Source organism: Myotis yumanensis, unplaced genomic scaffold (genome assembly GCF_028538775.1).
Source record: "Myotis yumanensis isolate MYYU_CA2020_CCGP unplaced genomic scaffold, mMyoYum1.0.hap1 SCAF_22, whole genome shotgun sequence".
Classification (NCBI taxonomy): domain Eukaryota; kingdom Metazoa; phylum Chordata; class Mammalia; order Chiroptera; family Vespertilionidae; genus Myotis; species Myotis yumanensis.
In genome coordinates this window covers 5,155,801-5,438,404 of record NW_027223773.1, presented here as the reverse complement: position 1 = coordinate 5,438,404, position 282,604 = coordinate 5,155,801, and the positions used below count along the sequence as shown (strand labels likewise).

The 282,604-nt window shown below is 52.3% G+C and overlaps 8 protein-coding genes, 1 long non-coding RNA gene, 1 other non-coding gene and 1 pseudogene across 15 annotated transcripts in view; 4 read left to right on the top strand and 7 right to left on the bottom strand.

Moving 5' to 3' along the window:
• TMEM63A (transmembrane protein 63A) overlaps positions 1 to 29,707 on the bottom strand; it is a 31,745-nt gene extending 2,038 nt beyond the window's left edge. The window contains exons 1-23 of the mRNA XM_070401323.1: positions 29,602 to 29,707; positions 26,244 to 26,396; positions 24,550 to 24,749; positions 23,448 to 23,527; positions 20,775 to 20,841; positions 18,896 to 18,933; positions 17,666 to 17,808; positions 16,765 to 16,816; positions 16,377 to 16,485; positions 15,276 to 15,346; positions 14,890 to 14,970; positions 13,971 to 14,094; positions 13,747 to 13,880; positions 12,549 to 12,686; positions 11,677 to 11,830; positions 10,180 to 10,286; positions 9,985 to 10,071; positions 8,988 to 9,050; positions 6,855 to 7,017; positions 5,562 to 5,667; positions 3,627 to 3,794; positions 2,254 to 2,369; positions 1,843 to 1,905 (exon numbers count right to left, since the gene is read on the bottom strand). Of these exons, the coding sequence (XP_070257424.1) occupies positions 1,843 to 1,905; positions 2,254 to 2,369; positions 3,627 to 3,794; positions 5,562 to 5,667; positions 6,855 to 7,017; positions 8,988 to 9,050; positions 9,985 to 10,071; positions 10,180 to 10,286; positions 11,677 to 11,830; positions 12,549 to 12,686; positions 13,747 to 13,880; positions 13,971 to 14,094; positions 14,890 to 14,970; positions 15,276 to 15,346; positions 16,377 to 16,485; positions 16,765 to 16,816; positions 17,666 to 17,808; positions 18,896 to 18,933; positions 20,775 to 20,841; positions 23,448 to 23,527; positions 24,550 to 24,747 (2,262 nt within the window). The 5' untranslated portion in view covers positions 24,748 to 24,749; positions 26,244 to 26,396; positions 29,602 to 29,707. The remainder of the gene's footprint in view (positions 1 to 1,842; positions 1,906 to 2,253; positions 2,370 to 3,626; positions 3,795 to 5,561; positions 5,668 to 6,854; positions 7,018 to 8,987; positions 9,051 to 9,984; positions 10,072 to 10,179; positions 10,287 to 11,676; positions 11,831 to 12,548; positions 12,687 to 13,746; positions 13,881 to 13,970; positions 14,095 to 14,889; positions 14,971 to 15,275; positions 15,347 to 16,376; positions 16,486 to 16,764; positions 16,817 to 17,665; positions 17,809 to 18,895; positions 18,934 to 20,774; positions 20,842 to 23,447; positions 23,528 to 24,549; positions 24,750 to 26,243; positions 26,397 to 29,601) is intronic.
• A 1,305-nt stretch (positions 29,708 to 31,012) lies between these two features.
• LOC138999232 (left-right determination factor 1-like) lies at positions 31,013 to 46,305 on the bottom strand. Its single transcript, XM_070401325.1, has 6 exons — positions 46,216 to 46,305; positions 36,220 to 36,292; positions 34,776 to 35,144; positions 33,621 to 33,867; positions 33,249 to 33,491; positions 31,013 to 32,701 (listed from the first exon to the last, which is right to left on the bottom strand). Exons 3-6 carry the CDS (start codon positions 35,023 to 35,025, stop codon positions 32,338 to 32,340), a joined length of 1,104 nt encoding a protein of 367 aa, XP_070257426.1. The 5' UTR covers positions 35,026 to 35,144; positions 36,220 to 36,292; positions 46,216 to 46,305; the 3' UTR covers positions 31,013 to 32,337.
• Positions 46,306 to 46,998: 693 nt separating this feature from the next.
• Positions 46,999 to 51,041, bottom strand: PYCR2 (pyrroline-5-carboxylate reductase 2). Of its 2 annotated transcripts, none has more exons than XM_070401257.1 (8): positions 50,839 to 51,041; positions 50,594 to 50,664; positions 49,554 to 49,733; positions 49,236 to 49,457; positions 48,930 to 49,022; positions 48,614 to 48,777; positions 47,402 to 47,568; positions 46,999 to 47,286 (listed from the first exon to the last, which is right to left on the bottom strand). In XM_070401257.1, exons 1-7 carry the CDS (start codon positions 50,903 to 50,905, stop codon positions 47,403 to 47,405), a joined length of 963 nt encoding a protein of 320 aa, XP_070257358.1. In that variant the 5' UTR covers positions 50,906 to 51,041; the 3' UTR covers positions 46,999 to 47,286; position 47,402. The 2 variants fall into 2 exon arrangements, with proteins under 2 accessions (XP_070257358.1, XP_070257357.1); XM_070401256.1 differs by having other exon boundaries at positions 46,999 to 47,283.
• A 145-nt stretch (positions 51,042 to 51,186) lies between these two features.
• LOC138999118 (uncharacterized) lies at positions 51,187 to 53,099 on the top strand. Its single transcript, XR_011469328.1, has 3 exons — positions 51,187 to 51,296; positions 51,655 to 51,803; positions 52,542 to 53,099. It is a non-coding gene; the product is annotated as an uncharacterized lncRNA (long non-coding RNA).
• Positions 51,980 to 55,184, bottom strand: LOC138999116 (left-right determination factor 1-like). 2 transcript variants are annotated; one of them, XM_070401147.1, is made up of 5 exons: positions 54,935 to 55,184; positions 53,913 to 53,941; positions 53,695 to 53,810; positions 53,294 to 53,536; positions 51,980 to 52,343 (listed from the first exon to the last, which is right to left on the bottom strand). In XM_070401147.1, exons 1-5 carry the CDS (start codon positions 55,182 to 55,184, stop codon positions 51,980 to 51,982), a joined length of 1,002 nt encoding a protein of 333 aa, XP_070257248.1. The 2 variants fall into 2 exon arrangements, with proteins under 2 accessions (XP_070257248.1, XP_070257247.1); XM_070401146.1 differs by having other exon boundaries at positions 53,695 to 53,941.
• A 14,224-nt stretch (positions 55,185 to 69,408) lies between these two features.
• SDE2 (SDE2 telomere maintenance homolog) lies at positions 69,409 to 78,706 on the bottom strand. The gene is made up of 7 exons (XM_070401181.1): positions 78,554 to 78,706; positions 75,453 to 75,570; positions 74,362 to 74,473; positions 73,443 to 73,612; positions 72,042 to 72,156; positions 70,517 to 71,015; positions 69,409 to 69,862 (listed from the first exon to the last, which is right to left on the bottom strand). The coding sequence occupies exons 1-7, from the start codon at positions 78,671 to 78,673 to the stop codon at positions 69,641 to 69,643; spliced, it is 1,356 nt and encodes a 451-aa protein (XP_070257282.1). The 5' UTR covers positions 78,674 to 78,706; the 3' UTR covers positions 69,409 to 69,640.
• Positions 78,707 to 87,293: 8,587 nt separating this feature from the next.
• On the top strand, positions 87,294 to 88,521 carry LOC138999158 (transformer-2 protein homolog beta pseudogene; annotated as a pseudogene).
• Positions 88,522 to 106,752: 18,231 nt separating this feature from the next.
• Positions 106,753 to 114,588, top strand: H3-3A (H3.3 histone A). The gene is made up of 4 exons (XM_070401451.1): positions 106,753 to 106,856; positions 108,530 to 108,680; positions 109,907 to 110,060; positions 114,099 to 114,588. Exons 2-4 carry the CDS (start codon positions 108,553 to 108,555, stop codon positions 114,225 to 114,227), a joined length of 411 nt encoding a protein of 136 aa, XP_070257552.1. The 5' UTR covers positions 106,753 to 106,856; positions 108,530 to 108,552; the 3' UTR covers positions 114,228 to 114,588.
• An 8,404-nt stretch (positions 114,589 to 122,992) lies between these two features.
• LOC138999386 (U6 spliceosomal RNA) lies at positions 122,993 to 123,097 on the top strand. The gene has a single exon (XR_011469380.1). It is a non-coding gene; the product is annotated as a U6 spliceosomal RNA (small nuclear RNA).
• Positions 123,098 to 140,482: 17,385 nt separating this feature from the next.
• On the bottom strand, positions 140,483 to 164,762 carry ACBD3 (acyl-CoA binding domain containing 3). Its single transcript, XM_070401476.1, has 8 exons — positions 164,461 to 164,762; positions 154,929 to 155,070; positions 154,153 to 154,293; positions 151,401 to 151,559; positions 149,915 to 150,089; positions 147,698 to 147,884; positions 145,587 to 145,871; positions 140,483 to 142,340 (listed from the first exon to the last, which is right to left on the bottom strand). Exons 1-8 carry the CDS (start codon positions 164,741 to 164,743, stop codon positions 142,129 to 142,131), a joined length of 1,584 nt encoding a protein of 527 aa, XP_070257577.1. The 5' UTR covers positions 164,744 to 164,762; the 3' UTR covers positions 140,483 to 142,128.
• A 4,589-nt stretch (positions 164,763 to 169,351) lies between these two features.
• CHRM3 (cholinergic receptor muscarinic 3) lies at positions 169,352 to 275,653 on the bottom strand. Of its 4 annotated transcripts, none has more exons than XM_070401234.1 (3): positions 275,071 to 275,653; positions 200,103 to 200,246; positions 169,352 to 173,086 (listed from the first exon to the last, which is right to left on the bottom strand). In XM_070401234.1, the coding sequence occupies exon 3, from the start codon at positions 173,065 to 173,067 to the stop codon at positions 171,295 to 171,297; it is 1,773 nt and encodes a 590-aa protein (XP_070257335.1). In that variant the 5' UTR covers positions 173,068 to 173,086; positions 200,103 to 200,246; positions 275,071 to 275,653; the 3' UTR covers positions 169,352 to 171,294. The 4 variants fall into 4 exon arrangements, with proteins under 4 accessions (XP_070257335.1, XP_070257333.1, XP_070257334.1 ...); XM_070401232.1 differs by having other exon boundaries at positions 200,124 to 200,246; XM_070401233.1 differs by lacking the exon at positions 275,071 to 275,653 and adding an exon at positions 266,754 to 266,962 and having other exon boundaries at positions 200,124 to 200,246.
• Between the last annotated feature and the right edge of the window lie 6,951 nt (positions 275,654 to 282,604).

The window sequence follows — 282,604 nt, the reverse complement described above, 5'->3', positions numbered from 1 at the left end:
TGAAATCAATAATAAAAAAAAAAGAAATAAGATTAATTTATTAATTTAGGACATCAGGACCCAAAATATGCCAACTGCAGAGTTTCCGAGCAGCAGAGCCAAACAGAAAATGCAGTCAATTGCTTGGTTCTCACGATCACCCAGAAAGCAGCAGACCCTGCTATTGCCCAGCGCGGGGTCCCCAGGGGAGTTCCCACTTCATATGGAAAGTAACGGCCGCACAGGACAGGCCTAGGAGCTGCAGGGGGACCCTAGAAAGCGAATCCGCGGCGGCTGGTTCTCTTCCAGTCCCAGGCTCCCACTGCCGACCCAGCGGCACAGCCTGCTCTGCTCCTCCCCGGACCCAGGCAGAGAAGGAGGGATGTCCTGTCTCGGCCGGTGTGCTCAGTGGTTAGAGCGTCGGCCCTCGCACCGGAGGGTCGCAGGTCTGATTCCTGATCGAGGGGAAGGTACCTGGGTTCCCGGCTCCTTCCCTGTCCCCCACCCCGAGTCCGGTCGGGGTTCTTGCGGGAGGCAACCAATCGATGTGTCTGTCTCACATGGATGTTTCTCCTCCCCCCGCCTCCCCTTCTCCCTTTCCCTCTCTCTAAAAATCAATGGGCCGAAACCGGTTTGGCTCAGTGGATAGAGCGTCGGCCTGCGGATTGAAGGGTCCCGGGTTCGATTCCGGTCAAGGGCATGTACCTGGGTTTCGGGCACATCCCCAGTAGGAGATGTGCAGGAGGCAGCTGATCGATGTTTCTCTCTATCTCTATCTCTTTCCCTTCCTCTCTGTAAAAAATCAATAAAATATATTTAAAAAATAAAATAAAAAATAAAAATAAAAATCAATGGGAAAAATATCCTTGGGTGAGAATTAAAAGCAAAAAACAAAAAGGAATAAAAAAAGGCACATCCATCTGCCCCGCCTCCTCCCGGGTCTGGCGGGCACAGCCACAGGGGTGCCTCTGGGTCACGCGTCTCCCCAGAACCTTCGCTGGGGCTGGTCCGAAGACAGACCCTGAGAAGAGGGGCTGACACCGGGGAGGCGGCCGCTGGAAAGAACAGAGATGCGAGGGCCGCTGCCCTGCCCCGCCCCACCCAGCCCTGTCCGTCAGACGGCAGTGGTCACGGCTCTGGGGTCCCGTGTCCCAGCCCCACCCCAGGAGCAGGCCGACCCAGAAGGAAAGGAGACCCTCTAGCCCAGCGGTTCTCAACCTGTGGGTCGCGACCCCTTTGGCGGTCGAACGACCCTTTCACAGGAGTCGCCTGAGACCATCCTGCAGATCAGATATTTACATGACGATTCATCACAGTAGCAACATGACAGTGATGGAGTAGCAACGAAAATAATGTTATGGTTGGGTCACCACATGAGGAGCTGTATTTAAAGGGCCAGGAGGTTGAGAACCACGGCTCTAGCCGGTGCCCGCGTGCAGCAGGCGCCATGTTCACGCGCTGAACGCCAAGGGGAGCCCGTCTGGGCAGCGGAGGACCCACCGGGGCAGGTGCTGGGGGAACGCTGGTGATCAGCTTCACCAACCACAGGGCCTGGCGACGCAGCCTCACTCACGAAAGGCCCGGCTCTCCAGGCATTAAATATGCAGAGAAGGAAAGTGAGCCGGAAACTGACACCCGAGGGGATGGGCGTCCGTCCTGGCCAAACGGTTCTCGGCTCCGTGGGGGACTCGGCTGCACAGACCCAGGTTAGAGCTCCAGAGGCACCTGGGACTCCTTCTCAAGTGACATTAATTCGGCAACCTGCCCGCCACACGGGATCGAGGGGCTTCTCTCTTCACGAGATGATCGAAGCCTGCCTGCCGGGCCCCCGGGGCTGGGTCCTGGGGGAGAGCCGTGACTTACCGTGTGCGGAGTGGGCACATGGGCCAGGGCCTCGCTTCCTTTGTCAGCTGCCGGCTCTTCTGTCTGCAGGAAACAGCAGAAACTTCCAATGAGAAGCAACAACGATCTTCCTGAACAAACCCCCTCCAAACAGGCGGACTGTTAACACCCAGAATAACAGTGCCAGCTGGCACCAGGCTCCCAGCGACAGCCCCAGGGGGGATGGGGGGGGGCGGGGGGGTCATGGGGCAGGGGCAGTGTGCCAGGGGCAGGGAAGGGGTGGGGAGGGAAGCCTCACATTGCACCCAGCTAGTAAGACCTGGAAGCTGTTGATGTGTGAATGGATGGAGGAGGGGTGGGGAGCGGACCCACATCTCGGCCCAGGTCCTGGCTGGCTGGGGGCGATGGGGGGGCGGGGGGGGCACTCTTTACCTTGTAGTTCAGAGGGCTGAGGTGCTTGAAGCATCCAAAGCAGGTATAGCCCAGGCAGACCAGGATGGTGAGCAGCAGGACCAGGAAGTTAAACAGGGTGGCAGGGGCTATCAGACCTGGGGACAAAGCGATGCCGACCTTAGAGAAGGAGGTGGGAGGGGGGGCTGCCATTCACCCTCACCTGCTGGGGAGGGGCCCACACCTGGGCAGGTGACTTCTCTCTGGGGCAGAAAATAAAGAGAAGGCACCGCCCCCCTCCCCGCCCCCAAGCAGCTGGGACACCATGGCACCTGCCAGCTTCCTGCTGGGTCAGTTCCTTGCAGCCTCGTGTCTGGATTAGGTAGTGGAGGGCCCCCCGCAGACTGGGGCAGTCACACATCTCCCCTGACTTTTCCTTTTTCCCAGGAGCGTTGGTTTTCCCCCCAGCACGTCCCCACGGTGAGGTGTGAGGGGACCCGCCTGGGCCCGCCTCCCCTCTCCCCTGGCTCAGCCTCCCAGGTGCAGATGGAGGGCCATCCTCTCTCTTGGGCGGCCTGGGGCAGTCCACCTGGCCTTCACCTGTTACCTCCAGCTTGGGCTGGCGTGGGTGGTCGAGCGGCACCCAACCAGCCCTCACCCTGGGCGCCACATTCTGATTGAACACCCAGCCAGCCTTCACCCTGGGCGCCACATTCTGATTGGACACCCAGCCAGCGTTCACCCTGGGTGCCACATTCTGATTGGACACCCAGCCAGCCTTCATCCTGGATGCCACATTCTGATTGGACACCCAACCAGCCCTCACCCTGGGCGCCACATTCTGATTGAACACCCAGCCAACCTTCACCCTGGGTGCCACATTCTGACTGGACACCCAGCCAGCCCTCACCCTGGGCACCACATTCTGATTGGACACCCAGCCAGCCTTCACCCTGGACGCCACATTCTGATTGGACACCCAGCCAACCTTCATCCTGGGCACCACATTCTGATTGGACACCCAGCCAACCTTCACCCTGGATGCCACATTCTGATTGGACACTGACCCCACCTTCACCCTGGGTGCCACATTCTGATTGGATAACCAGCCAGCCTTCACCCTGGGTGCCACATTCTGATTGGACACTGAGCCAACCTTCACCCTGGATGCCACATTCTGATTGGATAACCAGCCAGCCCTCCCTGGGAGCCACATTCTGATTGGACACTGACCCAACCTTCACCCTGGGTGCCACATTCTGATTGGATAACCAGCCAGCCCTCCAGAGGGGGGGCACATTCTGATTGGACACCGAGTTGACGCTGTTACAGTGGCGAGGGATTTGGCTGGGGGTACGGATATGGGGATGTGAGGCCAGGGCTGCCCCTCCCCTCGGGTCAGAAGGGGCCCTCACCCAGGCGCAGGAAGGAGAAGAAGAAGAGCCAGAAGAGGCACAGGATGGGGGCGGCCAAGGCCTGGTGCACGGCCGCAAAGTGGATCCTCTTCTCCAGCTTGGCCGGGAGGTAGGCAAAGTAGAGGTTGTGCCGGTCCACCATGTGCTTGAGCAGGATGTAGATGAGGCCTGTGGGGGGGGGGGGGGGGGCTGTGAGCTGGAGGCCCGGCGGGGCCACAGGGGGGGCTATACATGGCACTGGGGCAGCTGTTGGACCACGTGAACCAGAAGGGGGCAAAACGCATGTCCTGGCCACAATGTTCCTAGACCCTCCCCTCCCCTCCCCTGTCCCCTCTCCCCTCCCCGTTCCTGACTCCAGGAGTGGAAGTGTCTGTGACTCGGGGCCCACGGACACTGAAATCCCAGCATCGCTTCGGGGAGAGAGGCTACTTTACACGCACAGGCCCCCTCCCACGCTGAGCACCCCCAGACCCCTCAACGCCCCCACCCTCCTCCTGCCCTCGGCCAATGGGTGCTCAAGGCTCTTAACCCAGGGGCATCACACCGCCTTTTATTGCAGGTTCTTCAACATGTTTTGGTTTTGCTGTTTGTTTTTTTTAAAATATGTTTTCATTGATTTCAGAGAGGAAGGGAGAGGGAGAGAGAGAGAAAAAAACATCAGTGATGAGAGAGAGTCATGGACTGGCTGCCTCCTGCACGCCCCACACTGGGGATCAAGCCCGCAACCCGGGCATGTGCCCCGACCGGGAATCGAACCGTGACCTCCTGGTTCGTAGGTCGACGCTCAATCACTGAGCCCCACCGGCCCGGCTGGTTTTGCTTTGTTTTGAAAGAGTAATTCTATACTTTAAAAACAGTACGAGAGAGCAAAGCAGGGAAAACTACAACTTCCTCCTACCCCCACCCCCCGCCCCCAACCTCAGCTCTCACTGCCAACAGGATCCTGGGTGCTGTGTTTCCTTCTAGAGTCTTCCACCTGTCAGCCAGTTCCTGATGTTTTATTTTAGTTGCAAGACCTTGGCCTTTGAGGTCGAACCGTTCCACGTTCGAATCCTCACTCCACCCTCACCGACAGGTAGCGAGTGCTTCGTCTGTGATGCCTGGCTTGTTGGATGGTGTGGCCACCCGTGGGGAGTGCGAAGGTGACCGCCAGAGGGACAGCTCGCATGAGAACCTGGATCGTTACCGCCTTCGCGTGTTCAAGAATCAACCAAGAATAGAGTGGTCAGCCTGGCCCATGTGGCTCAGTGGTTGAGCACCAACCTATGAACCAGGAGGTCACTGGTTCGGTTCCCACTCAGGGCACATGCCCAGTTTGCAGACTTGATCCCCAGGAGGGGGCTTGCAAGAGGCAGCCGACCCATGATTCCTTCATCACTGATGCTTCTCTCTCTCTCTCTCCCTCTCCCTTCTTCTCTCCAAAATCAACAAAAACATATCTTTTAAAAATAAGAGTGAATGCCCTGACTGGTTTGGCTCAGTGGATAGAGCGTCGGCCTGCGGACTGAAAGGTCCCAGGTTCGATTCCGGTCAAGGGCATGTACCCTCGTTGCGGGCACATCCCCAGTGGGAGGTGTGCAAGAGGCAGCTGATCTCATTGATGTTTCTAACTCTCTATCTCTCTCCCTTCCTCTCTGTAAAATATCAATAAAATATATTTTTTAAAAAAATAAGAGTGAAGTGGTCAGCTGGCGGAGAAGCTCAGACCAGGAGAAACACTGAGCGAGACCACAGTTTGGAAGGCCAGTGGGAGGAACTCATGAGAAGTGAATTAAATCTGGTGTCACCCGTGGCTCCTTGACAGCGTGTGGCTCTTGTGGCTTCAGGGGGGTCCCTGTTTGTGGGGCTCCAGAATGCCCCGTGACGGCCATCTTGGGGTGCTTGGTGGAGTCAGCCGCCCCACCCTGACCCTGGATGGGCCTCAGAGCCACTCACCGAATGGTGCGATGATGGGGCAGGTGATGCTGTAGGCCATGATGACGGTGAAGACGCACAGCATCCACGCGTACATGGCTCCGAACTCGAACTCGAAGGCCTGGTTCTGGGAGGAGGAGGAGGAGGAGGAGGAGGAGGAGGAGGAGGAAGAGGTGGTGAGGCGCTGCCAGGCCTGCTCGGCCCCAAGCCCCTCGATGTCTCCAGGTGGAGAGGGCAAACCAGGTGAGAAGGACTTTGGAAATGGGAGATGCACAGCTCCCCCACCTCTTAAGGTCCTTTTTCTTAAAAAAAAAAAAAATTTTTTTTAATTGATTTCAGAGAAGGGAGAGGAGAGATAGCAGCATCAATGATGAGAATCATTGATCAGCTGCCTCCTGCACGCCCCCTTCTGGGGATCGAGCCCACAACCTGGGCATGTGATGGGGAATCGAATCGTGACCTCCTGGTTCATAGGTCAATGCTCAACCACTGAGCCACACCGGCCGGGTGTGAGGTCCTTTTCCTCCCTCCACCAGCCTTCTCCAGCTTCACGCCGAACACCCCCAGACCTCCAAGGGGCAGTGACTCATGCTTCCCTCGTGTCACCTTTGTCTTAATCGTGTCTCCCCAGCAGGCCCCCGAGCCCCCGGGGGGCAGTGATCCCTACGGACTCTGGCATCAGACGCAACGTCAGCTCTGCCCGTTCTGGGGTGTGTCCTGGGCTCCCAACCTGCCTGCGGCTTAGGCTGTGCATCGCCAGATAAGGTACCAGCAGGGCCCGTCTCAGAGGACTCTGCCTTCCCTCTCAGGGTGCCCACACGGCAAAGGAGAATGAAAGAGAACCCACGTTACCCACTTAGGGGACCATGCCACATGCCCCAAATGCATTGACAACTGTGATCATCTTAGGGGCTTAGGCACATGGATGCCCCCCAATGAGCGACGTGCTGATGTTAGGGGTGTGTGTGGGCTCGATCCCCAGTCGGCTGCGTACAGGAAGCAGCCGATCTGTGATTCTCTCGTCATTGATGTTTCTCTCTCTCTCTCCCTCTCCCTTCCTCTCTGAAATCGATTTAAAAAAAATTTTTTTTTAATGTAAAAATCCACACTCTGTCCTCCAGCCGACGAGTCAGAGAGGAGGTTTATGAAGACCTGCCGCTGGCAAGCAGGGCCTGGCCCCTCCGCCCCCACAGGCGGCCTGAGCCCCAGTGAAAGGCACTGGGCAGAGTGCCTGGCACACAGCAGGGCGCCTGGGGAAGTGCCCGAGGGGGATGCTCCGGGGGGAGCCCGTGCGCCCGCCCCACCAGCCCGCACCTGCTTGACGTTCCTGCGGTCGGCGGCGGTCTTGGCCATGACCATGCGGAAGGTGTAGAGGATGAGGCCCGGCAGCCGCAGCAGCTCCATGCCGGTGCCGATGAAGGCCGAGGCGATGACGTAGTTCACAAAGAAGGCGCCCTGGTCCGGCAGGAAGACGCACCTGGGGACCCGGGCGGGGATGGGGGGGGGGTGAGTCAGGCAAGCCGGGACCCGAGGCCCCTGGTGGGTGCGTGTGCAGCACCCATGTGTGCCAGGCGCTGTGCCAGGCGCTGTGAGGGAGACAAAGCTCCTGACCTCAAGGAGCTCGCATCCCAGCATGGGGGGGACCAGGAGAGGTGAGCGCCGAAGCCAGCGAAGCCAGCATCTGCTGACAGATCACTAAGGTGAGGACTGAGAGCTGACCACTGCCCTTGGCAACCGAAGCCGCTGTCCGCCTGAACGAGAGCCGGATGGGTGTGTGTGTGTCTGTCTGAGGCTGCCAGCTCCTGAGTCACCAGCGTACCCAGCAAGAACCCGTTCAAAATAATTCACCCCTTGCCAGAACCGGTTTGGCTCAGTGGATAGAGCGTCGGCCTGCGGACTCAAGGGTCCCAGGTTCGATTCCGGACAAGGGCATGTACCTTGGTTGCGGGCACATCCCCAGTGTGGGGTGTGCAGGAGGCAGCTGATGGATGGTTCTCTCTCATCAATGTTTCTGGCTTTCTATCCCTCTCCCTTCCTCTCTGTAAAAAATCAATAAAAAAAAAATAATAATTCACCCCAGCCCTAGCCGGTGTGGCTCAGTGGATAGAGCGTGGGCCTGCGGACCGAAGGGTCCCGGGTTTGATTCTGGTCAAGGGCATGTACTTCGGTTGCAGGATCCTCCCCGGCCCAGGCCCTGGTCAGGGCACGTGCAGGAGGCAACCAATCGATGTGCTTCTCTCACATCGGTGTTTCTCTCTGTCTTTCCCTCTCTCTTCCACTCTCTTTCTAAAAAAAAAAAAAAAAAATCAATGGGAAAATATCCTCGGGTGAGGATTTTAAAAAACAACTAATAATAATAATAATTCACCCCTTCCATGGTGATGGAAAACAAATAAGAGATAAAAAAGGAAATCGCAGCCAGCCTTCCCTATAAATATCTCTTTGGGAAAATCCATCGTGGGCCTATGAGCCTATTTCAGGACCTAAAGTCCAGTGCCATCGGGACTGAGGTCACGTCCCAGCTCCATCTCTTAACTCGCAGGGTAGCCTTGGGCAAGTTATTCAACATCTCTGGGCCTCAGTCTCCTCATCTGTAAAATGGGGATAATGGCACGACCTATTGCTAGTGGCTGTGAAGGTGAAACGAGACCAAGAATCCAGCTTTTAGCCGGAACCGGTTGGGCTCAGTGGATAGAGCGTCGGCCTGCGGACCGAAAGGTCCCAGGTTCGATTCCGGTCAAGGGCATGTACCTTGGTTGCGGGCACATCCCCAGTAGGGAGATGTGCAGGAGGCAGCTGATCGATGTTTCTCTCTCATCGATGTTTCTAACTCTCTATCTCTCTCCCTTCCTCTCTGTGAAAAAATCAATAAAATATATTATAAAAAAAGAAAAGAATCCAGCACTGAGCGCAGCACCTTGTTAAGTAAGAAGTGTTACTGTTCAGTGGGTGTGGTGCGAGCTGAAAATGCTAACAAGGACCCACATCAGACATGAGTTGAACCCTGTTCTCCTGGCAAAGATAACCCACAGTCCAGACAAGTCGTTCTGGCTGCAACGTTAATTATTACTCCCACTCCTGCCCCTGGCACCACGGAGGCCCAGCAGCTCCTCCTCCCCAGCGGCTCAGGTCTCGGTAAATAAGTGTCAGAGACCGAATGAGGCTGTGACTAATTGAAGTCCTGGCCTAAAAAAAAAAATGAACCGCATGTTTTGCACACGTGGCACAGAATAGGCCAGCTCCCCTGGTGTGGCCGAAGGCTCCGCCCAGCCGCCTCCCCAGCAGGAACCGGGTCGGGGAGCGGGCAAGGCCCAGCCCTGGGGTCTCCGGGAGGAAGTGGTCTGTTCCGAAACGGGGACCACCCTCCCCGCAGCGCAGCCCGAGCCCCGGGGGACATTTACTCGGGATCGTGGCTCCATCGCCTCCGCGCACACGGCTGATACTCACTCCAACCGGATGGAGGTGTCCGGGGAAGACTTGTCAAAGAGCCAGCGGAAGAAAACGTCGAGGCTGAAAGACAAACGGATCCCGTCAGCACCGACTCCCAACGCGCCACGTGACCACAACACGGGCGTCCTTTCTCCTCTTCTAAAAACAGGCCGCGTCTCCAGATCCACGTTAATCCTTTAAAATGCCGCTTGCTGCCGTGCGACACACCAGGGCCTACTGTAACAGAACCGTCCTTCCCGGAAAGAAACCACGCCAGGACCCGACCCTCCCCCTAAGTGGACAGTCATCGTGATAAATTTGTTTTCAAACGTAGAGAGATCCAATCTCTGGGAGAATCAATGGGCAGAACAATTGCCCTCCAGGTGGGTGTGACAGGCTGAAATGTTGTCAGGGGTACACATCCACTCCAAAACCATTTCCGGCTCAGTGGTTGAGCATCAGCCTATGAACCAGGAGATCACGGTTCGAGTCCCAGTCAGGGCACATGCCCGGGTTGCGGGCTCGATCCCCAGTAGGGGGCGTGCAGGAGGCAGCCCATCAATGATTCTCTCTCCTCATTGATGTTTCTCTCTCTCTCCCTCTCCGTTCTTCTCTGAAATCAATAAAAACACATTAAGCCGAAACCAGTTTGGCTCAGTGGATAGAGCGTCGGCTTGCGGACTGAAAGGTCCCAGGTTCGATTCCGGTCAAGGGCATGTACCTTGGTTGCGGGCACATCCCCAGTAGGAGATGTGCAGGAGGCAGCTGATCGATGTTTCTCTCTCATCGATGTTTCTAACTCTCTATCTCTCTCCCTTCCTCTCTGTAAAAAAATCAATAAAATATATTTTAAAAAACACATTAAATATATAAAGTGAGAAACAAGCATAATTATATGTGTGTGTGTGTGTGTGTGTGTGTGTATTTTTTTTTTTAAAGGTTCCATTCTCCTGGGACAGTACTCTCCAGCTACGACCCTGGTTCTGAATTGAGAGCAGGAGGCGGCCACGCGTACCTGGTGAGGCCGAGGGAGGGCAGAATCAGCACCATGAAGATCAGGAATATGTAGACCTTGGTCATCATGATCCGGTTTTCCCCAGACCTGCAGGAAGTCAGAGGTGAGCATCCCAGCTCCGGGGTCCCAGGGGTCCCCAGGGAGCCGTGTGCCCGCTGCCCTAGGGCACGGGGTCGGCGCTCGCCCGACACTCACTTGGTCCAGTGAGACTCCAGCAGTGTGGAGTAGTAGACGATGGTGGGCAGCAGGGCGGAGAAGGACCACAGGAGGAGGGTGGGGAAGAACTGGCTGATGATTGGGTCCTGGAAAACAAGGCCCATGGGGGGGTGGGTGGGGGGGGATGAGACCACAACCTACTGGGGCTGGGGTTTAGTCCTCCTCGCCCCCCAGAACCATCGCTGTCCCTGGTACAGGGGAGCTAGTCTACTCTGCTGGCTGAATAGACAACAACCCCTTCTGTTTGTATTTAGAGCGAAGCCAGCAATTTCACATATAATTCAAGGACAAGATTATTAAAATGTACAAGAAACCATCCAGGTGCTGCCACCCGACGCAAGCAGCTCTTCTCCTTCTTGCCTGCGCCCCGCTCCCCGTGGCACCCACGTGCACACGCATCCCTGGCGCATTGCTGTAGCCACTGCTCGGAGACAGTTCACATCCTGCTCTCGTCACAAGCCCCCAGTGCCCGCCACCAAGTCGATGCAATATTTTTTTTTTTTTTTTTAATTTGGGACTTTATCCACTGAGAAGTGGTTGTGTGTTTTTTTAATATACTTTATTCATTTTTTACAGAGAGGAAGAGAGAGGGATAGAGAGTTAGAAACATCAATGAGAGAGAAACATCGATCAGCTGCCTCCTGCACAGCTCCTACTGGGGATGTGCCCGCAACCAAGGTACATGCCCTTGACCGGAATCGAACCTGGGACCCTTCAGTCCGCAGGCGTACGCTCTATCCACTGAGCCAAACCGGTTAGGGCTATGCAATTTTTAATGGGCGCTGAACACGCTCTCAGACCGAATATACTTCATTCAACTCGAGTAACACCTACTGATGAATATGTAGGTTGGTTCCATATATGTAATTATATATGCACATACATTCATTGTGAATACGTATGGAATACAGTTCTATATTATATATATATGTTATATATCATATATATATATAATGAATATATGTACATAAAATGTCTAAATTACTAGAAGACATTGTACTCAATGTGGCCATGTCTGCTTAGGGCTAAAAACGTAGGCATGATCATAGACGTCAATTATTCCTCGACACAAAAAATTATTTATTTTAGACCTAACCGGTTTGGCTCAGTGGATAGAGCATCGGCCTGCGGACTCAAGGGTCCCAGGTTCGATTCCGGTCAAGGGCATGTACCTTGGTTGCGGGCACATCTCCGGTAGGAGCTGTGCAGGAGGCAGCTGATCGATGTTTCTCTCTCATCGATGTTTCTAACTCTCTATCCCTCTCCCTTCCTCTCTGTAAAAAAAATCAATAAAGTATATTTTTAATAAAAAAAAATTATTTATTTTAAAAACAGCCCAGACATGAGCTGAGTGAATGACATCCTGGTTCGCCGTCCCGCACACCCCCTGGCCGCCCCCCTTCCCCACGCCCCCTCCCCACCGTGCCCTGTTGGCACCGAGCCCTCCAGGGATGGGCCTCGCAGGTGGCCACTCACATTCAGCGCGTGGATGGGTTTGGTGACGTTGAACTTGTCCATGGTGGAGATGATGATGGAGGGCGTGGTCAGAAAAAACAGCACCACGAAGAGGACGAAGTTGATGCCCAGCCACTGCAGCCACCAGCGGGGGCCCTGGACAGAGAGGTTCTTCCTGCGGAGGAGAGAGGACACGGGCGCTGGCAGCTCACCTCCCAGGGCCTGGCCACCAACCCCACCAACATGCCCCTGGCTCAGGGTGGGGGTCGGAAAGCCCCAGTGAATCCAGCCAAGAGACTAGCCCAGTGATGGCGAACCTTCTGAGCTCGGCGGGTCAGCATTTTGAAAAACCCTAACTTAACTCTGGTGCCGTGTCACATGTAGAAATTTTTTGATCTTTGCAACCATAGTGAAACAAAGACTTATATTTTTGATATTTATTTTATATATTTAAATGCCACTGAACGAAGAAAAATCAACCAAAAAAACGAGTTCGCGTGTCACCTCTGACACGCGTGTCATGGGTTCGCCATCGCTGGACTAGCCTGAGGGCTCTGGCGTAGGGCTCATGCCGACCTGGGAGTACAGACGGGTTCTCTGCACTGACCTTCAGCCCCTGGAAGGTCAAATTTGGGGGCCTTATGAGCTCCGAGGAGCTACAAGTTATTCTCCACTAACTGTTGAACTAATAATATTTTAGCATCTAGAGAGGGAGAGATACTATTACGAAAATTAATTTCAACTTTTTTGTTGTTGTTTTTTACTTTTAACGTGTCCCCAGGCTAGCGAAGCAGGTGGCCCTTGACCTCAGGCTGCACTGTCCGACACCGTAGCCACGAGACACGTGTGGCTCCTGAGCACCGGGACGCGGCCCTCGCGGGCCGGGGGCTCACCAGCAGATGTCCTCGGGGTAGGCGGCGAAGGTGACCGTCCACTGGGAGATGCCGAGCTCTCTGCTGCAGGACGAGGGCTGGGGCTCCCCTTTGCACCGCAGGCCCTGGCACTTGCAGGCGTTAAAGTCCTTCAGGATGCTGCGGGGGAGGCAGGCGTGCCAGGGCCCAGCACACGGGGCCGAGTCAGAACGGGAGCCCCGTGGAGCAGGACCCTGGCTTCATTACTGTGGGTCTGTTATGATAACTAACGCTGGGGGAGAGACAGTGTGCGGGGCCCGCGATCTGGAGGGCTTCGTTTAATCCTCAGCACAACCCTGCGAGCCGAGGATCGTTATTCCGATTTTACAGAGAAGGGAACGGAGGCTCTCCGATCAGGTTCTACGCCCCATCTGTCTGGCTCCGGTTCCCATGCTGCTTGCACTGCCCCCACCCACCACCCCCGGCAACCCCCCCGGCCCCCCGCCGGGATCCTCCTGCCAGTGGCTTCACCCCTCAAGACTCTCACTCTCGCTTCCTTCCCAGGCCCCAGCGTCGCTATCAGAACACATACAGGAGGCCGGCTCCTGTTCTGATCCAAGGTTTCCCCCCTCGGACCCCACCTCCACCAGCACCAGCTCCTCCTCTTTCCCCCGTTGTCTCCTATAAAGCGCCCATCTCTTGACCCCACCCCCCCACCCCTGCGGCTCCCAAGGCTCGGGGATGCCGAGGCCCCAGGCACGAGTGTGCTTTATGAGCCTGACCGCTGGCGGGTGGAAGAGCTTCGTGCAAACCCCCTCCCCAGGGCCAGGCTGCCTGCAGCAGTGAGCACCCCGAATGCCCGTTTGTAGGAAGACGGGGAGCCCCTGCACAGAAGCAGGATCTGGGGTGCAGAGCGGCTCCCTGAAGGAGAGTAGCATCCATCAGAATGCTGGGACACAGAGCCGCCGGGCCCCGGGGGCAGCTGGTGTGAGCCCCGCCGCCGGGCAAGGCCACGTCCCCCGGAGAGGGTCCCAGCTAGAGTCACCCGAGCCCCGCGGTCCCACACACACGGGCTGGGCTCCCCGAGGGGTAAGCGTGGTGACTCCCAGCCAGACGCGGGAGGCAGAGGGACACGGCAGACCCCAGCGATGTGACTCAGCTGAATCGTCTCTCCCCAAGAGGGCCAGCGGGCCATCGGGACAGGGCCCGGGGAGCCCGCCCGGGAGGCCGGGACACTCACTAGATGGCCATGGACTTCTCCTGGAAGGTGACGAAGGCCATGCCCAGGGGCTGGAACTGGACCCTGGACTCCTCCTCCGTGATCCTCTCCATCAGCCGGTCCTTCATGCCCGTGTAGTAAGCGATGGCGTCCTCCTGCCAGGGGGCACATCCCTGTGATGCCGTGGCCCCGTGCGGGTGGCGGGGACCCCAGCGCCCGGCCCGGGGGGAGGGGGGGGGCCTCACCCGCTCACAGCCCTGCACTTCGAAGCAGCAGAACTGGCCGCAGGGCTTGGGGTTGATGAGGGCCCGCTGGCCCGTCTTCACCTGCAGGTTGGTGTAGTAGGTCAGGCTCTTCTCCGTCTTCTTCCTGCAGGTGGAGGTTGGGGGAGAGGGACTTCAGACTCACAATCCGTGGCACGGGCCCCGCACCTTCCATTCAACTCTCCGTCACCCAGAACGGGGGGCCAGCGCTCTGAACAAGCTGGAGGCCATCAAGGAAGGAGGGGGGCTTCTCGGGGCGGGGGGGGTCAGAAGGCGCAGGCCCGCTCACCCGCGCACGGCTGCTTCCCCGTGCACGCACACCCGCTCACTCACACAGACACGCCCGCTCACCCGCACACACCTGCACGCCCACTTTCCCGTGCACGCACACTTGCCTGTGCACGCCTGCTCACCCGCACACACACGCCCACTTCCCCGGGCATGCATGCACGCTTCTCCCCCACATGCATTCATGCTCCCCCCCCACATGCACACTTTCCCCCACACGCATGCACGCTTCCCCCACACGCATGCACGCTTTCCCACACATGCATGCACGCTTCTCCCCCACACGCATGCACGCTTCCCCGTACATGCATGCACGCTTCTCCCCCCCACATGCACACTTCCCACACACGCATGCACACTTCTCCCACATGCATGCACGCTTCCCCCACACGCATGCACGCTTCCCCACACGCATGCACGCTTCCCCCACATGCATGCATGCTTCCCCCCACACACGCACGCTTCCCACACACACACGCACGCTTCCCTGTGCATGCATGTACGCTTCTCCCCCATGCATGCACGCTTTCCCCATGCATGCACGCTTCCCCCCACACGCATGCACGCTTCCCACACACACACACACACACACACATGTGCGCACACCCCGTACCTCTCCTTGCACAGGTAGATCAGCTTGGCCACGTTGTAGCACAGCTGGACCTCCACCACCTCGCACGTGGGATACGCGTCCCTGCGCCCAGGGCGGGCCGGAGGAAAGGATGGCGTTGGAAAAGGAAGCCCCAGGCAGGCGGGCCCCCCCATCTCCAAGGGCCGCAGAGCAATCCCGCTGCCCATTCCTGGGCCAGCAGAGGCCTTTGTCTTCCTCTTTTAGCACCAGCACAGCCAGCGCAAGGCAGCCTTCGATGCCCGTGTGGCAGGTCTCGGCTTCCCCAGGGCCCCCGGGGAAGACATAAGGCGCCCACCCCAGGCGCCTGCCCCTGGGACTGTGGGGTCCCACCGGGAAGGGCTCGCTGCCCCTCGGCCCGGCCTGCTCACCGGAAGTGGCTCTCCACCGCGTCCTTCGTGGCGTGTCTGGGGAGTCCTGTGATGAACAGGGTCCGCCTCACCTGCCGGAGAAACGCGCGGAGAGAAGTCACCAGGACGAGCCGGGCAGGGGCCCTGGGCGCGCCTCCTGGCCTGGCAGGGCCCAGAAAGGGCGCCTTCCTCCGGCTACACAAAGAGCATTTCCCGAGCAACGCCACGCGCTCCTTGGCACGACCGGGGACTGAGAAAGGACCCGGAGAGGGGACGGGACTCAATAGGGCCTCTCAGCAGATCACAGGAGGCCGGGCCTGCAACGAAGTCACCGAAACGGAATCGTATTCAGAATCGTAACTACAAGCTCACAGCCCACAAATCCAAGGGCTAGTTGGCCCTTAAACCCTACACGCTGAAACAATCTATTCAGAAAACAGGTGTTAAAGGGAATACCAGGCCCTGGCCGGTGGGGCTCCATCGTCCTGGGCACCAAAAGGCAGTGGGTTCGATTCCAAGTCAGGGCACATGCCTCGAATGTGGGTTTGATCCCAGGTCGGAGGTTAGTTGTATGAGAGGCAACCAATCGGTGTTTCTCTCTCACATTCAAATTTGTTTCTTTCTCTCTCTCTTTCTCTCTTCCTCTCTCTAAAAAAAAAAAATCAATAAACGCCCTAGCCGAATTGGCTCAGTAGATAGAGCATCTGCCCGGGGACTGAAGGGATCCCAGGTTGAGTTCCAGTCAAGGGCGCATGCCCAGGTTGCAGGTTCGATCCCCAGCCCTGGACGGGACACGTGCAGGAGGCAACCAACTGATTTGTCTCTCTCACATTGATGTTTCTCTCTCTCCTCTCTCTCTCTCCCGCCCCCCTTCCACTCTCTCTAAAAATCAGTGGAAAATCGGGTGAAGATTAACAACAATAATAAATCAATAAACATATCTTCAGGTGATGATTAAAAAAAAAGACAATGCCAACTTTGAGTTCAAACCTGCAAGCGGGTTCCAGAGGACCCTCCGGACGCTCCCTGCTGTCATGCCGGGGGGATCGAGCAGGGGTGGCCATTCCTCTCCGTCCCCCTCCTCCCCAGCCTCTGCCTTCCCCACCCCCCAGCCTCACTCACCAAGCTCTCATCTTTGTACTTGATGGACTGGGTGTGGTGCCGCATGAAGCCCAGGGTGAGGAACAGGTAGATGACGGCGAAGACGGTGTGCAGCCAGAGCAGGTCGTTGCTGCGGGGGACACCGCCTGCGATCAGCGGGGGGACCCCAGCCCAGGCGGGGGCGCAAGGGCTGGGCTGGGCTACCTTATGGCCCTGAGCTGAGGGACAGCGACTTCATCACAAGAGGCTGGGCGGCCAGCCCCCCTTAGAGAGAGCCCCTTCCTGCAAGGGGGCTTCAGGACCTCAGTCCGCCTACGTGGGGCCACCTCTCGCCAACGCTGGGCTCCAGAATCCGCCCTCTCCTTGGCCTCGCCCATTGGCACCCTCAGACCCGTCCCCCCCAACTCACTTGGTCTGGAGGTTTGCTATCGTCGTCCTCCCGAAACTGTACGCATCCTTCTCTGCGGAGAAGCACAGGGACTTAGCGCCAGGGCCGCCCCGGGGGGCGGGAGGGGCACCGCCAGCCTCAGTGAGTGAGTGCTGCTCGGAGGAAGGGGCCGGGGCACAGACACCGTTCCGTCTTCCCAGAGTTGCCCGGACAAGACTCTGCTTTAGCCCCAGATGCCCCCGGCAACTTCTCACCCCGTCACGGGGGTCGAGCCACAACCTGCCTTTGTCTGGCTTTGAGGTTTTGGTGGCATTTCTCAGGAAATCGGGACCGACCCTTAGCCGTTCCCAGAAGCAGGGCTGGGAGTCCCGGGGTGTAAGGAGTGGGGTCCTGGTGGCATTTGGGGAGCGAGCTTCCGGCGGACGCTTGGAGATAGAATCCCGGGCTCGGATTCTGACTGAGTGGGGGCAGGGAGATGTCAAACACCCTTGGGAGCCCCTGATTCTGTAAATCTTGGGGGTTTTTTCCCCCTCTTCCTACTTAGAACCAGAAGTGGATATTAGGCTTGGGGTGGATTCTTCTCTGGATTTTTAATCGGATGGAAAAGTCCAGAAAGCCACCTTGGGACATTCTCACATCTGAGTGTGAGCATGACTCCCCCACAGTGAGCCCCTTTCCCGAGGCCTGCTGCTCTGCGTGGCTCAGGGGTCGAGCGTCGGCCTAGGAACCAGGAGGTCACAGTTGGTTCAATCCCCGGTCAGGGCACATGCCCTGGTTGCAGGCTCGATCCCCAGTGGGGTGAGTGCAGGAGGCAGTCAATCCATGATTCTCTCTCATTGATGTCTCTCTCACTCTCTCTCGCCCTCCCTTCCTCTCTGACATCAATAAAAATATATTTGAAAAAAAGAGAGAGAATAGTTACCCAGCAAGTTGCCCGAGAGGTTGACAGGCAGGATGACGCACAGGGACAAGAAGCTGACCACCACCAGCAGGAAGATGATGTGTCTCTGAAAGGACAGGTAGTGGATGGCGTCCTCCCCGCACCATTCCAGGATCTGGTCGTCGCTGGTCAAGACACAGGCATGGGATTCTGGTGAGCAGCAGCCCCAGGCCAGCCCTCGGAGGCCCTGCACGGAGGGTCTCCTATAACCCCTCCTGGCCACCCCTCGAGGGAGCTTCTAATTTCATCCCCATTTCTTAGCACAGCAGGAAACAGAGGCATGGAAAAGCGGCATAGCCCTGGCCGGTTTGGCTCAGCGGATAGAGCGTCGCCTGCGGACGGAAGGGTCCCAGGTTCCGTTCCGGTCAGGGGCCCATGCCTGAGTTGCGGGCTCCATCCTCCGTAGGGGGCGTGCAGGAGGCAACCGATCAATGATTCTCTCTCCTCATTGACGTTTCTATCCCTCCAACTCCACCATTTATACACCACATATTAATTCATTTGAATTAGCCAGAGCAGGTGTTGGCCTCGGCACCTTTCTTATAGTTGGGGAAACTGAGGCCCAGAGAAAGGGACTTACCCACTGTCCTGAAACTACCATATCCCATCAATTCTACGCTGTCCTTCTCTTATTTCAATGAGCACAGCTGATCACGGCTCACTGGGCTGAGTTTTCTCATTCTTAGTGCTGTCTCAGATAATGTGCATCTTACAACAACCTGATGGCCACCGTGGCACCCAGACTCACAGCCCGGCTCCGTCCACTGCACTGGAGGTGACTGGCCAGCCCAGACCACCAAGCGCCTCTTTTAGGATTTCTTGCCACAGGCTCCAAGTGTTGGAAAAAATGAACACTTTTAGCCCAATGAGCTGACTGTATCGAGCGATCACTAGTTCTCCACTTTTCACCAGTTTAAAGACACGTAGCACTGTCTAGAGGAGCTTCCACTCAACTAGATCCACGTTAAATATTGAGGAGATAGGATTCCCGCCTGAAGCACAGCGGGAGCTTTAATTGGCTGGTGCAGGAACTGCCTGGGACTCCTTTGTCCTCAGACCCCACGTACGGCTTTGAACCTGAACTGAAGGAAGTACCTAAGAGGTCCTATCTCAAGGGCAGGCATCTGGGCCCTTTCCTCCCGATTGGACAAACACTCAAACACACACACATACGTGTGCACACGCACACGCACACGCACACGCCATACTCACTTCAGACGGAAGATCGCAGTGAGCCAGGGGCAGCATCCCTGGAAACAAAGAGATTGGGAATTAGCTTCGAGCGTGTCTGTCTTTGGGAGCAGATATAACCATCGTCTTTGACATTAATGACAAGCTAACCTTCTTCTGTATAAAAACAGCACTTTTGCCCCAAATTCAGCAAGCTACCCCTTGTCCCGAACACGACAGAGTCCGTATGCTCCCAATTGTTCCCAATATGCACCTACAGGCTTGGAATTCATTCTTTCTTTTTTACAAATGATTTCAGAGAGGAAGGGAGAGGGAGAGAGAGAGAGATAGAAACATCAGTGATGAGAGAGAATCATTGATCGGCTGCCTCCTGCACGCCCCACACTGGGGATCGAGCCCGCAACCCGGGCACATACCCCCTGACTGGAATCGAACCCAGAACCTTTCAGTTCACAGGCTGATGCACTATTCACTCAGCCAAGCCAGCTAGGATGCAAGCTTGGAATTCTTGCAAAACCCTCTCAAATTTGCCAATCTGTGGGATTACACATGTTCCGGGGTCAAATCATGAAACTCGAATGAACAGCTGGTGAAACCTCAGGCCCGCTCTGGAGAAACTGCTGTGGGTTTCTGTTTGTTTCCAAACGGCCGAGTGAGAGGTGGGATAAGAGCTTGGAGTGGGATCTAGAGAAGGAACAGGTGTCTGCAGTTTGGATCGTCCACTGACACTCCCTGAAGCAGACGGCTGCCCAGCATGACCTGTCTTTGTTTGAAGATAAATATTTGTTCCTCATTCACTTGACAATTACTAAACAGCTCCTACTGGGTGTCAGGTGACGCGGCACAGTGCCGGGTAAGACACGGCTCCTGCTCGCATTTGGCCCAGAGACTAGCAGGCAAGTCAACAATTAACTGGCCCTGGCCGACGTGGCTCAGTTGGATGAGCGTCATCCCGTGCACTGGTAGGTTGCGGGTTCCATTCCCAGTCAGGGCACGTGCCTGGATTGCGGGCTCAATCCCTGGTCGGGTGCATATGAGAGGCAGCTGATCTCACATCAATGTTTCTCTCTCTCTCTCTCTCTCTCTCTCTCTCTCTAAATTAATAAAAACACTTTTCTTAAAAAAGAAATAATAGCCCTAGCCGGTCTGGCTCACTGGATAGAGCGTCGGCCTGCAGACTGAAGGGTCCCAGGTTCGATTCTGATCAAGGGCATGTACCTTGGTTGTGGGCACATTCCCAGTAGGGGGTGTGCAGGAGGCAGCTGATCGACATTTCTAACTCTCTATCCCTCTCCCTTCCTCTCTGTAAAAAAATCAATAAAATATATATTTTTTTAAAAAAAGAAAAGAAAAGAAATAATAGCCCTAACCGGTTTGGCTCAGTGGCTAGAGCATCGGCCTGCGGACTGAAGGGTCCCAGGTTCGATTCCGGTCAAGGGCACGTACCTTGGTTTCGGGCACATTCCGAGTAGGGAGTGTACAGGAGGCAGCTGATCGACATTTCTAACTCTCTATCCCTCTCCCTTCCTCTCTGTAAAAAAATCAATAAAATAAATAAAAAATTTTTTAAAAAGAAAGAAAGAATAATGATCATTGACTGTCACACAAAGCCGCAAGTATGATAACAGAGACGCGTGCTAGGACCCCATGGGGATTCCGTAGCCCTCTGCCTGAGCGGCAACCAAACCTCACGATCCCGGGCCACCCGGCGGCACCTCCCCTGTGGTATGTTCCAAGTCCACGTGACCGTCAGTGCAGAGAAGAGCTCTGACCCACACCTGCCACCGGGACAGGGACAGGAGCACTGCTGCCCTCTCCCCGCTGGCTCATCGCCGCCGGCCTCCCCTGCCCGCCACGCGCCCCCGCCGGCCACAGCCACCGCTGCCCCCGAGATACCAACCAGGTCACTTTCAAAATCCTGTGGCCCCTGCGAGGAAGACGATGACGACCTCTGGAATCTGGACTCGCTGGAAACACAAACGGAAAAAAATTCAGATACTTCTTTTTAAAAACCTAAAAGCGCATCCCCAGTATCTTGCTGCCTCATAGAGCTCAGGACCAGAGCTACTAGCCCTCGACGGCTGGGGCGAAGCGTAACTCGCTCTGTGAGAAACAGACACGGCGAGAGCCACTCGAGGTGCGTCAGACAGAAAACTGAGGTGCGTGGCTGTAACGCGGGGTCAGGACACCGTCGGCCTCAGCACCGGGTCTGGTTTACCGAAAGTGACTTCCAAACGGAGCCTGTTTGCAAGGTGTTTCCCACAGAGCAGGCAACACTTGGCATAAACACTGTATTTTATCATCAACTCTAAGGCACCACTGGTGTCAGGGGCATCATTATGAACCACGAAGAATGAAAAAATGCCACCGATTAAACTGTAACTAGCAATGATAACCAGCTGCCTTCCGATTTCAGAGACAAGGCCAAAATGTGCATTTTAAAGTTGCCGAACTCTGGCATTTTAATATATTTTTATTGATTTCCGAGAGGAAAGGAGAGAGAGAGAGAGAGATGGAAACATCAATGATGAGAGAGAATCATGGGTCAGCTGCCTCCTGCACATCCCCCTGCTGGGGATTGAGCCTGCAACCAGGGCATGTGCCCTTGACCAGAATCGAACCCGGGACCCTTCAGTCCACAGGCCGGTGCTCTATCCACTGAGCCAAAACGGCCAGGGCTGAACTCCGGCATGTTATAAGGTGGCATCTTAATCAGATCCCTTCTTCTGAGTAACCCGTGTGCTGTGAGCTGTTTGGATTTTTACTTCTGTTTCCCTACTCCTCACTCCGCCCCCCACTCCTAATGGCCTAAGACCGTGGTCAGCAAACCGCGGTTCGTGAGCCACATGCGGCTCTTTGGCCCCTTGAGTGTGGCTCTTCCACAAAATACCGACTTCTGCGCATGGGCCATGAAGTTTCAATCGCACTGTACATGCGCGCCCGCACATGGTATTTTGTGGAAGAGCCACACTCAAGGGGCCAAAGAGCCGCATGTGGCTCGCGAGCCGCGGTTTGCCAACCACTGGCCTAAGACACAGTGGAACTTCACTTTGACCTCTCTCATTGGGCCTTCACGGTAAGCCTGCAGGGAACAAAGCACAGGAGGAAACCCCCCCAAAAAGTTTAGGGACTTGACCAAGATCACATAGCCAGGGGGCTGGCCAGGCCCCCTGATTTCCAAGTGCTCCACTGTCCTGTGGCGTTCAGCCCCTCCTCGGGGTGAATGTCCCCCAAAGCATCAGCTATCCCAAAAGGCTCCCCCAAGAGTCTCAGGCTCCGACACAGCTGAAACCAGAGCCCCCCCCGCCACACACTCACCCCAACACGAACACCCTGAGGCTTTTGCAAATGCCAGAGACTGTGGAGAAGGAAATGCATTTACACACACACCCCTCGCCCCTCCCACATTTCCACACGGGGCTGCAGGAAACCATTTACTGTCTTCACTAGCTGAGTATAGACAGAGACCCCCAAAAGCTAGTAACCTTTGAAAGTCCTAGCAAAGGTCAGGGCTGTGCACCACCCAGTTAATTTAGACACCACCCAGTTAATGGTAGCTAAAGCATTATCCCCACCTTAGTTCACTGAATTCCTTAAATACTTGTGTAGATCCTTGTTGATTATTGTTGATCAAATATTTTGTGTCATTCAAACCTCCTTACCCTAGGGCTACCCCAGATCAAATAAAAGGTTGGAGCGGCCTGAGCATGGGTGGAAGTCCTTCTGGACTTGCCCGCCTGGTCCCCCAATATTCCAAAATTATCTCGTGTCATTTCTCTCTCATTTGTGTGCGGCCCCTCTTTCAGATACCGAACCGTACTCCACGCAGAACGTGGAGGGAAACATACTCAACACGGGGCAGCCTGCGGAGCGAGCATGGAGGGTCTGCCTGGTGATGGCAGGGCAGGCGCTGGGGGGGCAGCCTGGGCCAGTGTGTGCTCCCCATTCACTTCCCACTGACACGAGGACTGGGGTGGGTGGCAGCCAGTGGTGCAGATGGAGAATCCAGATGTGAGTGCGGAGCAGGCTCACCCGGGGCGGCTGAGTTAGGGCCATCGGTCAGCACGAAGCCAGGGGGAGGTCAGGGGCCGTTCGTTCAGCCACGGCCCTACCGCCCTTCGCAGCCAGCCCCAGCCCTCAGCGAACTCACTGCGGAAGATGCACTTGAAAATAGCCAAGGTGAGAGAGAAAGCCGGCGTCCTCCTGCTGATTTTGAAGCCCTAATTATCTGAAGGAACACCGTTTCCTCCGCAGCCCAAAGCCAGCAAGGCCCGTGGCCACAGCCGGGCCGGAGCCTGGAGGAGACCCGGGCGTGTGGGCCTCGGCTTTCTCACGAGGCTGACCTCACGGGTCTGTGCTGTGGACCGGACAGACGGCGTCTGGTACCGGCCTGGCGGGTGTACACGGTGAACATGATGTGATTCCAGCATTGTGGGTGGGTCCTGCCTGCTGGGCTTCCCACGCCCCCATCCCATCCCAATGTCTGTCTGTCTGTCTGTCTCTCTCTCTCTGTCTCTCACACACACACACACACACACACACACTCACATTCTAAGTAACATGACTCTTTTACCTGCCCACTTCTGACACCAGGGCAATGCGTCCGTAATCCCAGAATCTTCTCCTTATGATGGAAAACACCAATATTAAAAACTAAAAGTAGAAAGAAAAAGAAAGCAAGTGAAAGCACATTGGATGGCTTGTCACTAGAAGAGACACCTGTCTTAGGGGCCAAGCCCGCCTGCCTCGCGTCAGCGGGGCGCGAAGGTGATCCAAGCCCAGAGAGGGCACCGAGCTGCCCAGGGCCGCATAGCTCAAGGCTGTGATGCTGTGCTCTCACACACACACACACACACACACACACACACCCCAGGTCTTGCCACTTGTTCCCAAGTCACGAAGGCTGTCAGCGCTGACGCTCAGCTTGCCCGAGCGCCCTCCTAGCCAAGCACGTGGGCCTGTCCTTGGCTATGAAGGCAGCATCGGCAGCCACGACCTCCCGAGGACTGAGCTGGCTTGGCGGCTCCTGAGCAGGGAGGTCTGGCCCCACAGCAGCCCTGGGGAGCCGCTTAACTTTTCTTCTTCACTTTACATAGAATTTCTTTCTCTCTTTTTTTTTTAATCTATTTTTATTGATTTCACAGCCGATCAATGATTCTCTCAATCCTCATTGATGTTTCTATCTCTCTCTCCCTCTCCCCCTGAAATCAATTTAAAAAAATATTAAAAAAAAAAAAAAAAAAGAATGCCGAAACCGGTTTGGCTCAGTGGATTGAGCATCGGCCTGCGGACTGAAGGACCCCAGGTTCGATTCCGGTCGGGGGCATGTACCTGGGTTGCGGGCACATCCCCAGTTGGAGGTGTGCAGGAGGCAGCTGATCGATGTTTCTCTCTCATCGATGTTTCTGACTCTCTATCTCTCTCCCTTCCTCTCTGTAAAAAATCAATAAAATATATTATAAAAAAAAAAAAAAAAGAATGATTAGTTCCATTTTACAGAGCAGAAGCCTGAGGCCCAGACAAGCGAGGTAATGTACCCAAGGCCACAGGGCACGTAAGTGGCAGTGCTGGGATAGAAAGCCAGGTCTGGCTCCTCCCCTGAGGTGCCCGGAAGGCCCTGGGTAGGGTTTAAATAAACAAGTGACAGGGGAAAGCAGGATTCACAAAGGTCTTACCAGGAAGCAGCTGACGTCGATGAGCAGGACGACGGGGATGCCGCCGAAGGGGACGCCCTGGAGCACCGTGCTGTTTTTGGCCGAGTTGTAGCAGTAGGAGTCGTTGGGGTGTTCCCTGATGCCCAGCCGGTCCCGGGTGGACGCCGCCTTGGACTGCCACAGGTCCAGGAACGGGGAGTCGGTCATGGTGCCTGTCATCCCTGAAGAACGGGACCAGGCAGGCGGTCAGAGGTCAGACTCTCCCACCGTTTCCCCGGCCAGCGCCGGCAGAGCCAACGGCGGTGTCTCCTGGCTGAGGGGGGGCCAGGGCATGGGGAGCCAGCAGCAAGGGGCCCGGGCGAGGAGACACCAGGCCCCGCGTGCTGGGCAGAGTTTACAGAAAATAGCTCCATTGTGCGAACAGTCCCAAGGGTCCGATGGAGGGGGGGATGGCTCCTGCAAGACACAGCTGGTACCCTCCCGAGTGGGGGGCACAGGACAAAAGGGAAGGACAGGCGCTGCGTGTCTGCCTGCTTAGGGGGGGCCCACGTGCCTCCAGCCTCCAGGATTCCTGCTGGCAAGGCCATTCCTTCCCCGGGGAGCCCCTGGGAGCACCAGTGCGGGCCGGGGAGAGGGTGGAGGGGGGGCAAATAAGGAAGAGGGGGGCCCCCTAAGTATGCAACAGCTGCTGACCGTGGGAGCCACGGGGGAGGGAGCCGCTGCTCCCACTGTTCATGGATATCAGAGACGGGCCCATTCCCCACACTTGGAAACTGAGGTTCAGGGGCTTCACCACCTGCCCCAAGACCAAGGAGCCGGTCCTGGCAGACGCAGGTCTCAGACCCAGACTCCTGACTCACAGGCTCCCGCCCCAGCAGGCAGACACCCAGCAGGCGGACAAGCTCGTTAGCTCAGTGAGAGATGAAAGGCCTGGGAAGGGGCGGACAGAGGCAGATGTGGGACCGGAGAAGAGAGGGGAGGGGGTGGTCCAGGGAGAGGATATGTAGAGAGTCTCAGGACTTCCACAGGGACCCCCCGAGGCACCCACTGAGCCCGCCCAGCTCCGCCCTCTGACCCTTGCCCCCCTGAGGACCTTGGGTCTCAGGGAAAGGCCTGACATGTCCAAGGCAAACATGGACAGCTCTGGGCGGGCGGCTGGCCTCTCCCTCCCTAGTAACCCCAGCTGCGAAGCTCATGAAAAGCTCCAGTGTTTGTCCCTGACCCCGGAGGCCCAGAGCTAGAGCCTCCTTTCCAGGGACTGTGGCCGAGGAGCAGGGGACATTCTCAGTACTGCTTCCTCCAGCTCCCCCTCCCCTCCCCAAAGCTGGTTAAACCAGATTCCCCAGGGCCTCTGCTCGGGCTGCTCTCTCCACCTGCGGCAGGGACCCCAAACACCCAACGCTGGTGGCTTGTGTGCTGGGTGGGGGTGATTCCCAGTCTGACCCCTGGGACTGCTGGGCTGGGGACAATCCCACACAGAAGTGCAGGCGGTCAGGGGGCGCCTCCCAGGATACAAGGCACTTTCTCCCCAATAAGAGCCAGAGGGAGGGTGTGGTGCCAGAGCCATGGACGGGGCAGACGCATGAGAGCTGCTCTGGGAGACAGATGGTCTTGGCTCCCCTCCTTCACACCCCGCCCAGTGGCACCAGCCCAACCACACACCCAGCCAGATGCTGGGAGGCCAGCGCCTGCCCTGCTCCTGGCCCCACACTCACCAGACACCAGGGGAGGCACGGCCTGGGGCTGAGCCCCTCAGAGAGGCCCTCAGCTGGCTCTGGCAAACCCCAGCGGCCTGGGGCCGCCACTCATTTCCTGCAGGGTCTCCTGCCGCAGGGCCACGGGCACCAGCCTGTGCCGCACGGGCTTTCCTGGAGGGACACAGACACCCGGCATGAGAAGTGGCCTCTCCCGGCCCAGCTCTGGCCTGGGCCCTGAGGACACTCCCCTCCCCCGCCTGCCCCAGGGTCTCTGATCTCAAACGCTCGCTTGGACCCTCTGTCCTCCTGATGGGCACCCTCCTGCCCTGGGCTCTCCCAGAACTGGTTCTAGGCCTGCGTTCCTCTGGGCAACCCCGCTCCCCACCCCCCAACCCCTGCCTCCCCCAGCACCATGGGGGCTCCAGCCACCCGCTCCTCTCCTGTGGCTGGAGGCCCTGCTGGGGCCAGTGGTCTGCCCTGGGCTGTGGGGCTCATCTGGGCCCCATGGGTGGCTGCTGCCAGGGACAGGGCAGAACAGACAAGGAAGGCTTGAGAGTGAAATGGTAAGACAAGAACAGCCTCATAAAATGCTCACAGAGGGAACACTGTCCCTGAGGAGCTGGGGGGGGCGGGGAAGGGGGAGGCGCTGGCTGGGCTGGGCGGTGCTGGGGGACAGCCCTCCCCAAGGCTGCTGCATGCTGAGCTTTAGGGGAGCAGAGGCCCCACGGGAGGAAGCACTGTGGTTCCCCTTCTTCCTTGAGCCCCAGTCATGCCTCTCGGTCCGTTTCCTCTTGCCAAACAGGATCCCTTGATAAGAAGGGCCCGGGGAGGTCAGCCCGCAAATACCGCCAGCCTGGGGCCTGGGATGGAGCCGGTCCCGCCAGCCCCTCCGGATGACGTGCCACTGAGCACACAGCTGTGCAGGCCCTCAGTCACCAGGCCTTTCAGCTCAGCTGTAGCCTGTCCTGCCTGTCACACACACACAATGGCCCCTCCAGGCGGGGCTGACGAGGTGGGGGCGGGGGGGGGGGGGGGACTCAGTGGACCAAGATCAAAAGGGAGCTGGCTCAGGAGCTGAAACGCTGACCGTTCTGGGCAGGGGCCAAGCCAGCAAGTAGGCCCCGTGGTCACAGGAGCCGTGCCTGGCCGCGACCTTCGCAATATCCAGTGATCTGATATTTGTTTGACAAGTGTATGCAAATGCCTAGCACTTATCCATGCTCCTCGGCTCATTCCTAGCCAAGAGCCTGGAGGAGGAGATCGAAGAATTCCCGCTGAGCCAGGTGGGCAGCAGGGGACTCGCGCCCCCAACGCCAAGTTCAGCCCATGTGCCTCCCCCCGCCCCCCCCAGAATCTGGTTGTGGCCCGTGGGACAGAGGGCCGAGTCCAACAGCTGTTCTCAAACTTGCCAAAGAAAGCCAACCACCAAGGCTAGCCCGCTGCCCACCTGAGCTGGCCCCGGGCACACTTCACTTCACTCTATTTCTTCCAGAAATACCAGCAGAATGAGGCAGGAGGCGTGTGCGCGTTACTGGCTCTCACAAGAAGAGCGTTCTTGCCCCAGCCGGTTTAGCTCAGTGGATAGAGCATCAGCTTGTGGACTGAAAGGTCCCAGGTTCGATTCTGGTCAGGGGCACATGCCCAGGTTGCAGGTTCAATCCCCTGCAGGGGACATGCAGGAAGCAGACAATCAATGATTCTCTCTCATCATTGATGTTTCTATCAATCTCTCTCCCTCTTCCTTCTTCTCTGAAATCAATAAAAATATATATATTTTTTTAAAAAGAGCGTTCTTCGTATCACCCAATCACCACATTCTCAGGTTTGGTTACAATAATTGCAGGACTACAAGCTGCAGGAGCCCTTCTGCCCCGGGAGCTAAGGGATCTGGAGCAGAAGAAGGTTACAAAGTAAACACAAACTTCTCACAGTGCCACCCAACGGGTCCAGGTGCGGGGTGACTGTTTACCTCCACACACACGTCAACCCTGGAGCGACAAGTACTGGCCCAGCGATGAGAGGCAGTGCGGCTGGCACTTCCAGGCACACACCTGAGACAATGCCCATAAAGCCCTTAGCCCAGGGCCCAGCCCTGTGAACACTTCAAAGCTGTTTGCTTCATATATATTTCAGAGCGGAAGTGACAGAGAGAGAGAGAGAGAGAGAGAGACATCAATGATGAGAGAGAAGCATTGACCAGCAGCCTCCTGCATGACCCCCGCTGGGGATGGGGGCATGCGCCCTGACCTGGAATCGAACGGTGACCTCCTGGTTCCTAGGTGGATGCTCAACCACTGAGCCACACCGGCCGGCCAGCAAAACCTGTTTGCTTTGACGTCCCTTCCAGCGAATGGGAAACCCGCAGGACCCCACCTAGAGCCCAGTGAACAGCCCAGAGAGACCTTTGTCCCAACTCTAAACAAACAGGGGGCCATGTGAGCGGAGAGGCGGCCTGGGCTGCTTCTCATTCACGGTAGGGCCGGCTGACCTCAGGCTCTGCCAGGTGTCGGAGGAGGGGAAAGGAGAGAAAGGCCGTGGGGCTTGTGGAGGGAGAGGGGAAAACGCTAAGGGATGCCCCCGCCCCGGGGTCTCTCCGGAGCCCCAGTGGGTGCCCACCACCCTGCAGGGGCCGGGAGGGCCACCCTGGCGCCCACTGCGCCCACTGCGCCGGGGCCTGGTGCGCATGACCCCCGGCTTCGCTCCAGGGGCTGGGACACAGCCCAAAACTTCAGGGAAGGAGGAAGGGGCGGGGTGACCTGGGCAACCACAAGGTGGACCCCCACCCGTGAGGGCACTGCCTGCGCTGAACCATGGAGGCCAATCAGGGGCCGGGGAGCCCGTCTTCCTAGCGGAGTCCTCCGCTCTCCGCGTCCCTCCCCAGCCTCCCGCCGCCTCCACGGGACAGACGCCACCGGGACGGCAGGGAGTGGCCACCGAGGGGCAGACCGAGCCGGGGCAGCGCGGGGGACGCAGACGCCGGCCCTCCCCAGGCCCGCCGCGCGCGGTGCCAGGAGGAACAGCTCCAGGCTGCGCCCCGGTTGGGCTGGGGGGGGGTCGGCTTCCCGCTGACAAATCCCCCAAGTCCGGGAGGGCTGGGGGAGGGGGAGGCGTCAGCGAAGAGCCGGACGTCGGAGAGGGAGGGCGGGGAACGCCGTCGGGCTGTCGGGAGGAGCGCGGGGCTGCGGGGCCGGGGCTCCCCCTCTGCGCCCACCCCACCACCACCCCCTGCTCGGGCCTGGGGGCTGCGGGGGGCGAGGGCCGCGCCCCGAAACCTGACACTTGCGTGGCACCCGGCGCAGAGCCAGGTCCCGCAGGTCCGAGAGGGCGCGGGCGACACCCCCCCCCGCCCGGCGCGGCGGCCCCCTCCCCACGTTACCTGCGGCGGGGGCGCAGCGCGCGCGGAGGAAGCCAGCCGTCCGTCCGTCCGTCCGTCCGCCCCCCGGGCCGGCGCGGCGCGTCCCGAGCGCCTGAAAGTTACAAAGTGAAACTCCGGCGCCGCCGCACATGCGCAGAGCGCCGGCCACCGCTTGCCCAATTTGCAGCCGCCGCGGGGCGGGCGTCCCGGTGCCGCCACCTGCGCGCGGGCCGCGCTCCCCCCGCCGTCCTCGCCCTGCGCCCCGCCAGCTCCCGTCCCGGGGCCGAGGGGGCCGCCGCCAGGGCTGATTCCGCTGCTCAGCGCCCCCCGCCCCCCGCACCGCCTCCTCCCCGCACCTCGGGGAGACCCGGGCGCGCACAGGTGGTCGCGCCGCGCGGAGGCGGCGCTGTGGGGAGCCTTCGCCTCCGTTCGTGGTCGCCCCCGTTTTGCATCGGTTTCCTAGACGGCTCCTAGGCCGCCCCGGAGCGGGGGGCTCTCGGCTGCGCTCGGCACCTCCGCTCCCCGCCGTCCACGGCCACTGGTGCCGCTGCGGAAGGCCGCGCTCCCCCGCCGCCGGGAGGGTCCTCGGTGCAGCCGCGCGATACTGCCCGGGCCCGGGCCCCCGGGGTCACCGATCGGGCCCAGCGCGCCGAGCGCGGCCTGTCTCCCGGGCTGGGTACCAGGGTGCTTCCTGCCAACTGGACGGTGAGCTGGCCGGGGGGGGGGGGGGGGGGGGGGTGCACCCGGCAGGACGCAGGGCCCAGCTCCGTGAGGACGCCCCCACTGCGCTCCTTCTCGGGCCTCGGTGTGCGCACCTGCAAGACCCGGGGGCTGGACCGCAGCCCCCGCTCAGAGCCTTCCCAGCGCTGACCGGTGAATCCGCACGCACACGTGCGCTCTGCGGGTCCCCTCTGCTCACCTCTAGGCTCTCATCCTTCACTGCGATGACAGACCTCTTCTCCTTACCTCCCTGCCCAGGACCCTAGCACCAGCCTGGGGGGGAGGGGGGGGGTCTCCTCCTGCTTCTCCGACAGTTCTTTCCTGTCCCATCGGCCTTACTCCTTCTCCCCCCCCCCCACCCCCGCACCAAACCTGTTACTAACCTTTTCCCAGTTTGCGCTTGGGCTCAGCCCCTGTCCCTCGGTACCTGTGCCTGCCATCTTCTCGCTCCTGCTGCTGACAAGGCCCCCCACCTGACCTCCAGCGGGTTCCTGGGTGGCCCCGGGACTCCCCTGGCTCCTCAGACTGACCTGTCCACTCTCTTCACATTCCCATACCCCCTACCCGCCCGTCCTCATTCCTTCCGGCCTCAATGGCGCCACCCGGGAAGAACAAGGTTCTAACCCAGTGACTGGAAGCCACTGACAAGAAGGAAAAGTTAGGGTCTTTGCTTTCAGAGAGGGAAGGGGCTTCTAAGTCTGATTTTCGGTGGGTTATGTTTATTTCAAAATCAACAGAAGTCCCAAGTGGGTCAGAGTGTGCGTTCGGGTAACCTTAGCCCCTGTCACGTATCACGCAGGGTGTGGAGTGCTTGTAGAAACATTATTTCCTAAAAGCTCCAGTAAAGGTGTGGCAGGCAGGGGTGTTCTCACTCGATAGAGAAGGAGATGGAGGTTTAGAGGGTGTGGAATGTACGGCTTATAAGAGCTGTGCAGACTAGCCAGGAATCCAGGGCGTCCGTACCCCAGGCCAGCTCCCGACGGCTCAGAAGCCCCTGCAATCTTGGCATTCTAAAGCAGTGGTTCTCAACCTGTGGGTCGAGGCCCCTTTGGCGGTCGAACGACCCTTTCACAGGGGTCGCCTAAGACCATCCTGCCTACCAGACATTTACATGACAATTCATAACAGTAGCAACATTACAGTTATGAAGTAGCAACGAAAATAATTTTATGGTTGGGTCACCACAGGAGGAACTGTATTTAAAGGGCCAGGAGGTTGAGAACCACTGTTATAAAGTGTGATATCCAACAATTTCAACACTTGCTCCCCTTACCTGCCCCAACAGTTACAGGAGTGACCACATCACTGTAGTACTGACGACCAGATTTTCTTATTTAATCGCAAGTCGAATTGAAAAGAGTAAACACGTCGACAACAATGACAAGATTTCTGCTTCCATTCTAAGCGGACGGGCACCTGGACTCTGAATGCATGTCAGTCCTAGCTTCCTGTCCTTCTGAACGGAGACCTTGACCATGTCTTTCTTATAGCTCGTCCCTTCGTTTTCTCATCACGTTAACCTTGTCCCTCTAGAACGTTCTGTTTCCTCGACAACGGGCAGGCTTCTTGGTAAAATATAAAAACACAGAATAAAATGCGTTTTCTTTCTTTCTTGCAAAATGCCCTCCGTATCTGAGACGAGAACGCACAACCCATACTGGGGCCTCGGTTTGAAGCCCGGAGTGGCAGCTGGGTCTCTAGCCCGTACCAGAGCTCAGCCCAGCTCCTGGGATAGGGCAACAATGGCAAATGGGCATTTCCGCTCGTAGATTACAGAACCTACACAGGCAAGTGCTTAGGATATAGTGCAGCGGACAATACGAAGGAGAGAGAAGCCTGGACGGGCTGCCCCAGGACCAGGGAGTCTTGTTCCTGGGGAGCGAATATTAGGAAGTGAGCTGACCGGTCAAAGGAAGCGAATTCAGAGCTCAGCAGAGAGCACAGAGCGTCTGCCCATCAGCAACCCCCGTCTCTCCTGGTACCTAGGACACTTCTGAAGCGCACACGTCAAGCCCTGCGGTGGCCATGCCCAGCGCGTTACGGCTCCAGCCGCCTTGGCACGGGCGCCCCGTCCGAGGCGCAGCTGCACTTCTGCACCCGCATGTCGGGCAGGCTGACCACCTGGGCGCGGAGCCTGCCGCCCTCCTTGATGCCGACGATCATGGGCAGTGAGGTGGTCTCCGAGGCGATGCACTGCCTCGGCCCCAGGAACGGCCACTTGAAGGTCAGGGCCTGCGGGGGCTGCTGGCAGGTGCCCACACACTCATAGGCCAGGAAGCCCGGGGGCTCCAGCACCCAGTGCTCGGCCCACTTCATCCCCTGCAGGTCAATGTACATCTCCTGGCGGCAGCAGCGGGTACCCTCGGTCACTGGGGCCTCGGGGTCACAGTTGCCCTGAGCTCTGTGGGGGGCAAGGAGAGGCAGGGTCAGAGGTCAGTTGGGAGGGCTGAGGTCAGGGGACCCAGGGCGGGGCTCAGTGGGGCATCTGGGAGGGAGATGTGCGATGCATCCCTCGTGATGTTAAAAAAGCTGGATATCGCCCTGACCGGTTTGGCTCAGTGGATAGAGTGTCGGCCTGCATACTGAAGGGTCCCAGGTTCAATTCTGGTCAAGGGCATGAACCTTGGTTGCGGGCACATCCCCAGTAGGGGGTGTGCAGGAGGCAGCTATCCATGTTTCTAACTCTCTATCCCTCTCCCTTCCTCTCTGTAAAAAAAATCAATAAAATATATATTTTTTTAAAAAGCTGGATGTGTGTGACAAGGATAGATAACTGGAAATAACCGAAATATAAATAATCACGTGATATTACTCCTAAGACTCAAAGGAGACATTGTATACACTCCTCCATTCCCACAGCACCCTGAGAAAAGACGCCCCTTTCAATTGCAGGGTAATTCTCTATTTGTCTTATTGATCAGGGTCACCCTTCGGCCCACAGCGCTCACCCGAAGTCCCCGAGGTCCAGGGTGTGCAGCTCCAGCTGGGGCTCGCCCTGCGCGCCAGCCCAAGGCCCCTGGGAGGCAAAGCGGACCAGCCTGTGGGCGCTGGAGGCCAGCGGGCCCAGGTGCTCCCGCTGCACCGACACCTGCAGCAGCAGCGGCTCCTGGGGCCGGCTCAGCTGCTGCCAGAAGTTCACGGCCTCGGTCACATCGAAGGCCTTCCAGCCGCTCTCGTGGATGGACACCAGCCTGCGACACAGGCGGGGACCCGGGCGCTGAGTGGTGGGGCTCGGGAAGCCCCTCCCACCGCCTCCCATCCCTCTCCCCGAGATAGGCTCCCCTCGCCCCCCCTGTCCTCCCCCTGAGCAACCTCCCCACCTGGAGTCGATGAGGGAGGTGCGGTTGGAGCCATCAGCACGGACGTGCAGCCACTCGATGGTGACCCGGGCCAGGTCGCTGCGAGGGGACAGCCGCTGGTGCCTGCGGAGCTCAGCCTCGGGGACCGGCTCCTGGAAGAGGCGCAGCACGGCCTGCACCAGCTCACTGTTGGGGGGCAGCCGCCGCTCCATGCTGAGCACCAGCAGGCTCGTGGAGGCCTCGGACACCAGGAACCTGCCGGCCACCTCTGGGGACAACAGCAGCGTCAGCGGGGCCTCTGAGGCTGCAGGGCTGAGCCTGGGACTGGGTTTCCCCAGTAACGCACAGGGAGAACCTGGGGCCTGGGAAACAGGGGGGCCAGGTGCGAAAGAGGGCACCTCCATCTTCAAAAACTCCTGGCCCTGCTGGTGTGGCTCGGTGGTTGTGCACTGACCCATGAACCAGGAGGTCAGGGTTCGACTCCCGGTCAGGGCACAGGCCTGGGTTGCGGGCTCGGTCCCCAGGGTGGGGCGTGCAGGAGGCAGCTGATGGATGAAGTTTCTCTCTCGTTGATGTTTCTATCTCTCTATCCCTCTCTCCCTAACAATCAATAAAAACATTTTTAAATATTTTTATTGATTTCGGACAATCGTTTGCATTGGGGCTTATTTACTCGTGGCCCCGCCCTCAGGGGGCAGGGGCAGCTTCGGGCCCCAGAGCGGGTGTAGGTGGACAGGCAGCCTTTCCAGGCAGAGGTGGGGACACCAGGGTGGGTGAGGAGGGGTGGGGAGTAGGAGGCAGAGGGCCCGGGCAGTGGGATCTGGTACCAGCTGGCTCTTCCACGGGGCAGAGCGAGAGCCCGGAGTTTAACCTCATTTTCCTCTTCCGTGAAATGTCCCCAAAAGCAGAAGAGGACCAGGGGCCTGTGAACAGCTTTCTCAGATGCCTGACCCCAGAGGTAAAAATGGGGTCACGTACAGCAGAGATACCAGGCACCCCAACACCGAGACTCCAGGTTGGCAACATGAGCTGAGGTCTTTGTACCGGGCCTCCTCTTCTCCCCGGGCACCAGCCTGGCCGGGGAGCAGGTCCCTGGACCCCCAGATGGGCACATCCAGTCTCCCTCCCACCTCCGTCCCCTACCCACAACCGGCCAGGGTGCAGGGCGGGCCTCACCTCGGAAGTTCTGGCTGAACCTCTTCCCTCGCGATCGGGCGCCGTGGCTGCGCTGCAGCCGGGCCACGTACTGGGCCCGCACGTGGGCAGGGGTGACCAGCCGCTCCGCGTCACTCGGGTCCAGCACGGGCACCTCGTGGAGCTGGAGCTGCTGCAGCAGGCTGCCCAGGATCTGCTCCTCGGTCACGGCCGCCCCGGGGCGGGCCAGGGCCAGCGCCCACAGTGCCCAGCACAGCCACAGGGCCCTCATGGTGCCACTTGGGAGGAGCAGCAGAGCCGATGTGGCCCCTGAGGAGGCTCCAGGAGGGTCCCAGCTGGGCGTGCTCAGGGCCAGGCTGGGCCAGCTTTATAGCCAGCCCTGGGCTGGGCCTGGGTGGTGACAGGGGGGGAGAGTGGGAGGGAGGGAGGGAGGGAGGTCACACCCCTCGCCCTCCTGGGAGCTCATCAGCCAGACAGGTCCCCGGGCCTGAGGAGGGGCTGTCTAGAAAGGGCACAAAGGCTGTCTGTACCCCAGAGAAGAGGTAGGCATCTCATTCCCCGCTCCACCCTGTCTCCCAGGGACGGAGCAGGGGTCCCTGGTGTGTGGACTTGGAGCCCGTTCCTTGCTGCAATGGAACTGCCCACCCAATGCCAGGGCTCCCTGAGGACCCACCTGCCTGCAGGGATGAGGGGGTTCCTGGGGGCAGCTGGGATGCTGGGCTGTCCATGGATAGGAAGTCCAGTGCTCCCCTTGTCGGGGGGGTGCGGGGGCGCCAGTGGGGTTTTGTCCACTAAGGAGCCACCTCCTCTCCCTCTTCCTGGCTCCTTGTAGGTCTGGATGTCAGAGTTGAAAGGATCTTGCCTCGGGATCAGACCCTACATGGGCCCTCACGTGGGCAGGGGGCAGTGCACCCCCTTTTCCAATGTCTGAGCCCGGGAAACCGAGGCTTAGCCGGGGCACAGCATCCCAGGGCCACACAGTTCACGACGGATGCCTGCACAGTCAGGACTGCAGCTTCCCAGCCCACAGCGCTTTCCGCTCCCCCAAGCGATCTCCAGCCGGGCCTAGTACCCCAGTGCAGGTGGGGGGTCCGGGCGGGGGCGGGGGGGCCGTCCCCTCCCACTCCCCCCCACCCCAGGCTTCCTTGGCCTGAATGTGGATTGAGGCCAGTGGAAGTGTTTTCCTGGGGAAATAAAACAACTGAGCAGTCAGCCAGGGGCGGGTGACTGAATGAAATGGGAATGTTCCTAGGAATTGTATGTTTTTATTTGCTAAATCTGGCCACCCTCGCGGGAGGCAGAAAGGAGAAAGGACTGTGGATTGGGAGGGCTTTCACAATGGGCTCCTTAGTGACCAGCGGGAGGGAGCCCCAGGCTTTGTCATGCAGAAGAAGAGGCGGCTCCCCCACCCACCCACCCACCCACTCCCTCCACCCCCCACCCACCCACTCCCCCCACCCCCCACCTGTGTCTGGCCCAACTCGCCCAGGTCTGGTGGCTGGAGGTGGTCCATTGGCCCTGGAATCAGATCCTTCATCCTGAGGGAGGAAAGGGAGGCAAAGTCATGGGGGGCAAAGTCGTGGGGGGGCCCTAGTTGAGGACCAATTTGGACCTGGCCCTGAGCCCAGAGCTGTGAAGGGCAGTGGGCCGGTCAGCCTGGGGGACACACTGTCTACAGGTGAGGAGAGCGCCATGTCCACCATTGCCCTCCTGCTCCTAACAGGCCGGGATGTGACCCCAACCAGAGTCCAGGCTGCCAGGGGAGGGCCATGAGGGAAGGTGGGGGTCAGAGGTCACCCAGCAGACTCCATGGCGGTTGGAAGGGTACAAATAGGACCACAGCCCAGGTTCAGATCAAAGGGAACTGTGAGGTCTGGGTTAGAGGCCAGCATCTGGGTGTCCCCAGGGTGGCACATGTCCCCTTCACAGCCAGGAGCAGACACCCTCGAGCCCCCGAGGGTGGGGGACAGGGACCCTTGTTTCAGCTCCTCCAGCCCCTTCCGGGCAAGAGTGAGTCCTGGGCTCGGCCCGGCTGTGCCGCTGACCAGCTGTGTGGCCTCACCATCTGCCCAGGAAATGGGGATAAGGTGCTTTCCGTACCAGGAACTTATCGGTAGTCATGGCGACAGTCAGCACAGCCCTCTGACACACAGTAGGTGCTCTAGAAAGAGGAGTCTTGCACATGGTTAGTAACTTTGACAATGTTTCACCTTTTAAATTCTGGGTGAACGGTGCTTCTTAATTTTTCTTATAATTAGGACACAAGTCAAAAGGTAGGAAAGGGTGTCCCTGAGGAACGTCACCGCCCGTTCCGCCTCGAGTGTCTGCGCTTTTCAGAGACACACGGAAGTATTTTTCCCACCCCGCGAGTCTTACTAATCTAGCAACAGGCTCTGTACCCTGTTTTCAAAATTACAGTTTTTTGGATTTTTTTTATATATTTTATTGATTTTTTTTACAGAGAGGAAGGGAGAGGGATAGAGAGTTAGGAATATCGATGAGAGAGAAACATCAATCAGCTGCCCCCTACACACCCCCTACTGGGGATGTGCCCGCAACCCAGGTACATGCCCTTCACCGGAATCGAACCTGGGATCCTTCAGTCCGCAGGCCGACGCTCTATCCACTGAGCCACACCGGTCAGGGCCAAAATTACAGTTTTAATGTTTCATTATAACTTTATTTTTAAATGACACAGTGAACGGTCTCTCCCTGCCCTGGCTGGGTGGCTCAGTTGGTTGGGGCACCGAAAGGTGTGGGTATAATTCCCCGTCAGGGCACTTACCTAAGTTGCAGGTTCAATCCCCAGGTAAACAGGAGGCAACCAGTCAATGTTTCCCTCTCTCTCAAATCAATTTTTAAAAACATATCCTCGGGTGAGGATTTAAAAAAAAAAAAAGAATTTTAAGTGAAAAGAAAGAAAGAAAAATACCCACATACACCAGCCTCTCCCGGGAAAAGGGGCTTTCTAAAGGCCATTCATCTCCAAGAGCTCCACTTCCTGCCTCCTTTTCTCTTTAATTAATGAAGCAAATATTTACTTATGATTCTGCCTCTTCCATGTGTCCTGGTTCACACCTGGAGACAAAGAGGAAGGAAGCTCAAGAGCAGTGTGGGGAGCCCAGGGAAAGGCGGGGAGCCCCAGGGAAAGGCGGGAAGCCCCAGCTTCAGGTGGCCCCACAGTCCTTCCTCCCTCCCCTTTCACCTTCAGGCTCCCCTCCACCCTCAGAGGAAGGCATTGTTGACATCTGACAAAGGAGGCTCAGAGCGCTTCAGACCCCGGCCCAAGGTCACGGATTGACAATGAGAGCACCGAGGGGACCCATCCTGGCCAATGACGTTGGACCAGTCCATCACCTGCCTGGGCCTGGGCTTCCTTATCGAGGGAGATGGGGTGTTAATAACATGCCCCCGCGCTCAGTGTGAGGGTTCAGAGAGGGCCAGCGTCCACACCCAATCAACATCGCTCCTATCTGGATGCCAAGGCCCCCTCCTAGGCCCTTCTCAGGATCTGGGCTGCTCCCCAGCCCCACCGACTAGCAGGGGGAGGGCCAATGACTGTCTGCGAATGACAGCCAAGACTGAGCCCAGGACTTGCTCTGGCCAGGAAGGCGCTGGATGGACTGACACAGGGATCCTTATTCCTCCTGCCCCCACCCTCCGGAGCCCAGGGAGGGCCGCCCGCTGATGCCAGAGGCCCAGCTGCTTAGGGAGATCAGGGAGGCCCTCCCCGGGGGCGGGTCTGCAGATTCCAAGGAGCCACGTGGGCCCCAGGCTTGGGGTCCGAGGGCTGAGGGTGCAGATTTGGGGCGGCCCCGGCCTCCTGGGGCTGGGCCCTGGGGCATCTCTGGAGCACCCACAGGGGTGTCTGCCCCTGGCTGCGAAGGGGACATGTGCCGCCCTGGATCCCCAGATGCTGGGCTCTCTAACCCAGCAGTCCCCCACCTCAGAGTCCCCTTTGAGCCCAGTTTCAGCTCCTCCCCACCCATGGAGTCGGGAGATGACCTCTGACCTCACCCTTCCTTGTGGCCCTCCCCTGGCAGCCTGGACTCTGGCTGGGGTCAAACCCTTCTTGCCTTTAGGGGCAGGATCTCCACCCGCCTGTTGCAGCCCCTAGAACCCATCTCCCCACCATGTCCTCAACTCCGGGTCCGAGGTCAGGCGGTGACCTTCACCTCTCCCCACTCCGCTGTTCCTCTCCAGCACAACAGATGGAGCTTGGGGATGACCCCCCTACCTCTGACCTCCAGGCCCAATCCCACCTGCAGAGGCCAGACTCCCCCAGATGCTCAGCCCGGGAATCAGGCCTCCTTCTTCTGCATGACAAAGGATGAGGGCTGGTCTCCGCCGGCCCGGCTAGCCGGTCCACAGTAAAAGTCCCAATCCACATTCGCTCTCTCTGGCTGATGGCCCGCTTATTTTATTTGCTTATTTTATTACCCTGGCAAACGCTTGCACCCCTGGGGAATCCACATGCGGGAACGGGGCTGTGTTTGCGGAGGGATCAGCGGTCTGGGGGGTTTGCCCGGTGTCTGCCCCTACGGATGCCCGCCCTACACCCATCTCCTGTAGGAAGGGGTCTCGCCAGCTCTCAGACCCCCGGCCAGCAGCCTGTGCAAACAGCCAGGGGTCACGGGAAGAGCTGCTTCTTGTTCCTCCTAAGAGGCCCTGCCCAGTCTCAGGGCTTCACGGGCCTTCATTCCTGATGACTCCAGCCTGAGCCTCCAATGGGCACCGGAACTGCACCCAACTGCCCTTCCACCCCCACCTGCTCCAGCTCAGTGAGTGGCTCCACCCCACTCCCAGCCAGGCCTCCAAACCTACAGGTTGTGTTGTGTTTTTGTGTGTTTTTTTTTAAATACATTTTTATTGATATCAGAGAGGAAGGGAAAGGGAGAGAGAGACAGAAACATCACTGATGAGAGAGAATCATGGATCAGCTGCCTCCCACACGACTCACACTGGGGATCGAGCCCGAGACCCTGGGCATGTGGCCTGACCGGGAATCGAACTGTGACCTCCTGCTTCATAGGTTGATACTTAACCACTGAGCCACGCCGGCTGGGCTGGGGTCACTCTTCTGTGTTTTTTAACACTCCGGTGTGGGGTGAATTTCCCGCCAAAATATAAGATGGCGCGGGCAATTATTTAGGTTTCCCGCGCAAAATCAGGGATTTTTATGATACCTATTACCCCAATGGGTATGAAACGGTTCGCATACGCAGGTAGGTATCTTTGTGAACGGCAAACAAACAAATATTTGGTAATACGCAGTTACAATCGGCCCGAGTTTACACGTTTCCCGCACTCCACCGCAAATCTATGAACGGAGTTAAGACGGCTCCCGCGGAGTACGCGCAATTCACGTGAGCCGACTTAACTCGTTTCCCCCACTCCAAGTGTTAATATATTTTTATTGATTTCAGCGAGGAAGGGAGAGGGAGAGAGAGAGAGAAACATCAATGATGAGAGAGAATCATGGATCGGCTTCTGCCTGCAACCCGAGCATGTGCCCTGACCAGAATCAAACCCGGGACCTTCCAGTCTGCAGTCCAGCGCTCTATCCACTGAGCCAACCCAGCGAGGGCTTGGGATCACTCTTGGTTCCTATCCCACCAGGGGCCTGGCCTCCCTCATGGGGCCGGGGGACAGGGCATAGCAGGCAGAGGCGGCCCGAAGGGAACCCTGGGGCGGGAGTCTGGAGGCCTGGAATGGACCTGGCTCAGTCGCCAGCTCATAGGAGGACACTTCTGGGCCTGGGCCCGAGGGACAGAGGCCCTACGGTTCCAAAAATGAGACTCGTTCCCCAGCCTTAAAAACAAACACAGTTATGACTCACAGATTCCGTGAGTCAGGAGCAGGCACAGCTTCGCTGGGTCCGCTGTGGGGCCTCACAGGCCACCGTCCAGGTGTCAGCCAGGGCTGGGGCAGGAGCCACGCCTGCGCTCCCGCGGGCTGTTGGCAGAAGCCGTGTCCTTGCGGTTGGTTGCAGGACCGCAAGGTCGAAGCGCCCTGGCTTCTGGCTGCCCTCAACCCTCGAGGCTGCCTGCAGGTCCCGGACACAGGGGTGTCCCCTTTGTGGCTGCTGCTCAAGTGTCCCCTCCCTTTTGGGGCAAGAAAGCTGCAAAAGGATCAAACTATTGGGGGGCCCCTGCTCTTCCTGGACCCCACAGCTCAGACCAGGCAGGTGCTGGCGCCATTGAGGCCGGGGAGGAATGAGGACTCGGGGATGGGGTGGTGTGGGAGTGTGAAGAGAGTGGACAGGACAGTCTGAGGAGCCAGGGGAGTCCAGGGGCCACCCCAGGAACCTGCTGGAGGTCAGTCAGGGGGCCTTGTCAGCAGGAGGCAGCAGCAGGAGAGGAGAGATGACAGGCCCAGGTGCGGAGGGACAGGGGCTGAGCCCAGGGCCAAGGGCAAACTGGGAAATGGTTAGTAGCGGAGGTTTGGGGGGGTGGGGGGAGGAAGAAGCCGGATGGGACAGAAAAGAACTGTCAGAGCAGGAGGAGACACCCCCCCGCCCCCCGCCACCTCCCATGAGCCACAGGCTGGTGCTAGGGTCCTGACCAGGGAGGTAAGGAGAAAAGGTTTGTCATCACAATAAAGGATGAGAGCCTAGAAATGGAGCAGAGGGCAGAGCCGCACACGTGTGCGTGCGGATTCACCGATTTAGTGCTGGGAAGGCTCTGGGAGGAAGCTTGGGTCCAGCCCATTTCACAGATGGGAAAACCAAGGCTGTGGAGGTAGCCCGACATATTGACGGCAGAGCCGGGCTGGAGTGGAATGTCTAGGTGACCGGATCCCCCCATTTCCAGCTCCAGGCCCACTGAGCCCCTCTCGCCACCCGCCTGTTCTGTACGGTGGGCCCCCCGAGGCTTTCCTTTGAGAGAACAAAAATCAAATTAAGAAGCTGACTCTCTCTGGCTCAGCCTGGGAGGCCCTGCCGCCTTGAATCGGTAATTAAACGTGGAAGAGCCTGTCAGGGGAGGGAGGGAGCTGCTCCCAGGGCTGCTGGGGGACCAGCCTCTTTTCTCCCTGAAAGCTGCTGGGGGGCAGGTTGGAGGCCGCACCTCGGATCCAGTAACAGGACCCGGCCCTTTCCCATCCCACAGGCCAGGGGCCCTGGGTCGCTGGCGGCGGCAGCTCTAGTAGATTCTAGAGGTGGACAGCACGGGCGAAGAAAGCGGACAGAACTGGCCCCTGCGGAGACGGGCGGGCTGCAGAGCGTTCACAGAGGGGCCCAGACGTGGGCGGGGGTCCTGGATCCCCTGGTCAGCGGGGTCAGTGGTAGCCAAGACCCCCTTTGTGCTAGGTCTGGGTGGGGCGTGAAGCAGACCGTATGCACTGATGGGAGGACACACCTGGACTCCCAGCTGGTCATGGTCCTGCTGTAGGAGCCCCAGCCCCCCCCCGCCCCGGCCACCCCCGAGCCCCCATGAGGGAGGCCAGGCCCCTGGTGGGACAGGAATCCAGAGTGACCCCTAGCCTTATTGGCTCAGTGGATAGAGCGCTGGACTGCGGACTGGAAGGTCCCGGGTTCGATTCCCGTCAAGGGCACATGCTCGGGTTGCAGGCTCCATCCCCAGTAGGGGGCGTGCAGGAGGCAGCCGATCCATGATTCTCTCTCATCATTGATACTCTCTCTCTCCCTTCCTCTCTGAAACCAATAAAAATATATTTAAAAAAAACACACAGAGTGACCTGTAGGTTTGGAGGCCTGGCTGGGAGTGGGGTGGAGCCACTCACTGAGCTGGAGCGGGTGGGGGTGGAAGGGCAGTTGGGCGCAGTTCCGGTGCCCAGTGGAGGCTCAGGCTGGAGTCATCAGGAATGAAGGGCCCTCGAAGCCCTAGGACTGGGCAGGGTCTCTTAGCAGAGAGGCCGACGGAGAAAGCAACCCTGACACCTTGACCTCAGACCTCCAGCCTCCGGAATGTGAGAAACCAATGCCTGTTGCTTAAGCAGCCTGAGCTGCTCTTCCCACACAGGTGCCCCCGAAGCTCTCATATGCGGGGCCAGGTTGCAAACCCACACCTGGACCTGCAGCCTCTGTCCACACCTGCTCCCTCCCCCTCCCGCTCCCCTTCCCCCTCGCTTCACCCCAAGAGGAACTCCAACTGGGCAGAGCAGGCGAGCTTGGGCTCTGGCCACTGCCACCGCTCGCCACAGCCCTGAGCACAGTCTCGAGCCTCAGTTTCCTCGTCTGTAAAAGTGGGTTCGGGAAGGCGCACTTGACAGGTTATCGCGTGAGGATCAGGGAAGGTGGGCAAAGGCCTGGCTCTGGGCGGGATCCATGCTGGGCGCTTAGCGAGTGGCGGCTGTCGCTTTTACCATCTCCCCACAACCTCATCTCCTTCTCTTCTACCCAAGTCTGTTCATGGAGCCGCCACGCTGGGGCCTTGGCCGGCCTGCACACCTGCTTCCCCTCACCTGCCCCGTATTGGGTGTCTGTTTGCTTCATTAGCTCGACAATCCCCCGAAGCACTGACTCACCGATAGCCATAGCCACCGTGGTCTGCAGAGGAGCTTGGCTTATCGGCTGCTTATCCGCGTAAACAAATTGGTTTTTACACAATCAATTACGATATACAGGGATGTGTAGGGGGGAGGGGGGTCCTTACGCCGCCTCGTGGATTACCCTCCTCCACTGGCCTCTCTCCTCTGACACCCAGCTGGCTGCAAGACTGTACACAAGGCTTCCAGAGTTTTCTTTCTTCGGCAAAACCAGGCCTGATCCCTCCCAGCTTAACCCCCTCCCAGGGCTGCGCCTGCCTTCCATCCAACAGGCCCAGTCCCCTGCGCATGGTCAGCCTCACCCGGGCCTTCCTGCCTCCTGTCCGCCCCCCCCCCCCCCGCCCCCATTCCCCGCCCAGCCACCTCCCTGCCCGCCAGCACACTCTCCCTGGGGCATCAGCCCCGCCCTCAACGCCCGGGGTCCCCCCTGAGCCCACCCTGGCCCGTTACCACCTCTCTTATCTGGAAAACTCACCTTAACTCTCAAGAGCTGTCTTCCCCGAGTCCTCCTGAACCCCTCCTCTCCGCTCCCCCAAGTAGTGCCTCCATCCGAGCCCTTATCAGCCCGCAGGGTGGACTCTGCAGCAACATCTGTCAGCGCAGTCTCCCCCCAACCCCGCCCCCGGGGCAGAGAGGCTCGTGTCTGGCACACAGCGCGGCTCCATGTTTGCAGGCTGAGTGAATGCACGGACGGATGCACGTGAGTAGGGCTGTCAGGTGCTTCTCACACCTCATCCCGTGCAGTCCTCACGCGGCTGAGCAAGTACCGGGTTGTGCAGGAAGGCTGGCTTCTCTCTCCACCCTCCCTACCTCCCTGCCCCCCCCTCCCCCCGCGACCCCTGGGCCTTCTCTTGACCTGGGCCTCCATTTCCCACAGAGGATCCTGACAGGAGTAAGTTGCATTTTATGTGCCCGTAATAAGATCTAAATAAATACACATCCATTGACAATCATCTTCTCGGCTTTTCACCTGTCTCCCTGGACACCCGGGAATGTTGGCTTCCGGCCACAATCAGCTCCATTCAATTTAACAAGCGACGTTGTCCTCCCCGCCACCCTTCGCCCCCGCCCCGCCTCCAGCGGGGTCCTGCCGGGGGGCTGAGGGGCAGACGCTCTGGGAGGGATTTAGGTGGGAGGCGAGGATCTGCCACACTTAGAGAGGCCAGAAAGGCAAGGCGGCATTTCCAGGGGAGGCAGTGGGGTGAGCAGAAACAGTGGGGAGCGTACGGTTAGGGTATGTCTGGGGTCCAGACAGGGAGCGTTTTGAAGAGCTGAGGGTAGTAAGATTGGAAAGTGAGCTCAATACATGCATTTCCTCTCCATTTCCCTTCCTTTAAAAGATTTTGAGCCCGGCCGGCGTGGCTTAGTGGTTGAGTGCAACCCATGAACCAACTGGTCCCTGGTTCCATTCCCAATCAGGGCACATGCCTAGGTTTCGAGCTCCATCCCCAGTAGGGGGCGTGCAGGAGGCAGCCAATCAATGTTTCGCTTTCATTGATGTTTCTATCCCTCTCCCGTCCTCTCTCTCTAAAATCAATAAAAAATAATTTTTTTGAGAACCGGGTCTGGAGCCAGGGATGCCTGGGGACAGGGCTCACGTGACCCACCCAGACCAGAGCTCTGGCTCCACCCGGCCCTCCCAGCCCCCTTCTCTGAGCCCCCAGCTCCTTAGCGATGCCCATAAAATCCACGGCAGCCTCGGTCTCCACACGCCCTCCTCACTCCATCCTCCCCTCCCGCCAGACAGCAGCCCAGCCCCTAAGCTCGCCTGATCCGGCTCAGCCCCTCCGGGTGGGGTGGGTGGGTGGGTGGGTGGGGGCTGCCATTGTCCTCATTTGCAGGTAAGTTCCTGGAGGGTAAGTAGGTCGGTAGCCCAAGGTCAAGTGGCCAGTGACACATCTGACTCTTAAGGCCTCTTGAGCAAGACTGGCCTTACCCATCAGATGACCTTCCTCAGCCCTGGACGCCCGGGAGGGCCCAGGTGAGGGGGCAGCCAGGAGGGTGGCCACCCACCTTGCCCTCCTGGGATGGCCGAGAGGATGGCGAGGGGCAGAGGGGAAGCGCTGTTCCAAGAAAAAAAGACCCCCATCGCTAACCAACGCTAAGCTGCTCTGCTTTGTGAACACACGAATCACCTGCCACAGCTGGCATGCAGGCACCCAGCTGGCACGCGGGGCACCGAGCTGGGTAGGGTTTCTTCCCTGGACCCCGCACCCTGGCTGCTGTAGCCCCGCTGGTGGGCCTGGGGCCCTCACTGGTTAGCGCCTGGCGCCCTCTAGTGGTGCAGGCGAGCCTTCCCTCTGCAGCTGGCCAGTGGGGCCGGGACAGGGCGGGGCCTCCAGGACTGGCTTCCCTTGGGCCCTGCTGCGCAGGGAGCCGCCTGCTGCCTTCAGAGCTCGTCTCTGAGACGCCTGGGAGGGAACCCGGAAGGAGGACTTGGACTCTGGAGGCTGGGGTCCTGACCCAGCTCCCCTGGTTGCTTAGCTGCTCACACACCCGCCCCCCTGCCTGCAGTGTGTGGGCTGCAGAAAGTGGGGGGTGCTGTGGCAGGGCCGCCCAGCTGTGGACAGCAGGGGAGTGCAGTCACGCTCTCCAGCGCGCCCCTCCAGCGCGCCCCTCGGAGCGTTGCTTAGCAACGGTTACCTAGGGACACGGATGAAGCCTGGTGTGTTTGTGCTCCCGCGTGGCCAATGGGGAGCAGGGGAGACATTTTTTTTAACCTTCTAACTATGGAGATGATACCTACGTGTGGCAACCGGCAATCTAAAGTAAAATAAAGGAAAAAATCAAGTGGGAAGCAACCGCAATCCCACTGCCCCAAAGTAACTACTGCTCACAGAGGGGACAGAGCTTTGGGGTGCTGAGAGGAGCGAGTTATGAAATGGGGACTGAGGCCTGCTCCAGGGGGAGGAGGCTGGGGAGGGGCAGGGGGGTCAGCCCCTCCCTCTCTTACCCCTCTCCTCGCGCTGCCTTTTCCTCTGCCTTCCCGTCTTTTCCTCATCTCTCTGCATCCACATCTGTCCTCGGCCCCTGTGCAACTCAGGACGAGGCCAGGGTGTTGCTGACTAGGGTGCACAGAGGCCTCACGGGACACTTGGCACTGAGGGAGGGAGCGTTCAGTGAGTGTTTATTCGAAACGCTGCGCTACCCTCCACAGCAGCCTTTCTCCCAAAATGCTTGCAGGGGCGTTCAGCTGCTTTCCCGAGGCTCGGGCGTCTGGGGAGACACTGCACAGCCCTGGACGCTCTGCCCGGAGCCGGGCACACTGGGGCCTTGGACCTCCTCCGGGATGCCAACCTCTGGCTCTGCCAGCCCAGGGCCAGCCAGCCCACTGAGAAGGAGGGCGCTGGGAGGGCAGGCCCGAGGTCCAAGGAAGAGATACCAGAACTGTTTTCCAAGAGGGGACCCTTTCCCCGTCGCCCTGGAGGACCGGGGCCACAGCCACCTTCAGTCAAAGCTGGCCCCGGGCAGACCTGGGCGAAGCTTCGAGGGGAAGCGCTCGCCTGAGCCCCGTGTGCGCACCAGGGCATCAGCCGGGCCCGGCAGTTGGGAGGTTCTCAGTAAAGGTAGGTGGGTGGGTTTAGGCCTGGGAGGGGGTGGCCTCCTGTCCCCTTGGGCAGCTGCCAGCAGGCCTAGTGCATTGGTGCCTCAGACAGTGCTTCCCACAGACACAGGGCCTCGAGTCCTCTAGAACGATGACTTACAACTAAGCAGAGCAAAAGCAGAAAAGCGGGGGTAATAAAAAATAAAACTTTATTCAAGCGGCTAAACTTAGCGGCACCGAATCATACTTCCTCAGTACAGCACAGTCTCACCCTGTGCGTTCCTGCTGCGGACAGTTCCAAGCTGCTGGCGCTCATGCAAAGAGGATGCCCTTGTCGTGTGTTGCGCCCCTCACCTCCTTGACGTGGCATCACACGGACGCTGCTCTGGGCTCCCGTTGGGGAACCACAGTGGGAATGTGCGGGGTTCACCCAGCTTCTAGCATCTACCGCCCCTGCCCAGCATCTTCCGACGAGGGCTGCTTGATGTGAACAGATTTAAGGAGCTTTTACACAAGGATATGGAAACAACTGAGCCTGCCCTCGCCCTGCCCGGCCCCTCGGGCGAGGGCCCTGTCTCCGAGGGGCGAGGGCTACCTTAGTCCTTCTTGCCTCCCGGGGCTGGGCTTCTGGTGAGGACCTTCCCGGAGCTGTAGGGGGTCAGCGTGGTCACTGTCGGGGACTCCAGCTTCACTCTGTCCAGCAGGGTCTTCTTGAGGGCGGCTGGGGAGACCTTTTCCTGGTCGGCCATGGACTGCAGCTCTCTGGAGACGGCGCCCGAGAGGGGAGGAGGAGGGAGGCATTAAACCCTGGAGCCAGAATGTCTCAAGGCTTCCCCACCCACATAACTCCCACCCTCGCTGACTGGATACCACCCCAAATTAGAAGCCCAACACACCAAACACTCCCCCCACCTTCTTAGACCTCTCCTCGCGCTGCCTTTTCCTCTCCTTTTTTGTTAATCCTCCCCCTAGGATATTTTTCCATTGATTTTTCAGAGAGAGTGGAAGGGTAGAGACAGAGAGAAACATCGATGTGACAGAGACGCATCGAGTGGTTGTCTCCTGCAAGAACCCCAACCAGGGCCGGGGATCGAGCCCGCAACCAAAGTATGTGCCCTTGACCGGAATCGAACCCGGAACCCTTCAGTCTGCAGGCTGACGCTCTATCCCAGCCGTGGGCAAACTACGGCCCGCTTGAAATGAATAAAACTAAAAAAAAAGAAAAAAAAAAAAAAAAAAAAGACCGTACTTTTTTATGTAATGATGTTTACTTTGAATTTATATTAGTTCACACAAACACTCCATCCATGCTTTTGTTCCGGCCCTCCGGTCCAGTTTAAGAACCCATTGTGGCCCTCGAGTCAAAAAGTTTGCCCACCCCTGCTCTATCCTCTGAGCCAAACTGGCGAGGGCTAGATGTGCTCTTTAACTAACGACGAGTTACTACCAAAATGTAGGGCACCAAGTGTATCTGTGATCATAAGGGGAGAGAGACAGTGTGGAGAGTCACAGGGTTTGAAGTCATGAACTTGAAGCTGAATCCTGGGTCCATCACTTATTAGCCCTCTGGCATGGGGAAAACTGAGTTTCCACCTCCTCACCCACCAATCAAAGCTGATCCCGACAATGGAACTGTGGGGAGAAGTAAATGACGTAAGGCCTGCAAACCTTCAGCTACTAAGTGGTGGCTGCGAACAGCACAGATTTCAACACGGCGAATGGGACCAAAGGCGACTCTTTCTGCAAGACAGTGCCCAGCCCAGGGGCCGGCTGGGAATGGGGGCCTGGGCGGAGGAGAGAGACCCACCGTGTGCGGATGCAGGAGGCCTCGACGGCGTTGATGAGCAGGGAGCGGAAGCCCCCGCTCTCCAGGAAGTGCAGGGCATGGATGGTGGCGCCCCCGGGGGAGCAGACGTTGTCCTTGAGCTGGCCTGGGTGCTGCTCCGAGTCCAGCAGCATCTTGGCAGCGCCCTGGAGCACAAGCGGGAAGTGAGAGGAACACACCTTCCCCAGGCCTGGCCCCAGCTTCCGCACCACGCCCTGCCCCAACTCACTGACCCACAAGACACCCACCCCCCTCGGGCCACGCCCTGGCTCAGAACACGCCGAGGGAAGGTACTAACCAGCAAGGCCTGGGCCCCCAGCCGGATCGCCAGGCGCCGCGGGAGGCCCATCTTCACCCCACCGTCAGCGAGCGCGTCCAGGGCCATGAACGCCTGTGGAGACACTCGGTGAGTCTTGGGGCAGCAGGCACTCAAGGGCACCCCCGAGGGTCTGCTTTCCCCGATGACTGGAGCTAGAGCCCAGGACCAGTGTCCCCCACCAGAGCCCTAGAGGTGGGGGCCCCCCCGGCCCGCGCTGCCTGCCAGCCCAGCCTGCTGGAGTCCCCAGGAGGCTGAGGAAGTCGATGTGAGGGGGTGAGGGCTCACGTAGGCAGGCCCGCTGCCGCTGAGCCCCGTGACGGCGTCGATCAGGTCCTCCTCCACCTCCGTGCAGAAGCCCACGCTGCTCATGAGCTGCTCCAGGAGCTGCCCGTCCTCCACCAGGGCGTGCGTGCCCGTGGCGTACACCGTGGCGCCCTCCCGCACCACCACGGGCGTGTTGGTCATGCAGCGGATCACCTTGGGGGCCGGCTGGAAGGCCGTCAGCTTCTGCAGGGAGGAAGAGGGCGAGGGAGTTGCCAGGGCACGGCTCCCGCGAGCAGCCCCCGCTCCCCTCCCACCGGGCATGGGAGCTGAGTCCGGCACCTTCTCCACGGAGCTGATGGTGACGCCGGCGGCACAGGAGACAACGATGTGCCTGGCCTGGACGTCGGCCCCGATCTCGTCCAGGATGAAGGGGATGATGTGTGGCTTCACAGCCAGGAACAGGACGTCGCTGTGCCTGACCGTCTCCTTGTTGCTCCGGGTCAGGTTCACCCCCAACTTCTGCGGGAGGAAACTGCCCGGCTCACAGTGCGGGCGCCTCGCCGGGCACAGGCCCTCCCAGGGAGCGGCTGAACCCCTGCAGAGACCGCCCCTGCCAGCCGCAGCCGGGAATGCCCTGCCTTGTCCCTTAGGGTCTGCCCCTAACCCCACTGGCACATGCTGCTACTGGGCAAGCGAGCACAGGTGCAGAGCATGGACCAGCGTCTCCATGGCAACCAGGAAATGGCTGTCCCACCTCCCCACCAGCGTCTGCCAGGCCAGGCACCCCTGTGCCAGGTAAGAAATCTCCAGGGCTGGGAAGTGACACAGGCCCTAACCCATCTGGCGTCCGTGTGGTCCAGGGTGGGCTGCAGGCACCCCTCCCTGCGGGACTCGGGTGCTGGGAGCATCAGCCATCCTCCGCACAGACGCTGCCTGTCATCTGCCTCATTGGTCCTCCCCTCCCACAGGGCCCAGGTGTGGGCTGAAGACTGGGAATGCTCTTTGCAGAGAGAAACAGCTACCATGCCTGGCTCCTTCCTGCCTCACTAACTCAACAAAGTGGCTACTGCGCTCTCCATTTTTATAAATGGGGAAACTGAGGCTCAGAGTGCCCTAAGGACACGCAGACAGTCCATGAAGACAAACGCACATTTGCTGGGCACCTACTACGAGCCAGATGCTTTCCCTGCGCAAATATCTCAGTTAATCTAACCGCCCCAGTGCCTGCATTTGAATCCCCGTCTGTTGGCCTGGGGGGAGGCGGAGGATCCTGATGCTACAGATGGGGGGCGGGGGGGTAGTCAGTCGGCTGATGACCAGCTCGGGGGCTCCAGCGACTCAGGCCACCCTCCTGGGCCTCCCCCCTCGGCCGCACCTACCCTGAGCGCGGACACCGTGGGCAGGTCTATGTCCGGGGAGCTGGCGATGATCTTGTGAGCCGACAGGATGCCTGCAGCAGACGGGGCTCTTCAGCTGGGGGGCCATGGCCCACCCCGGCCCCGTGCTCCCCCCGGGGAGGCAGAACCCAAGCCCACGAGGCTCCAGCAGCGCCGATCGCCCCGCTCGGCCCCCACGCCGGCAGCGCACCGGCCGCCGCGCACCGCCCCCGCCGCCACGCGCTCACCCGCGGCCGTGAAGCCCCGCGCCAGGGCGTAGGCCAGCTGGCCCGCGCCGATGAAGCCCACGCTCATGGTCCCGCGCTCGGTGCCCGCGGCGGCCGCAGGAATCGCCCCACGCGGGCGGGAGACGCCGTCAGGGAAAGCGGCGGGCGGAGAACCCAGCGGGCGGCGCCTCGGGAGCCGGATCCAGCCGCTTCCGCCCCGATCCCGCCACCCTCCGCGCGCACTCACGTGGCCACGCCCCGCTCCGCCCCGGAAGCCAATCCTCGGCCGGGAGCTCGGAGCGGGCCAATCCGCGGTCGGATCGCGGCTGGGCGCCCGCCTCCTCTGTAAAGGAGTAAATACTGGAAATGAACTGCGTGGACGCAGAGTGAAACCACTTTTATTCCTGCGTATTATCTACATTCAATGGATTTTTTTTCTAAATAATAATAATAAGACAACGTAGATGCGTTGCTAACTGGTGAGAAGTTCTCTAAAACGGGGGGAATAACTAAGTATGCGCGGGCAGGCGGAGTAGTGGGGGGCGGAGGAGAGGGGGAGGTTAGGGCTGCGGGCGATGACGTCACAGCTTGGGGCCCGGTTCTATCCAGAAACCAGGTGTCCTGCTCCCCTGTGCACCGCCCCTGGCCCGAAGTCCCTCCTCCCTCCAAGCGCCCTGGCAGGGGAACCCCGGGGAATGTTTGCAAAAATCCAAAATGATTCCACGTTTGGGACATGGGGTTCATTTTCAGACATCCTCCCTACCTAGGGTGAACAGAGGGGTCTTAGGGTTTGGCTTTAATTCATCATGTAATAGAGTAAATAAGTTCTATCCCCAGTTCTTATTTTAGGGTGTGTTGTCCCAAAGTCGGTTGAGAATTTGCCAGAGAACAGAAGCTCCCAGGCCACAGTCTGCCCAGGCTCAGCCACACCGACTAGCAAGGAGCCAGGATTTCCTATTCAGCAATAAGTGGCATTAGTTACTCATGTAAGTGCTTAGGGTGCCGGGCAGGAGGACAAGGAATGGGAGAACACGCCGAAAGGTAAAATAGGGGCCCTGTTTGGGGCAGGGGATGACTTGCTAAGTAGAAAACTAAAACCTACATTAGCACCTGCTTTGGTGCACGTGTGTAGTCAGAGGCCTCGGTGGCCGTGCCCAGCGCCCTACGGCTCCAGCCGCCTTGGCACGGGCGCCCCGTCCGAGGCGCAGCTGCACTTCTGCACCCGCATGTTGGGCAGGCTGACCACCTGGGCGCGGGGCCTGCCGCCCTCCTTGATGCCGACGATCATGGGCAGTGAGGTGGTCTCCGAGGCGATGCACTGCCTCGGCCCCAGGAACGGCCACTTGAAGGTCAGGGCCTGCGGGGGCTGCTGGCAGGTGCCCACACACTCATAGGCCAGGAAGCCCGGGGGCTCCAGCACCCAGTGCTCGGCCCACTTCATCCCCTGCAGGTCAATGTACATCTCCTGGCGGCAGCAGCGGGTGCCCTCGGTCACTGGGGCCTCGGGGTCACAGTTGCCCTGAGCTCTGTGGGGGGGGCAAGGAGAGGTGGGGTCAGAGGTCAGTTGGGAGGGCTGAGGTCAGGGGACCCAGGGTGGGGCCCAGTGGGGCATCTGGGAGGGAGACGTACAATGCATCTCTCGTGATGTTAAAAAAGCTGCGTGTGTGTGATAAATGGTGAATGAATAAACATCCAAAACATAAATGAGTTCCTGTTTGTTAAAGGTCTCCTCGTATGCCAGGCACTGAATGAGGGACTTCACATGTCATCTCAGCTGGCACCTGCCTGTATCCTGACATACACCTCAATGAGGGCCCAGCATTATCTCTATGACCCTGAGGACGCGGGGACCCAAAGGTGTGAAGCAACATACCAGAGGCCCTGCAGCCATAGCAGGCAGAGCTCCATGGAACGCAGGCTGTGTGATTCCTCAGGCCTGGGACTCCATGAAGAATCCAGGATGTCAGGGGAAAGCTGTTCAACTTAGCAGCAGCTCATGCTAATAGTTTTCAAAGACTTAATCATGGGTGTCTGGCTGGGTGTGGGTTAGTGGTTGAGTGTCCACCCAGGAACCAAAAGGTCACTGGTTCGATTCCCAGTCAGGGCACATACCCAGGTTGTGGGCTTGATCCCCAGTAGGGGGCATGCAGGAGGCAGCCAATGGATGATGTTTCTCTCTCATCATTGATGTTTCCATCTCTCTCTCCCTCTCCTTTCCTCTCTCTCTAAAAATCAATAAAAACATATTTAACAAAAAAGAATTAATCATGGAAAAGGGTCAAATGAAATTAGATGATTGGAATAATGTGTGTCAATGACAACATAAAAACCCATTGAAAATCTCTGAAGATGTTTTTCAATAAAATGTTTGAATAAAAAGTTTCACCGTTAGAAACGGACATGCAGTGGGAATGGCTGGCCTCCTGGGCTGTCTGCTCACCCGCCCGGTGACCCCACTCCTCCCCCCAGGACCTACCCGAAGTCCCCGAGGTCCAGGGTGTGCAGCTCCAGCTGGGGCTCGCCCTGCGCGCCGGCCCAAGGCCCCTGGGAGGCAAAGCGGACCAGCCTGTGGGCGCTGGAGGCCAGCGGGCCCAGGTGCTCCCGCTGCACCGACACCTGCAGCAGCAGGGGCTCCTGGGGCCGGCTCAGCTGCTGCCAGAAGTTCACGGCCTCAGTCACGTCGAAGGCCTTCCAGCCGCTCTCGTGGATGGACACCAGCCTGCGACACAGGCGGGGACCCGGGCGCTGAGTGGTCGGGGCCCGGGAAGCCCCTCCCACCGCCTCCCATCCCTCTCCCCGAGATAGACCCCCTCCTCACCCCCTGTCCTCCCCTTTTCCTCTACCCCCCCCCCAGCACCCCCGGGGCAACCTCCCCACCTGGAGTCGATGAGGGAGGTGCGGTTGGAGCCATCGGCACGGACGTGCAGCCACTCGATGGTGACCCGGGCCAGGTCGCTGCGAGGGGACAGCCGCTGGTGCCTGCGGAGCTCGGCCTCGGGGACCGGCTCCTGGAAGAGGCGCAGCACGGCCTGCACCAGCTCGCTGTTGGGGGGCAGCCGCCGCTCCATGCTGAGCACCAGCAGGCGCGTGGAGGCCTCGGACACCAGGAACCTGCCGGCCACCTCTGGGGACAACAGCAGCGTCAGCGGGGCCTCTCCAGCCAAGGGGGCAGCTCTGAGGGGGGCAGGGCCACTGAGGGGGCAGCCAGGCGGGGAGAGAACAGCCCTATTCCGTCTCCCTGGTTACCCACAAATCCCCCTGGGGTCTGGGGTCCTTATAACAACCTCCACGGCAGGAAGGGGCAGCCTGGGGCCCCGAGCTGTGGGGTCAGAATCCTCACCTGGGGGCACTGGGCGCGGAGGGGGTGAGCACAGGTCCACAGAGGCGGGGCTGAGTAGGATGCAGGCCCCTGCATCCCCGACGGCGGAGTAACTGCACTTTACAGTATCTGCCAGGTCCCCCACCTCGTTCCCACCCACAGCGACACACTGGCAGGGAGGCCAGACTCGCTCGTGGGTGCAGAGACGCAAACGGGTTCAGAGGTGATTTCAAGCCACTTGCTCAAGGTCAGGCCATCAGTGGCCATGTGAACACAGACCCCAAGGAACCCCGACCTTCCCCAGGCCTCTGAGCTGAGCCTAGGTTCTCCCAACCCCACCCCACCCCACCCCCACCTCTGCTTCCATCGGCTCAGCCTCATCCTTCCACCCTCCTCTTCTCTGAGGCCTTGGCTTTGGCAGGGGCCAGCCTGGCCCACTGGGTGGGGACCTCAGTGCAGAGACCTGCACTCCTTACAGTCCGTGGTCCCCTCACTCACCGCCCTGTGACCCTGGGCCTCCTTTGTGACCATCTCCATCAACAGGAAGGGGCAGCCCTGGGGCCCTGAGCTAACTAACGGGCCAGTTGAGATGTTGAGGGTCAGATTCCCACCTTGGGGTACTGGGGTCTGTCTGTGGGCACCTAGGGGGAGAGCCCCAGGCCCAGAGAGGGGCCCCCGACACCCTTCCCAGATGGGCACATCCGGTCTTAGCACACGCACACGCGCACACACACATGTACACGCACATGCACACGCACACGTACACGCACACGGGCCAGGGTGCAGGGAGGGCCTCACCTCGGAAGTTCTGGCTGAACCTCTTCCCACGGGAGGGGACGCCGTGGCTGCGCTGCAGCAGGGCCACGTACTGGGCCCGCACGTGGGCAGGGGTGACCAGCCGCTCCGCGTCGCTCGGGTCCAGCGCGGGCACCTCCCGGAGCTGCAGCTGCTGCAGCAGGCTACCCAGGATCTGCTCCTCGGTCACGGCCGCCCCGGGGCGGGCCAGGGCCAGCGCCCACAGTGCCCAGCACAGCCACAGGGCCCTCATGGTGCCACTTGGGAGGAGCAGCAGAGCCGATGTGGCCCCTGAGGAGGCTCCAGGAGGGTCCCAGCTGGGCGTGCTCAGGGCCAGGCTGGGCCAGCTTTATAGCCAGCCCTGGGCTGGGCCTGGGTGGTGACAGGGGGGGAGAGAGGGAGGGAGGGAGGGAGGTCACACCCCTCGCCCTCCTGGGAGCTCATCAGCCAGACAGGTCCCCGGGCCTGAGGAGGGGCTGTCTAGAAAGGGCACAAAGGCTGTCTGTACCCCGGCTTGGGCCTCTGGCCGCTGCTGTCTGGCGGCTCGGTGATAACTTTAGTGCCTGAGAATTCCGCTGGCCCTGGCCCAGTCCTCGTCCATGGAAAAGCCGGTCTACACTGTGAAAAGGTGAGGCCCTCGAGCCAGCCCGGCCGCTTAAGTCTCTTTCCTGGAGACCAGCCTGGGTGTCGGGGTGCTCACTGGGAGGGACGCAGGGAACACACGTGCATCCCTGCCCACTCCGGCCAGGCCCATGCACAGAAGGCTCCGTCTCTCCCTCCATCTCCAGTCCCCGCAAACCCCTCCTTGCCTCTCCACCCCCCTCAGGGGTCCTTGTCCTCCCTGGGACAGAAGGAGGCGCGATGCTGTCGGGACAGGGATCTGGCAGCTTGACTCCTCGAAAGTGCCAGGGACCGAGATTTCGGCAGCGTCTTTGCAGGCACGGCATCTTCCAGGCAGAGCGCTGAGCCCATGTCATGCCCAGATAGCCGTCAAGGGACAGGAACCTGGGAAGCAGAAGCCAGAGCTGCCCAGAGTCCTGTCCTGTCCAGAGTCGCGGGTACTGGGCACACGGGTGGGCGGGAGCCCCCTGTGCCTCCTCAAACACAGTTTTTTAACCAATGTTTGCTTTTATATATTTTTTAATTGATTTCAGAGAGGAAGGAAGAGGGAGACAGAGATAGAAACATCAGTGATGAGAGAGAATCATGGATTGGCTGCCTCCTGCACGCCCTACACTGGGGATGGAGCCTGCAACCCGGGCATGTGCCCTGACCGGGAATCGAACCGTGACCTCCTGGTTCATGGGTCAACGCTCAACCATTGGGCCACGCCGGCCGGGCTCAAACACACATCTTAGACTGACTGGCTGGGTTCAGATAGGCTGCTTGCTGGCTGTTAGACCTGCCAGCAAGTTCCTTAACTGCTCAGGGCTTCAGTGTGCTCGTCTGAAGGAGGGCGATGGTCATGGGGCTGCTGCAGAGGGCTAGTGGGAAGAGTAAATGGATCAGCACGAGTAGGATGCTGAGCCCAGTGCCTGGGGCATAGTAAGCCCATATAAGCGTTCGCCTTCGTCATTACCTGCCTGGCCACCGCATTCTCTGGGCGACACCCAGGGCAGCCCGCTGTGTGCCAGGCACCGTTCTAGGCTCTGAACATGGATTCACAGCAGCCTGGGAGGCAGGTGTCAGCACCCGCCCTGAACTTGATCTTCCTCCGAATGCAAAGTCAGAAGAGCACCGGCGAACCTGCCACAACTCACTGAGCAGGTGAAGGCCTCGGCAGGTCACCTGTCCCCCGGGGTCCCTCCTGGCCCAGGGGATGTGCGGATGTGCAGGAGGAAGTCCTTCCCCCGACCCGTGTTCCGTCACGTGGGAGGCGAGCGATGATGGTGAAGGAGAACAGGATGCGGGCGAGGGCCTAGGGGCCCGGGAGGCGGGGAGCACCCCTGCTTCCCCTTCCCATTGGGTGTTCTGTGTCACCCCCCTGCCACTGTGCTCCCCACACATCCCAGGCACAGGCAGAGAGAACCTTCGGGTGCTCAAGGGCAGGGTCTCCCCCGCATGCGCCCAGGGACGTCAGACACAAGCTGCCACCATGTGCACATGTGCATGTACATTGAGGGGTTTTAGTAGTGAGGTGTGGGGGGGGGGCTTAGAAACTGCGGACGGAGAGGAATAATATTAACACTGATAATAGTCATCGTGGCTAACAGTGCTTACGGGCTGGGCACGGTTCTGAGCGTTTTACATCCTTTAACTCTTTATCCTCACCGCTTGCCATTATTGTACCCATTTCCTAGATGAAGAAACTGAGGCATAGAACCTTACCTGACTCGCCCAGGGTCACACAGCTGGGAAGCGCCAGAGCCAGGGCTGTTTGGAGCGGAGGAAACGGGTCCTGTCGAATACCAGGGACAAGGTAAGGGGAATGTTGACAGCTGAGCCCAAGAGGGGAACCTCAGGGGAAACAGAATCGTGACCTCCCCTGCCCCCCTGCCCTTTCCTCTCCCTCCTCTGTTGCCAGGGAATCTGTGTGACTCACAAGGAGGAATTCAGAGCCCATCGTGGGGCTGGGCACTATCTCAGAGTCTGCCCGTTCCGGAACTCCGGGTGCGCCCACACAGGCCCTCCTGCTCGCTCTGTGACAAGTGGAGCCTTCTTCAAAAGGCGGCTGTTGCTTTTCTTTGCAAGTGATGATTAGCAGGGAGAGGACTTACTGGATGCAAACATTTGGGCCTCACGTCAGGCCAAAAGGTGCAGAAGTGTCCCACTGACAGGCGACCCGGGCCCTGGGAGCTGTCCCCGGGCTGGTGTTCCATAAATATGCAAAGCCCGCCACCCCTGGCGCTGCGGGAGAGGAAGCCCTGTGGCTTATCACTGGCCAGGGTGGTGCCGAGGATATGACACCCAGGCTGCCCTCTGCGAGCCACGGCCCCTCGACAGGCCCCAGGGGCTGGACCCCCGCGGGCTCCTGGGGCTGGGAGCCTGGGAGGCTCTGCACGCTGAGGGAGGCCGGGCCCTGGGGCTGCTGCCCCCCGACCAGCATGTGCCCCCACGAGGCTCCCTCCCACCGAGGCAGTGCCCGGGGCTGAGGACCCAGGGGAGTCCCCAGTGGCCAGTAGCCCCTCTGCACTGGGGGTAACTGACTGGCTACATAGAAACCTCATTCTCCAGAGCACAAGGTCAAGGGCAAGGTCCCTCCTCCACTGGAGTCTCTGGCCCCCCTATTCCCTGCCCATTACCCCCCATTTCTCTCGGTCGCTCCTGGGCTGGCCTCCCAGCACGGAGCCCCCTCCAGAGCTGTGTCCTCAGTGGGGACTGGAACTGCCCAGCCAACTCCCAGCACCTGACTGAGGACAGTCCCGCCTGCCGCTGGCCTTCTGGTCCCGGTGCTCAGGAGCTCCGAGGGGCCCTGAGAGCCCGGGCAAGTGGCCCAGCGTTGGGAAACTGAGAGCCCTTCCCAGTCTTGGGGACCTCCCTTAGTGGGGCGGGGGGGGGGGGGAGCCTGGGAGTACTCAGCACCCTGGAGGGTTTGCCCAGCAGGTGTCAGACCCTCCCCCTTCTCCCTGTGAATTTAGGGGAACCAGAGGGAAATGGCACTACCGCAGGTCTTCCAATAACGTGGTTCGGTCGGCTGCCATCTCATTGTAACGTTGATGGGAGAAAAGAAATCACTTCCTGCCCTGGCCGGTTAGCTCAGTGGATAGAGCGTCGCCTGCGGACTGAAGGGTCCCAGGGTTGTGGGCTCGGTCCCCAGTGTAGGGTGTGCGGGAGGCAGCCGATCCATGGTTCTCTCTCATCATGGATGTTTCTCCCTCTCTCCCTCTCCCTTCCTCTCTGAAATCAATAAAATAAAATAAAAATTTTTTAAGTGTTTGGGGTCTTTATTTAGAAGGTTGGGGATGTTTTTGTGACCGGAACGCCGTAGGAATTTGACTTGTCTCTACCGATGAGCCTGCGGAAACATTGGTTTCCTTCTACGCCGTTCCCCTTCTCTGAGAAGCGATCCACCACTTCAGGTGAGGACTTACTGTACAGATGATCCGATTCTTGGTAGAATCAGAGCTGAAATGGACTATCGGGCCATTGTCCTGCCCCCAGCGCTTAGAGCTAAGACGGAGGCTGAGATGTGAGATGTCCCCGAGCTCACACAGTGGATGGTGAGTCTCCCCATTCCCAGCCCCAAATTCCTTCCACACCCCGAGCTATTCCCAGCGCACATTCTCCCCGACCCCCGAAGCTGGCGGGAGGCAGCCCGCAGCGCCAGGTGCGCTGGGGACCAGCCAGGCCGGGCAGGGCCGGGCAGGGGAGGCGCGAGAAGCAGACGCAGACAGACACGACAAATCTCCAGACCCCTGTGGCTTTCTGGACACAGGCTCCCGCCCCGAATGTGGATTCCAGGCGGCTTGCCGTTTTGCTGGGGGAAATAAAATAATTGGGCAATTAGCTAGTGGCCAAAGGAAGGCCAGGAGTGTGGATTGGGGCACTTTTTCTGAGGGGCTCAGTCCTGGGAGGAGGCAGCTGCCTTTTGTCATGCAGAGGAGGGAGCCGGCCTCCCCTCTGAGTGTGGATCTGGGTGGAGAGTCTGGACGGTCAGTTGTGGGGTCAGGATGGGCTTGAAAAGCAGAAAAACCATCAAACAGCCTCTTCTGACCTGACCTCGGAGGGGGGAGGGGAGGCTACTTACAAAGCTGCCCAAACCAGACCTCTCCCCTCCCCCCCCCCCCCCCCCCCCCCGCAAGGCTCCCCACGGGAGGGCGGGGGGAGCCCGTGCTGGTTACAAACCCATATTGTTAGGGATTTTTAATGCTGTGGAGACTTCTCCCCCAGAGATATTTTAAAATATATTTTTATTGATTCAGAGAGGAAAGGAGAGGGAGAGAGAGATAGAAACATCAATGATGAGAGAGAATCATGGATCGGCTGCCTCCTGCATGCCCCGCACTGGGGATCGAGCCCGGAACCCGGGCATGTGCCCTTGATGGGAATTGAACCTGGGACCTTTCAGTGCACAGGCTGACGCTCTATCCACTGAGCCACACCGGCTAGGGCTCCCCTGGAGATTTTACCTTGCAGATGCCCTGAGTGAAATTGCAGGAGGCTCGAAATTGTAGGACTGAGGATGCTTAAAGCAGGCTTCCTCCAGGTCACGGGTCGATTCCCGGTCAGGGCACATGCCCGGGTTGCGGGCTGGATCCCCAGTGTGGGGTGTGCAGGTGGCAGCCGATCCATGGTTCTCTCCCAACATTGATGTTTCTATCTCTCTTCCTCTCCCTTCCTCTCTGAAATCAATAAAAATATATTTTATTAAAAACAAAACCAGGTCTCCTCCAACCCCGAGGGCCTGGCGACCACCCAGCCTCCCAGCCGGCCCTGTCCTCGGGCCGCAGTCCCTGGTTTCTGCAGCGGCTCCTCCACCTGGTGCCACTCCCGGCAGCCAGGCCTCCCGGAGCCACAGTGCAGCTGCCCTGAGCTTTGGGGTGGCCCCCCATACCTCCGCTCCCCTCTCCTCCCCTCAGCCCCAGGCAGCTTCTCCACAGACCCTGCTCTGGGCTGGCCCTGGAGTTTTGCTCTCTGCCCAGATGGCTCTGAGGAACTTGTGTGACCGAAGATTCCTGGACGCCAGCCCGGGCCTGCTGAGGGGGCTTGGCTGGGGCACCGTGAGGATGAGGGATGGGGCTGGGAGAACTTCTCCCACCTCAGGTCTGGAAGGAGGGGAGGGGAGGGGAGGGGAGGGGAGGGGAGGGCAATAGCAGGCCTGTGAAGACAGGACGACCGGTCACACCACGAGGGTTACAGGTCCACACTCCAGGCAGGTCCGATGGTGCCTTGGCTTCCTGGTCGGCTGTGAGGAGAGGAAAGAAAGTGATCAGGAAATCACAACGGAAAAGACATTTCCCCCAGGTCCTCCCTGAGCTTTCCCTGAACACTGGGGAGTCAGCACAAGGGAACCGAAAGGGCTTCTCTCTAAATGCTCTGAATGGAAGCACATTACATGCAAATTTCATTTACTATCCAACCCTCTTCAGCAGACACAATTTCCCTCTAATTTCTGTTGCTTCTCCACCTCCCTGTCCTGCATAAAACCCATGTATGTCTTTCCCAAGAGCTTCAATACTTGGAATATGTTCACTTTCAAGAACCCTGACATGGCCCTGGCTGGTTTGGCCCAGTGGATAGAGCGTGGGCCTGTGGACTGAAGGGTCCCGGGTTCGATTCCGGTCAAGGGCACATGCCCAGGTTGCGGGCTCGATCCCTAGTAGGGGGTGTGTAGGAGGCAGCCGATCGATGATTCTCTCATCATTGATGTTTCTCTCTCTCCCTCTCCCTTCCTCTCTGAAATCAATAAAAATATATTTTAAAGAAAACAAAAAAGAACCGTGATGTAGAAGGCAGGAGACCAGGTGCTCCTTCTGCATTTTGCCTCTGGGCCCCAGGGGCCCCTAACCTGTCATTTCCAAGGCCTCTGGCTGAGGCTCTTCTCGGGCCCAGCCTGGCCTTCCCACCCCACAGCCTGGCCTTCCCACCCTCACAGCCCCTCCACCTAGCGGTCTGGCCTCTCACAGAACAGCCCCTGCATGGTGACGTGCTGGCTCATTCAATCCCTAGGCCTTCAAGCCCTTCCATTCTTCTTCACCTTTGAAATGTCCTCATCTGCTAAGTCTCAGATAAATTTCACTTCCTTCCCTACAATTCTTTTTTCCTTAAGATTTTTGTATTGATTTTGAGAGAGAGAGAGAGAGAGAGGGAGAGAGAGAGAGAGAGACAGCGATGTGAGAGCAAAACATCACTGGGCTGCCTCCTGCACGTCCCCGACTGGGGATCGAGTCAGAAACCTGGGCAGGTGCCCTGACCTGGAATTGAACCATGACCTCTTGGTTCATAGGTCGATGCTCAACCACTGAGCCACACCAGCTGGGCTCTCCTCACAGCATATCTGCAATCGCCTCTCTGCCCCTGAGCTGAGCCCAGCGCTCCTGACCTCACATGACTTCTTTGGCCTTTCTCTAGGACCACCCTGTTCTAGATGGAAAATTCTTTTTAAAAAACACAAACAAATATATATATGGACACACACACACACACACACACACACATTGAGAGGCCAGATTATTATGACCAACCCATCAGTACTTCATTGACACTTTCAAAAATACTGAATATTGAAAACTTCCTAAGCAAATACTCTCAAGGTTTTATTATTATTTGCATAACTAATTCACTTCATTGTACTGATGGGTGGTCATAATAATCTGGCCACTCTGTGTGTGTGTGTGTGTGTGTGTATATCTATATATAGACATATATAGATATAGATATATATATATGGTTGATTTCAGAGATGAAGGGAGTGGGAGAAAGAGAGAAACATCAACAATAAGAGAGAATCATGCATCGGCTGCCTCCTGCGTGCCCCACACTGGGGATCGAGCCCGCAACCCGGGCGGGCACGTGTCCTGACTGGGAATCGAACCATGACCTCCTGGTTCATGGATCGATGCTCAGCCACTGACTCACGCCGGCCGGGCTAGACGGCAAAGTCTTAAAGGCCCGGATTGAATCATGTTTTCTGGGCTGCAGGCACCGAGTTCATCTTTGTGGAGTCCAGGAGGGAGCATCAGCGGAGGCGGGCGGAGGGATGGACAGTGAGGGTCATTACCCTGCTCTCTAATCTCCAGGGCTCGGCTGATACAGCGGGGACGAAAGATTTGCACGTTCTGAGAGGTAATTGGAAAGGCGGGCTGAGCAAACAAAATACATAACAATGAGCGCGCAGGCATCTGAAAATCGGTAGGATTAGCTCTCTCCCGCTGGGATGGATCCTCTTCGCACAAACCTAAGCCCTTTATCAACACAGCTCCGCACGGCAGCAGCTGTCGGGAGCGGAAACGGGCTTTTGCCGTCCATCCGCTCAGGTGAGAAGCTGCTGGCACGTTCCACCCCCTCCCTGCAGGCCCATTAGGGAACGTGACACTCCAGCCACCGCGCAGCCCCTACACCTCCTGCAAACACTTTCTGCTTCCCTCTGCGATGCCACCGTAAGCTGTCCTGGGAGCATTTGGCCTGCCTCTTGGTCTCTGGGCTCTCCCAGAGGTTCCTGGGGCGGGAGCATGTGTGTGTGTGTGTGTGTGTGTGTGTGTTCTAAGACCTATCTATTGCACACAATCCAATAGCAAAGAAGGGTTTATGGAGAAAAGCCAGTCTCCCATGCCATCCTGTCCCACTCTAACCACCGCTTCTGATGGCTCACCTCCCAAACCATGGACAGCAGCAGGCTTAGGTCACTTGCCTTTCATCCTCCTCTGAAATTTTTAATAAACGCATGGCTTGCTTTACTCCTTTTTCTCACGTTTGCACATTTAAACGAGACTAAAACCTCTATTTCCGGTGCCTCGAGCTTTAGGTGGTATTCATTCAGGAAACGAGTAACCGACACATGCAAGACGGTGGAACCGCCACGGTCCCCCACCTTCTCCCTCACCCTTGTCTCCCCGCCTCCATCAGCTACACCCTGCCTTCTGCTTTGTCAAGGTCGGTAACCTTAACATTCCGCCTAGCCCTTTGTTTCTAAGTGATTTTAAATGCTAAACACCAGTAAATAACATTTATGTCACCATCTATAATAATAAAAGCGCAATATGTTCATTAGACTGGATGGCCGAACAGGAACAGCGGAACGACCTTCTGGAAAACCTCCCGGTTTTTATGGGCCAAGAATCCAGGAGCTAACGACCATGAGGTACCATCTCACACCTGTCAGAACGGCGACCATCAGCAAATCAACAAACGCCAAAAGGTGGCGGGTTAGACTCCCAGTCAGGGTACGTTCCTAGGTTGTGGGTTCGAATCCCGTCCAGGGTATGTATGGGAGGCGATCAATGTTTCTCTCTCTCCCTCTTTCCCTTCCTCTCTCTAAAATCAAGTTAAAAAACACATCCTCAGATGAGGATTAAAAGAATTGCTAGGAAGCGAGAGAGGACGCGGGCTGTCAGCATCACCTTCCGAGGTCAATGTGAGGAGTAACTTTCGGTCCAGCTAAATGTCAGGGGGGTCTGGACACCAGGAAGAAAGGAGAAAACCAGGTTCCTGACCACCGAGGTCAGGCCCTTCCCAGGCCACGTGCACCTTCGAACAGGAGTGTTTTTATAAATGAGCATTTAGGACAAGTGAGCAATGACATTCAGGCCACACCACCTGGACGAGCTGACGGCACCCATTCAGCCCGGCCTGAACGCCTCATGGCAGAGCCCAGATGGCCCAGACCCGTGTCCCTGAAGCCCTTCCAGTGAGAGGAGACAGATGGTAACAAGCCATCAGGAAGCCAGATAACGGGAAGGAAGGAAACTGGGCAATGAGCGAGGGTGCCTGGGAGGCCTCAGGGAGGAGGCCACAGTCTGGGATGAGAGTGACCCGGCCTGGAAGGTGGCCCCAGGCAGAGGGAGTGGCGAGTGTGGGCCTGAGACAGGGCTCGGCTGTTCTGGGTCAGGAAGCAGTCAGCGGTGGCTGGAGTGCAGAGGGCGAAGGTGGGGGCTGGGGAGGGGGTCCCAGGCCACCTTAAGGCTCTGACTCTGAAGGCTAGGGGAAGCCACCAGGGGAAGCCACTGAGGAGTGTTAAGCAAAAACGGGAATTGATCTGATTTGCATTTTAAAAGCTAATCCTGCCGAAACCGGTTTGGCTCAGTGGCTAGAGCATCGGCCTGCGGACTGAAAGGTCCCAGGTTCGATTCCGGTTAAGGGCATGTACCTGGGTTGCGGGCACATCCCCAGTGCGGGGTGTGCAGGAGGCAGCTGATCGATGTTTCTCTCTCATCGATGTTTCTAACTCTCTATCTCTCTCCCTTCCTCTCTGTAAAAAATCAATAAAATATATTTTAAAAAAATAAAATAAAAGCTAATCCTTACGGATAAGCAGAACACAGTATACACAGGCAATGCAGTATTCATTCAGCCTTAAAACAGATGGAAATTCGGACACATGCCACGACACGGATGCACCTCGAAGACATTAAGTCACAGAAGGACACGTGCTGTATGATTCCCCTTCCATGAGGTCCCGGGAGCAGGCAAATTCAGGGACAGGGAGCAGAATGGTGGTTACAGGGGCTGGAGGAGGGGAGTGCGGGGTTAGTGTGTCACTGGGGATAGAGTTTCAGTTTGGGAAGATGAGAAAGTTCTGGAGATGGAGGAAGGTCCTGTTTGCACAAGTGTGAATGCACTTAACCGCAGTCCAAAGTGCTTAAAATAGTACCTTTTACGTTATGTCTATTTTACTGCAGTAAAGAACCTTTACAAGATGATTGTGCCTGCTGTGTGGGGGATGGGCAGCAGGGCTGGGGCTCAAGGGGAAAAGCAGAAAAAAGAGGGGGAGCAGAGAGAGGGTGGAGGCCACAGTAGTGGGCGGCCTGTGAGAGGGGCCGGAGGCCTGACTGTGCAGTGGCCGTGGGGGTGGGCGAAGTGGGCAGACTTGCCGTCCAGGTCACTAGGATTGGCGATGGCGTATCTAACAAAGGACAGTAGCTGGATACAGAATGGAGCCACCAAGAAGCATTTCCAGAAAGCGTTGTGCTCGCTTGGTGTTTACTATGTTTGCATTTCCAGAACTGTCTTTAAGACCGCTGTCTTCAGCATGCTATCTATCATTTGTTCAACAAGATTAAAAATCCCTCAAGCAAGTCTCCAAGCCCAGCCCGCATCAGGCTGCAGGCGCCCCGGGCCTCCGACCCCCGTCTCCGGGAGACTCAAATGCCAAAGGAAACAAGAGCAAAGGCTTAGAAGAGAGTTGTTTGCTGAGAAGGAATTCGTTGTATGGGCTGTGCTGCAAGCCTCTATCAGCGGTGCTCAACCTGTGGGTCGAGACCCCTTTGGGGGTCGAACGACCCTTTCACAGGGGTCGCCTAAGACCATCGAAAAACACATATATAATTACATATTGTTTTTGTGATTAATCACTATGCTTGAATGATGTTCAACTTGTAACAATAAAAATACATCCTGCCTATCAGATATTTACATGACGATTCATAACAGTAGCAACATTACAGTTATGAAGTAGCCACGAAAATAATTTTATGGTTGGGGTCCCCACAACATGAGGAGTTGTATTAAAGGGTCGCGGCAGTAGGAAGGTTGAGAACCACTGCTCTAAATGATTTATTCACGCCTGGCAGAGCGAAGAGCTGGGGCGAAATACGAGAACGCAAGAATCAGAAAGGCTAGAAGCTGGTCAAGTTCAGGCCAGCTGCACCCCACCATCTGTCCGCCACTTACCCTGGAGGAGGGGGGCGAGGGGCGGTCACGGGGCTCGCAGGGACCCACCTTCGGAGCAGCGGCCCACGGGAACCCGCCCGGCTCCTGCTCACGTTTGCTAGCGCCCAGCACCCCCTACTGGCAGCATGAGGAGTCCTCCTTTCCTCCCGGAAACTGGTAGCGTTTTTTGAGGGTTGGCAGGTGGTGAGCAACAGAATCCCTCTCGACAGAATTCTACTCGTGCTGCCCTTTAATTGCTCTCAGGTTTCATTTTGTTAAATACTCAGTCCCAGTTATTTTCCTCAACAACCTTCATCTGGGGGGCACTTTTTAAAAATGGATTTTTGTTACTGATTTCAGAGGGAGAGATAGAAACATCAACAATGAGACAGAATCATAGACCGGCTGCCTCCTGCACGCCCCCTACTGCAGATCGGGCCTGCAACCCGGGCATGGCCCTTGACCAGATTCGAACCCGGGACCCTTCAGTCCCCAGGCCGACGCTCTATCTACTGAGCCAGACTGGGGAGGGCCGGGGGGCACTTTTAACCTTGAAAATCCACTATCAGGCGCTGGATCAAGGTGGTAACCTGAGCACATCTATTTAACTCCCTCTTGCAAATTCCCATTGGAGTAAGAAACGAAGAAATATAACCAGGAACTTCAGTATCAGCACCAGCAACCGGGGACAGAGAAAGGCTGACACTCAGATCCAAGTGTCAGCACGTGACATGGACCCGCAGCAGCAGCCCACGAACACCCCAGCGCGTGGACCCGAGAGCGCTAGCCCGACAGCCGAGCCGGAGGATGGCGAGGTGGCCCTTCTCTGTGCGGTGTGACCCTCCCTGCTCCCAGCCTTTCATGTTACGGGAAAGGAGCACTTACAGAACTGCAGTCTTCTCACTGCCAGTCAAGGTCGAGGCAGGGCACAGCAGGAGAGCAACTGGAAGGGCCTCGCGGTGCCAATTAGGGAAGGGGCGCTGGCCCGGCCACAGCCTGCTGCTGCCACAGGAAAATGCGATGGGTGTGGCTGCCCGACTCCCACAGTGAAGGAACCTCTGATCTGGCCAAGTAAACCTCCCCGAAATCTGAACGCTCCCCTTCCCCCTTCGAGCGTGGTCGTTAAGACCTGCACAGCCCGGCTCAGTGGTGGAGGGTCGACCTATGAACCGGGAGGTCACGGTTCAAATCCTGATGAGGGCACATGCCCAGGGTTTCGGGGCTCGATCCCCAGTGAGGGGCTTGCAGGAGGCCACGGATCAGTGATTCTCTCTTATCCTTGATGTTTCTCTCCCTCTCCCTATGAAATCAGTAAAAACGTATTTTAAAAAAGTGCAGATGGCCACATCATTTGAAGAAAGCTGTTCTCACATGCCCAGGCTACCTGGCTGAACCTCCCCTTGAAACTACACTGCAGCAGACTTCCTCCCCAACCCCCCATTTCTGCCCCCTCCCCTTGTCTTCTGCACTGACCCCAACAAACCCCTCGTGCACCTAATTCCACCCTAAGGCCTCCACTCATGCACATTCGGACATCCTTCAAAAAGGAATAATTGTCATCAATTTGAGGGATCACAAGATATACCACGTCCTTAAAACATATACACACCGAGTTTCAAGGGAACACATCTATGAAAACAGAAGCAAGCCCTGGCTGGTTTGGCTCAGTGGATAGCGCACTGGCCTGCGGAGTGGGGCGGGGGCGGGGGGGGGGGGGGGGAGTCCCAGGTTCAATTCCAGTGGAGGGCACATGCCTGGGTTGTGGGCTTGACCCCCAGTGGGGGGCATGCAGGAGGCAGCCAATCAATGATTCTCTCTCATCATTGATGTTTTTGTCTCTCTCTCTCTGAAATCAATAAAAATATATTTTAAGAAAAAAACAGAAGCAAGCAGGAAGAGGGACTCATCTGAGAGTGAGAAAGGTGTTTTTTGTTGTTAAAATATGTTTTTATTGATTTTAGAAAGAGGAAGGAGAGGGACAGAGATAGAACCAGAGAGAGAGAGAGAGAGAGAGAGAGACACAGATCAGCTGACTCTTGCATGCCCCCTGTTGGGAATCAAGCCCACAACCAGGGCATGTGCCCTGGTCAGGAATCAAACCTGGGACCTCTGTTCATGGGTCGACACTCAACCACAGAGCTACACAGGCCTATTGAGAAAGGTGTTTTTTAAGGGAAAAACGTAACTGCTGAACTGACAGACACAAGAGGAGTGGCAAACAGCAAACTGGATACAACAGAAAATGAGGTTCCATGAGAACCAGGCAGAGAATAAAAGCAATAATCAATTAAGTAATAGGAAAACGACAGTTTAAAATAAAGGACTAGTCTTCAGCCCTAACCGGTTTGGCTCAGTGGATAGAACATCGGCCTGCAGACTGAAAGGTCCCAGGTTCGATTCTGGTCAAGGGCATGTACCTTGGCTGCGGGCACATCCCCAGTAGGAGGTATGCAGGAGGCAGCTGATCCTTTCTCTCTCATCGATGTTTCTAACTCTCTATCCCTCTCCCGTCCTCTCTGTAAAAAAATCAATAAAATATATTAAAAAAAAAATTAAAACATTACAGAAAAGGGAGTGGAGGGGAGTTCAGATACAGTTCAAATGAACAGAAACCAAGAAAAAGGAAGAGCAATGCCTTCATACGGTTGTTACTATCATCATGAAACAGGGCAAGTGTCCAAAGTATTACTAAAATATCATAATAAAGAAAAAATACAGTTCTTGAAACTTGAGCCTTTTCCACACACCTAAGATGAAATGCAGTTTGTACCACCCTCGGAAAAATTAAGCCAAATGTTGAGCGTATGTATTTCACTCACTCTTACAAACTCCCACCTGCCCCCACTGAATCTAGCTGGCCAATTTCAACAAAATTTGGGATCACAGAAAATGTTTATCCTTTCGCTAAGACTCTAAGCCCTGTGATCTCTAGATAGCCATGCGACTTCCTAAAGAACTATTACCATACAGCTTTGCCCAGAACCTTTCATCGACTTGCTGTTTTCTATGTGATAACCATACTTAAACAGAGGACCTTGCTAATACCATGAAAGAATGATGGTATGGCTTTCTCCCTTTCAGGAAATCGTTTAAAAACTCAGATGAAAAAAACAACAACAAAAAAACCCTCAGGTGACAAGAAAGTTACCACTGAGACCTCTACAGACACCTACACATCTGACAACTTGGGTCAAATGGGTAAATTCCTTGAAAACATAACTTACCAGAAATCGGAATAGTTATATGTTTATTAAATTAAATTTGTTATTAGAAACCCTCCCCACAGAGTCAGGCTCAGAGGGTTTCACCCATTAATTCTCTAAATGCCATAATGGGAAAGCGGGCGATGAGAACCGGCTCATGAAAAAGCCAGCGTTAGCGTCAACAGGAATAACGGCCGAGTCAGCGTTGTGCGGGCTGTAAGTGCTAGACTGCAAGGAACCAGGGCATCAGCTCGGGGCGTCACTTCTTCTTCCCTTTCAGGGGCCTGGCGAACAGCGCGGGGTCGATCTGCTCCCGGGCCAGGCCCCGGACGGAGAAGAGCCGGGCGGCCCGCTCCTGGAGGGTGCCCCCGCACTTCAGCCCCCGGGCCATCAGTTCGCACTTGAGCTTCTCCAGACCCAGCGACTCCATTTCTGCCGCAGAGCTGAAGGCCAGTAAACCTACAGGTTCCTGACCCCCAGCCTGAGGGGAGAAGAACACAACAGAGAAAACATTTAAAACAGGCTCCTTTAATCCAATCTAAAATACCATCTGCCTTACTATGGCTTCCTATTGAATGTGTTACTAAGAAAGAATAAATAACACCATTATGCTACAATTTGGGACATACATACAAATTCAGATTAAAATGTGAAAACTATGCCCTAACCGGTGTGGCTCAGTGGATAGAGCGTTGGCCTGCGGACTGGAAGGTCCCGGGTTCTATTCCGGTCAAGGGCATGTACCTTGGTTGCGGGCACATCCCCAGTGGGGGCTGTGCAGGAGGCAGCTGATCGATGTTTCTCTCTCATCGATGTTTCTAACTCTCTATCCCTCTCCCTTCCTCTCTGTAAAAAAATCAATAAAAAAAAATATATTTTTTAAAATGTGAAAACCATATAATTAATGAAAGGACACCACCTAGTGGCAAAAAACCCCCACAAATTCTGGAGCTAAAAAAAAAGTCTAAGGATTTTTAGGGGGACAGGGCCAGCTTCAGCACCATCAACCTGTACGTCACTTCTGATTATGGAACGAGCCTTCCCACTAGGCAGCTGATGGGAAAAGCACCTTATTTCACTGACTCCCTGTGGAGGCTGAACGGACTTGGCTTCAGACACGACCCCAATTACTTACTGTGCTTCCTGCCTGGTCCCCCGGTTTGGTGCTGGGAAGGCTCTCCCCGTCCTCTCCAGGTGCTGCCCTGGCCGCTCGCTCCCCATCAGTCACTTCTTCTGTCTCTTTCTCCTGATTCAGCCTGGGCCCGGCTGCTGCTGCTTCTCTGGGTCCTCTGCTCTCGGCCTCCTTTTCCTCCGGGGCTGTCTGTGTTTCTGCAGCCACCTTCCTTTCCACACGCTCCTGGGCAGATGTGTCCCCCCGCGGGGCACACAGGTCGTCTGAAATACCGTTCCCAGGGCCAGCCCCAGGGCTCGGAAGTTCTGGTGAGCTACAGTCTGTACTCCGCGCCCCTGCCCTCTGAGGACTCCTGGGAACCCCGGCTGCCCTCTCCGCTCCAGCACTGTCACTGCTCGGCACAGGCGAGCTCATTCCTGAGGTGCCAGGGGCTTCGTCACTGTCGTCATCTGAGCTGTCAGAGCTGGACCCCTCCACAGCCTCCAGTCCTTCCACGCCCAGCCTGTCAGAAACCACAGAAAGGTTCACTGCCACTTACAGCTTCCACTTGAAAGGGGCTGCGGTTTGTGCAGGGATCAGACTCTGGCTGAATAAAAATATCTAACCTGAGATGGAGAGTATTAAAACATTGCACCAGTGATCGGAGTTGGCCAGGGGTGGGGCGTAGGGGAAGGGAATTAACTGCAAAGGGGCACACGGGAAATTTTTAGGATGATGGAAAGATTTTGTATCTTGATTTTGGTGGTGGTTACGAGGCTGTATTTATTTAAATTATTAGAACTGTTCCACGAAAAAAGGTTAGTTTTACTGAATGTAAATTATACCTCAATAAACCTGATTAGAAGAAACACACAATGCCTTTTCTCCCAAAAGCATTTCACTCCCATTTCAGAAAGAACACATAACATTCTCTGCTGGACTCAGAGTTACATGGTCTTTGGTTAATGATTATCTTTCTGTCCCTAAGGGCAGGCCTACAAGGAAGCCAGATCCATTTGGACTTATCTAGAACATGGCCCAAGGGAACTGAGCTGGAAACCGAAGGACCAGCTGGGGAGGGCGGGAGAGCTAGCAGAAGAAAGGATAAGAAAAGTCCTGTTGTGCTCTTGACCTATGAGTGCAAGGCAAAGGTCTGGCAAAGGGACCCAAGGCCTCGATTATGACCGTGAAAAACCCCAGAACAAAAACAGAGCCACCTGCAAAGCACAGCTCTGGCATTTCCACTCGGGGTTATTGAAAGTTAACCCTTTCCACACCAAATAGTAACTCAAGTCTAAAGCAATTTGTGTGATCGCTCATGGACGGAAACATATTGTCCTTGAGGCTCTATGAATGGCGCTCACAGCAGAAACCATCACAGGTGTGCACACTGTGAGAATCACTGAACTCTGGAGGCTGAAGCAGCGGGAAGATGTCGGAGCCGCCATCAGACATCACTTAAAGATGTGTTTATCCAAGACAGACACGGAGGCCACGGCCCAGGGCAGTCCTCAAAGCTCCATTTGGAATGAAAATGAAACACACTTACCAAAAGCATTTCCTTTTCGCGGCACCGGATCCTCCGTCTGCTTCTGGTTTGTGAGGCCGCTTGCGAGTCTCCCCCACTTCTGCTGACACCACCTTGCTGGAGGAGGCCTGCATACCTGGCCAGAAATGTTAACAGCTCGGTGTCTACCATCCGGACTAAGGCTAATGGAAGATTCCAAGTAATCCAGATTGCAACCAGAGCTGCGGTCTAGAGCTCTGGATTTAAATTTTGTGAGATGTCATATTCAAGATGGCGAAAACGAGATTAACCTCAAATTTACAGCGATGTAAAGCAGGAAGCCTTCTGGACCTGGAACCAGCATTTTAAAGCACCAATGACCAACTTGTCCACTCTGAGGCCGACAGGGCCGGGCCTCGCCCTCCCCACGCCTAATCATTTGCATGCATTTGTCTTTCCCTTGTTGTGTCAGAACCTTTTGGACAGGAAAGATTCCTTCTTATTCAATTGTACCCACAATTGCCCTAGCATAATGCTCTGGATTCTAATAAAAGTTCATGGCAATCATTCTCACTAAAAACCATTAAAAAAAAAAACCTGACCTAAAACCGGAAGCAAATATGTTAAGCTCTCGGCACCTCCTAAAGACTTAACTTCTCCCGATGAAGCACAAAGACTGTTCTTAACTGGGGCCCACGGAGTCAGGCATTAAGGATACCAAACGTTATGTGGGTTTGGGGTCTTTTTTTTTCTGGGCTGTAAGATACACTGTGATCAAGATTGAGAGGAGAGGTTGCACAGCTTTCATCAGATCTCAGAGGTCCGGCCCTAGCCCATTTGGCTAAGTGGGTATAGCATTGGCCCATGGACGGAAGGGTCCCGGGTTCAATTGCGGTCAAGGGCACGTAACCTGGTTGCAGGCTCTATCCCGGCCCTAGTCGGGGCCCCGAGCGGGAGGCAACCAATCGATGTTTCTCTCTATCTCACCTCCTCCCTTCCTCTCTCTAAAAATCAATGGAGCCCTAGCCGGTTTGGCTCAGTGGATACAGCGTTGGCCCTCGGACTGAAGGGTCCCGAATTCGATTCTGGTCAAGGGCATGTACCTTGGTTGCAAGCTTGATCCCCAGTAGGGGTTGTGCAGGAGGCAGCTGATCAATGTTTCTCTCTCATGGATGTTTCTAACTCTCTATCCCTCTCCCTTCCTCTCGGTAAAAATCAATAAAGACATTTTTTTAAAAAATCAATGGGAAAAAAAGAAAAATGAGACAAGAAAAAAAAATCAATGGAAAAATATCCTTGGATGATGATTAGCAACAACAACAGAGAGCTTCTCAAAGGTCTGTGACCCCAAAACACTGAAGAACCTCTTTGTGTGCCGTGGGACAGGCAGGGACAGCTGGCCTCAGGGCGCCTGCTGCCCACACCAAGGACCCTCCCCCTCACCTTTGAGGACGGAATCCTCCAGGCGCTCGGCCATCTCGTGGCACTGCTGCTGGTAGTCGGGGTTGGTGAAGCAGTGCCGGGGCTCCGCCAGCTTCCGCTGCAGCCGTTCCAGGCGCCTCTGCTCCTTCTCAGCTTCTCGCTCAGCCTGCTGCTTCACCCACTCAGCCATCCTGCGGGGGAGAGAACGAGATGTCACCGAATGGCTGTCTTATATGCATTTCCTCCCCCCAACAAAGTAACGCACTCTTGCTCAGACTGTGCTGCTCCCTCAGGAAGGTGTGCCACGCTTACTACCAGCACACTGCCATGGACTTAACCGAGACCTAAAGGTAACTATTAAATTATGGAAAAGGTGCCCCAGCCGGTTTGGCTCACTGGATAGAGCGTCGGCCTGGGGACTGAAGGGTCCTAGGTTCGATTCCGGTAAAGGGCATGTACCTTGGTTGCGGGCACATCCCCAGTAGGGGGTGTGCAGGAGGCAGCTGATCGATGCTTCTCTCTCATCGATGTTTCTAACTCTCTATCCCTTTCCCTTCCTCTCTGTAAAAAATCAATAAAATATATTTTTAAAAAAATTATGGAAAAGGTAACATCTGATAACAATAAATCAGAACACAAGTTTATAATTCTGATATGCATGGCGCATGTATCATCACCACTGATAGAAAAGTATGTTTCTCTCTTTAAAAAAACAGCCTGACTGGTGTGGCTCAGTGGTTGAGCATCAACCCATGAACCAGGAGGTCACAGTTCGATTACCCGTCAGGGCACGTGCTTGGGTTGCAGGCTCGCCCCCCAGGAGGCAGCCGATCAATGGTTCCCTCTCATCATTGATGTTTCTATCTTTTTCTCCCTCTCACTTCCTCTCTGAGATCAATACAAATGTATTTTAGAAAAACAAACACAAACGGCCTCTTACGCTTTTTCATGATTGACATCTCGTAGTCTCCTCCCACTGAGGTCCCGGCAAGCTTCTCGATTGGTTGTCTTCTCAATCTGCGCACCGAGAGCTCGGAGCATAGACCCGAAGCCTGAGCAGAGACATGTGGGGAGAGCGGGTTACAAAGCATTCAGGATGGGAAGTGCTGAACTCGTGGACACAGTGATGCAGCACAAGATCAAAGGTGATCTCTGCTTTCTTTTTCTCTTTTAATAAAGGAAATGGACACCAAGATTCAAACCCAGGGCACAAAGGTAAAAGTGAACTTGATTCAACCTCATGCCTTCCCTGCTTCCTTTTCTATTTCTGAAATACCGCACCTGCACCACTGAGATATTGTAAAGGCCTGTACCCAGTGCCAAAAAAAACCCAAGATTCCCAGATGAGGAACTTTAAAAAGCATAGGGTGAGATTTTATAGTGAGTGTAAAAGGAAAGGCAATTTGAAGGTGTCACTGGCTGACAGCACACACTTCATTCTTACTGCCACAATTCCAAACAGCAGGATGATTATAATCTGAGATGTCCGCTCTCTAAAAATCACAGTAGATTTTGAGAAAGCTTAAGGATTGCATCTTAGTGCATCAGGAGAAAGACTAAGAACTGTGTATATTTAGTTTATGCTCATCTAGTTCCTTCTCTTTTCTTAGATGTGTTAATACCACCGGGACCTTAATCTCCCCCAACACATAAGCAGTTGTATTTCATAAAGTGACTTAAGACCTCCCTTGGAAATACAGTAACGAGACCAAATCTTCCTAAAAGCGGATTTGGATGTTTTACACGCTTTCTTCAGCAAATTGGACAGAAGAAGGGCCATCTCTCTCCATCCATCTTCCCGAGAGCTTCAGCGCCTCGGTTGCCTAGGAGCTACCCAGCTGGAGAAGGTGGGAACTATATCACACAGCATCTCCCTCAAAAAGAACAACAAAGACATTGGAAACCAGGGAAGTACAGGATTTCATAAGGCAAAACGTAAGGCTGGCACAGCATAGAGACCAAGGAGTCTCTTCATTTAATGCACCTGCAGGGGTGACACAGCTCGGCACGCAGGCGACACTCATGTCCTACCTCCTTTCCCACCACGAAGTCTGGGCTCCAAACTGTAAACAGCTCCATGCTGCACTGTGTCACCGGCGTCGGCCAGCGAGCCGTTACATTTCACGAAGAAGCACTCCACGGGGACACCCTGGAGACAAACGGGGCTGTTAAAAATGCTGTTCACGGGACAATACAAGTTCTTTGCAGGAAGGGTCCTAGCTTATTGTGTTTTTACCACTCCAGTGACAAGCAGGCAGTGTGTTCAATTAATACTTGTTTAATTGAAAATAAAAAATAGCCCTAACCGGTTTGGCTCAGTGGATACAGCATCGGCCTGCGGACTGAAGGGTCCCAGGTTCGATTCCGGTCAAGGGCATGTACCTTGGTTGCAAGCACATCCCCAGAAAGGGGTGTGCAGGAAGCAGCTGATCGATGTTTCTCTCTCATTGATGTTTCTAACTCTCCCTTCCTCTCTGTAAAAAGTCAATAAAATATATATTTAAAAAAAAATAAAATAAAGCCAGTAAAAGAAAAAAATTATTTCATATGATGTATTCTGCGTACAATTTTTTCCTGATACCTAATCACGATATAAAGAAGTTGTTTTTGTCTTTTGGGTGAAAATAAAATCACGAGTGGCCCCCAAGTGTAAAAGTGAAAATGTGCATCCCAAAAAGTGTAGGTAAAAGGACAAGAAGAGCGGAAGGAAGGAGACAAGGGTGTGGTTTTCAATATCCCTATATAAGCTTCAGCGGTTTTAGGACCAACTGGCAGCCAGCGCTTGTCTGTCCTGCTGGCATCCCCCCTGAATTACAGCCAATCACTGCAGAAGCCCAAGTGCCCCCAGAGCCACTCTGTGTGTTCTCAGAGCAAGTGATGAAAGGAAATTCTAAAAACGCTAAGTCTTCCCGAGCCAGTGTCTGATGCTGAAAACTAAGGACAACAGAGAAGTGTTCTCCCAAGTGACACGGGACTTAGGAAGCACACGATTAAATTTACGACGTCAAGGAAGAAGCGATCTCAACCCCAACAGAGAGGACAAGTGCATCACTGGCCTCTTCCTGAAGTGGACACTAGGAACGTGCATTCTGAGCCATACCACTCCGCTATGTCAATGGGAACCATTCATTCATTCATTCAACAAACATTAAGTGCCTTTTTTTCTTCTGGTCGCACCTTGGATCAATTTTAAGTTTGAAAACTACTCACGAGATTAGAGTTATTATCAGAGATATTAAAATCCAACTATTTGGGTCAGAGGGAAGGTGAGGGGGGAGATCAACCAAAGACCTTGTATGCGTATATGCGTAGACAATAGGGTGGTGAAGGTCTGGGGCAGGAGGTGGGGGCGGCTAGACGGGGTCAATGGGAGAAAAAAGGGGACATATGTAACACTTTCAACAATCCCGATTTAAACATTAAATAAAAACCAAAATTAAACTATTGAAAAATAAATAAATATGAAATGCTTCATGAAAAAAAAAATCCAACTATTTTGGAAAATATTTCCCCATTCAGAGGGTCAAAAACAGCTCTGACAGGTTTTTTTTTTATTATTATTATTGGATTGCAGTGTAGAAAGAAAAAGGAGAAAGCTGAAAAACCATGTTATTTGCAAACACACACTGCTTTTCCATGGAACCTGTCCAAGATTTGGTTCAGACTGTGGCGTAACATGTGTAAAGCTTATAAATGATGAGCAGAGGAAACAGCCTAAGGAAGCAAGGATGAGGTGTGGTTATAAAGAAAAACAAGCCCTAGCCCGGGTTTGGCTCAGTGGATAGAGCGTCGGCCTGTGGACGGAAAGGTCCTAGGTTCGATTCCGGTCAAGGGCACATGCCTGGATTGTGGGCTCAATCCCCCAGTGTAGGGCGTGCAGGACGGAGCCAATCAATAATTCTCTCTCATCATTGATGTTTCTCTCTCTCCCTCCCTTTCTGAAATCAATAAAAATATATAAAAATAACTTAAAAAAAACAACAACAATACTATATCAAGAGCCAACATTAAAATTAGATTCAGGGAGACCATTCAGTTATTCTTCAGATAACTGAACAGGTTTCATATCTTAGTTGGCAAAAGCTTGCTTGCTTAATAATTAAGGAAACCACACATGTAACTTTACAAGTCAACATAGGTTTTCAAATACATGCAGGGACAAATGAGACTATCAATTGATTCGTGAAAACATCTAAATACCAGGCTCTGCTCCACCAGCGTCGACCGACCATTCGCTTCCAGGTCAGGCCACCTGCCGGGGTTGTGGGCTTGATCCCCAGTGTGGGGCGTGCAGGAGGCAGCCCATCAATGATTCTCTCTCACCATTGATGTTTCTCTCCCTCTCCCTCTCTCCCTTCCTCTCTGAAATCAATTTTTTAAAAAATGACAAGACCCAAGAAGCCAAGAATCCATACCCTCAACAGACACGTGTGTTTGGCTGTCCCAACCAGTGAGTGACCAGGTGAATCCATTCCCCTCCCCGGCTATCCTTTGGCCTGGGTCCCGATAGGAAATACTTCCCCACTAGGCTGTTCATTGGAATGTTTGATCTGTGGACAGAATGTGACTATATCCAACAATCACAGCATGAATGTAGCAAAATGAGCCTCAAAAGTCATCCGGTCCAAATGCCCCATTTAGGAATGAAAATACGGAATCCCAAAGTGTTTCCCGTTAGTCCGGACTGAGGGCTGGACTAGGCGTCGTGAGCGGAGTTTTCCCCTTTTCTGTGGGGTGAGAACAGCACCACCACCACCACCACAAAAAGCAAAGGGAGGCCTCAGCATCAGCCTGAAGCACCTTAAAACTGAGGAACCCTCAGCCTTAAAAAACCGAAAGCCCCAAAGAACCAACGCCCCACCAGCGGTTCTCAACCTGTGGGTCGCGAACAATGAAAATACACCCTGCATATCAGATATTTACATGACGATTCATAACAGTAGCAGAGTTACAGTTATGAAGTAGCAATGAAAATAATTTTATGGTTGGGGGTCACCACCACATGAGGACCTGTATTAAAGGGTCGTGGCATTAGGAAGGTTGAGAACCAGTGCTCCAGACAGACCCTCTCGCCTCCCACCCGCTCCCCTGTCCGGCTCCTTCCCCCTCCTTCCGGGAACCGCGAACCTCACCTGGTCTTGGCAATGGCGGTGGATAAGGTCTTGGACGGAGCATGCGGCCGAGACATCCCGCACCGCCCTGCACCCAACGCCGGGGCCGCGAATCCACACCAGCGCCGCCGCCTCCGCCATTTCACCCAGTCCCGGAAGCAAAGACTCCCCGGGCCTTGCGACACAACTGGCCCCGGCGCCTCTCGATGACGTCCGCTAGCCGCCCGGCGCCCCGCCCCTGAGGTCTTCCGCTCGCCCCGCCCCTCCCCTGGGGCAGGTCACGTGATCCCGGCCGCCGAGCCCAGCTGGCAGCGGGAGGGGAACAGGAAGAGCCTGGCGGAGGCCGATAGCGCGCGGAGCGCCCGGGCGAGGCGTTGCTAGGGGCGGTTGCTAGGGCGGGGCTCCAGGGACCCGGTATAAAAGGCTGGCGCGGGGTTATGTTTCCAGGCGCTGGCTGTCAGCGATAAGGCGGTAACGGAGCACCGCCCCGAGCGCGGGCCTTGGCCCTGGTCCTCACATCTGTGCGGTTATTTTTGGGTCGCGGGGAATCGTGGCCTGGGAAGGCACTGCTCCTGGGGCGGGAGGGGAGAGGCTGCGATCCCGGAAACGGTTTTGGGGGGGCTGCTTCCTCGGCCCCGGGGAGCTCCCCCTACCCGAGGCGGGGAAGGAAACGACCTCCGGAGGTCTCTAAACAACGGCCCCCGCGTGGTTTGCCCTCCGGGTTGACCACGCCTCCTCTTCCTTTGCAGAAGCTGCCAGCCCCTCGCTGTCGGCCAGTCACGGTCCGTTTATTCTTATTTCCGCCTGTTCGCGCTCTGCGTTATCACCGCTTCAGCTCTGTTTCCAAAATATTTCAAAGCGAGGGCCCCCTCCCACCCCCGCCCGGTGCCAGGCAGTGGCGGGAGAGACGCTTCCGGCAACGATGCTCGCAAAACCCGGCCATAACGTTTACCCGGCACCATGGAAACGCACTCGCGCAGCTCTGCACGGCGTAACGTGAAGGCTCTGGGAATCTGGAGTCCCTTAATATTTAATGTGCCGAGGTTAGGGTGTTTCTAAAATCGTGAGCAATTTAAAAAGAAAAAAACCACTTTAGTGAAGATAGGAGGGCGATTGGGCGGTATCTGTGCCCGCTGAACACAAATGGCCTGGCCCGCAGACACTAATGCTCTGCTAGGATACTTGGCCAAAAAGAAACTGGGTGCCAAGGGGAAAGCAACAAAGAAACTGAGAAATCCTTCATGGCGGCGGCACGCGCAGAAATAGAATTCAGAGGCCTGTGAACTTAGAGAGTCTGTTGTCTTTATTGCACTGAACACAGGAAGGAGCATGGGAGAGAAAGGGCCTCATTGTGTATCGCTCACGTTGTATCTAGTCCTTGCAAAACCTGACAGCTGAATGAAGTCGTTTGCTTTTTATCTCTTGGGTGCATTTAAATTCTTATTGTTTAAAAAGAAACAAATATTGAATAGGCATTTGTCATTGAAAATATGGAATAACTACTGTTGTTAACTTTTCAGAGACACGTACTTCCTGAGCAATATATATAGCATCTGTTTTAATATATATATATATATATATATATATATATATATATATATATATTTGTATTGATTTCAGAGAGGAAGGGAGAGGGAGAGAGAAACATCCATGATGAGAGAGAATCATAGATCGGCTGCCTCCTGCATGCCCCCTACTGGGGATTGAGCCCGCAACCCAGGCATGTGCCCTTGACCGGAATCAAACCCCGGGACCCTTCAGTCTGCAGGCCGATGCTCTATCCACTGAGCCAAACCAGCTAGGGCTATGTAGCATCTGTTGCTAAACCTTTCCTTAAATAAGCACATAACTCTGTGATATACACAAAGTAGACATTAAATAAATGTTAGATATCTGATGAATTACTGAAGTCTAATTATTTCCAATAGACATCTGAAGACATTTATTTTGCACTGATATAACACTTTCTCTCTGAAGGAAGCAAAATTCAACCTGGATTGGTCATTCAATTCACTTAAATAATGAGGAAACTGAGAGACTGAAAATGAGCGCCATGGCCAAGAACACCAGTCACATCAGTGGAAAAAAATCTAGAAAGACGGCTGATCAGCTGGGCGGCTGAGAGTTTGTGGTGGTGTCCAGTAGATGGTGTTACGTGGCCAGGCTGGTCAGTGGCTATGGAAAAACGGAGGCAGCTGCTGACACCTTCCCCACCTCATAGTGTCAGGGAGGGAAGGGACAGGAAGACACAGCCCTGTAGGATTGTAACAATTAGGTGGGAAGTGGGTGGGGCCAGTTCCTGTACTAACAAAAACAGTGTAGCCCTGGCCAGTTTGGCCCAGTGGATAGAGCGTTGACCTGGGGGCTGAAGGGTCCCGGGTTCGATTCTGGCCAGGGGCACATGCCCAGGTTGCCAGCTCGATCCCCCCCAGTGGGGGATGTGCAGGAGGCAGCCAATCGGTGGTTCTCTCTCATCATTGATGTTTCTATCTATCTCTCTCCCTTCCTCTCTGAAATAAAAAAATATATATATGTAAAATAATAATAAAAAAAACAGTGTAAGTATGCTCCTAGGTTTATTTCCAGTAAACCACACTGGCTTTGTTCTTACTCATCTTCTCCAAAAGCTTGACTAGCTGTACATTTGCTTTTTTTTATTTTAAAATACATATTTTTATTGATTTCAGAGAGGAAGGGAGAGGGAGAGAAACATCAATAATGAGAGAGAATCATTGATCAGCTGCCTCCTGCACGCCCCCTACTGGGGATCGAGCCCACACCCTGGGCATGTGCCCTTGACCAGAACCGAACCCAGGACCCTTCAGTCCACAGGTCGATGCTCTATCCACTGAGTCAAAGTGGCTAGGGCTACATTTGCTTTAAAAAAAAAAAAATTTTATATTGATTTCAGAGCGGACAAGAGAAATAGAAACATCAATAATGACAGAGCCCTAGCCGGTTTGGCTCAGTGGATAGAGCGTTGGCCTGCAAACTGAAAGGTCCCGGGTTCGATTCCGGTCAAGGGCACATGCCCAGGTTGTGGGCCCAATCCCCAGCGGGGGACTTGCAGGGGTCAGCGATCCATGATTCTCTCTCATCATGGATGTTTCTATCTCTCTCTCCCTCTTCCTTCCTCTCTGAAATCAATAAAAATATTTTTTAAAAAAATAATGAGAGAGTGTCGTTGATTGGCTGCCTCCTGCACGCCCCACACTGGAGATCGAGCCCACCACCCGGGCATGTGCCCTGAACATTCTTAACAGCCTACAGAAAATTGGTAAATTAATCTGAAGTAAATCCTATATAATAAAAGGATAATATGCAAGTTGACCGAACGACAGAACGACCAGTCGCTATGATGCATACTGACCACCAAGGGGCAGACGCTCGATGCAAGACCTGCCCCCTGGGGGTCAGTGCACTCCCACAGGGGGAGCACTACTCAGCCAGAAGCCCTGAGCTTTGCTCACAGCTGGCGAGCGCGGCGGCAGTGGCAGAAGCAGGCCAGGCTGAGGGATGCCCCTCCACCCCCCACCAGTGCATGAATTTCATGCACCATGCCCCTCCACCCCCCACCAGTGCATGAATTTCATGCACCAGGCCTCTAGTCATTGAATAATAGGAAGTGAAGGGAGATACAAGAAGAATGGAGAGCAACAGGGGCTGCAAGGGGCTGGTGTGGGGACAGGAATGAGAAGTGATAGCTGTGGCCAAAGCGACGCTATATAAAAAGACAAAACCACCCAAACACCGCCATTGGGGAAGATCTCTGTGCCGGGCCAAACACACCGCAATGGACCTGCTCACCAGTCCTACAGCGCAGCAGCGTGAGAGCATTGATGAAGAGACTGGGAACCCCCAGTCCTGCAGGCCAGGCTCCGGTTCAGTGCACCCCAGTTAAGATGACAAGGCAAGATGATACACAGGTTAGGAAATGTCCCCTAAGAAGGGTAGAAATCTGAACATTCGTGAATATACGGGGTGAACCCTAACAATGATGAAAACTCAGCTGTTCAGAACAGCCGGCTCCCTGGGAGCTCCAGGTAGTTCATCTCAGCTGGCCAGGCTCTCCCCAAGTAACTTTGTGTGGGTTTTTTTTGGTCTTTTTTATTTTTTTGTTTTTTACTTTTGTATTTTTTTAAAAATATATTTTTATTGATTTCAGAAAGGAACGGAGAGGGAGAGAGAGATAGAAACATCAGTGATGAGAGAGAATCATTGATCAGCTGCCTCCAGCACGCCCCCTACTGGGGATCAAACCTGCAACCTGGGCATGTGCCCTTGACGGGAATCGAACCAGGGACCCTTCAGTCCGCAGGCCAACGCTCTATCCACTGAGCAACACTGGCTAGGGCTACTTTTCTACTTTAATGCATTTCAGATAGAGGACAAGACAAACTGCCTTGTGTACAAACAAACAATTTCCTCCTTGTTGCTGGAACGTGACCTTATTTCAACACATGACTTCTCCTTTGGTTACCCAGGGCCTTGAGAGTCAAGACAATCTTTGCCGCTCTGGATAAGAAGATAAGGATGGAAATGACCCAAAAATTCTCTCATTTTCCACGAGTTAGCAGAGGGCTTTCCTTGGACTATTGACTAAGAATTTACAATCCACTTGGATGGACTATAGAAAGGATCCATGAGGATCCGAATGCATATGTATCCTGTAATCGTCAAAATCCTCTGGGCATGGGTAGAAGGAGAGGGGTAATTCACATTTTGTGCTGCTCTTAGGAGGTGCAGAAACTTCCCATGTAGTCTCAAGATGATATTAATATTCCACCAGAGCAGTGTTCCCCAAAGTGTGTTTCATGAAGTGCTACATCACCACAATGAGATATTATAAGGAGACCAGAGGCCCAATGCATGAAATTCGTGCAAGGGGTGCAGCCCTGGCTTCGTCAGAAGGTCGTTCAGCTGTCCTTTCTAATTAGCATATTACTCTTTTATTATTATAGATCATTTTCAAATGAATTTGGCAACACTCCCATACATATGCCCCCTTCTAGAGAGTCACAAAGTTCATTAACATGATTAAAAAAGCCCTGAGAAATTCTATCTTTATTAAATCCAATACTTCATAATCCTATTTGACTATGGAACTTCTTTTCGAGTTACGCCAATTGCAAGCCAAGCGTGCTCTAGGACTAGTATTCAAAAGGCTGAGGTTAGCTATGGCATTTCCGAATAAAATCCGGAGGGTACAGCCTGCAATTCTTGAGGGGCTTCTGAAGCTCAATTCATTTGAATTCATAAAAACAAACACTTTTTTTTCTCCACATGCCATCAAAATCCACTTTACCATATATATTTTTCTTTTCTTGTTTTTGTTAATCCTCACCTGAGGATATTTGTCCATTGATTTTTAGGGGGAATGGGAGAGAGAGGGAGAGACAGAGAGAAACATCAATGTGAGAGAAACACATTGATTGGTTGCCTCCGACCAGGGCCAGGGCCCAAGGAGCCTGCAACCATGGTACGTGCCCTCGACCAGAATCGAACCCGGGACCCTTTGGTCCACAGCCCGGCGCTCTATCCACTGAGCCAAACCATCTAGGGCTGTATTTTTCTTGTTAGGACCAATGCTGGTGAGCTAAGTCTTTTTTTTTTTTTTAAGTCTTTCTTCTTTCTGCCTCTTGGAGGATACGGTGCTAACTTGTTCGTAGTTAAAGTGATTAACTACCCGCCTGGCACTTAGTTAAGGGGTTTTATTCCCTCCCTAACTTGTCTTCTTCGTGCCCATGTGCAGAGTCAATGAACACAAAGGAATTTACTGTGTCAAGACGGGCCTCTGTGTCATCACAGCTCATACTGCAGTGTGAGTGGGTTGCTCCATTCAATTTAACAACTCTATTTCTTACTTCCTACGTGCAGGAAAAGAGAGGTGAGACTGGGCAGAAATAAACCAAGATCAAAAGGGTAACGGCCTATTCTCCAGATGCTCTAACACCATCATAAATCAAAATCATTCTTTTAAAAATAGTTGATTTCAGAGAAGAAGGGAGAGAGATAGAAACTCAATGATGAGAGAGAATCATCGATCGGCTGCCTCCTGCACGCCCCACACTGGGGATGGAGCCCGCAACCTGGACATGTGCCCTGACCAGGGATGGAACCGGGACCTCCTGGTTCCTAGGTCAACGCTCAACCACTGAGCCACACCGGCCGGGCTCTGCTGTGTCTATCTTCAACATACTTCTTGCCAGATCCCTTCTCTTTGCCTTTCCCCCTGTATATCTGGGCTCCATGCGCAGCCTGTCGGGGTCTGTTATGAATTCATAATGATACTCTGCTATTATCTGCATGAATCTGGAACAGGCGTGTTTGCGTCATCGGTCTGTGTAAATAGAAAAAACCCAACGAGAAGGGCTGGATGCTGTTATAATATTCATGAAGCGCAGATGTGGATAGAGACATCAGGCCCGCACCGTCATCCCGCGTTACATTCCTTTGTGTGATTCTCACACTATTGGATATAGTAGGCCTTGTTTGTGCGTGGAAATGGCTGTTTGCTGTCCGGGAGACAGGATGGTCTATGTTACAATTCAGATGCTGTCTAGGACAGTGATGGCGAACCTATGACACGCGTGTCAGAGGTGACACGTGAACTCATTTTTTGGGTTGATTTTTCTTTGTTCAATGGCATTTAAATATATAAAATAAATATCAAAAATACAAATCTTTGTTTTACTATGGTTGCAAAGATCAAAAAATTTCTATATGTGACACGGCACCAGAGTGAAGCTAGGGTTTTTCAAAATGCTGACACACCGAGCTCAAAAGTTCGCCATCACTGGTCTAGGACGTATTTAAGGGGAAGAGCAGCTTCCTGGAATCACCCTGATCTTGTGTTTGAAATTTCAACACTCACAAGATGTAGGGCAGAAAGATGCGATCCCTCCGTCAGATATTTTGAGCCGAATATTCCACCTCTGCTGGCTTCCTTCTTGCAGCCCTCGGGCATAGTTCTGCTTCACACGTCTAAAACCTAAAAACCCTCCTCAATCCTGTGTCCTTCAGACACTCCCTCTCCGGATCCCCATCACCCCACCCTCCGGGATGTCCCTTGAGAGAGAATCATGGATCGGCTGCCTCCTGCACGCCCCACACTGGGGATCGAGCCCACAACCCAGGCATGTGCCCCGACCGGGAATCAAACCGTGACCTTCTGGTTCAAAGGTCAATGCTCAACCACTGAGTCACGCCGGCCAGGCAACTCTTTTTTTTTTTAATTAAATTTCTTGGGGTAACTGGTTAATAACGTTACATAAACTTCAGGTATACAACGTCAAACTACAACATCTGTATACTCCATTGTGTGCTTACCACGCAAAGGCCAGAGTCCTGCTGCCCGTGACAATTCTAACACAGGGACAAGACCACTGTCATCTCCTGATCTTCCCGTGACAGATGGTAGTGAAGGATTGGGTCAGGACCGGGACTGTATCTTAATTATTTCTGTACTCCTAGCTTCTAGCACAGTGTCCGACAGGGAGTTGGGGCTCCATGAACATTTGAGGAAGGAGTGTTTACTGTCACGAGCCTCCGTGGAAACTTTATTTTTAGGAACTTTAGAATTTTTACTTTGGGGGTGGAGATAAAGTCCTGCTGGGCTTAATACGGCAGATTTCAGCCTTTTGCTTCCGGCCTACAAAGGCTCTGAAGTTCATATTCCAAGTGGGAATGAGAGCAACCAGGAAGCAAGAGGGAACACCTGGGCGCCAATAAGACTTATCGTTCGAAGGAAACAATGGTCCCTTTAAGACTGCAGAGTCTTCTGAAATCTTATGTATATTTAAATCTAATCTCAAATTATAAACGGGATTTATTGTGAGGGTGGAGTTCAACGCAGCAGAATGATCTTTAGCCCTAGAGTTTGTTTGCATAACATCTATAGGCAAACAAGTGTTCTTACTTTTAATATAGTCAAACTTATCCATTTCTCCTTTTTAGATACATGTTTTTCGTGTCTTATTTAAGACGTCTTTTGCAACTCCAAGGTCTAAAAGAGTCACCTGTATTTTTAAAAATATATATTTTTATTGATTTCAGAGAGGAAGGAAGAGGAAGAGAGAGATAGAAACATCAATGAGGCCAACAAAGTGCGAGTTTTGAGAGGGATTAAAGACGCTGCGTCACATCGTCGAGACTTAGAGCCCGCGTGGCAGGGGTGGTGCGGAGCGATTGGGACCTCAGCAGCGTGGAAACTTGTGGTGCCGACAGGCTGGGGCCGAGCCTCTGTAAAGAAGGTGCAATGCCGGAAGCTGGTCCATCCTTGCTGCTTGACACAGTCGCTGCAGGGAAGAAACTTCTGCACAGCTTATGTTTCAAGGGACCTGGCATCTATGGCATAGTGTTCTTAATATGTTTGCCCCCCTTCTTAGCACTATGTGTTTTAACCAAGGTCACCTCTCCAAGAAAGGTTGTTTCCCCAGGTGGGGACTTTCCCCTGAAGTTAGGGAGGGAATAAAACCCCTTAACTAAGTGCCAGGCGGGTAGTTAATCACTTTAACTAAGAACAATCACGTTTAAGCTACATAATCTTTATCCCTGGAATGGAAATAAGAAACGCCCTAACCTTTGGAATAGAAATGGATAGGATTAAAATCAACTGGTATAAACACAGATGTAACAAGACAGTCAAAGACAGAACTTGGCTGGAGATCCTGGCTGGAGAACCTGGCTAGGCTGCTGATCAACTGAACGCTGTCTCTGTGTCATTCCTTCTTCTTCACCGACTCCGTCCACACCTTTGGGAACCCCTGGACCTGCTGGGGCTGGACCCCAACAGTGCAAGAGGTTGGCAGCTTCGGTTGAAGCACATTGAGCCGAGCGGTGGTGGTGGCAGCGGCGGCAGCAGCATCTAGGAGTCATGAGCGACAGCGGCGAGCAGAACTATGGCGAGCGGGAATCCCGTTCTGCTTCCAGAAGTGGAAGTGCTTGTGGATCTGAGATATCTGCGAGGCATACCCCTGCAAGGTCTCGCTCCAAGGAAGATTCCAGGCGTTCCAGATCAAAGTCCAGGTCCAGATCTGAATCTAGGTCTAGATCCAGAAGAACTTCTCGAAGGCGTCATTATACAAGATCACGATCTCGGTCTCGCTCCCATAGACGATCCCGTAGCAGGTCTGGCAGTCGAGACTATCGGAGGCGTCACAGCCACGGTCACTCTCCCATGTCTACTCGCAGACGTCATGTCGGGAATCGGGCCAATCCTGCTCCCAACTGTTGTCTTGGAGCATTCGGATTGAGCTTGTACACGACAGAAAGAGATCTCAGAGAAGTCTTCTCTAAATATGGCCCCCTTGCTGATGTGTCTGTCGTCTATGACCAGCAATCTAGACGTTCAAGAGGATTTGCTTTCGTGTATTTTGAAAATGTAGATGATGCCAAGGAAGCAAGAGAGCGGGCCAATGGAATGGAGCTTGATGGACGGAGAATCAGAGTTGACTTCTCTATAACAAAAAGGCCACATTCCCCAACACCAGGAATTTATATGGGGAGACCTAACTATGGCAGCTCGCGCCGTCGTGATTACTACGACAGAGGATACGATAGAGGCCATGACGATCGGGACTACTACAGCCGATCATACAGAGGAGGTGGTGGAGGTGGAGGAGGATGGAAAGCTACACAAGACAGGGGTCAGATTTACAGAAGGCGGTCACCTTCTCCTTACTATAGTCGTGGAGAATATAGATCTCGTCCCAGATCGAGATCATACTCACCTCGTCGCTATTAAAGCACGAAGTGGAAGGCTTTCTGAAATCTACCTTAGAGTCTGGATATTGTTTGTGGACAATATTTTTTTATTGTCTCCTGTTTAAAAAGTGAACAGTGCCTAGTGAAGTTAGGTGACTTTTACACCTTTTACGATGACTACTTTTGGTGGAGTTGAAATGCTGTTCTCATTCGCATTTGTGTAGTTCGGTGCTTTGTTCCAAGTTAAGTGTTTTCAGAAAAGTATGTTTGGCATGTATTTTTTTAAAATAAATCTTTATTGTGCAGATTATTACAGTTGTTTCTCTTTTTTCACCCCATTGCTCCCCTCCACCCGGTTCCCACCCCCCCTTTGCCCTTATCCCGCCCTGTCCTCCTCCATAGGTGTATGATTTTTGTCCAGTCTCTTCCCGCACCCCAACTTGCATGTATTTTTTTTACAGTCCGAAGGCCAATGCTCTATCCACTGAGCCACACCAGCCAGGGCGAGTCACCTGTATCGTTTATGTTTTGTTTTGATACTTACCTTCTTGATCCATTTGGTGCTGACTTTTATTCAGAGTCTGAGTTAGGGGTTCAGCTTCCTCCTTTTTCATAGGCATAGCCATTTTTTCCAAGTTCATTTATTGAATAGTCTCTCCTTTCCCCACTAGTCTGGAATTCCACCGCTGCCAGACAGCAAGATTTCCCACCATCCCATCCGGTTCCATTGGTCAGTTTGCCCCTGGGCAAGTCCTGCACTGGGTTCATCACTGTTGCTTTATAGTAGGCTTTGCTCCTTGCAGATCTTCTTTCACAACCACCCTGCCTCCTGTTCACAGTAACAAAACCCCCAAACAACCCAAATGCTCATTAGGAGAAGAGTGGACGGATAAGCTGTGTTTTATTCCCACAACAGAATCGGACTCAGCAGCGACAACATGAACTACAGCTACACGCAACGGTCTGATTGAATTGTGGCAACACATTACATTTTAAAAATAAATTCCAAAAGATTACATCCATCATGATACCCTTTTCACAAGTTAACAATGACTCGACTAGACCAGCTGGCGTGGCTCAGTGGTTGAGCGCTGACCTATGAACCAGGAGGTCACGGTTCGATTCCCAGTCAGGGCACAGGCCCGGGTTGCGGGCTCGATCCCCAGTGTGGGGTGTGCAGGAGGCAGCCGATGCATGATTCTCTCTCATCATGGATGTTTCTATCTCTCTCTTCCTCTCCCTTCCTCTCTCGCTAAAATATCAATAAAAACACATTTTAAAATGAAACAAACAAACAAACAGAAACCACAGTGCTGTGTGGCCGAGGGGAGCTGAGGGGTGCTCGAGGGAGGAAGTGACATTGAAGGCGAACTCTGGGGGACAAGCAGGCACAGGCAATATCTGTGTCTGTGGGGGCTGGACAAGGAGGACTCCACGGAGCAGCAAGACAGAACCAGAGATGCAAGAAGGGGCAGGATCCGCCCTGGCCAGTGCAGCTCAATGGGTTGGGCATCGTCCCAGGCACCAAGAGGTTGCCAGTCCCATTCCCCTGTCAGGGCACATGCCTGCATGTCAGGCTTGATCCCTGTAGGGGGCGTGCAAGAGGCAGCCTACATCAATGTTTCTCTCTCTCTCTCTCTCTCTCTCTCTCAAAACCCATGTAAAAATCTTAGAAAACAAAAAGAAGGGGCGAGGCTGTGTTTGGGGACTTGGAGTGTTTTCAGCGCTGACCACATACCAGTAGAATGAGATGATCACCTTTGAGGCTCAGAAGGTAAACACTACTATTACTCAGATTTTTTTTTTCCCCTGTGGAAACTGGGGCCCAAAGAGATTAAGTCATTTCCCCAAGTCCCAGCAGCTAGTTCACGCAGAGCCAGTCGGTCTGGATCGCCAGGCCTAACCACTAGACTGTCCTTCCCCGAATGTTTCAATAAGCAGGTGACCCGTCGCCACACACCATGGCGAAGGACGTCACTAGACACGCCGGGGCAGCCGGATTGGTAGAAGGCAGAAAGGTAACTAGGAAGATGTCACCCCCGTGTAATACATACACACGGAGCAGGTGCTATGAATAGCCTTGGTCCTATGCCTTCCTCCCAAAGGGCTCCAGGGCCTCTGGCTCGCCGGCCTCACCATTTTCTTCTGCTCCCAGCCCGGCCAAGGGCGCTGAGGACATGTGTCCTTGCTTTGCGAGGTCCCAGGCCCCCAGCTCCCTGAGCGAATGTGGGTCAGGTGTTTCCCGAGCTGGCGGGCTCCCCCGAGGCCAGGCGGGGTCCTGAGCACACGCCCAGATTTCTTTCCTGTGGGGCGGCAGCCAAGCCTTTGTGTCCCTGACCTCAGCTGGCCCCGGCTCTTCCAAATGGCTCGGGAAACTCCTTGCCTGGGACCCGCAGGGACGCCTTGCTCTGCGAGGATCTGGGCTCCACCATGAGATGAAGGACAGGTAAGAAGAGAATGTCCTGCTCCTATGTCATCCTCCTCCTCTGGGTCAATAGGGCAAATGAAGGTCATTTCTAATTTTCTTTGTTTTTTAAAAAATATATATATATTTATTGATTTCAGAGAGGAAGGGAGAGGGAGAGGAGAGAGAGCGAAACATCAATGATGAGGGAGAACCATGGATCGGCTGCCTCCTGCACGCCCCCTACTGGGGATGGAGCCTGCAACCCAGGCATGTGCCCTTGACCAGGATCGAACCCAGGACCCTTCAGTCCGCAGGCCGACGCTCTATCCACTGAGCCAGACCAGCTAAAAAACTAAGCTGTAAAGAAGGCTTAGGAATGGCTGTAGAAAGAGTAAGCACACTCAAGGCAGACAATACCCCACCCCCCAACCTCCTTTCTATGGAAATGTATGTTTTTCTTGGAGACCAGCGGCTCTCAAACTTGAGCGCCATCCGAAGGAGCTGTCAGAGCATCGCTGGGCCCCAGCCCCAGGGTTTCTGACTCTGTGGGTCTGGGCAGGGGCCTAGGAACGTGCATTTCGAAACGATTTCCAGGGGATGCGCCAGCTGCCCGGTGGTCAGGGGCCACACGTAGAGAACATGCCTCGGACCGTGGCGCCAGGACACGCTGTGACACCAGACGTGGCACCCTGTCAGCTGTGACAGACCCTTGGATCCCTTCACCTTGGAACGTTCTGGAAGAAGGCACTAAAAAATCCAGGGTTCGGCTATGCGATCTCCGTGGTCTCTCCCTGAACCCAGTCCTCCGAGGAGGACGCAGTCAGCAAGGGATCGAGGGATGAGGACTCCAAAAGGGACAAGCCCGTCGTGACACCTGGGGACGCGTTTCCCATAAAAGTCAGGAGGGGAGGAGGCATCAATAAATCCCATCATCCGCACTGGCCAAGCAGAGAGGCCCTCGTCCACAGAAGCATGTCCTGAGTTGGGCTCAAAGGGCAGCTGGGGACCGAGAGTCAGGACCTCCCCCTCCGCTTGCTTGTTTGTTTTCCTGGCGTCGGGGTCAGGAATCGCGGGCCACCCACCACGAGGTCCCTGTGCAGGGACAAATGCCAACAACGACCTCGGAGGCCGCAGCCGGAGCCACGCTGCCCTGAGGTCCTGGTTAACTGACGGCTGACCCAGGTTCCAAACCTACACCTTCTGCCCTGGCCGGTGTGGCTCAGCAGTCGGAGCATCCGCCCACTCACTAAAGGGTCGCAGGTTCGATTCCCCGTCGAGGGCACCGACCCGGGTTGCAGGCTCAATCCCCAGCCCCCGTCAGGGCGGGCGCAGGAGGCAACCAATCCATGTGTCTCTCTCACATCGATGTTCCTCTCGCTCTCCTCTCTCTCACTCTCCCTCCCTCCTTCCTACTCTCTCTGAAAAGCAATGCAAAACAAACAAACAAATCCTCCGGTGAGGATTAGCAAACATGAAAAACCAGCACCTTCTGATCCGGGCTCCTGAACAGAGTCTGTATGCGAATTTTGTTGTTTTCCTGAAGTCGCAGGCTTCCTGGGCACACCAGTGGGAGCCGTTCGAGGACTTCTGATCTCACTGCATGAGTCAAAGCAAAGTTGCTGCTTGCCAACCAGGAAGCGTTTGCCCTGATCAGGGCTGCAGAGGAGGGAGTTGGCATCTGGCGTGGCATAGAACCCTGGCTCCCCGGGCTTCCGGCTCTGGGGTCACGCCAGGTAGAAGCCCTGCCTGGTCAGGCTTGACCGGGCTCTTCCTTTTGTTTTCGTTCCTGTTGGCAGGTGAGGACATTCAACTCCCCCCGCCCCCCACCCCCAGCCCATCCGGGGCCTGCTCTAACCGCACCTGGTGATTTACTGCTTGATGACAGCCCTGCCCATGTCTGCCTGGGCCTGTGTGAGTGCGGGAGCCCTTTTCTCTTCATCCAACCCGGGCAGTTACAGCTACGGATTCAGAAGACTTTTTTTTTTTTTTTTTTTAAATGGTTGATGACTGATTTCTCGAGCGGTACCAAGCCAAGTCAACCCCAGGGATGCGGGAATAAAGCAGAGAGGGGAGTTGTCATCCAGGAAAACGGAGGCTAGAGAAACCCAAGCTTAGGGGCTGATGGAACATTGTGTAGCGTGGGTCACAACAGATACACAATGAATCAACAGACCACTTGAGCTATTCTACCTGAGAGAGAGAGAGAGAGAGAGGAAGAGAGAGAGAGAGAGGAAGAGAGAGATAGAGAGAGAGCTATATGCTCCCTGAAGAACAGGCCAAAATCTACACACTCAGACTTGGAGCGGCAGTAACTTCAACAGGAAGGTTTTGTCCAGGTAACAGGCAGCAGAAACCTGGAGCCCGGGAGCCCGGGAGCGAGACTGACAAGGGGAAGCAGCCCAGGCCGGCTCCAGGGCCCCACCCCTCCCTGCTGGAGGGGGACCCGGAGCATCTCAGCTTCCCTTCTGCTCAAGAAGCCAAGCGTTATGTGGGCATTTCCACCGCCTCCCGTTTGATTGTAAACTTGTTTTCCCAGACAACCCCAAGCAGTGTTGGGCAGTCACCTGTCCACCGCCATCAGAGGAGAAGCCCTGCAGGCCCTGCCCGGTCTGACAAACGCAGAGGGTGCTGGGAAATGCGGTGGGATTGGGGGGGAGGGGGGCTTTGAGAGAGTCACAGGAATCACCGTCAGCATCCTGGACTCTTTTCAAGCCCCTTTCGGCCAAAGTTCGCAAAGACCCGCACGAACAGCGCTGCTTGGAGGTAAGTAGATATAGGAGTTTGATGAGCCTCTCACCGATGCTTCTGTCCCTCCCGCTCCCTTCCACTCTCTCTAAAAACCAATGGAAAAAATATCCTCAGGCAAGGATTAACAAAACAAAAGAAAACAAAATCATCTATATTATAAAAAACCAGTGCCGTAACGCCATAACGACCAAAGGACCAGTCACCAGGAAGTGCATGGAACACCTACCTCTCAGTCCCTCCCTGCTGCGGCCCACAGGCTCCAATCACAGCAAGCCTGGCCGCCGGTGCCCCCAGGTGAGCAAGGCGAGGCGTGTGCGGGTGGGCGGGGCTGCGTGATTTCACGTGCTGGGCCTCTAGTATGTATATATTACTTATGTTCTTATGTGACCACAATGTCCATATCAGCCTAGCAGAAAGAACAGTACTTCCTTGGATTCTCCTAATACCCAGACTGTAATCAATTTTTTTTGTGTGTCACTGAAATAGAGTCTAATTCTATTGTGGCTGGCTATTTTCTATATCATGATGCCCACCTACAACAATAAAATCGAGGGGGATACTGACTAAGAAGGAAAGGACTTTAGACATCTTTCTTTGTAAAATATCCCTTAAAAAGAACATTCCTTTTAGGTAGGAGTAAGTCTGTAAGTGTTTGAGGGAAGTTCCTTATTATCTATGGACTTCATAATATTACCTGTGAAACAAGTTTCCTTTATGGATGTTGTGATATCATGCTCCTGTCAGAAAAAGTAATTAACCAGGGTGAATCGCAGTGGGTGTAAGTATAGCTTCCTGCCATCTGTCTGTCTGCCCCACTCTCTGAATTGTCAACATACTGGTAAGTGTTGTTGAAATGTGTGGTGTTTCCCGACATTTGGAAATGCCTGTGCTGCGTAAGCATTAAAAATATAGTAAACTATTCTCGGCACCTTCAAAATATTCTTAGTCCTCTCCATTTCTAGAGTCAGAAATAGTAATTGTACACACTAATATGGCGATTTTAAGCACTTTACCTATACTAACTCTTTCACATTTTTTAACAACCATGAAGAAGCTGCTTAAGCCCTGGCTGGTGTGTTCAGTGGTTAGAGCATTGGCCTGCGTACCGAAGGGTCGTGGGTTCGATTCCCGGTCAAGGGCATGTACCTGGGTTGCAGGTTTGATCCCTGCCTGTATCGGGGCTCGTGCGGGAGGCAATTAATAGATGTGTCTCTCTCACATCCATATTTCTTTCTCCCTCTCTCTCTCTCCTCCTCCCCCTAAAAAGCAATATAAAAAAATATCCTTTGGTGAGGAGAAAGAAAGAAAGAAAGAAAGAAAGGAAGGAAGGAAGGAAGGAAGGAAGGAAGGAAGGAAGAAAGAAAGAAAGAAAAGTGCTTAAGTGTTACCAAAACAGGAGGCCAAAAAGAGAAGAATGTAACCACAAGAAGATAGTTGACCAAATGTTTAGGTGTCAGGAATGGAATTTCTAAATTTAACTCAACAGGTCATTTTTTTCCTATATATCTATATCAGTGATGGCGAACCTTTTAAGCTCGGCGTGTCAGCATTTTGAAAAACCCTAACTTAACTCTGGTGCTGTGTCACATATAGAAATTTTTTGATCTTTGCAACCATAGTAAGACAAAGACTTATATTTTTGATATTTATTTTATATATTTCAATGCCATTTAACAAAGAAAAATCAACCAAAAAAAATGAGTTCGCGTGTCACCTCTGACACGCGTGTCGTAGGTTCGCCATCACTGATCTACCCTGTTAACTGCTTTCAAGTAGGTAAGACAATGCTGTTCATTCTAGTACTCATTCATCTTAACCGAACTTCGTACCCTTTGATAAACATCACCTCTGACACGTGTGTCATAGGTTCGCCATCACTGATCTATATCTATATCTATATCTATATCTATATCTACATCTATATCATTTATATCTCTGTTATATATGGCCCATTATTTGTAAAAATGACAGCAACCTTGACATTCATAAAGTAATGGATTTCATGAGTATGTGCTCAAGATATGCGCACACTGTGTGTATCCTTTAAACTCTTACAACTATGATTTGAGCTGGATGCCACAACAGAGTACAAAAAAGCAAAAATGTGGGTCAAAATTGAACTGTGCCGCCCCTTAAAATGGGACCCACACTATGGACTTCCGTGATTTCATTTCCTTACTTCACCTTTTTGGGAGAGGCGAGGCCTCGCCCTTGGCCTGGTTCTCTTTTTCTACCTGCTCCCTCCCTCGTCCTTCGATCACTTCCCAAATGCGTCACGTTATGGGCTTCTACTCCGGTTGTGCTGTAAGGTGGGAAATGCTGTGAACACGTCGATCACGTGGGCAGTAGGTTGTCTTGGAGATGAGAACAATTCCTGAGGTAGGTGCCTGCCCCTCTGGGATTCTGCCCTCCCAGCAGTGGGGCTCACTGCCTTTGCCTTTAATTATAGTTTGAGACACCGTGTTGAAATATTTAATCTCTGAGTAATGACTGGATTTGAGTTTCCTAATTGGCATCTGTGTGGTTAGCATTGGTGCCAAAGCACGAATCTAGAATGCACACGCCATACGAGACGTGGACTCTACGTAAACATTTCTCATACCTGCCCCCTTCACTCCAGGGCAATAATATTATAGCAAAAAAATAAAGGAGGGCCCTAACCAGTTTGGCTCAGTGGATAGAGTGTCGGCCTGCAGACTGAAGGGTCCCAGGTTCGATTCTGTTCAAGGGCATGTGCCTTGGTTGCGGGCACATCCCCAGTGTGGGGTGTGCAGGAGGCAGCTGATCAATGTTTCTCTCTCATTGATGTTTCTTTTTTTTTTTTTTTAATATATTTTATTGATTTTTTACAGAGAGGAAGGGAGAGAGATAGAGAGTTAGAAACATCGATGAGAGAGAGAAACATCGATCAGCTGCCTCCTGCACACCTCCTACTGGGGATGTGTCCGCAACCCAGGTACATGCCCTTGACCAGAATCGAACCTGGGACCTTTCAGTCTGCAGGCCGACGCTCTATTCACTGAGCCAAACCGGTTTCGGCTTTCATTGATGTTTCTTACTCTCTATTCCTCTCCCTTCCTCTCTGTAAAAACCAATAAAGTATATTTAAAAAATAAAAATAAAAAAATAAAGGAGGGATAAATATCATATCCTTTATGGTTCTGCATATATTTGGATTGCTAACCAACAACCTGTTATGGTTTACAAGTCACACCAAAAATCCATGTGTGATCAGCATAGAGCCATGGTTGGCAAACCGCGGCTCTCGAGCCACATGTGGCTCTTTGGCCCCTTCAGTGTGGCTCTTCCACAAAATACCACGTGTGGGTGCGCACGTACAGTGCGATTGAAACTTCGTGGCCCATGCGCAGAAGTTGGTATTTTGTGGAAGAGCCACACTCAAGGGGCCAAAGAGCCGCATGCGGCTCTCGAGCCGCGGTCTGCCGGGCCGCAGTTTGCCGACCACTGGCATAGAGTGAAGTATCATTGGGACCTTGCCTTGCTCATTCTCAATTGGTGTTTCGGGCGCCTGGGAGTAGTTCCCAGAAGATAAAGTCCGCCCACCAGTGGGTGACTTATTTAGAACCTTGTGGAACCAGCTTGCGAGGCCTAAGAGGATAGGTTAGGTAGAGTCGTTATTGGCTTGAGCTCTGCCCACCACATTGTGGGTGTGTGTTTCCTACAAGAGGAGTGTCACCGGGGCATCTTCCTCCAATGACTGTCAGCTTCCAACTGTTTGCAACAAGACGAAACTCAGCCTCGGCAACACACACACACCTCTTGGATGTGTGCATGATACACGCTATGGGCGTGGGACCGCCCAGCTCACATTCCCTGAATAATGCATGTTTCCTTTGGCGGCCTAGAGTTACCCAGGGGTGACGGTGGAGGCAGAGGTGGAATTACAGAGCCCGGCTGTTCTGCCCACTGAGAACGTTTCTCGGGTGAAAAGCCGAAGTGTGGCCTGGTGAAGGGCTGGTAGGCAGGCGGACAGATTGCTCTCTCAGCGGCGGAGAGGGAGAAGCGATTCTGATGGTCCCATCTGGCCAGATCGGGCAAATACGTCCCTTCTGGGTCTGACACCAGTGGCCTGAGCCTTTTTTTGACTTCGGACAGGCAACCACCAGCTGCCTGAGCAGCATGGGCACTGTGTGTCCTCCCGGTGGTCATGGCACCCACATTCCCCCTTAAAGGAAAGCTCTCTCTTTCCAAACGTGAGTGACACCATGTGGGCCAAGACTGGGGCTGGGGCCTCGCCTGGGCCAGGTGAGCGCATGACTAAAGGAGGCCACTCCCAAACACTGAGCCATCCCTGTGGCTTATTTACTTCGCAGGATCTAAACAAAGCCAGCTCTCTGGGTAGCAGGCCCCTACCGGTCCCTGGCTGAGGGCGGAGGCCAGGGGCTCCGCACTGGCTGGCGGAGCTGTCAGAATCTGATCTTCACATCCCCTGCCTCCTTTCCCAGGCCCAATGCAGACTCCGAACTTTTTCTTCCTCCGAATTCAGGCACAGGGGATCCAGCCGTGTCCCAGATCACGGCACTCGGTGAATCCTCTCTCCTACTTCGTTAGGGGGCACTTTTCTCCTCACCTGACAGAAGAGGAAGCTAAAGCTTGAGTAACACCCAGCCGGGAAGAGGCAGTGCCAGGAGAGGAACCCAGGTCAGCCTGACTCCAAAGGTCACGTTCAATTCCACTTCCTCATTTTCCACCAAAAGAAAAAAAAAAAGTATATGTTTTATAGACAAACAGGGGCTGTTGTCCATCCGCACCTGGGTATGGGCCGGCTCTAAGTTCCTCTGCGATGGGGCGCAGTGGGCCTGCTATGGAGGGGACAGTATGCTGAGGACATGAGGCCCCCAGGCCTCTCCGTAGTCACTGACTTCATTCCTGGCCAAAGATGATGAGTTGACAGTGTCCTATGGACCCTTCTCATGGCGGGGTACCATTCTGTCCGGAGTAGACAGACGGGCTGGCATTACCACTTGAAAAGGAGTTTGCACCCTAGCTGGTTTGGCTCAGTGGATAGAGCAGCGGGCTGGGAACTGAAGGGTCCCGGGTTCGATTCTGATCAAGGGCACATGCCTGGGTTGTGGGCTCGATCTCCAGTAGGGGGCGTGCAGGAGACAGCCGATCGATGATTCTCTCTCATCACTGATGTTTCTATCTCTCTCCCTCTCCCTTCTTCTCTGAAATCAATAAAGATATATTTAAAAAAAAGAAAAGAAAAGAAAAGGAGTTCCGCCAAGACCGGTTTGGCTCAGTGGATAGAGCGTCGGCCTTCGGACTCAAGGGTCCCAGGTTCGATTCCGGTCAAGGGCATGTACCCAGGTTGCCGGCACATCCCCAGTGGGAGATGTGCAGGAGGCAGTTGATTGATGTTTCTCTCTCATCGATGTTTCTAACTCTCTATCTCTCTCCCTTCCTCTCTGTAAAAATTCAATAAAATATATATTTAAAAAAAAAAAAAAGAAAGAAAAGAAAAGGAGTTCCTTTTTATGCCCTCCCTCTGTATATCTGGAAACAACTAACCTGAGGTGTATTCAGCCACATCCTTTCCTCCATAACAGACTAAAGGAGAAGAGGTGGGGGGCTGGGGGAGGAGGGGAGAAAGTGTCCCAGAGAAGGTCGGGCACTGGGCACCCTTATTAATTCTGTGGCAACAACTCAGGGGCACTTGGGGCCTCCCATCCCAAAGCTTCACATATTCCCATCCCAAGCCTCTAGCAGTGGGTAGCACGGCTCAGGTAGACCAGTAGACCGGAGCCCAGCACCGCCTCTCCAGGCCCAGGTGGGCCCAGGAACATGAAGCCATGTGTTCCCCCATTGCATTTTTTTTGTTTTTTAATCTCTAAGGGCTGGGGCTAGATGTTCATGATGCTAGCAGGTGAGCCCACAGGTGCCAATGCGTTTGTGCCTCTGCTTGGATCGTCTCCGGTCCACATCACTGGTCCTAGTTCCGCTCTGGTATTTGGGAGGAGAATGGGAGAAAGAGAAAGACGAATCGAGTGCTCTCGTTGCTGTTTTTCCACAATGAGACTATGAAAAAACTCCCTGAGGTTCCCTCCGGAATCCACTGCCTAAGGACCAAGATGTTCTTGGCGTGAATGGCATCAAAGTGCCTTAAATAAAAACGAATGATACTTGGTTTTGGACATTGTAAGAATAAAAGTCCCATCGTTATCTAGAGTAGAAAGGTCGCTTTTATCCACTCCATCCACAAATGTGTACTGAGAGCCCGCTAAGAATCAAGCATTGTTGTTGTAGAGTCAATGGTGAGAAAAAACACTCCTCGCGGAATTTACAATCAAGTGGGAGAAAGTAACGCTGAGCAAATACCATCATGCACTGCATGATGACAGCTGAGTCAACGAGGGACCACATATACTAGTAAAACACAGCTCCCATCTATATATATAAAAGCCAAGCAACCGGAATGACCGGTTGCTATGATGTGCACTGCGGCCGGCCAACTGGCTCGATGATGGTGGGGCTAGCCGGCCAAGCTCCAGCATCCCCTCCCCCGCAACAAATTCGTGCACCGGGCCTCTAGTAAGATTATAACAGAGCTGAAAAATTCCTATCGCCTAGTGAAATCATAACCATTGTAATGTCATAGCACATTACATTTGCCCACAGTATTCAGCATGTTCTCTTTTTAAATATATGTTTTTATTAATTTCAGAGAGGAAGGGAGAGGGAGCAAGAGATAGAAACATCCATGATGAGAGAGAATCATCGATTGGCTGCCTCCTGCACGCCCCACACTGGGGACCGAGCCAGCAACCCTGGCATGTGCCCTGACCAGGAATCGAACTGTGACTCCCTGGACACGCCAGCTGGGCCAGTATTCAGCATGTTTTAGTCCTCAGTCCGGCTCCTTGCCCTTCATCTCCCATAATTCTGGACACAACTAATGGGCAGGAGGAGAGAGGCAAGGCTTGCCACTCTCAAACACAACTCCACTCCCCTCATTTTAAGGTCCCCATTACCTCAGGCATCCCCCCTCACCGTGCCAGCTCTTCCCTTTCCCCAAAGCCTGGTAGGGAAGGCTCCCCGCTGTGGCTTGTGACCAAGGGCCCTGTCTTACGCTGCCCACACCCCTCAGTTAAGCCCTAGCGCTGCTCTGCAGCCATTTCTCCTCTGCCAGGACCTGATGTGTCTGATGAGGCGAACCCCCAAAGCAGGCAGGAGGGACCCCGTTCTCTGAGCCTGAGGCAGGCAGGGGAGGGTGGTCCCATGGAGAGGTCTACGGGGAGGAGTCAGTGGAGCTCACACCCGATTCCCTTGGTTTTCCTGATGAACTAAGATGCAGAGACTGTGCTGGATCAGCTAGAACCAACGCGGATTGCTCCTTTTCACAACCACGCTTGCAGAGAGGACAGTCAGTCTTCTTATTTTCAGAAGAACAAAGCGTTTTTTCAGAAGAACAAAGGCTTTTAGGCTGCTGAGCATCACTAGGTCTGTACACTCCAGAAATCCTCTCAAAGACAAGAACAGGACAGCTAGACGCCCCCCCGAAGGCCAACAGACCTGCGCTCAGTGGGTGAAGAGGGAGCCTGTACTCGTGTGAGTCTCTGGTAGGATAAGCAATTCGCAGCTCCTGCGACCCTGCGGACATCCTTCTCGGGTCCAATACTTAGGAAAGTGCTCAGACTAATGCTTGGTAAGCATCAGCTCTCAGGCATCCAAGAAATCTGCTCAATAAATGTCTAGGGCCCGGCCAGCGTGGCCCAGTGGTTGAGGGGCGACCTATGAACCAGGAGATCACGGTTCAATTCCTGGTCAGGGCACATGCCCGGGTTGTGGGCTCAATACTCAGTGTAGGGTGTGCAGGAGGCAGCCGATCTATGATTTTCTCTCATCGCTGATGTTTCTATCACTCTCTCCCTCCCCCTCCCTCCCTAAAATCAATACAAATATATTTAAAAATAAATAAATAAAATTCTAGGAAGCTTCCTAGGCAGATGGCCATGAACACTCTCATGTTAGCTGAACCAAAAGGTAGGCCAAACTCCAGGGGTGGATTCCGAAAGAAAAAGCCAGTCTTACTGCCCCTCACTCAAGAGACAGACTTGTCTAGTAGTGACGTTTGCCCTCTGTGTCTCCTTCCTCTTTCTAAACCTCCTTCTAAATGTCCACCTCATCTCAGCACACCAGGAGGCACCAGCCTCCCAAGGCCTCCCTGGGGGCACGCCCATGAGGACCACTTTTGCTAGCAATTCCCTAAGTCCTCCCTCCCCCCATGAGCCCTACTCCCCAAGGAATGTGTGGCCCGTCTCACACTGATCAGCAGGTCCGAAGTCCACAGACCCCCACCTTCTCCAGCAACTCCTGTGACTTTGATCGAGCCTATAAACTGGAAGGAGAGAGATGTTTTTCTGTGCTCGTCAATACCAGGATGTAATAAACTGGGCCTGTTTTCATTACCCTTTAGCAAGTGAACAAATGACTGAATGAACGAATCTTTAGGGCATTCAGCAATAACTTTTTATTAAGTCTTAATTTGGAGTTTATGTACGGGGCGGGGGGGGGGGGGGGGGGGGAGAGAAAGAGAGAGAGAGAGAGAACAACAATGACATCTGGCTTACTGTCCAGGCACCACCTTGGATGTTCGACTCAATGCAGGGCGGGGAGGAAGTCTCCTTTTCTAGAATGTTCCAGCAGAGGAGAACCGTAGCAGAATGTGCTCCTGTGCGCCCGTCTGAAAAGCTTCTAAATCATGGCCATGACATTACCATGCCGTTGTCCCAGTGTTCACCTCAGTTGGGGCTGATGGGGCTTTCTTTGTTTGGAATGAGGATGCTACGAACACAGAAGTGTCCTGGGTGGGGCCATTGCTGAAAAGACCCATTGCTTCCCTGACCGGTTTGGCTCAGTGGATAGAGTGTCGGCCTGGGGACTGAAGGGTCCCAGGTTCGATTCCGGTCAAGGGCATGTACCTTTGTTGCGGGCACATCCCCACTGGGGAGTGTGCAGGAGGCAGCTGATCGATGTTTCTTTCTCATTGATGTTTCTAACTCTCTATCCCTCTCCCTTCCTCTCTGTAAAAAATCAATAAAATATATATATATATATATATATATATATATATATTTTTTTTTTTTTTAAAAAGACCCATTGCTTTAGCCACAGCAAGGTATCGATTTTTTTTTTTAAATATATTTTATTGATTTTTTACAGAGAGGAAGGGAGAGAGATAGAGAGTTAGAAACATCGATGAGAGAGAAACATCGATCAGCTGCCTTCTGCACATCTCCTACTGGGGATGTGCCCGCAACCCAGGCACATGCCCTTGACCGGAATCGAACCTGGGACCTTTCAGTCCGCAGTCCGACGCTCTATCCACTGAGCCAAACCGGTTTCGGCAATTTTATTTGGTCCTCTGGCAGCTTGTACTGCCCTGGGACTATGGCACTGTGGGTGGCCTTGAGTCACCTACAACATAGTGTCCGGAGGGGGTTGCCTCAAATACAGCTGAGTGGCCCTAGCTCGTTTGGCTCACTGGATAGAGCATCAGCCTGCAGACTGAAGGGTCCCAGGTTCAATTCCGGTCAAGGGCATGTACCTTGGTTGCAGGCACATCCCCAGTAGGGGGTGTGCAAGAGGCAGCTGATCGATGCTTCTCTCTCATTGATGTTTCTAACTCTCTATCCCTTTCCCTTCCTCTCTGTAAAAAATCAATAAAATATATTATTAAAAAATATACAGCTGAGTGGTCCTACTCATGTCTGGCTTATAGCCATCAATGGCCAGTTTATGTATATGTTTGAGTCCTAGATCTGGGGCAATAATTACAATTTCAAAAACCCTGGACACAGATCAACCAAAGGACTTGAATGCATGCATATAAGCCAAACCAATGGACATGGATAACAGGGGGATGAGAGCATGAGTGGGGGGGGAGGGGGAGGAGAATGGGGGTTAATGGGGGGGATGAGGACACATTTGTAGTTCCTTAACTAATAAAGAATTTAAAGAAGAAGAAAAAAAAAAAAACCCTGGGACTTAGGGCCAGACCATAAGCCAGGCCATGTGTCCTGGTATTTTTAGGTGGGAAGATTCTCATCATAATGTCATGTGATTGTAATTGTACTTTTAAGAGCTTTTATTTTAAAAATTTCACTATAAAAATAATATAACCGTATTATTAAAATTTTGAAAACTAGGAAGAAAAATATCTCACCCATAAAAACCACCATCCAGCCCTGACCGGTTTGGCTCAGTGGATAGAGCGTCGGCCTGTGGACTGAAGGGTCCCAGGTTCGATTCTGTTCAAGGGCATGTACCTTGGCTGCAGGCATGTCCCCGGTGGGGGGTGTGCAGGAGGCAGCTGATCAATGTTTCTCACTCTTCGATGTTTCTAACTCTCTATCCCGCTCCCTGTCTGTAAAAAATCAGTAAAAAAATATTAAAACAAATAAAAAAATAAAAACCACCATCCAGTGTATAGATACATACTAGTGTATAGTTTTCCCAGCATTTACCAAAATAAATACACAATTTTAGAGATCAATCAAAGGACTTATAGGCAAGCATATAGGCTTAACCAATGGACACAGACAACAGGGGGGCAGACCATTGTCCTAAGAGTGAAAAGACATGGGAAAATGTTGCTTTAGATTAGAAGGTGAGCGAGCCCTGCTAAAAGCTGGGGGTCAGTATATCCAAGTGTCACGAGCGAGGGCAGGCATGGTGGCGGGTCCTGCAAATGCCAATTTTAACCAAGAGCAGTGGGAGGCCACTGCTGGGATGTCAGCAAGGGTGTAACCACCTGATTTACATTCTATAACCCTCATCTCTGCAGGCTGCCGGAAGAGAGGAATCCAGGTGTGCAGGAGTGGAGAGAGGTCATGCAGGAAGTGACTGGGGGGCCTTGGGAGAGGTGAGAGAGGAATAGATCCTTCTGAGACCCTCTTCAGAGGTAGGACCAATAGGACGATGGGGGTGAGAGAAAGGGGAGCTTAAGGAGAATGCCTGTGTTTTTCGGTTTGAGCCGGTGAATAAATCATAACACCATTTACTGGGCAAGACGGAAGGAGGGACTGTGTTGGAGAGAGGACTGGAATCCAAAGCCTCAGGATATTTTTTGTTGTTGTTAATCCTCGCCTGAGGATATTTTTCCCATAGATTTTTTTTTTTTTTAGAGAGAGTGGAAAGGAGGGATGGGGAGAGGAGAGGAGGAGGAGAGAGAGAGAAACATTGATGTGAGAGAGACACATTGACTGGTTGCTTCCCCCATGCGGGCAGAGGATCAAACCTGCAACCCAGGTACACGCTCTTGCCTGGGACCCCAAAGGATCTCCCTCCTATCCCCTCGTCCAAGCTCTGTTTCACCTCAAATAGCCTCTCCCTTCTTTAGAAATATTTTTAAGCCAAAAAAAAAAAAAAAAAAATAGGAGCTATAGAAAAACCTAGCATGTAAAGAGAACATCACCCATGTCGTTTAACATTTCTTTTTTAAAAAAATATATATTTTATTCATTTTTTACAGAGAGGAAGGGATAGGGATAGAGAGTTAGAAACATCAACGAGAGAGAAACATCCATCAGCTGCCTCCTGCACACTCCCTACTGGGGATGTGCCCGCAACCAAGGTACATGCCCTTGACGGGAATCGAACCTGGGACCCTTGAGTCCGCAGGCTGACGTTCTATCCACTGAGCCAAACCGGTTAGGGCCGTTTAACATTTCTTGAAGACATGAGGAATTTAATTGATGTAGAACAGCCTTTCTGGATAAACCCAACAAATATTTTGGTTTTCTGGAGGGGACAAAAAAAAAAAAAAAAAAGCAAAACCAAAAAACTCTTCTTGGTCTGAATTATGGCAACGCGTAGCTGGCAGCTGTCTGGGCTTTTTTGCACATGTGCTGTCCGGATGAGCTAGCAGACTGCATGTGCTCCGCACAGCGACCAGGGACACTTAACTTTCATGCAATAATAATGAAACAGGAGGCCTGGATTTTTTTTTTTTTTTCTTGGATTGTTTGTTTCTCCTGGGACTGTTTCTCACTTGAGTGACCTTGCACAGATCTATTCGCTCCCTCATTTCCATATGTCCGTGTCAGGATAACGTGGACGACTCAGATGCTTTCTAAGATCTCCAGATGACAAATAGAGCCCTTCATCCCTGAAATGCATCTCCTTCGCTCTCCTATGGCTTGTCTGCATGACACTTGGACTGAAAACCTTCGCACACAGTTGTCAACACCATCTGCGGAGGGTCCACATCTTCCAGGCCCATGAACTGATAACGGGGTGACTTGAGTCGTGCTTCTGAGAACTGGAAAATGTAATAATCCCTAACACACACGTTCTTGCTTTCTGCCGCCTCTGAACTATGCAGAAGACGCTGACGTCGTATTATACCCCGATGGGGCAACGCCACCGAGCACGACTGACACGGGGCGAGGGCCCAACCGGCCGGGGAGACCGGCTGCGGGACGGGCAGGCAGGCCCGGGTGCAGGGAGCTGGCATCATTGTTGCAGAGGCTCACGGACCACAGCCATCTTGCATCAGGCGCCGGCCCGGCTAGACGGCGAGCCCGACCCCCTTGGCTTGGGAGGCGCCACCTGCGAGGGGCTGGCCGACCCCGGGGGGCGGGGGGGCCCGTTTCGGCCCGGGGCCCGGGGCCCGGTGTCTGAGCGGGTGAAGTTGTCCGCGGGCGGACCGGCCGCACCTGGCCCGGAGCGACAGCCGGCAGAGAGGGCCGTGCGCCCCGCCAGCCGCCCGAGCAGCCCGGCCCGAATATGGGCGCCGGACCGCAGACCCCCGTTTGCAAGCTTCCCCTCGGGGCGCGGCGACCCGGCGGCCGCGTCCTCCACCCGCTCCCCACGCCGTCCGGGCGCCTCGGGGGCGCGCGCCGGGGCCCGCGCGGGAGCGGGGGCGCCCCGCCTCCTCCCGCCGTGGCCCCAGACGCCCGCAGACCGGGCGTTCACCCGCCGAGCCTCCTCCGGCCCCCCCTCTCCCTCCCTCCCTCTCGGCGCCCCAAACCGGGGCTTCGCGATCTCGATGACGTGCGCGCACGGAGCCCGGTGCGAATGCGGGGCCCCGGGCGCGGGGGGGACCGAGGGGGGGGGCGCGGCGGCCATCTCGGCGGGAGCCGGCGCCCCTCCGCACGGCTTTTGTGTTTGTACACACAGCGCGGCGGCCGCGGGGGAGGGAGCGACGGCGCGCGGGCGGGGGGCGGGGCGGGGCGGGGGAGGGGCGAGCGCGCGCCGGCGAACGGGCGCGCGGGGGGCAGGGCGGGGGCGGGGCGCGAGCGGGGGCGGGGGGCGGGGCCGAGCCTTCCCTCCATTGTGTGTGATTGGCTGGCGCGCGGCGCGGGGGGCGGGGCGGCGTGTGTCGGGGGGGGAATCACCTCGGTGTCAGCCATCTTTCAATTGTGTTCGCCGCCGCCGCCGCCGCTCTCCAACGCCTGCGCCGTCTCCAGCTCGCCGAGCTCCAGCCGAAGGAGAAGGGGGGTAAGTTGCCCCGGCGGCCCCGCGGCCCCGGGACCGAGCCCCGCCGGCCGTCAGCTCCCCCGGGCCGGGTCCCGGCGGCGCGGGGAGGGGACCCCCACCCCCTCAGCCGCTCCGGTTCGGCCCGCAAACTTTTTGGCCCAGAAATGGAGGCGAGGAGCGAGTTCCCTCGGCTCCCCCGTCGCTCGCCGCCGCGGCTCCAACAGCCGCCACCGCCGCGGCGCCGAGCCTTCCCTCCGCCGCCTCCCCGCGTCCCGGGCTCCCCTTTCTTCGGTGAAATCCCGCCCGCCGGCCCTCGCCGGGACCCCGGACTGTCTCCAAGCCCCGCGCGGGCCCCTCGGCGACCGGCCCTGGGCCGCGGCGCCCCGTTTCCGAGCGGGAAGAGGGTGGGAACCGCCGCCGGGGGGGGGGACTCGCTGCCTCTCTGCCTCCCCGCAGTTGTTGCTAAGCTTCACCATCTTGTCTCTCTTCTCTCTGGTCACCGACCATGTTTTCTTTATTAATATATTTTTTATTTTTTTCCCCTCCCTGTTTTCTCTTCCCCATTTCAAAAAAGGGGGAAAATTCTTTTGAAGAGGGACCTTATTTTTTTTTTAAGCCCTTTTTTTGGAGAAGCGGAACTTGATGCATCTGAAATGCAAAAAAAAACCAAAAAAAACTTTTGCATTTTTGGAGGGCGGCACGTGGCAGGGGCTCGGGGTATTTTCGAGCGTTTGGGTGTTTTTTTGTGTTTTTGTTTTTTTTTGCTTTTGTCTCCGAGGAAGGGAGCTGGAGGCGTTTTTTTTTTGTTTTTTTTTTTTGCGATTGTTTCCCATCTCGCTGTGGTGTTGGCGGCCGCGTTTGTTGTGCGGGGGCGCGGGGCGCGCGCAGGGGGCCGGGGACCCCCCGAGCCGGGGCCGGCGGGGGCGAGACCAAAAGTTTACGCGGGGCGCGGAGTGGGCCGGGCGGCCGGCGCGCGTTCCCTGCGGCCGGGGTGCGGGCGCTTTCTTTATTTTTTTTTTTGGTTTTTTTTTCTTCTCCTTTTCATCGCGAAGCCTGGTTGGACTCGGGGACGGTGCTTTGCAGAAGGCTCGCTGGCGGCGGCTGCCGTTCCTCTCCCGGTTTTTTGTTGTTTTTTTTTCGTTTTTTGCCATTTTAACTAGAGATGCTGAAGCGGGAACGCGCTCCGATATTTACAGCGATTTATCAACTGCCAGACGCGGGGGGGGGGGGGGTCGCGGCGCGAGGGAGGGGGGCTTAAAACCTCTTTTTTTTTTTTTTTTTTTTTGCTGTAATCTGACCCGGCCTTCCTCTGGTTTGTGGATCGGTGTGTTTCCAGGCATTTCTAATTCCTGCTGTAATTAAAGGAATCGGAAGCCAGGGCCCGTTAGGGGTCTTTTTTGTCCGTCGCTCGGGTTCGGGCATTTTTGGAGAGAGGGTAGGTGGGTGGGTGATGGTCACGGTGGTGTAGTTTCCCCGCCGTTTGTTTGGGGAAGTCGGTCTTGTTGGGGCGGGTGAACGTGTCATCTTGCACCTTTTCGAATTATATAACATTACCGACATTTTTTTTTTTTTTAAATGCTGAGCATATTTCCAGATTTTTTTTTTTCCGCTGTGGGCGGGGGGGCGCGGTGGGTCGTGGCACGGGAACTGGCGTGTGTGGGGCATGTGGTGACTTGGTTTCCCGGCGCCGGCAGGTAAGTGACGAGGTCCCTGCGCCATGGCTCGTACCAAGCAGACCGCCCGCAAGTCGACCGGGGGCAAAGCGCCTCGGAAGCAGCTGGCGACCAAAGCCGCTCGGAAGAGTGCGCCCTCCACCGGAGGGGTGAAGAAGCCGCATCGCTACAGGTACGGGAGAAAGGGGACCAGGAAGCTTGGCCCGGCGGGAGACCAGCGACTCATGAGGGGGGGGGGCACAGCTACACACATTATTTTGCCGCATCAAATAAGATAAAAGAAATAGTCCCGAAGCGCAGGATCCACATAATCTAATAAAAAGAGGTATAATCAAACTTTTGCTTTAGAGAAACCGTTTTTCTTTTCTTTTTTTTGAGTATTTGCTAATACTTGAAAATTTACATAAAATTGAGCGTTAGGTTTTATTGGGACCGTGTTTAATTTTTAAGCCACAATCGTACCCATAAGAGACCTATTACATCACTAATAAAGTTAAATGGGCTAACGACTTATTTAGCTGTTAGCAATATATATTTTTAAAATAGTAAGATGGTAATTAAAGATACATTTTGAGAATACCTTTGCTTTTGGCAAAAATAATAATTTAATCAAGATCAGCGTCCTTTTTTAGTCGGTTTCTCATCCCTCATTTACTTGAATTTGCTTATTTCTCCTATTAAGGCCTTTGGTTCTGAGCTGCCCTGAGCAGTGCTGTTAAGGCATCTGCCATTAGAGGGCAGGCGGTGCCTGTACTGAGGTGGCCTCTGCAAAAAATAAAAGCTCAGCAGTGGAAGGAATAAGTCAGAACTGAGGTGATTTCTTATGAGAGAGACTTATTTTCAAAAAAACAAAACCCCTCCCATAGATAACTACACAATCAGGAATTACAGGGGAGGGACAGTGGCAAAGTAAAGGTATTCTTGGAAATCAGAGTCAGATGCCACAAGGGTCTTAGGGAATGAAGCTTATGGGTCTGACAGAGGAAGAGAGGGTGCAGGTGGGAGGGAGAACTGCCAGATGGAGAAGAATCTGAAGAGTCTGGACAATTCTGGCTTCTTTATTAGTGGCCCTACTACCCTCCTAAGCTGTCATTACAACAGAGTTAGTGATGTGTATGTTAAAGATGAATAAAATACCTGGTGTTTTGATGAACTCCCTGCCAGGATTCTAATATGCTTTTTGCTTTAAAGATACTCTGTTACTCTTAACAGACTTTTGAATATTTGGGTTATAAATTGATAAGTGGAATTTAATACAGAACTTGAAGAAAACTGGGTGGTTTGGTTTTTTGGAAAGGGGGAAAGACTGCATTTCTTTAAGGCTACTTACTATTTTATGTTTTTTATGTATTTGGTAACCATTTCTTTAAGTTAAAAAATATTTTTTTTTTCCTTAAGGCCCGGTACCGTGGCACTTCGTGAAATTAGACGTTACCAGAAGTCCACTGAGCTGCTCATTCGCAAGCTTCCCTTCCAGCGTCTGGTGCGAGAAATTGCTCAGGACTTCAAAACAGACCTGCGCTTCCAGAGCGCGGCCATTGGTGCTTTGCAGGTAAAAGGGCGGCAGGAAAGGCTCCAAGAGCTGGGGCTGCTGGGTACCACGAACAAACGATTATTAAATCATCACAAGCCTCTTTTCATTGCTGAGGTGTCAGAAAGGTTAAGTTGCTCTAGGTCATACACACAAAATGTAATTTGAACCCATTTGACTCCAAAGCCCAGTGTGCATTCCGTTATACCATTAAAAATGTTTAACATTGCACTAAAAGCAATGTTGAAGGGGGAAGGCACCGTCGGGTTTGGCTTACGGATGCTGTCGGACAGTAAGACTTGGTCTGTACTGGTAGTTCGTTTCAAGGTGCTGATGGAAAAGGAATGTTAGAATAAATGTCTTGCTGGTACTGAAGAGGCAGATAAGTGGAGAGAGCACACTAGCTGGGCTGGCGCTAAGCAGAACTGTGCGGTGAGGTAGAAGACGGAGCGGTGGTTTAGGGTTGGCAGTGGGGAGAAACGGCGCTTAAAGACGCCGGCTGGTCAAGGAGCAAGGATTGGAAGGCTTGTCTTTGCTGAAGGGGGTTAGGGATTTTGCCTTAAATGGGAAGCATGTGAAATGTAATCTTGGGTCCAAGGTGTCAGAACTTGAGACATGCTATTTTAGGGGTGGTTATGTATTTGAAATATTTGTGGTTTATGCTGAGATTAAACTTGAAATGCCCACAAGTGAGATAATTTGATTAGGTACATGGGAATAGTTAATGTTGCTTACGTAGCCCTGTTTTCTATTGTGTGTTTGGTATTCTTTAGAGCGGTGTGTCTCAGAACACCATAAAGCCACCTCTTCCATTAGAGCATGGGGTTGGAGGTGATTAAAAATGCAGATTGCTGGGCACCACCACACATCTGAGTTACAGTCTCTTTGGGAAGGGCCTGGAATCTACGTGCCCTCCATTGGGTGATTTTCAAGGCTGCTGTTGCTGTGCCAAGCTTTTGCTTTATAAGTGAGAAGGATTTGATAGGTCGATTCTACACTGAAATGTAATTGGTTGAGCTGTTTCTATGGTTAGTCTGAACTTCATTTGATTGGTGAATTCCAGGCTCATTGGGTGAATTCCAGGTGTAGGCAGCCATTAAATTGTCAATGAATTGGAATTTCAAACTACTAAAACCTTCCAGTGTTGTTACTTAAAACTTTATTTTCTGGTTTCATCACAGATCATCTTCAGGTCCTGTTTCATTTATTATTGCCATTGCAAATCACAATTTCCCCATCATCTTAACACAGAAATATTACTAAGAATCTTAGCATTGGTTCAAAGCTGCTAATTTTGTTTTCTAGTTAGAGTTAACAGGACTATGCTTTTTGAGAATATAAGTTATACTTGAAAATCCAACATTTTGAGTTTATCAGTGATACAGAGCCTTATAATTTGAGATTGCTAAACAGTCGAGTAAGCGACTATTGTCTTTAAATTCCATGTGTAAACTTCCATTGTTACTGAGTTTAAATGTCAGTATACAGCCTTGTAAATTGAAATTACTAAACAATCTGGATAAAAAGACTATTGTCTTTTTAAAATTCATGTGTAAACTTTTATTGTTGCTGTTAAGTATAGTTGTATTGGTTTTGAGCAAATGTTCACCTCTGCTGCCCATAATATTCTAGTATTAGATCATTCTTATTTTTATTGGAAAGAGGAACCTTTATTACAAGTTTTTTGTTTTCTTATTTTATATATGCACTTCAGTTAAGTTTTTTGTTTTGTGTTTTCTTATTTTATATATGCACTTCAGTTCTCTTAAAGATATAGAGATGGGGAATTGGCTAATAAAAGAGTAATAAAAGAAAGCAATGAATTACAAAGGTTTCTTTGTTTTTGGCTTCAGAATTATAACATAATTTACAACTTTTCTAATACAACTAAATGAGGGTAGGAGGGTAGTTTAGTAAGGATGGTAGAAAAGTTAGTCTAGGTTTGCCATAGATATAATCAAGAATTGACTAAACTTAAAACTTAGCCTTTGCCTTTAATATCTGAGAGTTTGAACTAAGGTATTTTTATGTTAAAAACGGACAAAGGTTTGTTGAAATGGTGGAAGAGTCAGACATTGGACAAGATTAACAATGCTGTGTTTCCTTCCAGTTGTAAGGTATTTTTTGTTATCTCAAAATTACGTTCATTGGGCTACAAATTAACATGATAGTCTTTCATTCTTATCACAGCCTTAATGTTTAGGAGACTGGGACATTGTTTATAGAATTGGAAATATATGGGTTATAGTCAAATCCCCTGTGAATATTGAATCTTCTAGAGTTGACCAGACCCAATCCTGTAAAACTGATAACCAGGTTCTAAGACAGGACTGAGAGCCCTGGCTGCCATATGGCGCTTCTGAGTAGCACAGGGGAGTGTTACATAAATGGTCTCCGAGTCACAGGACCTATTGGCCATATATCAGCTCATACTACTGCTTTTTCTTTTCTTTGTTTTTCTTGCAAAAGCATTCTAGATATGCATAATGCTGAGATAAGGGGGTAAAACAACATTAAACTTCAAACCTCCCAAGAGTAGGCTACAGTATGCTGTATTTTCCAAACTTTTTTACCCATTTCTAGAATATCTCAAGAATGAATCCCTGAATATTAAAGAATTTTGCTTTTAATATATTCTTTGGAATGAGTTTGATATGAGGGACCCATTATATAGGAAAGATGCAAATTTAAGTTAGGGTTAAATATAAAAACGCAACCAGCAAATATTTATTAAACATCTACTTAAGAGCAAGGCATTAGGAGTATAAAATGAAATCTCTATTAAGTAACTGAAGGCCTTAAGAGTTGGCTGGTTTACGACTCATGGATGCCAAGGATGGAGGTGCTTCAAGGTTACCGGCACCTGGAAGCCGGGCAAGAGGAGTGTGTGCATTCTCCTTCGTGGGACGGTCTTAGGTCGCCTCACAGAGTAGGTCAGTGAGACCCGGCTTATGCTGCAGAACGACAGGTAGGGATAGGGAAGTTCGGGTGAAACAAGTTTTTATAGGAGAGATTAGATGAAGGGTATAAGGTGAAGAAATATTTTTCATAAGATGAAATAATGTAAACCATTTGAATTAAGTGTTGCTGTGTTAATGCTTTTAAAAGCAGAATCTTTGTGGTTTTATTGCATAGTCAAAATGTTTGTAAAAGGCAAACCTGACTATTCCCATCTGTGTGTCTTATGTGTTATGGGGCTTGAACTGCCCAAGTATTTCTGAGTTTGTTTTGTTTTAAATATGTTTTTATTGATTTCAGAGAGGAAGGGAGAGGGAGAGAGAAATAGAAACATCAGTGAGAAGAGAGAATCATTGATCTGCTGCCTCCTGTACATCCCCTACTGGGGATTAAGCCTACCACCTGGGCATGTGCCCTTGCCTGAAATCAAACCCGGAACCCTTCAGTCTGCAGACCGACGCTTTATCCACTGAGCCACCTTTTCAGACAGCTGTAAGATGCACTGACATTTCGAGTTGAGTTACAGTAGAAGCTCCCCTTTCTCTCTTTGTAGACCAAGTGTCAGTGAGCGATTCCCACAACTGGCAGTGATAGTAGGGATAAGAAGATACCTTCAAAGACTCTTACAGTGTAATAGGAAAGCCTAATATATACTGGGGTGTATAGAGGAAGGTGTGCTTGATAGGGAGGGGTGGGGTGCACATCTGCTAGGCAAAATAGGTCAGCGTGTGTGTGTTCTGGAACCTGCAGTACTCTTGTGATACAATCTGAGGTGTGAAAGGAGGGTAGGCTAGGGAGGACCATAAGATGAACACCATTTGTCGGCTGTATTGCATTATTGGGCAAGGCAAAGGTCAAACCTATCTGGGAGTGTGAGTGGGATCAGAGTGACACTGAGCAGGGAAGGAGTATTTGGATTGGTTATATGATTCCATTTATAAGCTGCCTTTTAGCTTTATCCCCTAGGTTTTAAATGTAAGCATCTGGTAAAATAGTTAACGTTTCTGAAGTACGTTTTTAAAGGGTTCAGTAACCCCATCATTGTAACTTTTTTTAACAGTTGGGAATACCATTAATATATTTTTTTTATTCCTGTTGTAGGAGGCAAGTGAGGCCTATCTGGTTGGCCTGTTTGAAGACACCAACCTGTGTGCTATCCATGCCAAACGTGTAACAATTATGCCAAAAGACATCCAGCTAGCACGCCGCATACGTGGAGAACGTGCTTAAGAATCCACTATGATGGAAACATTTCATTCTTTTAAAAAATTTTCTCTTCTTCCTGTTATTGGTAGTTCTGAACGTTAGGTTTTTTTTTTTTCCATGGGGTCAAAAGGTACCTAAGTATATGATTGCAAGTTGAAAATAGGGGACAAATCAGGTATTTGGCAGTTTTTCCATTTTCATTTGTGTGTGAATTTTTTTAATATAAATGCGGGGACATAAAGCATTAATGCAAGTCAAATGTTTCAGTGAACAAGTTTCAGCAGTTCAACTTTATAACTATAAATAAACCTGTTAAATTTTTCTGGACAATGCCAGCATTTGGATTTTTTTAAAACAAGTAAATTTCTTATTGATGGCAACTAAATGGTGTTTGTAGCATTTTTATCATACAGTAGATTCCATCCATTCACTATACTTTTCTAACTTAGTTGTCCTACATGCAAGTACATGTTTTTAATGTTGTCTGTCTTCTGTGCTGTTCCTGTAAGTTTGCTATTAAAATACATTAAACTATACTTGCTTTTGGTCTTTATTATCAACCTTACCCTTATAATTCACTTGAAATGTTCATATTCAAAATAATTTTGGTATCAAGTGTTTTGTCATCTTATATCTGAAACAAATGTTGAGAGGGAAAGTATAATCCTTGTATAGTGAATCTTTTTGCCAAAACCAGATCTTAACTCTTTGGATATGTTGTATTCTAAACCGATAACTTTCAAACCTAGTCAGCTAACAATATTACATGGAAATAGTGTAAGTCTGTAAGTAGTGAAAGTACATTTATAAACATAGTAAGTCCAGTCCAAACATTTTAAGATGCTGTGTATTAACCCCGAAGTTATTAAGCACCAATAATTAATCTTAGGACGGTTTAGCCATGGAATGATGATAACGAACCTTTTTAAGACCTATAACACCTCCCTAATAGTGACCATTAGTTGTAACAGTTGAGTGTGTTGTTTTTAATTTGTATTGATTTTTATAGAGGAAGGGAGAGAGAATCTATTGGCTGCTTCCTGCATACCCCACCATTGGGCAGTTGATCCCAACCCAGGGATGTCCCCTGACTTGCAACCTTTCAGTGCATGAGCCACACCAGCCAGGGCTAACCGTTTGAGTAATTTAAGCTCCTGGAAGTAAAGTGAAATATTAGACATCAGTGAACTAAGAACAGGCCCATGTCAAAGTGCAACACTGAGCTTATGTTCTTACTGGTTGTAAACTTTTAGCTATAACTTAATTTTTATATTATTGGTTGTTATAAAATTCCTTAATTTGTATTTTTTTAGAGCCTACCATTTAGGGATCTTAATGTGACCCTTTGCATCTGCTTCCGCAGACAGGCACCAGTAGAAGTATTGGCAAGAGCATCTAATTAAGTGGTTCTCAACCTGTGGGTCGTGACCCCTTGGGGGTCGAACGACCCTTTCACAGGGGTCGCCTAAGACCATCAGAAAACATAAAATTACATATTTTTGTGATTAATCACTATGCTTTAATTATGTTCAACTAGAGGCCTGGTGCACAAAATTTGTGCACTTGTGGGTGTCTCTCAGCCTGGCCTGTGCCCTCTGGCAGTCCGGGAGCCCTTGGGGGATGTCTGACTGCTAGCTTAGGCCCGCTCCCCCTGGGGAGCAGTCAGACATCCTTAGCGCTGCTGCAGAGGTGGGAGAGGCTCCGCCACTGCTGCTGCGCCTGCCAGCTGTGAGCCCAACTCGGGGCTTCTGGCTGAGCGGAACTCCCCCTGTGGGAGTGCATTGACCACCAGGGACAACTCCTGTATTGAGCATCTTCCCCCTGGTGGTCAGTGTGCGTCATAGCGACTGGTTGTTCCACCGTTTGGTTGATTTGCATATTAGCCTTGTATTATATAGGAGGATTTTTAACAATGAAAATGCATCCTGCATATCAGATATTTACATTACGATTGTAACAGTAGCAAAATTACAGTTATGAAGTAGCAACGAAAATAATTTTATGGTTGGGGGTCACCACAACGTGAGGAACTGTATTAAAGGGTTGCGGCATTAGGAAGGTTGAGAACCACTGATCTAGTTTATTTTTTGTGTTTTTTTTTATTGTTTATTTTTTTTTTATATATTCCACTGATCCTCCACAGAGAGGAAGGGAGAGGATAGAGAGTTAGAAAGATCAATGAGAGAGAAACATCAATCAGCTGCCTCCTGCACACCCCCCCCACTGGGGATCGAGCCCGCAACCCAGGCATGTGCCCTTGGCCGGAACCGAACCTGGGACCCTCCAGTCTGCAGGCCGACGCTCCAACTACTGAGCCAAACCGGCCAGGGCTAGTTTATTTTTATTTATTTATTTTTTATTGATTGATTTCAGAGAGAAACATCAATGATGAGAGAGGATCACTGATCGGCTGCCTCCTGCGCACCCCCCACTGGGGATCGAGCCCGCAACCCAGGCATGTGCCCTTGGCCGGAATCGAACCTGGGACCCTTCGGTCTGCAGGCTGATGCTTTATCCACTGAGCCAAGCCGGCTAGGGCTGATCTAGTTTATTCATTGCAATGTAAACTAAAAGTTGAGTGGAATGTCCCCTGTTCAGGTCTCTGCAGTGCAAAGGGACACAGGAGTACTATTCATAAAACAGGCAAGCGGGTGTCCAATAGGATAAGGAAAGTTACCTGCTGAAAGCTTACAGACCAGTTCCTTACAAACAGTCCTAGGTGCTCACTGTCTAGGTATCATCCAATGAGTTGTCCGTTACAAAACGAGACCAGAAAACTGGCAGAGCAGATGAACGTGGCACTACATCAGCATGTTTGGTCAGTGTACTGAGCTTGTCTCCGTATACCAGGGTCTGTTAATATCTGCCGTGTAGTCTCATTCCTGTGAGGCGAGCCACTCCTTCCAGCTCAGGAAAAGTTCAGTGAATTCGTGTTGGGTCCAAAGTGATGAGTGGGAACTAGCCAAATTTACACACTTGGTTATGGTTAGTTTTTAGCATCTTCAACAAGGTAAACGGCGTTTGAATACTAAAGTAACTATACAAATGAAAAAACCCTATGAAATTATGTGGCAAGATAATTTTTACTTGGTTTTAGGGAAGAGAAACATCAAATTTGTTGTTCCGCTTACTTATGCATTCATTGGTTACAGCTTGTATGCCTCCTGACCAGGGATGCGACCTGGTGTATGGGATGATGCTCTAACCAACTGAGTTATTACCCAGCCAGGGCCAAGGAAGACAATGTTAGGTTAGGTCTTGGAGAAGCCAGGGGAATGACTGTAGCTGGAAGGACATTTAGGAAGGAATTTGGGAACATTCTCTTAATTTTTTTTTTTAATATATTTTATTGATTTTAGAGAGGAAGGGAGAGGGAGAGAATCATTGATTGTTTGCTTCTTGCATGCCCCCTCTTGGGGATCAAGCCCGCAACCCAGGCATGTGCCCTTGGCTGGAATCGAACCTGGGACCCTTCAGTCCACAGGCTGACGCTCTACCCATTGAGCCAAACCAGCTAGGGCAAGTTGGATTCTTTTAAGCAAATTGGGAGAATCTCACTTTGCTAATAGAATTGGGTGAGCACTTGAACAATACCCAATTCTTGACAGCTACAAACAGGAAATTCAAATATGCAAATTTAGGGCTGCAGGATGCCGAGAATGTAAAGATATAAAGGTGCTTGGACTGAAATTTAATTCTTAACCCTATAAGATGGGCGCCATCATATACCCCGTTTTATAGGTGAGAAACTTGCCAAGATCACAGTAAATTGAGATGGAAGATGTGCCCGGATAGCTGTATCCAGGGCCTTGCTCTTTTAATTCCCGTGCTCTAAATGTGAGATAAATTAGTTCATTTTGGGGCGGGGGTTGCCAGAAGTTAAGAGTCTTGAGTTGGCAGTAGTAACAACTGATGGAAAAAGATGAAATTGAGAATGGACAGCATGTAGACATCACAAGAAAACCCCTCGCATTTGAAAACGAGGTATGAGCCCTGACCGATAGATTTGGCAACGTGGAGGTCATTGGTGATCTTGATAACAGTTTCCGTGACAATAGAGAACGAATGTGACGAGGGGATTCGAGAGCTACTGGGGCTTTGACTTCAAATGATCACATTTCACATCGTCAGTAAGGAGACAGACTGTGAGCCTCGTAATGTAAACACGGGGGCACGACAGGAACCCGAGGTTTCACCTGGATGTAATCGCGAGGAAGCAGCCAGAGAAACCCAAAGTGCACCACAGTCTGCAAACAGTTTCACAGAAGGAAACGGGCAGGGGAAGCCATGACTGGTGGCTGCCAGCTGAGCCAGGCGACCACAGGCTCCAGCCGCTCGGCAGATGGCCGCACCCCCGGCCCTCCCTCCGCGTCCCGGGCGACGAGCTCTCGGCACCCAGAGCGCCCGGCCAGGACCGACCCCCGAAAGGCACTGCCAGTCCCGGGACATGGGGGTGCGAAAGGCCGCCCCTGCCAACCCGTCCCCGGGAGCAGCCCGGCGGGGTGGGGGGCTGTCAGGGCCTCGAGAACTGAGCGTTCAGGGTCCCCCCCACCCCGCCCCTTGCACCCACATCCTCGATCTTAGATTCGGGAGCCCATCCCCTTCCCTCCCCGCCATCCTCATGCGTCGCGGCCCTGCGCCACCACCAGGGTCCTCCCGCTGGCGGACGCGGCACCCCACTCAGACCACGCCCCTCGGATCCCGCCGCGCCCCCCGCTCCCCAGGCTGCGGGGGGGCCAGGGGAGCCGTGGCGGGGGGCGGGTTACCACCTCGCGATCTCGCCACATTTCCCGGTTTCCCGGAGCGCCCCACCGCCAGCACCCCTGGAGGACGCCCCCCCCCCACCCCCGCCGTCCCCGCCCGGGCCGCACGCGCCCACGATGAGGCTTGTTCCCGAGACCGCAGCCTCGCGGCGGGCAGGGCCCCTACACGCTGTCCCCGCAACTCCGGGCCCGCAGGGTTTGGGGTCCTTTCCTGGGTGGGGGGACGCCGGCCCGCAGGGCCCCGAGCTCCGGGCCTCCCTCCCGCACCCGCCCAACCCGCAGCGTGGCCGCCCGGGGACCCGGGAGCCGAAGCTGAACCTGACGCCGCCGCATCCGGTGGCGGGGCCGCACGTGGCCCCGTGAAAACAAAGCTGGCGGGGGAGGAGGAGGAGGAGGAGAAGGAGGAGGAGGGTGCAGATGTCATGGAGACCCGTGCGCGGTAACCATTGCGCCATGCTGGCCGCGCTCTCAGGGCGCAGCCATTCCCGCTCGGCGACGCCCACAGTCTGCCTTCCGCAGCCCCGTCCCTGTGCCCCGAGCGGGTGGGCTTCAGGCGTTAAACCACTTGGACCCGGCTGAGCGGGTCAGGAAGCCGAGGCCTCCGGGAGACGGTCACTGCGCCCCTACCCCCCGCCCGGCCTGATGCCCAGTCCCCCAGGTTTCAGGATGGGAGGAGGGATGACCCCGCGGCCCCTAGGACCCCTGGGGGGGACACTCAGGAAGGAGAGGGGGGCCAGCGCTGAGGGAAGGGGCTGGAGGGCCCAGGTCACACTAGAGGGTCCGATTTTACTTAAGAACCAGTCCTGCCTGCGGGGTGGTTCCAAAGGGATCCCTGATGAGGTCACAAAAAGGCCTTGGGGGCTGCCCAGGGGGAAGGGGGGTCCTCAGAGCTGGAGGAGCCGGGCCTTGGGGACACACAGAGAAAAGGGTGTTCACATGGCCGACAGCAGTCCTGGGTGGGGGGCTGTCTCCCAAAGGCACTTCAAGGCCTTTCTCAGCTTCTCCCATTGACGGGGGAGCAGGCTGGGGAGGATCCCAGGACAGACACCCAGGCCCCTGCACCACCCCAGCCCTCCCCAGTTTTCACTGAACCCCTTCATAAATCCGGGAGCTCCCCCGCCTCACAGCACTGAGCGGGGCACAGTCCTCAGCTGAGGGGGGCGCACCCCGAGAGGACAGCACCTCCACACTTGGAGATTTCAGCTGGGCTCTACCTGGGGCCTCCCCAGAGCCCCGCTCCCTTCCACTGGCGGGGGTGGGGTGGGGGTCTGTCACTCCCCAAGCCTACCAGCTCCCCACTCGGGGAATAAAGAACAACCTCTTTCAGTGCCCTTGGCAGTCCCCTCCATCTGTCTCTTGCTTCAGCCGTGTCTGGACGGAACACACCTAGAGACGCCCCCTCTTCCAGCCTCAGACTACCTCCAACCTCTTTCCTGTCGCCACCTTCGGTACCATTCCAGACCAGCCAACACCCTTTGAACCAGCCAACACCATTCCAGACCAGCCAACACCCTTTGAACCAGCCAACACCATTCCAAACCAGCCAACACCATTCCAAACCAGCCAACACCATTCCAGACCAGCCAACACCCTTCCAGACCAGCCAACACCATTCCAAACCAGCCAACACCATTCCAGACCAGCCAACACCCTTTGAGACCAGCCAACACCATTCCAGACCAGCCAACACCATTCCAGACCAGCCAACACCATTCCAGACCAGCCAACACCCTTCGAGACCAGCCAACACCATTCCAGACCAGCCAACACCATTCCAGACCAGCCAACACCATTCCAAACCAGCCAACACCATTCCAAACCAGCCAACACCATTCCAAACCAGCCAACACCATTCCAGACCAGCCAACACCATTCCAGACCAGCCAACACCCTTTGAACCAGCCAACACCATTCCAGACCAGCCAACACCCTTTGAACCAGCCAACACCATTCCAGACCAGCCAACACCATTCCAAACCAGCCAACACCATTCCAGACCAGCCAACACCATTCCAAACCAGCCAACACCATTCCAAACCAGCCAACACCATTCCAGACCAGCCAACACCATTCCAGACCAGCCAACACCCTTCGAGACCAGCCAACACCATTCCAGACCAGCCAACACCATTCCAGACCAGCCAACACCATTCCAGACCAGCCAACACCATTCCAGACCAGCCAACACCTTTCCAGACCAGCCAACACCATTCCAAACCAGCCAACACCATTCCAGACCAGCCAACACCATTCCAAACCAGCCAACACCCTTCGAGACCAGCCAACACCATTCCAAACCAGCCAACACCATTCCAAACCAGCCAACACCATTCCAGACCAGCCAACACCATTCCAGACCAGCCAACACCCTTCGAGACCAGCCAACACCATTCCAGACCAGCCAACACCATTCCAAACCAGCCAACACCATTCCAGACCAGCCAACACCATTCCAGACCAGCCAACACCATTCCAGACCAGCCAACACCATTCCAGACCAGCCAACACCCTTCGAGACCAGCCAACACCATTCCAGACCAGCCAACACCATTCCAAACCAGCCAACACCATTCCAGACCAGCCAACACCATTCCAGACCAGCCAACACCCTTTGAGACCAGCCAACACCATTCCAGACCAGCCAACACCCTTCGAGACCAGCCAACACCATTCCAAACCAGCCAACACCATTCCAGACCAGCCAACACCATTCCAGACCAGCCAACACCATTCCAGACCAGCCAACACCCTTTGAGACCAGCCAACACCATTCCAGACCAGCCAAGACCATTCCAGACCAGCCAACACCATTCCAAACCAGCCAACACCATTCCAAACCAGCCAACACCATTCCAGACCAGCCAACACCATTCCAGACCAGCCAACACCATTCCAGACCAGCCAACACCATTCCAGACCAGCCAACACCATTCCAGACCAGCCAACACCCTTCGAGACCAGCCAACACCATTTTTTGAGCTCAACTCCTTATTGCCGAGCAACCATGAGCTCCCAAATTCCTCGCTTCTCCCAGCCAGGCGGAGGCCCCATCAACCACGCGTCCCCCTGCGTTCGCAGGCCGCCCTCACCTACCTCTCTCTGGGCTTCTGCTTCCACCTCCACGCGGGCTCTGGCGGGCGAGGGCCACGTCTTCCCCGAGTCCCCAGAGGAGAAGCTGCGGGCGCCCGGCGTCTCTTGAAGAGGAAAACCAGGGGACGGCCGTGCCCTCCTCCAGGACCTGCAGGGCCTTCCCACAGCGAGTGGGGCGGCACTCAGGCCGCCGTGGGAGCCGCCAGGGCCCCGGGAAGAGCCTGACCCAGGCCCTGAGGGTCTGCGGCCCAGGTTCTGCCCGCGCAGCCCCTCAGCGCTGTGACTTCTGGGAGAACCACTTCCTGGGCGAGGAGGTGAAGCTCATCAGGGAGATGGGCCGCACCTGACTCCCCTCCGGCTGCCCGCCCCCAGGCCTGGCCGGGCCAGTATCTCTTCAAAGGCTCAACCTCAAGCACAACTTGGAGTCCAGAGGCCTTTGAGGGGTCCCTGTGCACCCCCCTCGGTGTCTCGCTTCTGCCTGAGCCGCTCTCTGCAACCACTAGGCCGCCTTCTAATCACTCCCGGGCCCCGGCCCATGCTTTGGAGCAAATGCAAACAATAAAGCTTTTTGCAGCCAAACAAAAAGAGGACAGTAACAACGCTTAGCTCCAAATTCCCAGGGACCCTGGGACTTAATGTTGAAAACGGCTGACAAACCGTTTAGAGGAGATTATTTGGCTTCGTGTTCGGGGTGAACAGATGTTTTTGAATATCTTCTTCTCCGTGTGCCAAGCGCCATGCGAAGCTCACAGTCTCCTATCGTCAGAGCGGCCCTGAGGAATGGGTATCGGTTTCCCTGCTGAAGCAATCCGGGCACTGAGCTTGCAGCAATGCAACGGCAGGCACCGATCACACAGCCCGAAGGGACAGAGGCCGAATCGGAAGACAGTCCTTGACTTCTTTCTTGGTAGAGTGAATTTCCATCACTAAGAAACGGTGCTCGCGTCGGGCAGCACGTATACTAACGTTGGAACGATACAGAGATTAGCATGGCCCCTGTGCAAGGATGACACGCAAATTCGTGAGACATTCCATATATCTTTTTAAAATCCAGAGGGGGGAAAAAAAGGAAAAATAAATGTATGAAGTGCCTGGCTGGTGTGGCTCAATGGTTGAGCATCAACCTAGGAACCAGGAGGTCTCAGTTCGATTCCCGGTCAGGGCCCATGCCCGGGTAGCAAGCTCGATCCCCAGTGTGGGTTGTGCAGGAGGCAGCCAGTCAGTGATTAGTGGCTCTTCTGCAATCTGCCCGTGGCCCGGGTTCTAAACCCATAAAGTGGCTCTTCCTGGGCTCCTGGGAGAGCCAACACTGTCTTTTTTTTTAAAAATATATTTTATTAATATTTTACAGAGAGGGAGGGAGAGAGAGAGAGTTAGAAACATTGATCAGCTGCCTCCTGCACACCTCCCACTGGGGATGTGCCCGTAACCCAGGTACATGCCCTTGACCGGAATCGAACCTGGGACCTTTCAGTCCCCAGGCCGACGCTCTATCCACTGAGCCAAACCGGTTTCGGCAACACTGTCTTTTTTTACATCCTGCAGAACAGCTAGAGCAAGCACTGCTTCTAGAAACTACTCAGTCAGCTCATCTGGGCAGAGGCCTGCCGGAGACAGCGGAGAGGGCCCCTGTGTGCAGAGAGCTGGCTGACAGGACTTCAGGAAGCTCAACCTGGGCCCGCCCACCTCCACCCACCCCACCACCCACGCCACCACCACGCATGCAAACCCAGAGGTGAGTGACCTGCAGCTGGAGTCGGTGCAAGACACAGGGACACAGAGAAAGGAAGTGATGGCACCTCTTAGAAAAGCAGTTTCATTCCCAAGAGCCTTCTAGGCAGCCAAACCCTACGCTTGTCCACTTCCCTCCTCACGCTCTGGAGGTCACGAGCCTTGAGACCTGGCTGTGTCACCGTGTCACCCTTGGTGTGTCACGATGCTCAGACACTGATACAAACACTTGCTCACAACCCCAGAAAGACACTTCTAAGAAGGCTTTCCAGTCGCCCCAGCGCGGCTAAGCCAGCTGGAAAAAAAACACGGCTTCAGGGCTTGGGGTCAGGAAGCCAAGTGTGGGGACTCCAGCTCCCCGTGACCTTGAGTGTTGACCTTGGGAGCCACAGTCCTTTTCAGCCTGGTGAGGGCCAGGGTGGAGAGCAGGTGGGCCCCGCCTGGACATGGACGGATTGATGACAAAGGAAGCAGGGGAAGGGGAGGGCTCCTGGCCAGGTGCCTCCGCTCCTACAACACAGTCCCTTGTCAGTCTGGCCTCCACCCAATGCTGCCTCCTGTCCTTTCACTCCCCAAGAATGCCTTGCCAGCCACACAAGATCCCCCCCGCTGCCCCTGGAACATCTGCGTAACTTCCTCTAGTTGTTCTGGAATGTTCTGCCCCATCTCTGCTCCCTGGAATCCTACCCAGCCTCCAGGCCCATCTCAAACACCACGACACCCATAAAGGCTTGCAGACCCCTCCCACAGCATATCGCCTGCGAACAGACATCTAGGATGGTTCCTCTCACCCCCACAGGCTCCTGCGAGAGAAACTGTCCAGCCTGAAGTCCCCTCTGAAGGGGCAGCTCCCAGCACCCCCTGAGGCCCACTCCCTCCCCCAGCACAGCGAATGGGCCCTAACTGGCCAGTCTGTTGCCGGGCAGGGGCCATTGGAACGGGGTCTGGTGTGCAAGGGTGAGCTGAACCTACCTACACTCCCTCTCTAGATTGGCGCTATCCACATGAAAATTTTTTAAATATATATTTTATTGATATTTTACAGAGAGGAAGGGAGAGAGATAGAGAGTTAGAAACATCGATGAGATCAGCTGCCTCCTGCATACCTCCCACTGGGGATGTGCCCGCAACGAGGGTACATGCCCTTGACCGGAATCGAACCTGGGACCCTTCAGTCCACAGGCTGATGCTCTATCCACTGAGCCAAACTGGCTAGGGCTCCACATGAAATTTTTTAAAAAATATTTTTTATTGATTTCAGAGAGGAAGGGAGAGGGAGAGAGAGATAGAAACATCAATGATGAGAGAGAATCACTGATCAGCTGCCTCTTGCACAACCCCTACTGGGGATCAAGCCTGAAACCCAGGCATGTGCCCTTGACCAGAATCAAACCCATGACCTTTCAGTCCGCAGTCCGACCCTCTATCCACTGAGCCAAGCTGGCTAGGGCTCCACAAGAAATTTAACATGAAAGCACATGCAGAATTTTAAATTTCCCAGTTGCCATTTTAAAATTTTGATTGATTGATTGATTGATTGGAGAGAGAGAGGGAGGAAAGAGAGAGAAAGGAAGAGAGAGAGAGAGAGAGAGAGAGAGAGAGAGAGAGAGAGGGAGAGAGAGGGAGAGAGAGAGAGAAGCATTGATTTGTTGTTCCACCCATCCATTCACTGGCTTCTTTCCATATGTGCCCTGACCACAGATTGAACCAAAACCTTGGCGAATCAGGAGGACACTCCCACCAAGTGAGCATCCCACCAGGGCTCCCAGTGGCCATTTTTAAGAAAGTAAAAGAGAAAACAGGTAAAATTAATTTTAATTCCATTTTTATTAACCCAAACAGAGCCAAATATGCCACTTAAACATGTAATCATATAAAAATTATTAATGAGACATCTTAGTTTTGTTTTTGGTACCGAATCCTTGAAATCCAGTGAATATTTGACACAGCATATCTCCAATTGGACACCACATTTTTATTGGGAATTCTTGATCTGTTTTTAGATTTGATCATCTTGACAGTTGAAAAAGTAGATTTACATAACCAGGTTGTTCCAAACATTCTTATTTCCAATAATTGAAACAAACAGCAGTTGTGCTTTTTAAAATTTAAATTAATTAAAACGTAGTTCTTCCGTTGCACAATTTCCGCTAGTTACAAGGGCTCAGTACCCCCAGTTGGCTAGTGGCTGCTGCCCAGTACAGCACAGGGCTGGAGAGTGTCATAAAATTGTGCATCTAAACACCAGCAAGCCTGTGCAGACAACTTCCCACGTTCACCTCCAGAAAGCACGCATCCTTTGCTCTTTAGACCTGCCTAACAAGTACCTACTCAACCCCGCACTTGGCTGTCAGATTGAGGCGCCTCACACCCAACCTGTCCAAAACTGTGCCCCCGAGAGGCTCACCCCCACCCACCAAACCAGCGAGGCCAGCTGTCCACATCTCGGTTAACAGCAAGTCTTCCTTCCCAGGCCAAAACCTTGGTGCTCTCCTTGACTCACTCTCTCTCTCTCTCTCTCTCTCTCTCTCTCTCTCTCTCTCTCTCTCTCCTACTTCATATCTGGCCTGGCAATAGATCTTGGCAGTCTTTCCTAAAAAGCATTTCCAAAATCCCACCGCTTCTGGCCACCACCCGAAGCCACGCCCCGTCACCTCCTCGGATTCCTGTTAGCGCCTCCCGACTGGTCTCGCGCTTCGGGCCCTGCCCCTGCGGCCGGTTCTCCAACCAGACGGCTGCTTTTCATCGAGGTCAGACGAGTCCTCCCTCTGCTCTGAGCCCTGCCCGGCTTCCCTGGTTACGCAGGAGAGAAGCGAGAAGCCCAAGTCTTCGCCGGAGCCCATGCGGCGCTCCCACACCTGACCCGGCCCGCTCCATCTCTTAGACGCCTCCTCCACGCTGGCCTCCTGGCTTTTTCTGGAACAAAGTAGGTTGCCAGACATCTTTGCAAGGCTGGTTCACCCGATTCCCTCGGCCTTTACTCAAAACTCACTGTCGCCTTCTCAGCGAGGCTTCCCCGGTCACCCCTGTCCAAAACCCCACCTCCCCTAAATGCGCATCTCAGAGCCTCCGTCCCTGCGCGCTCGCGCTCGCGCTCGCGCTCTCTCTCTCTGTCCTTATTACCATGTAATGTATTATTTTATGTCTGTTCTGCCTCTTCTATTGCAATATAAGCTCCCGGAGGGCAGAGGCGTTGTGTGTGTTTTGGCCGCTCCACCCCCAGCGCCTAGAATCGTGCCTGGGACCTTAGACGCAAATATTCTAAGTCTGAACCAAGGGATGAACGAGTGGCTTCCGGGGGGAGAAGAGCTGCTGCAAAGGCAGGGCGGCTGCTGTCCTCTGTGGGGGCTGGAGCCCAGGGTGCGGGGGTGGCGTAGCCCGGGGGGGCCCTGGCACCTCCCGCACTGGACCTTCCTCTGTAACCGCAGCGCCCGGGGCGGGAGCCGGGCTCCCCGTCGTTCGCCTCCGGAGAGGCCAGAAGAGGAGACAGGCAGGTGCTGCCCCCGCTGCACCGGCCCCGGGAGGCACGAACATCAACTCCGAGAAGCTGATGGCGATCTTCAAACGCCAGGGGGAGGTGGGGATGGTTTGTTTTGCGGATCCTAAATGGCGAGTGCCCAGCGGCTGAGCTCGGAGGGCGGGCCCGCTTTGTCCCGGAGGAGGAGCGCGCGTCACATGACTGCCGGTTCCCCCGGGCCCCCTCGGGGCCCGCACCCGCTCCAGTCCCCCGACCTCTCGGGATCCGCCATCCCCGGAACGGGGCTATGGGGCCCGGCGATGGGCCGCGACGCTGGGGAGGGCGGGCAGAGGCTCTCCGCCGCCAGCCGGCCGCCGGGGACTGTGCTGGCCGAGGCCACACGGCTCCGAGCCGGGCGGGGGGATCCGGGCGCGCAATCACCGGAGCTGGGGGATCCGGGCGCACGGCCTCGGTGGCGGGGGCGGGGGCGGGGGCGGGGGCGCGTGGCCGGTGCGCGCGCCCGGGCGGAGCTCACAAAGGAGCGCCCTTCGCCGCGCGCCCGCGCCGCCCCGTGTCCCCAGCTCCCCCGCCCGGCGGCCGGCCCCGCGGCTGCCCTTCGTCTCTTTATTTTGGTGGAGGAGGGCGGGGCCTCGGATCTTTCCAGGAAGTTTGTGCCTATTAATATTTCAGCTCCTGGCAGCTGCTTCCCGCGCTGGGGGAGGGGCACGGCCAAGTTCAACGCTGCGGGCGCGGAGCTGCGGGGCCCGAGGCGGGGCCGAGGGGCAGCCCGGGGCCTCCCAGGCGCGTCCCCTCCGTGGGAGGCGGGCAGGTGCCCTCGGGGAGAGAGGCGGGCCCTGCGGCTGCAGTGAAGCCGAGAGGGAGGGGGCCAGAGCCGGGCTTCCCGGAGCGGGGGCCACCGGGTGTCGGCGATCAGCGGGCGGGGAGGGAGGAAGGGCTGGGAGCACCCAGGCTCGGCAGGCGCAGCCCCGCGAGCATCCGGCCTCCCGGGAGCCGGCGAGGGGGGCCCAGAGCCCCGAGGCTGCCAGGGCGCGCCTTCTGACCTTGGTTCGGTTGCACTAGGGGCGGGCGCTGCAGCGGAAATGTGACCCTTTCGAGCTCCCGGGTCCCTTGCAAGGTTATCGTGGTCTCCGATCTACAAGCGGAACATGTAGCTGAGATGGTATCCTGCTCGAGGTCACGGTGCTGCTGCCCGCAGCGCGGCCCTGGGTTTTTAAAAATATATATATTTTATTGATTTTTTACAGAGAAGAAGGGAGAGGGATAGAGTTAGAAACATCGATCAGCTGCGTCCTGCACACCTCCCACTGGGGAGGAGCCCGCAACCAAGGTACATGCCCTTGACCGGAATCGAACCCGACCCCTCAGTCCACAGGCGGATGCTCCATCCACAGAGCGAAACCGGTTAGGGCTCGGTCCGGGTTTTGACTTCTGTTGCAAGGAGGACCCCCCTTCCCCCCAAGCCAATGCAAGTGTCAGCGCGGGTCATGCCCTTGGGGAACCCCGGGGCCAGGACCCCCTTCACTCACCTCTGAGGAGCCTGCTCAGGCTTCTAGACAATCGCACCTCACGAGCACCAATCATTTTGCCAAAGAAAATGTCTTTTTAACACCCCCAGGGGCACATTCAAAGGGTTAGCATAGCCACCTCCAGAGAGAGGGCTCCTGACCAGGGTCCTTCAAAAGCTAACGAACTGTCCCAGGGTATATGTAAGTCCTCACACACAGCACCATCGCACTGTCCAAAGTCACCCCAGGACACTGGGGACCTCCCTGCTCAGGACAGTCGGCCAGCTCTGCCCTGGGACTGCTGGGAGCTCACTGACCCCGAGGCCCAGACTTGGGCAAAGGGAAAGTTTGTCTCATGAACCTTCTCACTCTGGTCTCCAGGTCCCCTCGCCTTCCTCCCTCTGACCCCCTCCCCAGCCTCGTCTGTTTCTCCCAGGTGGCCAGAGCGGAGGATATGCCAGAGCCAGGCATGTTAGGGTAGGACTTGCTGCTTAAAGAGAGTCTTCCCTGACCCCCATCTCCCAGGAAAAGCACTCCCAGGAAAGCCCTCTTGCAGGTGAGGAGAGTTGGCTGCCGCCTCCATGCTGTCCTCCTGGGTTGCCAGGCTTGGTGATCCAGGGGAAGGAGGGGAGCCCTCTGCTGGCTGCAGTCAGCAGGGGAGGCCTTGGAGCAGGGGAGGCCTTGGGGAGGCCTTAGTCCTCCAGCATGGCCGCCTCCTGGGAGCTTTCTCTCCCAGCCTGCGTCAGCTCCAAAGGGCCCCGCTTCTGTTTGCATTCACGCTGCTGAGGTTCCTGGGAGCGGGGTCTTTGAAACAAACGCCTTCTCCCCAGCCTGGGTGGGCCAGGCCCTGCCAGCTGCCTTCACTTGTGGCTGCAGAAAGCCTGCCAGGCTGCCGTGTGCCAGGGAGGGCCTGGAACAATGACTCTGGCATCAGCTATTTTAATGCAGAGTGAGGCGCACTGTCCTCGCTAAAAATAAACACACAGGGAAACCCCAGAGTAGCGAAGCCTGTTTTAAAACCTCGTTCCTGGCTCCTTTGCCTTCCCCTTGCAACTTGGGAGCTGCGTCTCATACGGGGCCCACCCGGAATATTGCCAGGGCTCCCACCCGTGTCCCGTGGCCTCGCAGCCCAGGCTCGATCACGGCTGGGACAGAGTCAGAGGGAAGAGAGGCAAGAAAAGGAAGAAGACCCAGCAACCATTTCTTTGCAATTTCTATTAAACAGAACGATGGCACCACTTCAAGACATAACTAGAAAGGACCTTCGGGCCCGGCCGGCGTGGCTCAGGGGTTGCAGCGATCCATGATTCTCTCTCATCATTGATGTTTCTCCCTCTCCCTTCCTCTCTGAAATCAATAAAAAGGACCTTGGGGTGATGAGACCTCTTTCTGCCACGTGTCTCCCTCCCTGCCCCCCCCCCCCCCCCCCCCCCCCCGCTCCATGGGAGAACGGATGCTTGCAAAACACCTGCCTAGGACATGGCCAGCAGGCAGGCCCTCCGCTGGGAGGGACCACATCTGAGTGCCTTTGTGCTCCTGGCACATCACTGCTTCCCTTTTGAGAAGGGAAGCAAGGGTGGCAGACGCCCCGGGGGTACCTACTATTAAATTAATTAAACAAGGGGCTCACTAGACTGACACATGGGCCAGGCCCACACAAGCAAACCAAAGTCTGAGCCTGTAAATGCTTCAGGATTATGAAATCAAACCCATAAAGACAACTCGTCACAGACAGCCAATGAGGCTGTTAGCTAGAGCCCAGCAAATCATTTCCGTTCTTTGCTTCCGCGCTTCCTCTGTATTAATCTTTCCCTGGCTCCTGGCGGGCCACTCCTAACCGCTTCTGGCCTGCCACTGCCCGGATCAGATGGACATTCGCTCAAATAAACTCTTAAAATGTGTAATTTGCCTCGGTTTATTTTATTTTTTAAAAAATACATTTTTATTGATTTCAAAGAGGAAGAGAGAGGGATAGAGAGATAGAAACATCAATGATGAGAGAATCATTGATTGGCTGCCTCTTGCAGGCCCCCTATTGGGGGGCATGTGCCCTTGACTCTAATTGAACCCGTGTCCCTTCAGTCCACAGGCTGATGCTCTATCCACTGAGCCAAACCCGCTAGGGCTATTTCTTTGTTAGCACCACCTAGACTTAAAGCTGTGACCCCTCTTATGTCTGGGAATTGGAGGGCTGGCTTCCACCCTCAAATGCCTGTGATTTTAAAATACAGTGATCAGGCCGTTCATAGGATGCACCTGTGCCCGGAGCCGCCGCGGGCGGATCCCCTCGGTTCACAAGGGACTCGGGCACAGAGAGGGCCAGCACCTGCCCCGAGGTCACACAGCCGCTCAGCTGGGTTCTCCACCTGGTGGCACCTGGAGGTCGGGGCTTACGACAGGGCTGCTCCATGGCCCCCCGGAGACACACACTCACACATCCCCGCGCCTCCGCCCGCAGGACCACAGCTCCCACGCGAGCAGCGGGAGGTGGGGGGTCGGGGCTCCCCACCCACAGCCGGGTGTCGGCGGCCGGAGAGCAGGAGGCCGAGGGGACGGGCGCCCTCTGGTGGCCGCCGCGCGCAGAGGCCGGGAGCGCGGTGTCCCCGGGTTCGCAGCCGGGAGGGGGCGACAGCGACCGGGGAGCCCTGCTCGCGGGGGCGGGGGGACCTCGCGCCGCGGTTTTTTCCCCACAGAAAGGAAGCTCATTGCTAGTGAAGCCGGCTTTCTGCAGAATCAATACCATCGATAGGGACCCCGAGTGGGTTCACCGAGGGATAAGCGCCCTCCCGCCCCGCGACGGAGCCGCGCGGGGAGGAAGTGGGGGCTCTCGTGGCGGCGGCCGCGGGGCCCCACCCGGGCGCGGGCGGATGGAGGGGGCGGTGAGGAGGAACCGCGGAGGCCCCGCCCCTCTTTGTCCGCGGGCGACGCCCTGCCCGAGGCCGCCCGGTGCCAGCCCAGCCGGGAACCCCCGCCCCCGGAGGGGAGGGGCCTGGCTCCGGGTCACCCACACATCCAGGGCCCGGACCCAGAGCGCTCCCCCTCTTCTCCCTCCCCCAGCCTCCCCGGCCCCCTCCACCTGCGCGGGCGGAGGCCCAGAGGTCAGGGGGGCGCAGTGGCCGGAGAACCCCAGCACCCGGAGTTTTAAAAGCGCCCCTCTTTGCAGAGGCCGGTCAGAGACGCCGCCTTCGGGCTGTGGAATCAGAACAGAAAGGGTGTTTGCTGCGGCGCAGGTGCTGGCCCGAGGCCTCAGGCACCCACCTTGGAGGGTCAGCGGCCGCCCCGGCGGGGGGTGGGGTGGGGGGGAGCCTGCCTCGCCTTCCAGCCCAGGGCGGGAGCGGGACAGTCACAGCGCCCCGGGGAGCAGCAGGAGGTGGCGGGTCAAGGAGTGGGGGTCTCCCTCGGGAGAGAAATGGGGGCGCCCCTCCGCGTTCTCCAGAACCTGGCACGTGGTAGGTTCTCCATAAATAAATACCTACTTTGTGTTGCCGGACGGAGGTGCGACTTGAGCCGGGTGGGCGCTGGCTGAGCCGAGGGGGGTGGAAAGATGGGAGGGGGTTGTCCTGAGCCTGGCAGGAGCCCGGGGTGGGGGTGACAGGGTAGCAAGGCTCCACCGGAGAGAGAGGCTCCAGACTGGGTCTCCGTGGAAAGAAGGGTGGCCGGGCAGGGACGAGGTGGAGGGGAGTCTGAGGCCTGGCATAGGGTCCCCGAGGGCAGTGGGGCCCGAGCGTGGCCCCCCCAGGTGGCGAGGCGGACGGAAGGAGCGTCCCTGCGTGCAGAGGTGTTTACTGCACGGAGCGCGAGCCGTGCATCCACAGCACCTGTTGGCCCAGGCGGGCGGCCCCGCTGCTCTCCGGCGCCCCCTAGAGGCTGAGGATGGTGGCGTGGGGAGGGCTGCAGCCCCAGCCCCAGCTCTCAGCTGTTTCGTGTACCTTTTGTCTTAAAAAGTTAAAAAGGCAAACAGTAAGGGTTTGTAAAAGGAAAGGCCTCCTCCCCCTTCTTTCCCTCCCTCCGTCCCCAGAGGAGGGTGTGCTGACCAGCACCCCCCTCCCCCATATATTTTATTTTATTTTTCCCCCATGCATTTTAAACACTGTGAATAATAGGCCAGGTTTGGGTCTGTTTCCTTTAGTGACGAGTCACCCTGTAACTGCTGTTCTTTAACGTGCCTGTTGGAGACGCTCCCAGTCCAGCAGGCTCATAACGCACATCCCATAATACCTCACCGAGCCCGTGTTCCCCATCTGGACGGCCATGGGGGTTGCTGCATTCTGCTGTTGTAATCAAACCCACTTCTGTGCTCACATCTGCGTAGGGGGAGGTGGCGGGCTGAGTCCCCGTTGGCCTGGGGTTAAGGCTGCCGACGTCGGTGCCGCACGGGCGGCCGGCAGCGCGCGCGGGGCCGGGTGGGAGCTCGGCGGGGCTGTGGCCTGAGACTCCGAAGTCTAGACTCAGAGACTGTGAGCAGGTGAGTTGCTGGTTTGGCTCCTGGACCGGAAAAGGCTGTGGTCCGCGCAGGCCCAGAAGTGCCCAGTAGATGGCGCCAAAGTCTGCAGAGCCCGCGTGTCTGACAGTGGTTCTCAACCTTCTGGCCCTTTAAATACAGTTCCTCATGTGGTGACCCAACCATAACATTATTTTCGTTGCTACTTCATCACTGTCATGTTGCTACTGTTATGAATCGTCATGTAAATATCTGATATGCAGGATGGTCTGAGGCGACCCCTGTGAAAGGGTCGTTCGACCGCCAGAGGGGTCGCGACCCACAGGTTGAGAACCACTGTGGGCAGCCATGCATGGTTCTGCCGAGAGCCAAGGTGGGGGCTGAGACTCCGGCTGGGGGACAGCCCAGGGAGGGGCTGCTTTCTCCTAATTCACACGAGTTCGCAAAGTGCCGGCAGCGGTCGGAGTGGGGGAACCACAGGTGGACAGACCCAGGCCTCGCTAACACTGCCCAGGGCCCCTCCACGTCAGGTGGGGTGACCTCGGTATAAACTGCAGCCCAGCCGGGCTCTGCGAACTGCCCCTCGGGACAGGTCTCGTCACTGTCAGCACTGTCTCCAAATGTATTCTGAATCCCACCCCCGTCTTTACTGCACCCCCTAGTTCCAGCCACTTCACCTGGGCAGTTCACCTGGGCCACTGCCTGGCCTCCTGCTCCTGCTTCCCCACTCTCCCCAGAGCAACCAGGACATCTTCTGAAATGTAAGCCAGACTGTGTCACCGCTGGGTGTGAGGCCTTCCCGCCAGGACTCCCACTGCACCTGGCCTAGAACCCAGGCCCCTTGCCCCTGCCTTGTCCCCGCTTGCTTCTCTGTCCTCGGCCCCACTGCCCTGCCCAGCTCCCTTCTAGTTCACCGGCATCTTCACACAAGATCAACAGGGTCCCTCCCCCCCGGGGGGGCGGGGAGGAGGCTTCTGCACGTGCTGTCCCCTCCCGGAGGCTCCAGCCCCACATCTGCATCATCATTCAGGCCTCAGACAAAACACCCCCTTCGGAGAAGCCTTTCTTGATCTTGACCTGGCAGAGGAGCGACTGGCCCAGCCGTGGCACCTCGCCATGACTGCCTTCACCGCTTTCATGATCGGACAAGATTTCCTCCTGGTTCACGGGGTGTTTCTGCCTGGCCTCGGGGCTCCATGTCCCCAGGACCACCAGTGTCTGACACTGGGAGAGCAGGTGACAAGGAGCTGTTCCCTGGATGCTGCAGAGGCCCTGGTGGGCGCCTGGGGGCAGCCCTGTCCCCACAGACAGCACGGAGGCTGAGGGCGAGACGCCACTGTGCTCTGTGCACGCAGCCCCTCCCCTCCCAGCCGGGGGCGGGGGTCTGAACAAGGCCAGCTTATCTCCAGCACCTCTCCCCTCCCAGCGCCAAAGTCCACTCCGCTTCCGGCTCTGGGGAGATGCCACCCCTTTAGGGAACCACCCGCTCCCACTTCACCTTCCGGGGGAGCTGGAGGAAGGGGGTGGGCATGCAGGGGAGGTGAGCAGGGAGCACTGGCCTCTTGGTCAGTGAGAACAGGGCGCAAGCCAAGAAAAGCGCCCGTGTGTCCAAAGCTGGCATCCAGGTTCCCAGGGGGCCCACGTGTCCCCCACCCTCGCCATGGGCCATGGGCCCAGAGCCACGTCAGGAGCCTCCCTCTCCCGGATCCTCTAGACCCGTGGTCGGCAAACTGCGGCTCTTGAGCCACATGCGGCTCTTTGGCCCCTTGAGTGTGGCTCTTCCTAAGCCTCAGGAGGACCCTAATTAAGTTAATAACAGTGTACCTACCTATATAGTTTCAGTTTAAAAAATTTGGCTCTCAAAAGAAATTTCAATCGTTGTACTGTTGATATTTGGCTCTGTTGACTAATGAGTTTGCCGACCACTGCTCTAGCCTGATAACACTGCTTACTGCCCACTGGTTGCCAAAGGCGTTTTACACACACACCTCATTCAACCTGCCAAGAGGATTACAAAAGAGGAAGCCCATAAACCAGGGGTGGAGAGGGCTGCACCCAGAATCCTGGCCACACTGTCCCACAGCAGACAGATGGGGGCAGCACAGGCAGGGGGGGAGGGTAGCACAGGAGACCAGGAGAGGGGGCTGGAGGCCGAGTGAGCAGAGGCTTTTGAGAAGGAAGCAGCGACCAGGGTCAAGTGGTGTAGGGCGGCCAGGGCGCAAAGGAGCCCGGGGCTTTACCCAGAAGCAGCTGGTGACCTCCGGAGGGGCAGACGCCAGCCTGGTGTTGAGAGGGACATAGGAGCTCGCTCAGGGGACGTGAGCTTTTTTGCCTTTAAGGTGACACTGGATCCTGCTCCCGTGGCCAGGAAGAGGACCTAAATGATGCGGGAGGACGAGGGAGGACCCTGGGAGATGGGGAGGGACGCACAGCGGAGACCAGGGCTTCCTCCCCTGCTGGTAGGAGGCGAGCTCACCTGCTGGAGGTGGGGTCAAGGGGCACTGGGAACGCAGGGTCTGGACCAGGACCCTGGAGAGGGGAGGGAGAGGCTCCCCAGCAGCCCTTTCGGCCGCGTCTAAGCAGGTCGCAGGCCGATGCTTTTCTCCTGCAAACCCTGTTATGGATGGAGGTGGCTGTCTCCACCAGGGCCGGTTCGAACCCTAACACACATGGATCACGGAAGAAAACTGCTGCATAAGAGCCAACAAAAACCTGGCAAACAGACCAAAAGGGGGCCAGAGGCCTGTATTTACGGTAGGAGAGCGCGATCGCACGGAAGCAGACACATCAAGGCCCCGCAGAAAGGATGGGAGGAAACCACGAACTTCAACCGTTTCCAGGTAAGATGACTGGGTGGCTCCAGATCCAGTTCTGGTTCTGCTGCAAAATAAAAGCACAATGAGACACCCCTTCACAACCATGAGGACGGGCCATAAAGACAACCACAACAGACAGACAAATACAAGCGCTGGAGGGGGTGTGGGGGAGCAGGAGCCCTTGGGCAGAATGTGAAATGGTGCCGCCACTGGGGGAAAGCATGCCTGCTTCGCAAGAAGTTAAGCGAGAATGATCACAGAGCCCAGTAATTCCACTCCTAGGTGAGTATATGCCCCAAGGGAACAGGAACAGGTATTCAAACAAACCCTTGTATTCAAACCCGTGCTCAGGATGTTCCTAACAGCACCGTTCACAACAGCCAAGAGAGGGAAGCAACCCGTCCCTCAACCAATGAATAAACCAACGGTGGTGCGCCCACAGAATGCGTTACCATTCGGTCACAAGCAGCAATGAAGGGCTGATAGACGCTGTAACTCGGATTAACCTTGAAAACATTATACCAAGTGAAAGAAGACACATGTTGTGTGAGTCCTCATACAAGAATTATCCAGAGGGGCAAATCCATGGAGACAGAAAAACAGATTAGTGGCCTCCAAGGGATGGGAGGAGGGGGAATGAGAAGTGATTTTTAACGGTTATGGGTGTTCTAAGGTGAGAAAGTTATATATATTCTTATTGATTTCAGAAAGGAAGGGAGAGGGAGAGGCAGAGACATCAATGATGAGAGAATCACTGATCGTCTGCCTCCTGCACGCCCCACACTGGGGATTGAGCTCGAAACCCAGGCACGTGCCCTGACCGGGAATGGAACCTGAACTCCTGGTTCACAGGTCGACGCTCAACCACTGAGTCACAATGGCGGGGCATATTTTCTGTATTTTAAAATGTGCCTTAAAAATTTCTAAATAATACAAGATACTGTAAACAAAGCAAGGACAACCTGATGTCTGGGCAGTGCAGCTCAGTGATTGAAGCATCAACCTACGAACCAACAGGTCACAGGGTTTGATTCCTGGTGGGGGCACATGCCCAGGTTTCGGCCCTGATCCCCAGTAGGGGGCGTGCAGGAGGCAGCCGATCAATGATTCTCTCTTAACATTGATGTTTTTCTCTCTCCCTTCCCCTTCCTCTCTGGGGAAAAAAAAAAGGATTTTTCATGAAGTATGTATGACAAGCTAATAATTAAACTCATATGAAAGGTACAAAATAGTCAAGAAAAAGCATCAAAAGAACAGGGAAGATTTGCTTGTACCAAAATATATTTTAAAACTAATTTAAAATGTAAAATTAACAGGTAAATGGAACAGAATTCAGAAGCAGTCTCATATATATGTGGAATTAAGCAATAGCCATAAAGAAAAAAATGGAATAAAACTGGTAACATAGTTTATAATCTCTATGACCAAACACAGTCTCTCTCTCTCTCACACACACACACCACCATAAACAAAGTTAACAGACTAGCAATAAAGTAGGAGAAAATACTTATATGTAATGTATGACTAGTATACAAACTGTTTTAAATGTTCATAAATCAATATAAGAGAGTACCCAGTTGAAAAATGGGTTGAGGACACAAATGGGCAATTTATAGGAGAGGAAACAGAAATGACCAATACAAATAGATGCTTAATCTTATCACTTGTCAGGGAAACACACGTTAAAAAAAAAAAAAACAAAACCAACTACTTCACTTTTCACCCAGCAGACTGACCGGTTTAAGTTAGATAATATCAGCTGCTGACAGGGCCGGACTGCCAGCGGGAGGGGAAGTCAGCTCCGCCACTCCGAAGGCCACGAGGCAGGGTCGATGAGAACTCCCGCACAGAACTTAGGACCCAGCAATTCCACTCGTGGTACCTACTCTTTCAAGGCTCATGCAGATTTGCAGAAAGACATGTAAAGGGTGTTCAATGGGACACCACTTACAATAAAAAACCGGAAGTGGTCACCAGCGGGGCTCAGCTGGTGGCATGTTGTCCCAGGCACCAGGAGGTCACCGTTTCCATTCCTGGATTCCCGGTCAGGGCACGGGCCGGGTTGTGGGCTCGAATCCCAGGAGGAGGCATGCGATCCGTGTTTCTTTCTCATGGATGTTCCTATCTTTCCTTCCCTCTCCCTCTCTCTCTCTGAAATCAATAAAATCATTAAAAAACAAAGAACAAAAAACCCACAACAAACCAACCCAGAAGCAACCTAAAATGTTCATTAACAGAAACACGCCCGGAGAGCTGCTCTACAGATGACAGCAGATGTGAAGAACACAGCAGACTCTGCTTACAGGAAAAATTCTCCAACACAACCTGGAATTTTAAAAGTTGCAAAATGTAGGCCTTCTGAATCCTGTTTACATTTCGGTGTCTTGCCATGCACCCCTCCCCCCAGTTGTATGGAGATATTTAATCTTGGCGAAGAGTAGAAATAGTTGTGATTGTATAGACATGCCATTAGGGAAAGGCCTTTAGAAATCAGCATTTGTAACTGAACTTGTACTTGCTCTTTTCCTAACCGGACTGGCAGCCGCAATTCACCGGAGGCCGAACCCGGCAGTCACACAGAAGCTTCGGTTATGGCTCTGAGATGAGTTAACCGCTCCAATTTATACCTTCGCCCCCCAGGCTGGACAGCCCAAGTCCAAATGCCAATGTCAACCTGGGAAAGTGAGCCACTTATAGTTTCCTGGCACTGAATGAAGTGCCCGAATCACGGAACAACTTTCAAGTGGCACGTCAACTAATAAAAATGGAGCGGATGCTTTCCTCTTTCAGGACAAAACAGACCAAGCCAATAAGCACCTGAAATAGTAACAACAGTGCAGTCAAAATAAGCTGTTAAGAAGGACAGCAAGCAACTGGGTCTTTTAAAAGCTTTCACTAGGAAAGATGAAGAATCCTGGGAAATCTATGCGAGAGAGAAGTCCAATACTGATCTCATTCACATCCTGAAGTCGGTACATGGGCATGAAGATGGCCTCCACCCCAGGTACACACGCACGCGCACCTTCTTAGGTTGCTGACAGGAATGAATTTGTTTTATTTTTTAAATATATCTTTATTGATTTCAGAGAGGAAGGGAGAGGGAGAGAGACAGACAGAAACATCAATGATGAGAATCACAGATTGGCCACCTCTTGGCATGCCCCCCACTGGGGACTGAGCCCACAACCCAGGCACATGCCCTTGACCGGAATCGAACCTGGGACCCCTCAGTCCCCAGGCCGACGCTTCATCCACTGAGCCAAACCAGCCAGGGCCTGACAGGAATGTTGAACTGAGCAAAAGCTGGGGACAGCCGCAAAGCTGGCTTTGGTTGCAGACTGTTGCATGCTAAGCCCCAAGAAATGATTAGCGATCACCTATGGTTCTGAACCGGCTGCTTCTCCCTCGGCCCTGACGGATGGCTCAGCGTTGGCAGCACAGCTTCCAAGATGCGCTTCCACACACTGCTTCCTGCACTGTTCTCTGGTCTGGCTGCAGGGTCCCCAGCACAGCCAAAGCCAAGATGATCTCATTCTGTCTCCAAATCTCAGAAGAAAAAGAAAAATCCATGTCTGAGCCCCTGCACGCCAGCGGGATTGCCAGCGGGGTGGGCACTGCACACCACCCTGCCTGGGCACGCTCTTTGGTGCCATGCTCAGGGGCTGTGCTAAAGCGGCCGCCTCCATGGACAGCAGGACATGCTACCCACAAGCGGGCAGGGGAAATCATCTTTTTTTTTTTTAAATAAAATATATTTTATTGATTTTTTTACAGAGAGGAAGGGAGAGGAATAGAGAGTTAGAAATATTGATGGGAGAGAAACATCAATCAGCTGCCTCCTGCACACCTCCTACTGGGGATGTGCCCGCAACCAAGGTACATGCCCTTGACCGGAATCGAACCTGGGACCTTTCAATCTGCAGGCCGATGCTCTATCCACTGAGCCAAACTGGTTAGGGAGGGGAAATCATCTTATAGAAGCCAGTGCTTTCCATTCACCAGCAAGTCTGAAAATTTTTAATCTGTTTAACTCATGAGGTTAATTCACAGCAAAACTTAAATAATCAGCCAGAAATGGTTTGCTCATTTTCTGATTTAAAACAGAAAAGATCATTTAAAACATTCCTTCTTGTCCTACCCAAGTGATGAGATGCAGAACTAACGCTTCAGAGAGGCACTTATCAATGAAACATCAACAAGTTACAGATAAACATTTTAATTGATTAAATATATATTTTCCAAGATCTCTTTGAAATCGCATTTGAACTGTACTAATCAACAGCCAAAGGCAATATAAAAGTTTAAACCCACAATGTTCTGACGTGGACACGTGACAGGAACCGCTGCTATGTGAGGTCACACACACTGCTCCCAAGAACAATGATATTTTAGGAGATAATTCATCTTAACATGTGCAAGGACAAGTCTGTAATCAAAGGCTGGAAGAAATATATATTAGTGCCTGCTTTTTAAAAGTTTATTTTACATTTTAAATACAGTATTTTCTCATTAAAAAAACAAAACAAAACACAACAAAACAGCCCGGAAGTGCCTAACCCCGTGGTTTCTAGACCGTATGTACACGAGAGCTGACCGACAGCTGACAAGTGCTCTAATGTAACAGTGTGAACGTCTATGAGCTGAAACTAATCAAAATGAAAAAACACAGGTTAAGCACTTCTTAGGAAAAATAATCCAGTTTCCAAACAACAGAAGAGAACAGTTAGGTATGTACAAAACCAGGTATTAAAAAAACAGAAAGAACGCAGCACACAAAACCAACAGCCCCTTCCTTATGTAGTGAACTGTACCCACTGCAGGGGAGCCCTCCTACAGAGTGACTTAGGATCTGACATGTAAAAAGTGGAAGTATTTCAGTAACAACATAGAGTAACATTACGTGTGTATATTGCCATCGTTGTCATTTTCTATCTGTACTACCCTCCCTCTGAAAACAAGAATCTCTAGACTAGTCAATCACTTATATATATTGGAGGCAATTAATCAACCCACATTTGTTTCCAGTGAAGAAAACGAAGGTGTACCTCTTCCCATCAATAAAAACATAATACAGACTAAAGCCATAAAAAATTTCAGCGTGGGCATATGCACTTCCGATTCTCTAGTAATTCCAAACGGAAGTCCTGGAGGGTTTGTGCCTAAGGAGTAACAAATTAAAAATGGGCCGTCTCTGGCAGTGATCTCCACATAGTGCAATGTTCTTCTTCATACACTGAATTATATTTCAATGATTTTCTCTATTTTTAATTCAGTGGGTGGCAATTTGAGTTTACAAAACTGTTTATGTAACTATATGCTTGTGTAGAAAACAGTTTCAATTGGAGATGCTCTTACACAAAGCCAAATCAAGACAAATATGAGTGGCTTTTGGGCTGCTACAGGCAGTATACACACCAAATGAAGAGGCCCGCGAGCCGTGGAGGCGAGGGTGTTGAGGTGGTCCACGTGTGCTGACACTTGCATCAGCAATCGGGTGTGGACATTCTATTTTAAGATCATCTCAGAAAGTAACTCCCTGTAATGTAACTCTGAACTAAGCAGCTGTTCCCAAAGCAAAAACCAACCTGGGTCATTCACAACCACATCAAACTGAAGCAATTATTTCCCACTATAATCTGTGAGGTCTCGAGTTTTTAAGTTTTAAAAATCGTGATCTTCCCAGTTGTGTGCCTCGGGTAGAACACTAACGTAAGGATTTCACGAGAGGGCGCTGTAACGGTGGGCTCCCATAAACACATCGGGCAGGTAGCAGGGGACTAACCCAGCGGGGCTCCACCGCGGGATGTTTATTCTGGAGACCTTAAAGATGTAACACGCAGCTCACGGAACTTCCGCATCCTCTAGGGATGCTGCTGGTCGGCACCGAACAGCGGGCTAGGTCTGAGGAACCCTTTTACCCCCAAGGATTAATGCTAAATGGTCTCCAGGAAGTCCCGATTCTCAACAAGAGTTCACAAACCATCAGACCACAACCAACAGGGCAAACACTCACTGCAATGCTCCACAAAAGTCAAAAGAAACTTCCCAACTAAATGCCATCTTCTGCCCAGCCCTAGGCTCCAGGCTCTGCAGTAACATCTTTATCTCGTATAATAGACTCTGTAGTAGACTGACTTTGACCTCCACAAAGAGTAGGAGTTGTCGAACTTGAGGAGGTAGACTCCTCTCCCTGGGTATTGGTGGCTGCCGGCGTACACCTCCTCGTGACAGTCCCGTCGGTACACAGGCACAATCTCATCCAGCAAGGGCTTGTTGGCATCCTTTTTGGCTTTCTCTTCAGAAGGGATGTTTTCTGTGAGAAAGAAGAGAGACAAATCATGCATTTCCATCAAGCACTAAAACGCCATCCTTTCTTTCAGAAACTGCTTGTTAGAAATTCACTTAAAAAAAAAAATTCGCTTGCCCTAGCCAGTTTGGCTCAGTGAGTAGAGCGTCGGTCTGCGGACTGAAGGGTCCCGGGTTTGATTCTGGCCAAGGGCATATGCCTGGGTTGTGGGCTCGATCCCAGTGTGGGGCGTGCAGGAGGCAGCCAATCCATGATTCTCTCTCATCATTGATGTTTCTATCTCTCTCTCCCTTCCTCTCTGAAATCAAGAAAGATATATTAAAAAAAAAATTCACTTGATCCATTCTGACCTATGTGCATTCGAGCGTATATTGATTAGTTGGTTTGCTCATTCATTCATTCATTCATTCACTCACTCATTCAAACATATGAGTCACTGCTTTGTGCCTAGCTCTGCCTGGGCCCTGGGAGCCCAGTGGCGAACATCTGGCTGTGGAGCGGCTGCATCCGCTCCCTCTCTGTACTCTATCACTGCTCCTATTTGTGAGCCTCACTTTCCCCTTCCAATCCATTCAATTCCCAACTGGAAGGCTCTCCCTCATCTGCGTAAGGCCACAGGCTCCTCCTCCTGCTCACCAATCTGGAAGTCCTCTCTGCTGTAGGAAGGGAGGCCACCTAGGAGCACTATTATCTTAAATATGAGGAATGAGATGAGAAAACCGTAAGAGGTAGGCACTCAGAGACACTCTGACAATTCAATTATGTTCACTAGGCCTGTGTAATCTAGGGATGATCCCAGTGACAGAAATATGAGCTCTGGTTCTAGGCCGGCCCCAGTCAATAGTTTCAGTGTAATGACATAAGGTTAGAGGAGAGGAAGACAGATATAGAAACCTACAGGAAGAAGACAATTATACACCAGTTCAAAAGTCTCAGCTTAACATATTAAATATAAACAGCCTCAAGGGAAATAGGTCAAGGGAATGTTCAGCATAGAAGACAGAAGACTTTCAGGTTTATAAGACGGTAGAGTGAATGTGGTGACTGCGTTAACTGCGTGGTGACTGTCCATGGCTACTACCAGGAATTTTAACAAAAAAGTCTGACAAACTCTCAGAGTCTAGAGGCGCTTAAGGCAATATGATCATGAACTCTATATAATGTGGCATCCTCGATGGGATCCTGGACATTAGGTAAAAGCTAAGGAAATGTGAAAAACGATGTACTTCAGTTAATAATAATGTATCAATACTGGCTCATTAGTTATGATGAATGTACCACAGTACAATGTACAATATTAACAACAGGGGAAATTGGGTGCAGGGGTGGGGAGGGTGGGGGTGTAATATGGGAATTCCATGTACTATCTTTGCAATGTTTCCTATCAGTCTAAAAATATTCTAAAAAAGAAAGTTGTTAAAAAAAAAAAGATGATATAAACAGGCCCAAATCAGATCACAGCAATACTTAAAAATTAATGTCCTTCATTTACAAAGGAGAAATACAAAGCCATTCCAAATGTACACTGTTGCCTAAAAGGATATCCATGAAACAGATATTGGTCCATTAGTTCAAGACCCAAATTTTGTTCAAAATCTGTAAAACTAAAGTTACTAGGATAGATGAACAATGCTTCTTTCATCACTTTAAGCAAAGACTTGGGACCTGGAAGCAAGAAAGTGGAGACTTACAGTAGGAAGATGGGTTACACCCACCACACTTCAGAGAAAACAAACTCCTCTTTCAAGACCGAATGGAGAAAAAACCACAGCAACAAACAAAAACCTGGACTCCCATCTACCTGAGCTGAGAGGATCCCCAGGAAACACAATGTGGACAAGCCTTGGTGGCTCAGTGGCCTCCATAAGGAGGCACACGCATAGGGACCAATGCAGCTTGTGAGCTGCCTCTACCAACAAGATGAAATTGTACACACACCCAGCAAGCACTTCCTGGGGACGATCAATGCTCACTGTGGCTACTTCACATTAATACAGAGGTTTCATGGGTTAGTTTTAGCTGCCAATTGTTTTAAGGTTCAAAACAGCACCAGGAAGGTCATGCCATCTTCCACTTGAGGGGCATTCTAGATTAGATTTGGGGTATCAGGGTTCTCACCTCTAGATAAGTCCCAGCCATGCTTACAGTGCTCCTCCCAATAGCAATAACCCCCAAATTATTCTAGCTGAGGCTCAGACTAGGAAGTAACCTACTTTTAGAAGCTCTTCAGCGGGCAAGCCAGGAGAAATACTCCTGTACCTGCTCCTGAACAGAGAACTCTTTGTAAGTAGAACTATCTGCACACGCACACACACTTTCCTTCGCAGATGTCTGCCAACGGTCTGATTGCAATGAGCCCCTGTGATGACCCAGAAAGGCCGGCACAGGCTCAGTGCCGGGTCCTGAGGTCGCTGAGACCGTGGCCCTGGCACCTGCTCTGCTCGGCTCTGTCTCACTTCTTTTTGCTTTTCCCTCTTGTATCTTTTCTTTCGGGTTCAGTCAGGAGTCTGTGTGGACAACGCTTCATCTTGCTGGTGGCCCTCAGAAATGAAGACGGTTGGAGACAAAACGCCACGGGAGACACAGCAGCTCCGAAAGGACACTGCCCCGTGTGTTTCCACGCACGGCCAGGCTGGGGCTCGGGGTGGTGACATGACTGTGCTGCTCAGAAGCTCACGGAACTCTGAGCCTCCCTCCACACACCTCCCCCAACCGCCTGCCCCTTTAAAGTGACCCCGTCTAGTCTCCCAGCCTCTTCAGGAACGAGCGGCCAGTCTACCAGCGTCTGAACAGCGGGCTCCCAGGACCCATGAGAAGGTGCTTTCCGTTCTCACCGTCAGCTCCCTCCAGGTCACTCTCCACCGTGGTAGCAAGCACTGAGGTGCTTACTAGGCACCGTGCACAAAAGCCCGAGTTCCAGCCTGCTACGTGACAGTATCGAGGAGACCATCTTCGCAATTAATAAGCAATACATTTGATAACCTACTGCACATTTAGCTTTCACACACACAAGGCTGGAAGTAAAATACTATTCAGGAAGCAGAAAACCAATGGCCAAACAGACCTTGTTCAGGCACCAGTCCCTACAGGAGCTGGCCTCTCACCACCTTTCCAGCCAAAGCCCGACCCTGTAGGGAGTGATCCTGCCTGTGAAGTGTTAACGGGAAGTGTAAGGCTGGATGACCTTTGAACTGCTGCCCCTTCTGCCAAGACACAACCCAGCAGCTACTGAATATAGACCAATGGCTCTACCTTCGTCCTCCTCCTCGTCATCGCTGGATTCACTGACATGCACGCTGACAGCAGTGTTTGGAGAGTCTGTCCATTCAAAATATACCCCAAACCCAATGTCATAACTGTCTGTGGCAAATTCCCAGAAGAGATAGGATCCTTCTTCGTGGGTGGGTACGCGAACAGTGACCACCTCTCCTCGGCCCACCGTGATCACGGAATCCGCGTCCTGCCGGATCTTCTCCTTAAAGTCTTTGATCTGGGGTCGCGTCCACATGGATGGAGCTGCTATTACTGGAAGAGAATCTAAAGACAACAGAAATTACAACAGCTACAGGGGAGGAGCCGTCACCTGAGGCACCCAGCTGCACGCAGGCACTCAGGGCGACACGGTCTACCGGATGGAGGACTCAGAGGCACATAAAGGTCCTCCAGCGAGGTCTCCCCAAGTTACTTCCCTGAACAATGTCACAGGTGCCCAGAGGTCAGCACACCACTTCAAGTAAGACATGTGATCCGTAATTTTACACGCGATTTTCCCCCGACACGCTAATTACATGTGGGGATTTAGAAATAACCGTGGGAACTTCCTAGCTGGGCCTTTATCAGTTTTTATCTTATCTATAACAAAGAAGAAAGATCTGGCTTTAAAAAAGAAGAAATAAATTCACTTTTGAATATGGACTTTGAAAAAGGTCTTCATCTCTCAGTAGCTCAAATTCCTAGAAGTTATTCTCGAGGAACTCAGAGAAACAGAAAAACTCGGGCAGAAGGGGAACTGCCAGGGACTCAGTAAAGAGGAGGCAAGTCTTGCTGCTGAGCAGTCTCCACACGCACTGACTACTCAACGGGTTTCCCAGAGTTCATCACAGAGCTTTCGACCAAGATTCATTTCAAAATACTGATATGTTGTTAACAGGGGAAAAAGGGGGGGCTGTAAGCTAAGGCATTTCCAAGTCTTTTCTGACACCGGTTTCTGTTACTTGTTCTAAAAGACAAGGAAGATCTCTGAACCCGCCGCCCCTGAGCACTGTCACGAGTGCTCCTCTCCCCCTCTTACTGAGCTGACGCCTATCTTGCACCTGATTTCTCAGCTCAATGGTCCCTTCCCCAGCAAAGCCTCTGGTGACTTCTCTGACTAGGTCACCGCCCCCATGTTACATGCGCTCAAATGATAATAAACCTCTCTCTCCATCAGTGCTAAACAGAGCCACAATTTACACTTGTGTGTGCAGTCTGCCTCACCCCAGTACTCCTAAGGCACAGAAAATTTTCAACCAACTGCTGGATGAATGAACAAGTTGCCCATAAAAAGCCAGTAGACCTCGAAAATGCTACATGATCTTCTGGGTAGCATGGTACTTCAGTCTCAAAAACTATGCTGTAGTATATGGGAGCCAGCCTGCTAGATGGCTGCCAGTCCCCTTGCCTCGGGGTGTTCATGCCCCTGTGAGGTCACCATCGGAAACGCCCATCAGGTGGTACCTGTGGCCAAGAGAACGCACGGAAATGTGGGTGTGTTACCCCCAAGGTCAGGGCACGAGAGACAGTGCCGCGCAGTCTGCGCACCTCAGGGCACGTGCTCCGGAGGAAGCCAGTCCTGCCGCTGTGGTGAGGACACTCGGCAGCTCCAGGGGAGGCTTCCCCAGGCAGGAAGTGAGGCCTCGGCCCACGGCCAACCTGAACTTGCCCATCGGGTGAGGGAGCCCTTTTGTAAGCAGAGCCTCTAGTCCCAGTCAAGCTTCATAGGACTACAGCCCCGGCCAACACCTCAATTGCAACCTCAGGGGGGACCAGGTCCACCACCACTCAACTAAGCTGTCCTCCATCTATAATTCAGATACATGAAATCAAAATGCCCACAGGAACTGCGTGAGATGATACATGTTTATTATTATTTCAAGCTGCTGAATTTGGGGGCAATTTGTCACACAGCAACAGATAATCAATATATAGATCTGATTTGCCCTTCTACACTATTCTTCTAAGGGTCACCAGAAGCACAGATTCAGACTAAACAGTGAAAATGCACGCAACTCCTGCACACATGTACTTGCTCTCATGTGCTAGTGAACATGACCTCCTGACTTTGCTTTTCATGGCATCTGGAGTCAGTCATGTGGATGTAATACCTTTTGGTCCATTCTCCAGGGCTTCTTCTGCAGCTTCTGGCTCAAGCTCTTTCTCAGAGTTGTCAGTGTGGGTTTTGGCCTGTCCATTAACTGACATCATATCACTTGGTACAGCTGCATTCATTTTCGATGATGTAGGTGAAGGAGCCCCCGCTACTGCTACCTCCTGTTGTTTCTGTAATGCTGCCTGCAAGTGGAGAAAAAGTGAAGATACACTGACCCGAAAGGCTAATAAATGAGACACTTGCCCTGGAATGCGTTCTGACCCATGTATTAACATTACCAAAACATTCTGCCCCAAGAAGTTACTAATAAATCTTATCAGTTTTTATCCTATCTATAATGAATATTAATAGTACAGTATAAACCAACAGTTAAAAGTGATTTAAAAAATCAACGTGAATGAAAAACTGTAACTGAGAATCACATTTTTGTTATCTGAGGATCACTAGAAAAACTAAAGAGGAAAAATTAAAGTAGGCAGAAATAATCAACACAAAATAAAATTAAGGGCAAAAGCTGGACACAGTAACATTTGTCCTTAAAATTGAGAGAAGAAAATCTTGATAAATGTCATATACATGAAATCAAAATGCTCTCTGAGTTAAAATGGGAGAGTAAAAATATCTTAAACCCAAAGGACAATTATTTTGTGATATTCCCTTTCCTTTTTTTTTTCTTCTTTTCTTTTTTTTTGTTAATCCTTACCCAAGGGTATGGTTTCCCATTGATTGTTTGAGAGAGAATGGCTCGGAGGTAGAGAGGAGGAAGGAGAGGGAGAGAGAGAAACATCGATGTGCGACAGACAGACACATCAATTGGTTTCCTCTTGCACGCACCCCGACCAGGGCCAGGGATTGAACCCACAACCCAGGTACGTGCCCTTGACTGGGAATCAAACCCGCGACCCTTCACTGTGCGAGCCGACGCTCCAATCACTGAGGCACGCCGGCAAGGACAGGGCATTCCTTTTCTTATATCAAGATGATAAATACTAATACCAGTAGAAATATCAAAAGTATACAAATCATAAATGTACAGCTTGATTGTTTTTAATAAATCGAACATACCCATGTAACCAAGACATTATCTGCATCTCAGACCTGCCCCTGGTGCCCTCTCCACCCCACCCCCAAGGGTAACAACTATTCTGATTCACAGCACTATAGTCTTCTTTGCCTATGTTGAGCTTTACATAAATGGAACTGTGTAATATATGCTCTTTTTTTGGGTCTGACACTAACGCTAAAGACGAGGGGGAAAGGTATTTTAGGTCAGAATATTAAATTTCAAGGAATTTAAAGAGCTTGGCAAAACAAAGATTACTTCATCTAACAAAAATTTCTTCACTCAGATTTGACAGGTGGTAACCGCTTTATAAGTGAAAATTACTCGAATAAGGAAAACTTAGCCAAATTGAGTGTAAAGAGGCATTTTATGCCACTGCAAGATGTCATAGAGAATGTAAAATCAGTTACCCTCCAAATGCACAAAAACTTTCACAGAGCAGCTATCTCCTCACCTTACTCCTCTGACTGTCCTGTGAGGCTAACAGGACAGGTACCAGGATTTCATCTCCCTTAGTTACTGCCTGGGAGGAAGGCGGAAAAATCAGAGCAGCGGTTAACCTGTCAGATCCAACAAGATAATGACAAAGCCAGGACAGAGTCCAAGTGTCATCTGACCTGGTCCCATGTTCTATCCCCCAACCACCTACTCACACGTGGAAGCAAACTGTTTGGGGGTGCGAAGTTGGTGGGGGACTAGCAATGTGTTGCAGGGAGCACTGTCTCGCTACTGTACTTACACAAAAGTCAAGATGGACCAGCCAGTAGCCTTAAGGGCCGGGGTCCTCCCACTGGCCTATGACAGCACACTGCCCGAAGGACTTCCTTGAACTAATGCTAATTACCAAGTCCTCAGGGCTCCAGGACCACTATTGAAATCTACATAGACTCAGTGGAATGACACTCAGCCCACACAACTCCCAGATACACTTCGGACAATATACCAGCGGCCACACTACCTGTTGCTGGAGGATTACATTTTCTTTCATAATTGCCAATGCAACATTAAAGTCTCCCTTAATAAAGGTTACCTAAAAGTGACTCTATACCTGAGGCTAATGCAAAATTCATCAGCAACTGTTAAAAAAGACCTTGGGTTCCAATGAAACGAGACACCCCCCGAGGCTGCAGGCTGAGCCGCCTCTCATACCTGCTGCTGGGCGAGCTGGACTTGATACAGCTGCTGCATGTACTGCTGGTAGTGCTGCTCCTGCAGCTGGCGGATGAGGATCTGCTGCTGCTCGTAGTTGCCCGGGTACTGCTGGGCTGCGTACTGCTGGAACTGCACGGCGGTCTGCGAGTTTAAAGCTGCCATTATCTGCTGCCTAAAAACAATAAAGAATAGGCACCAGTCTGGCTACAGGAGAGCGGTCATGACAAAATAAAATGCCCTTGTTACTTATTTTTATAATTGACACCTCTTAAAAATGACTCAGCTAGTAATGTATACCAATCAGCATGTGTCCCAGGCCCAGAAGCAATTTAAGAAAATGAGCATGATCTCTAATTTTTTACTTAGGTTCCCAAGGAAAATGTGGGATGGAGAGAGAGAATAATAATAAACACATCATCATTATCACCACCAGCACATCTGTGAACGGTTATGTGCCCTTACTATGTACCAGGCAGTGTTCAAGGCCCTTCCCTGGACTAACCCCCCAGGTCTCGCCACTGCTTTTGGGGGTAGGGTTTCACAAGAGGAAATGGAGGCGTCAGGGTAATGGAGGCTGGAGATTACCCTGCTAGCAGATGCCAGAGCCAGCGCTGAAGACAAGGCGGACTGGCTGCAGCCTCTCTGCTCTAACCACGGAGCTGTGAGAGGACGGACTGGTGTCTATGGCCCCACCAGGAGCAGTAGCCATCGTCTCTCTTCAAAGCAGATGGAGGCCTGGGCTGATCTGCAGCTTTTCTGAGGAATGACTCAGCAATAATGCGGAGAAATCCCTGGGCTCCCACGTCCTCTGGTTTAATCCATACGCCCTGCCACCTCGAGGACCCCGGGCCTTCTTCCCAGTGTCCTGTGGGGGTCAGTCCTTCCTCCTGGACCCAGAGCTCCTCCAGAACAGCAGCTTCTGAGACAGCTGCTCTCACAGCCCTGATTAAGGCATGGTCTCAGCTCCCACGCCCTGGACTGGGGACACCCAGCATAGGCTAAAACAACCAAACTCCCTGTCCCGGGAATGCGAAACTGGGTCTCTCAGCTGCCAGCCAGTCTCTCTCTATCAGATGCATGAAAACAAAAACCATCTAAATCCAGGCTGGACTAGCCTGTGGGTGCCAAAGCAGACAGTGACAGTTTGCAGAGAACAGGAAGGTTGGAAAAGAGACATCAAAGACAAGAGACCATGCGGACTCAGGGACAGGGAGCAAGCGAGCAACCTCAGCTGCTCAGTCCTGGGTTCTGGGGTGAAGCCCAAACCTTTTCAATACCCTTCACTCCTTTTCAGCCAAATGCTGCTTAAGACGAGGCCCTCTTTGGCAACACATCATTGGCATAAATGCTAAGTAGCTAACGCTGGTCCACCCCACAGCCGCCCGGGTCAGAATGATCCTCAGCACATAATGGCACACAGTCAGGCCACAGCAGCAAGGCCGTCCGTTTCTCTCCCTGAAGCTGAAGCGCACAGCCAGCTTACTTCTGCTGCTCCAACCGAAGCCTCTCTTCTTCCAGCCGCCTCCTCTCTTCCTCCTCCCGCCTGAGCCTCTCTTCTTCTTCTTTCCGACGTTTCTCTTCCTCCTTCTGCAGACGTTCTCTCTCCTCCTCTTCCCGCCGCCTGCGCTCCTCCTCCTCCTTCCTACAAGGTACAGGACAGAGCGAATGAGCCCCAGACAGACATCCTGTTTAAAAGCAACTTCAGACTTCATTTCACAGTGACATGGACAGAAGCTTTTCAGAAAACCACACAGTATCAAAATCTGAAATGCACACACTGAACATACAGAACCAATCACACCATGTACAAGATCTCGGCCAGAATAATTACTACTCAGATCATGACGACGTGCCTACCCAGGCCAAGGCTCCCCTCGGATATATGCTCACAGCACCACGCTTTCCTTCAGACTCCTCCTCTAACTGCCATGAAAGCTGTGTGGTAAGTTCAGCACTACATCCATCTGCCTTACCCAGGAAGGTACATGCTGCTTAAGGGCAGAGGCAGCCTAGCTCCCCACTACGTTCTCAGGGCTTAGCACAGGGCTGGAAAGAGCAAGCAGCCAACACACTTTAGAGAAATGAATAATCCACCCTGAAATGCCATGCACCCATAAAAGAAGGCTAGACCTGCTGGTCTAATTTGTAAAGACATTTAACATATCTGTTTCATGGAAAAAAACAAACAAAACACACACACACAAAAGAACCCAACAAACAACAGGTAAATATACAGAAAAAGGTCTAGAGAAAAAAAAATGACCTTTGAAAATGTATACATCTTAATTGTGTCAATGTTTATCTATGGAGAGAGGAGTGAGATTAAAGGTACGGTGGGAAGGGAGGTTTTCAGATTGTGTTTCATACATAAAAATAACTTGTATTGTATTCATTTGTGTATTGTTTCAGGAACTAAAAATAACTTGAAAGCTTTTAAGAAAGAAAAGAACACTTGGAATCAAGGTGCAGCCCTTCCCCATAACCCTCTCCCAAAGGACAACAGATTCCGGTGCGAGGAGTGGATGCCATCAGGGAGGCTGAAGAGGGGATGAAAGAGAAGATTTCTGAGGATTCTCAGAAAACACAGTTTCTTGGTTCTACCATGAGCACTGTTTCTGGTTACCCCACTTTTCTTTCCAAATTCCTATTAAATAATTAACCACACACCTGAACCACAGCCAAGACTCAACATACAGTAATAAAATGACCTACTTTTAATATTTCACAGCTGGTATACAGGGCAAGATGTTCCACAAGCCAGAGCTTAAGCTTTAGGATAAAAGAAGTCTAGTCTCTTTATTTTATTTTATATTTTTATAGACTTCAGAGAAGAAGGGAGGAAGGGAAGGGGGGTGGGGGGAGAGGGAGAGAGAGGGAGAGAGAGAGAGAGAGAGAGAGAGAGAGAGAGAGAAACATCAACAATGAGAGGAAATCATTGATCAGCTGCCTCCTGCACATCCTCTACTGGGAATCGAGCCTGCAACCTGGGCACGTGCCCTGACCCTGAACCTAACCATAACCTCCTGGTTCTTAGCTTAACCATTGAGCCACACCAGCCGGGCAAGGAAATCTAGTCTTTTAAATGCCTTAAAGGAATTCTATATGGACTTTATCTCATGACAGAAGTTTATTTTTAAAAGGAAAACTACAGTTTTAGATGCTGAATAGGCACTTAAATATTCAATTTATTGTTAAAAAGGAACTTAACATCGCTACACAATGCACCGTAGCACATAAATCAATTTTCCAGTAAAGGGACCTCACTGCATTCTTACAGGCATCGAAACTTTTCCTTTGGAGGAAAATGACCTTTGAAAATGTATTAAGCTACTTCCTATCCTCTTAAACAGAAAATTATATCCAGTGCTCTGTCTTTTGATGACTCTAGAGTTATAACTATAAACAAAAACTGCACGTGCCTTAATACAGTGATGGAGAAGTTTACCTTTCTATTAAATGGCGCCAAACTGCCACACTTTTATGATTCTTGTGTCTATTTTTTCCTGGCTTCTGGCTTCTCCCTCATTATCAGGCTATTTTCTCTGCTCACCTATTATTTCCAGTCCAGGTTCAGGTGAGAAACCAAAGAACCAACTGTTTCTACAGTGAGTGAAATATAATCTGAAAAAATTTGGTTTTATAGCGTCATTTTCATTATGTAGAAAATGTAGATAGCCGAAGTTATTAAGAATATAGCCTCTAGGTAAGTAAGTGTTAGCTACCATCCTGCTGCATTCACAACCATGATGAAGAATCCATAAATACAAACAGCGCATCCAGCAGCTCCCCCTCCAGCCCCTCGAAACAACGAATGAGCCATCTGGAAGCCAGAACCAACATGGAATGTGTATATAAGGCCTACCATGCTTCACAGCCCGTAAGCATGATATGAAGTATGAATATTCTAGAAACAAGGAAGGCAGCCGCAAAGGGTGTGCCAGGCCAGAGGGTAAGGAAGAGAGGGTGGCTGACTTTATGGTGCTTGCTCAAAAATTCAGTGTAATGACACAGAAGGAATGCTGCCCCCTGGAGAGGCGGGTCCTCTTACAGGTTTAGCCAGACAGAGGCAGCAAGCCCCAAACTCAGGAATATCTGCTCACATGAGGAAGTCTGCCAACTGCCATCACTGTGGAGCCAAAGGCAGTCAGACACCTGATCTAGAACACTCCCTAAAGCAAAGGCCTCCACATACTGGGCGGTACAAGGATCAAGTGCGCAGGGCACCCAAGCCTCACCTCTTCTTTTCTTGCTCTTCCTTCTCTATTTTGTGGGATGTGACGTATGTTGAGAAGAGATGGCAGCACCTGTTTAGGAGCTTGACAAACTCCACCATGGCCTCCTCCTTAGACATGTTTCCCAGCGCTGCCCATTCTCTCCTGGAAGGAATAACAAGAAAAGTCACCTCCTCATCTTGAGAGGATGAGAATTCCATTAAATTGAAACCTAAATGTGAACAATTCTCAATCATAACTAAAGTGAAGAATAATTCTATTATACACAAAAGGTGCAAAACTTCCAGTTTCAACAAGCATGTACTGATTTACTAAATTAGCCATGCCACGTACAATCGAAACTACAACTTAATCACTGCACTGCTGATCATTTCTGTACTAGCAAAAGCGTATCTGAATTTTACTTGTATTTTAGCCTTAACTGAATAGTCAATGTATTCCTTTTTGTCACAGCTCTCTATATGTCCCAATAAGGAAATCAATTACTACATATTTTAAATGGCAGCTTTTATTATTATTATTATTATTATTAGGAAGAATCAAATGAAGCTGTACTTGTCTTATGTTCATAATCAGATGAGTAAGCTTCTTCCACAATATTTAGCCATAAACACCTCCAAGCCCAAAAGAGATAAACATCTGAAGACTCCAGAAGTTGCAAGCAAAAATGTTTGTTTCAATTCTAAGCTAATGAACCAGCTATTTACATCTTCACCAATTCACTTTGTACCGTTTTCAACACTGTCCTCGTTAAATTAATTATACAACAAAACACTTACCTCCTGTCATTCCCCAACACATCGAAGAATCCAACCTCAGGACAAGTGTCGGGATTATATGGGCCCAAAAGAACCTGCTTATGCAGTGCCACAAGCTTCAGTTTTTCTTCGTAAGTTGGATGAAATGCTTTGCCATCTTTTTCTGTAAGAAAAGAAAGAAAACCCACAAGGAAAATAATTAGCACTGGAAAAATGCATAATTTTCAGCTGCATGCTCAAGTTTTGCTATAGGTATGTCCAAGCTGCCTACAAGAGATAGAAACACTATTATAGTGAGACCTTTTTCAAATACTAAATTTTAATAACCTTTATGCAGAATTTAAAAAAAATGAAGCCAAGTACCAATATTTATGTTAAAACGATTCCAGCCCTATCCGGTTTGGCTCAGTGGGTAGAGCATCAGGCTGAGGACTGAAGGGTCCTGGGTTTGATTCCCGATCAGGGCACATGCCCGGGTTGTGGGCTTGATCCCCAGTAGAGGGCGTGCGGAAGGCAGCCTATCAATGATTCTCTTTCATCACTGATGTTTCAATCTTTCTCTCCCTCTCCTTTCCTCTCTGAAATCAATAAAAAAATATTAAAAAAACAAAACAGAACAACAACAAGAAAAAAAACGACTCCAGAGAAACCAGTCTGTTAAGCTACAGTCAGGCACACAGATATAAGTGTACCACTGACATCTTTTATACATATTAAACATGTTCAACAATCATTCTTTAAAAGGTTTAAAAAATAATTTTGAATCAATCATTTTCAATATGAACACACATATACTTTGAAAGGCTATATTCAAAACGTTTCCATCCTGCTGATGCAGTATGTCGTGGTAGGAGGGGCTTTGGAATCAGACAGCCTAGGTTTAAATCTCATCTCAGACACTTCTTAGGTGTAGGACATTAACCTCTCTGATTCACCAATCAGAGAGGAGTAAGGAGTCCACTGCTACTTCAGAGGTAACAGATATTATTATTATTAAGAGTAATAACTAGCCCTGGCCGGATAGCTCAGTTGGTTAGAGCATCATCCTGATACACCAAGAGTAATAACTACTTGATCCTTTTCCTTCCTTCATAAACCTGACCTTTTTAATTGCTTTGGTTTCCACTTGGTAAAAAGGTCAAATGAGTTAATTAATAATATGCTAAATTTCAGTGGTCAGTTCACAATGAGACAGGCCAGTAAACTAGGACAAGTGGAATAGGGAAACTGAGTCAGACAGCTGAGCAAACTGGCAGAGCAAGTTACAGCCGGATACAGGAGGAACCTTCCTAGAGCCTCAGTTGTATTTCACCTCCAGGATGGGAAGAAAAGCAGCAACACCAGGTGGGCAATGCCAGGACCTAGGGACCCCCTGCCCTAGCACTGACCCATCAGTGGAGACCACGACCCTGAAAGAGCAGGCCTAGAAAAAGGATGAATATTCTGCTGTCCAGTAACAGGAAGGCTTTATGGCATGTGGTAGGAAGGCTTTATGGCATGTGGTAGGCATAATAATAGCCCCCCCAACCCCCAAGATGTCTACATCCTAGCCCCAAATCTGTGGATACGTTCGATTATATGAACAAGGGGAATTAAGGCTGCAACTGCCTTACCCTAGACTTCCCCGCCTTGGCCCAATGTAATCACAAGGGTCCTTCTCAATGGGAGGAGAGAGAGGGTCTGAGGGAGACCGGAAGCTGGTGTACAGCTTGTACCCTCCAATAGGAGGAGGGACCATAAAACCAAAGCGTGCAGGCGGCCTCTAGAGGCCAGAAGAGGCAACAGCTGCTTTCCCAGCGCCTCCAGGAGCACAGCTCCGTCCACCACCCCACTTTCTTTCAACCCAGTGAGACCTATTTTGAACTTCTGACCCCAAAAACTCTAAGACAGGAGGTGTTGTTTTAAGACACGAATTTTCTGGTAGTTTGTTATAGGAGCAATAGGAAACCAATACAATACACAAAACACATGTTCCCAAGCAATTAAAAATAGAAATGGCTTCTAGATCATGTTCTTATTAAATTCATAAGTTTTAATAAGACAGCATAAATAATTTGGTAGCAGCATTATAATCACTGTTACCAAGCCCTAAGGTCTGAAAGATTAAAATTAAGTCCCTTCCACCTGAAATTAATCATACACAAGGTTATTAGTCTCACACCTCAATTGCTAGAGTACATTTACGGAGAAATCATATTTTCCCTTCTGTCTGGAGGTAAAGGTAGAGGATGCAACAAATTATTTCAAAGTCCCGTCTAGCCTTTCCTTGATGAAATGAAAGCCATCAAATACATGGGCTGGGAAGGATATTAAAGACAGGTGACTGAATGGCACAACCAGAGGTCAAATCTGCCCTCCATTTCTACCTTGGCCTCCAGTAATTTGTTACTATATATACAGTATAAAAAAGATGTAAACTGTAACATCAATAACCTAAAATGCTAGGGAGAAATAAAAGTATAGAGTTTCTGTATGCTGTGAAGTGATGTGCTTAAACTAGAACTATAAAATAGTTTATATAAGCCTCATGGTAACCACAAAGAAAAAACTGTGGTAGATACACAAAAGCAATCAAAGCATATCCACCTAGTAACTACCAACCTGTGCTCAAACACTTCCTGGTGGTAGTAACTCACTGCCCACAGCAGTCTATTCCATCAGTGGATAGCTGGACATTCACTTCTTCATTCTGAGTTGATCTCTTTCTAGTCTTCAGCATTAAATAAAACGCATCTAACGGGCCTCAAAAAAGCCACAAAAGCCCTGGCCATGTGGCTCAGTGGTTGGGGCCTTGTCTGGTACACTGAAAGGTTGTGGGTTCAATTCTGTCAGGGCATATACCTAGGTTGTGGGTTCCGCAGTCAATGGCTAAACAGCAGCTCTTATGATAACGAGGGCAGGGATTTGAATTCCCACACCCTACAAGTTGCTCTCTTCTGAACGAGCAGAAGAGAACCCTAAAGCATGGTGCTGCAAAGTGCAAGCAGCATCCAGGGATTGCCTCCTCTGTGCAGAGGAGAGCAAGACCATCTCCCCTTGCCTCATCCTAGACACCGTATTTCTACCACAGCAGCTTACAATCAAATTTGTTTTCTTGCGTGGCCCTTATCACACTTTTGCTTACAGAGAATATACTACTTTCAGAAATATTAAAATCACACCTCACCCTGGCTGGTGTGGCTTCACTTGACTGAGCACTGTCCCATGCACTGAGAGGTTACGGGTTCCATTCCCGGTCAGGGCACATGCCCAGGTTGTGGGCTTGATCCCCAGTGCAGCAATCAATGTTTTTATTTTTCTTCTTCTCTCTTTACCTTCCCCTCTAATATCAATAAAAACATATTTTAAAAAACAACAACCACATCTCTCCCATATTGAGCTGAGAAAAAACCTGAATGATAAATTCTTAAACTACTTACAAGAAAGTATAATACAATGCAATATTGCTGAGCCAATGAGTATAAAACACTGGGAACTGCCTGTCATGTCCAAAGTGCTTATTAACAGTTGACTTCCCCCCCCATTAAGTCAACACACTCCACAATAAGTTTAAGTAATGTCCTCGGCACAGAATACCAATTGCCAGGTACTATCTATGAGTTTATATATGTAATTTCTTATAATTCTTACAACCCTTGGAGTAAAGGAAAGCACAAAGTTTACACTGAGTGGCAGAACTAGAGAGAGCACCCCAGGTAGTGTGACTCTAGACTCAACTTCCTAAATATGAGCAGAGTAGCTCTCATTTTAGCTAACTGATAAAAGTAAACATTACCTCCTTCTGGGTGTTGGTTACCAGGGTGTGTTCCCTGTGTGAAAAGTCATCAAGCCATACACTTATGATTTGTGTATTTTTGCACAAATCCTCTGGCAGATGCTAAAATCATACATATATCCTATATAATAAAAGGCTAATATGCAAATTGTCCCCACGGGCGGGAGTTCGACCAACCGGGAGTTAGATGTGCACTGACCACCAGGGGGCAGCGTAGAACATGGTGGGATGTTGAAGCAGGTGAGCAGGTTGCGCCAGGACAAGGGGGGTGTGAAGGGAGGCTCTGGCTGGCAGCCAGCAGCTGCTAGGGACCCTACCCATGCATGAATTTCGTGCACTGGACCTCGTGTGTGTGTGTGTGTGTGTGCGCGCGCGCGCGCGCGCGCGTGTGTGTGTGTATGTGTATATGTGTGTGTGTGTATATATATATATATATATATATATAATTTGAGCATCAATAATAAGCTAAAATAATAAAATCAAATATGTTTAAAAGCATGAGTAAATAATGACATTAAAAAATTGTGAGTAAATAATGACATTAAAAAATTGTCACCGTTTGCTTGGCCGGCATAGCTCAGTGGTTGAGAGTTGACCTATGAAGCAGGAGGTCATGGTTTGATTTCCCGTCAGTGCACATGCCTGGGTTGTGGGCTCGATCCCCAGTAGGGGGTGTGCAGGAGGCAGCCGATCAATGGTTCTCTCTCATCATTGATGTTTCTCTCCCTCTCTCTTCCTCTCTGAAATCAATAGTATACTAAAAAAAAAAAAGTCACCTTTTGAGGTTGTTAGAGACACTCATTATTTTGAAAATAATAGAGAAAGAAGCATTTACTTTCCGTTCCTATTTGAACTGTACCCCAAACCAAATAGTATATGAGGAAAAGTATTACAGTGAAGGAAAGACAATTAGAATACCAACATTTTTCAATCCCTAATGAATTAAAACGCATCCATTTTTAATTTATAAGAGTGAAAAAACAATCATTAGGTTAGCCAAATGAAGGCTTCCCGCAAGGTCTCCTAGTATGTTAATAGTAATACACTATTAATACCAATATTTCTGATGGGCACATTTACTTCAGTCCTTTGGAGGCGATTCCCCGGCACTACATCAGTATTTCAAACTGACAGCAATGTTATGTAGGGAGTCAGAGTAGATGCTTCCTCTCAGTTTACTTTTCCAGATATCTGAGCGAATCTCAAGAAAGTGATCGTGTGTAGAAAAACAAAATGAAAAAACAAAATGAATCTTTCCATCAGCCCTTAATATTTTCAAGCAAATACATTAAAGAAGTTCCAGGGAGGGGGCTGGGGGCTGAGTGAAAAGAGGTGAAGGGACACAGACAACAGCATGGTGATGGCCAGAGGGAAAGGGGGTTGGGGGGAGGGAGAGGGTAAAGGGGGGAGGGGGTAATTGAGGGGAGAAAGAGACGGACTTTGGGCAATGGAGCACTGCGCAGTGGGCAGATGATGTTTTGCTGAGCTGTACACTTGAAACCTGTATGGTTTTGTTAACCAATGTCATCCCAAGAAACTCAATTAAAAAAAAGAAGTTCCATGATGTGATAAGGCAATAGGGTAGGAACTTTAAAATATTGTCCTCGGAACACCACCAGGAACAGGGTTCCTCCTTGCTGCTCATCTCCTGCTGTGGGCAGGACGGTCTTTGGAACCAAGCGGCCTCTTACTAATAATAACTGAGTGGCCTTGGGCAAGCTCTTCAACTCAGAAACCGGGATGGTACCCTCACTAAGGGCTTGTGCAGCATTAAACAAAACAGTGTGTGTACAGCTCTCAGAACAGCACCAAACTTTCAGCGAACATCTGCTCAGTAACTGGTGGCAATTATTACTCTGGAATTTAAAATTAATGCAACCACCTACCAGCTTAATATAATGAGGTAATGAAGTGTTAGAGAAGGAAACATTCACCCCTAAGAACTCTGAAAGCCAAAGTACAACTCCGCAAGTTAACGCCATCCAAAAAGTACGAAGGCTACAAGAGAGCCAACGGATTTAGTGCTTAACCAGCTTACTCTTGCTAAACTAGAACTGGGCAACTTTGCTCCTCCGCTGAAAACCTTCACTGTGTCTCCTGTGTACCAACAAAAAGGCTCCTTACAAGGCATTCACCGGCCCACGGACCCGACAACTTACCTCCCAGCTCTTTCCCTCCAACTACTCCCTACCTGCCCTTCCCAGACACACAAGCCTTGCCCGCCCCCTCTGGAATGGCATTTGCTCCCGGAGCCCCCACAGTGGACTGCAGCTGTCACTGGGTCTTTAACTCCTCCTTTGGCCTCTCAATTCCTTAACAGCAAAAGGGAATGGACTATTCATTCACAGTGGTGACCTCATATAAAGCTTTATCCATAACAAGGGCTCCACAATGTCTGCGGTTGAGATGGGGAAATGCTAACTTACATGTATCTGCATTTTCATCTATTATTTGACTTTTACCTTCAGAAGACTGAAAGGATAGGTAACTGACATGATGGTTCAGTCACTGGCCTGTGACCACTGCGACAGGGATGGAACGAGAAACAGGGTTCCTGATTCCCAGCCCAAGTTATTTTCAATGGAAAAAGATACCCATGCTTTCAAGAGTCACATTTAGCCCTGACCGGTTTGGCTCAGTGGATGGAGCGTCGGCCTGTGGACTGAGGGGTCCCAGGTTCGATTCCGGTCAGGGGCATGTGCCTTGATTGCCCAGTTTGTGCAGGAGGCAGCTGATTGATGTTTCTCTCTCATCGGTGTTTCTGACTCACTCTCTCTCTCCCTTCCTCTCTGTGGAAAATCAATAAAATATATTTTAAAAAAAAGAGTCATATTTATCCCACAGAGGAAGATAAACAAGTGTAATGCTATTAATTCTTGTGAGATACTAGCATAAATCCACAGAATAGTGATCTATTCGAAGTCCTTGCAAGGCTGATAAAAATGCCAAATATTACACTGGAAAATTTCACATTAAAACAAAGGCAGCAGCCCCTTACCCCTCTTCCCATCATTCCTCTGACTGTGTTAGGACCCTTTCCTTCCCCTCCCGCAATGAGGCAGCTCACATCCTAATGGCCTCTTCACTGCTAACTATGTAAAGATTCATGCAGAAAGGTAGTTTTTGGTTGCTACGCTGCTATTTCTCCTTTTAAGTGCTTGAATACTGCTTTGAAAGCCTAACTTAGGAAGGGAGTGAACCATACCTATCAATGTAGCTTTTTTCCTTTAAGGCAGCGGTTCTCAACCTGTGGGTCGCGACCCCTTTGAATACACCCTGCATATCAGATATTTACATTATGATTCATAACAGTAGCAAAATTATAGTTATGAAGTAGCAATGAAAATAATTTTATGGTTGGGGGTCACCACAACATGAGGAACTGTATTAAAGGGTCGCGGCATTAGGAAGGTTGAGGACCACTGCTTTAAGGTGACTGATAACTAGGCCCCCAAATTACAGGTTCCCTAGGAGTCCTACTACTCCACAAAATATTAGGGTTACACCACTACATCTCAAATCCGAGGCATCAAATCCAGCTCCGCGTATATAAATGGACGGAAACTGAGTCTAGAAAACTTAACTGTCTAGGAATTACACAGTAAATGGAATCCAAGGCGTCCTGACTCCAAAGCAATGCTAAGTTCACCGCACATTGTACAGCGTTTTAATCTTTCAAAGATGATACCACTACCATTTTCAAATAAGACAGGCTCAGATGATGAGATTACCTATTGGTGTTTCTGTTGTTAGTCAAGTGGCAAAAGCTAGGATTAGAAGTTGGTTCTTTTCTATTCTGACATACTTCTGCTACAATATATGTTAACCTTCCTGAATCTGGAAAATTACATTCTAAGAATAAAAATTGAAGGTAAAATGTAGTTATTAATCATTGCACAGAAACCATCAGGATTTTATATATGTGAGAATGCATCATCACCACAGGAAACCCTACATTCAATGGCCAAGAGATCCCAAATCCAAGGCTGGATTCATTGTGCAATGATGATGAGTATTTCAAGGGTAAACTTTTTAAAAAAAATATATTTTATTGATTTTTTTTTACAAAGAGGAAGGGAGAGAGATAGAGAGTTAGAAACATCGATGAGAGAGAAACATTGATCAGCTGCCTCCTGCACACACCCTACTGGGTACATGCCCTTGACGGGAATCGAACCTGGGACCCTTGAGTCTGCAGGCCGACGCTCTATCCACTGAGCCAAACCGGTTAGGGCTCAAGGGTAAACTTCTTAACGAAAAGTGCAATGAGTGTGGAGCGATAACTGTTCTGGAACATGCATACGAGAGAGACTTTCATTAGCGTGCACGACTAAAGTTGTTTATTGGGAAAAAGCAAGTAACTTTTGCATGCATGCATCACCACGTTGAAACACTCAGCTTCAGCTGGTAAAACATGTACCCCCAAGGGTACCCCCTCTGGGGAAAGTGTCACAAACACGCGGTTCTGGAACGTGTAGGGGACCTAGCAACCCCCCTTCAAGTTTCCTGGGCTGAGGTCTCTCCTCGCCCAGGCGGCCCACGAGGTCCCACTATCTCCAAGAGATCAAACCAACGGGCTTCTCATCACTTTTTCCCACTGACAGGCTCATGTGACTGGTATCGCCACCATCTGACTCAGTGAATCACCCAATTAAAACACACACACACACACACACACACACACCACAATCTTGCTCCAACAGCGGTTCTCAACCTTCTGGCCCTTTAAATACAGTTCCTCGAGAGATCCTGGCTAGGCTGCTGATCAACTGAAAATAAATAAACAAATAAAGTTTCACTATACCTGTATAAAAAAAATAAAATAAATAAATACAGTTCCTCATGTGGTGACCCAATCCTAAAATTATTTTCGTTGCTACTTCATCACTGTCATGTTGCTACTGTGATGAATCGTCATGTAAATATCTGATATGCAGGATGGTCTTAGGCGACCCCTGTGAAAGGGTCGTTCGACCGCCAAAGGGGTCGCGACCCACAGGTTGAGAACCGCTGCTCTAAGACCAGACACTTTACAATTCTGCGAGGTGCACGGGGTGGGGGTGGTGGTGGGGGAGCACTTTTAAACATAACTCTGAGAATTCGCTCTCGGCTCATTGCTTTACGGGGGTCACATCTTAACCTTCCGCAAGTTCCTAGGACAGGGCGAGCATCCTTTCTCCCGGGGAGTGCGACCCGCCGGAGGGGACGTGCGGGCGGAACACGCCCTCCTCTCGGCCACACCGGGAGCGCCAGGTGCTCAGATCCTGCCGGAGCGCGCGGTTCCCCCGCAGGACCGGGGAGGGTGTGCCGCCCCCGCCGGAGAGCCGCCTTCCCCCGCGGGAAGGGGGTTCAGATCGGTGGGGTGTGACGTGCCGCGCCATAGAAGCCGAGAAAGAAACGCGGCGGTAAAACAGAAAACAACAACAATAATAGTAATAATAATAATAATAATAGCAGTAAATAAATTCCAGGATGGGGTCCGCTGGGAGAGAGCGGGCTCATGCTTCCATCCCAGCTCCCGGAAACCCGAGAGGCGAAATCAGGGAAAACGCCCGGTCACCCCGGGGAGGCGGCCCTCGGACGGCGGAACCGAGGCCCCAGGTCGTCAGGGCTGTGACCCAGCGGGTAGGGACGAAGTTCGGGAGCCGCCAAGGACGGAGCCCGGCTCGGGGGGCCCGGCCCGGCCCGGCGCGGGTGAGGCTGCCCAGCCCCGCCGGGGCCCCCGCCGGGCCGGGCCGCGCTCCCGAGGCGGGCGAGGCTGCGGGGCGGCGGGCTCACCTTTGAAGAAGCGCAGCGCCAGGCCGTACAGCTCCTCCAGCCCGAAGCCCCAGCGCTGCTCCAGGCACCGCGCCTCCTCCGCCGCGCCCCCCGCCGCCGCCCCGGGCTCCGGCTGCCTCCCCGCGGCGCTCGGGCCCCGGCCGGCCCCGGGAGGCGAGGGCGGCGGCAGCGGCGGCGGCAGCAGCGGGGCGCCCTCCGCGCCGGGCCGCTCCTCCGGGTCGGGGCTCAGCGTCAGGCCGTCCACCGACACCTCGAGGCGCTCTGCGCTCAGCACCGCCGCCATCTCCGGCTGCTGCGCCTCCTCGGCGGGGACAGGCGGCGGCCACGTATCGACTTCCTGCTGACCTCTCACCCCCACTTGCCGACACCGGAACTTCCGGGGCGGAGCCGGCTCCAGGGAAAGGGGCGGAGTCCTGGGGCCCCGCCCCTCAGACCCGGGCTGGCAGCGGCCGCCGCTGCCACGCGCCACGCCCCCTCCTGGCCCCGACGGTCCGGAACCCGGGTCCCGGGTGCCCAGCCCGCCTTCCCGACCCGGTTCCTCCCGGAGGCGGGGCTACGCCCTCCGTGGCGCCACCTGAATGGCGGTCCCGTTGTCTGGCGGGGCGGGGCGGGCACGCCTGCTGTCTGCGCCTGGAGGAGGCTGCAGAGCAGCTGATAATGTTTCTCTCTCATTGATGTGCTACCTCTCTATCCCTCTCTCCCTAAAAATCATTAAAAACATATATATTTTTAAAAATGTGTGTATTTGCAAGTAGTGCACTCCTGAATCCTGTCCGGAGGAGGTGATCACCAGAAGGGGTCCAACCCTAACCAGTGTGGCTCAGTGGCTAGAGCGTCGGCCTGCGGACTGAAGGGTCCCAGGTTCGATTCCGGTCAAGGGCATGTATCTTGGTTGCAGGCACATCCCCAGTTGGGGGCGTGCAGGAGGCAGCTGGTCGATGTTTCTCTCTCATTGATGTTTCTAACTCTCTATCCCTCTCCCTTCCTCTCTGTAGAAAATCAATAAAATATATTTTAAAAAAAAGAAGGGGTCCAACTGGAACCAGGAGGATGCTCCCCAGGAGACTGGCCCTGGGGAAGCGCTGGCTTGAAAACAGCTGGAGAAGGTGCCCACAGACTCCAGCTGGCCGAGTGCACCCGACCCCAGGCATCCCCTCTGGTTCTCAGACACTTCCGGGAACTCCACCCTTATCTCAGGCATCCCCTCCACCCCCCACACTGCCTGCACCAGGTGGAGAGATGGCATCCAGGTCTCTCCTCGCCCGTTTCCGCAGGCGCCAGCTGCCCCTTAGATGCCGGGCTGGAGCCGGGACACGTAATTCATCTCAAGGTCTCTACTGGCTCTCATGTCCTCCTTCCCATCACATCCTGGCGAAAGCAGGGATGGGAAATTCAGGTCCAGATCTTCCTCCTTTTGCCAGGCAACCGCTGTAACCACGCAGGCTGGCGAGAGCCCTGATACAGAATTCCCGAAGGAGGGAGGGAGACTGTGCCGGCAGGTCTCTCCTTGCTCACTGACTCATGACCCCCTCAAGAGGTGTGTGGAAAGGGGATACATATTGGTCTCTCATTCTCTCCTCACCCCTTAGCCAAACACCCGCTCCGCCTCCCCCCTCCCCCACATACTGGTCTCAAGGCAGAATGGAAATTTTGCCCAGGGGCCACGTTTCCTCTTACCATACATGCATATTAAGGCAAATCATGAACCAAAGGTCATAATTATAGGGAATGATGTCTTGGTTTCATTAAAATGAAGATCCTAATAGCAGAGCTGTGTATACCCAGAGTGTGCTGGGCACATGACGGGAGGCCTCGGTGGGTATGGGCTCCCAGACAGGCTCCGTGCTCATCTGACAGGGAGGGGCTGGGCAGGGGTCTCCTTGGCCTCTACTAGTTGGATTGGATGCCTCTGCCTCTGCTTCCAACTCCTCCAGGTTTAAGGGAGACCCATTTTGTTGTGCCTGCCTCTCGCAATAGAGCAGTGATGGCGAACCTATGACACGCGTGTCAGAGGTGACACACGAACTCATTTTTTTGGTTGATTTTTCTTTGTTAAATGGCATTTAAATATATGAAATAAATATCAAAAATATAAGTCTTTGTTTTACTATGGTTGCAAATATCAAAAAATTTCTATATGTGACAGCACCAGAGTTAAGTTAGGGTTTTTAAAATGCTGACACGCCGAGCTCAAAAGGTTCGCCATCACTGCAATAGAGCCTGGTTAGGTAGCTGCCTCTTGCCATAGTAGCTGCCTCTTGTGATCGTGCCCAGAAACCACTTGTGGTTCCTTTCCCGCGTTACAGGATACGAGTGCCTTTCTAACTGGGATACTTTTCCTTCAGCAATTCAGTACCTCCAGACCCTGTGATGGCTGCAGTTGTTCCGCTTACAGCTTCATGAGAGATGTTCCATCTGTGGTTTGTCAGCGGTATGTGCGCTAGATGGCAGCAGACAAAAACGTTTCCTAGTGACCTGCCCTGAGGTGTTCTTCTCAAGATGCCCGCAGAAAGCAGGTATTTCTAGTTATGCCCACCAAGGTGTTATTCCCAATATGCACACAAGATGGCAGCAAATAACACCTCTGGATTTACGTAAATGAGAAACCAGACCTGGTAATAAACTCACTTAAAAAAAAAAGTATATATATATTTTTATTGATTTGGGAGAGGAAGGAGAGAGAGAGATGGAAACACCAATGATGAGAGAGAATCATGGTTCGGTTGCCCCCTGCACAACCCCCACTGGGGATGGAGCCCACAGCCTGGGCATGTGTCCTTGACCGGAATCAAATCCAGGACCCTTCAGTCCACAGGCCCACGTTCTATCCCCTGAGCCAACCCGTCTTGGGCAGTGGTCGGCAAACTGCGGCTCATGAGCCACATGCGGCTCTTTCGCCCCTTGAGTGTGGCTCTTCCACAAAATACCGACTTCTGCGCAAGGGCCACGAAGTTTCAATCGCACTGTACGTGCGCGCCCCGCACGTGGTATTCTGTGGAAGAGCCACACTCAAGGGGCCAAAGAGCCGCGTGTGGCTCATAAGCCGCAGTTTTTTTTTTTTTAAAATATATTTTATTGATTTTTTACAGAGAGGAAGGGAGAGAGATAGAGAGTTAGAAACATCGATGAGAGAGAAACATCGACCAGCCGCCTCCTGCACATCTCCCACTGGGGATGTGCCCGCAACCCAGGTACATGCCCTTGACCGGAACCGAACCTGGGACCCTCCAGTCCGCAGGCCAACGCTCTATCCACTGAGCCAAACCGGTTTCGGCGATAAGCCGCAGTTTGCCGACCACGGGTCTAGGGCTTTCTCTTTGAAATAAAGTGAGTGATCATGAAAGCTCTTGGGACCTAATTCTTATGGAATAAAATAGTGTGATTTCCCTTTGGGGATGAAGGCCCACCGACCTTGTGTAAATGCTCAGTACCTTCTCCTATGAAAGTTCTTTGGGAGATGCGGGTGCAACTACATCCAGTTGCAAACACTTAACTACCTCTTCGATTTCCCTTCTAAATCGTCCATATTCAAAATAGTGTGCTTTTCTTAGACTCCTTCTCCGGGAACGACCTAAGAGTTGGACATACCTTTCTATCAGCACCGTCAGGAGTGTTTCAAAGCAGCTTTCACCTCTAAGAGAGGTGAAAGCAACAGTTCGATGAAACTAGGAAAAGAAGAGGAGAGGCTAGTCTTGGAATTTTATTTTCTGTGAGTGTCAGCCTCATGATGGGACAAGGGGTGATCATGGGTAAGGGTTGTTACTGGCCCTGCCTGGTGCGTCTCAGTTGGTTGAGCTTCGTCTCATGTACCAGGAGGTTGCAGGCCCAATTCCTGTCATCCCTGCACATGCCTGGGTTGCGGGCTCGATCCCGGTGTGGGGCGTGCAGGAGGCAGCCGATCCATGATTCTCTCTCATCATGGATCTTTCTCTCTCTCTCCCCCTTTAAAATCAACAAAAACATAGTTTAGAAAAGGGATTGCTATGAACCTTTGCAGTTCTTCCGAAGCTTGGGGTTTCTCCATTACTTACATGTAATTCTAATTGTTGATCTTGGTATTTTTTATTATTATTATTTTTTTACTACAAGAAACAGCCCTTTGAAGGAGAGGCAGTTTCAAAGATTCAAAAAGGGATGGAAATCACGGAAGAACGGGGAGACGTGGATTAGCATTCACATGTTTATTAGTGCCAGCCCACGGGAGTCATGAGCTGTAGATGCAGGTACTCAGTAGACATTTCATGGGTGGGGAACATCACATCCTGGGGACAGCTATACACGTTAGAAAATAGTTTCTGTTTTTTTTTCTTCTTGTTCTTTGGTTAAATGTGGCCCCCCTCCCCCCCCCCCCCAAAAAAAATCTTTCAATAACATTGATTTGCTGCCTTCCCTTTGTCATGTGATTTCAAATACAAGGGTGACGAGGGCTCTGTCCAGTCCCGGTCAAGGGTCACTACGGAGTTAATGTTGGAGTTACAGTTGACTTTATTTATTACGCCCACAGAACGACAGTTCTCTTCTCAGCCTCGTCAAAGCTGGGTGCACTGGACTCCTTGCTCGAGTGGGGCCTCGGGGAGTCCCTTTCAAGGCACCCCAGCTGAAGACCGAAGAGCAATATGGATCAACGTGAACAGACATGTGGTGAAGTATGCATAAATAGTTCTTCATAGAAACAGAACACAAAATTAAATAGCTCAGAAACACAGACGACACAAGTAACCGCCCCCCGCCCCCCCCCCCCCCCCCCCCCCGCTCCCCATGGTTGTCAAAGTCACCTGTAAATATCAGCTCACATGGACACAGAAGCAGCTCTGGCCCCGCCCCTCCTCACGGAGGCCTGTACAAAGGTGAGATGGCCCCCCCTCCCCTCCCCTCCCCACCCTCTCCCCACACGACCCCAACAATGATAGCAGCAACAAAAATGATACCAACAGCAGCGCCCCCACCCCACGCCCAAATAGAACATTTAACATTTTGGTCAATTCAGAGAAGAATAAAAAAATCATTTAAAAAATGTAAAAAAAACCCCAACAACCCCCAAATCCATTTGAAACATGACTTCTCAAAGTGTCATGCTTTCTGTAGAAGACACGTGACTGCCTAAGCCCCACCCCCCCAGGTGAGGCCACAGGATGGACCAGGAGGCGCTGGGCAGAGCTACGCGACCAAGGGGGAAAGTTTTCACCGGGATGATGCCAGCAGCTCCTTCCTTCGCCCTCCCTCACGAGCCGTCCTGCTTTCCCACACACACCGCTGTGCGTGACTTTCCCAGCTCAGGTAGCAGCAGCCTGGTTGGGGCACATTCAGTATTGGACAATTCCATTCGAACCTGGGGATGGGGTTCAGTGTTTGAGCTCACAGGGGCCCCAGGGGATGGCGCTCTGCTGAGGATATCAAAAAAGGAGATGGTTGACACTCCGTCTGGCCGAGTCCTGGGGCTTGACCTTGAGCCCAGGCTGACTCCTCGGCCCAGATCTGCGGGAAGGCCGGGCACACTCTCCAGGGTGGTCTTTGTACAACAGCCCTGGGCTTGGAAACGTTACTCTGGGTTTGGTTCGCCTTTATGTTGTGTTAGGGTCTGGAGAACTTCAGCTACCAAAGTTCTGAAAGCATGTCTTCTGGGAATAACTTGCCAGTTCAAGGAGTCCCACTATATCGTATACATGATGTGTGTGTATGTGGAACTCACACACTCACACGTATCCATATCCTTACATATTTATTTGTACAAAACTTGAACTGCACCAAACAGGACTCGGCAGGAAACAAAAATCAAGTCCACAAACAGGGTTTCACAACACACCAAAGAGGAGACGAGCAGCTCTGCTGGGGCGAGAAGGTGCAGCTTAGCGACGGATGAACCAGCCTCAGGGCCGCGGGGGCGGTCGCCTGGCCCCGTCCACGAATCCACACTGTTGGGATCCGTGCAAAGGACGCGGCACCGAGGGCAGCCAGCTGTGTGGCCCTGAGATTCCAGGACTCATGGACAGGAAAAGAGGCAAGCATGGGTGTCGAAGGGCCATGAAGCAATTTTTTTCCTCTTTAAGAAAAAACACTTGAAGTCTATTTCAGAGTCACTTTCTTTATATTCAGTAATACGCTTTTTCCCCCCCTCCGAAATAATATTTGACTTTTTTTTGTATTGAAATGGGCTTATCCAATGGTTCAGTAAACAGGCAGCTTTCTCATCTGAGTGATAAGAACGTTATTACCAGGAATCATCCTCCCCTACCCCCCATGGATGCCCTCCAAAGGCCTGTGGGTTGGCGTGTGTGTTTGGTGACGGCCATTGACCAAGCTCACTCTACAGGTCCTGCTTGGTTGCACACCTGCTGAAGGTCATGGCCATTGACCAAACTCATTCTACACGTCCTGCTTGGTTGCACAGCTATAGAAGGTCATGGCCATTGACCAAACTCATTCTACAGTTCCTGCTTGGGCGCACACCTGCAGAAGGTCATGGCCATTGACCAAGCTCACTCTACAGGTCCTGCTTGGTTGCACACCTGCAGAAGGTCATGGCCATTGACCAAACTCATTCTACAGTTCCTGCTTGGGCGCACACCTGCAGAAGGTCATGGCCATTGACCAAACTCATTCTACAGTTCCTGCTTGGGCGCACACCTGCAGAAGGTCACGGCCATATACCAAGCTCACTCCACACGTCCTGCTTGGGCGCACACCTGCAGAAGGTCATGGCATTGATCAAACTCATTCTACAGGTCCTGCTTGGGCGCACACCTGCAGAAGGTCACGGCCATATACCAAGCTCACTCCACACATCCTGCTTGGTTGCACACCCATAAAAGGTCACGGCCATTGACCAAGCTCACTCTACAGGTCCTGCACGGGCGCACACCTGTGGAAGGTCACGGACTGCCGCTGCTGGTACTGCTGCCTGCGCCGCCGCCGCTTGTCGCACTGGCAGAGCAGCAGCGTCTTGAAGGTGGTGCGGAAGGTCTTGTTGCACAGGGCGTAGCACACGGGGTTCACGGTGCTGTTGATATAGCACAGCCAGTAGCCCAGGTTCCAGTAGTTTTTGGGGACGCAGCTGTCGCAGAAGGTGTTCACCAGGACCATGATGTTGTAGGGCGTCCAGGTGATGATGAAGGCGAGCAGGATGGCGCTGAGGGTCTGGGCGGCTTTCTTCTCCTTGATGAGCGACATCCGCTTCCGCTTCGTGATCTGGCTCCGGGTCTTCAGGGCAAACCTCTTGGCCAGAGTGGCCTCCTTGGAGGACAGAGGTAGCGTGGCCGTGGACCTCCCCAGGGAGGAGTTGGCGTCGGGCGTCTTGGCCGGGTCCACGGCCGACTCTAACTCGACGGGGAGCTTGGAGAAGCTCTTTTGAAAGCGGCCTCCGTCGTCCACGCTCCTCTGGGCCTGCAGCTTGCTGGCTTTCCGCTCCACGCCCGCTATGCCCAGCTCCTGGTCGGGCACCCGCAGGCTGTCTGGGGACGGTGGCGCGGTGGAGTTGAGGAGGGTGCTGTGCCCGGGCAGCTTGAGCACAATGGAGTAGATGGCTCTGGTCTCCGAGCCGATGTCCTCCTCGTCGGAGGACGCGGAGTTTTCCAGGGAGGCCGCAGCGTCGTTGTTGTTCCAGCTGTCGCTGCTGCTGTGGTCCTGCTCCACGCGCTGGGCTCTGGGCGTCCAGGTCTTGGTGGGGAACCAGAAGTCGCAGCAGCCGCACCGCCGGCGGGCCGAGCGCGCCACGCTCTGCTGCTGCAGCTCGTAGCTGCTGCAGCTCCGAGAGCTGCCCGTGGTCGGGACAAAGTTTTCCGCCTCTGCTTCCGTCCCGGAGGCCTGCAGCCCGGCCAGCTCTTTGGTACGCTTTTCCGTTTCCTTATAGATCCTCCAGTATAAGATCGTCATGATGGTGACGGGCAAATAGAAGGCGGCGATAGCCGTGCCGAAGGTAATGGTGGGCTCGCTGAGGAACTGGATGAAACACTCCCCCGGGGGCACGGTTCTCTTGCCCACGAAGTACTGCCAGAACAGGATGGCAGGCGCCCAGAGGACGAAGGAGATGACCCAGGCCAGGCCTATCATCATGCCGGCTCTTTTCGTGGTCCTTTTGGCTCGGTAGGTGAGCGGCCTGGTGATGGAGAAGTACCGGTCAAAGCTAATCACCAGCAGGTTCATGACGGAGGCGTTGCTGGCCACATAGTCGATGGAAAGCCAGAGGTCGCAGGCCAAGTTCCCCATAGCCCAGCGATTCATGATGATGTAGGTCGTAAACAGGTTCATGGAAATGACCCCGATGATCAGATCGGCGCAGGCCAGGCTTAAGAGGAAGTAGTTGTTGACCGTCTTCAGCTGCTTGTTGACCTTGAACGCCACGATCACCAGGATGTTGCCAATGATGGTCACCAGGGCCACGACCCCCGTGAGGACGGCAATCAAGACCACCTGCCAGACGGTGTGGCCTCCCAGAGGGTCGCTGACGGTGCCATTGGCAGGACTGGCATTCCCAGCTGCCTGAGAAACGTTGTAGCTGCCAGAATCAGTGGCCGTGCCCGGGGGCAGCCCTGCACCTGGGGAACCAGGTACCCAGAGGGAGCTGAGGTTTGGCAACAACGGCAACGTTGTATTGTTATTATGCAAGTTCATTGTGACTCTCGGACATAGTCTGGGGAGAAAAGAGAGAGAGAAAAGAGTTATCGTTTCATAAGGAACACGTGACTTCCTAAACATCAGGAGTTCTGGGTAAGACCCAAATGAAATAATGATAAACCCAGGCCAAAAGCCTTCTGTTTAAGGTGCTTTTTTCCTGAGAATTATCATCTCTACGCTCAATGCTCTTTTCCTTATCCTGACTCACAGCCTATGTGCCCTAGAGTTAGTACGTTTTGAGTCAAGGGTGTTCGTATTCTACTAGTGCCCTGGTGCATGGATTCGTGCACACTGAAAGGAAATTAATTAGAAGGTGGTCGGCAGGGCGGGACTGGGCTGGAGTGCTGGACACATCCTGGAGCCAACCTCTAGCGGTTCCTCCCGGGCCGGTTGCACCTGGGGCAGCCACATAGCTTGAAGATCATGTGCAGAGTGAGTGGGGTCCCTCCAGCAGGTGGGGTCCCTGGGCCTGGCCTGCAGGGATTGGGCCGAAACTGGCTCTCTGACATCCCCCAAGGGGTCCCGGATTGCGAGGGTGGTTCTTGGGTGACGCACCCTGGAATTGGGCTCCTCCTCTCTGGTTCCAGGGTGCGTCACCGGGGAATTGCTGCTGCCAAGTCACTGCAGCTCAGCAGCTCCTGCATTGAGCTTCTGCCCCCTGGGGGTCAGTGCACGTCATACCTACCAGCCAGTCGGATGGTCGCTTAGCCTTTTATATATATAGATAGGCACTGAGTTGACATATAGGTGCAGACACCTAAGGGAAGACATACTTTCTTTTATTAAATATTTTTATTGATTTCAGAGAGGAAGGGAGAGGGAGAGAGAGATAGAAACATCAATGATGAGAATCATTGATCTGTTGCCTCCCACACACCCCCTACTGGGGATTGAGCCTGCAACCCAGGCATGTGCCCTTGACCAGAATTGAACCCCAGAACCTTTCAGTCTGTAGGCTGATGCTCTATCCCAGTGGTTCTCAACCTTCCTAATGCTGCGACCCTTTAATACAGTTCCTCATCTTGTGGTGACCCCCAATTTTATTGTTACAAATTGAACATAATTAAAGCATAGTGATTCATCACGAAAACAATACGTCATTATATATGTGTTTTCTGATGGTGTTAGGTGACCCCTGTGAAAGGGTCATTTGACCCCCAAAGGGGTCGCGACCCACAGGTTGAGAACCGCTGGTCTATCCACTGAGACAAACCAGCTAGGGCAGAGCAGACATGCTTTTAATCCTCAGAAAGAAACAGGCAGTGGGGACAGACACTCCTATAGGCCTTCTAATCCTCGTCCCTTACAAGTGGTCCCCAGGAGGAATGCAGCCTGTGTGAGGGGAGAGGGGGGTCAGGCAGGGACGGAATGGGGGCAGGGGTCTAGCTCAAGTTCCTCTCTGGGATTCAGAGTAGGTTCCTGACCCTTCCGGTGGGAGCTGGGGCCTGCGGGTTGGTGACACATTCTGGGCAGTGCCACCGAAGTGCTCCAGCCTCCACCCCTCACGCAAGGCGGATGAAACCAAACAGGGACCTGCTGGTGCATGACAGGAGCCCCTTGGAGAGCACCCCTGGATTTTGGGATGAAGGCCCCATCCTACCATGGGGGTACCTACAGGTTGGTTCTAGATTTCACCTCTGAGTGACTATTTTTTCTAGACCATTATCACTACACTAGAGGCCCAGTGCATGAAATTCTGGATGGGTAGGGTCCCTAGGCCTGGCCAGCGATCAGGGCTGATCTGTGGGGTGACGGGTGGGGCGATCAGGGGGACCCCGCTGGCACCCGCCTTGTCTGGCCTGGGGCCTGTGGGCTGGGGGCAGCTCCTGCATTGATCATCTGCCCCCTGGTGGTCAGTGAGTGTCATAGCTACCTGTTGTTCCACTGGTCGTTCAGCCGTTCGGTCGATTTGCATATTAGGCTTGTATTATATAGGATTGCATTTAAGATCCCACACAGAAAGGATTCTCTAAAATTCAAAATGTAAGTCAGGAGGCCAAAATTGGGCCAATACAAGAATAAAAAAAGAGAAGAAACAGAATTGAAAGGCTGGATCAGAATGCACTCCACCTAATAACAGTAAGTATTGTTTCATAAAATTTCTGTATAAGACACACACACACACACACACACACACACACACACAGCCCTGGCTGGTGTGGCTCAGTTGGCTGGATGTCGTCCCATGCACCCGAAGGTTGCCAGTTCGATTCCCAGTCAGGGTACATGTCCAGGTTGCAGGCTTGATCCCTGGTAAGTGGGTGTTCAGGAGGCAGCTGACTGAAGTCTCACTCTCACATCAATGTTTCTCTCTCTTTAAAAAAAATCAATTAAAAACACACACACACGCGTATGCAGTCATGATGTAAAATGTGTTTTGTGCTGTGGGTCATGCTCCACAATACCCAGAAGCCCCTGCAGCAGATGGTTCGACACCTTTTATTCATATTTAAAAGGAGACAGTGAAGCAGAAAATGTGAAAAAATCATTTGAGAGTTCGACGGTTAGGGAAAAGTGAACAATTGTGATGAGAAGTCTATTCCCGTTCCCCTAGCTATCGAATAAAATTTTGGAGGATTATCAATCTATAGATACCTTTTTAAATTAAAAAAATGTGTGTAAATATCCAATGTGAAAACACACGGGAGAGTGCTCAGAGAAACCCACGGGCCAATATAAACTTGGGACCTTTTTTTCTGTGATGAATTCCAAGAAGATGAGCTCATTTTATTTCCTCTAAACCAGCCTGACTGTGCCTATCCCGGAAAAAAAAAAACAGGAGTTGTCAATTCTTTTTTTAAAATATATTTTTTATTGATTTCAGAGAGGAAGAGAGAGGGAAAGCTAGAAACATCAATGATGAGAGAGAATCATGAATCCGCTGCCGCCTGCACGCCCCCCGCTGGGGATCGAGCCCCAACCCTGGCATGTGCCCTGTTTAGGAATCGAACCAGCTACCTCCTGGTTCATAGATCGATGCTCAACCACTGAACCACACTGGCCGGGCAGGAGTTGTCAATTCTTAAACCTCCCAAACGAATTGAAAATGTGTAGGTCACTTTTTAATAGAAGTCTAAATGAATGCCACTCTACTCCTATCATTATTTTAACGACGAAGAGCCAGGAGAAAATGATCTTTGCAGTTTGCAACCACGCTTTATTCTAAGAGCAATGATTCGTGCTTCTTCCCTATTCAGAATCAGCATGCACAGTATCAAAGGGACTTGTTTTTCAAAAATTCCTTATTGTTGAAAGTATTACATATGTCTGCTTTTCCCCCCATTGACCTCTCCCCAGTCATTCCCACCCCCCAGCACATGCCCTCACCCCCCTACTGTCTTTGTCCATGGGTTCTGCTTACATGCATGCATACAAGTCCTTTTTAAAAAAAATATATTTTATTGATTTTTTTACAGAGAGGAAGGGAGAGGGATAGAGAGTTAGAAACATCGATGAGAGAGAAACATTGATCAGCTGCCTCCTGCACACCCTCTACTGGGGATGTGCCCGCAACCAAGGTACATGCCCTTGACCGGAATCGAACCTGGGACCCTTGAGTCTGCAGGCTGACGCTCAATCCACTGAGCCAAACCGGTTAGGGCTGCATACAAGTCCTTTGGTTGATCTCTCACACCCCTTTCCCCTGCCTTCTCTCTGAGGTTGGATGGTCTGTTCGATGCTTCTATGTCTCTGGTTCTATTTTAGTTCATCAGTTTATGTCGTTCATCATATTCCACAAATGAGTGAGATCATGTGATACGTGTCTTTCTCCGACTGGCTCATTTCGCGTAGCATCATGCTCTCCAGGCCCATCCATGATGTTGCGAGTGGTAAGAGTTAAAGGGGCTTGTTTTGGAGTCTGTCTTTGAACTGCCTTCTTTGCTTAAGGGCGTCTGCCTCTGTCCTAATTCATTACAGAGATTCGATAGCTGATGTGAGTTGCGTTGGTCAGGTGAAGGCAAGACCAGAGCCCGCCACTAGGTGGCGAAGCAGACTGGGAGAACAGCCTACCCACAGGCAGGTGCCAAGGCGAAGGCTGCAAGGAGCCCCCAGGTGGTGATCAGATTCCCGGCTTAGTTCAGCCTCGCCCGTCGCGTCCATCCGGTCAACAAACCCTCCGTAAGCTAATGTGTCCTTCAAGAGGGTAAGATGCGTTCGGACTTGCACAGTCAGAATCTGACTTGTTAACTCCGGCTACTCGTGCCAAGCTGCCAGGAGGGAAGACGTGCCCTAATATGGTGCCGTTGCTCATGTTGCGAACAGAACATTCCAGGTCGCCAGCACCGGAACAGCATTCAATCCCTTTAACAAGGAGAAGCTCGCTTTTAAAAGTGCCCTGCCGCCTCCTTTCACAGTTTTATTCCATTTGACCACAAAGGGAAGGGTGCTGGGCATAGGGCCGCGGAGCTCGCCAGCTGCTGCGGAAACACCACGCATTCCCTCAGACACACACGCCAACGGGCCTCCTGGTGTTATTCTGCATCCGCACCACGAAGAATACAACCTTTTGTTATTGGAGTTTCTAGAGACGTGGCAATACAAGGAAGAACGCATGCAAAGCCGTTCTTTCTCGACATTCATGAGGCACTAGCCCAGGGGTGGGCAAACTTTTTGAGTCGAGGGGCCACAGTGGGTTCTTAAACTGGACCGGAGGGCCGGAACAAAAGCATGGATGGAGTGTTTGTGTGAACTAATATAAATTCAAAGTAAACATCATTACATAAAAGGGTACGGTCTTTTTTTTTGTTTGTTTAGTTTTATTCATTTCAAACGGGCCGGATCCGGCCCGCGGGCCATAGTTTGCCCACGGCTGCACTAGGCCCATGAGGCCCTCTGCCCTGGAGAGGAAACGAGGCCCCGTGCCTGCGGACAGGTTCTGCTGCTGTGTCACAACGGAAGCTTTAATTGTTAGGTTTTCAACGCTCTGAAAATCTGGAAGACTGTGCGTTGTTGTGATGGAGGATCATAAACGATTCATTGAAAATGCTGTCCCATGATCTCACTTATATGTGGATTCTAATGAACAAAATAAACTGATGGAAGGTGGGGAAGCATGGGACTTGGTTGGAATATCTGTAAGGAGGATTCCCTGATAGGTCAGGGGCCTCCGAGGGGACCTTGCCGAAGGCGGCAGCCCCTACCTTGACTTTTTCCAAACAAGTCCCATCCCCCGGGTTTTTTACTAAAATCCCCATGTTCAGTCTTTAAAGACCCGACCTGGTAGAAGCATGTGCTTTCTCAAGGATGCTTACCCTGCTGATTGTATTTAGAGATGAAGTTGAGGTCAAGCTGTTGTTACAATCAAAAGCCAATGAGGCAGGCAATCAGGGCTTTTTGCTACTAAAGCAAACTAGTCCCTTAGCCTTCTCTTTCACAGAAATGTATGTCAAAGTAATCTGTTCATCCGTTGCTCAGGGTCTGCTGGTCAGCCCTGACAATGAAAAAAACAGGTCCAGAGGCATGGAAGCATGGCACAGACTGATTTCAGAGGGAAGTGGGGAGGGGGAGAGAGATTAACCAAACAACTTATATGCACACTAGAGGCCTGGTGCATGAAATTCTTGCACTCGGTAGGGGGTCCCTCAGCCCGGCCTGTGCCCTCTTGCAGTCTGGGAGCCTTCAGGGGATGTCCAACTGACGGCTTAGGCCCTCCCTGCAGTGGGATATCCTTAGTGCTGCCGTAGAGGTGGGATAGGCTACCACCACCGCCCCTGTTCTAGCCAGCCGTGAGCCCGGCTTCTGGCTGAGTGGCGGTCCCCTATTTATTTTTCTCCTTTTTTAAAAAGTGTATTTTTATTGATTTCAGAGAGGAAGGGAGAGGGAGAGAGAGAAACATCAATGATGAGAGAGAATCATTGATTGGCTGCCTCCTGCATGCCCTTGACCGAAATCAAACCTGGGACCCTTCAGTCCACAGGCTGACGCTCTATCCACTGAGCCAAACTGACTAGGGCAATAAATTTTTTTTTTTAAAGGGTATGCCAAATATAAAAAAAGGGAGCAGATACATTGCAATAAGAAAACCAGGATTCATGAGCTGAAGATACCAATGACACTTATTACTAATATTAACAAAATTGGCCAACATTTAATGATGTCTTCCAAAGAGCTTTACCCATAGTCATTCTCTTATTTCTTGGAAAACCTTATGAAGAAAGTACCATTATTATCTCATTTTATAGAAGAGAAAATGAGAGAAGAAGAGTCTAATTAACGATGTCACACAACTGATAAAAGAAGCAGCATCTTTGAAATCAAGATCAACCTACCACCGTAGAATAGGGGGACATGTTAAAATATGTCAATAGGATCTCTGTATTTTTTAAAATTTTAAAAAAAATATATTTTATTGATTTTTTACAGAGAGGAAGGGAGAGGAATAGAGAGTTAGAAACATTGATAAGAGAGAAACATCGATCAGATGCCTCCTGCACACCCCTTACTAGGGATGTGCCTGCAACCAAGGTACATGCCCTTGACCGGAATCGAACCTGGGACCCTTGAGTCCACAGGCTGATGCTCTATCCACTGAGCCAAACCGGTTAGGGCAGGATCTCTGTATTTTGCTGCACAATAAATACCTATATTTTATTTCTGGTTAAAAATTTAAAAAAATTTATAAAATCATTTCATGTGACAACTTTTCTAGTTTTCAGAGAGAGGAAGTAGAAAACCCCATGCAGTCAGGATTTCATATCTGTTTTATGACTGAACTCCCATGCGGTCACTGCCCCTAAAATAGGAACCGTCTCCAGATGAAAGAATGGAGTTGGTGGCCTTATCTTTGTGTGACAAGGATACTTGAGTCATCACCAGGAGCAAAGACGCCTGGGACAGCGAAGTCAGTAAGCAAAATCAGAATGGCATTCAGCTTTCCCCTCCATTGATGTGTTGGCTTTGCTAAAAACAGCCCAGATTTCGCCTGAATTGTGCACTAAGCAAATATGACTGCGCGACACATAGGAAACAGATGTTGATTTAAGAAAAAAAAAAAAACACCCACTTATCCATAATCACTTTTTTATGTAATCAGCTGAAACTAGCATCCAATCTCTTTTCTTGAAATTGTTTAACGTCTACCCATCAGAACGAAGCCTCGAAGTTTCCATGGTGAAAAGGGAATACTTTATGTCGAAAGCTCTGTACTCTAACAATGCTTTGGTGAAATTCCTTGTCGACGATAAAATTATTTTCAAGCCTATAGGCCCATGAGTATTCAGAACTGCATTTCTACTCGAGCTGTGGACACGTGACACATTCGCAGTTAGTTCCTGGCTCATTCTACCCATTCTCGATGGCAAACGATAGGTGTGGGTTGTTTGTTAGTCAGAAACATGAGCTCTTGAGACTCCCTTGCAGAAATACATTCAAACAGGTATACGTACTTCTGAATGGATGAATAGTCTCTTCCAAGTTGGAGAAAGACAGCACAGGGGGCCAGAGACTAAGACCAGAGCCTGGCCCTAACCGGTGTGGCTCAGTGGATAGAGCCTTGGTCTGCGGACTGAAGGGTCCCGGGTTTGATTCCGGCCAAGGGCACATGCCCAGTTTGCGGGCTCGATCCCCAGTAGGGGGTGTGCAGGAGGCAGCCCATCCATGATTCTCTCTCATCATTGATGTTTCTATCTCCCTCTCTGAAATCAATAAAAATATATTAAAAAAAAAGTCATAATTTGATATGCAAGAACTCAGCATGTAACTGTTTTGTTGTCCTTTTCCTTTAAAACCTCTTCAGGCAAAATGGTTTCGGAAATAAAAACTACGCCTTGTTCATTTCGTGAACTCCAACCGCTTAAAAAGTATTCTTAAAGCTGGCGCCAACGGTGGGCCCATGCTCACGAGAGTACGGGGCCCGGGCAGATGACACGCAGTCAACCGGACAGAATGGACGACCATCAGCCAGGGGAGGAACCTTCTGGAAAGGGGTCTGCAGACCTGTCCCGTGCGTTCAGGCCAGCAGGGCCGGATTGGACTTCTGAAGAAAAGCATTTAGCCCTGACCAGTTTGGATAGAGCATTGGCCTGCGGACTGAAAGGTCCCAGGTTCGATTCCGGTCAAGGGCACGTACCTTGGTTGCGGGCACATCCCCAATAGGGGGTGTGCAGGAGGCAGCTGATGGATGTTTCTCTCTCATCCTTGTTTCTAACTCTCTATCCCTCTCCCTTCCTCTCTGTAAGAAATCAATAAAAAAAGAAAAAAAGAAAAAAAGCATTTACCGTTTGGGCAACTAATGATGAAAAGCAAAGCAAACAGATAAGCAGACTCCAGACAACCATCGGGGTAAAAAAATCAAATGACAACAACAAAAAACACCAACAGGTGTGGGTTTGATTCCTCATGTGACCAAGGGCTGCCGTTCGCTACGTCTCGTTCACACCATCTCCTGCCTCGCCGCATCCAGGAAGCCCTTCTGACGGTTTCTGTCGTCTCCTTAGGCGACTTGTTTACCTACGTGGAGGGTGAGAAACCGTGACCTGGGCCCGTCCTCTCTCGGCTGGTCTCATGCTGTTCGGCCTGTCTGCAACCGCGGCTGTGTTTACAGTAGCCACATACTTGAAAGGCCGATTAAACCGCACCTTCGTCTGGAGGTTGGAAGACAAGACACCCGATAGGCCCCTTCTCTTTGCTTGCCCATTGGAGAATTTCACCTTCTGCCCAGCCCTCCCTCCTCCTCCACCTCCCTTACCAAGATGACATGCACACATGGCCACTTCTCTTTTTTAAAAAAATATATTTTATTGATTTTTTACAGAGAGGAAGGGAGAGGGATAGAGAGTTAGAAACATCCATGAGAGAGAAACATCCATCAGCTGCCTCCTGCACACCTCCCTTCTGGGGATGTGCCTGCAACCAAGGTACATGCCCTTGACCGGAATCGAACCTGGGACTCTTCAGTCCACAGGCAGACGCTCTAGCCACTGAGCCAAACTGGTCAGGGCTGGAAACTTCTCTTTGTGCTGGGAAATATTTGGGGTCTGCGGGCTTCATGTAAAACAGCAAGTCAACAGAAACAGCGTTTTGTTCTTTGTTTTACCCCTTAGAGACAGCCGGACGTTTGCAAATCTACGCCCAATAAAATTCTACAGTGAATCCCAATAGATCATCAAAAGTTAACATAAGTCCTAGCTGGTTTGGCTGAGTGGATAGAGCATCAGCCTGCGGCCTGAAGGGTTCCGGGTTCGATTCCGGTCAAGGCCACGTGCCTGGGTTGTGGGCTTGATCCCCAGAGCAGGGCTGTGCAGGAGGCAGCCGATCTGTGATTCTCTGTCATCATTGATGTTTCTATCTCTCTCTCTCCCTTCCTCTCTGAAAAAAACCCCCACAAAAACCAAAAAAACTTAAAAAAATTAACATAAATCTGTTTTACCAAAAATGCAACATCAGGTTCCGACATGTGTCACCAAATCCCACCTTCCTTCCGAAGTCGCCTGGGGAACGTACTGAGACCTCAGGCTGCAAGCCCTGGCAATGGCCCCTGCCCCCCGGGGCCAGGATCTGACATCTGCTACCTGGTATCATTCCAGGAGAGGCGGATGCCGAGAGACCATCAGAGTCCGCGTCAGAGCGTTAGCAGATCTGAGGTCACTCCCACTGCCCGTCACTGAAGATACTGGGCATTGGGGTTGCAGCCACAGGCAGGCAGGTGTCTGATCCGGCGCAGGGACAGGCCTCGGAGCACCTGTCCTGGCGGCCGGGCCTTTGTAAATGGCGAAGGTTGTCATGCTGCCTGCTGCTGCCCCCACACACACCACGCGTCAAGAGACAATCACTGCACGCGTCAGGGTGGCGGCGATGAATGTTAATCACCAACAAACGGAACAAGCAGTGACTGTGCTCCGTTCCTGAACTGCATACCAGACACTGAAAGAATCCTGGGAGGTTTGAAAAGCAAACTCCACGGGCAACGTTTCGTATTCTAACCGGTGGTATTTGAGTCATTTAAAGACACGGGGATGCCTGTGGTCCTGAGGGTTTTGTTTTGGTTTGGTTTTTAAAATAAGATCCTTAGCGCGTTACCCCGGAATAACGGTTTGTACCTCGGTTAGTAACAATCGTAAATCGAACATTCTGTCCCCGATGAATGGTGTCCACGCCCACTACCAAGCCTGTCCCTCCAGGCCCGTCAACCCCATATTTTTAAAATATATTTTTTTTACTGATTTCAGAGAGGAAGGGAGAGGGAGATAGAAACATCAATGATGAGAGGGAACCATTGATTGGCTGCCTCTTACATGCCCCCTACTGGGGATTGAACCCGCAACCCAGGCACGTGCCCTTGATCAGAATTGAACCCGGGACCCTTCAGTCTGCAGGCTGACACTCTATCCACTGAGCCAAACTGGCCAGGGCCAGAAACCTGTACTGTTTTCAATTCACAGTTGCGAGTCCGCGGATGCAGAGGGCCAACTGTATGCACTGATCTATGCCATTTCATAGAAGGGACTTGGGAATCATGGGTTTCGGTATCTGTGAGGGCCTAGACCTCAACCCTTGAGGGTAGAAACCAGTGTTTTTCTTTTTTTTAAAAATTGATTTCAGAGAGGAAGGGAGAGGGAGAGCTAGATGATGAGAGAGAATCATTGATTGGCTGCCTCCTGCACGCCCCACACTGGGGGTCGAGCCCACAACCTGGGCATGTGCCCTTGACCGGAATCGAACCTGGGACCCTTCAGTCCGCAGGCCGACGCTCCATCCACTCAGCCAAACCAGTCAGGGCCCGATGCATCATTTTATCTAAACAGACTCTTCAAAGGGCAAGCGTGGGAATGAAGGGAAAGGAGGATGGGAGGCAGGACCGAGCCCCCGTTTGTGATTCAGCTGGCATTTCAGTGGGCCATCCACAGAGCACAGCCCCAGGATCGGGCGTTTCTGACGGCAGGCGCTGCTGTCTGTGTAAGGACTCCCCCCACCCACCTCACACGCAACAACCTTCCCTTCGCTGCAGGGGCTGCACCCCGAGGAGTGTCCAGGCCTCGAGGGGGGTCTCTCCCAGGTGAGGGGAGCTTTGGGGTTTGTGTGTGGAGATGGGGGAGCGGGAGGAGGAGGAATCTGGATCCCATGCCTCTAGCAGAGCTGGATGTTAAAGGCAGAATCAGCGCCCCAGCCAGGAAACATACCGGAATAGGAATAACATCCTCACAGGGTTCCTCCTCATCAGCGCCCTCCTACTTGTCATGAAGACGATCAACGGAAACAGGCCACGCAGAGAATTAGCTCATCCACGTCTGGTCCTGGAAGGATGGGCGACATGGCACAGACTCGATGCAGTTCTGGCCACGGGGACCATTGATGCTTCTGGTTTGACACTGAGTCCTCTCACCCCCACGTCTCTTCTCAATGTCAATGTCTTAACACCTGAGCTGCAGGAATTTATGTCCGTGTTCCTGATTCTACTGAATCTTACAGAAAGAAACCACTCTACAGGGTGCCCCAGCACACCCACATTCCCATTCTCCTGAGAATTAATTTCATGCCAAAGACCCTCACTTCATGGGAGACACTTTGCTGTTTTCTATTTTATTTTATTTTTTAAAAATATGTTTCATTGATTTCAGAGAGGAAGGGAGAGGGAGAGAGAGATAGAAACCTCAATGATGAGAGAGAACCATGGATCGGCTGCCTCCTGCACGCCCCCAACTGGGGATCGAGCCTGCACCCCCGGCATGTGCCCTGACCTGGAATCGAACCCAGGACCCTTCAGTCCGTAGGCCGACGCTCTATCCATTGAGCCAAACCAGCTAGGACTGTTTTCTATTTTATATTATTATAAATAAATAAAAACACTCCCTAATCTAATACATTGATTTCATGCCTTGAAACTTGAAAACCATTGTTTGAAACTCTAAGGACGTTGAGGTCGAGAAACGTGCTTTATTGACCTCCGTCTCTGACAGTGCCTTCACTGTAAAAAAGAGTCAAGAAAGCTTGCTCCCTTTTTCTTTCTTTTTTTAAAAATTAAATATATTTTTATTGATTTCAGAGAGGAAGGGAGCGGGAGAGAGAAACATCAATGATGAGAGAGAATCATTGATTGCTGCCTTCTGCACGCCCCCCACTTGGGGATCAAGCACGTAACTGGGGCATGTGCCCTTGACTGGAATCGAACCCGGGACCCTTCAGTCCACAGGCTGATGCTCTATCCACTGAGCCACACCAGCGAGGGCATCCCTTTTTCTTTTCCAAGTAAGAAAAATGGTCTCTTTCCTGGCACTGCACAAAGATCTTTCGATTTCCCTCGCTGTGTTTCCTGTGATGCAGAGGAACTGGGGGGCCCCGGAGGCCTGCGAACCCCAGGAAAGATTCAGGTGCTCATGTCTGCACTGGAGGGAGGGACAGGAAGGGAGAGAGAAAGGCAGGGCCAGCTCTGCTCATCCTCAAACAGCAGGCGCAGGGCGAGCTGGCACAGGGAGGCCGAGACGGGAGGTCTGCGGAGTCTCAGGCTGGCCCGCGAGAGCCCCATGTTATGTCACCGCTTTAGACAAACTATTGCAAAAGGGGAAACACATTTAAATCAACGTGGCAACCCCGAGGGGCACGGTCCCTTGCTCTCCATCTCCAGCGCCACCACCTGAATCTTCGGCACATTGGTCCTTGAATCTCCAAGTTATCCAAACGCACGAATCAGCCAGGAACCAAAGCCGGCCCAGGTCTCCCCGGGCTTGCCCTATCGCACCACGTGCATTTATTAAACTTTAGCTTCACTAGATTCATTTTGAATATATTTTATTGATTTTTTACAGAGAGGAAGGGAGAGGGATAGAGAGCTAGAAACATCGATGAGAGAGAAACATCGATCAGCTGCCTCCTGCACACCCCCCACTGGGGATGTGCCCGCAACCAAGGTACATGCCCTTGACCAGAATCGAACCTGGGACCCTTCAGTCCGCAGGCCGACGCTCTATCCACTGAGCCAAACCGGTTAGGGCTTAAATAGATTCGTTTTTAAAGACTGATCCCCAGTAGAACTTACTCAAGTTGTACTGACCAGTGTCCTTGAGGACTTGCTCTACAGCAGGCCAGGCGCGAGAGCAGGGGCAGAAAGTGGGGGGGCCACGTATGCAGAGCGAGCTTCGCAGCTATAGTCCATGCGTCGCACCCCATGTCTGAGCAAAGAGCCATGGACTCCCGGTGAGAGCGCCACTCTCTGCCGGGGGTGAGAGGTCAAGTCCACGGAGAGGGCTCATAAGGAGGTGACGTTTGAGGGCTTGGAGGACTGGTCAGCGTTACCACCAGTAGTCAGGTAGGGCCATTCAGGTCACTAGAGACCACGGTGGCTGCGGGGCTGTGGGAGAGGCAGGTGTAGCCAGGATAAGTTGCTATCAAGTTTGGAAGAAGCTTGAGTGTTACGGTAGGGAGCTAGGTCATTTTTATTTTTATTGATTTCAGAGAGGAAGGAAGAGGGAGAGAGAGATAGAACTACCAATGATGAGAGAGAATCATTGATCGGTTGCCTCCTGCACACCCCCTACCGGGGATCTAGCCCACAACCCGGGCATGTATCCTTGACTGGAATAGAACCCAGGACCCTTCAGTCCACAGACTGACACTCTATCCACTGAGCCAAACCGGCTAGGGCAGGAGCTAGGTATTTACTGGGCATTTCAACGACTTGTTCATTCCCTGACTGTCGAGTGGGTGCAAACCTCGCCCTCCCCAGAGTTCCTGATGTGGGTGACACGGCTGGACGGGAACTCAGGCGGTCGGCTCCCACCCCACTAATGTCACACCTGAAGACACCGGAATAGAAGTCATTTGGTTAAAAGGCCTTTTCCCAGCGGTTGGAGAGGACTGGCAGCCCATTTGCATATAGATAGAAAGCAATCCTCCTGCCGCTGGTGGACGGCCTGGCTCTTAGTCAAAAAGCAGAAAACAACCCCACACCAATTCACGTTTATTGAACGTGAGCAGGAAGCAAGTGTGGGAGCAGGCGGGTGTCCCCGTCATCTCACTACTCGGGAATCTGCCGTGAAGCGGCTTGGACCTGGGACTGAAAGAACGCAGAGGCGCCCGGATTCCAGGGGAACGAGGCAACGGACGCAGAAGGAACCAGAAGCAAGACCTGAATCTTGTGATCCAGTCAGGGAGAGCTCACCTAGAAGGTCATCTCCTCCGCAGCGTAAAGAAAATCCTCCTGCCCTGGCCAGTTTGGCTCAGTGGATAGAGCATGGACCTGTGGACTGAGGGGGTCCCAGGTTCGATTCTGGCGAAGGGCAGGTACCTCGGTGGCAGGCTCCTCCCTGGACTGGGCCCTGGTCAGGGCTCGTGTAGGAGGCAACCGATCGATGTGTTTCTCTCACATCGATGTTTCTCTCTGTCTTTCCCTCTCTCTTCCACTATCCCCCTCACTCCCCCCAAAAAATCAATGGAAAAATATCCTCAGGTGAGGATTAACCGCCCCCCCCCCAAACACACACACACACACACAAAACAAAAAGCAAAAAAACCTGATTAAAAAAAAAAGTTTGACAAAATTATAAATGAAGGACAAGAATGTGTCAAAGATAACAGCTCGTCACCGCCCCACGGAGAAGCCCTGATTCCCGTGGGAGTCAGGAGTCGGCGGCCCAGGCAGGGACCACGCGGTCCGCACACAGGGGAGCCCCTTAAACCATGAGGTGACAGTCTGTCCTGGACCACACGCTGGCAGTTAATTCTTTCCCCTCATTTCCATAAAGGTCATGAGCAAACAGTGAGCATGACAGCTGAGGACAAACGGCCCGGCCCGCGGGGAGCCCGCAGGAGGCCCGGCACATCCGGATGCCAAGGCCGGCTCACCTTCCGGCAGGACGCCGCCAAGAAGAAGAGAGAGGTCTGCTTTAGAAGTCTTACTTTATCCCTGACACAATATAGAAATATAACCTGTGAAAATCTACATAACACCTGATTTAATCAACGGCCCTTAGTAGATTGTCTCCAGAAGCTTCTGGGCCAAGTCCCGCCCCCGCCCCGGGCCCCATCGAGCTCCCTGTAGGTCGGCCCCCCTCCAGCCTCAGGTGCTGAACTTCTGACCGTCCTCAGAGAAGGGCTGCTTGTCATGCGAACTTTCAATGATGTTGTCCCTGTGTTTTTAAAAAAAAAAATATTTTATTGATTTTTTACAGAGAGGAAGGGAGAGGGATAGAGAGCCAGAAACATCGATCAGCTGCCTCCTGCACACCCCCCAGTGGGGATGTGCCCGCAACCAAGGTACATGCCCTTGACCAGAATCGAACCTGGGACCCTTCAGTCCGCAGGCCGACGCTCTATCCACTGAGCCAAACTAGTCAGGGCTGTTTTTGTTTTTTTAAAATAATATATTTTTATTGATTTCAGAGAGGAAATCATCCTTATGAGCTGCTGCCCTCTCCGGGGGACAATACAGGGAAATAGACAGTGCAAGGCTGTGGAGCACGATCGAAATCTCCTCCATGTGCTTCCAAAGTGCAAAGCCCACGTGAAAATCGGGTCCCAGACACAGAGAAAGACAGCTTTGAAAATCTCACCACGAAATGACACGGAAATTCTCTGCCTCCTCAGCCCACTGGTACGGAATGTTCTGGAAGTGGGGCTGAGAAAACACCAAACAAAAAGGCCGGCGCTCCAGGCTGGGCAGGGGGCCGGCAGCACGTATATGGGTCAGTGCCCACACCCCACTGTCCACTTTCACTGCTTACACCCCACTGCCCACTGCCCAGGCTCACTACCCTGGCTCATGCCCCACTGCCCATGCCCACTGCCCAGGCCCTAACACCCATGCCCACTGCCCACACTCACCACCCTTGCTTAAGCCCCACTGTCCACTCTCACTGCCCACACTCACCACCCGTGCCTACGCCCCACTACCCACGCTCACTGCTCATGCCCCACCTCCCACGCTCACTGCCTAGGCTCATGACCCTTGCTCACGACCCACTGCCCATGCTCACTGTCCACGCCCCCCCCCCCCCCCGCCCACATGGTCTCACTTTCTCGTTCCCACCCAGTGTGGTCACAGACACATTTCATTTCTCAGTCTTGGCAGCCCCCATTCCATTTCCCATGGGCCGCTTACGTTGCACACGCTGTTACTCAGGGTGGAGAGGTAAAGGGTGTATTGTCCTGCCCTTTAAATACATGTTCTCCTTTACTCCTCATCACAACGTTGCGCAGTACGTAGTTTCATCTTTGTTTGGCGGATATAGTCCTAGAAACTCAGGAAGAGCCTCCCCAAATACATGGAGCCAATGAAGGGTCTGTTTCCCTAGGAAGTTGCTGGAGCCTTGATGTTTGGCTCTGTGGGCGGCCTTGGATTTGTAACTTTGCAGCCTGCCACTCTTCTTCTAGGTTTTCCCTTCCTTTTCTCTTTTTTAAAAGATACATTTCTATTGATTTCAGAGAAGAAGGAAGAGGGAGAGAGAGAGATAGAAACATCAACGATGAGAGAATCACTGATTGGCTGCCTCCTGCACGCCCTCTACTGGGGATCGAGCCTGCAACCCGGGCATGTGACCCGACCTGGAATCGAACCCGGGACCCTTCAGTCCACAGGCCAACGCTCTATCCACTGAGCCAAACTGGCTCGGGCTCACCTAGGTTTTCCTAGACATCCGAAGAGACGGTGTGGCCAGGGAGGATATTTCTGCGTTTCTCCATACGCTGCTTGTTGTCTCTTTACATACGTGGCCAATAACACTTACGGTTTCCAGCACAGGCCAGCTCTATACCTCGCGTCTAGCACCGGCCCGGAAAGGAATATCTATTACTTCCATTGATTCCTGTCTCTCCCTGTACTGTAGAAACGATATATATTTTTTTGCATTTCCCCTCAATATATTGATAGAACTTCTCTCATCTTATTTCCTCCATATTGCTTGCATTTCTTGCAGCTTCCTTTTATTCACGCTGTGCGTGTTTCTACCCTTTCATCAAAATCTATTTAATGAAGTGCCCTACTTCCATATCGATCTCCAGGCTTGCTTTTCTATTGATTACCGGATCCCTTCCACTTCTCCAATCCTGGGATTGCGGTGCATTTTTGCTCATTTGGCTCTGTGCCACAGTCCTCTCCTTCAACTACAGACGAACTGACCTCGTCCTCTCCTTAAACTATCGGCCGAGGGAGCTTCGTCCGTGTAGACGGTGACCGTCGCACACACGCAGCCAGAGGAAGGCCGGAGAGGCTGCGATGCGGAGGGGTCCTCTCCCCTGCTCTGAGTCTCACTTTGCAGTCGTGTGCGAGACGCCGGCTGGGCATGCCTGCTGTTCCGACATTTCCGGGGTGTGGAGAGCACGGGGAAGCAGCAGCATGACGATGAAAAGAGGCCCCTCAAACTCCTCCCGCGGGAATGGGATGGGGAATGAACACGAGTAATCGCTTAACCGTTTTCTAATTGTGTTAAAATACACAGGATAGAAAGTTTACCGTCTCAACCGTGTTGTGCCAGAGTGCATGGCACTGGATTCAGTCACACTGCTGGGCAACCATCACCACCGTTGTCTCCAGAACGCTTTAAAAGTAATATCTACACTAATAAAAGAGAAAGATGCAAATTGACCGTATCTTCGCAACACCACCAGCCAATCAGGAGTGAGTATGCAAATGAACCCAACAAAGATGGCAGATTGATTTGCATACACAGGTGCCAACCGGCTGGGGGGCGGGACGCTTGCATCATCGCCATGGCGATGACGCAGGAGTTCTGCACTGCCCCAGCCTTTCCGGGCCTCTGGGCAGTGTGGGAAGGTGGAAAGGTGGCTCTGGCTAGAGAGAAGGTGGTGCTGGCAGCCAGGGGAAGGAAGGCCCATTCCTGCACGAATCTTCATGCATCGGGCCTCTAGTATATATATATATATTTTTTTCTGATTTCAGAGAATAAGGGAGAGGGAGAGAGAGATAGAAACATCAATGATGAGAGAGAATCATGAACTGGCTGCCTCCTGCACACCCCCTACTGGGGAAGCTGAAGAGTGAACACACAACAGGGAACAGGAAGATCAAAGACGGACTGAGGACAGCCAGAAAACACTTCACTTAAATATCTGAAGTCGACACATGCCTAGGAAGCCAAAGAAAAACGACTTATCTGGCCCGAAGAATGTTATTTAAATCCCAGGCTCATTCATGCTAAACAGAGGCGACATTTTCCATTCACATCTCCAAACCTCTCTTCTCCCAGGAGCTCCCCGCCTACACCCTCCCCCCCCACATTCCGATTGATGGGCGTCATGCCCACAGCTGAGCAGGATGCGTGTGGAAGGTGGTCCCTGCCAAAATGATGATGTCCAAATGGCAGGTCAATGTCAAGCAAGGTCATCTTTAGGATCGGGCCAACCTATAGACATTAGTCTCGCAACGAAACCATAAAACCCACTGATAAAGGGTCAGGAGAATAATTATTTACGAGGCTGTATTAGGGAGCTGGAGCTACTTCTCTTTTTCTGAAGAAGTAAAAAGGAACCGGGTTTTTAAAGATTAGAAAGTCACATGATTTTCTACCCAAATAAGGCGTTTGTTTCTTTTCTTATGTTTACATTGTGGTAACAGCTGAAACCTGCAGAAGAATGTGTTTGTCGAAGCCTCATCTTGGCTGGATGCAAGCATCCAACCCTAAGCTCAAATAGAGAAACTGTATCGCTCCAGCTGGGTTTGCTCAGTGGTTAGAGCGTCGGCCTGCAGACTGAGGAGTCCCGGGTTCGATTCCGGTCAAGGGCACATGCCCGGGTTGCGGGCTCGATCCCCAGGAAGGGGCGTGCAGGGGGCGACCGATCCATGATTCTCTCTCATCATTGATGTTTCTATCTCTCTCTTCCTCTCCCTTCCTCTCTGAAATTAAAAAATATATATATGTTAAAAAAAAAAAAGAAACTGTATCAACGGGGATTTTCATGGTCATTCCCATCAGAACCCACACGGAGCCCCAGCCACTGGGAATGTTCCCTGACGCGGGAGCAGCCTCACAGCGATGACAGGCGCTGCTCTCCAAGAGAACACACACTTCTTATTGGTTCGTCTGTGAATTCTTTATCTTCCTCTTGAAAAATATAATGAAAGCATATCTCATTTGCCAGGTGCCTTGTATTTCTCTTTTTTTTTCACTGTTTCTCTCTCCTTGCCCACACTGCCTGCCCTAAACAATGGAAGGAACAAGGAATTAAAACGTGTCTCTATTGGAGGAGATGAATTAGCAGGTGTGTGGCATGCGCTTCCCACAGCACGTGCATTTCCGAAGGTGAGCAGCGAAAGGCCCGTCTCCCGGGGGAAGCCCTGACACGTGCCCGCGGGCACAGGGCCTCGATGCCGCTGCCAGCTCTGCCGGGCACACGTCTGGCCCGTCCTCGGTCACGGCTCCCTGGCTCCCTGCCCGTCTGCCCCAATGGACACAGCGGTTACAACCCGGATGTCAGATGTGTCTGCTGTGTGCTCCGCCCCGCACGGCAGGGGCCTGCGGAGCACCAGGCACAAGTGATTGTTGAGTGAATGAGGCCCAAGAAATCCTAGGCAAGCAGTCAGGACACGGCTGCTCTATCCTGGGCCCCCATCCGGGGAAACACCAAAAAGACACTTGATTTTGTAAAAGCACCTTCATCCCTTAGGAGCGAGAACCTTCCCTCGAGAGGGAAACACGGCCTCTCTTCCGTGGCCACATGCCCACGGCTCCCGGAGGCCGCGAGTCTCCTGTCGCCATCGTTGAAAGGTAACCGGTTTGGCCCTAACCGGTTTGGCTCAGTGGATAGAGCGTCGGCCTGCAGACTGAAAGGTCCCAGGTTCGATTCCGGTCAAGGGCATGTACCTCGGTTGCGGGCACATCCCCAGTAGGGGGTGTGCAGGAGGCAGCTGATCGATGTTTCTCTCTCATCGATGTTTCCAACTCTCTATCCCTCTCCCTTCCTCTCTGTAAAAAATCAATAAAATATATTTAAAAAAAAGAAAAGAAAGGTAACCGGTTTCGCTGGCGAGCCTGGCGCGTAGTGGATTGGCAGACACCAGCCTGCGTGCTGCCGTCTCCAGGGCCGTGTCTACAGAGTTGCATTCAGGTAAACGGCACTTGACGTAGGCAGTGAGGGAGCAGAAACATCTTGAAAATATAACAAGAGAAGAACCCGTGGAACGGAGGTGTAGCGATGTAACACCATCGCTTGCTTACTATGAGAAGTGGTTTGCTGTCTTATACAACTTGAAATGGAACAGACAGAAACACTACGGATGGTTCACCGCGGGGGTGATTACAAGGACAGGATTTCGGCGGAAGCCAGCCTCTGAATTCATGAACCTCTGAGTAGCCCCATCCCTGCCTCGTAGCCGTGGGAAAATGAACACACACACACAGAGATTAGGTATCAAGTGGCTGATGCTAATGCAAACGAAAGTTCCAGAAGTTCCAGGGCCGAGTCTTGGTCACCTCGCCTCTGGCGCTCGTGTCTGAGAGCCGGCCTGTCACGGACACGTCCCTGTAAGTCATGTGATGGCCCCGCAGTAACTCTAACACACCCTACAGGGCAGCCCGAGGGGAGACCACAAACTCATCAGAGGAAGAGGCAAGACGCAGGCTCGTTCCAGGTGTTTGCGACTCGCGGAGGTTTTTCCCTCACTGTGTGCACACCTTCCTCTCGGCGACGGGGAGCGAAGACCTGCTGTAGCACTTATTTCACTGCCATCTCTGTCTTTTTTTTCTTTCTTTTAAATTAAATATACTTTTATTGATTTCAGAGAGGAGAAAAGAGGGAGAGAGAGATAGAAACATCAATGATGAGAATTATTGATCGGCTGCCTCCAGCACCACCCCCCCGCCCCCCCACTGGGGATCAAGCCCACAAGCCGGGCATGTGCCCTTTACAGGAATCGAACCCGGGACCTTTCAGTCTGCAGGCTGACGCTCTATCCACTGAGCCAAACCAGCCAGGGCCACATCTGTATTTTCCGTTCACAAAGACTTCTGTACCTGCGATACGATTTTCTAACCTACACATCTGACCGGGGGCCATCGGAGGAGAAAGTTCACATTTCATTTCCCGCAAGTAGTTACAGATCGGCTGACAGGACACAGAAGAGGGTTGTCATGAAGGGAGAATTCCCCAGGTGCCCCAAAACGCCGAGGAGAGAAGTCACATTCCTACCCTTGAGGGCGTGCTGCCCAATCCTGGGAGAGGAAACGTCTTCACGCGGAAAAGCTCAAAAGATAGAGCACCTGCAGCAGCTGTCCCTCCACGACCCCTGACCTGACGTGTCTCATTCTTCTCCTTGAGCAGCTAGGCTCCCGGGAATCATGTGGCTTCAAGCATATGGCATTATTGCTTACCATCCGTTTTCAAAAAGTCCCTAATGCGGCCACGGTCCCCTCAGGCTTCCTGGAATCGTGCTAAATCCGGGGAGAATCCCAGAGCGAATTCTGATCCCAGGGCAGTATGGCCAGTCACCCCCGGGAAAGTGAACGGGTCATTGTGCGTTTATTTGCCACTCGTCCAGGCCAGACGAAAATCTTAACCTCTTGAAACTAAATATAAAACTACCTTAACACAAGCCACCGTGAAGTAATCCCTTGATAATTAAGAAACTGTTCTCACCATACCTTTCGGAAGGACTACTCATTGCCAAAGGCCACCCCCCCCCCCCCCCCCGCCAAAAAAAAGACGGAAGTACTTTACGGGATCTCAATAATTCATCTCTATGTATAAAAGCCTAAGCGACCTTCTGACTGTTAGCTATGACATGCACTGACCACCAGGGGGCAGACACTCAATGCACAGGCATGGAAACAGGGAACAGACTGATGAATCTCAGAGAGAAGTGGGGAGGGAGGAGGGCGGGAAGAGATTGACCAAAGATCTTATATGCACACGAGAGGCCTGGTGCATGGATTCGTGCACCGGTGGGGTCCCTCGGACTGGCCTGCCTCACCTTCCCAGCTGAGCCTGCCTGCGCTCCATCCACAGGACCCGCTTCCTCCTTTCACGCCATTTCAGTGGCTGTGCCAGGAGAAACGCCCCCTGGCCCTGCACTTGCCCCTGCCCCCTGCCAAGGTCTCAGGTCAGCAGAGACTGTCCTGGGCCTTCCGCTTGGTTTGTGATCTCCCAAGAGGAAGCAAGTCTTAGGATGACTGGGAAAATGTGCTGTTATCAGACATGCAAACGTGGGACGGATCAGAAACACGGAAACGCCGACAGCAGCGTTTCTACGGCCGCCGAGGCCGCGGTTCTGGCCGTCCTCACGCTCCTCGCTTCTCCTCGCTCAGCAGATCCTCTAACGATCTTACTGAGGTGGCTGAATGCGCCCTGTTTAAAGACATTCTATCGATCGCGGCAAGCTGTAGGTCATGCTATTTTTTTTCTTTAGGAGAGATTTCTGCAGATCTTTTCCTTTGTGTGTGTGTATGTATATGTGTGTGTGTGTATGTATATGTGTGTGTGTGTGTGTGTGTAACTTTACTAATAAAACGATGCAAACCTGCATAATTTTATTGTCAATTTCCTTGTTAACAGTGCTTTGCACAAAGTTATACTTTTGGTGCAACCACAGACCTCGAGGCTAACCCATCACTGACGCTGGGGTCGATGAACTGCCTCAGTGGCTCCAGCGTCCATGAGCTCCAGGAGGCGAGGGGCCTGGGGCGGGTGTCCTGGGCCCGTGGCCGGGGAGCTCTCCTTCCCCCGTGGGTCCTCCTTCCAACGGGTCTGCCTTTGCCTCTGCCCAGAGCTGCAAACGGCCAGGCTAGAGAAAGGACAGTCACCCCAGGTCATCCTCAGGAGAGGCAGATGACAGCACACGGGGACGTCGACGAGATGTCGCAAGGCAGACGAGCCACCCAGGTGGCCGCCTTGCAGCCGGTAGAAAGCCAGGGGCTCACACGATTATTTTTCTATTCTTATTTGTTTAAATATATTTTTATTGATTTCAGAGAGGAAGGGAGAAGGAGAGAGAGAGAGAGAACCACGGATCGGCTGCCTCCTGCACGCCCCCTACTGGGGATTGAGCCCGCAACCAGGGGATGTGACCTGACCGGAATCGAACCCGGGACCCTTCAGTCTGCAGGCCGACGCTCTAGCCATGGAGCCAAACCAGCCAGGGCTAGTTTTCTATTTTTAAATCCTCAACTTCTCAACTAAATTCCCAAACCAATGAAGACTAACACAGCCTTAATGTCTCAGAATTTAACGTTAAGAAGCTACATAACTAAGCTTTGTAGAGTTTCCATCTCCTGATTTCATCTGATCGATAGAAATGAAACTCCTAAATGCAGTCACGGGGCTCCGTCCACAATCCCAGGAGGATGCTGGCCTGGAACGGCATGATTTTATGGGGGTGGCTGGGTGCTTCCTCTGCCCCCACCACCCCCCTGTTCTATTTACACGGAGACCCTCACATTGGGTGGAAGGAGGAGCCGCAAGCCTGGCTGGCAGGTTGCAGAGCTGGCAGACGCTTGGTGGACATACTGCCAAGTCAGCAAGTGGACAGGCGGTAAATTGGAAAGAGCAGGGCACGGAGGAGACCCTGCGAATGCTGGACAATCGTGGGGTGAAATTCCATTTGGTTTTAACTAACCATCTGCTATGCAAATCTAGCAAGCAATCAAAGAGGAGAAAGACTAAACTAAGCCCTGGCCGGTGTGGCTCAGTGAATGGAGCATCGGCCTGCGGACTGAAGGGTCCCAGGTTCGATTCCGGGCAAGGGCACATGCCTGGGCTGTGGGCTCGATCCCCAGTGTGGGGTGTGAAGGAGGCAGCCGATCAATGATTCTCTCTCATCAGTGATGTTTCTATCTCTCTCTCCCTCTCCCTTCCTCTCTGAAATCAATAAAAATATATTTTAAAAAAAGAGTAAACTAAAACCACAGAAAGACAGAACGGGACAGACATTAGATGAATAAAGTGCCCCCCACCCCAAATATTTATCAAGAGAGGAGAAGGATTTAGAGGCTCAGATGAGTTGTGGGCGGCCTTGCTCAAGTTCATTCAGAATATAATACCAACAAGTAACACAAACTTATACACTGAGATGGATTAGTGAGCGATCACTGTCAATATAAAGTAAGGCGAGACTGTCCACTCATCCTGCTGACACGTGACGAGAAGACGCGGCTAAACTGCCTGTTTCTTCCTCCTCTTCCTCCTCCTCCTCCTCCTCTTCCTCCTCCTCCTCCTCCTTCTTAAAAAATATATTTTATTGAATTTTTACAGAGAGGAAGGGAGAGGGATAGAGAGTTAGAAACATCAATGAGAGAGAAACATCGATCAGCTGCCTCCTGCACACCCCCTACTGGGGATGTGCCCGCAACCAAGGTACATGCCCTTGACCGGAATCGAACCTGGGACCTTTCAGTCTGCAGGCCGACGCTCTATCCACTGAGCCAAACCGGTCAGGGCTCAACTGCCCGTTTTGAAGGCGTAAGAACAGCCATGGAGCCCCGCCATCACCTTTCTGAAACAGTCACCGAGTGAGTCCTCTTTAAGGGCAAGCCCTTGTATGGTCAGTGCAAGTGTTTACAAACGGGGGAAGGAAAAGTTGGACAAAAAAGGCCAAACTGCATAGGAGCTGGCACCCCCTGCCATTGTGGCTCTAAGGAGAGGAGTTACGGACTGTGTGTGGGGGAACGTCCGAGGCATTTCTGAATCAAACCCAAACCCCCAAGCCGCTATCAGGAAAACACTGTGCAGAACAACCCCGTTCCCCGCCCACAGCAGGGCCCGCGGGAGGTCCCGGTCCCTGCCCCGCCAGGATCCTGCGACCTCGCTGGCAAAGGGCCAGAGAGAAGCAGCGGAAGCGACCACGGGCGGGAGGGAGCTGTGAAACTTGTCCACAAAGATGACCGGGGAAGAGGGAGTGGATGCAAGCTTGTAAAACTGGAAGGGGCATGCGCAGGGTGCACATGGAATTTTATATCCAGTGGAGCTGGGGAGAGAGTGTGGAGGTGCCGCCTTGGAGATGATAGAAGTCAATTTAGGATGAAATAAAAGCCCCATTGAATCAGTTCCCAGGAAGCATGTGTCACTCATTCCTTCAAGAACTGTTAAAGGTTGACAACATATCGAACTCCAGAAGACCGTTTGCTTGACGTTCTTATCGCGTCTAACAGTTCACTGTTACGTTTTCAGACTATGTGCCTATAATGTTGGGATGCAGACTATAGTCTCTCTTCTTAATCCTCCCCAAGTATATATTTATTGATTTTTACTGAGGTAGGAAGGGAGGGAGAGAGAGAAAGAGCGAGGGAGAGAGGGAAACATCTGGTGGTTACCTCCGGTAGGCACCCCTATTAGAGGTTGAACCCACAATCTAGGTACGTCCCTGACCAGAAATGGAACCCGCAACCCCTTGGGGCACAGGATGGCGCTCTAACTACCGAGCCACCTGGCGGGGGGCCGGTGAGATTCTTGTAAGTTTGAGTTTAAGGATATGACCTTGCTCCAGGTGCTCCTTGATTCTGCTGAGAATGGACGGCCGACACGCAAACACAACTCTGCGTTTCTTGTATTTCCCTTAAGAAGAGAAACTGGCCAAAGGCATGCTCTATAGGTGCCCAGAAATGGGAGCCTCCGCCAACGTGAAGGCTTCGCGTGTGTGGCTGATGTCGCACACGGAACCTGGAACGCGGCCAGCGTGTGCCCGTTCGCCGGTGCTTGTACTCACCGCATCTGTGTGTGAACGGCCGGAACCTCGAGCTCAGAGAAGCCGAGAGGCTGTGCTCCCACACCTGCTGCCCCATCCACGCCCCCATTTACTTAAGCGAAAACGGTGCCTGAAGGTGGGGCTTCATGTTCACTGACTTAAAGGTGATACGGTTAATGCTTTATCTGCCTGAAGTCTTCGTGGCGATCCAGCTGATTCTAACTATCCCACCCCAAATCGCACAGTTTTCAGAAGGAAGTTTTATGGAATAATGTTAGTTTTCTTTTTTATAACTACTGATATAATTAAACATCCAGCTCTTGCATTTGTAAGCAATATATATCTATATCTATATCTATATCTATATACACATAAACATATATATATGTGTGTGTGTCTATATATATGGTCAGTGCAAGTGTATATATATAAATACATGTGTGTATTTTTTAGTCAGTCATAGCTTCTCTGTGCAGCCCGCCCCCAGGCCTGGCCCTCACTTAGCAGATCCTTTCCCCTTCCCTCTTCCTCCTCCCTCCCCTTCCTATTACTGCGGCTTGCTGCCTGCCGGGGGAGGGGGATGTGGAGAGAGGCATCCTGTTCTGAGTAGCAACGCTGGGGGAAAGGAGACTATTCGAGCACTCCTTTATATTATTACCCCGTTTAGTAACTGGTGTTTTAAAAACTTATTTAAGACACACTTGTAAAATGCCCACTATGCTTTAAATAAAGTGGGAGGGATTGGCAGAGGAGCAGCTGGGAGGGGGCACTGCTTGATTTCGGGTTGTTATGTGGGCCTTGCTTTCCTCGAGCTATACATCGGTACTTTTTATGTATGTGTGTTATTCTCGTTCATAATAAAAATATAAAGAAAAAAATATTATGTTAAGGACTTTAACTCATTCATTCATAAAATCTTTATAAAGGAGGAACTACTATTATCCCCATTTTACAGATGACAAAACTGAGGCACTACACTGGTAGCGGGTGGAGCCTGGATTGAAACCCCGGCAGCCTGGCTCCAAAGCCTGTGGTTTTAGCCTCTGCTATGCTGCTATGGAAGGAACAGGAGAAATGCCCACAGCGGCCAAATCATCATTGGATGCCTCTTTCAACAGGGAAGACAGTATAGAGAAAATGAATGGAGAAATACACACACAACATACATGCACAAAAGAAAGCACGGTCAGGCAAACACGATCAAATTTCTCTTCTTACAACATATATGAACATGGCAGGACTGAGGGTCCACAAATATCCAGGCAGGTTCCAAGCCTCTGAACGCTGAGATGCCGCACAGGGCACTTCTTCCCCCCCCCCCCCCAAATCACGCCTCCCTAGAAACCCCCCCTCCTATGAGCTCACCTGCAGCATCCCTGCACCACCAGAGGGTTCTCCACACTTTTCCCTGTCACAGTGCATGTCTCCATGTCCCACCGACTATATAACGCCCGGCCCAATACGCCGCGCTTACCCCGATGGATCTGCGCCATACCTTGGGCTTCCCTGCAGCAGGAGCCGAGCGTGGAGCTGTGATCAAGCACGGGAAGGCGTCGCCGCATCGTCCAGCCAGCCAGGAAGAGCAGAAACGGCGGCTCTGGGCGAGGCTTCGGAAGTTCTAAAAGCACAAGTTCAGGTTGAATGGAGCTTTCTGTCAAGGGGCCCCAGGACATTTCCCTATGCATATTACAAAAGATCATGTGTTTTTAAACCTTTTTCACAGCAGAATTCTTTTGGGGAAGGTTTGAAAACAAACAAACAAAAACACCTCCCCCTCCCCCAACCTGGGTAGAATCTTGAACCTTTGGCACACAGTCCCCTACCTCTTACCAAGCTGGCTCATGAAAGACACGTACTGGATTTTCTCAAATAAGTGCTTTTCACAGTAACAGTTAATAGCAAGAGTGGAGGTGAAAATGGCAGCATTGAGCATTTAACGGAAGTTCAATGCCACCTTTCTCAGACTTCTTCGTGTCTGAAACAGGTATGCACGCTCCTCTTTTGTAAATAAAGTTTTATTGGGACACAGCCACAGCCGTTTGCTTATGGGCTGCCTGTGGCTGCTTTTTGAGTAATTATGATAGAGACGGTAGGTGTGGAGAGCCTAAACGATTACTGTGGGCTCAATCCCCAGTGGGGGGAATGCAAGAGGCAGCCAATAGATTCTCTCTCATCATTGATGTTTCTCTCTCTCTCTCTCTCTCTCTCTCTCTCCCTCTCCCTGCCTCTGTGGACGAAACCCGGGACCCTTCAGTCTCCCCTCGGCCCTTACCCTCACCCCCCAAGACAGCGGACCCCACGCCCGAGGCAAACATCCTTGAATCCTTAACATCGTGACTATTGAAATGTTTATCCAGGCATCTAGGTTTCTTCTGAATCACGTGTTCCTAGGAAGTCACCTCTTTCCTGTGTATATCCTCACACCACAAGTTCAACACATTATTTACCTTTTGCTAAAATTATCTCTTTCACTTTATGACCATTTCTCACAAAGTAATAAGTTTTCCATGTCACAGGCATTACCCGATTAAGCTAAGATTACCAGAGGGCCACAGAGCCAGAGAACATGTAAACACGGGTCGGTCCTGTCCAGCCCCCCCCCACCCCCCCTCCCCCCCCCCGCCCTCCGCCTGCCACGGGCCGGTTCGGATCCACTGGCTAAGGCTCGCAGAGTCAAGAGCGAGGACACCTGGTTCAAAGAAAAGCTGCAAGATCTGAAGATGCTGCAGGCAGCTGGCCTTCCCCAGCACGTGGGACAGCTTTCAACACAGAGCCCCTGTGAGTCCCAACCCACAGCGCCCTAAAGTCGAACGAGCACTTTAAAAACGAGGTCATGTTATTACACGTGCGGTCTCCTTGTTTTTCAATTTTTAAGCGGAAAGGAGCCCCCCTAACGGACAAGAATTTGAGCAAAAGGAAGTTGAGTGTTGCCCTGAAAGAAGCAGGTGGATCCCAAGCACATGATTGTGAGTGTGGAGAAGAAACAGGGATGAGATCAGTGAGCGATCCGGAAAGAGAAGAGCGACAGCGACAAAACTGATTCGAAATGTGACGACCCCTTTGGCAGCGGTTCTCAACCTGTGGGTCGCGACCCCTTTGGTGGTCGAACGACCCTTTCACAGGGGTCACCTCAGACCATCCTGCAGATCAGATATTTACGTGCCGATTCATCACAGTAGCAACATGACAGTCATGAAGTAGCAACGAAAATAATTTTATGGTTGGGTCACCACAGGAGGAACTGTATTTTAAGGGCCAGAAGGTTGAGAACCACTGCCTCTGGGACTCAGTGCTTACTCAACCATCCTACATGCTGACTAGGTCAGTAATATTCACATAAATCACTTGACATTATAACAGTCCATATTATGATTTTTTAAAAAAATATATTTTTATTGATTTCAGAGAGGAAGGGAGAGGGAGAGAGAGAGATGGAAACATCAATGATGAGAGAGAATCATTGATCGGCCGCCTCCTGCACGCCCCGTACTCGGGATCAAGCTGGAAACCTGGGCATGTGCCCTTGACCGGAATCGAACCCGGGACCCCTCAGTCCGCAGGCCGACGCTCTAGCCACTGAGCCAAACTGGCTAGGGCCATGTTATGATTACCATTTATTTTCTACATGAACTTCACTCATTATATATTACGCAATATATAATCACAGTGCCTGATTTCAAATACTCACCAGAATTGATCTGTTCATAGTTTTGATTCTAGAAGGTTCGTAATAATGAATGTTGGCTGCAATAAAAGGGGAATTTCATACCCTGAAACGCCCCTTTAATCCTTCAAAGGAGTTGTTTTTATTGGAGGGATCTGTACTTTTAGAGAAATAGGAAGGAGAGGAGATGGTCCTCTGGCTCCTCCCACTTTTCCTTGGCGGAGAAATGGAGGACCCAGAACTGGACTGAAGTCTCCCGTCTGCGATGCTTATGTTCCCGAGGACCCACATTTTATGCCATTAAATGAAGACCCTGATATTTAATTAGCGATTCAACTTCAGTTTATCTTAGGCTTGTATAACCAATATGCATTTTATGTATAAAAAAAAATCACACCAGCCTCATCTTCGTGTTGTCTGCAGCAGACATTTCCTGAGCCATGAAATCAGAAAGAAAAACAGACAAAAGCCGATTGGGAAAGAGGTGAAACGAAATGAAAAATAAATTTTGATTGGCAGGTAAACATTCTTCCTGTCCGCACTTTCTATTTTTGCCACATTGTTTAATATATATATCCCCTATGAACTCTACTTGTAGTTTGCACCCACACATGCTTTAATGTTTTTATTTTATTGTATTGATTTTAGAGGGGGGGGGGAGAGAGAGAGAGAGAGAAACATGGATTAACCACCTCCAGTACACACCCCAACCGGGGACCAAACCCACCACCTGGGCATGTGCCGTGACCGGGAATCGAACTGGCCACCTTTCGGTGCATGGGTCAATGCTCAACCACTGAGCCGTGCTGGCCGGGCCGGTAACCCCACATTTGAGGATAGCTTTCAGAATTTCAGGTATATATACACACCAGTTCTTCTTGTTTATCGCGCCCATTTCTAGCATTGGTTTTTGTTTAAAAATACCCATTCGTTTTTTTTTTTTTTTGTTTTTTTTTTTTTTTTTTTTACTGCTTTTATTTTTTTATTTTTTTTATTTTTTATTTTTTTAATAATTTTTATTTCTTAAAGTATTACAAAGAGTATTACATATGTCTCCTTTTTCCCCCCCATGACATTCCCCCAGCCCCTACCCCCCGCCCCCCCCCGCCCCGTGTCTTGTGTCCATTGGTTAATCTTATATGCATGCATATAAGTCCTTCAGTTGGTCTCTTAATCCCCCCCCCAACCCTCCCCAGGCTCCCCATTGTAGTTTAACATTCTGTTCAATGTTGCTCTGCTTCTGTATCTACACCTGTTCATCAGTCCATACTGGTCCCCTTTATTTGTCCCAACCTCACTGGAGTAGTCTCAACCTCACCAGGGCCGTCTGAGCCTCACCAGGGCCATTTCAACCTCACCGGGGTCGTCCCTACCTCACGGGGGCCGTTTCAACCTCACCGGGGTCGTCCCTACCACGCCGGGGCCGTTTCGACCTGACGAGTCGTCCCTACCTCACGGGGGCCGTTTCAACCTGACCGGGGTTGTCCCTACCACGCCGGGGCCGTTTCGACCTGACTGGGGTCGTCCCTACCTCACGGGGGCTGTTTCAACCTCACCGGGGTCGTCCCTACCTCACGGGGGCCGTTTCAACCTGACCGGGGTTGTCCCTACCACGCCGGGGCCGTTTCGACCTGACTGGGGTCGTCCCTACCTCACGGGGGCCGATTCAACCTCACCGGGGTTGTCCCTACCACACCGGGGCTGTTTCAACCTGACCGGAGTTGTCCCTACCACACCGGGGCCGTTTCGACCTGACTGGGGTCGTCCCTACCTCACGGGGGCTGTTTCTTTTTTTTTTTTTTTTTTTTTTTTTTGCTTATTCATTTTTTTTTTTTTTTTTTTTTTATAATAATTTTTATTTCTTAAAGTATTACAAAGAGTGTTACATATGTCTCCTTTTTCCCCCCCATGACATTCCCTCGGCCCCTACCCCCCCGCCCCCCCCCGTCCCGTATCTTGTGTCCATTGGTTAATCTTATATGCATGCATATAGGTCCTTCAGTTGGTCTCTTAATCCCCCCCCCAACCCTCCCCAGGCTCCCCATTGTAGTTTAACATTCTGTTCAATGTTGCTCTGCTTCTGTATCTACACCTGTTCATCAGTCCATACTGGTCCCCTTTATTTGTCCCAGCCTCACTGGAGTAGTCTCAACCTCACCAGGGCCGTCTGAGCCTCACCAGGGCCGTTTCAACCTCACCGGGGTCGTCCCTACCTCACGGGGGCCGTTTCAACCTGACCGGGGTTGTCCCTACCACGCCGGGGCCGTTTCGACCTGACTGGGGTCGTCCCTACCTCACGGGGGCCGTTTCAACCTCACCGGGGTTGTCCCTACCACACCGGGGCTGTTGAAACCTGACTGGAGTTGTCCCTACCACACCGGGGCCGTTTCAACCTGACCGGGGTCGTCCCTACCTCACGGGGGCCGTTTCAACCTGACCGGGGTTGTCCCTACCACGCCGGGGCCGTTTCGACCTGACTGGGGTCGTCCCTACCTCTCGGGGGCTGTTTCAACCTCACCGGGGTTGTCCCTACCACACCGGGGCTGTTTCAACCTGACTGGGGTTGTCCCTACCACACCGGGGCCGTTTCAACCTGACCGGGGTTGTCCCTACCACGCCGGGGCCGTTTCGACCTGACTGGGGTCGTCCCTACCTCACGGGGGCTGTTTCAACCTCACCGGGGTCGTCCCTACCTCACGGGGGCCGTTTCAACCTGACTGGGGTTGTCCCTACCACGCCGGGGCCGTTTCGACCTGACTGGGGTCGTCCCTACCTCACGGGGGCTGTTTCAACCTCACCGGGGTCGTCCCTACCACACCGGGGCCGTTTCGACCTGACTGGGGTCGTCCCTACCTCACGGGGGCCGTTTCAACCTCACCGGGGTTGTCCCTACCACGCCGGGGCCGTTTCGACCTGACTGGGGTCGTCCCTAACTCACGGGGGCTGTTTCAACCTCACCGGGGTCGTCCCTACCACACCGGGGCCGTTTCGACCTGACTGGGGTCGTCCCTACCTCACGGGGGCTGTTTCAACCTCACCGGGGTTGTCCCTACCACACCGGGGCCGTTTCGACCTGACTGGGGTCGTCCCTACCTCACGGGGGCTGTTTCAACCTCACCGGGGTCGTCCCTACCACACCGGGGCCGTTTCGACCTGACTGGGGTCGTCCCTACCTCACGGGGGCTGTTTCAACCTCACCGGGGTTGTCCCTACCACACCGGGGCTGTTTCAACCTGACCGGGGTTGTCCCTACCACGCCGGGGCCGTTTCGACCTGACTGGGGTCGTCCCTACCTCACGGGGGCTGTTTCAACCTCACCGGGGTCGTCCCTACCTCACGGGGGCCGTTTCAACCTGACTGGGGTTGTCCCTACCACGCCGGGGCCGTTTCGACCTGACTGGGGTCGTCCCTACCTCACGGGGGCTGTTTCAACCTCACCGGGGTTGTCCCTACCACACCGGGGCTGTTTCAACCTGACCGGGGTTGTCCCTACCACGCCGGGGCCGTTTCGACCTGACTGGGGTCGTCCCTACCTCACGGGGGCTGTTTCAACCTCACCGGGGTCGTCCCTACCTCACGGGGGCCGTTTCAACCTGACTGGGGTTGTCCCTACCACACCGGGGCCGTTTCGACCTGACTGGGGTCGTCCCTACCTCACGGGGGCTGTTTCAACCTCACCGGGGTCGTCCCTACCACACCGGGGCCGTTTCGACCTGACTGGGGTCGTCCCTACCTCACGGGGGCTGTTTCAACCTCACCGGGGTCGTCCCTACCACACCGGGGCCGTTTCGACCTGACTGGGGTCGTCCCTACCTCACGGGGGCTGTTTCAACCTCACCGGGGTTGTCCCTACCACACCGGGGCTGTTTCAACCTGACCGGGGTTGTCCCTACCACGCCGGGGCCGTTTCGACCTGACTGGGGTCGTCCCTACCTCACGGGGGCTGTTTCAACCTCACCGGGGTCGTCCCTACCTCACGGGGGCCGTTTCAACCTGACCGGGGTTGTCCCTACCACGCGGGGGCCGTTTCGACCTGACTGGGGTCGTCCCTACCTCACGGGGGCTGTTTCAACCTCACCGGGGTCGTCCCTACCTCACGGGGGCCGTTTCAACCTGACCGGGGTTGTCCCTACCACGCCGGGGCCGTTTCGACCTGACTGGGGTCGTCCCTACCTCACGGGGGCCGTTTCAACCTGACCGGGGTTGTCCCTACCACGCCGGGGCCGTTTCGACCTGACTGGGGTCGTCCCTACCTCACGGGGGCTGTTTCAACCTCACCGGGGTCGTCCCTACCACGCCGGGGCCGTTTCGACCTGACTGGGGTCGTCCCTACCTCACGGGGGCCGTTTCAACCTGACCGGGGTTGTCCCTACCACGCCGGGGCCGTTTCGACCTCACCGGGGTCGTCCCTACCTCACGGGGGCCGTTTCAACCTGACCGGGGTTGTCCCTACCACGCCGGGGCCGTTTCGACCTGACTGGGGTCGTCCCTACCTCACGGGGGCTGTTTCAACCTCACCGGGGTCGTCCCTACCTCACGGGGGCCGTTTCAACCTGACCGGGGTTGTCCCTACCACGCCGGGGCCGTTTCGACCTGACTGGGGTCGTCCCTACCTCACGGGGGCCGTTTCAACCTGACCGGGGTTGTCCCTACCACGCCGGGGCCGTTTCGACCTGACTGGGGTCGTCCCTACCTCACGGGGGCCGTTTCGACCTGACCGGGGTTGTCCCTACCACGCCGGGGCCGTTTCGACCTCACCGGGGTCGTCCCTACCTCACGGGGGCCGTTTCAACCTGACCGGGGTTGTCCCTACCACGCCGGGGCCGTTTCGACCTGACTGGGGTCGTCCCTACCTCACGGGGGCCGTTTCAACCTGACCGGGGTTGTCCCTACCACGCCGGGGCCGTTTCGACCTGACTGGGGTCGTCCCTACCTCACGGGGGCCGTTTCAACCTGACCGGGGTTGTCCCTACCACGCCGGGGCCGTTTCGACCTGACTGGGGTCGTCCCTACCTCACGGGGGCCGTTTCAACCTGACCGGGGTTGTCCCTACCACGCCGGGGCCGTTTCGACCTCACCGGGGTCGTCCCTACCTCACGGGGGCCGTTTCAACCTGACCGGGGTTGTCCCTACCACGCCGGGGCCGTTTCGACCTGACTGGGGTCGTCCCTACCTCACGGGGGCTGTTTCAACCTCACCGGGGTCGTCCCTACCTCACGGGGGCCGTTTCAACCTGACCGGGGTTGTCCCTACCACGCCGGGGCCGTTTCGACCTGACTGGGGTCGTCCCTACCTCACGGGGGCCGTTTCAACCTGACCGGGGTTGTCCCTACCACGCCGGGGCCGTTTCGACCTGACTGGGGTCGTCCCTACCTCACGGGGGCTGTTTCAACCTCACCGGGGTCGTCCCTACCACACCGGGGCCGTTTCGACCTGACTGGGGTCGTCCCTACCTCACGGGGGCTGTTTCAACCTCACTGGGGTCGTCCCTACCACACCGGGGCCGTTTCGACCTGACTGGGGTCGTCCCTACCTCACGGGGGCCGTTACAACCTGACCGGGGTTGTCCCTACCACGCCGGGGCCGTTTCGACCTGACTGGCGTCGTCCCTACCTCACGGGGGCCATTTCAACCTCACCGGGGTTGTCCCTACCACACCGGGGCTGTTTCAACCTGACCGGGGTTGTCCCTACCACACCGGGGCCGTTTTGACCTGACTGGGGTCGTCCCAACCTCACGGGGGCTGTTTCAACCTCACCGGGGTCGTCCCTACCACACCGGGGCCGTTTCGACCTGACTGGGGTCGTCCCTACCTCACGGGGGCTGTTTCAACCTCACCGGGGTCGTCCCTACCACACCGGGGCCGTTTCGACCTGACTGGGGTCGTCCCTACCTCACGGGGGCCGTTTCAACCTCACCGGGGTTGTCCCTACCACACCAGGGCTGTTTCGACCTGACTGGGGTCGTCCCTACCTCACGGGGGCTGTTTCAACCTCGCCGGGGTTGTCCCTACCACACCGGGGCCGTTTCGACCTGACCGGGGTCGTCCCTACCACACCGGGACCGTTTCAACCTCACCGGGGCCATCCCAGCCTTACCGGGGAAACAGGATGTTTGGCCCTCTGTCCCCTGCCGGCGGCTCCCCACTAGACAAAATCTCCAGGCATTCCTGGTGGTTGCACATCCAGCACTCCTGCCCTCCACCAAGTGCACAGACTGCCTGTCTGCTGTCCCACAGTGCCCCACCAGAGACTGGGACCAGTGGGCATGTCTGTGCGCTTGCTGGTACAGCAGTTCCACAGTGCCGGCCGAGTCAGGCCCAGCCCTGGCCGGCCCCGGACCCGACTCTGCCCCCCGATTGCGTCCCTCCCAGATGCAAGGAGCTGAAATCTGCAGCCTGCTGGGATGGGCTCTGTACTTGGTGCTTCAGCACATCCTACTCAGTCTCTATGCGCTTCTTTCTATGCGAGGAGTTGAAATCTGCAGTTTGTTGGGTTGGGCTCTGTACTTGGTGTCACATCCTACTCAGTCTCAATGTTCTTTCTCTCCTTCCAGTTGTAGAGCTTCCACTGGGCCAACTTTCCCATGGTTCTGTATGATAGGTGTTTGTCTGATATTTGGTAGTTTCGATGTTGTTGTGTGAGGTAGCACGCACAGGTCTCTTCCTTATGCCGCCATCCTGGTTCTCCTGGGTCTGCTTCTTGAGTGTGTCTCTCATGGCTGTGAGCAGTTGAAGTCTGCAATTTGTTGGGATAGGCTGCAAAAGCGCAGGTGGGTCTTTTTGTGCACCTGGCACAGCTTGGATGGGGATGTAAATTGATTAAGGCTGAGACTCAGGGAGTCGCCATGGCGGAGCAAATAGCACTGGCTGAGTCTCCGCGGCCCCTTGACTCTCTGCCAGGGCTTTGTGTCCCCCAGTGCCGGCGAGCAGCTGTGCAACAGAGTCTCCCTCGCTTTCTGATGGCTGCAAGGCCGTGCTGCCTCTCCCCGTAGGGTCTGGTGCTTCATGATCCCGCCTGAACCAGCTCAGTGGATTTGAAAGTTTGCAGAAGAAAAGGCGCTTCTACTTGTGGGTCTGGCACAGCCCAGATGGGAATGTAAATTGCGTAGGGCGGGGTCACAGGGAGTCGCCGGGGCGGAGACTCAGCGGCCCCTTGCCTATCCAGGACTCCAGGACTTTGTGTCCCCCAGTGCCCGCGAGCAGCCGAGCGCCAGAGCCTCCCTCGCTTCCTGACCGCTGGAAGGCCGTGCCGTCTCTCGCCTTGGGGCCTGGGGCCTCAGAGACCCGCCCGAACCAGCTCAGTGGATTTGAGAGTTTGTAAAAGCACAGTCATTCCCTCTTGTGCCTCTGGCACAGCCCTGAGGGTAGGGCGGGGTCACAGGGAGTCGCCAGCGTGGAGGAAATAGCGATGGCGGCGTCTCCGCGCCCCTTGCCTCCCCGGGACACCAGGACTTCTTGTCCCTCGGTGCCGGTGCCGGCGAGCAGCCGCGTATCAGAGCTTCCCTCGCTCTCCGACCACTGCAAGGCCGTGGCCGCCTCTCCCTGTGGGATCTGGGGCCTCAGAGACCCGCCCCGAGCAAGCCCAGAGGATTCGAGGGTTCGTAAAAAACCGAGAATCCATTTGCAGCCCGCGTGGCGTGTGACTGCGTACCTCTGGTTTTGGTGCCTCCGTAGCTCCCACTCAGTCTCACTGCGCTTCTTTCTTTTCCTCCAGTTGTAGATCTCCCACTGGGCCAACTTCCCCATGGTTCTGAGTGGCGGTTGTTTACTTCATAGTTGATAGTTTCAATGATGCTGTGAGAGAGCAGCACACACAGGTCCGCTCCCTACGCCGCCATCTTGGTTCTCCCCATTCGTTTTTATTAAGTTTATTTCATTGCCAGTTTGATCTCCCCTCCCAGCATGATCATATAAATGATGCTGAGTATACTGACCGCCTGGTCACCTTTCTACCATGGCTCAATCATTCTTCTATCAAATAAAAATAGATAAAAGTCAGAAAGGAGGCTCTTCCCCTACACAGCCACCTTTTGTGTAAAGGAAGATGTCAGTTTTTAGGCCCTGAAACCAAGCACATCAACAGATTCAACTCCTGGTCTTTTGACCTGAAACGCTTTTTCAGTTTACTTCTGTCAGATATCACAGTCTGTCCAAATGAAGTCTGCATAGGTTCCTACTGTCTGTTGCCATAAACAATTAGCATCACAATGGCCATAACTAGAAAATAATAAAGCATTAACCTGACCTGACCCTGAACAGGGCTGTTGCCACGGTGACGAGGACATGCCAGCGGGCTGGTCCAGGGGCCACAGCAAAGGCCTGCGTTGCTTCCCGAGGGCGGGGAGGGCCTCGGGGAGAGCAGCAGGGCCCGGGCTCTGGGGGGCGGGGTTTGCTGACCGCCCTGGGGAAAGGCCAGCATTTCCCCTGGAGAGGCCAGGGCAGCAGCACGCAGCGCCCAGCACCTTCCGGAACACTCTACCTGGCCCATCTCCTCATCGTTAAAACGAGGGGGTGCTATGATATCTCGGTCCCTTTCATGTCTAGGCTATTCTAAGTCTATGATTCCAAATGGGCCTAGGATTTGTTTTCTGGAATATTCTGGTCTGTAGAGCGTGGGAACGGCGGAGAAGACCTTGCCGGGTCGTAGAATTCTCCTCCCTGGTAGCCCCTTCACAGGGTCACACTTATTCCCAACAAAGGGCCATTCCGGGCTCACTGGACAAGACTGTCTTTTATTTTTTTTTAAATATATTTTGATTGATTTCAGAGAGCAAGGGAGAGGGAGAGAGAGAGACATAGAAACATCAATGATGAGAGAGAATCATGGATCGGCCGCCTCCTGCACGCCCCCCACTGGGGATCGAACCTGCAACCCGGGCATGTGACCTTGACCAGAATCGAACCTGGGACCCTTCAGTCCAAAGTCCGACGCTCTATCCACTGAGCCAAACCACCTAGGGCAAGACTGTCTTTAAAAAATATATAGATATATTTTTATTGATTGCAGAGAGGAAGGGAGAGGGAGAGAGAGAAACATCCATGATGAGAGAGAATCATGGATTAGCTGCTTCCTGCAAGCCCCCTACTGGGGACCGAGCCTGCAACGCAGGCATGTGCCCTTGACCGGAATCAAACCGTGACCTCCTGGTTCATAGGTTGATGCTCAACCACTGAGCCACGCTGGCCGGGCTAGATAAGACCATCTTAACGCCCTTGCTTGTCCAGGGCCTGTCAAGCCCAGAGAGGAACTAACCTGTCTTCTGTTGTGGAAACTGCGTGTGCACACAGAAGGGGTACAGGGAGTCAGAGGATGCTCCCCCCGCCCCCAGACTCCACTGAAACCCCTTTGGACCGAAACCCCCGTTCCACGTCACCTTCCGTGAGGCCCAGTCCCACGCCCACCACACGTCTGGGCTGGTTTGCTCTGTGGAATTAGCGCGGAAGCCACGTCTGTGGAAACTCACTCAGCGTCCACCCCCCACACAGCTGCTGTGCAGACCCCTCCTTCTTCCCTCCCGAGAGAGAAGAGGGCAGACTCCAGGGGGAAGGAGGGATGCTCCCAACTCAGCGTCAAGGTGGGCCTCCTTTGCCCACCTTTCCGCCCCAAAGGGCCCCATGATTATCATTCTAAAGGGGCAAATGCACATAGTGGGAGCTGGTGCATATTCTGCTGAAACCCTCCCTTAAGAGGCTCTCCCACACAGAGAGATACAATCCTTCAATGCTGCCCTAACCGGTGTGGCTCAGTGGATAGAGCGCCGGCCTGCGGACTGAAGGGTCCCAGGTTCGATTCCGGTCAAGGGCATGTACCTTGGTTGCGGGCACATCCCCAGTAGGGGGTGTGCAGGAGGCAGCTGATTGATGTTTCTCTCTCATCGATGTTTCTCACTCTCTATCCCTCTCCCTTCCTCTCTCTAAAAAAATCAGTAAAATATATATTTTAAAAATAATCCCTCAAGACAAAGGGAACCAGCGCGGGAATTCTCGGGGTCCCCGCTCCTGCCCCTTTAGGGCATGAGATTTTACTTTCTCCTAAACTCTCAGGGTCCCCACGGGACTTGCAACTGATAACATGGCAATTAGCTAGTTATTAGTATTAATAGGAGAGGAGGCAGAGGAAGGCCAGACATTACACGCATGGCCATCTGGGCAGCTTCACCAGGAAGCTGCAAGCTTGCTCCCCAGGGAACCACCCACCCCTCCCCTGCCGATCATTGGGGAAGGGACTGGACCGAGGGGAGACGGAGGCCGCACAGGAAAGTCGGGGTGACCCGGCGAAGATGCTACTGCCAGTCAGTCATTCTTGGGAGCAGAGATCCTTGCCCAGAGGGGGTGGGGCCACTGCAGGCGCCTAAAATCTTGGGAGTTAAAATCCCCGGACGCAGGAATTCTCTTGCCCTGGCTCATCTCTTGTTCCTCTGGTACAAGTCCTGCATCTAATGCTGAAAAATGCAAATGATAACCGACAGCTCAGAATTTCCTCACGAACAAAAACATGAACCATCTGGAAAACGTACCTCTGTAGGGAAAGGGCAGAAACACTGCAAAAAACCCAGGCCAGGACGGGAGATGCGGCAGCGGGTGAGCCATTGAACTGCAACTAGATCTTCTCGATCAAGTGGGGTTTTTCCGGACAACCACAGCTCAGTCTTGTAATGAACACAAATTTCATCACAAATAGGAGAGAAACCTGATAAAACGTGCCCGGAGCTTCCCCCGCTGGTGGGAGCAGCAGCCCTTGCTGATGGCGCCTCTGGACGGCACCTCGGAACCCTCCCTCCGACTGGGAGCTCCTTGATGGTTTTCAAATCAAATTCTGGTGCCTCCTCCCCCACCACCTTCTCCTCGCTAGCAAGCTCCTGCTCCAATCCTCCACCTCAACTAGACATGGCTCTGGCTGCTTATTTTTCTTTCTTTTTAAAAAATATATTTTTTATTGATTTCAGAGAGGAAGGGAGAGGGAGAGAGAGAGAAACATCCATGATGAGAGAGAGTCATCGATCGGCTGCCTCCTGCATGCCCCACGCTGGGGATCGAGCCTGAAATCCGGGCATGTGCCCTTGACCGGGAATGGAACCGTGACCTCCAGGATTATGGGTCGACGCTCAACCACTGAGCCACACTGGCTGGGCAGGCTACTCATTTTTCGATCAGGTGCAAGCTAGTGACCCAGATCGCCGAGCTTCTCAGAACCGTCTGTAAATTGAGAATAAATGGACTCCCAGGAGAGCCTGAGAGCTTTCTGGTTCGGGCCTGGAAATCAAGACAAAAAAGAAAAAGAAAAGGAAATTGTCCTACATATTTGAGGCTCATGGAGAAGGCACTTCCTGGTGAGCGAGGTTTTACTGTTACTGAAATCAAACACAACGGCTTCCGACTCACAGCCTGGAGGCCGCCTCGCTGCCTGGGGTGGGGAGCCCTTCCACCCTTGGGTCGCAGCGCCCGGGGGTTAGAGCGGATTCCCTTTAAAAAATAGGAGGCCCTCATTTGTGGAATATAATGAACAACATAGACCGATGAACAAAAACAGGTCCAGAGACAGAGAAGCATCGATCAAATGCTCAAACCTCAGAGGGAAGGCAGGGGAGGGTGGGGGTAAGGGGGAGAGATCAACCAAAGGACTTGTATGCATGCATATAAGCCTAAGCGATGGACGCAGACAATGGGGGGGTGAAGGTGAGGGCAGGACTGGGGGGGTTGGGGGACAATGGGGGAATAAGGACACATTTGTAATACCTTAATCAATAAAGGAAAAAAAAATAGGACGCTAGAGATCAACTAAAGGACTTCTATGCATGCATATAAGCCTAACCAATGGACACAGACACCATCGGGGTGAGGGCGTGAGTGAAGGGGGGGTGAGGGCATGAGTGGAGGGGTGGGGGATAATGGGGGGATAAGGACACATATGTAATACCTTCATCAATAAAGAAAAAAATAAAAAAAGACTCGGAGGCTAGAGTCCCCTGGAATATTGAACCTGCTATGGAAGTATCGAGAAGGACCTGCTTTGAATTCAGTTTTAAGAGAACAAAGAAAGGAGATGTGTCATTAAGATTCAAGAGAGTTCCACTTGGGTAAAGTAGGGAACTTCCTGTAAATTTCCCTGGAACAGAAAAGTCCTTTAATCCAACCCATAATCCCGCGAAGCCAGGGCACGGCTTGGGACTGAACGCTCCCAATGCGCTAAGGACCTGAACCTGGTAATGAAAGTGGGCACTTCCCCCTCAAGCAGGCAGACTGTCAAAACCTTCCTTCCGCTTCTTCCCTCTCCAGTCCCCGGGGAGGAGCCTGCAAACCTCGGATGTGAAGTTTTTCCTCCTCGCCGGCCTCTCGCCGGGGCTGCCCTAAGATCCCAGCTCGTGGAAGGACACAGCATAGTCCTCACGGAGCGGGTCTTCTGTCTGTGCTCTGTGTGTGGATGGGCTGAAGGGTCCCAGGTTCGATTCCCGGTCAGGGCACATGCCCGGGTTGCGGGCTCCATGCCCAGTAGGGGGCGTGCAGGAGGCAGCCGATCGGTGATGATTCTCATCATTGATGTGTCTATCTCTCTCGCTCCCTCTCTCTTCCTCTCTGAAATCAATAAAAATACATTAAAAAAATAAAGCGTTTCTCTTAATTCTTGCAACAGGCACACGAGAGAAGCTACAGCTATGAGTAATTGCTTTATCAGTTTGACCCGAGAAAGCAACACAACGTACACGCGTGTTCTGCGAGGCCCGTTCACGGCGTTTGGTGGCTCTCGGAGCTGTGACTCGAGACACTCGGACAGGCACCTGTCATCGATCCCCAGGACCCTCTCCTCGTTGGGGTGTCTCGGGAAGGGTTTTCTGAGTGAGCTATCATGTCACACAAACCCCAGCAGCAGCAAGCAGCATCGTGTTGGGCACAGAGCCCGCTCTGCCTGGAAACACCGCCCAGGTCACCCGCGGTGCCAGGGCTCAGCTGCAGAAGCCGTGACACCGTATGTGAGAGGGGATCAGTCCTGTCTTCAGGGTGCGGAGCAGCGGAGACCTGGGCAAGGCCCCGCCACTGGGCAGAGCTCCGGCCCTGAGCTGTGCGTGGGGGACTTGGGTCAATGGCGCTTGAAACGTGTGAGCACCTGGCCCTGCGGTCAGTTCTGGTTTGTCCTTTCTTGACATGATCTGTAGCGACGGTCCCCACAGTAACATGGCCACACTTTCCACGGCTCACCTTGGGGTCAGTGGTTGGGTTTAAGTTCCACGACTTGCCCAGAATGTCTGTGGGAAACTCCTGGTGTGCAAAGAACTCATCACACAGTGGGTCGACCCATTACCGCGGTGACAAAGGACAACAAAGTGTAACAGGCCTTTTGTCATGAAGATGTGGCTAAAAATTCCGCTCAGTAACATACTAACATAAATATGCGCGTGTGACAAGCGATCGTGAGTAGATTCAGGTGCACCATTTTCAATATGTCCTTCAGAGCGATTTCGTGGAGGAGGCATGTATGTGGAAAACGTAGATATGAAGTCAAATATATACTTCACTAGAGGCCCGGTGCACGAAATTTGTGCACGGTCGGGTCCCTAGGCCTGGCCGGCGATCAGGGCCGATCGGGGCCTTCCTTCCCCAGGCTGTCAGCCGGGGCCTGCCTTCGTTCCACGCCGCCCTTTGGTGGTCAGCGCACATCACAGCGAGTGGTCGAACTCCCGGTCGGTCGAACTCCCGAGGGGACAATTAGCATATGAGCCTTTTCTTATATAGGGTTGCCCAGAAGTTAGCTTTAGGGGAAAACATCTCTGAAAAGAACCAACAACAATGAGCTATTTAAAAAATACTCTGCAGCAGCAGGAGATCTATACAAATAGAAATGTTATGTAAGTGTATTCGCACCCTTTCCAGCGGGAGTGGACTTCCATGGGAACCCAAGTTAAAAGCAGAGCGTAGATTTCCGCGATCACCCAACGAAACGGTTTAAGTCGCAGCCATTTTTACAGGCGATTTCACAAGTTACTTCGCGACGCTGTATTATGTTTGGAGGAAACAAGACGTCAACAACTCAGCGCTGCCAATATCAATGTTATTGGCATCGTCTGCTATGGGACTAAGATCCGCAATCCGTCCTGGAAAGATTTCAGAAACGAAAACTAAGATGCAGTCTCCAATCCACAAGATAAAGCAAAATCTGTAGCCTTCTGTGTTCATCTGACAGCCACTAGGTTCAACATCTGATAAGACACCCCCAAAGAAATCCTTTATTCCCACAGCGTGACCTGTGGACACACAGATGCCCCGGGCATAAGCAACCAAGGCGGGGGGTGGGGGTGGGGCGCTGTGGCTAGGGCAGGGTTAACGTGGAGAGGAATTAACAAACTCTAATATTGTTATTATCTGTCTTGTTATATATATTATCGGTGACTGGTTATGCTTTTATTTATTTATTATTTATTTATTATTTTTTAAAATATATTTTATTGATTTTTTACAGAGAGGAAGGGAGAGGGATAGAGAGTTAGAAACATTGATGAGAGAGAAACATCAATCAGCTGCCTCCTGCACACCCCCTACTGGGGATGTGCCCACAACCAAGGTACATGCCCTTGACCAGAATCGAACCTGGGACCCTTGAGTCTGCAGGCCAATGCTCTATCCACTGAGCCAAACCGGTTAGGGCTGGTTATGCTTTTAACTACACCTTGTTTTTTTAGCTGCTGCGAATAACCTATTCATCCTCAAGGAGATTCATTGAGTAGAGATGAAGAGGGCAGGGTTTGCCCTGGTCGGTGTGGCTCAGTGAGTTGAGCATCATCCTATGCACCAGAACTCTCCGATTTGATTCCTGATCAGGGCACCAAAAAAAAAAAAAAAAAAAAAAAAAGGGGTGGGGGTGGGGTGGCAGAGTTCAGTGCAGATTGCAGAGTTCAAATCCTGGTGCTAGCACCCTGTTGATTTGGGGCAGGTGACTTCCCATTAAGCCACCAGTTCCTCAAGGGACACTATGCCTCAATAAACAACTTCTAGGAAGATGAAAGGTGTGGATGCATGACGAGCAGGAGAGGTACGTCTGGCACTGGGCGGAGTGGGGCTCGGGGAGCTGCTGTCACTTTGATTGAGAATCTCCTGACATCCCCATTTTTAGCTCCGCTCACCCTCTGGCTCAGACCTCACAGCGGGAGGCAGGGAAGCTGGGACCAGGTTGTCACTGAAGTATTTGTTCAGAGCGTGTTCTGATTGCTGAAGGCGTGACCAGCACGGGTCCGGGCCCACCCACGCATCTGTGTGGTCTCAGGTGCGACACGACTTCAGTGTCGCTGCTTCTCCGGTGTATTCCGGTCGCGCAAATCATAGAATAACGCCGACTCCTCAGCCTCCTTCTTAGGGAGGCAGTTTTCTCTGGGTGGCAAATGCTCCAGGGCAAAAGCAGAGAGAAGCCATTGAGACAAATTCAGCCCTCAAGAGGTGCTGATCAAATCACGCCGCCAGAGAGAGAAACGCGACAGTCGCTTCTCCACCTCTGGCTAGGATCCGGCCTCGTTGATTATGTGTTGGTTTTATTCTCGGTTTGATTTGATTCCAAAGGAATGAAATTCCCCCGTTTGACAGGGACCCATTTGGACTAAAATATTGAAATCCTTTCCATGATTTTTCAATAGGCTCATCTGTCAAAGGACAGTGAAAGCAGGGAGACACTGTCTCCATGTAACACGTGTCCCTGGCAGCAGACACAGTGCTGAGCAGGGTTACTGGGCAGGACAGGAGACAGACACAGGCAACGTCCTTGAACTGCACTGGGGGGCTCAGCAAATAGCCCCCCAGAATGTGACAGTGGGAACGGCCTGACTTCTCCTTCCCCTGCAGGGCCCTTGGAGACCAGTCACAGGGACCCCAGCCAGTGAAGTGGGGACGGCAAACTCACGTTACACCGGTTTTATAACATGGTGCGATGCTTCTTTTCCTCAGCACATACACTGTCTTTCTCCCGTACAAAAACAGGTGAGTTAAAAATACGATCATTCTTTCCCCATTCTTTTTAAAATAAAATATATGTTATTGATTTTTTACAGAGAGGAAGGGAGAGGGATAGAGAGTTAGAAGCATCGATGAGAGAGAAACATCGATCAGCTGCCTCCTGCACACCCCCTACTGGGGATAAGCCCGCAACCAAGGTACATGCCCTTGACCGGAATCGAACCTGGGACCCTTCAGTCCGTAGGTCGACGCTCTATCCCAGGGGTCCTCAAACTTTTTAAACAGGGGGCCAGTTCACTGTCCCTCAGACCGTTGGAGGGCCGGACTATAGTTAAAAAACAACAACTATGAACAAATTCCTATGCACACTGCACATATCTTATTTTGAAGTAAAAAAACAAAATGGGAACAAATACAATATTTGTATTTGCATGTGGCCCGCGGGCCGAAGTTTGAGGACCCCTGCTCTATCCACTGAGCCAAACCGGTTAGGGCTCCCCATTCTAACATAATCACCCCTTTGAACCAAATACAAATGCCCTGTATTTTAAAAGAGGGCACCCTATGGAATAATAAAAAAAAAAATCAATTTTAAGTAATGGAACATTTCCAACATGCACAGATGTGTGATGAACCCCATCGCCCAGGTACAGACACCGCCAATACATGGCAATTGTATTTCACCTAAATGCCCGCCTGCCCATCCTATATACATAAGCACCCTACCTACGCCACACCTACAGCTGTCCGAGATTCCTTGAATGCTCGCTGGGAGCATGCTCTGGTGATGTCTCTCAGATGTTATTTTAGGCCCGATTTCTTCAAATCAGGATCCAAACAAGGCCCACGCACTGCCTCTGTTTGGCCTCTGTTCTCTTCATCTCTGAGTCCTGTCTCTTCATCTCTGCTTCTCCCCTTCGCTGAAGGTCCTGGTTAGTTTTTCATCCTTCCCGCTAACGATTCCGACAGCAATGGAGGATCCCTGCCCACATTCATGATTGCAGGCGAGGGTTTTAAAAAAAGCCGTTCTCTTCTAAGTTCGCCACGTCGTCCTCAGCTATTAACTGGAATTTTTTTCCTAAAAAGATAACATTTCCCTCATCCGTGACTTGGCGCAGCTGGAGAAACAGTGTGCAGAGGAGAAGCAGAAAAACGAAGCCTGAGTCTTTCCTTTTACTGACCAGTTTTGAGAATTCCGAGGGGGTTCCTAGCTTCTCCAAAAGCTACCAGTTTTCGGGTATAATTACCTGCCCCACATCATCAGGCTAGCCTGTGCTAGGACCAGGATTTGAACTCTGCAGTCTGCACTGAACTCTGCCACCTCCCCGCCCCCCCTTTTTTTTCTGGTGCCCTTTGGCGGTCAAACGACCCTTTCACAGGGGTTGCCTAAGACCATCCTGCATATCAGATATTTACATGACGATTCATAACAGTAGAAACATTGCAGTCATGAAGTAGCAACGAAAATAATTTTATGGCCCTAGCTGGTTTGGCTCAGTGGATGAGGCGTCGGCCTGTGGACTGAAGGGTCCCAGGTTTGATTCCGGTCAAGGGCATGTACCTTGGTTGCGGGCACATCCCCAGTGGGGGGTGTGCAGGAGGCAGCTGATGGATGTTTCTCGCTCATCGATGTCTCTAACTCTCTATCCCTCTTCCTTCCTTTCTGTAAAAAATCAATAAAATATATTTAAGAAAAAAGAAAATAATTTTATGGTTGGGTCACAACATGAGGAACTGTATTTAAAGGGCCAGAAGGTTGACAACCACTGATCTAGACTCAGGTCCTTCTGAGATAGAATCCAAGTGTGAAGACTGTTAATAATTAATATTTACTCTTTCTATCCTAGGCCCCCAGTCCTCATACAGTAGTTTAATCTACGTGTTAAAGTGTAAAACACGGGCACAGATAGGTAATCGCTGGTTATTTTTTTCAGTTTTGGATCATCATTTCTGGCCAAGCATCGTCAGCAGTAAAGATTTTTAAGTGTGTGTGTGTGTTTTTTAAATTGATTTCAGAGAGGAAGGGAGAGGGAGAGAGAGATAGAAACATCCATGATGAGAGAGAATCATGGATCGGCTGCCTCCTGCATGTCCCCCACTGGGGATCGAGCCCACAACCCGGGCATGTGCCACTGATCGGAATCGAGCCTGGGACCCTTCAGTCCCCAGGTTGATGTTCTATCCACTGAGCCAAACCAGCTAAGGCAACAGTGGTGGTTTCTTTTTTTTTCTTTTAAATATCTTATTGATTTTTTTACAGAGAGGAAGGGAGAGAGATAGAGAGTTAGAAACATCGATGAGAGAGAAACACCGATCAGCTGCCTCCTGCATACTCCCCACTGGGTATGTGCCTGCAACCAAGGCACATGCCCTTGACCGGAATCGAACCTGGGACCCTTGAGTCCGCAGGCCAACACTCTATCCACTGAGCTAAACCGGTTAGGGCAACAGTGGTGGTTTCTTATATAGGAGATCCACTGAGTTGCGACGTGGACTCTTCACCTGCTGAAGAAGTCCTCACACTGTGTTATATTAAAATCCACTGCATTTTGAGTGAATCTTTTTCCTGTGGCGAACTGGCAGCATCTTGCATTTTTTAAAAAACAAAACCTTGGTTCACGGAAGTATGCAGATCTTCCCAATTCCAGCACATTCCATTACATAACACACACAAGCCCCATTAATTAATACCACCACCTGTCTCATCAGAGAACTCCTTTGATACTACAAAGCTGTCACGCTCACAGTAGGGGAGATACTTGCTCCGAAATTTAATTTTCGCTTGAAAGGTTGCATTTTGCCACTGGCAACAAGCCCTGTCAGCTATTTTCCTTGACGTGACAGCTCTTTGGATTCCTTTTTTGAGATAATACCTGCAACACACCCATGTGAACCACCCGAGTCCGTCTACGCGTCGATTTCCAAGTACAGACGGCCGTCGAGCTGGCGGCTGGAACGCGTGCTCTCCCCTGAGTCAAGACCAGTGCCTGGCCTCGGCTTGAAGCCGACACATGCGTGTGCCGCACGCCGTGCACGCAGAACACGCTAAAGACGTGTCCTCGGGCCGTTCGTTCCCGTGACTGTCTTCTTCGCTTCTGACTGGTCCTGGTTTTGGGTCTCCTGTCTCCGTTATGTTTCCCATCTCCCCGTTGATGTCCTCGCTGACACCATCGCGCATCCTCGTAACCAGCTGAACTCCGCATCTGCTGGATTTGTCTGCATTTTTGTTTAGTTCTTTTTCTGGCTTTTGCTCTTGTTCTCTCCTTGGGGACACGTCTTGCTGCCTCCTCGTTTTGGCTTCCTTCCGGCGTCTGCTTCTGCGTATCAGGCCTCGCCGCTCTGTCCCCCGGTCTTGGTGGAGTGGCCATGGAGTGGTGTCTGGGGGGGTCCGGTGCCCCCGGAGCTGAGCGCTCGGGCTGTGTGTCCCTGTGCGGGCTGTGTGCGCTCCTGCTGGTGGCTGGGGACCGGCTGTGACTCAGTGGAGAAGCTCTTGGTCAGGAGCCGACCCCGTGGAGTGGGCTTTGCTTAGGGGCTCTCGTGACTGCCATCTGCCCCCCTAACTGGGGTGGAATGTATCAGAGTCGTGTGTGTCGGGTGCCCTGGCCCTGGGAGGGTCGAATGGTGCAGGTCAGACCGAGCGGATGTGGGTGCTGCCCCGCCCTGCAGGGGAAGCCTGGGGAGGGCTCTGTCCCGGGGGAAGCCGTGCCCACAGCCCAGGTCAGACTCACACGGGCCCGAGGAGCGTCCGGCATTCGGTGCGGGGATGGGGGGACGGGGTGCGTGGGAGGGGGTTTTCCTCCCCTTCTCTGATGCTTCTCTCGCGGACGCTTACAAAAGTCACGCTGACCCTGGCTGCTCTGTGGGGGCAGCGTGCCCCCATGAAATCACGTTCGTGGCAAAGGCACGATGCAGCCAAATCCTTTTTATAGCACACAATCCTCACCCTATAATAAGCATCAGGAAAACGCCGCACAAAAGCCTTTGTAAAATCAAACGGAGACCTTTAAACAATGGGCGAGACCAAAAAAGGTCACAGAGAGAGTGGCTCACTCTCAGGGGTTCAAGGGGCCGAGAAAGTACCAACCTGACGTCTTGAAATCAGAGGACATTTTCAACTCTGTTCTTTTGGGCGAGGAGGGTGGGGGGAGGGGGCAGCCGCTTGGAATCACAATTCTATGCAAACAGAAGGTGAAGGCCTGCAGGGAGGGGGAAACAGCTTCCCCCTCCGCCAGGAGTTGCGTTAACACGGGACGGTATCCATGTTCACCGAGGCCTGCCGCGGGCCAAGTCCACGGGGTGCAGGATCCCACCCCTCGATCGTCACAGTGGCTCTACGACGGCGGTGCAGTTAGACCCATCACACAGATGACTGTCTGTGGCTTCACGTTTAACTCATGTGTAAAGGGACGGAGGGAGCGATGGAAGCCGGTCTCCAGTCTCCGGCTGCTGGCTTTATAAGGAATATATATTTTTTTTCAGGAGGTGGCCAATTTATGATGCTCCCTCATCAAGGATGCTTCTTTTTTTTTTCTTTCTTATTTTATTTTATTGATTTTTTTACAGAGAGGAAGGGAGAGGGATAGAGAGTTAGAAACATCGATGAGAGAGAAACATCGATCAGCTGCCTCTTGCACACTCCCTACTGGGGATGTGCCCGCAACCAAGGTACATGCCCTTGACCGGAATCAAACCTGGGACCCTTCAGTCTGCAGGCCGACGCTCTATCCACTGAGTCAAACCGGTCAGGGCTATGAGGAATATTTTCTAGTAGCTTCCGGAACATCTGCGATGCTCTCCTGCATCACAAACACACACAGACAAACACATCGAAGAGGCACTGCTCTCTGTCAGGCCAGATGCTGACCGTAAGATAGTAACGAAGACATGATTCTTACTTTTTCACACAGCAGGGTCCCCGGGCGCCTCCTGGCTCCGAGTTGGTTGGTCCCCATTTACCGCCATATCTGTTTTCACAGAGGGAAGCTAACGCAGGGGTTCCCCTGGACTTTACATCCTCCACACCCAGAATTCCTTCCTCGGACCCAGCCGAGTGGTCCGTGCCCGGGACGGTGCGGGAGGCAGTGGGCGGGGAGGAGGCGAGGTCACCGGTGAGGAGGAGGCACGGGCTGGCCACCGGGTGCAGAGGTGATGAGAGTCCGAAATCAGGCTCTCGCTTAAGGATGCGGAGAAGATAATGGACCACCTAGAGCAGCGGTCGCTAGCATTTCGGACCTCATGGACCACCAGGGGTCCGTGACCTAGAGGGGAAACGCATCAGGTCTGAGTAACAGATTCCCCATGTAGGGTCGGGAAGGGAGAGTCAGTCACTGGGATTTCTAGCCAAGTTGATTTTGGGAGAAGTTGAAATAGAACCAACAGACTTTCACAGGGACCCGGGGGCGGAAGATGGAGGAACTGTGAGCTGTGCACCCAGGCGGAGCAAATGCCAGCGCGGTGAGTCATCCCCTCAAACTATTCTGACATTAGCATTGGTTCCGCGTGTCCCTCGCACCAGGCACTTTGCCTGTGGAACCTCATTAATCCTCGCCAGGGCCCCACGGGCTTGCATTTCACAGGGGAGGGAGCGAGAGCCTAGCGAGGCCATTTTCCAAAGCACCTTCAATTCAACGCGCAGCAAGGCCTGGACTTTAACCCGGTCCTTCGGATTCTTCGTTTGCTCCTTGGCCACGACTGCGTCTTGTGATCATAAACCAGCTCAATCAGAAGATGCTACAAGGGTGATGGCTCTGCCCAGCACCAGCCCCACGGAGCAGTGTGTGGACTTCGCCATGTGTATTCTCTGCACACGGCCTGATAAAGAGAGTCCCGTGGGCTACATACACGCCCTGAGAAGCTCGGGACAGCTATAATAATAAAAGGGTAATATGCTAATTAGACCGGACGTCATTCCGGATGTCCTTCCTGATGAAGCCGGGGGGTGGGGGAAGCCAGCCTGTGTCCGGATGCCTGCAGGCGGCCCGAGGGAAGCCAGCCTGGTCCCGGAGGGAAGCCAGTGCCGGCAGCCAGGGGAAAGGAAGGCCTACTCTTGCACGAATTTTTGTGCATCAGGCCTCTAGTATTTCTATAAATCTGGGAGGTTTCTAAGGACCGGCATGTACCCTCCTACGTTAACATTTTCTTCAGGTCAGCATCATCCAGGGTCCACAAAGGCAAGAAGCCCCCCCCCCCCCCCCCGGATTTCCGGAAAAACTGGGGCACTTACTTGGATTGGTGTGGCAAGCCTGCACCCTGGGGCCACAGGTGTGGGAGTCTGCACCCTGGGACCATATCCGCACATCCCAGAATCAGCAGGGGCTAAATGAGTGGAGAGAAGAGGAGGCCCCCCAGGGCTGTATTAGCTTGGGGTCAGTCACACAGACCCCAGCCATTCCCAGTCTAGTTCTAGAAACATCTCCAACGATTTACACCAAAGGGCAGGGGTGCTATTTAATCCATCCTGCACATGACTGGTGCATGAGGTACAAGGTGTGAGGTACAGGGTGTGTGAGGCACACACACACACAGGCCCGTCCGGCCTGGGCCAGTGGTCGGAAGCTGCAGAATGTGGTTCAGTAACAGGGGCCGGGGAGACAGACAGATGCTTGCCCAACTATTGGCTGTGCCCGTCCTTATCTACCCATCATGCACCTAAAACAGAGAGTTGAGAATATAAAGTCCAAATAAATAAAAAACCCTAATTCTGTTCATATCGTCGCTGATCAAGATCATATAAATTATTGACATTTCCAAGGGAAATATTGACAAGACATGAAAATTCTTTTTAAAAAGCTATTATTCAACTACACGTGAGAAAACACTTTACTGTACCCTCGTGGTAAGTGTCGATGGAGGTTACTTAGGCACTGTCTCACGCTCACTGAAGGGCACTGCTTACATATTGAGTATTCCTGGCAAATACCCGAGTGATCTTGCCCCCGTGGCGCCAAATAGATTGAAGTGATTAACTCTTCCTAATGCAAGCAGAATTAGGTGGCATTGACATTACGACTCGGCAATATTTCTCACATTACACAGAAGAAATAAGAGAGAGAGAACGCTGGGAAGACCGAGTAAGCTCTCAGGTCTCCACTGACCCACGTGCTAATCTCGGAACAATATATGCATGGACAGGAGCTGCCACGCTTTAATCAAAACAGATTAACACGGCGATGACAATCAAACATGCCGAGCTTGACTTTTCTTCCCCTTTGAATCTCTTCTACTCTCCTGAGTGAGGGCTGCTCTCTATCTACCCCGGAACGTACACATATTTAAGAAACCGAAGTCATAGAAACACGCGATTCAATAAAGCACCATTATGTTGATGAACGATCCCTACAATACATGCATAGCTTTTCCAGGTTGGAAAGAATGCATTTGATTTGAAGGATCATCAGAAATTCCACTCTTGCATATGGTAACGTCGTTCTAAATGAAATGTACTATTTGTGGAAAGTTTTATTTTATACTTTATTTTTTTTAAGATATATTTTATTGATTTTTCACAGAGAGGAAGGGAGAGGGATAGAGAGCTAGAAACATCAATGAGAGAGGAACACTGATCAGCTGCCTCCTGCACACCTCCTAGCGGAGATGCGCCCACAACCACGGTACATGGCCTTGGCCGGAATCGAGCCTGGGACCCTTCAGTCTGCAGGCCGACGCTCCATCCACTGAGCCAAACCGGGTAGGGCTATTTTATACTTTAAACTAGAGGCCCGGTGCACGGATTTGTACACTGGTGGGGTCCCTCGGCCTGGTGACTTTGCTCAGCCATTTCACACCTTCGTTTCATCTTAGTTTTCTTCCACCGAGTAATTACTCGTTAAGCACACTGAGCAGCAATGCAACAACACGTGGCCTGCCATGCACGCATTGCAAAGAATCTTCATCATCTATATATATAAAAGCCTAAGCAACCGTCCCACCATTCGACCGGTAGCCATGACGCGCATGAAGGAACAATGTCAACACTGGAATCGAAGTCTCCCAATTTTGTTATTTGTGTCCTTTTTTCTATTAAACTGCAAGAGGAAAGATTTGTAAGTTGACAAAAATCATACTTAGTTGTGTGTGTGTGTGTGTGGGGGGTGGGGGGGGTGACAATAATACCTACTCATGCAACTCACTGGGTGCAAGGAGGGTTGGGTGCTGGGAACGTGTCCGGCAGGTTCTTTCTGTGTTATTAGCTACCAAGTCAACCTGATGAAACCCAGCACCTCTCCGAAGACTGGAAGAAAACCGGTCTCAGTCCGTCCTTCTAGCATTTTCCAGGTGACTACATCTTTCTAATTCACCCGGCAAAATCAAGTGGTTACATTGCTTCACAGGCTTTGGCCAAACATGAAAGAAATTAAATGACTTATGGGGAAGAAGATCAAATATGCTGCGTTGTATCTAAATGCTTGTTCCTTGAACCAAATGCTGAATGAGAATTGGAAGTGAAATCCTTTTCATTTTCTTCTAGAATTTCAGGGTCTGGAATGCCGTTCCCTACCCTTTTGTTGAGGGGCCAGACTCTACCCATTTTTAAAAAAAATATATTTTTATTGACTTCAGAGAGGAAGGGAGAGGGAGAGAGAGATAGAAACATCAATGATGAGAGAGAATCATGGATCGGCTCCCTCCTTCACAACCCCTACTGGGGATCGAGCTCGCAACCCAGGCATGTGTCCTGACCGGAATCGAACCCAGGATCCTTCAGTCTGCAGGCTGAAACTCTATCCACTGAGCCAAACCAGCTAGGGCTCTACCCATTTTTAAGGTCCATCTTAAAAATACCTCCTCATCTTGGATATCTGCCCCATTAGCTCGGTCCCTGCCCTCACTTGCCGCAACATCTATTTTTTCATCGTTATGTTTTTGTCTCGTTTGAATTTTCTTCCAGTTGCTCATGAGTGTGCATAATACGGACGAGCGCCTCTAATCTCCAACCAGATTATATGCTTAACATGGCTTTTGCATTTCCCATTATGAAATGTTTTCATTTGGACTGACAATATCTTAAAAGGCTTTTTTCATTTTTTTTGTGTGATCTGTTAGGAGGGTAGTTTTTCTGTAAACCATTAAAATACAAACTCCTATTTTGACTTACTTATGTCCTCCATGCGTTACTCATTCTTTATTATTTTCAGAAGCCCCTGAAAATATAAATGATCCCTTAATAGAAATGCCAATCCATAGGTCTCATGCCACGGCCCACCCTCACTAATCTGCAGGTGGGACATGTGACAGGGCCAGTCCCTGATCCCCGAGCCACAACCACTGTTGCAATGACACGGCTAACGGCAGAGGTTGCCAGTCTCCACCTTGCCCTTCGGAACTGAAACAATGCACCCAGGTATCCTGTGCGTGTATGTCCGGTGCCCGGTTCCAAGTTCAGCGTTTAAAAATCCTGCTGAGGCTGGCGCTGGAATAAAGCTTTCGGAAGCAATCAACTGCTCCTGCCACCATAGGTGCCAACCACACACACACACACACACACACACACACCACGTCCTTTCTTCGTGGAAATAAACAGAGATCTACCCTTTGTGTGCTCGGAGCAGGACACAAATGCCAGCCCTTTCCCATGGGCGGTGGGAGGATGGGTGCGAGGACCCGCCACTTCCCCTGAGGGCTCACTGGCTCTCAAAGGCCTCCTGCTTCTGCACTGAGTCCGCACAGGGACTTACAGCCCAGACACACAACGGGGCCGGCCTGAAACCCCATGGCTACGTAAGCGGATGGTGTTATGTGCTCCCGCTCACCTTCAATGGGCACATGCCAAAGGTGTGTTCCTAGTCAACGGGCATCGCTGTGAAACAGCAGAACTGAAATCGCCAGATGAAACGGTCAGAATGACTCAGGGGCCTGACCCCATCTGCCTCCTTTGAGTCTAATCCCGGGATAAACACACAGAGAGCCCCAGGCAGTGGAGCTGAGCTCGGCGGGCGGCGGAGCTGCCAGGAGAACAAATATTGGCTGAAACGGCCTTTATCTTGCTTTTACCTGAACCCGGAGGAGGGCTCACCAATCACAGGCTGCCGTCCAAAGTGGGGAAACGCACGACAAGGCACTCGCCGCGCCCCCCCCCGCCCCCCCCCCCCCCCCCCCGCCACGGACACTCTTACAAACAAGAAGCTTCTTTGGCTTTCTGAGCCTCGAACCTTGTTAAGAACATGGTCCCTTGTGCAGCACTTACAAGTATATGCAGTTTTTGTAAAGGGTGTCCCAAAATTCACGCAAGATTTGAATTTTGCGTGAGCATTAACAACAACAAAAAGTAAAAGCCGACTTTTACTTGGTTTATTGAATCAGATTCTAATATCTGTTGCCCTTTGATTTCAATCTCTTCAATTTGATGAGCATTACCAAGTGCCAATGATGGCCCAGGAGCAGGGACAATGAAGACCAATGAAAACCACGGCTTTGTGTATGTGCCAGCAAAGCCGTGGAGGCCATATTACCCGATGTGCTATTCCATACATAACCCTATACTATATACTTTATGAATCAATAAAAATTTACAATTTTTAATTATCAGCCTGTGTTTGCTATCAAAATTACTTCTTGCGTGAATTTTGGGACACCCTATATGTGCAGTTTTTGTATACAGGTGAAGGGACCCCTCATCCATCCAACATTCACCTGCTCTACAGTCACCCACAGGGGTCACCCGAGGTCACGGACGCCAGCAGGGGCGGCAGGGGCGGGAGCTGGGCTGCTAGCAGCTCTCTTCTCCAAGTGGGAGGGCGGGCACTGGAGCCCACGCTAAGATTTAAAAGTCATCGGCGAATCTATTCCTTCAAACGTATCAGGCGAAACATTGACCTTTCAATACAATCCTTTTTATCCACCAAAACGCAGCAGCATCGTTCCGCAGCCCCGTGTGAGCTCTGCGGATGCCCCCAGCAGCCCCCGGCCGGCTGCCGCTTCTGTGGCTCGGCTCTCAGGTGGCTCTTACGTCGGAGCGGCTCCCTGTCTCCCCTCGGAGCTGGCAGCAGTGCGTTCACTTAAAAACATAAAATCAAACCATTAGGGACATATGGCTCTCCTTCCGCCTCCGGGTTTCAAATTGGCTTCCAACACCCACACGGAGTTGGAGGTTCCTGAAGTGTGAGCAGCTGAAATGTCCCCGGGAGCTGCCGCTGATGTTCGTGGAGTCAGAGATGGAAAATTACGGGACTCGGAGGGGGAGCGAGGGCAGCCTTGGAGGAGTTAACCCGACGGGACTGGTGTCTAAGGCACTCCAACTAGTTCCGTGATAACAGAGAGATAGAAGAACCACTCGGTATTGTCTTCCCGAAAGTCCGAATTTGACACATCCGTCCAGGTGGGATACATCTTAAGGTGGACTTCGCTTTTGCTCTAACGAACCCTAGGAGCTGCTTGACAGCAGGAACGAACGCTGGTTCTTAAAACCTTGCCTCCGAGGTTCTGTCTCTTCACTTAGCATTTAAAACCGTGGGACTAGCTGCAAAAGCTCGCATGTTCTAAAAATCAACTCTGAGATTCAGCGGGTGAAGTGTAAGGGAGACGAACAGGACTGCGTTTTGGCTTCGATGTTCATGTCAGCACACGTTTCTCCCGGGACGCAAGCCAACTCCCAGCAACACCGGAGCCCACTGGACCATTTTATAGTGAGAGAGTTAAAGTGGGTTCAGATATGTCTGCCCTGGGCTGGCCGGGTAGCTCAGTGAGTCCTCAATACCCCACGGTGGCAGGTCCCATCCCAGTCAGGGCACATACAAACATCAATGAATTCACAGGTGGATGGGACAACAAATCTCTCCTCTCCTCTCCTCTCCTCTCCTCTCCTCTCCTCTCCTCTCCTCTCCTCTCCTCTCCTCTCCTCTCCTCTTCTCTCTCTCTCTCTCTCTCTCTCTCTTTCTCTCCTTCCCCTCTTCTCTGAACTCAATAAATACAATTTTAAAATAATTTATCTATAGAAAATTCTAATCTCTTCCACCCAGATGAATACATTCTAAACATAGTTTCAAAGGTTATTTGCTGCTCACAGTCTTGGAGAATCCAAAGAGAAGTTTAGAAAATGTTCGGGTATGACAAGCATCTTGAAAATACATGGTTTACAAATACATAGGTAAATCCGGTGATTTTTATGTTTTATAAAAATAAAGTATAAAGGATGCCGGCAGTTGAGGCCTAGCTGCCTATGTCAGTATCTTAACTTACGGGGAATACTCCTGAGGAAATTCTCTTCTTTCAGTTACCAAATTAATACTTTTTTTCCCCTTAAAAGACTTTTTCTTTTTAGCATGTGTCCCAGTAGTTTTCTGCATGGCCTTGGAACTCTGGCTATCAAAACCGAAACAGTGAGACGTGGACCCAACTGCGAAATGGCCACCGATGCATCTGAAAGCGCACTTTCTCAAAACACCTTAGAAGTTTGGAGCATTAAGGACGGTCTGAAGCCGACCTTGAACGTAAGTGAACCTTGCCGATCAATGACATTGAGTCCATTACAGTAAAGTCACAGGTTTTAGATTGTAGCCTCGATGGAGGGACAGCAGGAACACAGTCAAGAGAGTCCTGTACACAAAGGTCTCACAAAATAGGTTATCAATGCGCCTCACCATACGCACCACACACAGAAAACCCAACTGTGTGTGTGTGTGTGTGTGTGGGGTTGGGGGGGAGCTTTGCCATGCCTGCTGGTCTCCTAGAGCCAAAGGTGACAGAATCCCAAGTGGCACAACTGCGCGGATCAAACTCGCCTGCTTTTAGAAATGCAGTTTTATTTCCTTGATTGTTAATCAAACGAATCCTTTGAAGAGTACTTCACTTCTGATTTCCAAATGTTAACACTAATAATGTTGAATTGTGTCATAACACAGGATACAGAAATAGCTTATGCCTAGCAACATAATTTAGAGGTCAAAAGGGAGAAGAAGGTTATCTACGTACTCGCTTTACAAAACTTTGATACCGTCCATGCCTGATAATGAATACGGCTTCATAATGGGGGGGAGGGGGGGGGAGGGAAGTATGTGAATAGCAAGGAACATACTCAAGAGCAGAAATGAAGTGGCTCTATAGAGCAGAAAATGATGAGCTTGCTTATCAGCGAAGTTTGAACGCCAGAGTTTCATTATAATCCTGAAGATTTACTTACAACTTAATGGCAGCTGCTTTGAGTATGGGTTACAGGTGATAAGTTTGAACACGTTTCTAATCAACGGTGGTATGAGTGAAGGTTCCTAGCGGTGGGTGTTTTGCTTAACCTGATGGTTCGCAGAAGGCCCGGCGCTGTGTCCTCCTGCTGAGAGGTGTGACCTGCTGGACTACGATCGTCCAGAACCACTTGGGGTAACGTCATCGCACCCCAAACCACTCCACGGTCCGAAAATCCGAGCTTCATAAAAAAATGCCTACATTCTCCAGGATGAGGTCACCATCAGGCAAGCAAGATGAAAATTGCTATCTTCACTTCATGAGTTAGTCCGTAAGTACATACTTTCAGAGAAATCAGTACAAATATGAGAAAAATCAAACAAAAGCTAGGCCCTTTGTTTTTGGAAATGGAGAAGAGAAGGAAAATGGAGCAGCTGCTGAAATTCATACAGTTACTGTTTTTAATATCAGTTAATATAACTTTTTCTTAGATGATATAAACTCAGTGTTGGATTATACCAACCTACTAAACTGATTACAGAATTGATCTCAAATGAAATAAATTATTTGGGATTTATTATTTTTTTTATAAAAGGACGGTCTACAGTAAGAAATAAATCAAGAATATCTAAATGTTACTTTGGTCTGACACCCCAACAGATTTTGGAAGCGAAATGAGAAATTAGGGCCCTTCAGGAATTTAGAATGAACACCCCCCCCTCAAAAAAATTTTAATCTGACAATTTCTGATGAAAAACAAAATGGTAGGGCTACTATCGATGAAGAATAATAACATTTTAGTTTTAAGTTCGATCATGACAGGTCAGTTCATGCTCAAAAAATTATAGGGGCCCCTATTTCTACATTAGCTATATTTTTGAGGGAAAAACAATAGTCACAACCTCTTTGCTGCAATGAAGCTTTCGAAGAGTAAAATTCATTTTTAAATACGGCTGAGCCATTACAGTGTCTGGGACACTAAAGAATGTATGGATGTCATGTATCAGAGACCTCATCTATTTTTTTTAAGAAATATATTTTTACTAGAGGCCCGGTGCACAAATCATGCATGGGTGGGGTCTTTTGGCCAGGGCCAATCAGGGCCAATCAGGGCTGGCCAGGAGGGAGGGACCATGGGAGATTGGTCGGCCATGGGTGGGTGGCTGTGGGCACACTGACCACCAGGGGGCAGCTCCTGTGTTGAGAGTCTTCCCCCTGGTGGTCAGTGTGTGTCATAGCTACTGTCCAGTCATCTGGTCGTCCAGTCATAATGGTCCCTTAGGCTTTTATATATATAGATTGATTTCAGAGAGGAGAGGAAGAAAGAAATAGAAACATCAATGATGAGAGAGAATCATTGATCGGCTGCCTCCTGCATGCCTCACACTGGGGATTGAGCCCACAACCCAGGCACGTGTCCAGGACCAGGATTGAACCCAGGACCCTTCAGTCCACAAGCCAATGCTCTATCCACTGAGCCAAACTGGCTAGGGGAGGGACCCCATGTATTTGTAATGATGATGTGGTAAGAAGACCTCATTCAAGTGAATCAGCTCCAGGTTCAGCAAGCAAGCCACCCACAAGAGAGCAAATAAAAGACTGGGTTCAGCCAACTTGGGGGTCTGGAGTGAGGGGGCCTTCTGAGTGGCCATCAATGTGAGGCCTTGGGAAGGAGCCCTTTGACCTTGGACTTCCTGGGCCTGAGCCAGACAAGCATCTCCCGTCCCACGGAGGAAGCGCCCTGAAGGAAATGGAACCGGCCCCTCCTCTTTACACAAATAGACCGACTTCCGTCACTTTCCAAGACAGCTCTGCAGCAGTCCTACCCAGATGACCTTCAAACTGTGATACTTTAGTGCGTTCTCAGACACAGGGCCCAATGACATGCTTGCTAGGGACTCGGCGATTCTGGGCTTTTAGCCGACACCCACACAATTACTTCAGCGGTTATAAAACCTCCCGTGAAGAACATACGTTCCGAGTAGCCTTCTTGTGTCTTTCCTTTAAAAAAATATTTTTATTGATTTCAGAGAGGAAGGGAGAGGGAGAGGGAGAGAGATAGAAACATCAATGATGAGAGAGAACCATCGATTGGCTGCCTCCTGCATGCCCCTACTGGGGGGTGGGGATCCAGCCCGCAACCTGGGCATGTGCCCTTGATCGGAATCGAACCGGGGACCCGTCAGTCCACAGGCTGACGCTCTATCCACTGAGCCAAACCAGCCAGGGCGACGTGTCTTTCCTTTTTCCCATCAAGACTGCATGCGTGGAAAGCGTTGCAATGGTCTTTACTGAAACGGAAAGAAGGAACACGTCTTCAGCGGCAGATGAGAGTCTAATCCGGCATCAGCGTGTTAGGACGGCGTGAGCATCTTCCCTCTTCGCTGTGAACTGAGGCCCGGACACAAGGAGCAGAACGACTGAGGCTACAGGCAAGACCATGAAGTGTGTGGGCCCCGGCTCTGGTTCCAGGGCCGTCAGAAAAGCCGAGGCCAAGGGGAAGGAGGGAAGACACCCGGAGCTGTCCGTCCTTCCATCCATCCGTCTGGGTGGGTGTTGGCGCCAGGAAAGGACACACGTGTTACGGGGAGAGACGCTCATCCCAGGGAAGGGAGGTCAAGTCCATTTCATAGAATCGAGAAGTGTGTGAATTGATGGAGCGACTGATCACCGTTAAAAACACGAAGGAGAGAGAAGTCAGCAGTGGGTTGAAGTGGAAGATCCACTCGCAGCCAGGCTGGCCCGGGATGCAGGTGCGAACGTCTCGTCTCCTCCCACCGCGCTCCCGGTTTTCCGTCACCGTGAACGTGACACGCAGACCGGGCCGGTCAATTGTTCAGATGGGCTCTCACTGGTGCCCAGCACGATGGTGACGGGCAGGGTGTCTCCCAGACGCCCGCTGTGAGCGGAAGTTCGCCTTTGGTATTGAGCGTCCACCTCCTACGAGGGCCTTACCTTTACGTTTGTGCTGAAATCCTCAGACTTTATTTTTTCCATGTAAGCGCCTGCTTCTCTCTCTCTCTCTTTTTTTTTTTAAAAAAATTCTGTATAACACTTTTAATTTAAATATAAGATTTAATGTTTATTCCTGTTATATTTCATCTTTTTGGTTTTGATCCAGCAATGCAGCCTGCCAAAAAAAAATCTAGATGGCTAAATAAGGAGCACCAATCAGTGCTTTCTATCTTCCCTGGACAAAGTGAGGAACTTCAAGTTAAAAGAGCACCTGCGGGGTTCGGTTCGGCGTTCGTAAGGGGGATGGGCGGTTAGAGAAGCCAGGACAGACTCGGGAAAATTCTGATCTCTCGCCCTCTCTCTCTCTCTTTTCTTTAAATAATGATCAAGACTTTTTAAAGTGATAAAGTTTCATCTTGTTAAAAATGGTTAAATCCTAGTCCTTTAAACTTTTATTCCTGCCGCAAGGAGACTCGGCCCCTCTTTTATTTGAGTCCCAGATGCATTTTGTTTTACGTGTAGGTCATACGATCGGTAAAAAGTATGGCCCTTCTTTGCTTATTGGTCCTCTCTTCAGGCTAGGCCAGTGGTCGGCAAACTCATTAGTCAACAGAGCCAAATATCAACAGTACAACGATTGAAATTCCTTTTGAGAGCCAAAATTTTTAAACTTAAACTATATAGGTAGATACACTGTTATTAACTTCATTAGGGTCCTCCTAAGGCTTAGGAAGAGCCACACTCAAGGGGCCAAGGAGCCGCATGTGGCTCGTGAGCTGCAGTTTGCCGACCACGGGACTAGGCCAGCTATGGACCTTGAGTCTCCTGCGGATCCAGCACATTCATCCTAAAATGGCCCAAGATCACTTACATACAAACAGTATAATATGCCGCATAGAGAAATATAAAATAATAGGTTTTTAATTTTGTTTTTATTTTTTAAAATTTTATTTTATTGTTTAAGGTTCTACAAATAGTAGTACATATGAATAATAGGTTTTTAAAAAATTAATGATGCTTAAAATGTGGGCTTTTATATAGATATAAGAGTGATCCTATTATTTTATATTTACCACTAAGGTCTTTTTATGACATTTGAAAATAAATGGCCTTCTTTCTTTTCTTTTTTAAAAATATTTTTATTTATTTCAGAAAGGAAGGAAGAGGGAGAGAGAGATAGAAACATCCATGATGAGAGAGAATCATGGATTGGCTGCCTCCTGCACACCCCACACTGGGGATCGAGCCCACAATCCGGGCATGTGCCCTGACCGGGAATCGAACCGTGACCTCCTGGTTCATAGGTCGAAGCTCAATTACTGAGCCACACCAGCCGGGCTAAATGGCCTTATTAGTAAAGGCATGCATTTAATGGGGGCTTACATAGTACTTCAGAGGCAAGGTGAGAAAGATATAGTTTTAGGTAATTTCCATGCATTAATATACGACTTTTTGGCAGAGAGAGAGGTCTACAAGGAGGCCATTTTCACTTAGTTTAGTGCTGTATCAGATACTAAATTTAGACTGGGCGTGTGTGCAGTTTCTTATACACATGGATATAGTCACCCCACGATTCGTGTACCTAAAGCCTGTGCGGCCTTTTGTTAAATGCCGTAATGAGCAGTCTTTGCCCCAGTCCGTGCACCCAGTCCTGCTGGCATTCCGTTCCTTTGTCCCAGAAAAGCGTATACATTTTTCAAAGTGTCTTAATGCTCTCTTTTACTTTTATTTTGGATTCTTTAAAAAAACTTTTTTTTTTTAATTTTAGAGAGGAAAGGAGAGGGAGAGAGAGAGAAGAACATCAATGATGAGAGATCCATCATTGGTCCGCTGCCTCCTGCACGGCCCCTCCTGGGGATCACGCCCACAACCCAGGCGTGTGCCCTTGACTGGAATCGAACCCTGGACCCTTCAGTCCACAGGCCGATGCTTTAGCCACTGAGCCAAACCGACTGGGGGCTGGATTTTTCAAAAGGATCTTTTGTTCGCTGGAGTAAGATGGCTACGTTCTCCATCAGAACAAGATACTCGGAAACGTCAAAGGAAAAGGACACTGACAGTTCCTGGGGGGGTGGGGGGGGGAGGGAGGCGGGGTGTGGGATGGATTCGGACCACACACATCGCTCCCATGAGCGGTGATTGGCCAGCAATTGCATGTGGTGCTTCTCCCTCCTGCGTGCACCGCCACGCACCGGAGGGCCGTGAATTCGAGCCCAGCTCTTGCCTAACCATCAGCAAGACACCTCCACATGGCAGACGACACCTCCAGATGCGTGACATGATCCCCAACAGACTGTCAACTGGCCGGCGTGGAGGCTGCTCAGTCTCACCTCCGGCTGCGTAAACACCGTCCCAGGCCCGTCCACGCGCGGGGGGCCTCGGGGAGGGGTCCCACCCAGGATGGCGCCCGGACCGATCTGAGCCGATCACATGGAGCAACCCAAGTTTATTTACAAGTAGAACACGGCACCATGCATTCCGAGTTTTATGCAGGGTTCACACAGGATTGAAAATACGCTCCCTGGATGAAGAGAGCAGGGAGGGGTGGCTCCTCTGTGGGTCTAAGGCAGCGGTTCTCAACCTGTGGGTCGCGACCCCATTGGAGGTCGAACGACCCTTTCACAGGGGTCGCCTAAGACCCTCGGAAAACACATAGATAATTACGTATTGTTTTTGTGATTCATCACTATGCTTTCATGATGTTCACTTTGTAACAATGAAATTAGGGGTCACCATGACACGAGGAACTGTATGAAAGGGCCGTGGCATTTGGAAGGTTGAGAACCACTGGTCTAAGGGGATGTTCAAAAAACCACGTTTCAGAAACCCTGGGACTTGGATCGAAGACTTGCTTACGGGTCTAATCATGTATAATTAGCACGTGTTGAGGACGCTCTGTTGGTTAAGTCAGGTCTGTGAATTTTAACTAAACAGGGAGCTTCTTTGGCTGCTCAGTCCGTGAGGAAGTCTCTGTGTATATAAATCTGAGACCAGGTTTCTCTTCGTCAGAACATGCTTGTGTAACTGTGGCTGCAACGCCGGAACGAAGCCCCGGAAAAAGGACTTTTGCTCTTTAGGGGTTAGGGAGCTGGAGAGAGGAGGGGGTGAAGGACAGAGAGGGGCAGGGGGTCAGTGTCTGGAGGCAGGTCCCCGCCCCCCCCACTGCCCCCAAGTCCCTGGAGGCCTGCAGGGGAGCCCAGCCCTCCATGGCAGTCCTCTGGGCGTGTGTGCTGGGGGAGGGGGAGGAGGAGAAAAAGACTCCCTTTCTACCTTTATATGGCTCTTCTACCATATTTCCCACCAAAAGAGAAGGAGCCTTGATGAACCTGTACGAGACTGGCACTGTGGGCACCGCCATGCCCACAGAGGAGGCGTGGGAACTGGCAGGTGTCGCTGTCTCCCTGGGGTGGGCGCCCCGGATCTGCAGGAAGGAGCGGGCCTCCGTGTCTGCTCTGCGCGGCCAGGATGGTCAGCCCACGCCACCCCTGCGGGCCTGAGATGGACAGGTGGCCTGGACCTGAGGCCAGCCCTGGATCCAGGAGGGAGCGTGCACCCTGCTTTCTATATGAGCGCAGAGGGTGCCGCCAGAGGAGCTCCGACTTCTCGATCAGCCATGTTTGCAAACCCAGCGTCAGCAGGACGACCTCTGTACTGGGAGATCTCAGTGTTCCTCTTAAATAAAGCCGAAGCGTCAACCTTCCCTTTTTTTAAAAAAAATATTTTTTTATCAATTTCAGAGAGGAAGGGAGAGGGAGAGAGAGAGAGAGAGAAACATCAATGATGAGAGAGAATCATGGATCGGCTGCCTCCTGCACCCCCCATACTGGAGATGGAGCCCGCAGCCTAGGCATGTGGCCCGATCGAGAATCAAACTGTGACTTCCTGGCTGGTGTGGCTCAATGGTTGAGCATCAACCTCCCCTTTCTTTCCAGGGGCAGCGGACAGAACCTAGAAGGAAGAGGGAGCGATAAACGTGCCCCAAACTCCCAGGACACATGTGGAGCGGGCACAGGGAAGCCGGACAGCCTCCTGCATCTTTTACAGAACACCTGAGGATTTTACACATAAGTTCCTGGCCAACGGAAGAATAATCTCCTTGAGACGTTGAAGAATGGGGAGGGGATTACATTCTGGGCTTCAGGTTTGGGTTCTAAGCGCGTCTCACATTTTATTCCTGTCTGTGTTTTGATTCATGAAATTCTAAAGCCCTGACACTGGCCTCGGGAAACGTCCGCGCCGCAGATCGCGGGCCGCGGTCCAAGTGCAGCTTGGCCAGTTCTCACGTGGAGGCCTTCACGGCCGCCGGGACCACGGCTACGTGTTGACAGGCTCTGGTGTGATTCCAGAGCGAAAATCCACGGGGAGATAGCCACCGAGACACCTCCAGAACTTTCCATCGGTCCGGACTCGGCTTGGCCTCGGATACGTTTCACGAAGAATCGAAGCACCTGCCACACGTGAATTCCCAGGCCCCGGAGGCCCCAACCAATCGTCTGCTCCCCGAGGCGGACAGAAATCACTCTCAGAGACCAGTGTGGGGTGCGGGGGGAAGGCCGACAGACCGCCCGTCGGGCGGCGTTTGCCTCACGAGTCCCCCAAGCACATTCACTAGACGGGGCCGAAGGAGTCTCCTCTCTCGAATGGGAATGAGAAATGAAAGCAACACGGCAGAGGAAAGCTTAAAATAAAATAAAAAAGGAAGCAGAATCCCCTTCCTCTCCCCCCTTGCGTGCTACGCACAGCTGACACCCGACGGTGGCCACGGCCCACACACCCAGGGCCTCCCGTGTGGCCATTAGAATTCAGTCTCTCTCTCCTTAAAGCAGAAGGACTCACTGAGCTGCAACTCCCTGGCGTTCCCAAGGCTCAGCCTGAAAAGGAACAGGGGAAGGCATGCCTGCCCAGGCTCAGGGCCGCCCGCACCGCGACCGGTGGATGTGGCTGCCTGGGCCCGTCGGCCCGTGTTTACTCCGCAGCGATGCTGGGCGGGGCGAGGCTGAGGTGCTTCTGATGAGGAAAGAACCCACGGGAGGTGTTTCCCCGTCTCATCTCTGAGCGACTGAAGGTGACAAAGGGTCCCGTTCCGTACATTCTCTCTCCCTAGGACAGCGATGGTGAACCTATGACACGCGTGTCAGAGGTGACACGCGAACTCATTTTTTTGGTTGATTTTTCTTTGTTCAATGGCATTTAAATATATAAAATAAATATCAAAAATATAAGTCTCTGTTTTACTATGGTTGCAAAGATCAAAAAATTTCTATAGGTGACACGGCACCAGAGTGAAGTGAGGGTTTTTCAAAATGCTGACACGCCGAGCTCAAAAGGTTCGCCGCCACTGGCCTAGGATAATCCTGGCCCCTTCGTTCCTTTAACAAAGCCAGTTGTGTTTGCTCAAAATCCTTGCCTGGCGACCAACCTCAGCTTCAAAATCTCCCCACTCTCACCAAGCTGAAACGCTTTCTTCCTGATCGGTTGGTTAATTCTCACGAAATTCCGGAAGACCTATTTTTCCTCCCAAATCACTCATTTGATGATCGATAATCAAGAGTAAGAGCAACCACCGTGTATTCAAAGGGAGTGTCCCAGTAGTGACCCTTTTAGCATGAAATCCCGGGACTGCATCTGCATGTGGATGTGTCTGGAAGTGTGTACGGATCCGTGTATTCACTGCACCTCCGAGCGGCCACGTATGTCATTTTTCTAGTCATTCTCCTGAATAACCATTGCCTCTCCCTGCCGTAAGCCACGGGCCTGGTGCAATCCCTCCAACCAGAACCTAGTGGGGACGCTCACAACTTCCATTTCTCTTTAGAATGAAAACACCGATTCCTCAGTCAACAGGACTCCAAGGTCTTCATGATCTTTCCGAGAACCAGGGACTAGGATGTCTGTGCCGCTGGGCACCGTGACGGCCACACGACCAACAGGTGCTCTTCACACGGCCACAGGAGCGCGTCCCAACCTGGTAAGAGACATCCCCACACTGGCCCTTTGGGGAAGGCAAAACCCGGACCCCTACGGGACTTCCTCTCATCCAAACCTCCTGACGATTCTCACAAGGGTTGAGCCACTCGCATCCGCTTCCAAAGAACTCATCATTGATGTCATAGGGTTTTCCCCCCGTCTATTTTATGTTTAATCCGACCCTATCGCTCCTCTTTTATTTATTTTTTTATGAATCCTCACCTGAGGAAGTGTTTCATTGATTTTTTTTTCAGAGAAAGAAAGGGAGAGAGAGTGAGAGAGTTCTGAGAAGCAACTGATTCGAGAGACAAACATCGATCGTTTACCTCCTGTTTGTCCCCAACCAGGAATCGAACCCATTGCCTGGGTATGTGCCCTGACCAGAATCGAACCTGTGACCTTTCCATACACAGGACGGTGCTCTAACCATTGATCACACCAGCCAGGGACCTTTCCTCTTTTCTTAAATACACTCCTAAATATTTTAATTCAGTTTAAGAAAACTATAAAATAGACGTTAATGGTCTGTACCTTTCTTTTTTTTAAAAAAAATATTTTTATTGATTTCAGATAGGAGGGGAGAGGGGGAGAGAGAGAGAAACATCCATGATGAGAGAGAATCATGGATCGGCTGCCTCCTGCACGCCCCACACTGGGGATCGAGCCCACAACCCGGGCATGTGCCCTGACCGGGAATCGAACTGTGACCTCCTGGTTCATAGGTCGACGCTCCACCCTTGAGCCACGCCGGCCGGCCGGGCAGGTACCTTTATTTTCTATCTCAGCTGCTCAGAATATTTATTCCAATGAAACCTGTGAGGAACACAGCCTTGCTCCGACGTCCTGGAGCTGAGCCTGGTCTGGGAGGATGGGGGCCGTGGGGCCAGGAAACCCCAGTTGGCAGAAGGGGAGGCAGACCTTGTCTGTTACTCACGTCTTAATCCCGGGGGGAGGGAGGGGGAGAGAGGGGAGGGGGTCACGAGGTCGGCGTCTGCGCTGTGTTCGCCGGTCAACAGCCTAGGACAGAACCCAGGATTTAAAGCGTTTTTTTCCTAAATAGTCCCAAGCTATTTGCAAAACTTCCCCAGCTAGAGTAAATAAAAATGAATGATTAGCAACCACTCTGACAATAAAAATGTGCTGGGTGACAAAAAATAAAACAAAGTCCTCTTACAGCGATTACGCTGATGACTTTCTGCCGTCGTCCGGGCCAGACGGAGGGCGCAGGAGTCGGATGCTGGTGCTCAGAAAAACGGGTGCAGGCGAGGGCCGGGGGAGAAAACAGCAGGTCGAAAATAGTAAAACTACTCCCAAAGCGACTCTTCGCCGAGTAAACCATCGGTGAAGGCGGAGTGTGAGACGGGGCATCCCCGCACTGCCCTGACCTACATTCCCGCAGGTCCCTGAGTCTGCGTGGTATCTTCCCAGCCGTGTTGTTCAAACCTCAGAAACACAGAAGGTGCCTCGTGCCTCTTCTATGTAACCCAGCCCCGGGCCTCACAGAGGCATTTACTACATACTTTCTGAACAAATGCATTCTTTTTTGTGTGCTTAGCATTCAGTAGGCGCCTAATAGATGTACATATTTTTGAGACTGAGAATGCATTGGACTAGCTCCATGTTTCATATGCTCAGTGAAGCCATGGTAATTAAGCTACAAACAAATACCTAGGCAAATGCAATGGATTTTGTACCTAGGCCAGCGGTTCTCAACCTGTGGGTCGCGGCGACCCCTTTGGCGGTCGAACGACCCTTGCACAGGGGTCGCCTAAGGCCATCCTGCAGATCAGATATTTACATGACGATTCATCACAGTAGCAACATGACAGTGATGAAGTCGCAACGAAAATAATTTTATGGTTGGGTCACCACATGAGGAACTGTATTTAAAGGGCCAGAAGGTTGAGAACCACTGACTTAGGCAAATGCCATGACCAGTTTAACACCTGACACACAAGTAGGGCTAGCAGACCTGCTTCACAGGTGGTGCATGCATACATGTGACTGCCCCGATAGAACTGCATTTTCCCAGGAAAGAGCTGCCTGTGGCTCGAGAGCCGCAGTTTGCTGACTGCTGGGTTAGGCCCTAAAACTCTTCTGGAACTCTGTCTCAAAGTCCTTGCCTTGCTGGTGGCCCTAGTGATTCTCCAGCTCCCCATCCGGGGTATTCCTAGCTCCCCAGCTCCTCCCACAATTGCCTAACACATCCTATAGTCCTCATAGTGGTTCCTATCCGCCAGGGTTCCATCGGGGAAGGAGAACCACTATAGTTAGGTAACGCCTCTGGTCCGTTTCTAGCATCCTGGGAAGAGCCCTGATCGGGCCCCAGGAGATCTAGAAACTGTGGTCATGGTTCCACCTCTAACACCGTGTCCTTGGCCCAGTTGCTCACCTCTCTGCACTGCAGGTCCTCAAGAAGTGACGCATCTCCCCCTACAAGGCCCACCAGGATATGACCATCTTGACCGATGGTCCTCAGGCCTCCAGGCTGAAAGACCCGCCTTAAACCAGTCTTCAAACTCAGTCAATTCCCACCTTGCCTTGTCCCCTCTGAGACGCTACGAAAGCCCTTTGGAGGGGCTGTTCTCCCTCCCGCAACAGCGATAGACTCAGCTTCGTCCTATCAACAGGCTGTGCTAGTTAGGGACCCAGCGACGGACATGCTCCCGTGCTCGTCGCATTAGAAGCTTCACTGATAATCACTACTCTCTCTAAGGCAGCGGTTCTCAACCTGTGGGTCGCGGCGACCCCTTTGGCGGTCGAACGACCCTTTCACAGTGGTCGCCTAAGGCCATCCTGCATATCAGATATTTACATGACGATTCATCACAGTAGCAACATGACAGTGATGAAGTCGCAACGAAAATAATTTTATGGTTGGGTCACCACATGAGGAGCTGTATTTAAAGGGCCAGGAGGTTGAGAACCACTGACCTAGGCAAATGCCATGACCAGTTTAACACACGACACACAAGTAGGGCTAGCAGACCTGCTTCACAGGTGGTGCATGCATACATGTGCCTGCCCCGATAGAACTGCATTTTCCCAGGAAAAACAGATAGTACGCGATCCATTGAAGGTGACAGGCTGCATTCCATCGCACTGTAGCGGGGCGTACAATCTCTTTCTCAAGCTGCCCTCCCCACACCCATTCTCAGGCAGGTGATAATTTCCGGGTGAGCATGGCCCAAAAGCTACCAAAGCGACAGAGGTGGTATCATTTCTTGATTCGTCCCCGAGCCTCCGTCGGCGGCAGGTGGCTGGGCCTCTGCCTAGACAGGCCCCAAGCTTCCTTTCACACGTAAGCACCCCAGGCCCCCGCATTTATTTCTGCTCCTCAGAAATATGAGATCTCAGTGCACATCCAGGGCCCGTGGCTTTGCGAGGAAATCGGCAAAAAAGTCCCATCGAAAACCCGAGGCACTAGGCAAGGCCCTAATTTAGGACTTTTGTCGGTTTCCAGCATCGTTTACCGACACGTGACGTTCAAGGGAAGGGCGAGATTGAAGCTTTTGCAGCAAAGCTTGTGGGCTCAGAGGGAAGCGATGTATATAGGAGCCAGATAGTTCAGGAGAAGAGTAAAATGTATGGTAACAGAAGGAGTCTCGAAACCTACAGTCACCATAGTGATTGCTAATGCTGGGAGGGCGCTTCGCACGCCCTATTGGGAGTTTTACTCATGTTCGCTCGCTAAATCCCACTTCGAATCCTCGACAGTATCCTTCACGGTTTCCAACGGAGAAAACGGCGGCTCAAAAAGCCCGGTCACCCGCTTCTGATGACCCAGAGGAAGCCAGGGGAGTGGCTGCCTCCACATGGCGACGGCGTTTCTGGCTGCCACACACGTCAGACGCAGGAAGCGGAGGATTTCTGTGGAACAGCAGCGGCGAGCTCCTTCTTCTATGGCTCGACCTCAGAGCTGGGAGGGCCGACACGCGCCACCCAGGCCCCCAGTGAAGATAAACATCTCCAAACAGATACAAAGCACGCTAGAGGGTAGATACACCAGCGAGCGCTGCTCAGGTGTGAAGATGCAGTTTGCACTTTACAGACTGGTCGGCAGGGTGGCCAGGGCCTGCTTCGGGAAGGTCGAAGGTGGCAGCCACCACTCACTGTCAATTTTTAAAAAAAAATGTTATTAATTTCAGAGAGGAAAGGAGAAGGAGAGAGAGACACATCAATGATGAGAGAGAATCATTGATCGGCTGCCTCCAGCATACCCCCTACTGGGGATTGAGCCTGCAACCCGGGCATGTGCCCTTGACCCGAATCAAACCCGGGACCCTTCAGTCCGCAGGCCGCCACCCTATCGACTGAGCCACACCAGCCAGGGCACTCGTTGTCCTGTTGATCCACTCTGCTGCGTTCAGCCGGGCACCGGCCTTGCCATCAGGCCCAGCCCCACACTGCCCCCCGCAGCTGCTCACACCCAGTGGTTGGAGACTAGAACCAGCTCGGGCCCGAGACTCCCCTCACCTGGTGTGGTCGGGGGCTCCCGCACACCCATCAGGGGGGCCAGACCTGCAGTGAGGCCTGAAGGCCCTCCCTGTCCAGCCCACTCCCTTCCCCTCGCCCTTCACAGGCATCTCCCGTGGGACACTAACTCTATTTCCGAGCTTTTAAAAAAAAAATATTTTATTGATTTTTTATAGAGAAGGGAGAGGGATAGAGAGTTAGAAACATCGATGAGAGAGATCGATCAGCTGCCCCCTGCACGCCCCCTACTGGGGATGTGCCCGCAACCAAGGTACATTCCCTTGACCAGAATCGAACCTGGGACGCTTCAGTCCGCAGGCCGACGCTCTATCCACTGAGCCACACCGGTTCAGCTATTTCCGAGCTTGCTTCCAAGCTATACAGTCATGCTTGCTCCCAAGAATGACACTTCTGTGTGGATCCCAGCACTAGGATTGCCCGAGAGAAGGGATTACCGATGCCTTGCCTAGGACTAGCCATACTTTACACCGACGGGCAAGCTTCTGCCCTGAACGGCTCAACTTGTCCATTCCGTTCTGCATGCGTCCGTGTTCGCTGCGTGGCAGTATCCGCAGGCAACGTCTCGTTTCTAACACGACATCAAATGCGTCTGCACAACCGTTTTGTGTCACCCGACACAGAGACGTGGCTTGGCCACTCAAAAGGGGACCCTGGATGTCGCTGCAGACATGGGCACGTGCGGAGAGGCAAGGGCATGGGAGAAATAGCCTATTTCTGAAAGCGGGCCTTTCTGAAATAAAACGGGGCGTTAACTTAGCTTCCTGAAGACATGGTGAGCCGGAAGGTCTAAGGCCCAACAGGCCGATTCCCGGTCCTCCAGGCTCTCTCATCCCCCCAGCCCCCTCCAGCCCCCACGTACTTTAATTAAACCCTAAAGAAAGTTTTTCATCTTCTTAACTCGGGCTGCTTTTCGGAATAAGAATGACTTGCTTTTTAATAAGACTGTCAGATATTAATCTAGAATGTTTCTACCAGTGAGCCTCCCTGTGGGTCATGGATCTGACGCCTTTATTAATTGTCGGCTGACAGGAGGCGGTGGGGGCTGGTTACTGAAGTGACTACATCCGGTGAAAGGTCTTCGCTGGGGTGGGAACTGGAAACACGGGAACATGCTTAGAGCAAAGGGGTTCTTCTAGGCAGAGGTTTGTTAAAATAGGAAACCACCTTTACATTCGGGCTGAATGAAGCATTGAACTGATAGAATTTCTGAGGTCTTTCTCTCACGCTCACCCCCAGCCCCATATCGGTCAAGGCTCGCTTTTCGCTGCAGACATTCATGGTTGGATGATGAGAGTGCTGTTAATTGTTTAATGACAAACGACACAAACTTTTCAAAGAAACAAATGATAATTACCTCCTATAAATGGCCAGTGATGTCTACTGAAATTATGGGATGCAAATCCAGATTTAAAAGAATTCGAACAGATATACTCACAATCATTCTGACATGGAATTTCTCTCCCCTGCCTGTGGCCTGGATCAGGGACGAATGCAGGGTGTTTGAATTATAACAGGTGGCTATCAGTTTGTAGTACGCAGTTACAAAAAAATGGATAAACATCTTCTTTTAAAGAATGAACAGTATTTTATGGAAAGTATATTTAAGAAAGTTGTGTAACTGAATTACATAAAAGTGTACTGAAATTTCACATGTTCTTTTATTTCAAAACTAGAGCCCTGGTGCACGAAATTTGTGCATGGGTAGGATCCCTCCCTAGGTCTGGCCGGCAATCAGGGCCGATCTGTGGGGCGACCGGCGGGGTGATGGGGGGGGGGCCCCTGCTGGCACCCGCCTTGGCTGGTCTGGGGCCTGCGGGCTGGGAGCAGCTCCTGCGTTGAGTGTCTCCGCCCTGGTGGTCAGTGCGCGTCATAACGGCCGGTCGTTCTGCTGTTCGGTCGATTTGCATATTAGGCTTTTATTATTTCAAAGGATATTGCTTTTAATCAACTTATTTTATTTCTGAAGTCTAATAAAATAGGTGTTCGAGGATATGTGGACCCTGAGAAAGAAGATACCTATTCAGGTATTGGTGGTTCACTGGGCTCAGATTTAGAAAACAAAGCTTAGCAGCCACTTCCACAGGGGGCCTCTCACACAAACTGCACTTCAGGGAGAAGCCTGCCCTGAGCCGCCTGCCTGCACTGCGTTCCTGCATCTGAGCAGCCCTTATAAAGGAGCGCCTGGGATCCTACTTCAGCCAATAGGACTGGCTTTCCCCACCCAATAGGAACGGCACAGCCAAATCCCCATCCGCTTTTCTCACTGACCAATCAGAGTGGCTCCCTTCTGACCACTCAGGACAGTGACTGTTACACCAATCAAACTGGGAGGACTTGGAGTCCTCATTGGATGAGGATGGGCCAATCAGAGACCAGGGGCGGGTTCTTCTGTCTACATAAGTCAGCTCCCCTCGCAGGAAGGAGCAAACTTTCCCTTCCCACTGAAGACTGTGTGGTTTCCTGGCTGGAGTTGAAACACTGCTGATGTTTCACGGAGAAGAGCAGACCAGGGTTCGCTGTACCCCAAACTGGGGATTCCCATCGGTGTCGAATTGACGCCAATAACCTTTGGTTGACAAATACGCAGTTTTATTTATTTATTTATTTATTTATTTATTTATTTATCATCTCAAACATTGGTTTTTATTGTATGGGAAAAGGTATGGGAGGTCAGTTGAATCCGTACAGATCCTATATTTTTTGTGGACTAAATCTCTAAAATGTTGTGGGTTTTTTTTTTTTTTTTGACAAATTTTTTCTCCCCGTTTTAGAAGTGGGGGACAGGTGGATTAACTGAAGATTCCAGGTAGCTGGATTTCTGCTGGTCTATATGTTGATATTATTATCACCAAGCAAACACGCAGTTTTAAAAGGCACTAGGTTTTAGGAAGACGAGATCAAATACTTGGTGCATTATGTCTATTTTGAACCACTTCATCCACATATTTTGCATTCAATCACACTGCACTGTGAAAAGGATTTTACTTTTTCCCATCCCTTGACTGGATGTTTTCCTATTGGCTACCGAGTTAAATTTATTAACAAGATCTTACTTTTCAGAAACTTCTGACTGAAGTCTGCAATCCTGCTTCAGTAGGGAATCAGGGGGTGGGGCGGGGAGTGGGGCTCAGGCCTTGTTTAAAGGGAGAGGGAGCATGAAAAATAACGTTTATGACACATCCTTCCATTTTAAATGTCTCTTCCAGCTCATTTCATGACCTTTATATTCATTTCGTTTTGCAAGCTTGATGTATGTTGGATCGTACTGTTCAGGTTTTTGTCTGGTAATTTTCTTTTGTTCTTTTTTTTTTTTTAACTGATCAGCTAAAAAAAAAAAAAAAAAAAGACTGTGTTGATATCGTGTTACTAATGACCTAAACAGAGTTAAATATGCTAAAATTATACTAATGCTGTCTTTGGGGTTTGCCAGATAAACGAATTGTGCTGCCACAAGCCCTCTGGATTTATCTGCATAGCAGAACTGTAAATGCAGCAGAAAACAGCTTACTGTAACATAAACAGAGCTCTCCTCGCCCTGCGCGTGGGACAAGTTTACTTAACGTAATATATTACCCTCACCCATCATCGCTACCTTTCAGTTTATACTTTTATGGTCACAAGCGGTTATGATAAACAGAGCCGTGTGTTGGAAATCAAATAGGAGGCTCCGGGTTCCGCCTGGAGCTGAAAAGGGTCTGATATCCCCCAACTCTGCGCTTGGTGATGCGAAGACTCACCCACCAGCGCGTTGTACGCGAGAAAGGCCCGCGACTCCTCATATCCATCCAGGGAGAATTTTGGTCTAAATTTTTAAATCCAGCCAACCCTCCAGTATCTTCTCTCACCGTTTAGCGGAGTTGTAACCAGATTGACAAAAAAAAAAAAAAAAAAAAATATAACTGTCTGTAATAAAATTTTGGATGCTTTATTTAATAATTATTGTCAATCTCCTGTCATCTTTTAACATTATCGTGTGGCACCAGCAATATTTTAGCCATGATAAAGTCATCTATTAATACATCCTTGTGGATGTTTCTAAGGAAACCTTTATTTGAATTTTTAAACAGCTTAGGTAATCTTTTCCTGTCTGAGGTAAAATGGGACTCAATATACGCTATAAACTTGATAAAGTGTTCATGTTCTAAAAAATCAATTATCTTCACTCAAAGCTCATCACAAATATTACCTGTCATTTCTCAGTCACTTGGCAGAATAATTCGCTAAATTCAAGATGTCCTTTCATGAGATATGTGGTAGGTTCCAACCTAACATAGTAATGATTTCCCACGTACCTTGCTCGACGTGTAATATTTATGTTTTTTATTGATTTCAGAGAGGAAGAGAGAGGGAGAGAGAGAAATGGAAACATCAATGATGAGAGAGAATCATTGATCGGCTGCCTCCTGCACGCCCCCAACTGGGGATCGAGCCTGCAACCGGGGCATGTGCCTTTGACTGGAATTGAACCCGGGACCCTTCAGTCCGCAGGTCAACGCTCTATCCACTGAGCCAAACCAGCCAGGGCGATGTGTAATATTTTACAATGAAAGTTAATTTGGGTAAAAGTCCTGAGACTCTGATGTGGAAAGTGACCCGCGGGGCCCGGAGCAGAGCAGACGGCAGACCTGCCGGCCATGCCTGGCCCTGGGGGAGCGCGGTGGCCGCAGCCACTCTCCTCCGCACCCCTATGATCACACCAGCCACCACCACCCAGGGACTCGTCCTTCCTCCTCTGCCAAGCTCGAGACGTTTCTGGACAAAAAAGCACTTAACGGGCGCACAGTTCCCATTCGCCACTGTGACAGCCTCTCCAACATCACAGTCGGATCACCTCCGATGTCAACCAGCCCCTCACTGCCAACCCACTGGTCGGCGGCACCGAACAAAGTCACCATCTACCTCCTCAAACCTTCCGAACCTCCCATCCCCGCGTCAGGAATGCAGAAACCTTGGCATCGCTCTTGTCCCTTCTCTGTCCATCTGCCCCAACAAGCAAACTGTCCCAAACCCAGGCCCTCCACCTTGGAGAGCCCCTTCATCGACCTTCCTCTCCACCCCACCCTCTTAACTTGTTCTTTTTTAAAAAGAGGGAGCAATTTAAAATATATAGAGAGAAAAGCCAGGCACAGTGAAAATATAATGGCCAGTGTGGCTCAGATGGACGGGCATTATCCTGTGCAGGGAAAGGCCGCTGGTTCTATTCCTGGTCAGGGCACATGCCTGGGTTGCAGGCTCCATCCCCAGTAGGAGGCAGCCGATCGATGTATCTCTCTCACATTGATGTTTCTCTCTCTCTCTCTGCCCCCCTCTCTTTTCCTCTCTCTCTCAAATCAATAAATGATTCTTTTATATAAATGTATATATACACACACATGTATATGATGGGGTTTCCCATATTCTCTCTGATACGTATGAACTGTGTGGCTCTGGAAGGCAGATCCACAACCAGCCTAAGACTCTACACGCATCCGTGAAGCAGAAACGCTAACGCCCAGGCCGGAGGGCTCCCCCAAACCTGGAGAAAGGCCTGCGGGGCAGGCTGCCCTGCCCTCGGTCCTCAAAGGTCCCCCCTAAATGACTAAAAGCCGGCGCCTCAGAAGCTACTTGGCATTCCATGGCCTAGTAAACGTGGACGAATTCCGAAAACTATAACATATGAAACGCATTTACGCAAAGCAGCTCAGCCAATGTCATCGGGAGTCAAAGGAGACCTCCACAACATGTGTCGCGGAACCCTCTTTTATTCTGGAACGTTCTCTGTGGCGACTGAAGTTTCACTCAGCTAAGTTTGGGGTCTTATCGGGCCCCTGATGAGCCCACATATACACTGATTCATGCCCGAACGAGGGAAGTTATTTCCTTCACACTTTCTCTTCCCTAGCACTTCTCCGGATTCCTCATCATGTGACTTTCCGAGAAAAACACTCTGATTGGCTCTGTGCAGGTTTCTAGGTCACGGTCACGTACACGGCGGGCAGCCCCGCCTCACGGGCAGGTTTCCTCAGACACTGGGACGCGGCCTTCGCAATTCCACCCTCATCGGTGCTCGCGTGAAAGCAGTTCACTCGTGATATTTCCCAGAAATGACCTCCTCCAAATTATTTATTTAGAAAAAAACTAATATCAGTTTTATGTCCATAACGCTGTGAAAAGCAGCTTCCTGTGGGAAGCGGCGGGAGACCTCAGGGAAAAAGGATTTGCTCTCGTACCATATTAGGAAACGCTATGAGTCATGACCCATTACACAATCGCCGGATTATTCCTCAAATGCATGATCGTGGTGACCTCCACCCTTCGTGAGCACCAAACACTGCAAGTCACGTACGGAGGAGAAAATATTGTCAATTCCCTTCATATATATATATATATTTATTTAAATATATTTTATTGATTTTTTACAGAGAGGAAGGGAGAGAGAAAGAGAGTTAGAAACATCGATAAGAGAGAAACTTGGATCAGCTGCCTCCTGCACACCCCCTACTGGGGTTGTGCCCGCAACCAAGGTACATGCCCTTGACCGGAATTGAACCTGGGACCCTTCAGTCCGCAGACCGACGCTCTATCCACCGAGCCAAACCGGTTAGGGCCAAATATATATATATATATTTTAATAAGAGAGAACAGTGACCTCAGACGTTCGCAATCCCGCTAGTAAAGGGAATAAAATAAGCTTTGTTATCTCACAATAGATTAAACACATAAAACCATCAAGCAGTAACACGTCGCACCACCGAACAGCAATGTGAGACCTGCTAACACGGCTCTTTTACCCTCGTTTGTAAATACAGTTTTTAAATCCTCAAACTGGACGAAAACGTAGCCCTGGACCCGAGCGCATTGGCGACTGGGGGGGCGGCAGCCAGGGAGAGTGGCCCGAGGACTCGCAGGGAGGCGATCCCAGGAGGAGGCCAACATTTCATTCTCTTCCCGTGATTGCTGGCCGCGGGGAGGGTTCAGGTCTCTGCCCCTTCTACACCCCAAAACAAAACCCGTGCCTCGAGTCTCATCAGCCTTTGGCCGTTCCCTGCTTGTCGCCTTCTTCTCTTCTGCTCCAATCAGAGCGCAGAGGACAGTGGGAGTGCTGTCGGAGCCCCAGAGCCCACATTCCCATTTAGGCTCCCATCGCTAACGAGGGCAGAGACCTATAGGTACAAAGAGACGTGTCTGGTTCTGGCCCAGACGCATTCTGTTTCTGAGACAGCCCACCTCTCTCAGCCCGAAACACCCAGTCCTCTCCAGAACACAACACTCTACCCCAGCCGTCTCCACCCCCGCCTTCACGGAGACCAACATGCATTTAATGTGTCCTTAACGCGCAGTGACAACCCGAGACAGCCTGATGTCCCACCTGCCGCCTGAAAGGAGGCCTTTGAGAAAACAGACATTTACAGACAGTTTTAAAATGAGCACCCGGGCTGTTTCTCGTCCAAGCCTCCAGTGAAGCTCAAATAGCACCGTATGCTGAACGCACACACGATCCATGTCGATTTTTATTTTTTTTGGCCTTCGTTCCTCTTACATGTTTCTCTTCGTGTCTCCCTCGTGGGTGGTCGCCGTGATGGGTGCTCGTACATTCCATTATCCCGCCGCCGATGACACCGCAGTTTCATACAATGGACGTGAAAACCAACCTTTCAGAGTAAACAAGGGAGACGTCCGAGCCTAACGCTTAAAATGACATGGGGTCCATGGAAACGTACTTTTGCCAAAGCCGCCTGTCCATCACCTGCACACAGATCCCGCTCCCCCCACCCCCTCTCCGAGCCCACGGCAGCCAACCAGCAAGATTGGACAGAAATGAGGCCCAGGTGACTAGAGAAGAGGAATAATACATGTCAGTATAAATGCAGAGAAAGAATGACCTTCTCAGTCGATCAGGCGGGATCACAGGGACACAGGCTAATGCTCCCACCAAGTTATCCACCGACAACACGTTCCCAGGGTCTTCCCCAGAGATGACCGAGGAGGCGACCACCAGACAGAAGGATTTTGAATCTGAGCCTCTCTCACTTGTCTCTCCCTCCTCCCCCACTTACCCTCTCGCCCTGGGGACGGTCACCATCCATCCATCCGTCAACCACCGTGGGTAGCGTCCCTGCCCACACCTCGCATATCCAAGCTCACGGGGGAGGGGGATGGTTCGTGATGAGCATCCTGCCGGTGCCCCAGGCTCTGCAGGTGGGTGCAGAGTTCTCACCCGTGGCCACAGCCCCAGTTTCTGCCTCGCCAGCAGAGGTACCCTCCGAGGAGACCCCAGACTCCTGGGAGTGAGCATCTGGGTGCAGCACCAGGAGCTGAACGTAGCTGAGGATCCTGTTCCGGAAGTTCAGCATTTCAAATCCCGAGCGCGCCAGAGGCACTTACACCCCCAGACAGGACGTCTGACCTTCAGCTCTGGGTTTATTTTTCGCTCAACCCAGAGTCCACACATAGTCACTTTTAGGGATAATATTTATTTCCTTGTTAGTAGCGAGGCTACCGAGCCACGGAGAGCCGCTGGGCGCTGTGGGTTTCATGATCTGGCATCCGAGCCTCAGGCGCCGTAATTGCTGTTTTATGGCCTTTAAAAACCCTCTTCTGAAAACGACGGTCAACGAAGCAGAGCTGATACGCTGTGCAGAACGGCTAGAACAAGAAGGGAGATGTGATCCCTCATGAACTCACACATTTATTTCGGGGGAAACAAACCAGGTGGCATCGCGATTAGGTAATTTAATCCGACTCCCTTTGTGCCCAGAGCATTTTATAAGCACAACAGGTGCCTATACATATTTCATGAACAAGTGAATACACGAGCCGATTACATTAGACTTTTCAGGACGTCAGCATGAGGGAGGCCCTCCTCCGTCACTCACAGGGAGAGGTCTGGCGCAGGAGTGTAGTCTGGTTGGACTACAGGCAGAGAGAGCGGTTTTAAAACGCTCTGATGTCAATGAAAAGTAATAGGTGTTGTGTTTACAGTAAGCTGAAAGTGCTGTTGTATTATTCACTGAACATTAAAAGGAACTAAGATCTCCTTAGTCATTATTTTCCTTTCATGCTTGAAAACTCCTATCTTAGACAAACTTATCTACTATAAAAAAGAAATCAAACTATCGGGCAACTTCTCAATGCAAAAAAAAAGCCAATAAGAAAACAGCAAGAAGCTGATCAGCCTTTGAATATGTCGACCCTTGAACGACAGGAGTTTGGACGGCATAAATCCACTTATACACAGACCCCCCCGCCCCCCAACAAATTATATTGGTAGTGTGTGAAAGTTTATGAAACCATATGCATTTTGGGCATTTACTTGTTTAATTTGGAATCAAAGCGAAACATTTAAACATGTGTCAGGTTACATCTTTCACCGGTTTTATACAGTGCCAAAATATTTTTTTTAAAAAAATATTTTTTATTGATTTCAGAGAGGAAGGGAGAGGGAGAGAGAGAGATAGAAACATCAATGATGAGAGAGAATCATTGATCGGCTGCCTCCTGCACGCCCCCTAGTGGAGCTCGAGCCCGCAACCTGGGCATGTACCCTTGACCGGAATCGAACCCGGGACCCTTCAGTCCACAGGCTGACGCTCTATCCACTGAGCCAAACCAGCTAGGGTAACAGTGCAAATATTTAAAAGGCCGCCTGCGTGTTTATTTACCGAACCAAACGATTTTCTACAACTAAGCATTTATTTACTAGAGGCCCAGTGCACGAATTTCATGCACTGATAGGGTCCCTAGTGGCTGCCAGCTGGGTACTCCCTCCCTTCCCCCGGTCAGCCCCACCCCCTGGTCCAACTCCTGAATGACCTTCCAGTCGAGGGGACAATTTGCATTCTACGCTTTTATTCTATAGGATTATTATTATTATTATTTTTTAATGGTGATACACTTTTAAAGATGTTTCGTAAATATAAAGATGGCGGAACCCACGTGGAGGAGGTCGTTTGGAAAACTCAGGAAGCGTCACCACTGAAATGCTAGAGGAGAGAGACTCATGATAATGAAGACGGGTGGAAACCACCGACAGAAGGGGAAAATCATGAAATGCAAAGAGAAGGAAATGCAGTCAGACTCGTCAGAGGAAAACAGCAGATGCACGAATTAGCACATGGGCAGGAGTGTGAAAGAGCACCAGCGTGTGGGCCCCCGAGCTCCGCAGCGAGAAACCGAGTCACCCACGCCTGGCGCGTTCCCCTGGGTGAGCATATGCTGCCTGACGGGGCCCGGCCGGGGTCAGCGCTGGCCTTTTGATCCAGTTCGAAGGAAGCGCGGCGGCAAATCATCACCGGATCGCAATCAATCGCAGGCAGCCAATTCAGAATCGGGCGGTGAAACCTCAAAACGTGCCAGGTTCAGTTCAGGGTCGGAAGGAGGTGTCCTCTTAACCTGCGTCGCCAGGAGAAGAGTTTTTAAGTCACTTGATCCATTTCCCTCTCCCGCTGTGCCTTCCACAGGCCGCCATGCCGCCAGAGTCCCTCATTGGCGGGAGCTGTCGGACAAGTCAGGTGCAGAAGAAATTAATACTGTATTTGTTCAAAGCCAGCTTAGGACACGGTATCAAGGAGCCTTAAATGGAATCATGACCTATCCCCAAGGAGATCGCTCTTGGGTCTTGTCATTTGACTTCAGGAAACCCCGAAATATTTCCGAAGGAAACAGCCCAAACAAGACTCAGGGAAGACTTCTGGGCGAGACCTTACCGTACGTCTACCTGCAAGAGTAACAACATGAACAAAACACGCATCCGAACCAGGAATAGGGCAACAGCCGAGGACCATCTTGCACCTTCTGGAGAAGCTATTTCTAGACGCCACGAAAAGGGAGGAAGATAAAGGAGTGGGAGCATGCCTAACTATGCAGCTAAGAAGGAGACGCTACACGTCATTATGTACATAACGTGTAGGAAAACTGGCACAGAGCATAGTGGCCCTCAAAGAAATTTATCAAAGGGACTCACATGGTTATGTTGCCATGTCAACAGGTCCCACCGTCCCACCTGCCCTGCGAGGCCCCGTGTTCCGTCCGCTCCGGGGTGTGTGTGTGTGGGTGTGTGTGGGGGGTGGCCTTCATGCTGCCCACCACCGTTAGGGACACCCTTGTCCTCAAATTCTCCTGAATTACCCCGTTTGAGCGTGACATCTGCTTCCTGCCGGGATCCTGAAGAACTCCGTCTCATTCTCACTCTGCCTTAATCACTCCCACCTGCGAATGACTTTCTATCACTGTCACCCCCATCGTCTTCCCATTTCAAATGCACGTGTCAAAGACTTCCTAAATCTTCCAAAATAGCTTCAAATTAGCATGCCCCAAATTAAACCCACCTCCTCCCAACCCACCCCTCCTCCTTCCAACCCATTTTCTCTGCCTGTAGTTTCATGCTTGAGCGAGAGAGAGACAGCCCCAAAGTCCCCCCCCCCCCCCCCCCGCACCATCTAGAAAACGGGCAGTTCCCTCCACCCTCTCTCACCTGTTATCAAGGGATCTAGCTCTACCCCCCACACAGTTCCTAAATCCACGTCCTCCTCGCCAGTCAGGGCTCTCGCCTCCCTTCAGAACCCATCCTCCCATGTGGTTCAGGAGTCTCTGCATCTCTCACCGACCAGGTGGCCATCTCCCTGAGGGAGACCGGTGCCTGCTCTGTGCGCCAGGAGGTGCGGCGGGTGAATGCGTGATGGAAAGGATGAAGTACCCCTCGAAGATGTGAATAACAGGGGTTCACTTTTGTCCGCAGGGGTTACAGGTAGCTCCCAATCACTTGAACTTGACACACACACACACACACACACACACACGCATATATATCTATATATCTATATTTAAATATATTTTATTGATTTTTTTACAGAGAGGAAGGGAGAGGGATAGAGAGTTAGAAACATCGATGAGAGAGAAACATCGATCAGCTGCCTCTTGCACACTCCCTACTGGGGATGTGCCCGCAACCAAGGTACATGCCCTTGACCGGAATCGAACCTGGGACCCTTCAGTCCGCAGGCCGACGCTCTATCCACTGAGCCAAACCAGTCAGGGCCGCACGCAGATATTTTAAGAATTCAGACAATCTACTCATCATTGAATTTTTTAACTTAAAGCAATAGTATAATAGAAAGTAATTAACAACCAGCTTCCCAGGGAGAAAAGCCAAAACTCTGATCTACAGCCCTCGCCGGTGCCTGTGGTGGAAACAGTGACATCACTGCCCATTTCAAGCTGCCGAACGAACGGAACGCCATCCCTGGCTCAGGACTGGCTGGCGGGACGGGCGCATCTGGCCCTGAGCGAGGGAGCTGGCTCCGGCTGAAGTCACAGAGGCAGGGAGGGGAGGATCCCCAAACCACCAGCCATGTCTGAAGGAATAAAATGGCCAGGAATGGGGGGCTTTCACCTTATACATGAAAAATACACGCATTCATCGTCACTTCCTGGAAAAAAAAAAGTAGTAACAGTGCATCAAGTTCTGGGCATCGTCAGAATCTGATCATTATTTGGGGACCATTTAATTTTGTGTCATGCAAAATTTACCACTTTTATTCTTTGTGTTTTTTAAAAAAAAATTTTTATTGATTTTGAGAGAGAGAGAGAGGAAGGGGGAGGGAAAGAGAGAAACACGTATGTGAGAGCGAAACGTCGATCGGCTGCCTCCTGCATGCCCCACACTGGGGATCGAGCCCACAACCCGGGCCTGTGCCCTGACCGGGAATCGAACCATGACCTCCTGGTTCACAGGTTGATGCTCAACCACTGAGCCACACCAGCTGGGCTGCTGTTAATTCTCCTTTGTCCCAGTATCCACCCCCTCTGTCTCCATCCTTAGCACTCAACGTCCAAGCCCCCGAGGACTGCGACAGCCTCCCAGAACCCACTCTGTCCCGGCACCAACGGGCCACCTCCTCTGCAGGCACCGAGGGTCCCAGACCCCTGCCTGGAACCCGGGGGATCCCGAACCCCCACGGCTCACTTCACGCTCAGGGGGATCAATGGCTCGGACTCTTCTTACCAGGAAGTCAGAGCCCCGTCCTGCGGCCCACGAGGCCCCACGGCCTCCCTCAGGCCATGGCATCCCGTCTGCGTCACGGCTGCTCGGGGGGCACTCCCCGCCCCTCTCCCCTCCCCCAACGTCACACACGCGTGTCCGCTGGGGCGCACACACAGTCCAGCTGTGCACTCACTCGGGGGGCTGCGTGATGAGTGCTGTCCTCTCCCATTCGCCTTTAAGTCCCAGCGGGAGAGGCCGGGTCTGTTTTCACTCAAGTGTTTGGCACCGCGTAGCCGCTGAATGGCTGTTTGCTGCATGGACGACATGACAGGTTCATGTCAACGTCCACATCTGTAAGGGCCGCTCCCATTCCTGAGTGACCTTGCCACCCGCCCCCCAGGAGGCAGCCGATCCGTGATTCTCTCTCATCATTGATGTTTCTATTCTCTCTCCCTCTCCCTTCCCCTCGGAAATCAATAAAAATATATTAAAAAAAAGAAAATGTATCATCTGTCTTAAATTAAAAAAAATAAAATAAACAGGTGAATAAAGCTCAACATGGCACCACCACAATCGATATCTTTCCAATGCTTGTTCTGAAGGAAACAAAATAAAACAGGAAAGAAAAAAAAAAGGCAAAATATTTACCGACTTCCCAGAATCCCCATAAACACAGGCCCCGGGCAGCCACTTCCTCAGGATTTACAGGGTCCGAACAGGCAGGTACCGCACAGAGCCAAGCTCTCAAACCTCAGCGGAAGGCTGCAGCGGGAAAAATGTAGTCTGTGCCCTAAATGGTACCTCGGAGCCCCGTATAAGCATCCCATGATTTATGACAGAGGAGGTGCTCCGTGCTCGCACAGAACGGGCACACGATAAATTGTGTAGATGTTAACGTCTATGTTCTTTTCGATGAGCCATTCTTACAAAAGGGCCCTACAACCTCATGGTATTTCCGCCACCAGCCACACGTCCCACAGGGCAGGAGCTCCCAAGAAATGGATCACAAAAGAAAATTACAGACTCGCCCTAACCGGTTTGGCTCAGCGGATAGAGCGTCGGCCTGCGGACTGAAGGGTCCCAGGTTCGATTCCGGTCAAGGGCGTGTGCCTGGGTTGCGGGCGCATCCCCAGTGGGGGGCGTGCAAGAGGCAGCTGAATCGATGTTTCTCTCTCATCGATGTTTCTAACTCTGTATCCCTCTTCCTTTTCCTTCCTCTCTGTAAAAAATCAATAAAATATATTAAAAAAAGAAAATACAGGCTCACTTCCCAGTCTGCCGGGAATGAATCCGCCTTCATCCCAGCTGCATGGATTTTGGGAAAGGGACAGAAGTAGTCAGACAGTCGATGCCAATCCATTTTTTTTTTTTTCTAAATGCATGTTATCTGACCTACAATCACTCACCACGGGGCAGGTTTTGACTCCCTGCTTTGGGGGAGGCAGAAAGCAAAGGCCGATGTCGTTTAATGACACAGAGCAAATAGGAAAGGGTGAAAGGCGGTTTGTTTCAAATAACATCAAACAGCCGTAGACACTGGCCTGAGGCGGACGGTCCCTAAGTAACGTTCGCAATGGCTCAGGTTGATTGAAAACCAAGCGAGGAAGGGATTAACAGCTTTTTAAAAAAAGGGGGTGGGATTTTCTGTAGAATTATCCTTTTCACTGATGCCAAGGACAAGTATTTACATGTCACCAAAGCATGTGTGCAATACAAAGGAACCGTGAACATTCCGGAAGCAGAGGAGAAGAAACGCAGATCACAGGTGCAGGTGCCCGGCACGCAAACATGCTTAGATGGTCCCGCAAAGAGGCCGCCGCTGGCTGTCATGGCAACAGGCGGACGGCTGATACATTTACCAGGGAAGCGCCACACACGACAAGGCCCTGGGAGAGTCTAAAGTTCAGGTTCTTTCTTTCAAAAACCCGCTTTCTTTTCAACACACCCCTCCTCTTTGGGTTTAGTTAAACTGATGTCATCACTATGGATTAGAAACACCAAAGCAAACGTTTGCAAGGGAAACAACTTCTAGCAAACAAACATCGGGTTCTTATTTTTAAAAAATTGCATTTTTGCCGAAACTGGTTTGGCTCAGTGGATAGAGCGTCGGCCTGCGGACTGAAAGGTCCCAGGTTCGATTCCGGTCAAGGGCATGTACCTGGGTTGCGGGCACATCCCCAGTAGGAGATGTGCAGGAGGCAGCTGATCGATGTTTCTCTCTCATCGATGTTTCTAACTCTCTATCTCTCTCCCTACCTCTCTTTAAAAAATCAATAAAATACATTTAAAAAAAATTGCATTTTTAAGGTTCATGGCATCCATCTATGGCCATACACCAAAATGTTTTTTTAAACGTTAGAAAAGAACAGCAGACACACTCAAATCAAAAACGGTTCTAGTATCTAGATGACTGATTTTGTCTTAACAAGACATCCCCTACTCAGGGAGGTCCTTGGTACTGGCTCCTAGCATCTCTTTATCGTTTAGAAATCAATTAATCAAGCTCACGACAGCCCCAAAGTCTATTGGGCCACGAACTCCCATAGGATCCCAGTATCTGCCTGACTTTCTACATATCTGCTTTGAAACCACACCTGTACAAATACTGTTTTCCACTTTGATTTAGAGCCCAGACAGTCAAAGATTTTCATATACACATATGGTTTCAAGATCGAAGATGACAAACATTCAGGCCCAACTGAGGTCTCGTGTAGTCAAAGCAGTTCTTAAACTTGGGTGCGTGGCCCAGGAACAGTGATGACAGGGAGTGCCTTCTACCCTACCATTGTCAGAACTCAGCTTTACCCATCATATGCTGCATAATGGCACACAGTAGGCACTCGGCCGTTACCCATCTCATGCTGCGTAGTGGCACACAGTAGGTACTCGGCTGTTACCCATCACATGCTGCATAATGGCACACAGTAGGCACTCGGCCGTTACCCATCTCATGCTGCGTAGTGGCACACAGTAGGTACTCGGCTGTTACCCATCACATGCTGCATAGTGGCACACAGTAGGTACTCAACTGTTACCCATCACATGCTGCATAGTGGCACACAGTAGGTACTCAACTGTTACCCATCACATGCTGCATAGTGGCACACAGTAGGTACTCAACTGCTAATTTCCTAATGTACACCACAGAATCCCCAAATTCAGAAAAGCCGTACTCCACCTTCCTCTTCCATTTTATGTTTTGATAATTTCTTGATTTCCTTTTTAATGCCTATGTTCACGACTCGCTCAATGAGCATTTTACAACAACAGAGTTTTCAAAAATAGACAAGTTGGCTACCCTTATCGACTTCTCATAGAAAAAGAGGGTAAAAGAGCAGGAATGGAAACAAAGCTAGGCATCCTCAAGTCAATCTGACTGAATGTCCTGGTGGATTTCATCGTTCTGCAGACTGTCATCCTGTAACTCATTGTACATGATTACACTATGGGTGCGTACATAGGCAAAGGCCTGGCTGGAAGGCCCACATGGGGGTGGCTCTGTCAGCTTTCCTTTCTTCAGTCGGCGCTGTTGGCTGCCTACTCTGAGCCCTTGGCCTCAGCAAGCTCATCCTGCAGCGGTGCAAACAGACAGTAAGTGAAAACAACGCATTAGGAGATGGGATGAGTGCTCAGGGGCCAGGCAGCAGATTGAGAAGATGGCCATGGGGGGCGGGGGGTGCCTCCTCTTTCAGATGAGTCGACCACAAAATGCTGGTCTGACCAGCTGACGTTTGAGGAAAGATCTAGACAGTAAGTGAAGAAGCAAGTGTATCGATTTGTGGATGGAGAGTGTTCCAAAGGGGAGGAAAGCGCGTGTGAGGGCTCAGAAAACAGCAAGGAGGTGGCGCCGGTGAGGAAAGTTCTGCCTCAACGGTCCACCTTGCGTCTCCGTCTCTTTCCATCTGGCTGACCCTTTAAAGCAGTGGTTCTCAACCTTCCTAATGCCGCGACCCTTTCATACGGTTCCTCATGTTGTGGGGACCCCCAATGTCATTGTTACAAATTGAACATCATTAAAGCATAGTGATTCATCACAAAAACAATATGTCATTATCTATGTGTTTTCCGATGGTCTTAGGCGACCCCTGTGAAAGGGTCGATTGACCCCCAAAGGGGTCGAGACCCACAGGTTGAGAACCACTGCTTTCAAGTCTCCCTCCGGGGAAATCCCTTACACGAAGCAGTTCCTGGGATGCCGCCCAGCGGTTGGGCTCCCCCACCCTTTGAGTCCCAAGAACAACTTGGCGCAGATAACGCTATTTCACAAGGTGCCACGTGTGTAGCTTATCGAGGGCCAAGACTTTCGTGGCCGGCTCGCTTAGGACGGCCAAGGCAGCATCTGTGGTTGCCATGGCTTTCCAGGGGTTTGGGGAGTCAGTGGGCACTGCTCGGCTCAGTCTGCTTTGGACTTGGCTGTGGACCTCCGTCCTGTGGGGATGTGGTGGGCATCGCGCTGTGATTGGTTATTTCTTTGCTGAAAATTGGATGGGTGGGCGGCTCTCCGTGAGTAGGCCTTGGGCCGGGGACCGGTTCTGCAACGGTGATGCTAACCTCGGCTGATGCATGTGACTTGCCCGGAACAACATCTGCCCACACTGCATTTTTTTGGATTTCGGTAACCAGTGGAGGGTCAGGGGATGCAGTCACGTGGGGGCGTTTCTAGTGTCTTTGTTTCTCCATCACAAGAAAATGGAACGGTTGTTTCTCAGGCCCCTGGGAAAGCAGCCGGCTCCCCAGCTCCAAGGGCGTCCATCTGTGTCTCCACTTGCAAAGCTGATTTTAACATTTTGTATAAACAGAACACGGGTCAGGGGACACCAGAGAAGGTTATGCCATCCCTTCCCCGATACCTGTGACTTCCGAAAAGGGCTTAAAAAAAGGGGCGATCCTGTGTTTGGAGAGAAAACGGGCTAAAGGCGATGGGCGAAAAGAACGGCCGATTGAAAGCGTGGAACAGAAAACCGAACCCTTACCGCTCGCTCACGGGGAAACTGCCAACAGTTCTTTCCCATCAGGTGGCTTGTGCGGAAGCCCACGTCAGTGTTTCAAACTCTGGCTCACTCATGAAATTCCGAAATGCAGATGTCTGCCATCTAGTGTCAAGCATCAGCGCCAGCAGTCTCATTTTTTCTAGAAAACACTGTGTTTGTTTGTTTGTTTGGAGAAAAATGCAATCTTAGCCCCAAGTTGCAGAGGTGGGCGAGGGGGTGAGTACAGCCCAAGGCGGGTCAGGCCATGCCAGTCTAACGCCCCACGTCCCCCGCCCTGACAGCCACCGGAAAGGCCCGGTAGAACCCGTAGGGACGCTATTCCAGGCCCGACGGGTTTTCACAAGGACGCAAATTCCGCAGAGGCAGCAGCTGGCCCTCTGAGTCATCGCTTCACCTCCAGCACCTTGAACGGTGCCCGAGACAACCCAGAAACGGAGTAACTGCTGAGCCGGGCCAGGGCCAGCAGGAGAGCTGGGAGGGACCAGACTGTGGTCCCCTCCCCCAGGATTCTCCCAAATCCTAAGGAACTCGGTGACCGACACTTTTGCTTAATTCTCTTAGCACTCATATAATACTTGACATGGAACTTGTGAAAAGTCTTCATTGCATTGGGTATATCTTTTAAAAAATGTTCCCGTTTCTAGATCTACATAGGGATGCCCTTTAACCAAGGAGCAAAACTAACCTACGTCCATTTTTTAGGAACAGCCCTAAGAATTGAACTCTTAGGCGCACAAGCAGCTCCCGGCTGTTCTGACCTTGCTTTCTTGACCTTCTGTTGTTCGTGTCAATAATATACGTGATGTTCTTGGCTCAGAGAAGTAACCCCTACACCAGGCATGTCAAATTCAAGGGCTGACACCGGCCAAATAAACAAGGTTTAAGTGGCCGTGGGCCACAAAAAAAGCAAAAGCTTCCATTTTCATAGAAACGTAGGTTTATTTCAATAGAGACTCGGAATACAAAGGGCTGGGATAGATGAGTCATCGTTAACAGAAAATAACAGAACATTTTAATAAAAATTAATATTTTTTCTTGAACATTAACTTGCCAGACACTGAATAACTGCACAAATTAATAAGCACGAGGCAAATAAACCTATTTTTCTTGTGCTCCGAAAGCGAAATATTTCCTGTTGCGCACACCAAACAAGTCAGCCCGAGACTAACGACGCGGCCATCGGCTGCTAAAATATTCGCTGCAGTATTAGCGGGGAGAAATGGTGCGTCTGCGCGTAAGGGAAATGAATGCTACACGATGATAGTAATCAGTCATTAGCCAGCGTTGTAGTTCATTATTAATAATTATGCATAACAGGATATTGTAAAAATTAAGTGACGAAATTTTTATTAAAATGTTTCTTACATGCCGTTATATTGGCTGGGCCACAAAAATATGCACTGTGGGCTGCCTGTGGCCCGCAGGCTGTGAGTTTGACATGCTTGCTCTACACGGAGCATTGCCCACGTGCAAACACGTGGTCTGCTTGTGCCACAACTCAGGACCTCTTCGAAGTGCTGAGGACTTCCTGTGCTTGAGGGAACAGCTGCTGGTCCTATACCCCCTCGGGAGCATGGTTACCCACATTAAAAAATGCTCCCGACTCTTATGGTTGGCGACGTGGGGTACATTCGACGGGAACACTTCCGTCTCAGTTCTACACCCGAGAGCTCAGACCTTGCTCCATGTGTTTACATTCCTGGGAGAAAGAGCCTGTCACCCTATTGGGAGCCCGAGAGCACCCTACACTGATTGTGAGTCATCTTACCCGGGAGAACAGCCTGAGATCTCACCCCCTGCCAATCCAGCCGATGAACCTACTCAGGAAAAACAGAAAATGCTCTCTCTCAATCTCTCTCTCTCCCTCTCCCTCTCCCCCGCTCTCTCTGTCTCAACATCTGTCTCTCTCTCCCTGTTAATCTTCCATTTGTGGGTTTTGAAATTCATGCAGCTGGAGGATTACTCGAGGTATTTATTTCCAATGCAGACCGAGCGACCCTGGCCCAGTTCTGAATCAGCTGTCCTGGCTTCAGTCCCAAGACGACACGTGTCACACCCGCCCGGATAACGCTGGTACGGACGGTCCTGGGTTAGGGTTTCAGAGATATCACCGCCAAGCCCTGGGATGGAAGTCACTCCAGTGGTTCCAGAAGCCCCTCGGGGAGCTGCTGGTGAGGATCCACCAGGAGTGACGGTCAGCGGTCAGCGACCAACACGGACTCCTCCAGGAGTCCTGGCCGCGAGGACTGGCTGCGGAGAGGGGCCCTGGCGGAAGGCTGTGCTCAGAAAGGACCGTGCCTCTCAGAAGAGGAGGGGACCCAGTGTCGCCATCACATCTGCAGCAGAGAGGCTGCAGGTACGTCTGAGCCTGAGCTGAGAACACCCCCCTGCCCCGTGTCTGTGAATCCTCTTCAAGAGCGTTGACTGTCTGCTCACCTATAAAGTGCCAACACGCCCTGAAAGCGGCTCGACCTCAGATTCATCGCCGCCCCCGCCCCCCAAAGAAATAGTCAGAGGAAACTCAATCAAAACAACACATAACGAAAGCGTGCTACGCGCTAGCACCGGGTTAAGTCGGCCGCTGGGATGGTTCAGTGAATAAAACGTAACGCGCAAACCCCGGCCTTCACAGGGACCCGTTGCATCACTCAGACTCCCAGCGTGGAAAGTCCTGGGTGGAGAGAAGACATCGCTGGGTGGCTCCGAGAAGAAGCTCAAATCCCAAAGGAAAGGCCTGCCATGTCCACCATTGATGGTGGCAGGAGCAGGGATGGCCAACGCTTTAAGGACACAAGGATCCCACACGAAGCAGGATGGAAGAGCCAACGTCTCTTGAGAAGACAGATCTCCTACGACGTGTGGGATGCTCACGGGCGGGCGAAGGGAGGTGAGCCCGTTTGAGGAAGCAGGTGGGTCTCCCCAGAACCCCAGAGGCAGGAGAAGAGAGGCACCCCCAAGCCTCCTCACGCAGGGGGTGTGGCCGCCGTAGGGGGACGAAGGGAGATGGAATGGACCTCGATGGGGGATGAAACTGGAAATGACTCCATCTCCTCGGAGACGGGAAGCAGGATCAGGAGCTGGAGGTTCCTGGAACTGGGCGAAGGTGGCGGGGGGGGCGGAGGGACGGGAAGAGCCGGAATGAAGGAAGGGAGAGTGGGAACAGGTGGGGAGGGACGGATGAGGCCGCTCCCCAAATCCCATGGGGATGTACGCACCGCACTTAGCAGCGATGGTATAAAGGAAGCACCCAGCTACAGGGTTCACTCTGAGAAACCAGGATGACTGCGATGCCATCAATTACCAGCAGGAAATGGTGCATCTGGAGGAAGGTGATGGGTCCCCGTCCACAGGGCGCATTACAGGTGCCTGAGTGGTCCTTCTGGAAGCATCCAGCACTCGGGGAAGCGCTGAGTGCGGCTGAAACCACCGAGAGGGAGCACATGGCGGGGAGAGACACACCTAGACTCCTAGGAAGAGATCGGACTGCAAGGAAGAGAAGTTGGACCTGGAGTCAGAGATCCAGCACATCTGCTGGGTGGCCTCGGTGAGCCCGCCAACATCTGGGACCGTGGTGTCCTTGAATAAAAGATCTGCTAAGATTCCTTCTAGCACAGCAGTTCTCAACCTGTGGGTCGCGACCCCTTCGGGGGTCGCTTAAGACCATCGGAAAACACATCTATAATGACATATTGTTTTTGTAATGAATCACTATGCTTTAAGTATGTTCAATTTGTAATGATGAAATTGGGGGTCACCACAACATGAGGAACTGTATGAAAGGGTCGCGGCATGAGGAAGGTTGAGAACCTGCTCTAGCATTTCACTCACTTAGACAGCAGAGGCGTCATTCGGCCTCAGAGTGTTGGCCCCTTATCATCTGGCATTTTACACCCGGAAGCTTTTTCTTCACAAAACATGACCACTCTAGGGTCCCCAAACCTGTACCTGCACCCACACTGCCTGGGCCATGGTCTTGTAGAATCCCACCACTGAACGGATTCATCTCAGAGGACAACAAACCTGGTAGCAGTAACAACATTCACCTTGTGTCTGTCCCAAATCCTCAGAGCAATGTGGGTTTTGACTTCCGCAGGGATGCTCGGTTTGACAGATGTCTTAGATTGTGCCTTTGCTCACTGGCATTTTAAGACGCAGCTCATTTTCTGCACTTCTCCCCAAAATGGAGCTTTGTTAAATATACAAAAACGTGCGGTTAAATCTTCGTTAAAGGTTTTTCTGTGTTTCTCATTCCGAATTTATATTCGCTCCTGAAACAAAAACGAATATGCACATATATGTGTCTGTTGGGTAGACACATATGTCCATGTTCAGAATTCAGAAAGAAGTCATCTGTCTTTCCAGACGCAACAAATCCGAAAGCTTACATTTCAGGATGAAAATCAGCTCTCTCAGAGGACATGTCCCCCCAACACGATGATGATAATCTGCCCACCATGTCTCCACCAGTCCATGGCCAACATGAGCCCGAAGGTAGGAGAAGAGGCTGAGCCGGGGGGTGGAGGGGGGTGGGGGGAGGGCAGGATCTGCGTGTGTCTCCCCTACACACCCACATCTCCAGCACTGTCCTAGGGGCAGACGGAGCGCTGAATAAAGACATACTTCACTGGTCAGAAATTCACAGCCAACGTAGCCCGACATCGCCAGGCCATTTTACGTGGATTGATTTTTATGCAGTGAAATCAGTCAATCGTTTGGAACACGCTGCAGATTTAAAATCCAGGAAAATCGATGGACTTAAAGGCTGGTTGCAAAAGTCTATTCCTATCTCAGTTTTGTGTGAAGTCAACGTGAGGGTGTTCGTAGGAGAGCATCAGGGGGTCCGACACCCAACTGTTACCCACAGTCACCTTCGGGGCCTTTGGGCCGTGGCAGATGTGCATTTTTGACATAATACAGCTCAGTAATGTCTGAGCTTTTTTTTGGTAATCCATTTTACTTTTATAACGAGAAAAACAGCAAAGATGGTATTTACCCATTTTCTATGTCCATGTGTAGATGGAGCAATTTGAGGGTGAATCAAGGACACACGCAACCTGGGATCTTACTTCCGGGATGCCACACTCCAGCCTTTGAAATATTTGCTCACACGCACGCATGTGAGCAGTTATACAAAGGAGAGTCGGCTAAGTCACTGAGAGATGAATTTCCAATGAGAAGGGTTGTGTAAAGCCATCGGTCCTTGACAAACTGCTGAAATCTGAACTCACGAGGATGCGGAAGAGCAGGAGTCACGAGAACCTGTGAAAGTCGGGACAATGGCATTTACGGAACGGCAAGGACTCAGGGTCACTTGGACAGGACCTTGAGGCTGAATCTCAAATCTACGCCCGAGCCACGGGACACGCCGAATGCCAGTGGGATGCCGATGGGAGACAGTTAGCGGTGATGCAGCAGGTACTGCAGGGGATGGCGAAGAAGTTATTGGAGAGGAGAAAAAGGGTCGGATTTGGTCTCCAACAAAAGTCATCTGTAGAGAGTGGGTTAGGAGCAAGCGTGAGCTCCTTGGGGCAGCTCAGAGACTCTGAGAAAGAGGTGTGAGGGTAAAGCCTCTCATGGATGGAAATTCAGATCCCCAGGCCCCGCCCTGGACCTGCCTGCTAACCAGGTTCCTGTGTGATGAGAAGAAACACGAACGCTGGAAAAGCCACGAATGGCGGAGCTGTTAGCAGGAAGGAAAGAAGTCATGTGGCCTGAGCTCTTCCTTGGCCGAATGACTGCAGCCTGATGTCTGACTCCATGGGGGAGGCAGTAGAAGAGGATAAACCGAGACGACTGGGGAGCCTGGGCCTGCAGGATGGTCATGCTGGTCCAAGGGACAGGAAGGACAGGACACAGACGAAGGCTCACTGACCATCAAGCTCCTGGAAACGCTCCTTCCAGAAGCCGAGCTGATGAAACGGGTAGGAGCCACGCCAAAGGGTTTGATGAAAATAGAGTTACAAAAGGAAGAGGGGGCAAGAAGGCCATGGGAGTCTCCCACTGCTCAGGAGATGGGCTGGCAGCTGGGCAGAGCAGGAGCCCCAGGGCAGGAGCTGGGAACTACAGGAGGTTGAAGGGGCTGGAGAGAGGTTACAAGGGATCCCCCAAGAAGGGCCGCTTGTTTTGGGCAGAGCGGTTTCTGTGCACCTGGTGGGGGGAGGAGGGGGGAGCCAGGGAGCACAGGACCAAGAGGAAGGGGCAGTGAAACAAGAAGGGGGGGCGGTGCATTCATTGACGGTCAATGAAAAGGTCCAGAATGGCCATGAACATGGAGAAAGGGCACAGAAGACCAGATGGAATTAACGTCCGATCGTTGAACTTTAAGGAGTTTCTTCGGCGAGAATCATAAATGCTCGGTGGGTTGCCCCTGACTGTGAAATCCAGTCTGAAAGGTGGAGGGCACAGCCGGAACTCAGAGCAGGGCACGTGGCTTGCCGCTGTTTAGGTGCGTCTGCAGTTTTCTTACAATTCAGTGAGTTGAGGGGTTTTGAATCATTGATCACCAGGGAAAGTGGAACGAGAGCCACGCTCGAGGGAAGTTTAAAGAGTTGGCTGTCTCTTGTGTGATGAAAGGATTTGGGGGGAAGGAAGGAGGACCCCCTAAGAAAGAACATTGGGTCAATCCCGGGACTCCTGTATGTCTGCCTTCCCACAGGAAATGCAAGGGCAGGTGGTGTCAGCCACTGAGAAATCCCAGGCAAAGAAGACAGGAGGGTCTTCTTTTCCATGCGGATGATTCGAGGGGTCTTTACATGAGAGAGTTGTGCTTTTAGGGTATTTTGAACTAAAAAAATATTGAGAACCACAACCTCCCCACTGTGTTCAATACCAGTTTAAAATATATATATATATATACATATATACACATACATATATATACATTCTTTTCAATATATTTTACTGATTTTTTTACAGAGAGGAAGGGAGAGGGATAGAGAGTCAGAAACATCAATGAGAAAGAAACATCGATCAGCTGCCTCCTGCACACTCCCCACTGGGCATGTGCCCGCAACCAAGGTACATGCCCTTGACAGGAATCGAACCTGGAACCCCTGAGTCCGCAGGCCAACGCTCTATCCACTGAGCCAAACCGGTCAGGGCTCAATACCAGTTTTAAACGAATAAACACAGACAAAGATAGACGTGTCCATAGAAGTAGATGGATAGTCAGATGGGTGGATGGATCCAACTCAATAACACTTGAAATTTATATGGATTCCTGGAATCTGCAAGACACCACTGGACTGGGGCCCGCTGGAGTCTCGTGAGTGCCGGCTGGCTGGCTGGGCCTGCGAATGGCTGCGGGGGAGGCACGGTGCTGAGGTTCAGCAGTGACGAGGTTTCTCTCCGGCCCAGGTCCCGTGGGCAGTTCTAGTGAGGGGACTCCGCTACGAAGTGCTATGTCCAAAAACACGGACAGAGCTGTAGCAGACCCCTTTGCCCACAGCTTCCTGGCAGGGGCTTTTTGCACCAATCTAACTCCGTGGCTCTAGCTGCCAGGGATACGTTAGAAGGCACTGAACACCCATCCATGCACGGGGACTTCTGGTGGCCCCATCCTCTTTGAAACAGGCAGGTGTCGCCTGGGGTGTAAGCTCACCTGAGCGCTATCTGAGGCCACCCTGCCCGACCCAGGATGTCCGCACAGCACCGTCCCCCGCAGCAGAGGTGACTGACTGACAGGCAGCAGCTGTGCTGTGCTGGGTTTCACGGGGACACGGGGCACAGGAAATAAGCCAGGGCCGGGCTAGAACAATGACCCGCACGAAGGATTAATTCTGTCGCTGACAGTCAGCAACTCCAATTACAGCGGCCAGGAGGAGTGTGGGGAGCTGAGATTTGATCCCGCCAACAATGACACACAAGGAGATTTTATTTGTCAAGTGGAACTTGGCGGCCGCGTCTCCAGGCCGAAGGGACGCCCTGCCGGGAGGGTGTCTACGCTGGTGAAGACCGGCTCCTGGAGAGAAGTTCTTGGCAAGGATGGGGTTAACTGTCAAGGTCACAGCGAACGGTCTTGCCAGGCAAGACGTTAGCACTAAGAATGCAAATTGCAAACACGAGAGCAGCCTCGGGCTCTGAAACGGCAAATATGACACGAGTGAGAGAAACGGAGGCTCATGCGCATGGGGATTTCTACACTGACCAGGGGAAGGGCAGTCAACCATCTCAGACCCCCTTCTCCGGGGAGACCTCAAACGGAGCAGTCGGAAGTGGGGCCCGAGTCTCACGCAGAGCCGGGCTGGGAAAGCGTCCGGGGACCTCAGAGCCCACAGGCACCTGCCAGCTACTGTTGGCCTAATAGTACGCAGGTGTTTTTCATTTGTTTTTAAATATGTATTTTTATTGATTTCAGAGAGGAAGGGAGAGAGAGAGAGAAATACATCCATGATGAGAGAGAATCATGGATCAGCTGCCTCCTGCACAGCCCACCCTGGGGATGGAGCCCGCAACCCGGGCATGTGCCCTGACCGGGAATCGAACCGTGACCTCCTGGTTCCTAGGTGGACGCCCCACCACTGAGCCACGCCGGCCGGGCAGTGTGCGGTTGTTTTTACCACCACGTTTCTTCTTGAAGTGCTCATGTCCTCCTGGCTCAGGATGGGCTGGCACAGTTGCTGGGAGGAAGATGGCAGCAGCTCAGATGGTGCTCCTGCCATCACCCAGCGGGTCCTGGTCTGTGTCGCCGTGGCGAGCTGCAACGGCGGCCTCCGGGGAGATGTCTAGGAAGGTGCTCCCCAGCCAGGACGCTCGGCCTCAGGAGCCTGTGGGCAGGGAGATGCCACAGGTGGGAGAACACATCGCCAGCCTGCGGGCGAGCCTGCCAGGAGCCGGGGAGTCCACGAGCTGCCAGACTTCTGGGCAAAAAGGAGGGCACGGCCGCCAACTCCTGAGCCCCGGGGACACCCCGAACAGTAAGGTGGGTGCCCTGCATGTCACGGCGCTTCAGGGGGCGTTCAGAAAGCACCCCCACATGCATGATGCCTTTCAACCCTCAAAACCGCTCCGGGTGGGCCGGGCACTGCTGTCACCTGCATCGGACGCCACGAAAGACGAAGGTCCATTGCGCTTCGAGCAAGGATATTGTCTTTGCTTCTGTTTGGAGCCATTGTGCACGCACACGGGCAGTGCCCAGGATAGGCAACTTTTAGGGATCAGAGAGGCCTGGCAGAACCCCCTCCATCCCACCGCCCCCCCCCCTCCCCGTCCCAGGCTGGGTTACAGCTGAAAGGGGCACCTTTGGCACGGCAAGTCCTTTCTGTGGGGGCTGAGCTGGGGTTCCAAGGTGATGCTCTGAATGGATGTGAACAAGGGCCTCATCCTCAAAGGAGAAGACAGGCTGTCAGAGACGAGAAACTAAACTTCCGGTGCGACTGGCGATGCCTCCTGGCAAATCCATTACATAATCTCTTCTCATTTCCCCCTAAAATGGAAGCTTCCCATTGAGGTTGAAATTCCATCCCCGAGTTCTAGGCAGACTAATAACTAGACAAGGGCCCCGCTGGGCCCACCGGGACGGACTGGTGACAAACCCGTGAGCGCCCTCCGCCGCCGCCGCCGCCGCCCCCAGGAAAAGCCTGCGGCGTTCAGGGCTAAGCAGGAGGCACATTCCACTGCGCTGACCGCTTTTCCAAAAGAGCAATCCGTGCTGGAGGCATCTGATTACTTTTATTGGAGCCATATAGGCCTTTTTAATATCCCTCTGCGAGGAAAAAATGCATTTCACGTGCAGAAACATGTCACATAAAATAAAACACATCCAATTACTCACGGACACTTCCAAACCACAACGTGAGGACAATAATCTATGATGACAGAAAATTAGGTTCCTTAAACGAAGGACAGCTGCGTCTCTCTAGGGACCAGGCCCCGTCAACATGGGATGGGCAGTTCATCCGTGTCACAGCTGAAATGCCCCCGCACACAGCTGTTCTCAAGATGCACTGCCCTGCACGCAAACGAGACCCGGTCTCTACGTGACCCCGAACACATGCAGGCCATTTAGGAGTGAGAAGCTCATTCCGCCAATGGTCTCAGCTTTATGAGGCCACAGCAAAATGTTGGCTCAGGAAATGATACAGGACTTTCTAGATAAAAATCTGAAGACGACGGCGTTGTAGTTTTCGCATCCACAAGTAGCTTTAATCATGTTGCCTCATTTTCTGTCTGTTCAAGTGACTGTTCAAGATACCCTCGTTCTTGAACAACCTTCCAGGCTCATTGTCAACAGGTTGCATGCAATTAAGAGCTCAAACAGCACTCAAAGAAATTCACGTTTTTAAATTGAACCTTAAAAATAACGAATTTTCGGTCAGAAAAGAAATCACGTGTCTTTCTCAGGGAATGAGAGGGTGCAAGGTAAATAATTTTTAAGTAAGTATGCCTAAAGACTCTTAAGAAAAAAATAGTAATTTTGAATGGAATTTTACTTGTTTTCACAGGAAGAGAAACAAGGTAATGTATCGTCATACATTTCTCTAAACTGTAAAGGGAAGGTTCCGAATTAAGTTTAAATGTAGGCTAATGAAGAACGACTTGTATAAACATTCTCAATTTTTCTCTGAGTCTTGACCAGTTCCACATACATGCTTCCCCTTGTCCTGAATTACACTGATCTTTTACAATAACTTTCCATGCACAAGATGTGCCTCATCAAAAATATTTGTGTTTCAAACGCCGCTTTTCGGAGATCAAGTTCATCTGAATAAAGATTCGCTGCTGTTTCTAAGTATTTCAACACGGCTATTTTCACCTTAAATTCAATCTGAGGTCATCCCCCCCCACCCCACCCCAGCCCACAGAAACAGTCTGAATCAGACCTGCGACGCAATTCATTTTAAATGAATCATTTCAACCGAAGTTACAGTTCCATATGGAAACCCATTTCAAAAGGAACGCGCGTTCTGCCTCAACAATAGCGAAGTGTGTACTAATGGGATGGAGAGGAGCCCTGTCAACACATCTGAAGGCAGGTTCTTTGGGGAAGGAACCGTGTGATCCCAACCATGTTCCCTGGCATGTGGAACGCACCCCACAGACGCAGGCATGTTCTATGTACCCTGGGCAATACCAGCTCCCATGGCAAGAGGGTGCACGCAGGCCTCACGTGTGCAACCGAAAGCCCCCCTCCCCCGTTTTGAATTTCATATGCTCCTTCCCCCCTGACTCCCCTGGACGCATGCATTTGTTCTGGGCACAGCTCTCGCCTTTCCCAAGTGCACAGTCTCAGGCTGGGTCTCTCGCTTAAGTAAATACAAGGCATTGTTTTAAACACAGGAAATCGTGATGAATGCTTCACGCCGCACCGTGACTCACGCTATAAAATTATTTGGGACTACGTAATCAACAGATACACTTAAAAAATTTTTTTTTAATTTAAGAAAGGCTATTTTTCTAATAGGAACCGTGAAAGACCCAACACGGGGAGCAGGCTATCTGTGTGCTGGGCACTCAGAGGCCGAGAGAGAAAGGGAAGGTCTGGGCGAAGCATTCCGTGCAACGACCATCGATTGCCAATTGCCCTCCACATCACAAACCCTCCTACGAGAGGCGGCCGCGGGCTGGCCAGAGCCATTCTTTCTCGCTTTGCAAATGCGGACGCGGCCAGGTTCAAGCGCTTGCATTCCCGAAACCCGTCCATATGGATGCGGGGCTGGGGCTCCTGGGCCGCTTCCCACCTGCGTGCGGTCCAAAGGATCGCCACCCAACCGAGCGAGGCAGAGGGACGAATTCCCCTGGGGTCCCCGCCCCCCGCGCCCCCCATCCGCCGCGTGAAACACGCACCAGACAGCCCAGCTGTGCGGCGGCCAGCAGACCCCGCGCCATCCACCCGCCGCCGCGTGGCGGGCGTGGACGCTCCGGGGGAGGAACGGCGCGCAGCGGCTGCGGACCTTGGGCAGGTGCGACCCTCGGCGCCCGGTTCGCCTCTTGGCGCCTGAAACGCACTCGAACCAGCGCCCACCGCCAAGCAAGGTCGGAGGGCGGGTGTCTGCCTGAGCTTCTCCAAAGCGCCGGGAAACCAAACGGGGACCCGCGCGCGCGCCACGCACACCCTGCCCAGCCGCTCCTCCCGTCCGCGCACTTGGTGCCTCGGACCCGACATCGGGGCGAAGGAATCCGGGCGCGGGGGGGCACGTCCCGGGCTGCCCCCCTGGCGGCCGCTGCCCCCCTTCCCCGGCCTTTTCTGGCAGCCGGTGGCACCCCGCAACCCCACCCTCATTCCGGGAGCTGCACTCCGCTCCAGACCGCGCTCTCCCCAGGTTCAAGTCCCCCGCCACCCCCACCCCCAAATGCACAGACCGGCTCCCTCCTCCGTCTCCAGAGTCCACTTCAAACCCTCCCAGCGAAGCCATTTCCTACCTGAGCTGAAAACTTTTCCTCCTCCCGCAGGCGATCGGCGAGGGAGACCAGGCGAGCGGTGCGGCGTCCTCACCTGGGCGCGGGGCTCCGCGTGCGGTCCCCGCCGGCGTCGCGCCTCCGGTGCGCGGGGGGCGCAGGGCCCGCGGTCCCCCGCCGCCTCCCGCTCGGCGCCCCGGGAGCAGCGCCCTAGGAACGCGCGCCCGCGCCGGGAGCCGCCCTGCGGTCCATCGCCCGTCCTTCCCGAGGCGCCGCCGCCCGGCGAACCGACGAGGAGCGGGGGCTCCGGGCGGCCCCGACCGGCCGCGGCGTGCGCTCCAGCTCCGCGAGGCGCGCGGGGTGCGAGGGCGCTGCGCCCGCGGCACCTGCCACCCGGGCCGCGCTCCGGCCGCGCCGGCTGCCTCGGGCTCCCTGCCCCGCCGGCGCCCTCCGTCCACGTCCCGGGTCGCTCAGGCTCCCCTCACGTCCTTTTCCTTCTTCTTCTTCCCGGCTCCCCCCGGGTCTCGCATTCTCTGTCTCCAAAAGCCGACCAAGGCGCTCCAAGTGGGAGCAGGGTCTCTCCCTCGCGAACTCTCCCTCTGCCTGGTGGTGGCGGTGGCGGCTGCTGCCTGCGCGCCTCCTCCCGGCTTTGCGCTCCTCCTCCTCCTCCTCCCCCTCCTCCTCCTCCCGCTCCCCCCGGCGCCGCCAGGCTCGGCCGCCCGAGCCCCAGACCCGCTCTGCGCATGCCCGGGCGCCCAGGTGCCGCTGGCGCTGCGCCTGGCCCCGCGGCGGCTCCCGGGGCGTCCTGCGCCCGGAGGGCCTGGGGCCCCGGCTGCGGGGGGCCTGGTGGGCTCGCTGAAGTCTGGGGACTCCCCCGCGCAGCTCCGCCACCCGCGTCCCCACGTGCGCCCCGCGCTCCAGGGCTAGGCGGGTGGGCGGGTCAGTTGGCTGTGTGGCGAGGTTCTGCTAAATTGATTTGCTTGTGCTGCTTCCGAGGGTTGCAAGGAAGTCGGGTCTTGGTGACCACTTAAGGGTGAAGGAGCCCCCGCTCGGCTGCCATGTAGAGCTCGGTTGGAAAGCTTCCCCAGAGAGCTGCCTGGTGCATTGATGGCTGGACACATGGTGAGTCTTCATGCAGAACAACGTGGAGACTTGGCGTTTCCTCTCCTGGAAGTTTACACCTCAGGAGTAAACGAGGGAGCTTGCGTGGAAAATACAGGCATGCGCGCGCATACACACACACACTCACTCTATTTGGATAAGAAAATATAGGCTTTTCTATTTCACCTATAACGCAAGAAGGACCAGGGAGGGAGGGAGGGCAAGGGCTGGGAGGTAAAAATAAATTTCTTACTCTACTGTTGCCAGCTAAGAGAAAGATCCCAACGTGCAGAAAGCCCCCCCCCCCCCCCCCTCCCAGTCCTTGGCTGAATTCCTAGGCTGCGTGCGCCCAGAGGCAGGACTCTGGAGGCCCTGAAAGAGTGCGGGGGCCAGCGCTGGAAAACCGAGCAGAGATTCTAGAAATCACACCGTTCTGGGACGATATTGAACTTGGGGCCCAGACACAGTGGCCAGACCTTGGTAAACAACTCGGGCGTTTGGATTCCACGCCCCCGAGGCTGCTTTCTAGAGGTAAGAAGGATGCCCCAGCAGAAAGAATAAAACCGAAATAGATTTGGCCTAACGGGAACCAAAACTAGGCCTTTGGAGGATGAAGGCGATCGATCATCAGTGATTTACCCACTGGCTGCAGCACCACTCAGAATTCGTCGGAGGAAGACACAGAAGCTGGAACCTCTACAAATACAGCATGCAATTAAAACTTAGCAGGGGGCCAAAACCGGTTTGGCTCAGTGGATAGAACGTCAGCCTGCGGACTGAAAGGTCCCAGGTTCGATTCCGGTCAAGGGCATGTACCTGGGTTGCGGGCACATCCCCAGTAGGAGATGTGCAGGAGGCAACTGATTGATGTTTCTCTCTCATCAATGTTTCTAACTCTCTATCTCTCTCCCTTCCTCTCTGTAAAAAATCAATAAAATATATTAAAAAAAAAAACTTAGCAGGGGCAAAGAAGCAAATAAATAAATAAACAAATAAATAAATAAAAATAAAGGGGGGAAGGATTTTGACCAGAGAGAGAGAGGACAGTCAATAGAGCCCAAGAAATGATCCAGATTTTGGAATTAGTAGCCAAAGACTTGTAAAAGGCCATAATTAATAAGTTAAACTCTCCAGGAATTGGAGGACATGAATGAAAAGATAGAGCATTTCAGCGCACATGGGTCTTCACTCTTAAAAGGAATGAACAGGCTTATTGGGGAATAAAATGTCTTTATGTGAAACTGATTGAACTGGAGAACATGAATTTTCAGAATTGTTCATACTAAAGAGGTATTTTTTTTCCCCCTGCTGTTACTTTAAGGGCCAGTAAATGGTACAGTGGAAAAGAAATTGTATTGGATGTCAGGATTCATTTATTCGTTGCACACAGGTTTGTTGAATGTCAGCTGTGTTAGGTCCTATTCTGAGGGACACTAAGATGAACACACAATTTCATGGGGGCGATGGGAAGGGGGAGCACGTTGGCCGCAGAGGTGATTCACAGCGGAGGCCCTATCTAGTTACACAGGTGCGTTGAAATCCCATATCTCCCAATTAATAACTGGTGATTCAATTAATCTCTTTTAAGTCTCAGTTTTCTAATCTAAATTATACTCTAAAAACGAGGGTACTTGATGCAAAGGAATGTTTAGAGGAATAACTAGTAATAGTAACTGAGACACAGAAGATGTAGGAATGGAAATAAATTAAGTCCTTCTGGGAAAACTGGTTATGACATAAATAAGTAATGAGAGGGGTCATTTAGATGAAGCCACGATGCTCGGGGAGCACAGGAAATGGTCTGCACCCAACGGGGGCGGGTGGTGTGGTCGAGGTGGTGAGGGACACAGCTCAACTTCCTGCAGAGTTAGCTCCTCCTGCAAGTCTCCGAGGACAGGGAGAGGATGTCCAGGAAGCTGTGAGGACCAGCTCTCCAGCAGGAGGGGGGATGGGGAGACGACGCTGGCAATTTGCAGCCTGGTGGCTGGGAGCACCGACCGCCCTTCCACATGATCGGAGCAGGAGGTAAAGGTAGACGTTGGCCAACGAGACGGGCAAGGACAGATTTCTGAGGAGTCTGTGGCATCAGGGGGTGGCATTTCACCTTGTGGTTCATAAAGCATCACAGAAGGTTTTCCTTGACAGAGTGAAATGGCAGCCCTGGCTGGTGTGGCTCAGTGGATAGAGCCTCAGCCTGCGGACTGAAGGGACCCGGGTTTGATTCCAGTCAAGGGCACGCACCTCGGTGGCAGGCTCCATCCCCGGACCCGGTCAGTGGGGTGCCTGTGGGAGGTAACAAATCGACATGTCTCTCTCACATCCATGCTGCTCTCTGTCTCTTCCCCTCCCTTCCACTCTCTCTCTAAAAAAAAAAAAAAAAAAATCATGGAAAAATATCCTCGGGTGAGGATTACCAAGAAACAAAACAAAAAGAATGGAATGGCAGTTGTTATGAGAAGTGTGGCTTAAGAGGAAGCGACGGGAAGCAGAGGGGTGACGGAGGAGGCTGTCTCCATGAGTATCAGAAAGAAGTGATGAGGAAGTGACTTAGAGGAGAAGTCAAGGTCATCCCGGGCGGCAGCTGGGCTTTGCTGTTTAGAACGCGGGCTTAGTCCTGGAGGATGACTGGGTTTAAGGGTGAGGCGGGGGGCGCAGGTCTGTGCAGCATTTTTCTCTGCTCCTGGGTCTTCTGCTGTCTCCATGGCCCCCCAGATCCTCAGTCAGGCCAAGCCTGACACCCCTCCTTGTGTTTATTGGAGCCAAAGGTACTGGGTGGAGCGGCGCTGTGTGTCTCGGGCCTGACATTGTTCAATCCACACGTCTGGTGGCATAGAAAGAAGAACCAGAACCATGGCACGAACTGGGTCGCAGTGATCAATATGATCAATACGTTTCCCTCACAAGAGTGGCCTTGCTTTCTTCAATTGGCTGGGATTCACAGCAATGATGAGAGAGAATCACTGATTGGCTGCCTCCTACACGCCCCCAACTGGGGATCGAGCCCGCAACCCGGCCATGTGCCCTTCATGGGAATCGAACCTGGGACCCTTCAGTCTGCAGGCCGACGCTCTATCCACTGAGCTAAACTGGTTAGGGCTCTCTCTCTTTTTAAAATATATATATATTTTTTATTGATTTCAGAGAGGAAGGGAGAGGGAGAGAGAGAGATAGAAACATCCATGATGAGAGAGAATCATGGACTGGCTGCCTCCTGCACGCCCCCTACTGGGGATCGAGCCCCCAACCCGGGCATGTGCCCTTGAATGGAATCAAACCCGGGACCCTTCAGTCTGCAGGCCGATGCTCTGTCCACTGAGCAAACCAGCTAGGGCAGCACTTGGCCTCTCTTTGCAACTCCTCACATCTTCTGAATCTTTGCAACAGTCCTGTCATGTCAACATCTGGTAACCAGACGACTGCTGGCATTTCTCAGTATGTCGCCTGCCACTCTGCCACCCCCTGACCTCACGCTGCCCGTGGCGGGCCTCTCCACTGCACGGCCCCTTCCCCTTCGTAAAGCACAGTCACTCTTTTGACAAGAAAGCATGTAAAGACAGCGATTCTGGTGCCCTACAAAGCCCCAGCTGTATTGTGGCTGTCGTAGGTCTTCCTATGGCTCACACAGAAGCTTCTAGTTCTTTCGCTGTGTTTATAGTCATCTTACTATTATAGTTGTCCCCTTACCTTTTCCCAACCTCACTCCAGCCCTAGGATGTGAAAGGATGTTTAATTGCTCCATTAACCCACATCTTTCTTGCTTGCATGCAACAGGGCTTGGAGCCAGATATCTTTACCACTCCACTCAGGTATTAATGGGCCAATAAAACATGCCCTAAAGTGTCTTCGCCTAATAGAATCGTTACAAACATTTATACAGAGAGGCTCCCGTTCCGTGATATCCAAAGCACTTGGCAGATTTTCCCCATCCACTCACTGAATTTATGTGGAGCAGAGTCATAATTGATCAAGGCAAAAAAAGTCATGATTCCTATAACATCAAGTCCAACAAGAGTGGTTGTAGGGGAGGAGGGATGGTGGCCGGGCCTCCCTCTGATGCTGCACAGCCCGGGGAGGCGTGGGGTCGAGACCAATGACGAAGCATGCTCGGACGTGGGCAGTGATGGGTCTGTAAAGTCCAAGGAAAGGAAAGGAAGCGAGAGGGTGCGTTTATGAGGTAGGAGGGAAAGAGGGAGAGAAATGGACGTTTCCTTGTTGGTCACCTTGAACCTGTGCCGGGGGTTGTGGCAGGTCAGACACCAGCAGCACGAATCCCTGGGCTGTGCAGCTGGTGTGGCTCTCAGACTAAACCTCAGCCGCTGAAGCTTGAAGACACCAAGACCACAGTAGCCCCTTTTTCCTTCTTTTCTAAAAAATATATTTTTATTGATTTCTGAGAGGAAGGGGAAGAGAGATAGAAACATCAACGATGAGAGAGAATCACGGATCGGCTGCTTCCTGCACACCCTACACTGGGGATCGAGCCCGAAACCCGGGCATGTGCCCTTGACCGGGAATCGAACCGTGACCTGCTGGTTTATAGGTCGATGCTCAACCACTGAGCCATGCTGGCCGGGCGCCCCTTTTTTTCTAGCTTCACTTGATAGACAATGAATCTTAATCTTTATGTTTCTCTTGCAAGGTTAGTGGAGTTGACATTTGGATTTCATATGGATCCATACACACACAAATAATGGAGAAATTTACTTCCCAGGGTAAAGATGTGATACAGGAATGGTTTGGAGGGTCATGAGAAGAAAGGGACACACTTCTTCCTTACAAACATCTTTTTCATCCTTACAAATAAGTGAAAAGTATTAGAATAACACATAAAGTACAAATTACATTCTTCTCCCTGAAACATTTTGATCGATAAAGGAATTAGTAAATCATTGGGTGCGCCATGTTGGAATTACTAAAAGTTGAGGTGTAGCCTTAACCGGTTTGGCTCAGTGGATAGAGCGTCAGCCTGTGGACTGAAAGGTCCCAGGTTCGATTTCGGTCAAAGGCATGTATCTTGGTTGCGGGCACATCCCCAGTAGCGGGTGTGCAGGAGGCAGCTGATCGATGTTTCTCTCTCATTGATGTTTCTAACTCTCTATCCCTCTCCCTTCCTCTCTGTAAAAAAATCAATAAAATATATTTTAAAAAAAGTTGAGGTGTATGACCGAGCGGAAGGCCAATCCATGTGAATGTCTCAGATGAAGGTGAGATGGTGCTTGTGCTGACATACTTTGAGTGACAGGCTCACCCTTCTCCCAAGATAAGAAGCTGTTTTCTTCTGTCTTAGGGGGATCGGTGGGTAGTTGGGTGGGTCGTTGGGAGCTTTACTCCTTTGAGAGAACAGGTTGTAAACGTGTTCTGATAAGACGCTGGCAGCCTGTTTGGAGTTGTCACATTGTTGATAAACCTAATTAATACGACCTGGAAGTTAAAGCGGGAGAAAATGGGAAAATGAACCATTTTATGGCAGCAAAGCAGCGTGAGTGGCTCTGTGCAATGGCCTCTAAGAGAGCTTGTTTGATCACCTGCTGTGAGCAGGAATTTCCTTTAAGCATATCTCCGGGCAGAACAAAGGAACCATTTTCCTTTCGGCTTTAATGCCTCCGTGTGAGCCAGTTGTCTGCAGAGTCTAATCGCAGCCAGTGCCCCAGACGGAACCCAAAGCCCTCCCAGCCTCTCAGCTCCCCCCCACCCCACCCCCAGGGGCTCCCCCTCCCTTCTGTCTAGAATCCTGGCCTTTGGAGTCCCTGTTGAGCAATGACACAAAGGCAGGTGACTGGGGCGCAGGTCACCTGCATGGACCTGTGTGACTTGGGAGGCCTGTGTAGGGACAGCATGGCATGCCGTGGCCTTCGCTCCCGAGTGGGTTTCTTATTAACATGGTTTACTTGGGCTTGGCCACGGTGGCTCAGTGGTTGAGCGTTGACCTATGACCCAGGAGGTCACGGTTCAATTCCCGGTCAGGGCACATGCCCGGGTGGCGGGCTCGATCCCCAGTGGGGGGCGTGCAGGAGGCAGCCCATCCATGATTCTCTCTCCTCATGGATGTTTCTCTCTCTCTCTTCCTCTCCCGTCCTCTCTGAAATCAATGAAAATATATAAAAAACAAACAAACATGGTGTACTGGGTTACATTATGTTCTCTGGAAGCAGATGGAACCTGCTACTTGCAGAAGTTAACCGGTGTGGATAGCCACAGCCCTGGGCTAGCGAGGCATTGGGACTGTCCAGCGAGGGACGGGCTTGACCTGGTCGCAGGCGAGACGTAGCTCTACACCGTGGCCGCCGGCCGCCACCACCACCGTGCGGCAGCCCCCAGGCACAGCTTCACTAAAGCCACCGCCTCTCTCATGTCACGAAATCATAAAACCAGCGCCTGGGAATATCCTTCTACACCAACAGCTTCATTTCAGCAACGCAGGGAAGTCCGATTTTGGAAGAGAAAGGACTGTCTCGCA

Coding starts and splice junctions, on each gene's coding strand:
- LOC138999232 (XM_070401325.1), bottom strand. CDS start 35,025: ATGAGGGCCCTGTGGCTGTGCTGGGCACTGTGGGCGCTGGCCCTGGCC. Junction 33,868..34,775: donor GTTCAGCCAGAACTTCCGAG/GTGAGGCCCGCC, acceptor TGTTGTCCCCAG/AGGTGGCCGGCAGGTTCCTG. Junction 33,492..33,620: donor ACCTCCCTCATCGACTCCAG/GTGGGGAGGTTG, acceptor CCTGTGTCGCAG/GCTGGTGTCCATCCACGAGA.
- PYCR2 (XM_070401257.1), bottom strand. CDS start 50,905: ATGAGCGTGGGCTTCATCGGCGCGGGCCAGCTGGCCTACGCCCTGGCG. Junction 49,458..49,553: donor CCATCAGCTCCGTGGAGAAG/GTGCCGGACTCA, acceptor TCCTCCCTGCAG/AAGCTGACGGCCTTCCAGCC. Junction 49,023..49,235: donor GCGGCAGCGGGCCTGCCTAC/GTGAGCCCTCAC, acceptor GTGTCTCCACAG/GCGTTCATGGCCCTGGACGC.
- LOC138999116 (XM_070401146.1), bottom strand. CDS start 55,184: ATGAGGGCCCTGTGGCTGTGCTGGGCACTGTGGGCGCTGGCCCTGGCC. Junction 53,537..53,694: donor ACCTCCCTCATCGACTCCAG/GTGGGGAGGTTG, acceptor CCTGTGTCGCAG/GCTGGTGTCCATCCACGAGA. Junction 52,344..53,293: donor CTGGACCTCGGGGACTTCGG/GTAGGTCCTGGG, acceptor CCCCCCCCACAG/AGCTCAGGGCAACTGTGACC.
- SDE2 (XM_070401181.1), bottom strand. CDS start 78,673: ATGGCGGAGGCGGCGGCGCTGGTGTGGATTCGCGGCCCCGGCGTTGGG. Junction 75,571..78,553: donor ACCGCCATTGCCAAGACCAG/GTGAGGTTCGCG, acceptor GTTTGTCTCCAG/GGTGTCCCCGTGGAGTGCTT. Junction 72,157..73,442: donor GGAGGATTCCGTCCTCAAAG/GTGAGGGGGAGG, acceptor ATTTCTGGCCAG/GTATGCAGGCCTCCTCCAGC.
- H3-3A (XM_070401451.1), top strand. CDS start 108,553: ATGGCTCGTACCAAGCAGACCGCCCGCAAGTCGACCGGGGGCAAAGCG. Junction 108,681..109,906: donor AAGAAGCCGCATCGCTACAG/GTACGGGAGAAA, acceptor TTTTTCCTTAAG/GCCCGGTACCGTGGCACTTC. Junction 110,061..114,098: donor CGGCCATTGGTGCTTTGCAG/GTAAAAGGGCGG, acceptor TTCCTGTTGTAG/GAGGCAAGTGAGGCCTATCT.
- ACBD3 (XM_070401476.1), bottom strand. CDS start 164,743: ATGGCGGCGGTGCTGAGCGCAGAGCGCCTCGAGGTGTCGGTGGACGGC. Junction 154,294..154,928: donor GTGTTGGGGAATGACAGGAG/GTAAGTGTTTTG, acceptor TATTCCTTCCAG/GAGAGAATGGGCAGCGCTGG. Junction 151,560..154,152: donor GAAGAGCAAGAAAAGAAGAG/GTGAGGCTTGGG, acceptor TGTACCTTGTAG/GAAGGAGGAGGAGGAGCGCA.
- CHRM3 (XM_070401234.1), bottom strand. CDS start 173,067: ATGAACTTGCATAATAACAATACAACGTTGCCGTTGTTGCCAAACCTC.